The following is a 288358-nucleotide window of genomic DNA, read 5'->3' on the forward strand; positions in this document are numbered from 1 at the left end:
GGTTTTTACAATGGAAGGGAAAATTGCAGGGGGTGGTGTGTGGAAAGGGCAATGCTTGAACTTCACTTTCATCTGAACAGGTTCAAGATGAGTAGAATACACACACATATATCACCATTATTGAAAAAGAAAAGGGTGAAAGCACAAGCAGTCAAGATGAAATTAAAACAATTATTAGGAGCTCTTTTGCCCAACTATTTGCCAAGACAACAATGAAATGGCTGAATATTTGCAGAAATATAAATTGCCCAGATTTCCAGAAGAGGAAATAGAATACTTAAGTAACCCTATCTTAGAAAAGGAAATTGAACAAGCCATAAATGAGCTTCCCTAAAGAAAAAACCCTTAGGATCAGATGGATTTAAAAGCAAAATTTACCAAACATTTAAAAAGGATTAATACTATTATTATATAAACTGTTTGGAAAAAATAGATAAAGGAATCCTTTCAAATTTCTTTTATGACACAAATGTGATTTTGATGCTTAAACCAGAGAGCACAAAAACAGATAAAATATAGACCAATTTCCCTAATATATATAGATACAAACATTTTAAATAAAATACCAGCAAGGAGATGATGGCAATATGTCACAAAGATCATACACTAAAACCAGGCTAGATTTGTACCAGGAATGCAGGGCTGGTTCAGTATGAGGAAAACTATCAGCATAATTGACCATATAATAACAAAAATCATATGATTATCACAAAAGATGCAGAAAAAAGCTTTTGACAAAATGTAACACTCATTCCTATTGAAAGCAATGGAATAGAGCTTTTCTTAAAATGATAAGTATTATCTATCTAAAACCAAGGGCAAGAATTACCTGTAATGTAGATAAACTACAAATCTTTCCAGTTAGTTCAGAGGCAAAGCAAAGATTTCCATTATCATCATTATTATTCAATATTGTACTAAAAATGCTAGCTATAGCAATGAGACAAAAAAAAAGTTGAAGGAATAAGCATAGGCAATGAAGATGCGATTCTACCATTTTTTTGAAGGAGACATGATGGTATACTTAGAGAATCATAGAAAATTAACTAAAAAACAAGTCAAACCAATGAACAACTTTAGCAAAGTTGCAGGATATAAAATAAACCCATGCAAATCACTGGCATTTCTATATATTACCAAGAAAACCCAGCAGTAAGAATGATAAAGAAAAATTCTATCTAAAATAACAGCAAACAGTATAAAATATTTGGGAGTCTAACTGCCCATATACACACAGGAATTATATGAACATAATTACAAAACACTCTTCACACAAATAATAGATTGTTTAGATCTAAACAATTCGAGAAATAGTAATTGATCATGGGAAGGCAGAGCCAATGTAATAAAAATGACAGTGCTACCTAAATTAATGTATTTATTCATTGCACATCAATCAAACTAACAAAGAATTACTTTATAGAGCTAGAAAAAATAATAAAAAAATCCATCTGGGGGAATGAAAGGTCAAGAATATGAGGGAAATCAATGAAAAAAAATGTGAAGGAAGGGGGCTTAGCAGTGCCAGATCTTAAACTATATTATAAAGTAGAAATCACCAAAACAATTTGGTATTGGATAAGAAAGAGTCACTCATCAATGGGATAGGTTAGAGTATGCAACATAAAAGTAAATAAGCATAGTAACCTAGAATTTGATAAACTCAAAAATCTCAGCTACTGTGACAAGAACTCATTTTTTGACAAATACTCCTGGAAACACTGGAAAGTAGTCCAGCAGAAATTAGGCACAGATCAACATTTCACACTGTATGCCAAGACAAGCTCAAAATAAATACATGATATAGACATAAAAGGTGATATCACAAGCAAATTAGGGGCACATGGAACAAGTTACTTGTTAGATCTATGGATAGGGGAAGAGTTCATAACCAAACAAAAGTTAGAGAGGTTCACATGAAATAAAATCCATAATTTTTATTACATAAAATTTTAAAAGTTTTGTAAAACAAAACCAATGCAGCCAAAATTAGAAGAAAAGAAGGAAAACTTCTTTTATAGCAAAGTAGTATTCCATCAAATTAATATACCATAATTTGTTGAGCTATCCCCAATTGATGGGCATCTCCTCAGTTTCTAATTCTTTGCCATCACAAGAAGAAAAAATTTCACAGCATTTCTCTGATAAAGGTCTTATTTCATAAAAATGTATATATATATATATATATATATATATATATATATATATATATACATGTACATATATATACACACATATATATGTATTAGTATAGGTATAGGTATGTATATTTGTAGTAGCAATTTAGATTTGAAGATCTTTCCTACCCATTAATAGGCCATGTGACCTGCTTACATCACAGGAAGCCTAAGTTACATGTGGCGGGAGGAGCTTCCTGAAAGGAAAAGGAAGTTATGTAACAGAAAAGGGAGAGAGAGAGCAAGAGAGCAGTTATGGCTGATAATGGTTACTAATGGCCACCCTCGTGATAGTTGGAACTGAACAGGCTGTGACTTAGCTGTACTGTGAGTTTGTTTTGGGGAAGACCCCAGCAGGGGGTCAGAGAGGTTTTGGGATGGTGAGACTCCATGTTGTGATGTTGTGTTTTAAGTCCCTTGCTGTTATGATAAAGTGGGCTAACTGGCTGTGGGAGCTGAACATTTGGTTATGGGATATGGTTCTCTGGTGTCTGAATAAATGTTATACTTCTCCTAAGTCGCTTAACTGTGACATCTTATCCGGCACCTCTAAAAGAGGGTTCTCTACTTCTGCAAACAGCAAAGTCAGAACCACATGTTTAGAAGTGGGGGGTGGTGCTGCTTTAACTATCAAATTCCTATGAGAAACTCCCAAGGGAATTTCATAATAAACTTCAGCATTTCCTAACATAATAGCAGTCTTCATTATCTCATCCTTTAACTTTCTCATACAGTCCCTAATTGAATACCAGAGTCTATCTGCAGTAGGCTACATAGTATCAGCAGGATATTCTTTACAGCTTATCGCAGCCAAAGCCAACAAATTGGTTGCTTGGTTACCTCTTTGAGAATGATAATCCCTAAAAGCTTGCTGTACAAAAGAATTCTGACTAATACTTATGAATCTCATACAATCCACAGAATCTATATAGACACTCCTGCAACCCCTTCATCACTGATTCTCACCACCCAAGATATTAATGATTCTCCCATTGTCTGGGTGAACCAATTCAAGATATCTGTGATTTCCTGCTGTGAAAAATCTTCCCAAACCTCTCTAAACACAGTGTTACAACCCTGTGTTTCCTGCCTCCTCTGCTATATGGGGTGCACTTCTCTCTGAGAAGTCTGTTGTGATACTGTAATACTCAGTGATGGCTCAGAAGTAGCATTATGCCACAAAGTATCACCTCATGCCTGAGGTTCTGACATTGTATCCTCCTGTCTAGATTCGTGCCCCTGTTACCATGGTAACCAGACTGACTACTAGGCTTGACCTCACCTGCACTGAGGTGCACTCTTGACTTCCTTGGCTCCCTCTGCCTTCTAGCTGAATTTACAACAAGGCTAGTAGGTTCCTGTTGTTCTACCACCTGAGATTCTCCATCTTGCTGCGGTATAGAAGAAGCACTTTCACTTGAATTATCAGACCTTTCAGCAACTGTCTGAGTCTGAGCTCTCTCTTGTAAGAGTCTGTCACTGTTTTCAAATACAATACGATAGGCTGTGAGTAAAATCCAGCCTAATCTAGAGATCTCTATTGGCACTTCTGTTCCTGGCTCAACCAAATCTCTAGGTCCTCCACTCTGTAGCTTGTGTTTCCAGTCCTCACAGAGACTGGTGCCTTTAGACCATTCTCTCGCTAGGGAGCAATGAGTTACATTCTCCCATCCTGGGGTAGCCATTTCTCCCTCTAAAGCCCTTCTACCTCTAAATAGAGATCTTGTACCTTGAGATCCCATCCTTGACACCACATAATGTATCAGTAAGGCAATAAACTCAACATCAATGATAACCATGAATATGCCTATGTAATTCTGTATCACAAAGTGTGAGATACTCTCCGTAAAGAAGGTAGAAGAAGTATAACATTCAGACAACAGAGAACCATGTCCCATAACCAAACGTTCAGCTCCCACAACCAGTTAGCCCACTTTATCATAACAGCAAGGGACTTAAAACACAACATCACAACATGGAGCCTCACCATCCCAAAACCTCTCTGACCGCCTGCTGGAGTCTTCCCCAAAACAAACTCACAGTACAGCTAAGTTACAGCCTGTTCAGTTCTAACTATCACGAGGGTGGCCATTAGCAGCCATAGCTGCTCTCTTGCTCTCTCTCTCCATTTCTCGTGACATAACTTCCTTTTCCTTTCAGGAAGCTCCTCCCGCCACATATAACTTAGGCTTCTTGTGATGTAAGCAGGTCACATGGCCTATTAATGGGTAGGAAAGTTCTTCAAATATAAATTGCTACTACATTATTTGAGCTAAGTTTATAAAAATAAGAGTCATTCTCCAATTCATAAATGGTAAAAAGACATAAATCGTCAGTTTTCAGATGAAGATGTTATCAGTAGCCATATAAAAATCACTAATCACTAATAATTAGAGGAGTGCAAATTAAAACAAATGTGAGGTACCACCTCACACCCATCATATTGGCTACCATGACAGAAAAGGAAAATGACAAAACTGGAGTAGATGTGGGAAAATAGCTACCCTAATGCACTCTTGGTGGAGCTGTAAATGAGGCCCACCATTCTGGAGAACAATTTGGAATTATGCTCAAAAGGATACATAACTTGGCATACCCTTTGAGCCAGCAATACCACTAGAGATCTATACCCCAATGAAATCAAAGAAAAAGGATCCATATGTACAAAAATATTTATAGCATCTCTTTTGGTGATGGCAAAGAATTAGAACCTGAGGAGATACCCATTAATTGGGGATAGCTAATTTGATGGAATACGACTGTGCTATAAAAAATGATGAAGATGATGGTTTCAGAAAAACCTGGCAAGACTTATATGAAATGAGCAGAACCAGGAGAACAAACTGCATAGTAAAATTAATATTGTAAGGATAATTAACTGGAAAAGATTTAGTCACTCTGATCAGTAACAATGATCCACCACGACTCCAAAGTATTCATAATATAAAATGCTATCTACCTCCAGATAGGGAACTGATAGACTCAGTGCGCAAACTGAAGCACATTTTTTTGCTTTATTTTTCTTGTTTTTTTCACCCAGAATATAGTTAATGCAGAAATATGCTTTGCATGACTTCATATGTAAAATAAATATCACATTTCTTGAATTCTCAATGGGCAAGGGGAGGGTGGAGGAAGGAAGGGATTTGGAAATGAAAATAAAACATAAAACAACAGAGTAAAAGGGTGGCATTTTAGAAACAAGATAGGAGTAATTCCTAATCATTATAATAGATGAATATAATGTATATTTATCTTATCAATTTGTAAATCTAAAAATTTCATTTTATAAAAATCAATGGAACTGACTCTTTTGCCCAAATCCTATGCCAACAGTAACTGTAAACACTGTGATAAGAATCAGTATTTCATTTTGCTGAGGAGGTGACTCTAGGTGGTTGAAAGTTATTCTACTGGAGTTAAAGCCTTCCTAAGTCTTATTAAGTTGGATAGGCTTTAACTCTGAGCTCTCTAACAAATGGGCTGTGTGCCTTTTGTCTGAGGACCAGCACAGATAAATACAGAGAGGCTTGTTGCCAATAGACTGGCCTTCAGTTTGTTCTTTGGCTCTTGGGATACATGAAGACCACCAACTAACATAGGGAGGAGTTGTGACCTGTATTTTTGGAGGGACAGTGGACCCACACTAATGAACTCATGACTTCTGGAAGTATTGAAGTATAAGAATTTAATATCTCAAGGAATTCATCTCTAGACAACAGCTTTAACCCAAGTTGTATGTTTGATGGCCCATTTGGAAACATAAAATTCCAGATTTCGATGGGACTCCAAACACTATCTAGGCCAACATCTGCCCAAATTATGAGTCCCATCCATCTCAGTGAGGCTTCTTAAACTTTTCCCACTTGGGACCTCTGCAGCATTTCTTAAACTGTAGGTTGTGACCCCGTATGAGGTCAGGAGCCAACATCCCTCACAAATATTCATCCAACATCTGCTTAAATGCTTCCAGGGCAAGGTTCTCATTATTTCTTCTACTGCCTAACCATAGGATCAGCTACCAGGGTGGGAACGTTGCATTTTGGGAAAGCTATGATTGTATGAAATCACTTTGAAGTGAAACCTACCTTTCTGTAACTTTCATCTATTGGTTCTAGGTCTATACCAGGCAGAAAGTCTAATCCTTCTTGAACATTGCTGCCCTTTACATACTAGAAAACAATTATACTGACCTCCAGTCTTCTGTTTTTCTAGCTAAGCATTACCAGTTCCTTCAACTGATCTATGACCTGGCTTTAAAAGTCCTCACCATCCTAGCCTTTCTCTTCTGGATACCCTTCTCTGATTTTAATGTATCAGGAGGATGTATAAATTGACCTGAAGAATGACTATACTTTTTTTAAAAAGTTTATTTATATTGTTTATTTTTAGTAAGTTTATTTCATTTTTAATTTATGGAGTAAAACAAGCATAAAGACTTTCTCAACCACTCTCTTTTACCCTTTCTGGCAGCTTGGTGCTACCATGGATCTGGAGTTGGGATATATCTAAGTTTAAATAGCCTCTGTCACTTCCTAGCTATTTGACTCTGGGCAAATAATGTAAGCTGTCTCTGTCACAGTTTCCTCTTCTGTAAAATAGCAGCCCCTACCTTTGTGATGGAGGATCAAATGAGATGTTTTGCAAACCTTGAAACCATATATAAATGCTAGCTATCTGTATTATTCCTTCAGGTCACTGAGCTGGTGAGCAAGGATCCTAGGAGCATATGCTAGAAGAGGCCTTCTATGTCATCTAAGGGGAACATCTACTGTTTTAAGATGTACATTCATGCCCCTCTAGGCAGGATGCTATAGTGCCTGGGGAGCTGGTTTCGAAGTCAAAGAACTAGGTTTAAGGCCTACCCAGGACACATACCTCCTGAGTGGCCTTAAGTGACTTCACTCTCTGTGAGGTGTTCATCTCACATTGGTAGAAGTTCCTCACCAGGACATCCCTATACCAGCAATCTCAAAGCATGTTCCACCAACCCCTAAGGGTTCCAGAGACCCCTTCAGAGGGTCCTCTAGTTCAAAACTATCTTCATAATAATGCCAACACATTACTTGCCTATTAAAATACTACTCTGTGTTCTAACAACATATCTTTGTGAGACTGGATTTTTTTCCATAAACTTCACCCAATCACAACAGATTGAAAACAGGTGGGAGAGGGAGGGAGTAAGAAACGAAGCATTTACTAAGTGCTTACTATGTAACAAGTATGGTGCAAAGTGCTGGATGTAGAAATACAGGCAAAAGAAACAAAACCAAAAAAATATGTGTTCCTTTACTTCAAGGATATTACATTGTAATAGGGGAAGACAACACCCACAAGGCATGAGAGGCAGGGCAGATGGAGGTTCTGAAGTCTAAGAGCCAGTTGTCCTCTATTAAGCCAGATACTGAAGAGATTCACAAGACTATGTAAAGCAATGTCACTCTTCTCACTATTTTCTTTGTTTTGGAAAATAGTTATTTTTTTCTAAAAAGATTATTTATATTAATATATGATGAGTTTTTATTGTTATTTTTAATGAATTAATATTTTTAAACTGTATCACTTTTCATTACTAATAGAGTAAGTATTGATAAATATAACCTCATAAATCAAAGCATTTAGGGGGTCCAAAATTTTTAAGAGTGTAACGGGTACTGAGATCGGACTATTTTAGAAACATTGCCCTCCACCACAGAAATCACAAGTCTTGTCAAAAATAAATAAAAAGCAAAAACCACCCAAGTCCCTGAGAGGTCCACAAGCCCATATGTGTAACACAAACATCAGTACCAGGCTAGTCCACAGCTCAAGCCTCCAGGGCACCCCCACACACACCCAGTCTGGGCCCATCTCCAGCCTCACCCAAGCACCTGCCCTTTTCTAGGCCTGTCTGACCTTGACTTGAAGGAGAATCATAAGATAGGGTCGCATTCATAGTAATCCTGCCCTCAATGGGGATTTATGAAATGGCCTGGGCTTATGCCCCTGGTTGGAAAAGCCAGATGTCTTCTGATGGGCTAAGGTCCCTCTCTCCTACGTGGTTCCCATGGCGCCCTCATGCCGCAACCAACGGGATGCCAGAAACCTCAGTGCAAGGTCTACCACAAGTGTTTAGGACAAATAATTTTAAATCTGGCAGATGTATTCTTTAACAGGATGAATTTAAGGAAAAACAGGAAGGGCAGCAGGGCCAGGTCAGGCTGGGGCCTCTCAGCTCTCAAGCTCCCAGGGCGATAAAACACAAAGGGACACACTCAGCACCCTCTGGGCCTGTGAGTTGGAGGTCACTTAGCACAGTCTTACTGAAGGGCAGGTGTGGCCACACCAGCTGCTGCCCAGAGCTCACTCCACCAATGGGACAACAGCTACCTCTCCCTTCTCTGATCTCCTCGAGATTCCCTCCAAACTCCCTCAGGAGCCCAGCGTGGTGAGGGAGAGCCGGGCTAGGGAACTCCTCCCCATCCTGGTTGGAGGTCTGATCTCACATTACTTCCCACACCTGGAAGAATGACAGATCCCAGCCAGCCTTGCCTTGTTACAATTGAAGGAGGATATGAAGTGACAATAATATGACTTTATAACAACCAAAAGCCAGCTACGATGATTGCCTTTCTTGCTCCCCAAAGGTCACTTGATGCCCCACTCCACCCAGACGCAGACCGGAGGCACCCTTATGTTGAAGAGCCTGAGGACAAGAAGAAAGAGGGGTGTGCAAAAGAGGAAAATACGTTTTAAAGAGGACTTATTTTTCAAATCTTCCCCTCTTCTGTTAGTCTTTCCTCATCTCATTGGTAAGGGAAGGGAGGTGGAAGTTTGGAACAGAGTGGGAACTTTCTGCCAACTCTCTATAGATCCCAAGCCCAAGGTTCTGCCTGTAGTGACCTGTGGAGTCAAGGGTGAGGAGATTCCCCCTCACTATGCATCTTGTGACATTTCTGGGTGAAGGGGGCTATCTCTCCTTCCCTTCCCCCTCCTACCCAACCCTCTCCAAGCTACCATTAGTTGGTACCCTGATGACTAACTCTCATGCTGCCTTTTTGGAAGGGGTTAAAAGAATTCTTTTCTCTCCATTCCAACCTAGCTTCCTAAAAAGCCCTATCCTGGTCATCAATACCTCCTTGCCCTTGGAGCAAAGGCCTTACATAAGTCCTTCTCTGAGAGGTGTTAAGCTTTACCTGGCTTGGAAACCCAGGCGTGGTTTGGATTTTTGCAAAGGAGTCAGTGATAGCCAATTGTCTACTGTTACAACGTTGGTCTGATATTAAGCATAAACCTAATTCAATCCAATTCAGCAAACATGTATTAAGCACCTACTACGGGTAGTATATTGGCTGGGGCAGAAGGCAACAAAGACAAATCAGAGACACTATCTGTCCTCTGAGAGCTTAGAATTGATGGGACATATACACAGGATAACTATACAAGAAAATACATGGTTAAAGGTAGGATGAGATGGGGAACAGCGATTTCATGGCACTTAATTAACTAGCAAGCATTTATTAAATGCCTACTATGAGTGAGAACATTCCAGGCATGGAAGATAGCCTATGCAAAAGCATGAAGGTAGGAGACAGAATGCATATGAGGAATAGTGAGTAGGTCAGTTTAGCATGAGGTTGCTGCAGGAGCATAATGTGAGATCAGTTTTGAAAAATAGGTTGGAGCCAGACTGTGATAGGCTTTAACATTCTCAGAGGATCCTAGAATCATTGACTTAGAAATGGAGAGGGTATTAGAGGACATTGGGTCTAGTCCCCACCTTTGCAGGAGGATTTCCTGACTTGTGCTAAAGAAGAGAAGATCTCATGAACAGGCGATTTTCAGATGAAGAAATTAACACTATCTATAGTCATATGAAAAAAATGCTCAAATTTAGTTTAAAGTTGTCTCTCCTGTTAGATTGAGCTCCTTAAAAGCAGGGACTGTTTCGTGCCTTTCTTTGAATCTCAGGCAATTAGTACAGTGCCTGGGATGTAGTAGATGCTTCATAAATGCTTGCTGACTTGACTTAATAACTTTTCTTACAAAAACACGATGAGATAGGTAGCATTGTCTTCCTTTTGCAAATGAGGAAACAGAAGAGTTGAGGGACTTGATCAAAGATACTTAAGTCATAATTTGAACTGATGTTTCTTGGCTTTAAATATTGCAGAATTTTGGGGCAGCTAGTTGGCGTAGTGGTTGGAATACTGGGCCTGGAGTCAGGAAGACTCATCTTTCCTGAGTTCAAATTGACCTCAGACACTTAATAGCTGTGTGACCCTGGGCAAGTCACTTAACCTTCTTTGTCTCATTTTCCTCATCTGGAAAATGAACTAGAGAAAGAAATAGCAAACCTCTCCAGTATCTTTTCCAAGAAAACCACAAATGGGGTCATAAAGAGTGGGACATGACTGAAACAATTAAACAACAGCATTACAGTCTTTCCATTCCTTCCTCTGAATCTTTGGGGACACCTGGGCAGCATATGAGGTTTTTTTAGTTGTGGTTAAGCCACTGGAGCCCAGCCAGGGGCAGAGTGATAAATGCTGAATGGAAATGTAACCTTCATCCCCTCCCACCTTTTTGACCTTCCGGGTAGGGTGAGCTGAGCTTTTAGGGGGAGAGAGAGATGCTCTGACTTCTAGTTCCATCTCTTACTACCAAGTGACTGTGAGCAAAGTTACCAACTCATTATTCTACAAAATGGAGGTTGGAACAGTTTCCTCTTCTAGTTTTTCTGTAATACATATTGTTATGATAAGGTGATAATGGCAATTATTAGACAAGTCTTTCATTCAAGATTCCTATTTTACCTGCAAGGGTGACTAAAGCCAACCAAAGATCAAACTTCCAGCTGTAGAACTGCAAAAACTCTGGGTTCGGAAATGTTGGGTTTTTCTTCTCTCGCACCTCTGATTCTTTTCTTCCTCCTCTTTCTCTTCTGCTTTCTCCTTTTCTTCATTTCATCCCTCCTCCTTTCCCTTCTTTTTCTCTTCTCTGTCCTCCTCTCCTTTTCCTCTTCTCCCTCTTCCCCTCTCCTTCTCCTCTTCCCCCTCTTCCATCCAATCTCCTTATTTTACAGATGAGAAAAGTGAAGCTGAGGAAATTATTTGAAATTATATGAAATTATTTGCCCAAGGTTGTGTGTGTGTTGAAGGCATCAGAGATGAGATCTGAACTCAAGTCCTCTGACTAGAGTTCAAATCCAGCCTTAAACACTTATTAGCTGTGTGATCTTGGGTCAGTCACTTAAAAAAAATCTCTGCCTTAGTTTCCCCATCTGTGAAATGGGGATAATCATAGCTCCTACCTCTCAGGTGTTGAGAGTATAAATTGAGATAATACTTATAAAGTACTTTGCAAACCTTAAGGACCTATATATATGCATATATAATAGCTACTATTTTAAAAAATTTCTATTTAAATTTCTTTTTCTTTCACCCAGCCATTAGAAAAAAAGAAAGAAAAAAGTACCTTGTAACAAATATTCATAGTCAAGCAAAACAAATTCTGTCATTGGTTGTATTAAAAAAATGTCTCATGCACCTTAAATTTATCATCTCTCTCTAAAGAATCCCTCTGGAATCAGAGATTGTTATTGTATTGATCATGGTTCTTATATCTTTCAAAGTCATTTTTTTTCACAATGTTTGTTGTTATTATAGAAATTGTTCTGCTGATTCAGCTAATTTCATTCTTCATCCATTTATAAGCCTTCAAATTTCTTTTTTTTAATACTGATATTATAAAATATTCTTCTGGTTCTCCTTTCTTCACTCTTCATCAGTTTGTATGTCTTTCCATGGTTCTTTGAAATCATCTTTTCCCCCTTTTCTTATATTACAGTAACATTCCATTATATTAAAATACCATAATTTATTAAGCCATTACTCAATTTTTGGCTACCATAAGAAGAGCTACTATAAATGTTTTTTTGTAGACATAGGACCTTTTCTTATTTCTTTCATCTTTTTAGGGAGATGTAGGTCTAGTAGTGGTATAGTTGGGGCCAAGATCATGTCCTGTTTAGTAACTTTCTGTGTATAATTCCTAGTTGCTTTCCAGAATGGTTGTAGCTATTCATAGGTCCAAGAACAATGCATCAATGTGCCTATTTTCTCACAATCCATCCAACATTTGTCATTTTCCTTTTTTGTCATTTTTGTCAATCTTTGAATGATAAATCATTATAGAAGATCTTCCATATTATTGTGTAAGCCTGGCTTTTCTTCCTTCCCCCCCTCCCCTGCAAGACTCTCTGGTTTGGAATATCAGACATTCCTTTCCCCCTTTCCCGTTTAGAATAAAGAATCAGACATTTCTCTCCAACTGATAAACCTTAAGAATGGACCTCTCAGACACTCCTCTCTGGCTAATAGGCCCAAAACAAATTGTTGAATAACAAAGGACAGGAAATTCTGAAAATGCTTCTTGAGGACTTAGCCAGTTCTCAAAAACAAAATGATTGTCAAGATCTTAACCTCCCGAGGGGAGTGGCTACCCCTTCTGGAGGGGAACATCCAGGACAGTTAGCAGTAGGCCCTCCTTGTTCAGGAAGCTATAAAAGAGTGGAACGAGCTAGTAGGATCTCACTCATGGAGAGGAAGCTTCCTGGAATCAGTTTCCCTCTCAGGCCTTGATTGAGCTGGGTTGTGTAAACCAGAACCCCCCTCAGCTTTGAGAGGATCAAGTGCTGGAGTTCCCCCGAGAGGTGATGAATCTATGTTGTCTGTGTCTTTGTCTTTGTTGTGTTAACTGTGTTTGTTAGAGTATTTCCCCTGTCTTTCAATAAAAACCATGTTCTGTCAGGAGTGTGCTTTATTGCCAGCACAAATCCAAATCTGAACCTAACTTAGCTTAACTGAACAATCTTATTGGTCAATTGATATTACTTTAATTTGCATTTCTCCAATTGGTGATTTAGAGCATTTTTTTCCATAGTGTTACATATATCTTCTCCCCTTTACAGCAAAACTCTGAGAAAGCCACTTACAGTATGTATCTCTTATTGTCTTCTAAACCCTCTGCAGTCTGGCTTCTGACCTCACCATTGATTAAAATTGCCCTCTGCAAAGTTATCAGTCGGCTCTTTCTGCCAGATCTAATAGCCTTTCAAAGTTTACCCTTCTTTACTTTTCTGCAGCTTTTGACACTGTACATAACCACATCTTCCTGAATACTCTCTCCTCTCTAGGTTTTTGTGATACTACTTCCTCCTGATTGTCCTACTTGTCTGACTATTCCTTCTCAGTCTCCTTGGCTGGATTTTCATCCGTATCCTGCCTGCTAACCATTTGTGTCCTACAAGGCGCCATTCTGAGCTATCTTCTCTTCTCCCTCTATAATTTGTTATTTGGTGATCTTATGCATTCATGCATTTGAGTATCATCTCTGTACAGATGATTCCTATACCTATATATTTGGTCTGTTATGGCTTTCTCCTGTCATGGTGCATCTTCCATCACCAACATCTTTGTGATGAGCGCAGTCTCTGGGAACCCCTTGAACCCTTGAACTCTCCTTGAATCTTCCCACTTGATCTGGCCTTGGCCTGAGGCTATAACCATTAGGCCCAAATGCCTACCTTGATCCTCCCACTCGACCTGGCCTTGGCCTGAGGCTATAACCATTAGGCCCAAATGCCTACCTTGCCCAGTCCTCTATTATCCAGCTGTTTCCCACCCTTAATCCTGTTTCCCCTCCTTAATCCTGATCAAAATATCTATACCCTAGCTCTGTTACCCTAGCCCTTTATTGTCATTTCCATCACCCCAGACCACCCCTCAATCCCTCCCACAATCTTTGTGTATATAATCTCCATTTTGCCTCCATGAGGTTGGTCAGATCCAATCTAGCTCAGATTGACCTAGCCTGCCTTCCTTACAGGCATTGCAAGGGATGGGATCTCTTGGGGCAGGCCTATTTGGCTAACTCTTAATAAACTTTGTCTCTTCCCTTGCCTGAGAAAGCTTGAGTCAAATTCTTTTGGCAGGACTTGGTGTGTCGGTACTTTGGGGTGTCGAGCACCCCTCACCCTTAGGAGTAATTGTCGGGAGACAAACAAAATAAAACAAGAAAACAAAATATACAGAAGGTACCTGAAATTTTCCCAAATTCCCAGTGCCAAAACAATTGAAAGGATCTGGCACATGCTTCCGGGTGGGGCATCCGTCCATATCCTCCATGCCTCAGAAGCCATGCTTAGGTTCATGGCCTCCGACATGACCACTGGACCGAGAACCACCTGATAGCATCAGGCTGAACAGGACAGGCTCCTAGCTGTCCGACCCACTGGGACCACTGGACCGAGAACCACCTGATAGCATCAGGCTGAACAGGACAGGCTCCTAGCTGTCCGACTCACTGGGGCCACTGGGACCGAGAACCACCTGATAGCGTCAGGCTGAACAGGACAGCTGTCCGACCCACTGGGACCTGCTGAGGTCAGGCCCGAGAAGCACATCCAAAATGCTTGGAGAGCGAGGAGGGGGATTGGGAGAGGGGGAGGCTCACATACCTTCAGTCTTGGCTGGAGAAGAGCTTGAGGTTAGCAGTTCTTCCCGGTCAGGGAACCATAACGAAGAGGGTTTGGGGTGAGGGGTGCTCGACACCCCAAAGTACCGACACACCAGGTCCTGCCAAAAGAATTCGACTCAAGCTTTCTCAGCCAAGGGAAAAGACAAAGTTTATTAAGAGTTAGCCAAATAGGCCTGCCCCAAGAGATCCCACCCCTTGCAATGCCTGTAAGGAAGGCAGGCCAGGTCAATCTGAGCTAGATTGGATCTGACCAACCTCATGGAGGCAAGATGGAGATTATATACACAAAGATTGTGGGAGGGATTGAGGGGTGGTCTGGGGTGATGGAAATGACAATAAAGGGCTAGGGTAACAGAGCTAGGGTATAGATATTTTGATCAGGATTAAGGAGGGGAAACAGGATTAAGGGTGGGAAACAGCTGGACAATAGAGGACTGGGCAAGGTAGGCATTTGGGCCTAATGGTTATAGCCTCACAAGGCAAGATCAAGTGGGAAGATTCAAGGAGAGTTCAAGGGTTCAAGGGGTTCCCAGAGACTGTGCCCTCATCATTTGGACCATCTCAAATTTGGTATCTTGTAATCATTTCAAACTCATTATGTCAAAGGAGAGCCCATCTTTTCCCCCAAACCCTCCCTTCTTCCCAACTTTCCTATTACTATTGAGGACATCACGATATCTGTAGTCATCCAGGTTTGCAACCTTGGTGCCATCACTAGTTCTTTACTTGCGTTGACTCCATATATCCAGTCTATCGTCCAGTCTTGTCATTTCTGTCTTCACAACATCTCTTGAATATGGCTGATCCTCTCTATTCACACTGCTACCTAGGAACAGCAAATAGAGCAGTGATTTTATTTATGTCCCTGGTGTATAGCAAGTATTTAATAAATGATTCTTGGTTGACTAACTGCTTCTTCCCTAGTTCAGGCCCTTATCACCTGGACCTTGGACTGCTGCAATAGCCTTTTAATTGGTCTGTCTCAAGTTTCTCCCTGCATCAATCCATTCATCACACAGCTGCCAAAGAGATTTTCCTAAGGCATAGTTTTGACCATGTCATTCCCTCCCACCCACCCCCACTCAATAAACTCCCTGTTAGCTAGCTGTGTGTTATCTCCACCATTATAAAGTCCTTGAGAGAAGGGAGTGTTTTTAACCTTTCTTTGTGTCCTCAGGGATTAGCATAGTGCCTTAGCACAGAAGAAATGCTTTAAATAATGCTTGTTGAGCATGGTTAATAGAATATAGAAATATGTTTTGTAGGACCTCACATGCATAATCAATATCATTTTGCTTATCTTTTCAAGGAGTGGGGGAAGGTAGGTGCATGGGAGAGAATTTGGAATTAAAAATTTTTAAAAGTGAATTTTAAATTGTTTAAAATGTAATTAGAAAACATGTAATGAAATAGATAAAAATATTTAATTTTTTTAAAAAAATGCTTGTTGACTGAATGTTGATGCTTCTCAAAATAGCCCAGCAGGTAGCGTCTGACCCAATGGATTCTTTGAAGTTTAATTGAGTCTGATTGACTATTTATAGTCTGGGAGGTTACTGGTGTTGAAGTCTAGCTTCTCTTAAGGCATTAAGGATGACTTTAAAAGTATACTGATGAAACAAGGAAGAAGAGCAGTTTCCTATCAGATCTAGCCTTGCTTGTTAGATTGTCCAGAAACACATGTGGTAGGGTGAAGGAGGGACCTGAAAGCTAGTGGGAATTGTAACCCTATTGGTATCTTTCAACTCAAATGACTAGTCTCTCACAATCCTTTTAAACTGTCATCCAGGAGTTGTGGGAAGTGAAGACTTCACCCTCCACATGGTATGAAACACAGCTGACATGTACCAATAATTAGAGAAATCCCTGGGGGAGGGGAAATGAAAATCCTCACCAGGAGCGAAGTGCTCAATACAGTTAGTCCAAAGTCAGATATCTGTGTGAATATGGGACACACCAATATCCAAGATGTTGAGAGGGTGAGTCATTTTCTAGTCAGAGAGTTTAAACACACACACACACACACACACACACTATGGAAATATGCAAAGATTAGAGAACAAGATACAGGCAGCTCGGGGAGCAACTATTCATTTCCTGAAACTTTAGATTTTTTTATACTGGAAGTTAGCATGCCCCAAAGAGGCAAATATAATCTCCAGAGAAACCTTAAAAAAAAAGCTGACTTTGATGCCCTTGATGGTTTGGGGATGAGGGGAGGACTGTCACTCAATACCATGTTCCCCCACTCCACCCTTTACTATCATGATATACAAGATTATCATAGTAACTTATAGGACACAAAGTATCTCAATAAACCATATGGTTGGATCGTCCCACTGATCCTGTAAAGTTGGTATTCTAAACATTATTGACCCAGTTTTACAGAGGAAGAAACTGAGGCTGAGAGAAATAAAGTGCCTTGCTGGAGATCAAAGAGCTAAGTGAGCAGAATGTGGATTTGAACCAGTCTTTTGACTCAACACATTGATCTTTGGATGACATCAAGCTGCCTCTCAATGTAGTCTCAGAACCAAGCTGAGGTTGAGCCCAGCGGGAAAAAAACCCAGCCCTTTTTATTTGTAAAATGAAAGTGAGGAAAGCCCTAGCTAAAGGCACCCCAAGACTTAGATGTGTTTATTTACAAAGGCGCCCAGCCTCTGTGTCAGCTTTGGCAGAGTCTCCGCTGGTAAAGGCAATAGCACAGAAGTCCCCTTTCTCACAGCCAACAGCGGGCTCCTCCTTGCCTGCTTCACTTTGAAGCCTATCTCCTCTCCTAGCTACTGCTGTTAAAATGGGTACATTATAAATTTAAGTTAAAACACAAGCTTCAGTGACTCCCAACGAGCAAGAACACAAAGCTCCACCAGCCCTATTCCCCAAGTTCTTAGCTTGGCATTCTAAGACTTTTATAGATTGACTTAAATCTACCCTACCTCTCTAGCTTATTTCCCCACAATTCCCTTGTACCAATCCATAAGCACACTGGGATGTTTGAGGGATACTTCTCCACTTGGGAAAGCTTGGACCTTGGCTAGAAGCAACCCTTGTCTATTTGCATTTTGGTATACTCCAAAACCATTTCTGTGGTCCATTAATATAAAATCACTTCATATAGCCCTGCTTCTATGTGAACCATAGTCAAGTCAAACTGGCTTAGTTGGCATCACCTGGACTCAGCTTGGACCTACCTCTGTGTCTTTACTCAAATTATTTCCTATACCTGGAATGCCTGCCTTACCCCCCTACCTAATCAAATGTTACCCATGCTTCAAAGCCCAGGTCAAATACCACTACCACCTTACATACTTTACCTGTTACGTAACATTTATCTCAACTTTCCTAACACTTCTTGTCTATACAGCAGTGTCTGTTGCCTGACAGTGGAAAGTGGAATTGGGTGACCTGGATTCTACTAAGAATTCAAGTCCTTAATATTGTTCTTGTTCCTCCTTTTGTTAAATTTGTCTAGCTACAAAAGGGTCGTCTTAAGATCCTTGGCTGTTAAGAGATTTGCTGTCCATTTCTTTAATTCAATTAGCTTTTCTCCTAAGTATTTAGATACAATGATACTCAGTACATATGTATTTAGCATTAATGTTATTTCATTATTTATGTGTTCTTAAAGCATACTTTAATTTTTCCTCTCATCTATAAATAAATAAAATATAATATAAATGCTGCCTCTGATTTTTTGTATTCATTTGAAGCACAGTAAGTTCCCTCCAGTCCCTCATATTTAATGCAGCAAGAATCTTTGTTTCAAATGTGTTTTCTTTAAACAATATATTGTTGGATTCAGCTTTCTATTCCATTTTGCTATTTTAAGAAGTTTTACAACTGTGTTAAATGGATACATTATAAATGTCTTTTATTTCAAAAATTTTTACTCCAAATTTACATAAAAATCATTTTCATATATATAGCAAAAGTATAAAATGATTATATATTAAACTATAAATCTCCATTTCATACCACACACATATAAAATGTATATATGTATACCTATATGTATATCTATGCATGTTTATATGTGTGTGTATGTATGTATTTTTTACTTGGTGCAGCCTTTCCTCCTAAGACCACAAGCTTAAGCTTTATTTACTGGTTTCTATGTCACAATTGCTCTCCCAGCCACTGATTTCTCCTGTTCCTCTTTTATTTTTTCTGGACATTCCAGATTGAATGGAGTTGCTTACTTCTGTTATTGACGGTTTATTTTGTTTTGTGGTTTTCTTTGTGGTTTCTGTTGGTAGACCCTTCAGATCTTTGCTGTGGGATATAACCTTTCACAAAGTTATCTTAACTGGAAGTGTGGGATGAATTTGATTGTTCCAGTCTCAAAGGTTGATGTTGCAGCATAGAGGCTATTACTGTTGGGCCTTAATTACTGGACTGCTCTTTTATAGGGCTTTATGGGGACAAGGTAGGTGGTTTGCATAGAACTATGGATGAATACACATGTTCCCCTGGCCTCTGTTCCCAGTTTCACCGCTTGCTTCGGAAAAATTGCTTGACCTCTTTTAGCCTATATTCTTCTCCGTAAAACAGGAATATCAACTCCTTCAGTACTTTGCTGGATTGTTTTGAGGATCAAATCAAACATACCTATCAGCTGGTGACATCCTTCCTTACATGAGGCCCCCAGAAAAGTTTCAAGGCACTTGGTGTATCTGCATCCACCCAAATGCCATTGCTCCTAAACCTCTACCCACGTCGTTTTTGTTTTTAACTACTCAGAGGACAAAATTAGATTAATATAAAAGTGCTCAATGAAATAGTATACTAAGAAGAGCTGTAGAACATTCTCTCATAAATCTGGGGCATACTGTCTTACAAATACACTCATCATAACTAGGAATAGCAGTCCTGCTCAGGAAGCAGGTGTGGAAGGGAGCTTCCACGGAGGAGAGACATGGCCAGGATAAACAACCCGGGTCCCCAACACTGCAGGGTTTTTGTTGTGTTCTGCTGTTACCATCGCTCTTCTCTCTGTGGGCCTATTTCCCCTGGCCTCTCATGGAATGGAGTCTGTAGGGTGGGCTCTGCTGGTCTTGGTGTCCCTGCTAGGTGTGATTCCACTAGGCACATAGTTATGGAGCTTTGCTGGAGTCCTCAGTTGAAGTGATACTTCTTCAGAGAAAGAGGAGTGGGTTTGACTATTTCTCTTTTAGCTTACAGCCCAGCTTAACCTTTAGCTTTTTTTTTTTTTTTTTTTTTTTTTTTAGTGAGGGAGGCAGGTTTTTCTTATGCTCTTTATCACACTAGGGAAAACCCTTAGCTGCTTTCTTCTCACCAAGGAGAAGGGTAATTGGATAATTCCAAGGTCTTAGTTGTGGAAAGCTTTTATCTTCAGAAAGTCCCTCCAGGGACCAAGGTCATTTGGAACACAGAACAACTGACCTGCTAAGTAACACCTTTAATTGGAGCCTGGGTGCGGTGGGTAGTGAATTGTACTCCATTATCCCAGAACACTATATGACTTAGGGTTACAAATTCCTTACACTTCTCATTCAATCCCTTGTGGAGATCCTGTGCCATCATATCTTATTATAAGATCTTCAAGGAAGAAATCTGTAATAGAAACCTCATAAGAGCTGTATAGTCTCAGGCCACATGGCTTTTTCCAACTATAACTCCTACCAAGATTTGTTGGTGTCCAATGTTGTTTGTCCTTTGTTTTCCAAGGGGGCTGATGACATCACAAGGATGATGTGTTGACATGCATGTGAATTGGATTTAAGGGAAGCAGCTGGGCAAAGTTGTCAAGTCTCCCTCTCTCCTCTAGAGTCATTGAGGTTCAGTGGCAAGACAAAGGTCTCCAATGAAAATGAAAGTGGGGCTTAGCTTTCTCCTCCTGTCTGTCCTTCCTTCTGACTCATCAAATGCTTGCCTTTGCTTTGTCTATGTGGCTAGCACCCAACCTCCCAGGCTTTGAATTGCTTTATATAGAAAAGCACTCTGAAAATGGTAAAACATTTTATGAATGTTATTACTGTTCTACCCACATAATTTTCTGTTGATTAATCAACTTCACTCCATGTGCTTCTTTGGTGCCAGTCAGTGCCTTCTGCACCTAGGTGTATATCTTAGGTTACTTTACCTAAAAGTGATGCTCTGTCAGCGTTTCAAATCCTTTGTCTTCAGTTTCCAAAGTTCAACTGACGTTAATTGAGAATGGAGACCATTATCTCCTCTTTCTGTTTGTGCCCTCTTTCCGTAATGCTGCATTGGTTGGCACATGCTAACTGCTCAATAACTCAGAATAATGGTTAGTGTGGTTCAGGACAAGGAGCTGGGAGCCCTGGGTTCACATCCCACCTGATGTTCCTTGTGTGACCTTGGGCAAGTTTTACAGGCCTCAATTTTCTCTTCAGTAAAATGAGAGGGCTGAACAAGGTGATCTCTGACATTTGTTCTAGCTCTACAACTATGACCCTATAATCCTTCCAGAGGCATGGTGTACTGTAACGGGAAGCATGATGGACTTGGAATCAGGAAACTTGGGTTTCATGATGATAATAGCTAACATTTATATAATGCTTACTATGTGCCAGACACTGTGCTAAGTTCTTTACAATTAGCTCACTAGATCCTCAAAACAACCCTGGGAGGTAGGTGCTATTATCCCATTTTGGGTATGAGGAAACTGATGCAGGCAGACATTAAGCGACTTTCAGAGTGATGCAGCTGGTAAGCATCTGAGGTCATATTTGAATTCAGGTCTTCCTGACTCCAGATCTGACCCTTTAATCAATCTGATCCCTGGCTACCTCTACTTAACAGGCTTTAAGTTACCAAGGAAAAGAATCACTTCACCTTTCTGAATTTCAGTTTCTTCATCTGTAAAATGGAGATTGTAATACTTGTGTCATTGAACTTATGAGTATATTTCAAGAATTTTTTTCATAACTTTTAAGTGTTCTATAAAGGTGAGCTAGTACAACACAAAAGGAGTAGCTGTAGGATTTCCTTCTTATCCTAAGTTCCTTGAGAACAAACTTGTAGATCTTACCTTCCTTGGTGTTGGACTACTGGTCTCACCTCAGCTTAAGGAATATGACCCTCCACTTTCTAGTCATCAGGTTACAAGAAAGTGTTACACAAAGAATCCAAATAAAGGATTCAGTGAGGAAACTTGGGAGCAAAATTATCTGAAGAGGCAGAGGACAATCCTGACCTGTGCAAAGAAGCTGGAATTTGGCAAAATGTTACACAAAGGAGAAAAGGATCGCTGAAAACTTGGACCTAAAAGGAAAAAAAAATTAAGGTTCTTCTACAAGAGAAATGAGCCGAATGATCAGAAAAGAAAGTAATTGCTGACAAGGAATGAAATGATAATGTAGACCTAAAGGTGTTTCAGGTGAGATCACCCAATTAAGGTTAGAGAAAGAGCTCAAGAGGGATGACTGATTGGGAATTCTTTATTGAATGGGAGTCCGAGTTGAGCTATTTGTTAATAGTAATAACACCAACATCCTGTCTTTCTAGGGTGTGTTTCAAGGATGTACAGAGAACCTTCTAAGACATGTCAATCCAGATGACAACTACCTAATTCTGGGGATTCCTTCCGGCACAAATGATATTGGTAGAAGATACTAAGAAAGCATTGCTGAATATTGCTTTCTTGAGAAAGAAACTAAAGACTGTAGGAGTGTTAAGTTGTGTTTTGACTGAATTCAATCAAAGAAAAGCGATTCGGAAGAGAAAGAAATTTTGAAAACAAACAGGAAGAGACTGTGCCTAATAAAGTGAACCATGGCTTCAAATATAGCAATAATAAAACTGGTCAGGGAGGGAGTACACCTAAAAAGAATAAAGTATTTGCCTGGAGTTTTGCAAATCTCAACAAAGGGCTCTCAGCTGAAAGAAAACTCTCTGTGTAACCGCCATATACCTTAGCTACAATGTAGAAAGAACAGCTGCAAGACACTCAAAAGTTCAGAAGGGACAACATCCAAAAAAGAAGCCAGTTTGCAAACTTGTAACCTCAGATATCCATACAAATACAGATAAGAAGATCAACTTAAGACTCCTAAAGCAAGGGGGCAAATCTGACCTTGTGTAGGTTTCATTGAGACTTGGCAGGATGAGACCCATTCCTGGAATATAGCCTTAAAAGAGTATGACATTAAAAGCAAAAAAGACAGAAAAAAGTGAGATCATGAGAGAAAAATCTAAGTACCAGAGTAGGGAAATAAGATGGATGGTATTTAGGGAAAGAAATGGGTGATTCCGTAAACTAAAGTATACTACAAACCACTTGGATGGAAAAAAGAAATAGAAAATTTCAGGAAGCAGCTCACAAACCTGGTACAGAGATCAGCAGAAGTGATGAAAGATTGCACTTATCTAGACAGCTTTTGGAACTCTCCCTTTTGCCAAAAACAGAGGAACTAAGAACTTCTTGACTTACTTTAATATTGGAGGAACCAACAAAGATAAATTCTATGCTGGATATGATTCTCACCAATAAGGAAAAACCAAAGCTGGGGATGGGAATGACCCAAATTATGGTAAGAAGGGTCTGTTTATTCATCATTTTTGTTGCTGATAGGATTTAGGGAGAAAAAAATTCAAAAGGTGCAGAGAAAAGATAGGTAGGATCTTAAGATTCTATAAAGTTAGCCCACAAGAGACACCCTCAATAATGAAATTCCAAAAGTAAACAATTTTGATGAGGAAATTGGTTAAAGAGAATGAATATATAGGGAATTCACAGACCAATTTGGATTTTGAAGATGGAAGCAAGAGTCAGTAATGGAATGAGGCTGGTCAGGAAAGCTAAGATTTGTTTGTTTGTTTGTTGCTTTGTTTTTATACACTGCACTGGAGGGGAAAGAGAATAAAAAGAACTACTGTTTGGAGTGAAGGGCATGATGATAACTAAGGATGGAGAAAAATCAGACACATTTAACCTAGTTGATTCTGTTTATTCTACAAAGGAAAAATGGTCGTTGGATTAAAAAAAAAGGCAAAACAAAAAAATAGGTAATAGAGAACTGGTATCCAGTATAAATATTGAGATAGCAAGAGCACCTTGCTGCCCTTCAGGAGTTCAAGGCAAAGACCCACTCAGAAGAACTTCATCTTAGTGTAGGTGTAACTGCATTCTAGATAGAAATGGTGGGTGTAATTGGTGAGCTATTGTTAATGAATAAAAGATGCTAGTGAACATCTTTAAAAATATAGCAGTGATCACAAAGAGCCCTTTTGGTTTCATTAAGAACAGGCATGTAGTAGCAATAGCATTGTCTTTGGAGCCAGAGGACCTGGATTCAAAACCCCACCTCTAACTGTGTACTGTTTGTGGCCTGCGGTAAGGCACGGGACCTAGCACTCTGTTCCTTCATGTTTGGTAAAATGAGGGGGTTGACCAGATGGACCCTGCTATGTATCTTAGGCACGCCAGAATAACCTCATTTCCTATTTTCACAAGGTTACTGGACTGGTAGATCAAAGGAATGCTGCAGATATTTCATATAGATTTTAACAACATAGTTGATTAATTCTTTCATATTCTTTTGGGCGAGATGGCAAGATGTGGACTAGAGACTATTACAGCTAAGTGAATTTACAGCTGGCTGAGCGGATGCCCCCCCCCCCAAACAATCATTAATAATGCAGCATCAATTTTGAACGAAGACCTTAATGAAGTGCTCCAGGGAGCTCTGCTTGATCAACAATCAAAAATTTTTTTAAAATAATGACTTAGATGAAAGAATAGATGACACAGCTAACCTTATTTGCAGAGGGCACAAAAGCAGGAGAAATAGCTAACACTAGGTGACAGTCAAGATCCAAAAAGATCTTAATAGGGTAAAATGGGTTAAATCTTCCAAAAATGAATTAAATCTTGATATTTTAAAGTGTAAATACTTAATGCAATAATACTTATAAAAAAGCAACTTTACAAGTAAAAGAGGGCTGAGGCAGGGCTACCAGGCACTTTATCTGAAGAAGAGCTGGAAGTTTTAGTGAATTGTGACCTCAGATGAGTCATTAGTGTGGTATAGTAGTCTAGGACACATACAATTCTAGGCTGCATTTAGAAAAAGGCCTAGTCTAGGATTTTAGGTAGTGCACACTACTGAGTCCGAAGTCAGGAAGACTTCTCTTCCTGAATTCACATCTGGCCTCTGACACTTACTAGCTGTGCAATGCTGGGCAAATCACTTAACCCTGTTTGCCTCAGTTTCCTCATCTGTAAAGTGAACTGGAGAAGGAAATGGCAAACCACTCCAGTATCTTTACCAAGAAAATCCCAAACGGAGTCATAAAGAGTCAGACATGACTGGAACAACTGAACAAAAAGTGTCCAGGATAAGGAAGAGAATAGCACTGTTTTTCCCTGCCTTGGTCAGATCACATGTGGAGTACTGGATTTGATTCCCGAACATCACTTTAAAACATTTTTCCTTTTCATTAGTAGGAACTTGACAAAACATCAAGAAACACAGACATCTCCCCACACAAACAAGAGAAAGAAAAGGGGATTATATACTAAACTGTGAATCTCTACTACATAAAGATTTTTTCAAAAAAGACAATTCCTAATTTATTAATTCCAGTGCTGGGCTTAAAAAGACACTAATAAACTGGAGAACATCTACAGGAGGTCAATTAATATTGTGAGAGGTCTCCAGGTCATGACAAATTAAGAGGTACTAGGAATGCTTAGCTTCAAAAAGACTTAGGGAGAGGTGTGTGTTTGTGTGCGTGCGTGTGTGTGTGTGTGTGTGTGATTTTCTTTAATGTTTGAAGGATTTATTTTGCTTGGCCCTAGAGGACAGGAAAAGGAAAACGATGTGGTAACGAAGCAAACTTGCAAATGAGTCAACCAGTCCAAAAAAGCAGTAAGCTGCTGTCTATCCCTCTTTAAAGGTCTTTGAGCAAAAGCAAGATGAAACCATATCTGGGCTTTATTGCAGAGGAGGTGCTCGCTTACAAATGGGTTGGACTAAATGTTCTGTGAGATGCTGCAATTCTTATTCTTTATTTCTTTTTTTGGTGGAAGTGCAGAGTCAAATGCTACCCAAATGGATAAATGCAGAAAGACTGAGAAAAAAGACATAGGTTTGGCAATGAAAAGGTCATTGATGGCCTTGGAAAGCTCATTTGTACTAAAATGGCAGAGGAGGAGTCAAGGGGCTTTGGAGAGCTGGTGCTAATCAAGCATTAGATAACAGGCTTTTTTTTTTTTAAAGATTAAGGCACGCTAAAAAGAATCAATGGACAGAGGAATATTAAATGTATCTGAAAAAAGGAATGATTACTGAACATTCTCACTACACCAGCTCAATTTCTGATCTTATCTACCCCCACAATTTCAATTATCACTACTATTCAGGTGATTTCTGAATCTCTATATCAAGTCTTAACCCCTGTCCTGAGTTCAAGTTACTAATTTCTAATTCTGTTGGCTATCACTATCTGGATGCCCTCTTAGCATCTCAAACTCACTTAGTGAAAATCGGATTCTTCATAGAGTGTTAGAATTAGAAAGAGCCTTTAAAGAGCATCAGATGCCCAACCTCATCTTACTAAAGAGGAAACCAATGACTGAATATATCAAATGATTTGTTGAAGGTCATACAACCATTTAATGCCAGAGCTGGGAGGTTCCCTGCCTTTTAGTCCTGCCCATTCCAGTAAACCACACTATTTCCATCTTCTTCCTTTCATGACAAAGCTGGATGAAAACTTCAGTGAACTTACCTTTAAACTCTGGATCCTCCCTTTCCTATGACTCCTTTCTCCTAATTCTCACCAATTTCTATTCTACTTTGAAATATTTCTCACTTCCATCCAATCCTTTCCCTTCCCTTTCCACTGTAACTACCCTACTTCAGGTCATATCACAGCTGCAATGTAACAATAGATGCCTAGTCTTCCTCTTGTCCAGTTCATCTTATATACCATTGATGAATTTATCTCAAAGCACAGTTTCAGTAATATCCCTTTGCTCAAGGTTCCTAGCTGCTTACTAAATCAAATTCACATCTCAGCCTAACATTTAAGATTCTTCACCATCTGGGTCCAACTTTTGCCTTTCCGGGTTTCTCTCACTACCTAAACACATACCATGGGATATAGAATATCATTACTACATACTTCTAGTCCTGCCTGTGAACCTCCCCTCTTCCCACTTCCCCAAAGTATACTGGCAGGGGTGGGGAAATTGCAGCCTTGAGGACACATGTGGCCTTCTAGGTCCCCGGGTGCAGTCTTTTGACTGAGTCCAAGTTTTATAGAACAAATCCTTTAAAATTAAGGGGATTTGTTCTGTGAAGTTTGGATTGAGGCAAAGGGCTGCACTTGAGGACTTAAGAGGGCCATATGTGGCCTCGAGGTAGCAGATTCCCACCCCTGGCATATCCACTTAAGCCCTTAACCATTCAATAAAATGGAACTCTAATAAGAGTTCATTTCAAAGCCACCTCCTTCATGGATCTTCCCCTTTCTCCTCTCCTCCTCTGACCCTCCACAGGACCTAGATTTGTACACTTGTCTTATTTCCCCTACTAGAGCCCAATTTTCTTCTTTGTAGCTGGGATTCCTAGCATTGCATATCTCTTGAAACTGAGCATAGTGCCTCGCACTCTATTCTGGTTGGATGAGTACGTTATCATGTCCTAAATGAAGTACCTTCCATTTCACACGGTGATGTCTTACTGCCTCAGCAGTTTCGGGTATATATGGTGAAAACATTCATTTGGACTTCATTAGTTCAGAACTGTTAATCATTTGGACAGGGGCTGGTTTACGTGGGAAGCCTGGGCAATGCTGACCAGGCTGAGGGTGAATATACTGAACATGCCTCTGCCCTTTGCCAACAATCTGGGGTCCTGACCTCAGTGACCCCTACCTTGATCATCAGGCAAGACCAAGGACAGACATCTGCTCTGCCACTGAACATTCCCCACTGGTCCTCTCTCCCAGTATTCCACATTTCTCTCAGGGATTGAGATTTAAATTCAATATTACCTTTGATATTATAAAGGGCATAGAAATCTATTGACAGATAGCTCCATTTGGAGTTTTGTGATTGTTATAAGCTGCCCAAGCAAAGCCCCCTATTCTAAGCACCACTTCCTTCTCTCTCAGGCTCATTCCTAGGGTATTTCTATCCCAGTCTTCTCTATTTGTTCTTTGTGTCCTCTGGAACTCCTATTATTAGCAATCTGTCATCTTTATTAAACTCTATAAATTACTTTGTTTTTATAGAATGTAAGCTCCCTGAAAAATGTTCATTTTGAGTCGAATTTATACTTTCTATAAAAAGATGTGATAACTAAGCTAATTAGTAGTATAAAGCAAATTGCAAATAGATTGTTTACCTATGTAGGAACTTCCACAAACGCCTGTTTTCATATAATATTAAGGACCACCAGCCCTACTTAACTTGAGATTTTCTACATGGATTAAAAATCATTAAGCAGGACATTGATGAAGCAATGTTAATTTAGTTTCAGCTATTTAAAATGGCAGTTCTAAAAGAAATCCTATAAATTAAAGCATTTATTAATACAGTCTGGCCTTGGTCCAGGTAGTGGAATTTTTTTCTTTGTATTACCTTTTTCCTGCTTTCGTAGCATGGAAATGAAAGATTTCACATTTCTCTCATACTTGGCCAAATAACACATGGACTTTTTAATATAAATTTGCCAAAGTTTAAGAAAATTCCTCAATTTGGTAAACTGTTTAAGAGCATTGCACTCTTGTGCCCAGGACTCAGAGATACGTGTCTGTGGTCAGTAACTTCACTAAAAATAATGTGCTTAACTTAATGACTATTTTTGCCTTTATTTGTATTCCCAGTGCTTAACACAGTGCCTGGTAGGTACATAGCACCAATTTAATAAACGCTATTTGACTGACAAAGTCATAATAGGGTAATTTAAATGATTTTATTAACAACGTTGCAACCTCATTTCCTCTGATAATCCGAGAAACCAGTATTCAGAACTCAAACTATTTTTGTCTTTCAGAGATGTATGCTTACAGGACAAGAAACATGCACAGAGCAGCAGGTATGGACCAGGTAAACTACTTTTTAATGCTGGGGAGTCTGACACTGAAACTACCAACATGTGGGATTGGTAAGCTTAAAGTAGGAGCACCACTAGATTAAGAAAAAGATGAGATCCACTAGTGATCATGTCTGACATGTTCCAGTGGAGCATATATGTACAGCATAAAAGCAAATAAAGATACTGCTATAGGAACATTATTTCTTAAAATGGAATAACAAATGCTTAATACAGTAAAAATCCAAGATAGTTTTGTTTTATATTCAATTTACAAAGAAATAAAGTCTCGCTTTTTGATGTTTTTTCTCTCTCTCTCTCTCTTTCTTTTTTTTTTTGTGACACACACTATATAGAGATCCAAAGATAATACACAGAAATGGTCAAACATTGAATGTTGGAAGTGATTACAATGAGGATTTTCCTTCCTCTCTGGACATGTCCTGCAGCTGGAGTTCCCTTTGGGGTCAATGGGATCTCCTCCACCTGTGGATGAGAGTAGCAGGGTGAAGAAGAGGAAAGGGTATCGCCCAAGAAATGACGCAAATACATACATGTGAACATATCCCATATATACTTGTTAGCAAATTTCAATGACAGCACAATTCCTAAAAGAATAAGCTTTTCTGTTTTCTAGCTGAAATCACAATGTTCTAATCCCAGTGACTTAAAGTAAGGTCACCTGGCAGGTGATTCAAATGTGTTGTGCCTTAAATAGTCAATAGAACATTGAGTGGCAAATAAAAGAATTTTTAAAAAAAAGCCTTTAGCTGAATTCCTTGCTAACACACATTTTAAAGTGTTTGCCCAGTTTTGCATGATGCAGAAACCAGACCAACTTTCTTAGATATAGACAGTTTTATTGACCAAATACAGTTAGTTTTCCTGAAAAAGCTGGAAAAATCCAAATAGGGAGATGCATTAAATTTATCAGGTTCCTCAAATGGTTATCACACCTCTCTTGTTAACCATGGTACAAAACACAACTTTAAAAAAATCATAAATGAAATTTCAATTTAAATAAATGTTGCTTGTAGGAGAATTATTTTAATAAAATTATTCTTTTATAAGGAAAATGGTTGCCAATGAATGACCCATAATACAGAATCAATATTCAGCTGCAGTTGTATTTAGATGCAGGGGACTGGACTAGATTGACACTTTATTAAGCCAGTGATTTTTTTAAATACATTTATTAACCAATGTTAACACATTAAATGACTCTATATATTGCTAGTCAGAGCAGCTTACAAAATGCCAGAATGCATCATAGAACTGGACAGCCACGATGAATAATTACAATGTGCATAGTGGCTAAGCTCAACACCGTAATATAGCTTTATGATTTGCAGAAAATTAATTTTTAATAATGATTCCTAAAACAATCAATTGTAATTTTACCTAAAACTTATACAAAACCAGGCCACAATGTCTTTTTTTGTTTTTTGTTTTTTTTTTAAACACACAGTTTTCAAGCTGTAGTAACTTGGAAATGTGCAACCGTGTCAACAGAGACGAAAAAGCCAAAGTAACACGAAATCTTACTTTCATGCAGCTATCAGTTAAATAGTACATACTCTGGAATGATTTTACACCAAAAATATTTCCACAATAACTTGCTTTCATAGGGGTGGATCGAAGTTTGGGAATTTGTAAAATAACTGAACTAGATAAATTCTCTTCAGCTATGAAGGACCTCACCAGTGCCACAGCACAATGGCAACATGGATTAATTACACAGAAACGAGAAATAACGCAAGTCACTGTGTAATTTAGTATGTTGTTTGAATGGGGCTGCTATGTAGTTTCTGCAAAATATTGTGCATTATTTGGCAGTCGCTGGTCAATTAACTTGTGTCACCACCATCTGCAACAACATTAGGTTTGGATGTTTTTTTCACAGAAGGTTTAGTTAGATTTTTATATTAGAGTGACCCTGACAAAACCCAGAGAAAACTTTTTAAAAGGCTTTTCTCCTTATTTTTTCACTTCCATTGTGTGTAATTGCTTTTAATAAATATCAAAGATCTAAATAAATATTTACAAATTATTCCTCTAACTTCTCAAAAAATAGCTAGATGATAAAGGGAATTTGACTTGGTCTAAGATCAATCAGCCTTTGAATAAACAAATTATGAGACATTTTGAAAGAAAAGAAATTTAAGTAAGTTTTACTGGATGTGATTTATATATCTATGTATAAAAAAACTCATTATTCAACTATCGATCCATTCCTATTGGTAATGCTTCTTAATCCAGACATTCCTCAAAATACAGACTTTTTACAAATCACGGCATCTTTAATACAAGAAAATTAACATGCATTATTCTTCATTCTGTGTACAGTGATGGAGCTCATTAACAGGCAATGACCCATTACTACAAACATAACGGCTTCTGTGACACTTAAGTGCTTTCTTTCCTTTAAGTATTAACTTACAATGGACTAGGTGACACCAGATAATAGGCAGTCAGATGATATTTGGGGAGGGAAGGGAAGCATTAAAGAAATTTGTATGCCTCATCTAAAATTTCATGTATGAATAAAGGTAGTTTTTGGCTTTTCCTTGTTTTGTTACAAGCACTCGTGTTAGGACAAGAATGAAATGTGCAAACTTTAAAATTTAAATATTCATTTTCTCTAAGATCCAGCTCAGTAAAAGATTACCCCAGTTCCCTGCAATTTTAAACTACAAGATCAAAGCTAATAATTTGTTATAAAAGTTATATATTGAAAAGAAATAATGAAAAACACAATTGGGAAATATTTAAGAAAAAATATGCAGGACTAGCACCTGCTGTGTCAACCCTGTTCCCTAAATTCAATCATATACCCACTGGCATAACCAATAGATAATGCCTTTAAACAGTAAATTAAGCTGAACAAAACCAGCTCAACAAGGTTAAGAAATAAATGTTACATCAAGGTAGTATGTTTTATTTCTGAAACAGTTCTATATTTCTTACATTCAGATCTATTTTAAATGTTTCTTTGTTAAACTCACTTGTATTCACCTGTTGTTTTTTTTAAAGATCTGTTGTTTAAAGGTTAAAATCTCTGTAAAACCTAAAAATGTTTTAAAATTTGCTGAAAATGCAACAAATCCTCAATTAAAATTCATTTAAAATAACCCTTAAAATACCCTCCACTGATGTTAATCTTACTTACTGACAAAATCTGGAGGAGCATGAACAGAAGATTTAAACTACTGTGCAAAATTTCTTCACGAAAAGTGTTTAAAGGCTGGTGCAAAATGGGAAGCAAATTCTAAACAATTTTGGCTTCTTGGAAACAAAAACCGCTTTGTCTGAGAATAGCAATCATCGGGGTGATTCTCTCTCTCACTCTCTCTCTCTCCCTCTCTGGAGGAGGAGGAATATAGCTTTCATCTTTTTCGGCGACAGGTGCGTTTATGTTCAGCATGCCAGTGTTCCTGCTGACACTTGATCGAGCAATAGGATGTATTCCAACAGCAATGGTACATGGCTTCCTCTTCACAGTTGTAGCACTAGGGAGAACAAGCCGGGAAGCATGATTATTGCAGCCTGGGACATGGAGCCTGAGAAACTAAACCTCTTCCTTGATCATTTTAGTTTGGTTTCTATATTGAATATATCCATTTTCTGCATTTAATGAAACAGATTAACAAGTCAGTTTGAGCTGTAGGCACAGGCAGCTACTGGATGGGGGTAGTGGAAAGAGCACTGACCTAGCAGGTGCTGAATCTGAACTTGGTTTCTGCTCTCTACCTCTTACTACCCATGTGACCTTGGCTTCCCCTGACCTTGGCTTCCTTATCTATAAAATGAAGGAAATGGAAATGATGCCCCCTAAGGTCCCTTTCAACTCTAGAGCCATGAGCCCATGATCCTGCGATCAATGCTTCCAAAGTGATCTAGTCAAGAAAGGGATTAACAAACTTAAATCTTATGCTTCCTTTCTTTAAGTTATGAAGCAAAGGGAAGACTAGTAAAAATAACAGGTCACTGAACATTTCTGACATTTTAAAAAACCTTCCCACAAGTTACACTAGCACCATCAGTAATACTTGAACACTTGCTGTGTTTGAACCAATTTCACAGAATCTGGAAGTTGGAAAGGTCCTAAGAAATCACCTGGTCTAATTTGCTCTGAAACATGAATTCTCTCCACAACACCCTATTTCATTTTGGGACAGCTCTAGTGAATGGGAAGTTCCTTCTTATTCTAAATCAAACCCTGCCTTACTAACTCAAATCTGGGCACTTGATGGACTTACCTGAAAAATTTTGAAATAAAGATCTTTTTGTCAATGACCGCCATTTATCCTTGTAGTAAGCTGATAATATTGCTTATCCATCCCCTATTACATCTTTGCATTTTCCTGAATACCAAAGGCCAACAACCGATAATGACAGAGGCAAGAAATGTTAATTTTCTTTTTGTATGAACAATGTTTAAAAAAAAAGGATCCTCAGGAAAACTCCCATAATTAATTACTTTGTGCTCTGTATTTCTTGTGGGAATATTGATAATGATCTTTCATTCTTATGCTATTATATGCATAATAGTTACTCCTTGGTCTTACTTCTAGTTATTCTTATTTTCCCAAATACCAGCATAATCTTTCTTTAACATCACTTCAATTCTTTTATTTCTTTGATGTAGAACAGATGTTACTATCCTAACCTCCTTGTTGTCTGGCATTTAAGATGTACCATCAATATGGAAGCCCGTGCTGACCTTATCTCAGTTGTAGTAACACAGTTCTTCCATTAGCCTCTTTTACATTTTACTTAGGTTTTTCTATAGCTGAAATATCCTCCTGTTTCCTACCAAACCATGTCTTTCACATCATTCCAAACTTGGCTTATAAATGAAAAAAAGTAAAAGTTAAATTTAAAAAATTACCCCTTTCAAGGAGTTTTCCCCTAATGAACTCACCCTCTCTCTAAGCAATCCTTTTCTGATCAGATGCAGACAGAACATATTTTCTGATGTATTGCTTAACTCTTCATACAGCTCCACCAAAAGGCAAGGACCATATCTTTTACATTTCTCCTTTTCCAGAACACTTCATTAGGCACAAACTTGGTTCTAATAATAAATCTTAGATGAGTAACTGGTACTTAAATTTGATAATTTTTAAGGTGGATCAACTCCACAAGGTACAGAGTTTATTAGTACGTTCAAGTCAACACTTACAAAGTGATATCCTTGGACTTGATAAAACATCAACGTGTCTCTGTAGTAGCAATTAGATTTGAAGATCTTTCCCACCCATTATTAGGCCATGTGACCTGCTTATGTCACAGGAAGCCTAAGACACGTGGTAGGAGGAGCTTCCTGATAAGAAAAGGAAGTTATGTCACAGAAAATGCTGAGAGAGAGAGAAAAAGATGTTATGGCTGCCAATGGCTGCTAATGGCTGCCCTTGTGACTGTTAGAACTGAACAGGCTGACTTAGCTGTACTGTGAGTTTGTTTTGGGGAAGACCCCAGCAGGGGGTTGGAGAGGTTTTGGGATGGCCAGGCTCCAGGGTGTTATATCGTGTATTGAATATTTTGGGTTCTTTGCTGTTATGATGAAGTGGGCTGACTGGTTGTGGAAGCTAAGCATTTGGTTATGGGATATGATTTTCTGTTGTCTGCATAAATGTCATACATCTTTTACCTTCTTCATGGAGAGTTTCTCATACCCTGTGATACAGAACTACATAGCCATATTCATGATTATCGCTGATGTTGTGTTTATTGCCTTACTACTACAGTCTCCCAAAGGATCCATCTTGCCATGAATTTATGTAGAGCAGCAGTTTACTTATAAGACTGGACATAGTTTATTAGATAATGATTTTCGCCCAAGACACAAATGAGAGATAACCTTCTTACTATAGCCAAATCTAGAAAACTGAGTACTACCTTCTGCATATTTTTGGTAATATTCTGGCAAGTGAAAGGTCATTCTACCAAAAAGATGCAAGGTAGCCTTATGTAATGGGATCTAAGTTGGAATCCCAGCTCTCTACTTCCTACCCAGGTGAGCTTTAGCTAGCCAGTATTCACCTTTGGATCTTGGTTGTCTCTTTTTGTAAAACTAGAGGTCTGAACAAGGGATTTTTGTGAAATAAAGGCCATTTAACCTGTGGGGAACAATCCATCATTTTGTGATATCCAAGTTTATCCTGAAGAATTTGTACATCCAGTTACCCATACAGTACTGGATAATAGTTGTTCAAAAAAATTTTGGTTAGGTTTTTTTAAAAAACCTGAATAATAAGATAAATGTAATCCACAGAATATACTCTTATGAAAAGAAAATGAATAAAGGAGCATATGGCAAAACTGCCAAAAGAAAGAAGTTTTCGAGACCATGATCAGGAATCATCTCTTGTGAATATGAGAGGATATTAAACAAAAGTTCGAATGGCATTTAAATTTCAGGAATGGAACTTTGCTTTTTCTGAAGACAAAGTGCCTTTACAATTTATGTGCTTAGTAAAACAGGACACTGTAAGACAATATTGATCACAGTTATAGGGTACTCAAAATCTGAAATGCAGTATCCCTCCAATTTTAAGAGCAAAGTAAGATAACTGCTTCCTTATATAAAGAAACTACAAAAGTTATATGTTAGTACTCTCCTTTGTTTTCCCTCAAATTCAACTACAAGGAAGTAACTTGTAACAGTGTTCTCAATAAGTATTTTCTAGAGATCCATATTCCTGGATTTCACAAACTTGTAGAAGTCATTAGAAACAACAACTGAAAAGCAACATGAACAAGAAGTATTTATGTAGATTATATATGGCATGTTAGTCAGGCCTCTAAAGAGGTTCCCATCTGCTGGGTCAGGAGATTGGGGGTTGAAGTAGGTGGGGAAGAAAGTATATTACCGAGAAGGGGCAAGACAGATACTTGGAGAATCCCTGTAGTTTTTCTTCATTACGTGTCTCCTTTAAGCCTTGGCTATAATCTCTTCATGTACATGTAAAGTGTGTGACACACCTAAGTGAAATGCCAAAGTCTGACCTGGTGTATTTCTCTGCTCTTTATTTAAGTGAACAAGAAAACAAGAAAAGTATTAAGAAATGCTAAGGCACACATTTAGAAATAAACCCAGTAGTGAATGACAGCTGCCCAAGCATAGAGAAAAGTTTAAGTAAAGGCTTTAAAAAGTGAGGTTTATTTAAAAAACAAATACTTTTACTGAGGTAAAAACAACAACATCCTAATGAACTTTAAAAAAAAAACCTAAAATGTTTCTAAATGACAATGAATTCATTCAATTAAAAAAATAAACTCTTGTTGATTTAAAAGTATCATACTAAATAACTTAATTACTTCTGAACTCATTTTTTAAACCTGAAAAGGTTACGTTTTTTTCATTCTGTCTGGACCAGATGTTATTTGCCAATGAGCAAATAGAGTAGTTTTGGCTTATAAGCCTTAACATAAACACTACTTTCAATGTGATTCACTTAGTACATACTGTTTTAATGAAGCAAATTATATTTCTCCAATTTACTATGAACCTGCTTATATATTCCAACTATTTACCCATGTCAAAAAAGTCTGATGATTCAGTTCTTATTTCACAAGCACATCCTCCAATTGAGTGTTTCTTACAATACAGTAGTACCTTCTTACAGTATAGTAGCAATGACATGTACCATTCATGTAGATTAAATTACAAACCCATTCAAGTTCTATTCTTCCATATATACCAGAGCCTCACTATATAGTGTGACTTGTTAGAACATGAATTCAGGCCAACCTAAGATCCCAAGAGAATTGAACTTCTAGATGTTGAAATATCTATAAAGAAGCCAGCCACATGACAGACTCCAAGCATATCATTAGAGCAAGGTTCTAGTATACTTAAGTTCTTGGACCTGCTGATTATATTTGGCTACTTACAAGCTCAATTTTCTAAGTTTTATCTTGATTTTGGTTAGTTTTTTATTTCAATAAAATTGTTCTTTTGAAATTTTCCAGTGACCTTCCACTTATAAAATCTAAGAGATCATACTCTACTCAGCAGTTCCAACTTTAGGAAAGCCATTATTATTTCTTTCTTATAACTACAGTTGGAGTTTCTTGGGCTCTTTTCTCCCCATATCTTTAAGTGTCTCAGAGAGAATCCTTGACAACATATATCACCTATTTTATCTTTCTTCTTAAACGGTGTCTCACTATACTTTATTGGGAGTACTTATCTTATTTTAAGAATCATGTCTAGGTACCTGACATGCATCTATTCAAGTTCTCTCCTTTAATATTTGTCTAGCATCTTTCCTGGATATCTTACTACCAGACAGTGAAGAACACCAGTCTTCTTTCTTTCTTTCTTTTCAAGCCTTCCTTTTCCCTGATTCTTCAGTTACTGTTGGGGATCTCCTTCTTCTGATTAGCCTGTTGAATGTCATCATCATTTAAGATTACTGGGTCCATTCTCTCTTACCCCCATCCCTGCAAGAAGTCAGAACTGTTATGACAGCACAGCTTCCAAGCATCCTGCCTGCTTCCTAGCCCCCATCTTGCTCTCTTTGCTCATCCCCCACCCCCTCAGTTTTTTCCACTAACCTGTCTTGACAGCTGCGTCTTGGTAGGCTCCTTTATCTGCTTGTCAAATCTTTCCTTTAAACTAATTTTCAATATTCATTTTTCATAAAGACTTTTATGAAATGTTTTAAAATATTCCCCTTAGATTATAGAAGCTGAAAGTGAGCAAGATGAATTAAAGAAAGTGGCAACAAAACTTCAGGAAACGAAGTAAACTTAAGGCAATAAAAACTTGGAAGTTGCAGGCAAACTGTGTTTTCTCACTCAATAAATAAACAATGAGAATCTACTCTATGTTCAACACAGTAAGGGATACAGGAGAAGTGTATGACATCATTATTGTCATCAAAGAGCTCAGCGTTTAGCTAGGGAGATAAGACTAGTCAAGGTAAAACAAGGAGACACTAACAAATACAGTACAGAACTGGATACTAAGGGGTGGAGTGAGAGACTGTAACAAGTGCAATTGTAAAATAATTAAACTGATTTTTAAACGAATGCTTGACAAAAGGAAGTTTGTGGAAAAGATGATCAATTCAGCACTGCAATTCCCAAATGCCAAACAGCAAAGTTGTTGTTAGCCCACACGGGACATAAGAGGTAGGTTTTCAATAAAATGATGAAAAATACTTATAATTAATATTTACCCATTGCTTCTTCTTGGTCTGGGAAATCAGTTGCTTGTGCTGTGTTGCTAGCTTCTTAATCTCTTCTACAAATTCTTCTTTACACTTTTCCTTTACCTGTTTACATTTCCTGTCCATCTCACTCTGCATATTGGCCACAGCTTTATTTACAGCTTGCCTTTTTTCTTCCTCCATTTCAGTACGCAGCTAATAGGAAAAAAAAAATCAAGCCCCGAACATATCAGTTAACATTGGCATTGGCTACACAACCCGGCAAACAGAATCCATACACTGTTACCCAAATAATACCATCCTCTTGATTTCATTAACATGTAAGAAGAAATCAGAAGTATAAAGTTATTAGTAAGTCTAATATAAAAAAATCCTAAGTGGGTGTTATGCGCAGCTGTAAATCTGCGGCCCAGAGGGTGTGTATATACAAGTAGTTCAACCACCACAGGAAATGCTGTTCATGTACTAAGCGACATTTTCTGAAAACAAACTACACCAATCAGACGTCAAGGACAGGATTACCTTCTCCAGTGCTTCCCGTACAACCCTTTCAGTTTCTCGTTTGTGGTCAGATTTCATTCGGTCTTTGAAATCATTAAAGATTTTGGTGTATTTGTCATGGCACATGTTTTGACACACTCCATCATTAGTGGTCTGTGTGCTCCGATGCAGCATTCTTGGAGAAGAGGCACTTAACTTCTTGGTCTGAGTGGAGACTGAAACCTTTTCTATTGGCTGAGGCATTGTGGGAATTTCCTGGCTGGAACTTACAGCTTCAGTTTCAGGCTCTGGTTCCTGGAGGGCAAAAAAAGTACCAGAGATTATCTACAGTGACAATAAGGATATACATCTCAGAGAAAAAATGAAGAATGAGCTAGGTTAACATATAAGTTTATTAATGGACATAAATAGCCACATAACAAACAACTGTCATAATTAGCCCAACTAAAGAATAAGTTACTCTAAAAGGGAACTTGAATGCTGGGTTTCATAGAGATTAGCTTCATAGGTCATATAATTTAAAACTGAATACTAGTAAGCTTAAATATTTAAATATAAAATTGTTCTACATACTGATTTTTTTTAAAAAATCACTTGTTTTGACCAGATTTGTTAGTCAATTTGCTAAAATTCCCAACCACTCCTCACTGAATATGTACCTGGGCTATATGCTCAGCTTTAGGGCCTGAATTAAATAACACATGAATTTCATCAAGAAAAGACTGTCATTTTGAAAAAGTAATGGCTTTTAAAATGTCAGCTTGATTCATATTAGTTTCATTATGTTTTAGGAATAGTGAAACAAAGAGAGTTCCCAAGCAAAATTAAATGGTAAATAAAGTGCCCTTTCCCCCTTAATGGCAGGAGTTAGTGATGCTTTCATCAAGTGGAAACTTTCACCTGTGTTACCACCCTCTCTTTATTTCTAGCAATGGTGTAAGATGTGAAGCAGAATAAGACTACATTCACACTTGATTGACGTAACTAATTCAATGATGACAACTGCTTTACACAAATATCCACAGGAGGAGCCATCCTTCCATGACTTTGAAAAGATTTTCCAGATCAACTGCCATTTGGACACTAGGAGGTCAGGGTAACTTACTTCTTTTTTGGGTTCCACACTTTGATTACGTCGCCCTTTCTTTGCTCTTGGTTCCTGAGTGACCTTCAGCTGTGAACATATAAAAGCAATAGTTTATTATTTCAATACTGTGAAGTACTTGGCTGCAAATACTGACCTAAAGGTGAGAAAGGAGTAAACTGCTTGCTTCTGCCTTAGTACTCTGAGGACACTTGGCACCGCTTAGTAAATTATCTGTCTCAGAGCACCATGTGCTTTACAGCTGAAAGATCTGAAAAAATAATGTATATCCCCAAAGTGAATAATTTATTCCCTCTTCCCTGGGAGGGTCACACTTTAAGGCTCTTTGGTTTGGGGGGTGAGGAGACAAGGACAATGCGTGCTACTACTTGTTTTTGCAGAGCAATTTACAGCATGGTTAAGAAATGGAAAAATATGACCCAGGTTCTGTTCCTGATGGGGTAGAGTATGCACTCAAATATTTTCACATTTAACCATGACTTGTAGTTTCCAACAAGAGTAGGACTTACCTGTTCATTACTGGTAGAAGATATGCTGGATTCTGCTTCTTCTTCACCTCGGTCCTCATTCTTAGACTTCCAAAATCTTCCTTCACGCAGGAAGCGTTGATGTAGTTCCAGCTCATCACATGCTTTTTTCCAGCCCATACTGCGTTTCACATGCAACCGATGGATATTAACTGTGATATCTTGTATATTTTCAGAAGGAATCCAAGCCCTGTAAAAAGAATTTGAAGGCGAAATTAGAAATTCCCAAAGGTTAAGGATATGTATGTGTGGAATGGGGGTGAGGATAGGGGGACTTAGGGGATAAAAATTAGAGCTAGTCATCCATATTTGTGAAAAACTTGATGAGTCTTGTCCAAATTTGGAAAACTAGTAAGGGAAGTTCAAAATTAATGGCACTATTAATTACAATTTCAGCTAAACACAATAGGAGGGGAAAAAAAAGCTGATTCTGCTTTCCAAAGTTCTCAAAGCCTAAATTTGTACAAAGGCCGTCTAATGTTTTTAATATTCCATTGAATATGGTCAACTTAAATCCAGAAGTAATCTAACTTATTCAGCATTATCAATTGGTTTTCAAAATGTCTTGATTCATTAATTTTTTAAAAAATTATTTATTTTATTTTTGATTTATGGAATAAATCAAACATTTCCATAACACAGTATAATAAAAAAAGATAATTGCACATGAAACTGCAAATCTATTATGTACAACTTGCCATTTCTTTAAAATATATAATATAGAATTTATATTATATATAAAATATAGAATATATTACATACAGTAATGTAATACATAAAAGTTATCATGTAAATTTTTTCCTCCCCTCAGAGATGGCTACTATTAGATGCAAATATGTATATATATACATATATATATAAATAAAATACACACACATATGTATGATCATTCTATACATACTTATAATTATCAGTTTTTTCTCTGGATGCAGATAATATCTTCCTTCATGTGTCCTTTGTATTTAACTTGGGCATTTATAATAGTCAAAATGATTTATTCACTCAAAGTTGTTCTTAAAACAGTATTACTGTTACTGTATACAATATTGTCCTGGTTCTGCTCATTTTGCTCTTCATTATTTCATGCAAGTCTATTCATGTTTTTCTAAGATAATCAAGCTTATCATTTTTTATAGTACAATAGTATTCCATCACAACTATATACCATTACATCATTAATTTTGAATACTCTAAATGAGTTTATACTTTGGGATAGGTCTATTTGCATATAGGCCCTACAACAGACATTAAGTATCAAAAACTTCTATAGTTCTTATTACCGAAAAGACAGCTGACTGAAAAAATATTCACAACTACTGATCCATGTGCCTGCTTTTGCACCTCTACTGACTAATCTGCACATACATCAAGACCATCTTAGATGAAGGTTCGAGGCTTTCATAAATGATATTCTATAGCAGCTCACATCTTTACAGTCACACAATTGACTGAAAGGATAGTGAATATAAAATCCTACTGGACTTACTGTTTGATTATTAAAAAATTGATTAGCTGCAGCAAAACAGGCAACCTTAAAGTGTCTCCCCCAACAAGAATTCTCTTCTGTAAAAATCAAAATATATTCCTTGAAAGATACTGTAATAGAAATAACTTTGGCTTTATAAACCTTTGATTGTTAATAACAAGTGAGACATGAAAAAGGGGAAACATGCTCATCAAAGGTGTTTGTCATTATTACAGGGATATCTGGCTCAAAGTCCAAATGGAAAAACAATTCCTTAGAGATAGTGAGTTCTACCAAATGCTCCTTTTTTGTAGATGAGATTGTGCTGATTTCACCAAACCCAAGAAAACTGCAGAGCTTCCTAACTGTGACTGACAATCATTCAAGAATTTGGCTCAATTCTCTGCAAAGAAAGTCAAATAGAGGAATGCCTATTATAAGGACTAGGATATGCAACTGGATGGACAGCTTTCAAAAAAAAACAAAACAAACTTGTCCATCATCAACTATATCTTAGGCAAATGTCAAAGAGCAGGTGTCTTTGGCAGCAGATGTCAAAGATTTGTGTCCAGAAATGAACAGGAGGAGAACAAGCTGAAGTGCCCTGGTGAAGTGTGCCCAGCCCTTTTAACTGCCCCAAGTTTCTCCCAGAAACAAAGACCCATCTTTTGAATATCAATTTTTTCAAAAGAGAAGAAGCAGAATAGCATAATGGGTAGGGAAATGCCTGAAGAGTCAGGAAGACCTGAGTTTAAGTCCAATGGCTATGCAACTTTGAACAAGTCATTTAACTTCAGTGCCCCAGACAACTCTCTCAGACTATTGGTTGTGGAATCTGCATTCATTGAAGGAATTTCCTTACCAAGAAATTACATACCACAATGAAATCACAGGTCTATTCCAGAGAACAAAAACAAAACTATTCTAGTAATGCTGCATGGCTTCAAATCATGGAGCACTACCATTTATGTAGAATTTAGGTTAAGAATCATCTAAAGAGTCAGGGAAAGACAGACATAATCTCCTACAAATCACTAATGAAATTGAGGGGATGCCCATCAACTGGGGAATGGCTAAATAAGTTGTGGTATATGACTGTAATGGAATATTCTTGCGCTATAAAAAATGATAAGCAGGTTGATTTCAGAAAAACCTATAAAGACTTACGTGAACTGATGCAACCTGAAGTAAGCAAGAACAGGATAACATTGTATACAGAAACAGCAATATTTAACAATGATCAACTGTGCATGACTTAGTTACTCTCAGCAATATAATGATCTGAGACAATTCTGAAGGACCAATGAAGAAAAATGCTATTCACATCCAGAGAAAGAACTGATGGAGTCGGAATGCATATTTCAATATTTCAAATAGCATACTATTTTTCACTTTCTTTTCTTGTGGTCTTGTTTTTTCTTTGGCTCTGTGTCTTTCACAACATGACTAATATGGAAATATTGTGCATGATTGCATATGTGTAACCCATATCAGATTGCTTACTGTTTCAGGGAGGAGAGAGGTGAGAGAGGGAGGGAGAAAATTTGTAACTCAAAATCTAAAACAAATGTTAAAAATTGGTTTTACATGTAATTGAGGAAAAAAATATTTCAAAAACCAACATATATCACCAACAAAGGGTTGCATAGAAAGAGTGGCACAGAGGATGTCATCAGAGAAGTAATAAGACTAAAAAATGTGGGGCAGTCAGAAATTGAGAACAAGGACCTGCATGCTCTGATGGTATCCATGAAACCTAAGAGCTGTGAAGAGAGATTCTCAGCACATTGGGTGGGAATCTTAGTGCAGGTATTCACAGGAGGCATAGAAAAACACCCCAATCAAATTAAGGGATGAGAGAGGAATATACTGAGAGAGGGAGAAGGGGAGAGATAGAATGGGGTAAATTATCTCTCATAACTGGCAAGAAAAAGCAGTTCTGTAGGAAGGGAAGAGGGGGCAGATGAGGGGGAATGAGTGAATCTTGCTCTCATCAGATTTGACCTGAGGAGGGAATACCATACACACTCAGTTGGGTATCTTACCCCACAGGAAAGAAGGAGGAAGAAGATAAAAAAGGGGGGATGATAGAAGGGAGGGCAGATAGGGGGAGGAGGTAATCAAAAACAAACCCTTTTGAAAAGGGAGAAAATTCAATAAAGGGGGATAGGTTAGGAAGGAGCAAAATATAGTTAGTCTTTCACAACATGAGTATTGTGGAAGGGTTTTACATAATGATACACATGTGGCCTATGTTGAATTGCTTGCCTTCTTAGGGATGGTAGGTGGAGAGGGAAGAGGGGAGAGAATTTGGAACTCAAAGTTTTCAAAACAGATGTTCAAAAACAAACAAAAAAAAAAGGTTTTGCATGCAACTAGGAAATAAGATACACAGGCAATGGGGCATAGAAATTTATCTTGCCCTATAAGAAAGGAAGTGAAAAGGGCATGGGAGGGAAGTGGGGTGACAGAAGGGAGGGCTGACTGGGGAATGGGGCAACCAGAATATACGCCATCTTGGAGTGGGCGGGAGGGTAGAAATGGGGAGAAAATTTGTAATTCAAACTCTTGTGAAAATCAATGCTGAAAACTAAATATATTAAATAAATTAAAAAAAAACATTAAAAAAAAAAGAAAAATATACCACACAAAAAAAAAAAACCCCTGGAAGAAGTTCCAACATCTATAAGATCACAGATCCAATGAAGTACTGACATAAATTTCCACGAGAAGAACATGGAAGTTTTTCAATACCACTTTCTCCATTTTGACTAAAAATCCATGACACCGCTTCATGGCATTTTCCCTCTTTATGTTTACTTGTCAAATGAAAATTGTAGTTGGAAAAAGAAAAGAAAATGTACTTACAACTACAACATATTAGCTAGGGCTAGACTATTATTAATAGTAGAGAAGCTATTTTTAAGGAACAAAAAGATATTTGTATAGTTTATCAGTGATGGACTTGACTATGTAACACAGCTGAAAGTACCATGCATGAGGTATTCTGCTACATGAAACAGAGTAAGAAAAAGTAGACCTATCTCTAATATTTTTGGTTACTTTCTCCCCCTTTAAAAAGGGATTTTAATTTTCCTTTTTTGGTGTTTTGGCAGTATAAAGTCACTAATAGCCATGAATGAACAACACCATAGACGTTTGCTGGTGTAATGGATGCAGGTGGGGGAGGGAAGGGAAGGTGCTAGAACTATGAGAAGGTCTCTTTTATGTGCCCTTTTATGGAACTGGCAGCACACCCATAGTGTTGGTGAAGTGTGGACCTGGATGCCAACCCAGCAGTAAAAGGTCCACATGATTTTTCTTGAAGAAGCCAAGTGTTTTGCTAACCTCCGTTCTCAAAGTTAACCTTGAAATTCATATCTTCAGTTGAATTATGTTTGAACTCCCTACACACCGCAGGAAAAATGCCTTGGTATAGATGAGACTGGCATGCGCTCTAATTACTATAAGCAACAGCAATGATAGAGGGTCCAAGAATGGCACCTATCTCCCTGGTGAACAGAACTTCCAGACTTGGTAAGGACAATAATGGCCCCAAATGAAACACTTGAAAGAAGCCTTTAGGATACCCACAGGAGCACCTTCAGTGGGATACTTGGTTGTAGGGGTGAAGTCATTTAAACATCTGCAAGTGAAAGATAAAGGCCTCTGCCTCTCAGGCAACCAAGTGCAGCATCTGCACAGTTTCTATTGGGTAGCCTCTTTTAGCAGTGTCCTCAGATAACATAATTCAATCACTTCCTTCTAGGACAACACATTGGTTACATCACTACTTGTAGTAGTGCAACTTGACCTGTGTGGGGTCTGGCTTCTTAATCATGCCCTCTAGCATCTGAGGAGCACACATAACAGGTATCCCAATTTGATTATGCCTTTCATTCTTCATCTTCAAGAACCTTTTTGCAGAGATATCAATACCTATTAGGCCTCCACTCCCCACCCCCAAGCTACTATGAAGCCATTAGGAGTCTACAGAAGCTCATCAGATCTTCAGACTCCTTCACTGTCCCCAGACCTACTGATGATCTTGATGTTCCCTCCCATTTCTCCCAGGGCTCTCTTGACTGCAGACACACCAGCTGCCTTTAGCATGAAAGGTACTAAAGGACTAAAGAGGCCAACACCCACATGTCTTGTCCTATTAAAAAACTGGAGATCTTGTAGACTCTCCTGCAGTTACATCCTTCTTGCTGCCCAAAGTACCACCATTCTCCGCCTCAGTCACAAGGAAATCATTATCTTCCTCCTTCACAAGCAGAGAGATATTTTAAGTTCAAAATTCTCTCAGAATCACTTTTTCATTTTAAATCCATCTAAGGTTGTAGACACATCTGTTCGGCATCTTGCACATAGTAGGCGCTTAAGAAAATGAGGTCCCGATTAGTACAAATAATGAATCCTTTGACGTAGGATGCTAACTTTAAAAAGATCTGTTCCCATGACTGACTTGAAGGCAGTGAGATACTCCAAGATCAAGAGCCCTAAAGTAAAAAAATCTGGGTTTGAATTCCAACTCTACCACTTAATATTTTACCTGGATGAATTACTTAAATGATACTTCAATTTCCTTATCTGTAAAATAACTGTATAACATCAGATTTTTATGAAGAAATGGACTTGTAAACCTTAACATCCTGAATAGATCTGCGTTGTTCCTAAATTGAGGACACTCTTACAGTCTATTCTTACTCTCTTTTGAGTTCTTAGTTTCCATTCAGCAAACATTTACTGCCAGGTCCCAATTAGTGTGAATAGTGAAACTTCGGAAGTAGTAGAATTATTCAAATTCGCACACATATTTTCATTGGGTTAATGTTGCAAATTCAAATAAATGAGACCACTTTAAAGGATTCGTTATTTGTACTAATCAGGACTTCATTTTCTTAAGCACCTACTCTGTGTAAGATATTGGACAGATATGTCTACAACCTGAGATGGATTGAAAATTAAAAAGTGATTCTGAGAGATTTTTGAACTTGCAATATCATCTACTCCTTCTTTGAAATCAGTTTATTAAACATATCTGTCCAAGTGGAAGACAGGAAAAATTAAACTACGATGTCAAATTATAGAATCTTCTTCCTAAAAAATAAAGCCTACTACTTTTATATGAAATTCTTGAAATGTATAACATTATAGTTTCAATAGGTATTAACAACCATGATGTTAAGATATGCATATTATTCATATTAAGTAAATATTTAATGAAGTAGCTGCTCATGATAGCTTGACATTTAAAAGACCTGCCATGTTCTCCATTTTTTGTTCAACGTTAGTAACTACACTTATGTTTTATCTTCCTACCATTGTGACAGAGTACCTGTCACCTACCTTAAAGGGCTTCAGGATTGATTTTTGGAAATTTAAGAAACTAAGTTGTGACTTTTAAAAACTAGCTGGTGCAAATGGTAAGGGTACTGGACTTGGAGTCAAGGAGATCTGAGCTCGAATTCTGCCTCAGACCCTTCGCAGCTGTGTGGCCCTAGTCAAATCACTTCCCCTCTCTCAGCCTCAGTTTCCTTATCTGTAAAATGAGATAATAGCACCTACCTCATGGGCTATTATGAGGATAAAATAATATGTACAACACTTTTCAAACATTATAGTGCTACATAAATGCTAACTATTATTCTTATTTCATTTTATACATTTTAAAAATAATTGTTGACATTCAGGTGGATAAAATGATTTATGTTAAGTGAACTGAATAAACTCATGTAAATTCCCTTCTTTTTCTTTTAAAAGGTTAGAATGACTATTATGACTTTATGAATCATAATTTCAGCCAACCACTATTTACCTATTATTCAAGGCTTAGTTTAAACAGAAGCTCTTTTATGAAGCTTTCCTTAATTAAATCAGATGAAAGTAAACCCTCTTTTACCTGAAATCCTATGGCATTGTGTTACTTCTCTTATAAAACTTACTTCATTCAACTTTGTATTATAGCTATTTATCTGAGTACACCTTGTGTCTCAAACCATATGGATCAAAATCTTTGGGTGTTGCACATCTGGAGTTCTAGGAATGCTATGAAAATATGAAACCTCTAAAACCATGACTACTTCTTTGGTCAACCCCTTTACCATTAATTCCATCTTTGCCATATTCTACTGGAATATTGTTCCTCATATTCATCCTCTTCTGTTACCCTTTTTTTTTGTGTTTTTTTTTTTTTTGGCAGGGCAATTGGGGTTAAGTGACTTGTCCAAGGTCACACAGCTAGTACATGTGTCTGAAGCTGGATTTGAACTCAGGTCCTCCTGACTCCAGGGCTGTTGCTCTACTCACTGTGCCACCTAGCTGCCCCTTCTGTTACCCTTTAAGCTCTCCTTATTTACTGGTTCATTACCTGCTATCTACAAACATGTTCAGCACTCCACCATCCTCACAAAACCCTCACTTGACTATCTTCTCAAGCCAATATCTTATGTCTTTCTACCCACAACAGCAAAACTCTTTAAAAAGCTATCTGTATACTTCCACTTCCTCTCCTCAAACTTCCTTCTTAAACCCTTGCCACCTGGTTTCCAATCTCTGCTCAGATGAAATCATTCTCTCCAAGTTAGGCTCAATTGACAAATCTACCAGCCTCTTCTTAGACCTCATCTGCTGTGGACTATCTGCAGCAACATGATTTGTTAAATTCTGGGCACAGGCTACCCTCTCCTCCTGAAGATTCTCTCCTCTCAAGGTTTTCATGACACTTCTCTCTCCTGATTCTTTTCTGTCCATTTGACTAATTCTTTGCTGCATCATCATCCATATTCTGCTCTAAATCTAAATATACCCCAAGGCTCTGTCCTGGGTCCTCTTCTCTCTCTGTCTCTCTCTATTCTCTCTTTGGGTAAGCTCATTAGGTCTCATGAATCATTTTTAAATAGATGACTCCGAGATCTAGATACCTAGCCCTAGTGTTTCTCTGGAGTTCTAAATCCACATTACTAACTGCCTATTGGACATCTTGAACTGGAAGACCCAAAGGCTTCTAAATGTTCAAATGTTCAAAACACGCCTCATTATCTTTTCTCCCAAACCCATACCATGCCTCTATTTCTGCTGAGGGCACGACTATCCTTCCAGTCATCCATGTTTTCAATCTCAGAGTCATCTCCAATTCCTCACTTCCCTTAACCTTATATATGCAATCAGTTGCTGAGAATTTTCATTTCAACTCCCACATTTCTAGAGTCTGTTCTCCTCCTCTCCCCTAACTCACACAGTCATCATCACCACTCTAGCTCAGCCATTCATCACCTCTTCTGGATTACTACAATGGCTTCCTAATTGTATTCCCTGTCTCAGGTTTCTCCTCATTCCAATCCATCCTCCACACAGCTGTCAGTGATACTACTAAAGCATACATTCAAATACATCCATTCTGAGCTCAGTAACTTCCCCTAGCTCCCTATTAACTCTAGGATCAAATACAAACTCTTTTTGGTTCATTAGAGCCCCCTACAATCTGTCTCTGACCCATGTTTCTAGACTTGAACTTCATTATCTTACATGCCATGATCCAGTCCAACTGGCCTTCTTGTTGTTCCTCACATAAAACAGTCTGTCTCCAAGAGCAGTACCCTTGCACAGGCTGTCTGTCACCCAGACCTTCACCTTAGTTTCTTGGAAAACCCAGTTTCCTTCCAAATGCAGCTTAAACAATACTTCTTACAGGAGGCTTTTTCTGGACCTCCCCGCTGCTAGTGTCTTTCATTCCAAATTATCTTGTTTATTTATTAATGTCTGCGCCAGGTGCTGGGAACACAAATACAAAGAATGCAATAACCTCTGCTTGTAATGAGCTTACATTCTAGTGGAAAAGATTTATATTGATAGGTAGATATAGATATATACATTTGCAATGTGGTTAAATACAAAGAATTATAACAACAGAAGTTGGAGGAATCAGGAAGTGTTTCAGGCAAAAGAGGGTGCCTGAGCTACAACTTAAAGGAAAAGAGGGAGGTGCATTCCAGGCATGAGGGATGACCAGTGCAAAGGAATGGACATAGGAGATAGAGTGTTGGAGGAACAGAGGAAAAGCTGGTTTGGCTGGTTCAGCTTGTTCAGGAGAAGGGAAAATACAGAATGAACCTGGGAGGTTGGAGTCAAGTTGGGAAGGGCTTTAAAAGCTAAAAAAAAACCAAAGTTATTTATATTTTATACTAGGGGAAATTGGAAGCCACCAGGAGTTGGTTTAGTAGGGAAGTCATATAATCAGATCTGTACTTAAAGAAAGTTACTTAGGCAGCCGAGTATAAATGAACTGGAGTGGTGAGAGACCTGGGGCAAGAAGACCGATTAAGAGGTTGTAACACAGGCGAGAGGTAACAAGGGCCTGCACTATGGTAGCGTCATGTGAGTGAAGGGATCAGATACCAAAGATGTTGTGAAAGAAGAAATGGCAAGATTTACCAACCACTGGGTAAAAGGTCAGCGATGAGTCTGAGGTAGTGCGGAAGTTACAAACATAAGAGACTGGAAGGACGGTGGTTCATTTAACAAAAATAGGAAAGTTTCAAAGAAAGAGTTTTTGTGGAAAGGGAAAGGGAAGCGAAAGCGAGGGAATGCTGTTGTTGCTGTTCGGTCATTTCAGTCACATCCAATTCTTCGTGACCCCACTGCGGGTTTTCTTGGCAAAGACACTGGAGTGGTTTGCCATTTCCTTCTCCAGCTCATTTTCCAGATGAGGAAACTGAGGGAAAGAGGGTTAAGTGACTTACCCAGGGTCACAGAGCTAGGAAGTGTCTGAGGCTAGATTTGAACTCAGGAAGAGGAGTCTTCCTAACTCCAGGCATGGCACTCTTTCTACCGCACCACCTAACTGCATTTATAAAATATTTATAACAAGCACAGTGCCAGCCACTTTACAAATATAATCTCATCTTATCCTCACAGCAACCCTGCAAGGTAGGTGATATTATTGTCCCTATTTAACAATGAGGAAATTGAGGCAGACAAAAGTTAGGTGACTTGCCTAGAGTCACACAACCAATACATGTCTGAGGCTGGATTGCAACTCAGGTCTTCCTAATTCCAAGTCCAGAGCTTCATCCTGGGCACCACCTAGCTGCCTCAAAAGATAGTAAGTTCAGTTTTAGACATGTTGAATTTCAAGTATCTCTGGGACATCCAGTTTGAAATATCTAATAGTCAACTGGTGATACAGAAGCTCAAGGGAGAAGCCAGGGCTAGACATATATATTTCCAAGTCATCTGTATAGAGATGGTAGTTAAATCCATGGGAGCCTTACGTGTGTCATTTGATAGAATATAAGCTCCTTGAGGTCAGCCACAATTTCATTTTTGCCTTTGTAGCCCTAGCACCTAATGCAGTGATTAACACATGGTAGGCACTTAATAAATGTTTATATATTTCCCAAAGAGCCTTGTAATTACATAATAAATGTTTGTTATATGAATGAATTCCCATTTTCTAGAAAATTTATTAATTTAAAATTTATTAAGAATTTTAAGAATATTAAGAAACTTAAAAATAAGTGTTAACTAAAATTTTAGTAACATCAATGTGGTTGGCAGATATGACATAAATGTGTCAATATATTCAATCCATTTTGTGGAAGTAGAATTATTCAAGATAATTTTATGGAAATGAAAAACAAGAATTATTTCTGCCATTGATAAACATCTAAATCTGTACTTTGCAAAATATAATGTGGAAGTTGAGCCTCTCTTGCAAACAACAAAGAAAAAGAAAAGCTTTCTAAGTTAAAAACTATGTCTTATTACTGTTATAGGCATACAATTCTCATGCACATTAAAAAGAGTTATATATGTATATATATTTATGCATTTAGTCTAACTGTACCTTCTACCTGAAAGGTGGTAATCTGCCTAGTGTTAAAATCCCTAAGTTTTATTAGGGCTTTGTTAGAAAGGTTGAAACTACTGTAATTATGTTATAATACCACTAAATTCACATATACTCTGAACCTTTCTATCCTACTGTCTTCGTTTAACCACTATTCAAGGCTAACACACTACTGTTACATTATTAAACAGTATCAGTTACCACAAATGTCCTGAATTTAATACACAAGGAAATGATACATTATTCTATTTGCTCACTAAGTATTTGGTTCAGGCTTTATGACTGATTCAGACATATTAAATATATTTATCAGATGATTATACACAACAACCTATGGCAAATTTTTTTCTAAAATCTGTTGGTAATCATTAAAGTTTAAGGATGGGCCATATGTGCTTCATTTCTTTTTATTCAATAAAAGTCAAACTTTATAATTACTCGAGAGAGGTTCTTACCTCAAGTCTTCTATGACTGAATAAATTTAGCTATATTTTGAAACAGTCTTGAAAACATGCATTCTTTAGGAAATTTGGGATATCTTTAAAACCTTCTTAAAAGACAACTTCTTTAAAGGTAAGGCAGGTTATGATAGTTTGCATAAGAGATTCATAAATTACCTTTGGTGATGGTGACCAAAGAAGCGAACATCAACTTGATTGTCCTCTTTCTGCATGACTTTGGCTGGCCAAAACCCGAAACCCTTCATTTTGGCCCAAACCAGCTCATGATTAGGTATCTAAAAATAAAATACATTTCCCTTTATAATTTTTAAAATGTTACAGTGAATAGTATTTAAACTATAAGATTATTATGTTAGTCACTGTATTATTAATGGAATGGACTTATCTTTTACATTGTTACTGGAATGGGAAGATCTTTCCCATCCATTAATAGGCCTATGTGACCTGCTTGAGTCACAAGGAAGCCTGAGTCACATGAGCCTGTGTCGGAAGGAGTCTGCAGCAGGAAGGTGGAGTGATTTGGAGTTTGGGGAGAGAGAGCAGAGCAACTCGCATGAGTGAGAGAGGGAGAGATTTTGCTTAAGGGAATTTGTTTGTGGGGAGGCCCTGAGGGAGGGAACGCTTGGGGATGGTGGTGTCCCCTGCATTGGTAATGTGTATTAACTTCTTTATTACAATGATGGATTTAGCTTTCTGGTGTTTGAATAAACGTTTTGGTTTTGTCTCCCCTGAAGAGCCTATTATATCTTGCGATTCAAACGGAATACGCCTGCATATTCATGGCAGCCACTGTGGGTATCATTGGTGATATAGTCACTTAAAATCAAAGCTGTTATTTTCTACTTTTAACTTAAATTGTTTTATGCTTATGTGATAATATGGAATGCTTTTACACAGTAGATAATATTCCTTCCTCTAAGAAAATGTGATAATTTTTCAAAAAAACCAAATATATACAATCATTGCTGAGGGAAAGGTAGTAGTACAGCTTCTCCTCCATTTCCTAGATGCTTCAATACAATCTTCTCTGGATTACCAGCTTTATTATGGAACGAGTCAATCAGAACCATAAAAAGCCATGAATGCTACTGTGCGTTGAATACAAAAGAATGCCCAGCTCTTAAGGTCTTCTATCTAAAGGGCTACAGAACTGATTTTCAGAGGTATAAGAAACTGTGTAAGTTATAATTTTGGGACCATTTGGTTACTTTAATCACCTTAATTGTAGCCAGCATTTATGTAGTGTTTGAAGGTTTGTGAAGAACTGTACATAGATTATCTCATCTGATCTTCTCAACAATTCTGTGAGGTAGGTGCTAGTATTCTCCCTGAACAAAGACCTCCATCTATTCAAGGAAGCTGGGTAATGTGCCTGCAAGGGACTGTCAGACAGGCAAACTCATGGATTCTTTTCTTGCCCTTGTTGGGCCAGAAACTTTTGGGGTGGCAAGCATGGGATTAAATAGGCTCACTTAAATTCCTTTTTCTCACTCCTCCCTAGATTCAGTGTTGTAATTACCCATTTAGAGCACACAGAAGGCTGTGGCCAAATGAAAAGGCACAAAACTCTCACAAAACAAAAGTAACTAAAGAGGGGGGAAAATCAAGCTTGAAATATCTCAATACTAGATACAGAGAAAGCCTCTGAGTTTCTAACACTAAATGACACTTTAACTCTCATTTTGATTTGAGTGATTATGATTAAAACTATATTGCTGATGGCTTCCTACTTGAACACATTTAATGCATGAAACCATAGCTTTGACATTATATATTTATGAAAAAATAAAAAAGAATCAACTTCAGGAAAATTTGGCACTCAGTATAAATATATATGCACATATATATTTATTATAAAGGGTTTTTTTGCAACAGCAAAAATTGGATATATTGCAAGTGTATTTAAAACAATCTAACATTAAGAGGCAAAATTTTGGTAGTTGCAAAAAAAAAAAGAGAATAAGCAAATTTCAAAATTTCACAAACATACACAAGGATAGCAGAACCAGTTGTCGGGACGTGCATTTGACAAATAGAAGCAATTCTTGCAAAGCTGCAGTTCATCCAGCTGAAAAATAAAAACAAAAAGTTCAGCCAAAGAATATTTAGTTGTCTTGTGTAAAAACATGAATGCACATCAATAAGGACTCAAAGAGAATTAAGATTTCTATAAGTAGCTTAATATTTATAAGGTTTGGCCTTCTACAAAGTTGCTTAAGTTCCTTACTGGAAAAAGAAAAAGAAATAATTATAATACCAGAAGTAGTAGCAAAGTTAAATTTTTGGGTGAAAATGTTAAAATTCCATACTCTCTTATATACAAGAAAATGCTGCCTTTAGGTCACATCCATGAAATGACAGAAAAGCATCCAAAACTTGCCAGGGCAAAAGTATGTATTTGTGAATGATAAGATCTTAAAATCAAAATACCAATATGGGCCTTAAGAAATGTCATTTAAATATCTGCTCTATTAATAATTGTTTTTTTTAAGTTGCTCCCAATTAAAATGTGCAGGTTTTCTTGGTTCAGTCTTTGCAGGGATTATTGGGTAACTTCCTCTCTCAAGCAGATAGCAGGGCAAAGGGACTTAACATTAATAAAGTGTCTCATGACAGTCCTCTGGCATAAGGGAGTCTTTCCTGAGAGGTTCCCTTTTAGTTTCTTGCTTTTGAGGACTGGGCTCACAGTGCCCAAGCCCCCACCAGAGGTGTGACTGTCAAAAGGCAAACTGTCGGGGGCCAGGTCCATGTCTAAAGAAAGCCCTGTGTGTCAGAGAAGTTGCGGGGAACCAAACCCCTTCATGAGTTCAGATGCCATGAATAGTAAGTCATAACAATGGGGGCTGGAATCCCCCTTTCAGAAGGGTACTTTGGAGTACCTCTCCCCTCCAAGGGTGTAGATGTCCTTTCCTTGGGAGCACAGTTTTCCTCCCCAGAAGGATGCTGCTTCTGTGGGACCAAGCCTTCCCACCTGAATGGAGTACTTGAATGGCCCCATGCCTCTGTGCTCCCACCAAAAGTGCCACCTTTACGTAAGTTTCATTCTATGTTAATATGTATATGTCTGACTTGCATATTGGGTTTCTTCTCCCCTTTCCCCACGCTCTCCCATTTGTCCCTATTAATTATGAATAAAACCTAAGCATGAAACTGGCCCCTATTGTCATGATATATTATTCATGGCATCTCAACCCATTAAGGGGTCTATTATCCCTGATGTCTCTGGCTGTCCCATGGGCCTTTCCTTAGATATAAACCCAGTCGTGGGACAGGGACATCCCTTTTTTGACAGTCACACTTCTGGTAGGGGCTTGGGCACTACGAGCCCAGCCCTCGAAAGCAAGGGTCAAAAGAGGAACCTCTGTCGTCCCAGGAGGGACTACCTTATGCTAGAGGACTGTCACAAGACATGAACACATCCAGGGGAGCTTGGTCCTGACTCAGGGCTGGAATCCGTCAGAGATCCCTTTAGCACATGGTTGATCTCTAGGTATAATATGAACTGCTTCCTGTCTAGTATCTAATTCTTAATTTTTCTTAGTGTATTTATTAATACAAATGTATGGTTGGGCATGGAAATAAAACTACTTTTGGTAAAATAACATAATAGAGTTAAAAAACACATTCTTTTTGTAGATAGTCTCATGATTTAACATAGGGATAAGCACAGAAAGGAAATGATATAATTAAAAAGTATTTGAAAAAACTGTAATAATTTGATAATGGAAAGACAGCTGATGTCACAGATGTTATTAATGACAAAATGATGTCAACTTTATTTGTGAAATTTTTTATTTTCACAAAGATAGAAATGAGCTTGAAGAGTGAATAAATTAAATAATTATGCCATTTCAACTCAATTCATGATTTTTCATTTCCTAGAGCTAATTAGTGGTATTTTCTATAAAAATCAATAATCAAAATACCACAAGTAAAAGGAATAAAATCCTTAAAACCACTTTTATAAAGGTAATGCTGTGTAACAAAAACATAAGTAGGAATTCTGCTATGGTAAGGTTTAATGCAGAAATGTCATAATAATTGTCATGTTATTTGTAGTTTATAATAGAAAAAAAAACCCGTGTTCTCATCAGCCAGTATGATATAATCCTTAAATGCTTAGTTACTGGGCTTTAAAATTACCTCATGACATGTATCTTTATAGAGCATCCTGGCTATGTCAGCTTGTTCACTGTCCGCTGTAATTAAAGACAGAGATTACCCATTACCAACAATCTAACATGAGCTAAGCCCAATTAAAACATTTGACTTAGGGTATTCACATTATGCTTTTGAAAACTTAAGAAAACATAAGCAACTGTGCTTTTTTAAACCAAATGTATTCTTTAAGCTAAATTCTACTAAAAGATCAAAATGAACAAAAGTATTTTACAAAGCAAGACGGTGTCAATTGTCTAGGTAGAGAGTACTTTCCTGCCTATATGTAGTTTAGGGATTTTCTTCAAACTCTTGTTTGACTAAGACATCTGTATTTAAAAAACACAAACAAACCAACTACAGAAGCAATCATAATCTGTTTATTATCTGTAATATTATAATACACATAAGCATAAATAGCATTTTATAATTATAAAGTTCATATACCCAATATCTTCCCCCTCCCTTCACTTTATCTCATTTATCTTTACAACAACTCTAGTATGTAGAAAATGCAAGTATTTCTATCATTTTAGAGATGCAGAAACTCAGGTTCAGTGATGCTCAAGGTTACATACTGCTGGATGTAGCAGAGATGACATTTAAATTTGTGCCTTTTGGCTACAATTTTAGTGATCTTTCTATCGCATTATGTGGCTACAGTCAATTCATAAGCTATTTCTTCTGCCTTTAATTTTATTACCATTGCAGTCAAATAGTCCACCAATATATCCTCTAACTCTGGCACTTGCATACACGTACTTAAAGCTATATATTTAAGGTTGTAACTAAACAATTAATGTTTATTTCCACAGCAGTTTTAAAGTTAAATACTTCCCTCTATTGGAAGTCAAATGATTTAAAAGAAAAAACAAAACGACTCAACCTCCATAGAAAATCACTGTGTTGTGAAGAAGAAGTTGAGCATCAGCTTTGAATTCTTCATAACTTCTGTACTTTCCTTCATTCACTTTCTGCAGAATACAAAAGCAAAATATAAAAAAATTATAAGAATATATCTATGAGTTTACATTACGAAACCCTTGAGGACAGAGTCACAATGAAGGTAGAGGGAACTGTCTTTCTAACAAGTTCAGAAGTTGATTGATCACTTCATTTCCCAACTAGAATCTGAAGGTTGTCTGTATACCATTAGAATAGGATGAACATTTAGGAAAATAAAATTGGATTTCATAGGCATTAATGATATATCCTATCAAGTCACTTTATGCCTGCCTGGCTGGACTGACCTTATAGCTCAAAAGGGTCTTAATCTACAAGTTATCAAATTATAGAAAATTAGGGACTTTCTGCTATAAAACTCTTATAGATGTGGAAACTGAGGCCTAAAAAGGTGAGGTAAATTGCTCGGGGTCACGAGTGGTACTGGTAGACAGGGAACAAGAATTTAGATCTTCTGACCGACAATCTGGCAATTTTTCCATCACACTTGCTTCCTAGGGCCGAGGCTATGATAAGGTTATTTAGTGTGGAGGCAGAAGCCCCAATTCCCTGATATGGGCCAGGATGAGGAAATCAAATCAAGGGAATTCACAATTCACTTCAGTTTCTTTTCCTGAAGTAAATCTCTTTGAACTGCAAATTATTAATATTTCCTAGCTGCTTCCTGGATTCAGAAGAGTCTGAGGGGTTTAGCACTGCTTTTTATAGTATCTACAAGTTTTTTTGACTAATAGTTATATCTAAAAATTTCAAAGTGACACATGAAGAACAGGTCTTTCAATAACACTGATCTTAACTGGAAACAATGGTTAATTTTCTTTGGGTTGTCATGCTGGGAAGTTGCATAATTAAGCATTAACATTTTAGGGCCACAACAGTGGGTTATATCTCAGACCAAAAGAGAAATTTGATTCAACACATATCAATTAGGTGTCAATTATGTGCAAAGTACAAGGGAGTTTATCTTCTGGTAAAAATGTTTCATTTCATCTACCGTCACCTCCTTACTTCCTAAGGAGGTGACGGGGGAGGCAGACAGTTCAATACAAAGATCCAAGGCCACTAAAACCTTAATAGATAAATTATGAAAATGACTAACTTCTGATCATTATTTTAAAATTGTCTTTAATACTTTGAAAGATATTCTTTTATTTATGAATTTTTTTCCACCTCTAATGAATCACCATTTCCCACCTTTTAAATTTATTTATTTTTTTCTTTTTCCCTTTTCTTTTTTTCCACTTCCTACCTTCAGGAACTGACTATGACCAATAAATGGATCCCTTGGTGAGTAACCCTCTAATGATGACCCTTTTCAAACTTATCTAGGCAGTTTCTTGGATGATATAAAGACAAGAGTTGAAGCCTTTCTAAAGAGGTAGGAGCTTCCCTATCTATCACTTTGTTGGCCTAACCTTTCAGAATGCATGGTGTTAAAAACCGAGGGGTTCTTTAATCCCAGAGTCCCAGGGTAGGACAGGACTCTGGAGACTCCTCTAGTCATTTTGGTATATGAACAGGAATCCCTTTGACAAAACCCAGCCTGTGCTTGAAGGCCTCTAGTGAAGGGGTAACTTATTCCTCCTTGAGATAGCCTTTTTCATGACTAAGGAGGTAAAAGTGTAAGAAAGTTTCTAAATCTATTCTTGGTAACTGTACATATTACTCCTAGTTTTGTTCTCTGGGGTCAGGCAGAACAAATAAAATCCTCTTTCTCATGACAAACCCTTAAGCACTTAAGTGCAGCTATCAAGTCCTTTTTCCCAGGCCTTAAACTCATTTTTAGATGGTTTGCTTTCAAAGTTCTGACTCGTCTTTGTTGCCTTCTTTTCCCTAGATGCTCTCCTTTCCTATCAATATTTTTCCTAAAATATGGTACCTATAGCTAAACAAAGTATAACAGATATGGTCTAATAAGGGCAAAACATACTTGGATATTGCCTCCTGAGTCTTGGACATTCTCTTGATGCAGCTTAAGAATGCATTAGCTTGGTTAAAAATAAAGTTTAATTTAGTTAGCATGGAGAAAGGATATTTACCAAAGGTATTGTAAGAATTAGCCAGATGAGGGTCCTTTCCAGGTTGCTGACTTGGTCTTTATCCCATGGTGTTGGGGCACATGCCAAGTTTTAGAAGTCTACACTATATTAATGAAGAACTTTATAAGCATTTAGATAACCAGAAAGGTCCATGTGGACCCAGGCCACCAAAAAACCTGGATTTGACACTTAAATAATTTGAGTGTTAGATTTCTGGACTACTCAAGAACTTGAAACAGATTCCTTGACTTTTAGAAAAAGAAACTGCTTCTGTTTCAGCAGACCTGGGCTCACTGTCAAGTATAAAGTAAATAAAAATATCTTTTGGAGTACAAAAAAAAAAAAAAGAATGCATTAGCTTTCTTGCAATTTTACCACAATTACCCCATCTTGTTCTTGTGAAGTGGGTTTTTTTTAACCCTCCTATGTAAATAAAACTATGTTTGTCCCTATTATATTTCATTTTGTTAGACTTGGCCCAATGTTCTAGCTTATGTCTTTTTTAGATGCTGATTCTGTCATAACAGTGTGCTAATTGCTCCTTATGGTTTTGTGTCTGATAAGCATGCAATTAAAAATAAAAAGGACACCAAAACCACAACTCTTACTGGCTGGCTAACTCTTCAGTTTCTTTTTTTTTTTTAACTCTTCAATTTCAAAAGCATTGTGAGCAGATCTATTGGGTGGGGTGGGAGTTGGAATATGATTTTACCTCTTGTATTGTAGGAACATCAACAGCTGAATGTACCAATCTTCTGTACATTGGGTGCTTATTGTCCTTCCCCTTTTTGTTTAGATCTATAGCCTATAAGAATTGTTAGAGAAACTTCAATATGGGGGCTAAAGTAAAACATGAAAATCATCAATATGTGTAACTCAAAATATTTTAGGTCTATGAAGAAATTTTATTAAAAAATTTTAAAATATAACTGAAGAATGTATACATACTATACTGAGTGCTTTATAAGTGGAATTCTTGATTTTAATAGTAAGAATAGTTGTTTTAATGATCCTAGAAAATTCCACTTAGTTCTAAATGCCAATTGCTGATTAAAAAAAAACAATAATACCCATTTATAGAACTTAAAGCAAGTCTTGTTTCAAATCTAAAGTACATGATAAAAGATGACAGACTCAAAAATGAAAACAATTAAAAAGACAGCTAAAAGCCTAAGAACAACTATTTAGTGCAAGAAGCAATGTAATAAAGCATTGATTTTCACATTTTTATACTGCTTTGTAGAACACTAGTTGCAATTGAATTTGTAAATTTCCTCAAAGTTAACTTAAGAAAAAAAATTGGGGGGAGGGGTAGAGCGGAAGGAAGAGAAGGGAGGAATGAGAGATTCCCCAGTATGACTCACCCGCTCCTTCATTCGGGAGACAATGAATCTCAGGTATGTGCTCATCTCCTGCTTGCTTGTATTTTTTTTCTTAATACTCTGTTTAACAACAACCAAAGGTATTTAATTACAAACCTGCTCTTTTATATACATATATATGTTTACTAATACAAAAACTTTGCAATACTCATTTAAAAATGCAATATTCTTGCATAATTAAAAAATCTTACTCAAAAGGCAACAATCAGGCTAAAAGTAAAATGTTTACTTCATTTTAATAAGGACTTTAAAGAAACATATTTATTTATAACAGAGTATGTACAGTTATAATATTCTTTTTTTTTTTTTGGCAAGGCAATCAGGGTTAAGTGACTTGACCAGGGACACACAGCTAATAAATGATGTCAAGTGACTGAGGTCAAATTTGAACTCAAGTCCTTCTGACTCCAGGGCTGGTGCTCTATCCACTGTGCCACCTAGATGTTCCTGTAATATTCTTAAAAGAGTATTTGCAAGATTTCATGTGAAAGTGACAGAACCACAAATGTCGAATTGTTCAGCTAATTAAAAATACGACGTATAAAAAGCCTTTTAGCAAACACTCAAGGTATAACGTTTTATTGGTATTTTTTATTTTTTTATGACTCATTCTGCAATATGCCACTCCACAATAGACTTCCCATATAATAAAGAAAAAGAGCTAATGAAAACTGTTGCCCATAGCAACTATTTTCATAAAGATATTTATATTTATTTTAAAAATTCTAATTCTTCAGCAATTTTATTTTTTTATTCTTTAGCAATTTTAAAGTGAAATACTTTCCTCTTTATAAAGTCAGAAAGAAAAAAAAACTATTCAACAAATACTTTTTAGTGTTGTTTTAGTTTATATTATTGCAGTAAATTGCAAATTGTTCTCCAGGCTCTGCTTTTTTGTTATTCTTTATTAGTTCATATAAGTCTTTACATATTTCTCTGAATCCCTTATTTTTGTCATTTCCTCCAGTATAGTATATACCATTAAAGTAAATTTAATTACGCTTATATACAATTTGGCTATTCCCTAACTAATGAACACCTACTCTTTTCAGCTTTTTGATATTACAAAAAGTGCTATTATGAATAGTTAAGCACATATGGGACTTTTCTGACTTTGACCACCTAGGGGATTGCTGGATCTTGCATATGCTGTCAGATGTGGTCACTGTGCTTTGTTTAAGAAGGATTCAAGAGAGAAGGAGGGGAGTGACAGAGTATAATAAAGAATGACTGCTGTAAAAAAAAATGATAGTAATGAAAAAAACAAAAGGGCCAGTTTAGTGACATTTCTTGCATAATTCCTAATTATTATCTACAACAGTTGGACCATTTTACAGTTCCACTGACAGTGGAAGATAGTTTCCTATTTTTCTACAATCCATTCAACATGGTGTAGTTCTTTCATCATCTTTGGCAGTTTGATGAGTATGGGACAACCCCTTGTTATTTTAATTTGTATTTCTCATTAGTGATTTCGTGCATTCTCTTCAACATGTTGATAGTTTGAATTAGCTTTTTTTCTTTCAGAAAACTGTTTGCATCCTTTGAATGCTTATCTATTGGAGAATGGTTCAGCCTTATTTGTCAATTTCTTATTTATTGTAGATATTGGAGTTTTACCAGAGACACATGATGCAGACTGTTTTTCACATTAATGTTTCTCTTCTTATTCTGACTGCATTTTATGAGCAAAGTTTTTTAATAGAAATAAAAACATGTATTTTGTCTATAGTGTCTAAATCCCTTTAGCTATTCCCATTCACTGCCCTTCCTGTCGCATAGTCCTGAAAGGGTCCTGCTTCTTTATTCTTATTTTTTAAAATGATGTATCCTTTAAGGTGGGATTGCTTATTATCCTCTTGGAAGTTTATTGTGGCATACATGGTTTTCAATCTTATTTTCTGCCAAACAGTCTTCTAGTTTTCCTAGAAGTTGTTGTTGTTGTTGAATAGGGAGAATCTTTCTCCCAGTGTTTATATTCTGGGTTTTTTTTTAATCAAATATTAGGTTATAGTGTTCATCTGACTCTTGAGTCTTCCTTATCTAGTCCATCTCACTGATCTACTTTTCTATTTTAAAACCAGCACCAAATAGTTTTGATGACTGTTGGTTTGTAATATAGTTTGAGAATCAGTAACGATAAGCCCTGCTCATTTCTATTTTTTTTTCATAATTTCCCTAAAGATTATAGACATTTTGTGCCTCGAAATGACTCTTGTTAATATTTTGCCTAGTTTTATATGATTTCTTAGTAATCTGTTTGGAATAATATTAAGTCTGTGAATTAATTTAGTTGGTATTATCTATTAATATCCTTTATCTTTATCATTAAACCCAAATCTTTGTCATTTATGATATATGCAAATTAAGAAAAAAGAAAAATCCTGCACATAAATTCACCAAATGAATTTTGTAACTATATTCACTATAAATTTCAACTTTTATTATTGTGGCCTTAAATACCATTTTTTCATTTGCTACAGAAGTCATTTTTACTAAAAGGGAAAAAAAAGACAAATATCTCCCATTGGAGAATTCAGAATCCTATCCTTTATTTGTCAACATATTTCTACTTTAAACAAAAGCACAAATTTCCATCCTTATTTCAGCAAAGTCTAAAAGACATCACTTATTCCAGTGCCTACCACACTGTCTGACACATGGTAGGCACTCAATAAGTGCATGTTTGGTTGTTCTTTGTCCACACCATCACCTTCAATCACTCAATCCCCAAATTCTTTCCCAGGCCACCACCCTTGCACTAACTACACTCTTCTCTTAATTGCTAAATCTAATGGTCTTTTCTCAATGTTCATCTTTGCCTTCTCTGCAGCCCCTGACACTACTGATTATCTTCTTCTTGATATTCTCTTCTCTTGTGGTTTTTGTGACACTACTCCCTCTAGGTTCTCCTCCTGTCTATCTGATTGCTCCTTCTGTCTCCTTTACTGAGTCTTCATTCAGGTTTGCTAATTGTGGTTGCACCACAGGGAACTGTCTCCCTAGATACTTGGTGATCTCATCAGCTCCCATGAATTCAATTACCACCTCTAAGCTAATGATTCTCCAATCTACTTATCCAGCCCTAATTTCTCTACTGACTTCCAGTCTTGCACTTCCAACTGCCAATAGACACTGCATACTTAGACATGCCCAAGACTGTAATAATTATCTTCCCTCACAAACCCTCCCCTCTTCCCAATTGTCCTATACATATTGAGGGAAGTACAATCCTCCTAGTTATCTATCTAGGCTCACAACCTACTATCCTCCTCAACTCCTCCCCATATTCTATAATCTGCTAACAAATACTGTGGATTCTGCCTTGCCCCTTCTTTTCTCTGGCATTGCCACCACCCTGGTGCAAGCTCTCATAACCTGATTCCTGGACTATTACTAAAAGGGAAAAAAGGACAAACATCTCTCATTGGAGAATTCAGAATCCTCCTGGTTGATTGATCTCCCTGCCTCATGTCTCTCCCCAACTCAACTCCACCTCCACTAGCTGTCAAAGTAATCTGCCTCAAGCACAAATTGGAGCATCTGCTTAACTGCCCTACTCAATGAATTTCAGTGCCCCTCCACCTTTGGTGTTCAAAGCCTGCCCCACTCTTCCCCAAGCTTTCTAGTGTTTTCAGCATTATTATCTCATTTGATCCTCACTACAACTTAAGGAAGCAGGTGCTAACATTGTCATCCAGACTTTACAGATAAGGTAACTGAGGCAGAGGTGAAGTGACTTGTCCAGAGTCACACAGCCAGGACATGTTTGAAGTCAAATTTGAAGTTGATTCTTCCTGACTATTCTTAGGAACAGGAACTCACTATTACTTCAATACCTGAAAATTCGGAATCAATCACTTTAACTTACTACAATGATCCAAATATTGTTACATCATAAATCATATACAAACATATGGCAGCACTTACTAAGGCAATTTTATACAAGATTAATTTAAAACAAACCACATGTAATCTGTGTGGCCTCTGGCTTTGAGATTCAGATCCTTTTTAGAAGGTTACGTATCAGTCAAGGTAAAAATACACTTTGCTTTTTAAGGTTCTGTGAACAAAATAATACAAAGGAACTTACATAAGGATTCTGGCCACACACTCTGTTCAACCATTCTCATCATAGGGAGAGCTCAATTATTTCCCTTTCTGAACTAGTTCTGAATAAACCTCTACCTTCTGGATTCTTTGCTTGACCCGAACTTGTACTCAATTCGAACAACTCAAGCTTCAGGGAACTCTGCAGAGTTCTGGGAGAATAAGGGCGCTGTGACTGCAATTTCAGGAATGGCTAGGCCACTATGTTGCTATACATATCCTGTCTCCCAAACATGAACTCACGAGCAGATAGGGACTTTTTTTTCTGTTCCATCCGCCAAACATAAACACATAGAATGTTTCTCTCTATGAGACTGTAGTAAGTCTTTTTTTGTTTTGTTTCAAAGTCAGACCTAGAAAATAGTGCAACCTAAATTTTCCTGAGGTCAATAATCATAGAAGAGTATATACAATATGTAATATATGTAGTAGAATCAATTACTGAAGTATATTTCAACTTTATTTTGTTTGAAACTAAAGAAACCATACTAAAACACTTGAAACTTTACAGAAAACCACTATTTTAAACTTTAATATTAGGTACCTTGTAAAAATTTTTTTCATATAATTACATAGCTTAAATAAAGGTTTTTTCAATTTTTATTTCCACTTACAATGAAAACCAAAATCTAGAAGTACCAAAGCCCTGTGCTATATGATCACAATGTTTTAATTCTCATCTGTATCCCTTTAAAACAATTTAAATGACTTACAAATTCAGCATTACAGAGACAGACATTTTAAATGTGATAATTCTGAGATTTACTTCCTTAGAAAACCCATAAAATAAGAGTAATATTTATATCATGCAAGCTAGGGACATGCCTTTCAAAAAATTAAATAATACCCAATGAAAACTTGACTTTGAATGACTTCGCAATTATGTTTTAATTTGCTTATAGAAAGGATGCTAGACAAGGCTATTTTCATCCAAGTCCAGTTCAAGAGGATGACTTAGATCTGGAAACTATGGAAGATGGAAGTAATAAGATTTGAGTAAGAGTGAATACGTGGCCTCAAAGGAAATAAATTCTCCACCGGAATTAAAATGGTTTCAGTTTCTGAACAGACTGCTTTAACTGCTACCCTCCCTTCTCCTGACCCCAATCTACTAGAACATCATCCTCATGTAACACTTTAAGAATTTGATAACTCATCCTACGAAGTCCAACTTAAATTTCTTGCAGGGAAATCTAAACATAGAGCCTACACTCTAGTTGAAAGGCTATGGTAAAAGTCAGTTGCCTTCTGTAAATATCCTAAAAATTATGATTGAAGTTAGTGTAAGTGGTTAAGTGCCCTTAGAACTCTATTTCCCCACACAATAAAGAATTCAGCTTTAATAGACAAAAAACTTACAAAAGCAAAATGCAGAAGGGGTTTCTTGTCTGAAATGATATTAATAATCTTTCTTTTCAGGTCTTAGTAGATGACATTTTCCAGCGGGTCTTTGCTTAAGTGAGGTAAAGACATAGGTATACGTAGGAGTTTTCTTCTATGATTTGATATATTTACATAGTTTGTACTGTTCAGACAACTAAGGCTAAATGTATGTGCATTTTATGGGCAGTCAGATGGCGCTATAGTGCACAGAGTGCCAGGCCTGAAGTCAGAAAGACTAATCTTCCTCAGTTCAAACCTGGCCTCAGATACTTACTATCTGTGTGAAGCTGGGCAAGTCGTTTAACTCTGTTTGCCTTAGTTTACTCATTTGCAAAATGAGCTGGAGAAGGAAATGGCAAAGCACTCCAGCATCTTTGCTAAGAAAACCCCAAATGGGGTCAGGAAGAGACAGACACCGGATTGAAACAACTGAACAACAAACATGCATTACACTTATGTTTCATAAATTATTTCGTTGAACATAAGTAACCTTTTATTTTCTAGGTTTAACTTCAACCATCCTGATGCATGAGCTTACTTATAATTATTTTCTTCTTAATTTCTCCTACTTAAAAATAAAAATTAAATTATAACAAAAGAGAGAAAAATAGGTCTCTGATGCAGTCATGGTAAAAAATACATTAGCACACACTAAAATCACTTTTACATTAAATTATTTTCTTCCTTTATATTATCTGATGAAAATTATAAAAACATTTTTCTTTTACTTTGGTGATTAGACAGTTTTATGAAGACAAAAATGTGGTTTTCAGCATTGTATCTCAGAATTAATAAAAATAAGTAAGACTGGTATCAGTAGTATTTTCCATCTCTTTGACTCCAAGTAATGCTATTATGATAAGTAAATGGCAATAAAACCTCATGTGATTACACACTTAAGAAAAAGAACTCTGTTGATATACATGCTATTTTAATTACTATGAAAATCTTATGGTGTATACTGGACAATGAAGATGGCAAAATGAAGTTTTCTCCTTCATTGCTACATTAACAAAGTTTATTACTAAGATTATGTAAGTGATTTTTTTCTTAATCAAGACTTTTCCATTTTATCTTAAAATCTAATATTTGGTCCGGTTCTTGTAATCCTGTATACCACTCTTTTTAACTGAAAAGATTAGAGACAGAAAACGGTATTATTAAAGGATCCAAAAACTGAGAACATTTAAGTGCTACATTTTTTCCATTTCTGGTTGCAAGATAAAAGTGTGAACATTAAAGGAATTTTAAGAACGATCAAAATGATGTCTGGGAAACAGTAAGGCAGATAATTCACTTACACTTACTTAGACCTCTGCTGATGTGGAAATGTGGAAGATAGTGTGGTAGAGTAGAAAAAGCACTGGCTTTGATGTGAGAGAATTCATTCTGATGCTGATATTTACTACCTGTGTAACACTGGAGTTAGTTACCTCACTAGGCATGTTTCCTCATTTATAACATCAAGTGGTAGACTTCATTCTAGTGGATTCTAGTTCTAGATGTTTGACCCTACAGATGCTGTCCTGAAGGCCTCACTAGATTAAACATTAGACAGAGGGCTAAGAACTGACTTAGTCTGTGGCTAACATTGTATATAACCTATAAACCATTTAAGATTGTCAGTTACTTATGTGAAAAATGATTATACTGCAATGACAAAGTATGGAACAAACTCATGAGTAGAAAATGATTAAAAATGAACACAATATTTTAATTTCATAAATATACCATTCATGTTCTTGTTATTTTTGTTTATTTTCCTAAGAATCAAGTTTCTCACGAACACTCCATCCTTTTGTTGAGTTAAGATTTCACAGAAATGAACACAAACTGCTAGTGTGGCCACTTTAAAAAATGCTGCAGCAGTTTCTTTATGGGACACTCTTAAAGGAAGGTCCAGGTGCAGTTGGATCCCAGTAAAGATCCAGTAACCACATAATAATACACTAGGATAGTAGTCAGAGAAGTCAAAATGCTAAATGAGGTTATGCTTTTGGGATTAGGTACAGAACCAAAACTTTTAAAAAGTCTATGGAATTCAGATTTTAAATTATTAAAAATTTTCCTCTCGTTTCAATTTCTACAAAATTTTTCATCACTTCCTGTCCTGTGGTCTGTTGTTCCACTGTAGTTTATTTCTGGGCTAAGCTAATTCTTAATAATGAAAAAATACTACACTGGGACAGAATATTTCTTAGTTCTTAAAAGTATATTGGAAAAAAAAGTACATTGGGAGTAGTGATTCTTGTGTGTTCAATTGTTTAGATAAATTATTATTTAATGTAACTCAAGTTACCCCTTACATTTTAAAGGTATTTTTCACTGGTCTAATATAATAGTGATCTAATATAGTGATCTGAAGTTCTTAGATCACAGTGAAGAGTATAGCGTTGCAATTTTATAGTATTAATAAACGGTGGTAAAACCAAGCTACAATTACTTGTATGGATTTCACTTGGGCTACGTTTTACCTACGGGAACTAGTTTCAGAAGAAAAGACTTACAAATTATTGTGGGTTATACAATCCATACCCCCAAATTTTCCAAAGTGATTTAGGTAAAGTTATTTTAAAAGAACCTTAAATCCCTAATTCTGAGTCTGTATTTAAATGGAAAAATTAAGAAATTAGTTGAAATTTCCTTAAAGTTAAAAAACCAAAATTCATCCACCTAAGAGTACACATAAATATTAAGAGGATGGAAGAAAAAAGGCAGCAACCTTGCTGCCCCAAAATATTTAAACAAGTAGGTCTCAGCTAGAAAATTCAGTATACTTGTGAGCTTTATGTGCATTTAAGAAACTTATTGTTTGAGAGCTTTGCAAGACAAATTCTAAACTGCCTTCCATCTGTAACCACATAATTAAATTTTTAAAAAAAATTTTTTAATATAACCACATAATTTTAAAAGTGATGTTATCTTTTTGTTTCTAAGTGTTTACTGAGATGTTGCATGATATAAACAATCTCCTTTCCAAAATTAAAACAAGGAAAAAAAAACCAACTATTTAACATAGACTACAATAGTTTTAAGAAAATGAACAAAGATTGAATGTTACATTCCACATGAAAGTAGACATTTCCCAAATATTTGCCACATGGCTTTTTCTGTTTTAAAACAAAATGCCAATTAAGCATTCACAAACTACATTACATAGAAATTCAGGGAGTTTATAAAATGAAGGCCAAAAAAGAAATCCACAAAAGTAGATATTTTAAAGTAGAATGTCAAAAAGAGATACTTTCCCGAGTTGTGATACAATAAATTATCATAAAAACTGATTTTAAATTATTTTTAAAACAATTATTGGCATATGTATTCATATTTTTGACTTGCTCTTTTTTTTTAGGGGGGGTGTTAAAGAATCTTTTTTTTCCCCCTTGAAGGTACTGAATAATAGTCATAGACCTATTGCATACATATATAAGGTCATTCTATAATATGCATTTAAAATATTCATACACTTTTTTAACATTCATTTTTAATAAAATTTTGAATTCCAAATTTTCTCCCTCCTTTACCCCTCCCTAAAGGGTAAGCAATTTGACATAGGTTATATGGCATTATATTTTAAAACATCTGAGGGAGTTGGGTGTGCAAGACAAAGGTGCTTGGACTGAATGTATTCACACAACTGACAAATTGGGGACAAAAACTTTCCACTTCCTTTCCCCCCCACCCACTTTTTTAACCCTTGACCTTCCTCATGATTCAACTGCTCTCCCTAAAATCACCAATAATTTCTTAATTGTCAAATTGAATGGCCTTTTCTCAATCCTTATCTTTCAAGACCTCTCTGTAGCCTTTGACACTATTCATCTTGATTCTTTTCTTTAGGTTTTTGTTACTCTGCTCCCTCCAAGTTATCTTACTTGTCTGACCACTCCTCAGTCTCCTTTGCTAGATCTTTATACAGGTCATTCCCACTAACCATGGGCATCCCCTCCCCAAGACTCTGCCTTGGGCCTCCTTCTCTTCTCCCTCAGTTATGTGGTAATATCATCAGCTCCCATGGATTCAACTATTACTTATATGTAGATGATTCTTAGACATATATCCAACCCTAACCTCTCTCCTAACCTACAGTTTCACATCTCCAACTATCTCTTACATATCTTGAACTGGATGTCCTGCAATCAATACATCTAAAACTGAATTCATCATCTTTTTCCAAGCTTTCCCCTCCTCTTAATTTTCCAATTACTGTGGAGGGCACCACCATCCTTTCAGTCACTCAGGCTCACAACCTAGGTATCCTTATGGACTCCTTACTCTCTCAAGTCCCCCACAGCCATTCCCCACCCCTGCCCTTAATCAATTGGTAAGAGTTGCCCTTTCTACCTCACTTTTGTTGTCATTCAGTTGTGTCCAACTCTTTGTGACCTCATTTGGGGTTTTCTTGGCAGAGATAAGTGGAGTGGATTGTCATTTCCTTGCCCTGCTCATTTCACAGATAATGAAACTGAGGCAAATAGGGTTAAGTGACTTGTCCAGGGCCATACGGTAAGTGTCTATGGCCAGATTTGAACCCAGAAAGATGAGTCTTCCTGATTCCAGGCCCAGCACTCTATGTTCTATGGTGCTACCCAGCTGCCCTTCTACTTTGTAGCATCTCTTGTATATGCTATCTATTCTCCTCCAATACTGCAACCACCCTGGTAGAAATCCTCATGACTAGTCTATTACTATAACCTTCTGGTTGCTCTGTTTGCCTCAGGTCTCTCTCCACTCCAGTACAACCTTCACTTAGCTGATGAATTTAACTCTGACCATGTCACCAGCCCTCTTTCCTGCCCTGCCCTAAACTCATACACTAGACTTCAGTTGTTCTCTATTATCTCCCGGGCAAACATAGTCTTCTATTTGGCTTTTAGAACTGTCCTTCATGCCTCTAATTCCATTACTCCTCATATCCGCTTCCTGGCTTGCTTCAAATCCCAGCTAAAATCTCACTTTCTACAAGAATCCTTTTCCCTTTTAAGACAGAGAAGGGAGCTAGTACCTTTCCTCTGTGATCATCTTCAAATTATCCTGTATATATCTTGTTCGTATATAGTTGTTGCATGCTGTCTCCTCCATTAGACTGCGAATTTGTTGAGAGCAAGGACTGGTTATTGTCTTTCTTTGTATCTCCAGCACTTAATATAGTGCCTAGCATCTAGTAAGCATTTAATAAGTGTTTGTTGACTGACTGGGTGATCTTATCAACATTGTAAGGCCAATTTTTACATGCAAATGAACTGTTGTTACATGATCTCTTCAAGATAAATTGCTGTTACATGGTTTCTTTAAAATATTTATCAAGCATACTTTACTTTCAGCATGTTCACATTTCAGTGTTAATTACTATTTTCCTTAAGCAAAATGTTTTTTTTTCTGCATTAAACATTCAAAAGTACCTCACCACAAAAGCTAATTCATCTTCACTGAAAAAACTCCAAGGTTTCACTTTACACCCTGCCAATTTGACCAAAAATGTCAAAAGTCAATGTTGCAAAGGTTGTGAAATGATAGACATACTAAAACATTGCTGGTACATTGTTGGTGGAGTCATGAAATGGTACAATCATTTTGGAAAGTAATTCAGAATTATGCAAATAAAGTGACTACAATGTCCATACCTTTTGAATCAAAGAGTCCATTACTGGGCTTATATACCAAGATATCCATGAATAAGGAAGGTCGTCATATACCCCAAAATATTTACAGCAGCTCTTTTTTTTGTGATAGCAAAGGACTAGAAACAAGGGTGCCCACTGAATGGATAATGGCTAAACAAACTGCGGTACATGAATGTAATGAAATATTACTGTGCTGTAAGAAATGAGTGTGATGAATATAGAGAAGCACAAAAAGATCTCTATGAACTGATGCAAAGTGAAGTAAGCAGAGGCAAGAGGAAATAAACCCAGAACTACAACAATGTAAATGGAAAGAACCACAGGCTAAAAAATCAAAAGTAAACATAACAAAATTATAAAGATCAAGTGGGACTCAAAGGAAGAGATATGAGAGGACACTTCCAACTCACTCCTTTCTGAAGGTGGAAAATCCACAGATATTACACAATGAACACATTTTCAGAGTTTTTCAGTATATTAATCAGTTGTGCTGATTTCCCCCCTCTTTTTCTTTCTTTGGTCTTTAAAAAAGTGATTTGTTATAAAGGATAGCTCTCTGATTGGAAGGGGAAATATACAGGGGTTAACTATGATAATACATAAAACAGAAGACATCAATAAAAACTTATTTTTTTAAAAAAAGGAAATAATTTCCTTCATCGGTCCAATAGAAGGAAGCAATGTTTAAATAAGTTTTTATGTGCATGTTATGTATGTATGTATAAAATAATTCTTCATAGAAAAATAAAAATTTGTGTGGATATTTCCATTTTATAATGTCAATATTCCCCTGCTGCCCCGAAGAAAAAATGTTTCTCTGTCAAAAAATGTAATACATGGATTACAAAAGAAACATTTAGCTCAAAGTTTTTGTTGTTAATTATAGAACTTCAGTATATAAGATACTAAAAAGCTTCTAAGCTGTAAAAAGAGATAAGAAAAGGTAGAAGAGAAAGAACATGGAACTTTCACAAAATCTCAGGTTTAGAAGAGACCTCAGATATCATTCAGCCAAATCTGTATCTGAACAGGAATTCTCTCTATAATACAATCCTAATATGTCATCCAATTAACTAGCTATCTTTATGCCATTTAACAAGATCTATATGAGACAGTGGATGAACTATGTAGTAAAAACAATTATTCAAGTCACAAAAAGACTAGTTAGCATTTACAGGGAACTGAATGAAAAAATTTAGTAACTAATTTTCATGGAAGTTATTAACAAATGTCTTCAGAAATAACTGAGTATACAGGAAGGAGGGGGGATATGGACAGATGGACACAGTAGCATGGTAGAGAAAAAAGTAGTCAAAGGACTTGGTTTGAATCTGTTCTGTGCTATTTATCATTTGTGTAGCCTCATCACTTAACTTGTTACAGCTTCAGTTCCCCATCGGTAGGACAAGGCCTCTAAGGTCTCCTTCCAGCTCTAAAGCTATGATCCTATGCAACTGCTTGACCTCTTGGGTCTCAGTTTCCTCATATGTAAGTTAAAAATGTTGGATCTGATGACCCTCAAATTCTCTTTCAGCTCTAAATAATTGTTAATATGGGATATGAAGCATCTTGAATGGAATTTTAAAAACTCAAGAATTAAAAGCTTTGTAATTCACTATATTTTATTGAAAATTATTTGCCACTAAAAATTAGTCAAAAATAATGTTGTACATTAAAAACATTAACTCATTTACACAGGGCTTTATGGTTTATAAAAAAGCATCTTTGTCTTAACAATCCCATACAGGTAGGGAGTGAAAGATTATTTAGAATGTAAAGACATGGAAATTGAAGCTTAGGAGTGAGGTGACTTGCATGAGTTAGAACCGGAGCTGGAATTCAGGTTCTTTTGATTCTAAGCTTAGGGCTCTTTGCACTATCTTTTGGATTTTCAGTTTTCTTTGCTAATTTCTTTGCAACTTTGACTATTGACACCCTTGCCTGACTTCCCCTAATTTGACTCTCTTAGGAACTTTCTTTCCTGTTTATACCAGAATGATAGCCCGAAGAGAATGATATATGAAGTATAACCAAATGTATGAAAGTGAACATGCTTTAATGCTGGTACTGTTTAATTCATATGAATATAGATACCATTGGTTGAAACAGTTATTTTGTTGGAAAGACATATTCACAATAACAGGGATAGAGCAAGAAGGGACTTCAGAGGTCATCTAATATATCCCCCTCCAAAAAAAACTCAGGGCCAGGGAGATTAAGTAACCTGAGCATATATACATATATATGGACTTAGGCTACTTAAATGATGGCATTTGAATAATTCTGTAAGTATAAATCCTTGTTAATATTTATTTTCCACATGACTTACTTTGTTATACTATTTAAACTGCACGGCAATGTCAATAAGATAACGTAGTGGCAATAAAATTGTGATTCAAAGATGGTAAAGAAGAGTAGAGCATATGTTCCAGATTTGGCCTACAATTCTTTCAGAAAGTCTTTGTGATTTCAAAGGTAGGAAATACTAAAAGAATAAACAAACATATAGAGTTACCTAGTAGAGTCAATAAAATATATGGAAATGCTACACAAGCAATTTGGGTAATCTACAAGCTGCTAAATGTTTTAGTATACTAAGTAACCATGAATAGTTCAGGTATCAGGCAAAAACATTCTTTAAATATTAAATTTAAACATATAGCTATCATATATCACCCTTATACCCTTATTTTTACTCACCTGTTAAAAAAAGCCCTCCAATCCTTAACATCAATTGTTCCTGTCCTGCTAACCCCCTCAAGATAGAACATAAGAAAATAAGCTAATTCAAGAACTAACAAAAATAAATAGATGTTGATAAAAAAGGGAAGAATGAAAACTTTAAAATAAAGCATTTTACTTTTGGGAATGTGTCTTAGTAGTATGTTTTCCTAGATGGCACAGATTTTGAAGTTCAGAATCACATACTTATGGAATGGAATTTGGGAGGACACAATACTGCTTGGGCCCTATCCATTCCTTGAATTGCGATAAATGGCAAGCATATTTAGAGTAAGAGAAGGCAGTGTACAATCTAAGGTGATCGAAAGTCCTCATTGGCAATACCCTAGAATAATTTCAGTATTCAGAAATGTCCACATTTATAATCTTTGCATTTATCAGCATTTTAATAGGCAACATATTATTATTTTATTCATTAACCTAGCCAGACCATCTGGGTCACTTTAATGTAACTATCAATGAAACCAACCTTTTAAATAGCACATTAAAGCTCAGGGGTACTTACCCTGCAAACTGGACATTGCCAGTGGCTACTGCTGTCTCTAAGCCTGAACTCATCAGATAAACACTTGGAATGATAAACACGAAAACACAGGTCACATATCAATACCTCTCCAGGCAAATGGCATTCAAAACAATACCAGTCATGATTTTCTGTTTCCCAGTCCTACAAAAAATAAAAACAAAAACAAAACTTGGTGTAATATTTTATTGATATCTTCAACAATACAGAATAAAATTAAACATTTGAAGTCCTTCAGTAAAATAATTTAAACATCTGAATATTTACTATATTTGATTTGTATTAATTTTTTAAAAGATCTAGAATCTTAAAGGACTTCAATAACTTTTAAAAATGCTGCCCTAACCACTATCAATGAAGATGAAATTTCAAAACCAATCCAAATATAACTTATATCCAAAGCTACAAAATTATCTACCACCCATCTTTTATGTAAGTAACAATCAATTTGTTAATTAATTTATTAAATTATAAATTAATTTATCAACACTTAATTTGATGAATTAAATAAATACATCTCAAAAATTAATTAATTGATCAGCTAATTAATTAATTAATGATGTTCTAAACCATCTTCCATTCAACAAACGAAGTGATCTTCCTACACAGTGCTGGTCTAACCATGTCATCCCGCCTACTCAATAAACGCCAATGGCTCCCTATCACCTCCAACATCAAATAAAAAATTGTCTGGCATTCAAAACTTTTCACAATGCACATTCCCCCTAGTCCCCAGTCTTTTCAGTCTTCTTACATCTTTCACTAAACCACATACTCTTTAATCCAGTGACACTGGCCTCCTTGCTGTACCTTGAATGAGACACTCCTATCTGTTGGTTTAGGATATTTTCTCTGGTTGTCTCTCATGCCTGAATGCTTCCCTTCTTGATCTCCCTTTCCTGCATTCCCTGATTTCCTTCAAGCCTCAACTAAAATCCCTCTACAAGAAGCCATTCCCAATTCCTCCTAATTTTAGTACCTTCTTATTTTCTATTTGTCCCACACATAGCTTGTTTGTAGATATTTATTTGTCGATGTTTTCCTTCAAGGTCCTTGAAGACAGGGGATTTCTTTTACTTTAATTTGTACCCCAGGATTTAGCAGAGTTCCTAGTGCACAGTAGGTGCTTAATAAATGCTTTTTGACTAAATCATCAGAGGCTTTGTTTTAATGAACAAACTATTAAATTTAAGCATCTAGAACACTGTGAGCCCCAAGAGATGATAATCAGTGATAAATTAGGATATTCCCGATTTTCTTTCATGATATTGGAATTATTTATTTAAATAACTACCAAACTAATTTAAATAACTACCATTAACTAGCATATACACCTTTGATTATGTCATCAAGTTCTGAATCTGAAGGAATACAGCTAAAAAACTAAAACTAAAAGTTTGCCAAAATGCATGTTAAAATGTAGCAATTTTTAGGGCTGCGTCTTACTATTGATTTTCTTGGATGTAAATAAATATAATTGTTAGCACACAGATATTCTCTGCATTTTCTTTGCATCCAGCCTTTTCTCTTTTTGTAAATATTGTTTCAAGTGTTTAATAAAAATGACCTATATAAAAGAGTGATGAAGTAATTTGCAATCTTGTTTTGTAGAGCTAAACTCCCCACCCCAACTCCATTAACTGTTTTACCATGATTAGCACTACCCCTTCTAGAAAGAGAAGATTTGATAAATTTCTATAAACCAAGTCTCTGATAAGATAGCCAGCATCTAAGCTAAAGAATGTAATTCAAAAGCTTAACAAACTCTTAAACATTTCTGAGCTGCTAATATTATGACTTTACTTACGTTTAGTAACATAACTAAAAGGTAGCATGAATAGTATTATTCATTTAGCTGGTAAGGAGATTTGCACCTTACGTCAAATAAAAGGAATCAAGGGATAATCTGGCTTAGTAGTTATAACATGAATAACTGGATGGCACAAACTAACATTCTCTTAAGAATTCCTCCATTGATAATTTATTGACAGTCTTCATCTCATTTTCCTTGAAACTATATGGTATACAAATAACCTTTTCAGATATGTAATGTTGTTTTTAGTAAACTCTCTTGCTGGTTTCCATTCCACATTAACAATCTAAGTTTCTGTGCAGATGTTTTGCTAAATTTTAACTTAATTTTTTTAATTTGAAAAAGATCATCAGAATATTTTATTTACAGTGGTTTGGAGATACCTTATATGATTTTGGTATCACGTATCTGGCTTAGTATAAGCAACAGAGCATTGCAATCTCACATCACTTACACATTTTTCAATTTTTTTAACCATGAAGTGATTTTCATAAAACAGTCAAAATAGCAGTCAATAGAACTCAGGCCATTTAATGGAAGAAAGCAAGAGAAAAAAAAAAGTCTTCCCCCAAAAGAAATAGCAGATGTTGTTTCTATCATAGAATATGGTTAGTTTTAGATCAAATTTTTCATAATACAAAATTAAATTAGTGTTATAATCAAGATATACTAAAATCGGATAGCTCAAAATTGGGCAAATATACAGAAATTTGTCTATTTCATGTATCTTTTACTTTGTTGCCAAAGTGATTTGCTTTTCAAGCACAGGACTGATCAGGTTGCTTTTCAATAAAATCTAAGAGTCTTCTATTACCTCTAGGGCCAAATATAAACTTCTGAGCATACTGATCTACTGGTCTGGCCCTATTCAGCACATTTCCCTCTCTGGTCTAGCTTGCTGTTCCTCTGGTCTTTGTACTGGCTATCCTCTTTGCCTAGCACGCATCACCCCCTCACCTCTTCAACCTAGAATGCCTCTGAAGTCTTTCCTGACATACAATGCATTTACTTTGTACAAATTCTGTATCTACTTCTATTTTATATGTTGATCTCTCAAATAGTCTGGAAGCTCCTTTAGAGCAAGGGCTGTTTGACTTTTTGCCTTTGTATGCCCAGCACCTAGTACAATATCTGGCACATAATAGGTTCTTTAGGAATGGCTGTTGATTGATGAATAGAGATTACTTCATGTCAGGGTCTAACTGCCTCCTGACAAAATTTGTATGGTCTAAAGACTATTTTCAATCTCAACATGGCAATTGAAAATACACACTCTAGCTTTTCCAAAAGGGTTGATTCTTCATATAAAAAACATAAATTCTACTAAATACCAGAAGAAATGAATATATGTAATCTAAGTAGAGATGCTTATAATATATCTTATAGAAGAAAAGACTTAAGTAACAAATCTGGATACAAATATTCAGGCCTAAAATTAAACGCATGTAAGCATAGTTTAGTTGTACTTTCAGTATCTTCCACCAGATGTCATCAGCTACTCCATAACTTGGTCAAAAGTAACCCAGAAAAGCAAAGCGTAGGGTAACTTGCTTCCACTTGTAAAAGAGCAGACAGGAATACTGTCCTTCAAAACTGGAAGCCAGGTGATAATAGTAGGTTTTAAGAAATTACTCTAGATCTAGGGATCTAAACTATCCTAATAGAAGACAGAAATGTATAAGAGAAATAAAAAAATTCAGGACACACCCCAGAGTGCCAAAGGAGGTCACTTGTTTTGGACTGTTGTCCTGAAGAAACATTTCCTAATATAGTACTTTTAAGACATAGACAAAAAAATTTCTTACCTACATCCTACAATTCTGCATGGCATCGCAATATACACAGAGTTACAAAGGAATTCATACATGAAAAATGTACCGAAACACAATATTGATATACAGGGTGTTCCTAAAATCTGTACACATAGGCAAAAATGCATAGTTTCAAGAAATGAAATGACTGAAATTTTCAAAAACATTTTATTTAATTGGAAAATTAACAAATAACATCTTCAACTTCAAATAATATCATATGATTTCATATTCATATTCCAAGAGTGAATGTGCTAAAATTGATGGCAATGTGGAGTTATTGAGTTATTGTATCAAGTTCACATGAATCTTGCAAAGCGTATCAACCTTTGCATCACAAATGATGGAAATCATACTGAAGATGTTATTTGTTAATATTCCAATTAAATAAAATGTTGTTGAAAATTTCAATCATTTCATTTCTTGAAACCATGCATTTTTGCCTGTGTCCAGACTTTAGGAACACCCGGTATAATTTCTACTACAATTTAAGCAAGTTACTTCATATTTTTATGTTTTCCCAAATTTTAAACTATAATTCATGAATAAATAGTATGCAAACAAATATCTACAGTGGTTTAAAAAGGATTAAACTATAACACAAAAATTTAAGATCTTCTTCTTAGTGCATAGTGAATGCTTTAGTGATATCAGAAAAAAAATCATGTTGACCAATATATTTATTTTCATTGTAAAAGTGAATGTATTAAAAAGAATAAAAAACTTCAATGAAAAGAAAAATGAATCTTAAAGTCTAAAATTTACTCTAAATACTATTAAATACAAATGGGGTTGATATAATGTGAAAGTGAACTCAGCACGTCAACAAAAGTTTCTAATTTATAAGGATTAAAAATTTCCATAATTCAGCAGTAGTCTAGATACCTGAATCTGTTAGTGTGACATGAATCTACTACTTACCCACGATGACCAAAGGACTGATTACCAATTTGTAAAACCATATATCCTGTTGATAGTAATCCTTTCCATCTCACTGACATATTTAAGGTCAGGCACTGTTAGCTCCATTTTACAGATAAGGAAACTGAAGGATAATGAAATTAAATTACTTGTCCAGAGTGACAAGGCAAATTAGTAGATAAGCCAAGACTAGAATCCCAGGTCTCCTAAGTTTCATGCGCTTTCCACTTAGCCAATTGTTTTAGAGTAAAAAGGAGGTTTCAACTTTATTCAGCTTTCCTTAATAAATACATACACATATAAATACATGTATGTATAAAATATATAGATGATATTATTAAATACTGTGCTGAATACATTATTTTTCTTTTCTTTGGTGGAGTGTGGGTGAGTGGGTAGGGCTCTGTGATTGTATCAGTAGATGAAACTCCTAGGGTACAATCTATGAAGATATATGACTTTTTTCTAATTTATAGGATTTGCCGAAAGAGTTGCCTAAAGAGGTGAGTGGTTAAGTGTGTAATCTAAGGTCACGGTAAATATGTGAGAAGCAGGACATGAATCCAGGCCTTCCTGTTTCCAAACCTGGTCTTCTATCTACTGTCATACTACCTTCCCAGTATTTTTCATTCATAGCTACAACATAAAATTAGATCTCTATAATTTACTGTTTGTTTTTCACTTTTGTAGTAGTATATTCAATTTCTCATGAAAGTACATGAATCTGATGAAAAAATATTTCTAATTATGCTATCAGAGTAACACAGAATTTAGAAAGAGACAGATAATCTGGAGCAAAAGAATAAAGGATTAATTTCACCATTTCATTTAAAAAGTAGCTATATATGTTTGGGTGTTAAAATAGTATGAAATTCTGCTTACCAGGCAATACAAACAGGATTGAGTGGAAAGAAAGTATTCAAACTGAAGTAGAAGAACTTAACAGCCAAGACCTGAGTTCAAGTTTCCAGTTTCTCTTGAATCATAAGCAGCAAAACAAATTGGTGGAAGCATTCCAACAGAAAATGTAAGCTACATTCCCTGTATTGTATTATTTTTGTAGTGACATCAACTATGAAAGAAGAAACAAGAGACCCTGAGTTCAGGTTTGGCAGGTAAGTAAATGGGGAAATGATGTATAGCAATGCTCAATTTACACTTTGATCAGTTTCAAAATTAACATTCAAAATGAATTTTCTGTTTTCTGATTTTTACTTTCCCTAATAATAGATCTGCAAAACTGTAGGCTATACTCTGGACTGTAACAATACAGTGGTCATCAGACAGATGACATTAACTATACTGATTCCCAGATCCAGTCAGTTAAAACATGTTATAAGAGTAAGTGGTCAAATTCAAAACTGGGTTATCTTATATATCACCTTACACAACAATATAAGGAAATCTCACTGCCCATGGATTGCAAAAATTTAATATCTGCATTTTGAACTCAAAGAGATGAGGCTATTTTTTTAATAACAGAAATAGCTCCTTGAAAGAAAACCCTTAATTCAAACCCTGCTGATGATGGAAAATTCTGCCTAAGGAATAATCTCATTAATTGAATGGCTGATGTGGCAACACTTTATGAGATGGGAAGCAACAGGGTTTTAAGAAATAACAGTAATATTAGCTAGAATTTATAAAGTAGTACTTTAAGGTTTGCAAAATACTTTATAGATATCTCATTTTATCCTCACATTAACAACCCTGAAAGGTAGGTGCTATTATTATCTTCATTTTATGGAAAAGTAAATTGCAGCAGGCAGAGGTTAAATGACTTGTCCAAGGGTCACAAAGGTAGTAAGAATCTGAGGCCAGATTTGAACTCAATTTCTTGACTCCAGGTCTAATACTCTATCCACCATAGGTTCCCTTCTTCTGTTTGGAGGAAAAACTTCTAGCTGCTGATGGCTATGTGATACACCAGAATGTCCCTACTCTGCAAAGCCTATGAGATAAATTGTAGCATAACTCTTCTCTCAAATTTTCTAAAAGAAAAAAAAAAAGCAGGCTGTTATGGTAAGTGAAAGTGTATTGTGAACTCTCAAACTCTCAACACTGATACAACATAGGAAGAGGTAACAAATCAGAAGAAGCTATCAAGGACATGATTATTGCTGACTAAATGACAAAAACATATAATGGCCAAATCCCTTGTGTGTGTCTAACTTAGGTAATGGGGTAGCATGGCTGGTGTATATTACTCGTTTTGGAACCACAACAGAGCACAGAGAAGGAAGTATCTCTCAAGACACAGAAGGAAACACCTAGGGAAAAACAAACTCCGTGGTTGTGCTGCTCTGTTGTGACCGAAAGTCCAATCTATATTTGTTCCCTTTTGTCTATAAAGTTCTATTTAAGTAGTATCATGAAGGCTAGTTTCAAGCTCTACTAGTAGAGAGCCTCAATTATCCCTACTTTTATGTTCTGGCTACAGATAGCTCCAGCATGGAAGAGAGGGCAATGCTAGAGCAACAGCCGTACTCAAGGCTATTGTTTATAGCTGCTCACTTACCACAGAGCTCTGCAGCACTGCCTTGTTTTCCTACTAAAGCATCCAATGAAGAAAAATGATACTTTATTCGAAATTCCTAACTCTAACTCTTTACCAATATAATGATTTAAAAAGTGATATCTGACTTTCAGTTTTCCTTAAAATTTTTCTTACCCTTAGAAAAGATAATGTCAATGCTATACCAGCCCAGAAATTATTCATCATAGCAAACCTGCCCCTATAAGAAAGAGTTGGTGCACATAGGATCAGCATTTTAAAAAAAATAACCAGGTATTTACAAAAAGCCTTAAGGTTTCAAAGTATTATACATAAATTATCTCGTCAAAACCATCTTGCAAGATATTATAGGCATTATAATCCCCATTTTATAGATGGGGAAACTGAGGCTAAAAGAAATTAAGTAACCAGCTCATGGTCATACAGTTCATAAGTATCAGAGATAGGATGCAAAGCTAGGTCCTCCACTCTACTATGTCATGCAGTTAAAAAAAGAAACAACAAAACTAAACCCAGTATGTACGCCTTTAGAAAAAATGTTACAGAAAGCAGATGCCCACTAACCAGAGAATGGCTATACAAATTGTGGTACCTGAAAGTAATGAGATATTATGCTGTAAGAAATGATTATGGAATAGTACGAAAAAACTTAAATGAACTGATACAAAGTGAAGTAATCAAAACCAAGAAAACAAATATATACAATGACTACAACAATGTAAATGGAAAGAACAATCAGAAAACCCAAAGTGAATTCTGCAGGATGACACAGAATAAGCATAGTCACAAAGAAGAGATGGAAGACATTGCCCCCCACTCTTTGCAGAAATGAGTTCCAAAGATATAGAATACTGTGTAGATTTTCAGATTTTTTTGATGTTTTGATTGGTTTTGTTTATTTTTTCCTTGGGGGTAGAAATGAGGAGGTATGCTAGAAGAAATTTATGCGATGTAAAAACAAAAGATAAATACAAATTTATTTTAAAACATGTATTAACAGGTTACATTCTTTTTAAAAAATGAAATTCTTTTCAATAGATGAAAGCCACCAGCAGGTTACATTCTACAACCTTCATAACCTCCTAAAATTTAATAAAACTGACAGCTAAAGCCACTATTAAAAATGTATAATTAGAAGATACTTAAGATATTTTCACTAGTAATAATTTAAAATTTTCTTAGGAAGATTGACATGATACTGACACAGTTTAAAACACTAATATTTAAAGATAATACTATCCTTAAATTTAAAAAATACTTTAACCATTTGCCCACAAGAAAGTATAGGCAGGGAACACATGTTGAAATGTCTTATACATAAGAAACATTTAGTAAATGGAAATGTCTTATACATAAGAAACATTTAGTAAATGGATTGTTTGTTGAAGTGGGAATGTTGTCTGGATTGTTTGGCCCACAGAATCACTAATGGATGTTCTCTTTGCCAACAAAAGCCTCTTGGGATGAGTAAGTAAAAAAAAAAATAAACTCCCTGCTGTCTTTTTCCACCTAAGGTATCCCAAATACAAGTGGCAGGGACTGAAGAAAGGAGATAATCTTTCCCTTCCCCATTTATAGTTTAGAGTTTAAGGTGGGAAAAAAAGTGTTTCCTCTTTATTATGGAACCCTGCTACACTGCAAGGTATTATGACTTTTAAAAAGTTTACAAACAACAAACAGATAAAATCCTAGCTGACCCTCCCAATGTCACATCATATCCACCTGATTTTACCCCCTACTTCTAATGAAAGAGGGTTAGAATCTAAGATAAATGGGCTATCACATAAATCTTTTAAATTTAAATATTCCAGTTACAGAGCTATCCAAGGTAGTTGGTATATGTTAGTACCATATATGAAGTGCAATTATTAAAAAGGATTTTATAAGTCACACAGAAATTTTTCCTACTCTTAATTAAGTGTATTCTATGTATGTACCTTTAAGGATAATTACTATACAATTTTTTTTATATTACATTCTTATAACTGACAAAGTATAAAGAGGCCCCTTTCTGGTGATTATGCATGTATAGTTGGTGAGAATTTGTGTGGTCTTTGCACATTAGACTTAGCTCTTTTTTATCCCATAAAATGATTTTTCATAAATATTCATTTTCTATACCAGGTAACAAATTTGATACAAATACATAACCATGTTTTGAGATAACTCATTAAGTGTGAATGCATAAGGGGAAGAACAAAAGACTGGGAAGATTAAGTGCTTATTATATAAAGAACAGATTTTGATTTAATAGGAATTCATAAAAGCTCTCTGGGTGCAAAACCCATAATAAATGGTAAAAAAAATGCTGCTGTAAAATAGGAATCAATAACAAACAAAAATATAAAATAATTAAGACAAACCATCTACCACAGTGCTGAGCACATAGTAGGGCTCTACAAATATTTGTGGAACAGAACTGAACAAAAAATCTCGCAATAACCTGGGAAGAACGAAAGCACTTAGGAAAACGAAACATAGAGGGAAAAGGTAAATAACTTACAGAGACAGAACAAAGGCATAAAAATGTTCATCAGAGATCAAAAGGCTAGAGTTGTAAGTTATACTGTAGGCAAACAGAGAAATAGCTTTTATGAAGAAAAGTCCAGGTGATCGATGAACTTAGATCCTGTGGATTAAGTCTGTGGACTACAGTGGTTGATGACAACTTCCTATGCAGTTAAAAATAATCACTGAGTAAAAGAGCACACTATATCATGTGTTTCAGAGAAGCTGAAAGCCCTTATCTAACCCTGACCACAAAATCATAAAAATCAATCTTTTTCTTTTAAATAGTTTGTGACAGTGAGTTCATTATGTCTTAAGAAAAATAATTTCACTGGAAACATTTTTATTTTTATAAAGTACACAAGAGAGTAACTGTGATATATAAATGTAACGCTTTTTTTTCAGTATACTATTGCCTACATCATCAGACAATTATACATAGTTTTGTTCTATAATTTTCTCACTCATTGAACATGAATTTTCTCATGTTCAATTTCAACTCAACTAACATAAAGTGCTATACAGTTTACTTATCCAACTTTATAACTCTGTCAGACCAAAATTGCTGCTTTTGTGAATGAGCCTGAGTCTGAAGCAGTATTTGTTAGTTAACTCCTGCTGAGGAGCTAGGAAAGGACACAGGTATAAGTCATCTTTTCGATTTTTAATTTAAAGCTATCATGAACTAATTTAAAAACACTATATGATACTCAAATAGTTAAGCCATATCAAATTCAATCGATTTTTTAATCTGCATATTCTCAAACAATTATTTTAAAATAGTGTACCTTTAAAGACAACATCATTTCCATACCAGAAATTTGAAAAATGAGAAACTCAAAGAAGGAATTAGAAACGCTATATACTAAAAATCAATTTTTCATAAGAAAAAAAGAGAAATGTTACTACTAGGAATAATCACTGAAGCAAAACAAGCAGATAAAATGGATGTTTATAATATAATCCAAGCAGGTGAAGATCTAAAAATAAGAACAAGATAAAAATAGAACAGAACAACCTACTAGCCTTTCTATTTTGATTTCTGTATATATGCCACAAAAAAGGCAGAATCACTAGTTTACTAAGGTAACAGCCTGGAAAAAATTAACATATGGATCCTTTTTACCTAGTACCAAAATTCAACCTGAAGCCCTTAATTAGGCCCTAACATCATTCCCCTGAGGTCCATTCTTTTCAAATATCAAACTGTCAACCTGAGTCTTTGATTCAAACATACAGTTCCTAAAAGAAAACATTTTTCAAAGGCTACTACTTACAGATGGCCTCATGTGGAAATCTTTAATTCAGAGGGGTATGAATTTTTTTTAAAGAAAGAAATGTCTTTTTAAAAAAGAAGGCTTTTCCCTTCTTCTGCAGACTTAAGTCAATATAAACTCAATAAAGAGGTTTTTTTTCTTTTAAAAAACCAGTAATTCTTGAAAGATATCCAAGGAACATGACAATGCTATTAATGAAGGCTCTTAATTTTGATGAAAAGTCTCTTCAATTTCAAACATTTAAATAATAGTAAATTTATGAAAAATCTTTACTACTATAAGTTGCATCTAAATTAACAATGATTAAACACAAGTTTTTCAAATATTTTAAGTCAATATATACACAGAAATGTGGTGAGATTTACCAGATTATACTCACAATCTCATCTCCCGGTAACCAATAGCCTTCTTGTTCAATACCAGCTTTTGAACCCTTGCAGCCTACAGTTAGGGTCTCCACAATAAGCCCATCTTTCACTGCTAAGCTCAGCTGACGTGTTGTCTCTTTTGGATGCATACCATGGACTCGAGACATATACCTGAACACAGAGGAAAAACACATTATAAATGCCTTACTCATTTTTTGGTAACAATAAATAATAAATAAAAATAACATAAAAGAATCTATTTTTAGCCATCCTTTCTCTCGACTTGTTATACCTTCAGAGTTCAAGAATTACAAATGTAAAATGGAAAACTCTGATTCTTTAATCTGACCACTCCCACGTAGAATTTCTGCCTCACAAAATGCTCTTCTGTGTATCTGTGGGGATTATAAATTTAAAAATGACCTATAAATAGCAAACACAAGTCACTTAATAGATCTCAGCCAAAAATTCCACTTAGTCTTAGGTTCACAGCAATGACCATTCATAGCTTTCATATTTAAGGATTATACTTTTTGTTTTCCTAAAGCAGAATACAGAATATAAAAATCCATTTCTCAAAACTTAAAAGTGGGAGAGCCAAAGAAAACGTAGGGATTATAAGAAGTTTAGTTAGGAGAAAAAAAAAGTTGAGTCATTAAGAAAAATTTGTTTCCAATTGAAGTTGGTCTTTTGATGCCTGAAACAATCTGAAAATGACTCAACTTACAAACAAGTTATTATGAAATTCGTAGGGAATTCTGAACATGTTTTCCTACGAAAATAGGGATATAAATTGTGGTCCTCAGGCTAATCACAGAAGCATACACTAACTGAAATGTGAATGAAAAGCAATAATTTTTAAAAAGTAGAAAAAACATTGTTACAGATATAGCATTGCAACTTCACATTCCATATAGTCAATCATCTCCACCATCTCCCTGTTGCCTTCCTTTTATCCACCTGGCACATCATCTCCAAATTGCAGAGCCAGAAAAATACTCTAGTTCTTATGGGAATTAGTCCACTGACCTTTGGAATTCATATTCTGAGTCAAACTGTTTTGACTGGTGGATGAGTAAGCACAAACTAAGTCCACAATATCTAGCCAGGCCCAGGTCATGATTTATACCCATCAAACTTTCCTTCCTCCAATTTTGTCATCCATCCTCTTGTTACATCAAACCCATGAAAGTCCCTCTTGCTCTAGGCTAAGTAATCAAATCAATACTACTATCCTACCTTTTATTTTTTCCCCCTGGAAAAGGCATTTCTATGAATTCCTAGAGACACACTCTTCCCTGGTGACCACTTCTATATGTATGTTGTCACTAGCTATTTGAATTGTATTTGTATCTCAGGTGCTTAGCACAGTGTCTGGCACATAGTAAATGCTTAAAAAATGCTTTCCTTCCTCTACCCCAAGGATTTACATTTCAGAAAAAGCAAAAGATTCAATAAGACTCTAAGAGATTGCTAAGGAATAAAAAGTAACACAAACCTCACAAGGGTTTCCATCTATAGACCCAGAACGTCCAATGTAGAAAAGGGAACAAAATATCTGCTCAAAACCATTCAAAAGAGAAATAAGAAATAAACCCATCCCTCATCCCAGTAGAAGAGACTGGATGGTAAAGGGCCAGAGCGTAGGGCTAAGCATCCTGAGGTCTGAGGCTCAAGTTGGTTCTAATGCTGTGACACTCAGCAGGTCATTTAATAACCTTTTGGAACCTCAGGACACTTCCCAGACTTGTAAGACACCTAAATCATCAGATGGAACAAAACCTTTTCCCATATTGGACAAATGAATTTTCTGTTAAGTGACAAGAGGTGATAAGGAAACATGCTCATTCCCATGCTACACCCCACTGGAAATGGACTGACACGTCTAAGCTGAGAAAGAGAAGATGGAGAAAAGATGAAGAGACTGCATGGGAAAGAGACAGAAAGAAGAAATAAGAGAATAGGTTTTGGGGAGGGGAGCAGAGAAACTCTTGTTTCCCAAGTGTCAGAATCTATGTCTTCAGGTCTCTTTGTTGCCCAGGCACCTGTCTATCCCAGGACCCAAGTCTTGCCATTCTGCCCTCATGATCACAGCAAGAAAGGAACATACTTCCTGTTGTGCTCACCATTCTCTTAGTCAACCTGCCTGGGGGACACATAGTTCCACTGGAAAAATGTCTGCTCCCCTTTTCTTCCACCAGCCCAGTATGTAGCTAGAAGAGAATACAATGGCAAAGAAAATAATTCTCACTTGATGGATTTCTGGCATAATTTGCTCCTGATTTGATGATTTCATATGTTTGAAGTATTCAGGTTGTCCCTATGCCTAGAATGAAATTCCTCCTCTTATTGGCTTCTTAGCATCCTTAGTTTCCTTCAAGGAAGTTCATGTGTCAATTTCTACAGAAGCCTTTCTTAAGCCATACATCCAGTCCCAGTCTTTCTTCTGAGACCCTGTCCCGCATCACCAACTACTATCAGACAGGTGAAACTGGATGTTCTGTAAGCATTTCAGACTCAACATGTCTAAAACAGAATTCGTTATCTTTCTTACCCAAACCAGTCCCCTTCTGAAGTTCTTTATTACTTTTGAAAGTCCCACCATCCATCCATCCATCCAGTTATCCAGGTCTGCAACTTAGGTGTCATACTTGGCTCTTTACTCTCACTCACCTAATGTATCCAAACAGACACCGAATCTTATTGCAAAGCCATCACACTAATTTAGGCCTTCATCCCCTCTCATCTGGACTCCTACAACAACAGCCTCCTAATTAGTTTTGCCTCAAATCCAATATGATTTTTACTTCAATACATCCTCCATACAACTGGCAAAGTAATTTTCCTGAAGCATAAGTCTATCATCCCTTTACTCAAAAAAAATCCAATGGCTCCCTATTCTATAGAATCAAAAATAAACTTCTGTTTGTCATTTAAAGCTCTTTACACCTTAGCCTTATCTAGTTTTTTAGTCTTATCACCAACTACTACTCTTTATGCAATCTATGATCCACAAAATACTGGCCTACTGGCTGCTTCTCACACATGACACTCTAGCCTGTTTAATAAATGTTACTATTTATGAATTCTGCACTTTTCTGGAGGGTGGGGGAGGGGAAGGAGGTTGTCCCTCATGCCTGGAATGATTTTCCTTCTAATCTCCAACTCGTGGAAGTCCCTGATGTCTTTCAAGATTTAACTCAATTTCCTCTGTCTTCATTAGATCTTTCTTGTTCTTACTTCCTACCCCCAGCCTGCTGATGCCATCCCCTTAGAGGTTACCTTCTATCTGCTTTTTAAGCAGAAATGTTTTGCATATACGTGTGTGTGTATAAACTATTTTTATATATAATAATATTATGTATATATATATATATATAATAGTTTATACATACACACACACACACGCACAAGACACACACACACACGCACACCCCTATATGGTACATATTATTTTCTGGGTAGCTATTCCAAACTTGTTGCTTAGTCCCCAAACTGCTCACTGTACTCCCTCCCCATACCCTCTCTGCCAAGGACCTCACTTTCACTGAAAAAACTGTAACCATTTTGACAGCCCCCTCTTCACCCTTCACCCTTATCTCAGATTACTCAAATGTCTTCCTCCATTATCTTTTCCTTTATTCCTGTCGGATGAAGAGATGGTCCTTCTCCTTGCCATGGCAAACACTTGTAAGGTAACTTTGATTCCATCTCCATCCATCTTCTTCAACATATTCCCCAGCTATCATCCTCATTTCCTCTTCTTCAATCTTTTCCTATTTATTGGCTCCTTCGCTGAAAGAGACACACACACCCAACCCCTCCCACACCCTCCCCCCACACACTCCACCCTTAAAAAAACAAAAACAACCCTTGCTTCATTTGGCCACCCCCTATTTATTGTCCAATATCTCCCCTCCCCTTTGTGGCTAAAATAAATGAGAAAGCTTTCTATACTAGGTACTTTCACTTCCTCTGGTTTCACTCACTTCTAAACCTTCTGCAATTTGCCTTCTAACCTCATCATTCAACTGCCTCCTCCAAAATCACCAGTATTCTCAGTTGTTAAATTTAATGACTTCTTCTCAATCCTCAACTTTCTTGACTTTGCTGTAGCCTCCACCTTCTCCTTTTGAATATATATTCTTCCAACATGTGTGTGTGTGTGAGAGAGAGACAGATATGGTTCTCTTCCTACTTGTCTGATAATTCCTTCTTGGTGTCTTTTTCAGGATCTTTATCCAAGTCATACCCATCAATTATGGGTGAATCTTCAAGAATCTGCATCCAGTCCTCTTTTCTTCTCCTTCTATACTATCTCATTTTGTGATCTCATCAGCATCCATGGGTTTGAGCTATCATCTCTATGAAGATGATTCTCAAAACTACATATAAGTCCTGTTCTCTATTGTGAGCACCAGGCTTAGAACCTCAACAATCTTTTAGACATCTTGAACTAGATGTCCCAGAGGCATCTCAAATTCAACATGTCTCAAACAGAATCCATTATTTTTTCTTCAAATCCTTTCTCCTCTTCCAAACTTTATTATTGTTGAGGTACTAACCACTATCCTAACCTCCCAGTAACCCAGGACTGCAATCTCAGTATCCTCCTCATCTCTTTCCACATACACAGCCACTATCCTAGTACAGGCTCTTATCTCTCACCTAGGGTATGGCATTAGTCTTCTAACTGGTTTCTGTGCCTCAAGTCTACCCATTCCTCTTTATCCTCTACTCAGCTGCCAAAACGATTTCCCCTATAGTTCAGGTCTGATGTTGTATCTCCCAAGTCAATCTACTACAATAGCTCCCTATCACTTCTAGAATCAAATATAAAATTCTCTATTTGGCAGATAAAGCCCTTCACACCCTGGCACTTCACTACTTTTCCATTCTTATACTTTAGTCTCCTTCATGTACTCACAATCCAGTGAAAACTGGCCTTTTTGTTATTCTAGCAAAAACAAAACCAAAACAAAACTTTATCTCTCTGACTTTGTGCCTTGGCATTGGCTGCTCTGCATGCTTGGAATGCTCTGCCCCCTCAATCACATCTTGTAGCTTCCTGGTCCTTCCTGAGTCAGTGCCTTCCATCTATGTATTCTCTATAAATCTTGCTTATACATGGTTATTTCTATGTCATCTCTCCCATTAGAATGTGAACTTCTTGAGGACAGAACAGTACTTTTGCCTTTCTTTTTATACCCAGCACTTAGTACAGTGCATGACACCTATTAGGCACTTAATATGTTATTTATCTCTGGATGAGGAAAGGAACAGCTTGGATAAGAAGGCAGTTTAGATTCCTTAGTTAGAGCCAACAGTAGTGATGACAGAGGAGGCTTTTACCAATAAGAATATATTGATGATAACTAGCTAATCACTAACATTAGCCACCATCTTCCCTGTTTTTTGAGCTCCTGAAAAAAACCCTGAGTCAGTCACTCAGTCTACCTTTAATAAATGGTTACTTTGCATCAGGTACTGTGATAAGTTGCTGGGGACATGCAGAAAGCCAAAAAACAGCCCCCACCCCTACAAAAACAGCCCCTTTATCAAGGAGCTCATATTTTAATGACTGTGATGAGATACAAACAACTATATACATATAGTGCTCTGGCTCAACTTTAGTTTCCTTTAATTCAACAGATACTTATTAAGTATTATAATGTGCAAAGCATTGTATTAGATGAAAAATGATACTGTCCCTACACTCGAAGACCCCTATGATCTAGGAGGGAAGTGAGACATGTCCACAGAGAACATGAGTTAAGGGAACTATGTATTCCAACATTAGAACCAACAATGGTCATCACATTTGAGCTGATTTCTGATTTTTATAGTAATTTCATTTATATTATTGTAAAAATTGTATGTATTGTTCTTCTGGTTTGGCCTCTTTTATCTGTATCAACTCATCCAAGTCTTCCTTTCTTTCTCTGAATTTCTCATATTTTTAATTTCTTCAAGTACAATAATAATAATATTCTATTTATACGCCACAATTTGTTCAGGCATTCACCAATTAATGGTCAACTATGGTGTTCCTTTGCTACTGCAAATATTACTGTGAATATTTTAGCATATCTGGAACACCTTTCTGACCAGGGAAACTATAATAGGATGGGACCCCTTGTGGTACATCTAATAGTGGAATTTCTAGTCAGTATTAGAGTTTCATAGTAAAACTATAGTTTAGTAAATTTTCTTGGATAATTCCAAATTGTTTTCCAGAATAGGTTAACCAATAAAAAGCTGAAGTAACTGTATATTATTTATCATCCCACAGCTCTTTTGACATTAACTATTTTTAGTCTCATTACTGATTTGAAGCATTTTTTCCCACATGGTTATTGATAGATTGCATTTCTTCTTTTGAAAACTTTTGATGTCCTTTGCCACAGAGGAATGGTTCTAGCTCATTTATTTTTGCCAATTCTCATGTATTTGCATTTCAGACTCTTGTTACAGATATGAAATATCATGTCTGGTACTGTTGTTCAGTTGTTTCACTCATGTCCAACTCTTTGTGACCCCCTTTTTGGGGTTTCTTGGCAAAGATACTGAAATATTTTGCAATTTCGTTCTCCAGCTCATTTTATAGATGAGAAAACTGAGGCAAACAGGGTTAAGTGACTTGCCCAAGGTCACACAGCTAGTAAGTGTCTGAGCCCAATTTTGAACTCAGGTCTTCGTGACCCCAGGCCTGGCACTCTAGCTATGGTGCCTCCTAACTGCTCATGTTTAGTGTAACAGATTAAATATCTTTTGATGTGTTAAAATTGCCTTGAATTAACTATAAGTAAACTCTCAAGGAGTGGTTCTCACCTGACAGTTCAAGTACAATCACAGAAATGAATTTATTATTCATTTTCTAAGGTCTACAATTCATCGGTGTGTTCAATCAAATCTGTTTCATATGAGGACAGCGGTAAAAACTGAAATTACGGTCAGACCAGTCTCTAAGTTCTCTGATGTTTAAACCACTGCAGAGTTTTGTTATCTTTTTCAACTAGATAGGCATAAATAATAGCATAGAAGTAATTCATTTAACAGTAATATGCTAATCTTCCACTTTTAATTCTTTTTATTGATTTGCTTATGTCATTAACATCTAAAGTTAATGTTTAATATATGTAATATTGAAATATTTTTATTACTTTGAATTTAAAATTTTGAGAGATATATTTCTAGCCCCTTCCTGCTTCTTTCTAGTCTAATTTCCCTAGCTCTTTTTCTTGGTGTACCTGAATACCTCTTAATCCCCAGTGGAAGATTACTTTCCCAAAGTTCTGAACAGTGCTATTTAGCTAAGCAACACTGTGAGAATCCCCATGTCATTCCAGCTCTCCTGAGATAAACTCTAAATGCTTGCAAAACAGAGATATGGTAAATGTTTTTGAATTCTGAAAACCTTAAATTCAGCAATGGCAAATTAGTAGTTTCAAGTAAATCTATTGAAATACTATCATTTGTAGTTTGACAATTATCCAATTTTTAAGAAACATGTTTTTTAAAAAAAGGTAAATTTATGTTGCTTGTCTTCCTGTATCTTGAATTCCTAAAGATATACAATGCTAAAGATTCTAACCAATCACTAAAATTCTGACTTTTATTTTCCCTTTTATTTTTCTTGAGGGTGGATTCCCATCTAGCTCTAAAGTTATAAGCTACAAATTTTACAGCTGTCAATGCAGCAATCCTATTTTGTAAGCACCAATACTGGAAAATGTATTTTTGTTGTTGGACTTTCCATGATTCCATTTGGGGTTTTCTTGGCAAAGAGACTGGAGTGGTTTGCCATTTTCTTCTCCAGCTCATTTCACAGATGAGGAAACTGAGGCAAACAGGGTTAAGTGACTTACCCAGGATCACACAGCTAATAAGTGTCTGAGACTGGATTTGAACTTAGGAAAATGAATCTTTCTGACTCCAGGCCCAGTGCTCTATCCACTCTGCCACCTAGCTGCCCACAACTGCCCTGGATTCCCAAGACAATAAGAGGAAGTGACCAGTGTATAGCAGAGATAGGAACCTTCCTGTACAAAAGAGCTAGAAAGCCATCTTGGTGAGACTTGAATACTCATATCACTGTTCATCATCATCCCTCTTTGAGGCCTCAAAAGATATCCTTAAATCAGATGCAGTTAAGCAAAGCCCTTCCAGTAGAAGGTCGATCTTTGAGAGTAGGAATTATTTAAATTTTAAAATATGTATCCTTAGCACAGTAAATTGCACAATGTAAGCACCTAATAAATGCTTATTGGCTTGACTGAATGATCTCTTTTGTGCATGTAGGTTTTGTGCATAGGCTCTACCTCCTATTATGGATGATGCTTTGTTACAGAATTACTCATTTGGAGAGGCATTTGTCATCATATGTAGGGATTTACATGGATAATATTCTTATGTTCTATGAACCTAGAAAACACCAAATAAAAGTGGCGTCAGGAGTAGGTTATTTCAGAAGATAAAAGATGTCTCTTATCATCCATACCTCATCATAGTTAGTACCTGAATTCCAAAGGGAATTCATCAGGACTTAGGAGCTTTAGCATTATCCAACTGTACCAGCCAAATAACTTCTAAACACTTAGGTTTTGTGTAGTCAAGTCAACAATTATTTATTAAGCATTTACTATGTACTGTTCAAAGTGAGGAGGATATAAAGACAAAAATGGTCCCTTTCCTCAAGGAACCTGCAATCTAATGGGAGAAATAGAATGTAAACAATTATGTATAAACAAGATATATGTAGTATAAATTGAAGATGCTCTCAGAGGAAAGACACTCTTTGTATATGTTATTAAATTTTCTCTTCCTTTGTTACTGAATGCCACCAATACCATTCCTCCCTGCCATTTTGAGGCATTATGGATCAAAGTAATGGAAGGGCATTAATGGCTTCACCCTTCCTAGTCCTTGGGCCATGGTGCCACATAAGGGAAAAGAGATCAATTCTTTTACTATATTAATAGCTGAGCTTCTTTTTTGTTCATTTACCTATAAGATGGCAACATTAACCTTAGAGGTAGAGTAGGGAAACTATAATAGGAGGTGATGAAGAAAAAAAAAAGCAAACTAGTTCAATTGAATGTGGTCTGTCTTTATTATGAAAACCAGAAAGCAAAAATCATACATCTAAATACTGTGAATAAACTCCCCATAATACAATGTATGCATGGCATTGTATGTATGGCAAGCTACCTGGGGAAGTAGATAGAGCACCCAGCCTAGAGACAGAACAGTTAACTTCGTGAGTTCAAATTCAGTCTCAGACACTTACTAGATATGTGACCTTGGGCAAGTCACTCAAATTCTTTTGCCACTTGAAAAGGACATAGCAAATCAACTCTAGTAACTCTGCCAAAACAACAACAACAAAACCATGGAAATGTCCATGGGGTCACAAAGAGTTGGACAAGACTGAAATGACTCAACATAAGAACTATGTGCCAAGCACTCTGGGTTAAAACAGAGAAGATACAAAGAAGGCAGAAGACAGTCCCCATTCTCATGGGGCTCATAGTCTAACGAGGAAGACAACACGAAAACAACTATGAACAAATAAGCTATATATAGGATAAACTGAAAATAAGCAACAGAGGACTGTTAGAGAATTATAGAACTAAAAAATACATTTTCCATTATAGCTCACATTTTATCTAAGTATCAAAAAGAAAAAAAAAACAACAAACAAAACAAGCCTGCTGTATGATATGGTGGAAAGAATGCTCGATGCTTGATCAAGGTTCTTGTTCTAGTTTTAACTTATTAGCTATTTGACTGACTAGGTAATTTAATCTATTTGGCCTGCATTTTACCATTTTAAAAACAAAAGGGGAGGGGGGAGATAACAATATCTGTCCTGTTAAACTCATGGACTTTCAGAGTTCAAATTAAATAATGAATTTGAAAATATTTTGAGGGTTCTAAAGTATTAAATAAATATGAGGTCTCCACCTTCTCTATAGCTGATACGTTTTTTCTATCTTCCACATGACAATATATTGTTGGACATATCAGAGGTACAATACTCAAATATTTTGGGTTAAAAAAAGACACAAAGAACTCCTTAATAGAAACAAAATAATAAAATATAACAATGGACTCCGTGAGAAAGCTGTATTTTGCCTATTTTGTTTCAATGAATTTCATAATTTTGCATTCAATATGGTATATTGGGAAAGAATACTAGATTTTGGAAATCAGATGACCTGGTTCTGTGACTTATTAAATTTATGACCATGGGTAGGACCTCATCTGTAACATGAAAAGGTTGAATTAAATGAGTCCTAATGTCCCTTTTAGCTCTACATCTATGATGATATGACTTTGTAGGAGATACATTTTACTCTGGCATCTCAACCACTGGCTTAAAATCCAAGCAGTGATCAGCTATAACTAACCAAGGTTAAACTTAACATGGAACAGCTTGAAATGTATACTTAGATGAAGTACTGGGTTAGGTCTATCCCCGCAGAAGTTATGTCATCCAAAAACTATTACAGGAATATTGACAACTGCTGTAGAAGTGAAAGTTGGAAGCTACTAAAGCAAAAACCTTGGCTTTTAGGTTTAGCAATTATATTACAAACTTATGATCCTCTTTAAATTATTTTTAAAAATAATCACAAAGAGCAAGCAAGAACTACCATTATAATAAAGAAAAACTATAGGAACTGAGCATGTTTTTGTATTTTAAGAACAAGGCAAAATAAAAAACAATGAGGTATTTTTCTAAAAATCTAATACTCTTACTGTTCCTTGGATTTAAGAAATATTCAAATAATTAATACTTGGGAATTCCTAACCTCCTAATTCAGAATAGCCTACAAGGAATAGAAGTTAAAACAAATGGCTCCCCAAAACTATATAAGCTGAGATAAACAGAGAAAAAAACACACTTTTTAAAACTGTAAATAACATTACATTTTACTAAATCACATGTATACTTTAGGATTTTTTATTCTGAAGTTATTGATTAACACTGAAAGAACCATGAATAAACTACTTCTGTCTTTGCTAATAAAAATTATTGTATGAAAACAAAAAATATGGTAGATTGGGTGATAATTTTTATATAAGTATTCAAACCACATAAGTGGGTTCATTCATTTGGCACCTTTTGTGCAATGGCTGAGACAGCCATTTAAAATGTTTATACCTTGTCTCCTCAATTACACTGTAAATCCCCAGAGAACACTTATGTAAAACAAGCTCCTTTTGTCGTACATCTTTTCATACATATCTTTGCATCCTCTTTTAATCTAATCCAGTGCCTTATAGATATTGCACACAAAACATTTTGTTGGTTGTTGCTGCTGTTAAATATCTCTTTAAAGGATAAGAGATAAACTCTTTATGATATCATAAACTGTATGGATAGAAAAGAAGATAGAAAACTATTTTAAAAATTCTATCCCATTGGAAGAAAAAAATGCCATATTAAATCAGACCCCAAAACTATCCATTAAAATAGGTCTCTGACATTTGCTGAGAAAGATTGGGGAAGTATTCCCAAAACTACTCATTTTCTAAGAATTCCATTATAGTTTGTTCTATCATCCATGATTTTATATAATGAATAACATTTGAGCAAATTTATAATTTTAATTCAATTCAATTTTAATTTAAGAGAAATAACTTCTCTAAGCTTATTTTACCTGTACTTTCTTATATTTTAAATTTACCTCTGTGATAGAAGCAATACCCTAACCCATGTAAGTTAGGCTAGCTTTTCCTAAAAAGGTGTTAGACCATTCCTTGAGATATGATTGGCTCAGAGGAGAAAAGATTCTGACTGTTGACATAATTTCCTCATCACCTGAGTACAAAGCAGCCATGAATGCCAGGAGTGCTCTGAAGCTTGGCTGATGGATAGGTAAATTCACTCAATAATTCAAGGTGACCTCTTCTTGTTGAGTATCCTAATACAGCCAAGTAAATCTCTTTTTTGTTAACTGTTGAATGACCTACAAATGTCTCATTTTGTTCTAAGATTGAACTGAAACTATCAGGAAATTGGCCTGAGTAAAGTACAGGACAGTTAAAGGATATCTCTCCACATCTGATGTAGAGATTAGATAAAATCTTTTACCATTTATGATTTTAAACCCTGCTCATTCTCCCTTGCTAATCTTCATATGATCAAAGTGAAGAATTCTTTTATCGGCTCATGCCTCCAATCTACTCTCATATTTCTTATTTTAGCCATCTTCCTCTAAATCTTTTCTGTATCACCCATGAAAGGTCATGAACAGAACTACACAAACAGTAGTCTAGGTTCAAATATACCATAGTTGTGCACAATAATAATACGTCATCGTTTTTTCTTCCCTCCAATGAGTCTCAGCATCTGGTTGCCATTTTTTTAATTATAGTAGGACATTAAGTATGCAATGAGTCCATTGAGTTCTTGAGTTATGTGATATGTCAGAACTCATCATATTAGACATATTTGGGACTATTTTACCTCAAACATATTATAAAAGCAGAATTTCAGAGCTAAAAAGGTGCTACACAGATCATCTAGTTTAACACAGTAGCTGATAGCTTTCTCAGATAATGCCTCTCCATAAACCTTTTCCATACAACTTAACTTCTTTTCTTTCCATCTCTTCATTTCTCCTATTCCAGGATTCTTACCACTTAGACTTGGACTACTGTAATAGCCTCCTAATTGGTCTTCCTGTCTCTATTCTCTCCCTTCTCCAAGCCATCCTCCACAAAGGTGACATTCACATTTCTTGGGCACAGGTTCCTGATCAACTCTTTCCCCAATTCCAATGGCTCCACTTCTTGGCATTTAGATCCCTTTATGATATGTCTTCAACCTACCTTTCTAGGATTACTGCACATTATGCTCCTTCATGCACTCTAGGTACCAGCTAAAGCTAATCTACTTTCTATTGCATGGACATAATACTCCATTTTAAATCTGTGTACATTTATACAGGTCATCCCTCTTGCCTGAATACACTGCTTGTTTGCCACCTCAGTAAATGCCTAGCTTCCTTCAGAGCTCAGCTCAAGTCCTTTAATCGGAAAGAGTCAGCATGATCATGCCAGATGAATTTTTTTTTCATGACAGGTGTGGTAGGTACAATATCCTACTGTTCTCATACAAGTTAGGATAGTTTTTCCCATTGAGATCAAGGGCAACCAACCATCAATACTACTACTAGGTCTGTGTCCCAAAGAGATAGTAAAAAAAGGGAAAAAGACCCACATGTACAAAAATATTTATAGCAGCTCTTTTTGTGGTAGCAAAGAACTGGAAACTGGGGGGATGCCCATCAATTGAGGAATGGTTGAACAAGTTGTGGTATATGAATGTAATGGAATAATATTGTTCCGTAAGAAATGATGAGCAGGATGATTTCAGAAAAACCTGGAAAGACTTACACGAACTGATGCAAACTGAAGTAAGCAAGAACCAGGAGAACATTGTACACAGCAACAGCAACAGCAACATTGTGTCATGATAGGTTTAGCTCTTCTCAGCAAGGTGACAATTCAAGACAATTCCAAAAGACTGGTGATGGAAAATACTAACCACATCCAGAGAAAGAATTATGGAGTCTGCATGCAAATCAAAGCATACTGTTTTCACTTTTTCTTTGATTTTTCCTTCTCATGGTTTTTCCCTTTTGTTCTACTACTTCTTTCAAAACATGACTAATATGGAAATATGTTTAACATAATTGTACATGTATAACCTACATCAGAATGCTTGCTGTCTTGGGGAGGAGAGAGGGAATGAGAAAAAGTTGGAACTCAAAATTTTATAAAAAATGAATGTTGAAAACTATCTTTATATGTAATTGGAAAAAAAAAACAAAATACTCTTAAGGGGAAAAAAAAGAACAGATGACCTCGGAGGTCCCTTTTAGCTCAAACTATATGATTCTATGATTGAAAAAAGAAAAGGTATTGAGATCATCCTAGAAATGTAACTGTCTTAGGAGACTCAAGGTTCAGGTTGTTGATATCACTTCCTAGCCACATAAGTACAAAGAAAACATAAAGAGTTCCAGGTGTGCTGTGATGCCTTGGTTGGTCGAAAATGAAGGAAAACTCATGAAAGTGAGCCTCACTCTGGTTAATCATTTTGATGACCTCTATGTCTATCCTTGTTAAATACCTTTCTCCAGCCATGGCTAAGTAAATCTCCTTTTGTTAACTGTTGATGATCTATGAGTGTCACATTCCATTTCAAATATGGAACATAAACTACCATGGGATTGGCCTGAGTCAGGCCCAGTCCCGAACAACAATATGAACAGCCTGGTACATCAGAGAACTCTGTTGATTTAGTTTAGCTAGATGTTTAGGTGGATTCAAGATCTAAATCTTGAATATGAGATTCGAAGAATAGTTATTAATGATTAGTCTGAACTTTCAAGGTCTTTCATGGAATACTCCTAGGTTAAGATGACATGCTTATCATTTCTGCACATAACACAAAAGGATCATTAACATACTGGATGAGAGTAAGGATTCAAAAATTCTTGACATCGGGACAAATCTAATGTGATAAAATTTTAAAAAGATAAATGTAAAGTCTTACAATTGAGTTTTTAAAATCAACTTTTTTAGACATAGATATCAGTTAATTAAAAAAAATCTTGTGTTTTTAGTGAATTGCAAACTCAACATGAACCAATGATATTGAGTGGCAACCAAAAAGCTAATACTATCTTAAGCTACACTTAAGGAGGCAGTGTCTGAAAAACCGGTTCTCAAAAAGTATGCCAAATACCACAAATACTACAAAACTTGTAAATGCAATCTAACATGCACATGAGTTTCCTGCAAATTACAAAGAATTTACAACTTGTGATCTTATGACCATGACGGAGTCTCCTCACTGCCCTGTCCTTTGTAGCATTTCTTCCTGGCGAAGAAAAATACTAGGCAAAGAGGAAAAATAAAGGTTTGAGAACCACTCTGAGGGTGAGCCATTGTAGCTATCCTATGCCTTGGTTGGACTACATACAACTGGATTACTTTATTCACTTCTGGGTGCAACATTTTAGTAAGTGCATTAATGTACTGGAAAGTAGCTGAAGAAAAGAACCACTAGATAGTGAAAGGACTTGGGATCATACGGCATATGACAGTTTCTCTCCAGGGCCGTAGAAGGGACTGAAGATGTCAAGCCTGGCAGAATAAAGATTTACACCAGATGTGATAATAGTTGTGTTCAAATATATGAAAGACTGTTTGTTATATGGAAGAAAGATTAGTTTTATTCTTTTTCTCCAGAAGCAGAAGTTTCAAGGAGACTGATTTTGGTTTGATGTAAAAACAAAAAAAACCAACTCCCCCTGCCCCAACAATTCGAGCTATCATCAAAGTAGAAAGGGCTGCTTTGGGAGACATGACTAGCTAGATAAACACTTATTGAAAACACTGTAAAGGAATTCTTGTTCAGGTATGGATTGGACTGGATGATCTCTGAGGTGCATTCCAACTAAGATACTGTGGATCAGTAAGAATGCCTAAAAAGAAATAATATGAAAAAAGACTGGAAAGGTAGGAAGAAGCTAGTTTGTGGAAGGCACTAAATGCCACAAATCATGCTTGTAATATATATAGAAGATTCTGAGACTGATAAGCAATCTAGTACTTTTATTTCTTACCAAAAATATTTGATAATTTTGAAGGCAATATATTTACTATATTTTAAAAACAACAAATTTATTCAGCAGCTTTATTTCCTACCAAAAATATGCCATAATTTTAAAAATAATACATCCGTTTTCTTTAAATGCAAGTAAAACACAACACTTTAGTATTAGAACTCTATTTCATGATGATATATATGTAGGTTTGGGTATCCTAAGGCATAAACAATAAACACAGTGTGATTGTGTATCTCTACAAACCTTTCAATCAACTATATAAGATTAAAGATGAAGTGTACCGTGGAATATCACCTACAAAAACCTACTTGTTCCTTACTAATACTTGCATCAAGAATACCCACAATGTATACAAAGACTATTCTCATACAAATTTTACATAAACAGGAAAGCAGGTATATGGGTTAATGGTTATTAACCCATGTTCTCTTAGTTGTTTTTTGGTTTTGAAATTTTTATGCCTCACTTGGTATTAATGATCACTGTCGTCATACAAGATAATCTGTTCTATTTTTCAAAGAATCATGTATAATTCTGACATTACTAAAGTAGAGTGAGGCAATTCTTTTTTTTTCTTTTACTGAATCAAAGCCTTTTCATTTTTAAAACGTAGACAATAAGCACAGTGAGATCTTGTGAAATATTACTTGCAAAAACTTGACTTTACCCACACCTTTGGTACCTGTCCCTTCCTTCAGATATCTTGAGAATCAATCACTGAATACCCTCAAAACCATCTTTATCTCCAGCATGGACCTCCTATGCGTATGCTTGGTCTAGTCCTAATACTTCCACATTGTTGCTTTCTTACAGCTGTTTCTACTTTTCTTATAAGCAAACACTGGCACTATGATGTCAGAGACTGGTATTCTTGATGGTGAAAGGATTTTATTATAAAAATGTTTGCAAATTAGTCAGAAAGTTTTTATGAAGTACCTACTATATGCCAGGCACTGTGTGGGCACTGGGGATAGGGACTGGACCTGTGATTTCACTAGTTTAAGAAACACTGAGAGCGTGAGTGTGATGCCAATCAGTGATTAAAGATCTTTCCCACCCATTCAGTAGGCTTCAGGTGGGGCTAAGGGAGGCTTGATTAGAGACAGGCCTACACCCTTTACTTACTAAATATTAAACCCCAGGCCTACACCCTTTTCCTGATTGGGCATGAGGCCTTCTGGCCCTAAGAAGAGTATATATACCCAGATGGTAGCCCTTAAGAATTCAGAATTCAGGGGCAGAGCCAAGATGGCCACTTGAAAACAGTCTTATCGGAGCTCTCTCACAAGTTCTGTCAGATACCTCTAAAAAAGTGAATGTGAGCAGATTTGAGTTAGAAGCCACTAGTAGACTGAATGGGGTAAATTTCCAAGCCAGGAGAGTCTGCGTGGTTGACAGGATGGATCTGTAGGGTGGGAGAGCACCTGGCACACAAAGCTGTACCAGACCACACCCGGGATCCAGACTGAGAGAAAGCTGGGTGCCCCAAACTGGCAGACATCCCCAGGCCTCCCAACGCAGGATGGGAGTCTGTCGAAAGCGACAGGTGGCAGCAGCACAGTGCCTGTGGCCGTGAGACATCTACTCCTAAGGCTTGCAGCCCAAAGTTTTGAAACTCACCTTCTTGAACTTCCGGGAGACATAATGGCCAGGTAAATGGCTCTCATCCCTTCCTCCCTTCCTCCCTCCCTCCCTCACTGACACAGACAATTCCTTGGGGGGAAAAATGCTGGAATAGAGGAGACAGAAATGAGGCTTCAGTAGCCAAACAGTGGGAACTCCTGAGTTCCAGAGGGGTGGAGCCAGCAGGGGTCAACACCAGGAACCCAGACGTGCCTTTGCACAGCCAGGGGAAGTGGCAGACACCAATATGGACAACAGCTGAGACGACTGGGGCTGGAGAATACCCCCAGGGGAAGAAGAGACTTCTGGCAGCCAGACCACCCCTCCCCCACACTTCAGGAAACCAAAGGTCATGATACACAAAGCCAGCAACTAGGCTTACAATTCTCGGAACAAGAAACCTAGGACTGAGATTTCTGAGCCCCCAAAGCCGAAATCCATTGTAAAGCCAGGAAAAAGATAACCAACATGAAAAAGAACACAAAAAACCGAGGACCACTGATTCTTTTTATGGAGACAAGGAAGATGAAAATACCAATTCAGAAGAGGACAGCACTGATACTATTCCCACATCTGATACCTTAAAAGGGAGTGTGAAGTGGTCTCAAGCCCAAAAAGCATTACTGGAAGAGCTAAAGGAGGACTTTAAAAACCAAATTAGGGAGGTAAAAGAAAAAAATGGAAAAAAAAAAACACTAATGAGATCAAATCTTTAAAAAGTAAAATTGGCAAAATGGCTACAGAGATTCAGAATCTAAATAGAGAAAATAATACCCTGAAAGGTAAAATCAACCAATTGGAAAAGAAGACTCAAAAGCAAAATGAAGACAGCAATTCATTAAAAATTAGAATTGAGCAAGTGGAAGCTAATGACTATAAGGCATCAAGAAGTAGTCAAACAAAATATAAAGAATGAAAAAATAGAAGAAAATGCGAAATATCTGATTGGAAAAACAACTGACCTGGAAAATAGATCCAGGAGAGACAATTTAAGAATTATTGGTCTACCAGAAAGCCATGATGAAAAAAGGAGCCTGGACAGTATCTTCCAAGAAATTATCAAACATAATTTGCCCAGAGGTTCTAGAACTAGCAGGGAAAATAGGTATCAAAAGAATCCACCAATCACCCCACCCCCTGAAAGAGGTCCCAAACTGAAAACTCCAAGAAATATTATAGCCAAACTTCAGAATTATCAAGTCAAGCAGTCAAAAAGAAACAATTCAAATATTGTGGAACTACAGTCAGGATCACGCAGGATCTTTCAGCTTCTACACTAAATGACAGGAGAAACTGGAATATGATATTCCAAAGGGCAAAGGAGCTTGGACTACAACCACGGATCAACTACCCAGCAAAACTGAGCATAATTTTTTTCAGGCAAGGAGATGGACTTTCAACAAAATAAGGGAATTCCAGACCTTCCTGATGAAAAGGCCAGACCTCAATGGAAAATTTGATCTTCAAATACAAAACTCAAGAGAGACATAAAAAGGTAAACTAGGGGGAAAACCCCCACAAAACTTGTTAATCAATAAGGGCAAATTGTTTACATCCTTTCATAGGATTATACATATGTGTATATATATATGTATATATATATATGTGTGTGTGTGTATATATGTATATATATGTGTATATATATATTATATATAATGTCAATCTTGAGAACAGTACAGTTATGACAATTGAAAGGGATACACATAGACTGTGGGTGTCAATATAAAATAATGGATATAATGAAAAAAAACATAATTAAGAGATGTAAAGGGAGGGTTCTGGGAGAAGAGGCACAGAGGTAGTAGAAAAGGGTAAATTACATCACAGGAAGAGGCACAAAAACACATTATAGTAGAGGGAAAGAAGGGAGAGAGAAGAATAGTACACGAGCTTTACTCTCATTGGATTTGGTTCAAGAAGAGAATAACATATTCTGATAAGTATAGAAATCGAACTTGTCCTACAGGCAGTAGGAGGGGAAAGGGGAAAGAAAAGGGAGGGGGGGTGGTCAGAAGGGAGGGAAGAATTAGCAAGGGGAAGAGGGAGGGAAATCAAGAGGAAGGATTAATTGAGGAAGGCAGTGGTCAAAAGTAAAACTCTTCTGAGGAGTGGAAGGAAGGAGGAAGAAATAAAAGAATAAATGGGGGGAGGAAAACAGGATGGAGAAAAAGACACAGCTTGTAATCATAACTGTGAATGTGAATGGGATGAACTCTCCCATAAAACGGAGGCAGATAGCAGAATGGATTAAAAACCATAATCCTACAATATGTTGTTTACAAGAAACACATTTGAAACAGGGGGATACACACAGGCCAAAAGTAAAAGGACAGAGTAGAAAATATTGTGCTTCAGCTAAAGTGAAAAAAGCACTGAAAGTGGGGGGAAAAAAAGGAATAATTTCAGACAAAGCAAAAGCAAAGATAGATCTAATTAAAAGACATAAGGAAAGACACTATATCCTGCTAAAAGGCACCATAGACAATGAAGCAATATCATTACTTAACATATATGTACCAAGTGGTATAGCATGCAACTTTTTAGAAGAGAAGTTAAGGGAGTTATAGGAAGAAATAGACAGCAAAAACATATTACTGGGGGACCTCAACCTCCTCCTCTCTGAACCTGATAAATCTAACCTCAAAAGAAACAAGAAAGAAGTTAAGGAGTGAACAGAATTTTAGAAAAGACAGATATGACAGACCTCTGGAGAAAACTGAATGGAGATAAAAAGGAATATACTTTTTTTCTCAGTGGTACATGGAACATACTCAAAAATTGACCATGTACTAGGGCATAAAAACCTCACAGTTCAGTGCAGAAAGGCAGAAATAGTCAAAGCATCCTTCTCAGATCATGACACAATGAAAATTATTTGTAATAAAGGACCATGGAAAGAAACTAAAAATTAATTGGAAACTAAATAATCTAATTCTAAAAAATGAGTGGGCCAAAGAACTAATCATAGAAACAATTAATAACTTCATTCAAGAGAATGACAATGATGAGACAACATACCAAAATTTATGGGATGCAGCAAAAGCAGTTCTTAGGGGAAGTTTTATATCTCTAAATGTTTACATGAATTAAATAGATAAAAAGGAGATCAATGAAATGGGCATGCAACTGAAAAAGCTAGAAATGAACAAATTGAAAATCCCCAATTAGATACCAAATTAGAAATACTGAAAATCAAAGAAGAGATTAATAAAACTGAAATCAAGAAAACTATTGAACTAATAAATAAAACTAAGAGCTGGTTTTACGAAAAAACCAATAAAATTGCTAAACACTTGGTCAACTTGATTAAAAAGAAAGAAGAAAACCAAACTACCAGCATCAAAAATGAAAAGGGTGAATTCACCTCCAATGAAGAGGGAATTAAAACAATAATTAGGAATTATTTTGCCCAATTGCAAGCCCATAAATTTGATAACCTTAGGGAAATGGACGAATATTTACAAAAATACAAATTGCCCAGGTTAACAGAAGAGGAAGTAAATTACCTAAATAAGCCTATCTCAGAAAAAGAAATTGAGCAAGCCATCAATGAACTTCCTAAGAAAAAAATCTCCAGGGCCAGATAGTTTTACATGTGAATTCTATTAAACATTTAAAGAGCAATTAATTCCCATACTTTATAGACTATTTGGGAAAATAGGTGAAGGAGTCCTACCAAATTCTTTATATGACACAAATATGGTACTAATACCCAAACCAGGAAGAGTCAAAACAGAGAAAGAAAATTATAGACCAATTTCCCTAATGAATATTGATGCAAAAATTTTAAATAAAATATTAGCAAAAATACTGCAGCAACTTATCACAAAAATAATACACTACGACCAGGTAGGATTTATTCCAGGAATGCAAGGCTGATTCAATATTAGGAAAACTATCAGCATAATTGATTATATCAAATAACAGAACTAGCAGAAACCATATGATTTTCTCAATAGATGCAGAAAAAGCTTTTGACAAAATACAACACCCATTCCTATTAAAAACACTAGAAAGCATGGGAATAAATGGGGTCTTCCTTAAAATATAAATATCATCTACCTAAAACCATCAGCAAGCATTATATGTAATAGGGATAAGCTAGATGCATTCCCAATAAGATCACAGGTGAAACAAGGATGTCCATTATCACCCCTATTATTCAATTTGGTACTAGAAATGTTAGCTTTAGCATTAAGAGAAGAAAAAGAAATTGAAGGAATTAGAACAGGCAAAGAAGAAACTAAATTATCACTTTTTGCAGATGATATGATGATTTACTTAAAGAATCCTAGAGATTCAAGTAAAAAACTACTTGAAATAAACAACTTTAGCAAAGTTGCAAGATATAAAATAAACTCACATAAATCCTCGGCATTCCTATATATTAACAACAAAGCTCAACAGCAAGAGATAGAAAGAGGAATTCCATTCAAAGTTACTGTAGACACTATAAAATATCTGGGAGTCTACCTGCCAAGACAAACCCAGGGCCTATATGAACACAATTACGAAACACTTCTCACACAAATAAAGTCAGATCTAAATAAATGGAATAACATCATCAGTTTTTAGGCTGAGCTAATATAATAAAAATGATAATTTTACCTAAATTAATTTACTTATTCAGTGCCATACCAAACTACCAAAAATTATTTTACAGAGCTGGATGAAATAATAAAATTCTTCTGGAAGAACAAAAAGTCCAGAATATCAAGGGAATTAATAAAAAGAAATGCTAGGGAAGGTGGCCTAGCCATAACCAGATATCAAACTGTACTATAAAAGCAGCAGTCATCAAAACTACCTGGTACTGGCTAAGAAACAGAGTGGTAGATCAGTGGAATAGGTTAGGTACATAAGACACAGAAATCAATGACTATAGCAATCTACTCTTTGATAAACCCAAGCTGCTTCTGGGCTAAGAATTCACTATTCCACAAAAACTGCTGGGAAAATTGGAAAATGGTATGGCAGAAACTGGACATAGACTAATATCTTACACCATATATCAAAATAAAGTCAAAATGGGTTCATGATTTAGAAATAAAGGCTGATGCTATAAGCAATTTGGGAGAGCAGGGAATAGTTTACCTATCAGATCTATGGGAAAGGGAAGAATTCATAACCCAACAAGAGATAGAGAGCATTACAAAAGGCAAAATGGATAATTTTGATTATGTTAAACTGAAAAGTTTTTTGTACAAACAAAGCCAATGCAACAAAGATTAGGAGGGAAGCAGAAAATTGGGAGAAAATCTTTACAACCAATGTCTCTGATAAAGGCCTCATATCTAAAATATACAGGGAACTGAGCCAAATTTATAGGAATAAAATCCATTCCCCAATTGAGAAATGGTCAAAGGATATGAACAGGCAGTTTTCAGAGGAAGAAATTAAAGTTATTTATAGGCATATGAAAAAATGCTCTAAATCACTAGTGCTTAGAGAAATACAAAGCAAAACAACTCTTAGGTACCACATCTCTCCTGTCAGATTGGCCAATTTGTGAAAACAGGAAAATGATAAATGCTGGAGAGGATGTGGGAAAACTGGAACATGAATACATTGTTGGTGGAGTTGTGAACAGATCCAGTCATTTTGGAGATTTGGAACTATGTCCAAAGGGCTATAAAATGTGCATACCCTTTGACCCAGCAATACCACTCCTAGGGCTAATATCCCAGAGAGATCACACAAGGGGGAAAGGGACCTGTATGTACAAGAAGAGCAGCTCTTTTTGTGGTGGCAAAAAATTGGAAATCAAGGGGTTGCCTGTCAATTGAGGAATGGCTGAACAAGTTGTGGTATATGAATGTAATGTTATACTAATGTGCTGTAAGAAATGGGGAAGACAAGGGCTTCATAATAACCTGGAAAGATCTACATGATATGATGCTGAGCGAGAGGAGCAGAACCAGGAGAACACTGTATACAACCACAGACATATTGATTCTGTGATGACTAACTTTGATAGACTTGGCTCTCCTCAGCAATGCAAGGCTCACAGACAGCTCCAAAGGACTCATGATGGAAAAAGCTAGCTACATCCAGAGAAAGAACTGTGGAGTCTGAATGCAGATTGAGGCAAACTATTTGCTCTCTTTTTCCTCTTCTTTTTTGGTTTTGTTTCTCCTCTCTCATGATTCATTCCATTGGTCATAATTCTTCTTTGCAACTCAACTATTGTGTAAATAAATTTAATGCGAAGGTTTATGTAGAATCTATATTGTACTACATGCCATCTTGGGGAAAGGGGGGAGGGGAGGAAAGGGAAGAAAACTTGAAACTCAAGAACATGTAGAAGTATTGTAAACTAAAAATAAAAAAATCTAATTTAAAAAAAATTTCAGAATTCAGCCAAAGGAGAACTCTGAGATGACAGAGCTACAGAACTGAGAGAGCTGTAGCAAGAGTGCAGAATGGAGAGTGGAGACCAGAGAACTGAGGGGGGAGAGAATTTAGGCAAGCAGAAAGTTGGGATTCATGAGTGTTTATGGGAAGGCCCCAGCAGGGGGGAAGGTTACAGGATGACTTGGTTCTTTGCTCTAACACTGTGTTTTAATTTCTTTGTTGTTACATGGAGGTGGACAGTTTTGGAATACAATTGTTGCTATGTTGAATTGGAATTACTGGTTTTGAGATTTGATCCTCTAGTGCCTAAATAAATATTATACTTCACCTGCCTTCTACCCAGAAAATCTCTTATACTTTGCGATTCTGAACTACACAGGGATGTTCATGGTCATCTTCGAGGTCTGAATCTTGACTTACTGATACAATGAGTGACTTGGGCAGCCTCACACAGCCAGCATGTCAGAGACAGGGCTTCAACTCAGATACAACTCCTGCTTTTGAGACCTGTTATTAATGCCACACTGCCTGATGTGTTAGGCATTAGGGATACAAAGGGGAAAAAAAAACAAATCACATAATAAAGTATAAGGCTTTTGCTTTTTGGTGGGGAGGCACCAGCGGGTGAGGGGATCAGTAAAGGCCTCATGTTAGGGGTGGCATTTGAAGTGTGCTCCAGGCATCAGGAACAGTTTGTTTTCATTTTCAATCTGTTTGTTTTCCTCAGTCTAGTTTCACTCAACAATCAATCAGCCAACATTTATGAAATATCTATTATGTGCCAGGCATTGTGCTAAGTGCTAGGAACACAGATACACAAAAAAATGAAACAATGCATTCATGTTCTTAAAAGACAGTCCATTACAAGGGGCTTTGCTTAGCTGGTTATTTTGCCTAGCTTTCATTAAACTGATTTTTCTCTTCAGGGCTACTTATCATTTTAAGAGGCAATACTGCTCATAGTCTCATCATTATTCATTAAACTGTACAAAGATTTTTTAAAAATGTTTTATTGATTCTCTTTTTGTATTGCTATTTCCATTGATGCTTTGCCTCCCCCTTACTGAACCCTCCTAACTACACTACAGTAAAGCACAACTAGACAAGCTCTGAAAACTACTTCACACTTAGAACCCCCTCCCTCCTCTCTCTCCTCAAATGCCAGAGACAGGCATACTCTGAAGTCAGAGCTAGTCATGATATCTGAGTCCTAAAATCTTTCAATGGTGTTTCCCTGTACATTATTTTGGTCATTGGATAAACTCTTTTCCTTGTTATGTTCATTTCTCTCTGTATCAGTTGACACATGTCTTTCCAAATTTCTATAAATTCTTCATAACTGTTGTTCTCTACAGCACAATAATATTTCACCACATTCATATGTCACAGTTTGGTCAACCATTACCCAATTGATGGCCTTCCATTCTAATTCTCTGATACTATAAAAGTATAGCAATTATATGTTCTCTCTACATACACATATGCATAAAGGCATACACATGTATAGCCTTTCTCTTTGTGTCCTTGTAATAGTATCACTTGGCTACTAGTTTAGTCTTATCTAGCAAAGTTAAAATTCCCAATTCTTTTCTAATGGTTTGGACAATTCACAGCTCTATAAACTGAGCCTTAAAGTGTCTATTTTCCCACTGGCCCTGAAACTCTTATCATTTTCATCTTTAGACATCTTTGCCAATACAAACAAGTTTTACTCTAAAGAGATGGATTCCTTGGCTGCCCCGAGATCTCTGCTTAGTAAGTAATTCAAAAGATTTGCTTATTAAGGTTTGAGTTTTGCTTTGCTTTGGTTTTTTTTGGGGTGGGGGGAAGAGTATTCCTGTAAAGGGAAATAATAAATATCAGTTAAATTTCTAAATGAAACTTTTGTATCAAAGGCCTTTCTCAAACATTTCTCACTTTTTGGTCAAGTTGTAGTTGTTTACATAGTGATTCTTTGTCCTACTTTTACACTAATTTTGACCTTTGCTCTAAAAAGTCAGTCTCACTTTATACACATGGCTGTGCAAAGATGGCTGATCTCAGAATGACTTCCACAAAAGAATGTTTTCCCCATGTGAAAATATAATTTCATTTTTTTGATAATTTTACTCATTGTGTGCCATGTCCCACAGCTTCTAATTTTCTCAAAGAAAGTATCTGTCATGTAGAAGCACAAAGCCTCTGTGTAGTCTCTAAGTTTTTAATCTTTCTCATACCTTAGTGTGAAACGTTTTCCAGCGTATATTGTTTATTCCTATACCTTTACAATGAAGTCACCACGTATCAAAATACAAGCTGACTTGCTTTGGAGGAACTTATCAAGTTCTCTGTAGAACTTCTCTCTAATTATTCATTCTCTACAACAGATGGAGCATTAACTTTTATTTTTATGGTCTTCTTTTTTGCTAATATTTATTATGAGTACTGTGGTAGTAGATGAATAAATATCCCAAGAAATTATTTTTCTTCTTGCCTTTGAACACACAACAAAAGCAACTCCATCAATTCCTTTATTTACTCTTCACGGAGAACCTATAAGCCACTCTTCCCTGTTGCTGCAACAATCTTGTCTTCCAACTCTGGTGGCATATCCATTTATTGATCTTTGGACAAAAATCTCACATTTAGAGTACCAATGAATATATACAGTCTAAAAACTATGATTCTAAGCACCCTCTGCATTCTTACCCAACACTCTACAATTGTCACTGCAGGGATGGACTAAAGTCATTTAGTATTACTTTGTTCGTTATCAGCTTACTTACACATCTAGCCAGGATGTTTCTTGCAAAGTGGACATAAGTCTGTTATATGCCAAAAATGTACTTAAAACCTTTCCAACATACTGACTCTACCAAAGCTTACTGTTCACATGCATAGCCTTTGTGAATCCACTGGGTTCCCTCCAGGCGGTGATGAGGAATGGAGTAAGATTTTGTGAAGGAAAATAAGAAATCTAAAAGGAATAAATAAAGGAACGCATGCTAACTAAAGGATGTGGATTATGCCCATGAAAACGTGTGGGAAATAACATATTGCACTTGTGGAACAGTTAACAGTATGTAGGGAGAAGTAATAAAATTCACTATACCGCACAGTTTTCTTTGACCAGAAATGACACTTCTATGGAAATATTCCAAAGTAGTCAAAGATAGGGGTAAATGACCCATATGCCTAAAAATGTACATATCAGCATTATTTGTGGTAGCCAAAACTGAAATCAAAGTAGGTCTCCCACCAACTGGGGAATGGATAAACTGTTGTATATAAAAATAATGGAATATTATTGTTCAGAAAGTAATGATGAATGATGGAATAAAAGAAACCTGAGAAGATTTGCACAAACTGATGCAGAGTATATTATAAGAGCAACCAGAAAAATAATTTGCACAATAATGTAAATTAAAATAATGTGGAAAGACTTCAGAAGATTGATGATGACATATGCTTTCCCTCTCTTGGAAGAGAGGCAATGGACTGATCAGAGGTGCAAAAAGAGGCAGATATTTATAGACACAGTCAATGTGGTCATTTCTTTTGCAATGCAATACTCATTGATTACACAGAAGGGATAAAAAGAGGGAGAGGAAGTCCATAGAGAGTGAGGACAGTGATGCATAAAGAGAATAAAAGAATAACAATGAAACATTAAAATACATTTTAAAAAGACCAGCAGTAAGTTCAGAAAGGGATATAGATAAGTAGCTATATTGTGTTAATTTCAATATATATATTCACAATTTTATATGCAATCATTCAAGTTTGTTAAACCTATTAACTAGGTGGGAAGATGGACATATTTATACAAAAAGCTCATGATATAAGACAACAATACAATAGCTGTCAGAAGATGATATAGGACCAAGTATCTAAAGACTGACAAGAAACTGAAAGTACTCTAGGAATTCAGAGGAGGGAGAAATCACTTTAGTTTGTTAATACTCATAAAAATGTTTCATGAAGGTGGTAAGATTTGAAATGAACCTTAAAGGATGGATAGAATCTGGATAGTTGAAAAGGAAGGTGAGAGGAAAGGAGGGAATAGAGAATTATTCTGGGTATGGAAAAAACACATTAAAGAGAAGGTATAAATGTACCTGGGATATTAGTAAAACAATGAATAAACCAGTCTTGTTAAAGTAGAGGGAGGGATATTTATTACAAGGACTTTTTTTTCCTGTATTTGTTTAAAGGTGGGTAGAGTATGGGAGTAGTGAAAGATAAAGTTGGAAGGCTTATGTCAAATTGGGAAGAGGCCCTTGAATGTCAGAGTATATTTTTAAATAATAAAAGCTTTTTAGCTTTAACTTATATTTGGTCTCCTTATCAAAAAATTTCATCTGATAATTACTTAAGCTTAGTATTATAAATATTTAAAAGCTTTTTGAATTTTCAATAAGAACAGTACCACTCACAACAGGGGGAAAAGATTTTTTAAAAAGCCATGAAGAACAATTACATCAAAATTATACTATATTCATTTTAACTCTGAGGAAAAATATCAATGTAAACTAATTTAAGAAGATTTTATTTTTGGAAATGGGCTTAGGGTTTTGTTTGGGCTTTGTTAGATTCAGATTTTTAAAAAAGTAACAGGAAAAAACTTCATTTATTTAATTAAGCAAAGGGAAATGGTATGATTAATTAGTAAAAGTTATCTAGTAATAACACCAAAGGCAACTTCTTTTATTGCACATGTTGAAAAGAACTTTCTTACTTCGTGTTTTGGTTTATGCTATCTGGAACATCAGTAAGAATTCCAGAATTCATTGTTCAACATGGCATGTTCAACAATAAATTAGAAATCACATTTTCTTAAGCAGCAATAAGTAGAATTAATCCTTGTCCTAACCTACTACTATAATTTGAATCAAACTACTCTGCCAATCCAATATTAATTGCCCATATTTGGTGAGTTGTTTTCAATGTTGCTAGTTGCAAATGTTATCGTAACTCTGCTTCCAGTTCTTCTTTATAAAAATAAAGCAAACCCAAGCCACTTCATGTGTAAGAAAAACAACATTTTAATAAAAAAATATGAAATATAAAATCATCTTATAATTATTGCTAATAATTATTAAAGCTGAAATATGTTCTGAACTTCAAAATCAGATATTCATAGGTCTTTTTTATTACAATAGTAATTTGTTTAGTTAGAGATAGAAAGTAGGTGATGAATAGAAATTGTTTTTACATCTCAGACTTAAAAATATGGAAGTTTTCAATTGATAAGTCAGAGATAATGACTTGTTATAGTATGTGGCTGTTACCTCTCGATTTTGCGATGATGTGATAATTGTTTCTTTATACAGCCATTCTAATTTAAATGGATTCTTTTGGACTTTATATTATTAAAACCCTTATAAATATTGTTTTGAAATCAGAAGGCCAACATGAACTGTATTTAAAAATCGAACTGCTAAAATATCTATATAATTTCGAATTTATTTTATCAAGATAAATATTTACCATATAGTACATAATGAAATACTCTCTTCAGTGGTACAAAATAGGATTAAACATTTTAAAGACATACTTAGTTTCTTTTTAAAAATATACTTTTATTTATTTTGTGAAACATTTCCCAATTTCATTTAACACTTTTTCTTTCAGCATTCATTTTTTAAAATTTTGAGTTCCAAAGTCTTTCCCTCCTTCACCCCTTGAGAAGGCAAACAATTTGACATTGATTATGTATGTGAAGTCGTGCAAAATATATTTCCATATTAGCCAAGACATATTTAATTTCAATAAATATAAGAAACAGATTTCAACTAACACTCTGTAATATAACTATCCATATTCTCTTTTATGGTCTTCAATACAAAACCTGAATTTTTTTTTCAAATGAGGAAAATTAAAGAATTTAGAACTAACTTTTATTTCTTGAGAAACCTAAACAGAACAAATTGCAAGTCTGCTTCTATGAACTCTGACAATAGAGATATACTACAAATTTGTAAATCATTGATCATAGGCTTGTAAGATCATAAACCTACAAGCCTCAGGGCCACTTTGGTCCATCCTGTCATTTTAAAGATAAGAAAACATTCAAGATGTTTCACAAACTGGCACTACTCTGGTCCAGCCTATTCCATATGTCTTCTCCTCTAGGCAATCTCTACTTCAGACACACTGAGCTACTTCCCATCCCCTATACATGTCCCACACTTTCTTACCTATATTGTTGCTCACAGATCCTTAAGCCTAATACGGTACCCCAACCCCATCTCCTTTGAATTTCTTTAAAATTCAACTCAAATAATATTCAAGTTGAAATTTATAAACACTTTCAGGTTAGCAAATTGTTTTACATATGCTATATCTCAAATGACATCTCTGTTAGGAAAACTTGCTGAACATTGTCATTCAATAACGACTTTTCCCCTGTAGATCTTATGGAGTACTTTATATTTCTGTATTATGATCATGTATGCACCTGTAATACCTTTCTACTACAGAATGAGCTCCATGAAGGCAGGGACCATGTCTTATCTAACGTGGTACTCCATCCAGTGCCTAGCACAATGCTCTCTGATCACAGTAGGCCCTTAATAAGTGTTTTTGGATCGATCTGATTTGAAGACTGTCCCTTGGTTTTTCCACTGCTTATAGGACCTACTGGCATTTTCATTATTATCTCCTCACTTTACACACTGTCCAATGTCTTTACTATCCATTCTGTTTCTGACAAAACCAACCAAGACACGGCACATTAGTTCGGTAATCTAATAGAGTTGATCTCTAGCCAGTCTACGGCTCTGCCACACAGTTCGGTATTGTGCTATGGCGTGTCTACAGGGCGCTGCGCTTTGCTTTTACTACTTTGAGCTGCTTCATATTAAAAAGCCATAACTGTCTACCCACATATTAAACTTAGAAAATGAGCTGTAATAAACATTTATTTCAAAGCCAGCTCTATCTCAGGTGCTTATTACTAGATAAAATGCTCTCTAGGTTCCTTTCTCATTCATAAATTCTACAATTTTACAATATTGAAGTATAAACTGAGTTTCTGCTCCTCAGACATTTTGTCTGCTGGTGTCCATGCAGGAGATATATTTGGTGGAAGGGATTGCTGATGGCAACGCAATGTGCCAATATGACAGCTGGAGTTGATGGAAGAGCTTTTTGGCAGAAGATACAATTCTTACAGAGATGCATGGATCCGGACGGTTAGTAGCCTCCTCACTAGACTGTGAGCTCCTTGAGAGGAGGGATGGTTTTTCCCTTTCTTGGTATCCCAGGAACTTAGCACAGTGTCTGGCACATAGTTTGTGCTTAAATAAATGCTTGTTAACTAGAGACTTAAAGGTTTTCCTCAAGTGAGATTGGGACTTCTCTCTTAGTTTGGATTGAGATTTCATCTTGGTTCCAACAAAAAGTTCTTTCACCCTTTTATATTTTCTGATATTTTCTAATGTGTAGAACTTCTCCAATTTCCATTTGCTATTTTCCTTGGGAAAAAAAAAACAGATCTGGCTAGTGGTGATAGTCTTGATATAAATAGAGATGGAGGCAAAAAGGGCCAAGCCCGTGAGTGTAAACTGAGAGGTACCCTCTTTGCTTAAGAGCAACCTGGGAAGAAGTTTTTGTTTTGGATCTGTCAGTTATTTTCTATGTAATATCCCTATGTTATAAAAATGAAGTTTGTAAATACTGATTTATTTTAAATCTTTTTCTACAGAGTTCACAAAGAGATTGTTATATTTTAAAAATCCATTTAACATGTTTACTATGCAATGCTACTTACTTTGTAATGCGGTCAATGTTAGCAATTTGCTTCTGGTTTCGAATGATCTCAATAGCTGCCCAAAGATGCTGGATAGCTTTTGTATCCGCTTGCCGTCTCTTTGTTAAGCGTGCCATGACCTATCCACTTTTTTGCTGCAGTAAAACACAAAGAACATACATATATTGAATTATGGAATTAAGCATACCAGTATCTCTTATAATAAGTGGAACTATTGGCAATTCTTGATTTAGGGAAAAATCAATACAGTTCCTAAAACATCTAGACTATGGTTCTAAGTTAAATTCTGGGCCACCAAACAAATACTTTATAAAGAATACCACACCAGACTGAATGCTCTCCACCTTATACCTTACTTCTATCCTAGCTCTAGTGGGGCCAGGTGACCTATGAATATTGTTGTTACGTTCCATTTTAGTACTCTAAAACAAGTTTAGAGCTTCTGTTCCCAAACATGCTTAACCTCCATGAATGTTGCTTATGTAAAATTTGCATTTGTCATGGAAAGGTCTTTAGGAGATCCAACAATTGTATAAAGAAACAAATATAGCTGAATTTGGTTTATGTCTTAAGATGAAGTTTTTAGGCTAAAAGGAAAGATACTTTAAACCATATGTTCTATAGTATTAAAGAAACAGGCACTCTCTTCCCCATTGTTACTTCTTTTTACTCCAAACTCTGCTTCAGGGTCACCAATTACAACAGAGACAGTGTTCAAAAGTTCAAAAAAAAACCCAAACAAACCAGGAACATTATTTATTTTAATGGAAGCCTACACATGTAGCCACAAAGTGATAAAAATAACTGTTTTACATAAGTTTCTACTATTTTTGAAAGTAACCAAAATTGTAAGCACTATAAAATACATATGAACCTTATTTAAATAGTTTTCTTAATTTCAAATATATAAATCCTGAAAATATGCTGTTTTATATAAACTGAAATTTTAATTTTAAAGTATTTTGGCTGAATATAATGTGTACCACATGCCATAATAAGCTCCAAATGATTAAACAACATAAAGGCCACGTCATATATATAAGTAAATGGAAGCATGCATCTTTCAGATCTATGGTGAGGGGCAGAATTCAATATCTAAAATTCAATAGATAAAAAGACACAACTTTTATTACAGTAAATGATAAAAGTTTTATACAAACAAAATCAACACTAGAATGAAAAGAGAGTCTAATAAAATTTTTACATCCAAAATAAAAAAGAAATTAACACAAATATATATGACCACTGAAAAATGACTGAACAACAAAATATGACTAAAGGCCATTATTTAATATGTTGTCAATGGCTCTGAACTATATTTAACAGAAAAAAATGTACATGGAAAAAATGCCCCAAATGACTAATTACAAGTGAATGCAAAATAAAACAGTCCTGAGGTTTGTTCGTATCCAGCGAATGAACAAAGTTGAGAGAAGATGTTGTTTTGTTTAGTTGTTTTTAGTCATGTCCAATTCTTCATGACGCCATTTGGCAAAGATTCTGGAACGCTTTGCTCTTTCCTTCTTCAGCTCATTTTAACAAACTGATGTAAAGAGGGTTAAATGAATTTGAAAAGTCTAATTACCCTAGGAAACAATTTTGAATTATGCAAGACAAGTTACTAAACTGTTTATTCTCTTTGTCCCAGTAACACCTAAAAATGATTTTGGAACAGTGCCATGACATGATCTGAGCATTAGTATGATTAATCTAGGAGCCAGTGTGAAAGATGATTAAATAGCAGAGATTCTAGAGGATGGAAATCAGGTTACTGAAGATGACTTTTAAAAGATGGTAACTGACTTGTTGGTAGGAACGACGGTTAAAGTTTAGAATATGAACCCAGAGTCTAGTGATCCTTTCAAATACATCATGACTGATAAAAGAATAAATGTATTACGATTATAGCATAATAGGAAATTGACTGGATGTAGGAAGTGAAGGAATAGGAGGAGCCAAAGAAGACGCTAAAGTTTTAAGCATGGGGAACAGAGTGACTATATAGGAATGGGAAACTCAAGAGAAGCAGCATCACTGGAGGTAAAACATTTTTAATGTCAGTTATAATGTATTTTATGGTAATTTGGCATGATGGCAAACATTAATCCTTTCCTTACCAAAAGTTTTAAATATTTAACCGATGATATTTTTCCCAATGGAATATTCAGGTTTTTATAAGAGATATCAATAGGAAACTGAAATTATTTGAAACACATTTACTATGTAAAATCAAAGCTATCTGCTGAACCTGCTGAACCCGGTAAAATATTATAAATGTAGTTATATGTCAAAATAAGCAGGATCTTCAGAAATAACTACATGGTACGAAGGAAATGTGGTATCACAATTAAAATTTACCATTTAAAATCAACAAAATTGGTAATGGTTGAGTGATTAGAAGATAATGCCTTTGAGTATATACTAAGCAGAAATACTAAGAAAGATACTGAAGCAACTAATCAAGAGTAAGAACATAAGAGCAACTGACTTGATTTTTTAATTTTTTTTTTTTGCAAGGGGGAAGGCAGGGCAATTGGGGTTAAGTGACTTGCCCAAGGTCACACAGCTAGGAAGTGTTCAAGTGTCTGTGGCCAAATTTGAACTCTGGTCCTCCTGACTCCAGGGCCAGTGCTCTACTCACTGCGCCACCTAGCTGCCCCAACTTTATTTACATATTTTCCAAAAGTGTCAGGCAAAAAGTAATAGTAAGACATAGATTACTACATGATCTTTCAGAGGAGAAGAACTTCCTTTTTAAAGCTTAATACAAGCATTGGATAAAGTCATGAAATTACTGGGAGAAAAATAGAAATAGATGAGCCAGAGAATAGTATAATTAGATGAACATATAGTTTCTAGGACTAGGGAGGTAACAGTCCTGCTATACTCTACCCTACACTTGCAGTATGATGCTCAGTTCTCAGTATGATGTTTTAGTAAAGACATTGATAAGCTTTGTTCAGAGGAAGATGATCACAAAAGTAAAAAGAACTTGAGTTTATATCAAATGAGGAATTGTGTTTATATTAGAGAAGAAAAGATTTAGAAAGTATAACAACTGTCAGTAAGCATTTGAAGGGCCATCCCAGAACGAGGATTAGACTTGTACTACTTGGTCCCAGAAGGAAGAACTTGTAACATTTTAGGGAAGTTACAGAGGAGAAAATTCAGGGTTCATTTAAAGGAAAACTTACTTATAATTAAAGGTATCCAAAAGTATAACAAGCTGCTTTGGAAATTAGTGGGTCATTAAGGATCTTCAGGCAATGACCGGATGATCACTTGCCTGGTGTATTAACAGGAGCTTCTTGCTTGGGGCACTGGTTGGACCTGATGATTTCTTAAGTCTCTTCTAACTCTGAGGTTATTTGGTAAACCATTTTGATGATATGAATATTTACAAAAATATAAAATATTCAGATTAACATAATAAGAAATAGAAGGTTAAAGTAACTCAGTCTCAGAAGAAGAAAACAAAAAAGCCATGAGAGCTCCCAAAACAAAAAAATACAAACCCAGGACCAGATGGATTTACAAGCTAATTCTACTGAACATTTAAAGAACAATACATTTTAAAGCTACAAAAGCTGCTTGAAAGAACTGGGAGGGGGGGAGAAAGGATACTTGATATCTAAACCAGAAATCAAACCACAGAATGGTGTGTGGGTCTAACAGAGAAAGATAACTACACATAGACCAATATTCCTAATGAACATGGATGCAAAAGTTTTAAATAAAATTTTAGCTAGGAGAATACAACAATAATACATCAAAAGATATACCATGACTGGGTTGATTTTATATCAGGCATATGGGGCAGATTCAAAAGAAACTATAAGCATAATCGACTATATAAGAACAAACAAGAGCATCTATCAATAGATGAAGAAAAAGTTTTTTTCAAGATAAAACATCCATTCCTGGTATAGAAAAAAATGTATCTTTCTTTAATATGACAAATAGCATATATCTAAAACATAGAGTCAGTATTATTCATAATAGGGATAAATCAGAGACATTTCTGATAAGATAAAAAGTAGGATGTCAATTATCACTATTCAATGCAATGGTAGAAAGGCTAACTACAAATAATAAAAAGAACTTGAGGGAATAAGCATAGGCAAAGTGGAAACAAAATGGTCACTTTTTTTTTGATGACATGAAAGGTTTACTTGGAGAATCCCAGAGTAAACTAAAAAAAAAACCTAACTGAAACAATGAACTCCAGCAAACTTGCAGGATATAAAGTAAACTTGCATAAATCATCAGTATTTCTGTATGTTACCAACAATTACCAACAAAATTTAGCAGGAAGAGATAGAAACAGAAACTCTAGTTAAAATTACTACATCAAATATAAAATACTGGGGTGTCTACTCACCAAGACATGCACAAGAATTAAACTACTACAACTACACACCACTCTATACAAATGATGATCTAAATAACTGAGAAATATTAATTGCTCATAAGTAGGCCAAGCTAAATGACAATGCTACCCTACTGACTCATTCAGTGCCATGCCAAATGGTTATAGGGTTAGGAAAAAAAATAAAAACAGAACTCATCTAAAGAAATAAAAGATCTAAAATCTTAAGGGAAATAATGAAAAAAAAAAGTAGTAAAGAATGTAGCCCAGTAGTCTAGATCTCAAACTAGATGAAAAAATTAGAACAATTTGATACTAGCTAAGAAATAGGTTGATCAGTGAAACAGATTAAGGATACAATATATAGAAACAAACAAGGACCCACATGTACAGAATTGTTTATAATGACTCTTTTTGTAGTAGCAGAAAATTGGAAAATGAGGCAGTACCTATCACTTGGGGGACAGCTGAAGCTGTTAGATGAATGTGCTATAAGAAATGATGAAGAGGAGGCCAAGATGGTGGCTGGAAAGCAGGGACTTGCTTAAACTCTCCCCCAGTTCTCTCCAAACACCTGTAAAAATGGCTCTGAACAAATTCTAGAGCTGCAGAACCCACAAAATAGCAGAGGGAAGCAGGGATCCAGCCCAGGACAGCCTGGATGGTTGCTGGGAAGGGTCTATCAGACGGAGCTCGGAGTGGAGCACAGCCCAGCGTAGGATGCACCAGGACCAACCACACTGGGAGCCAGGTGGAACAGGTGGTAGGGCCCTGAATCATTAAGCTGTGGCAGTTACCAGACTTCTCAACCCACAAACAACAAAGACAACAGAGCAGGTTAGTGGAAAAACTACTAAATTGGAGTGAAAGGAGTATGCGGTCGGCCCTAGCCCCAGGGGCAGTGGAGGTGGTGCAGCTCTGAGGCTGCTTACAGAGCTACAGCTGCAGTTGCTTCCATCCCCAGGCCCACCTGGTGGGAGGAATTAAGTGGTGGATCAGAGCAAGAGTGCAGAGCCTGCTTAGATCTGAGTCAAGGTCCAGGTGGCAGTTCTTGGGTGAGGAGGAGTGGTGTGGCAGAGTTTGATGTGTAGAAGAGGCTCTGAAAACAACAGCACAGTCCCTCAAGCTTGGGACAAAGTACTCTATACTCTACAAGCAGTCATATGCTGACAAAAAGCTCAAGGGTCAAGAAGTAGGCTGGGAACATGAACAGGTAGTGAAAATGGTCTCAGATTCAGACTCAGACTTTGGAATCTTTTTTTGGTGACAAAGAAGACCAAAACATACAGCCAGAAGTCAACAGAAGTCAAGGAGCCTACATCAAAAGGCTCCAAGAAAAATATACATTGGGCTCAGGCCATGGAAGAGCTCAAAAAGGATTTGGAAAAGCAAGTAAGAGAAGTAGAGGAAAAATCAGGAAGAGAAATGAGAGTGATGCAAGAAAATCATGAAAAACAAGTCAATGAATTGCTAAAGGAGACCCCAAAAATACTGAAGAAAATAACACCTTAAAAAATAGACTAACTCAAATGGCAAAAGAGCTCCAAAAAGCCAATGAGGAGAAGAATGCCTTGAAACGTAGAATTAGACAAATGGAAAAGGAGGTCTAAAGGACCACTGAAGAAAATACTACCTTAAAAATTAGATTGGAGCAAGTGGAGGCTTGCAACTTTATGAAAAATCAAGAAATTATAAAACAGAACCAAAGGAAAAAATGGAAGACAACATGAAATATCTCATTGGAAAAAACACTGACCTGGAAAACAGATCCAGGAGAGATAATTTAAAAATTATTGGGCTACCTGAAAGTCATGATCAAAAAAACAGCCTAGATATCATCTTTCAAGAAATTATCAAGGAGAACTGCCCTGATATTCTAGAACCAGAGGGTAAAATAGAAATTGAAAGAATCCACGGATCACCTCCTGAAAAAGATCCCAAAAAGAAAACTCCTAGGAATATTGTCACCAAATTTCAGAACTGCCAGATCAAGGAGAAAATACTGCAAGCAGCCAGAAAGAAACAATTTGAGTGTTGTGGAAACATAATCAGGATAATACAAGATCTAGCAGCTTCCACATTAAGGGACTGAAGGGCTTGGAATATTCTGGAGGTCAAAGGTGTTAGGATTAAAACCAAGAATCACCTACCCAGCAAATGGAGTATAATGCTTCAAGATAAAATACGGACTTTCAAGCTTTCTCAGTGAAAAGACCAGAGCTGAATAGAAAATTTGACTTTCAAACACAAGAATCAAGAGAAGCATGAAAAGGTAAACAAGAAAGAGAAATCATAAGGGACTTACTAAAGTTGAACTGTTTTGTTTACATTCCTACATGGAAAGATGATGTGTGTAATTCATGAGACCTTTCTCAGTATTAAGGTAGTTGAAAGGAATATACATATATATATATAGACAGAGGGCACAGGGTGAGTTGAATATGAAGGAATGATATTTAAAAAACTATAAATAAAATTAAGGGATGAGAGAGGAATATATTGAGAGAGAAAAAGGGAGGGATAGAATGGGTAAATTATTTCACATAAAAGTAGCAAGAAAAAGCAGTTTATTGGAAGGGAAGAGGGGGCAGGTGAGGGGGAATGAGTGAATCTTGCTCTCATTGGATCTGCCTTGAGGACGGAATAACACACACACGCAACTGGGTATCTTACCCCACATGAAAGCAGGGGGGAGGGGAAAAAAGGGGGGATGATAGAAGGGAAGGCAGATAGGGGGAAGAAGTAATCAAAGCAAACACTTTTGAAAAGGGACAGGGTCAAGGGGGAAAATTGAATAAAGGGGGACAGGATAGTAGGGAGGGAAATATAGTTAGTCTTTTACAACATGACTATTTATGGGAGTGTTTTGCATAATGATAAATGTATGGCCTATGTTGAATTGCTTGCCTTTTTAGGGACAGTGGGTGGGGAGGAAAGAGGGGAGAGAATTTGGAACTCAAAGTTTTAAAAGCAGATGCTCAAAAAAAAGTTGTTTCTACATGCAACTGGGAAATAAGATATACAGGCAATGGGGCATAGAAATCTATCTTGCCCTACAAGAAAGTAAGGGGAAAATGGATGGAGGGGAGGGGGAGTGGGGTAATAGAAGTGAGGGCTGACTGGGGAACAGGGCAATCAGAATATATGCCATCTTGGAGTGGGGGGGAGGGTAGAAATGGGGAGAAAATTTGTAACTCTAAATCTTGTGGAAATCAATGCTGAAAACTAAAAATATTAAAAAATAGAAATTAAAGCTAAAAAAAATTTAAAAAAAAAGAAATGATGAAGAGGAGACTTTGAGAGAAACCTGAGAAGACATATGAAGTGAAAGAGTGAAATGAACAACCATGAGAACAATTTATATAATAACAACATTATTGCAAAGAAATAATTTTGAAAGACTTTAGAAATTCTAACCAACTCAATGACTAACCATGACTCCAGAAGATTCCTGATGAAACACACTACCCCCACCTGAGAAGGGATAGAATCAGTACAGACTGACATATTTGTTTGTTTTTGGAGATAGGCACTGGGGGAGTGTTTTACACAAGTATATATGCTTGTAACCAGTATTTCCTTTTTCTTTCTTTCTCAACTGGGAGGATAGGGAGGAAGTGGGAAGGAAAAAACAGATTTTCATTGTTAAAAAAATATTAATTTCATTTTTAAAATTCAGAATAGGAAAACTACTAGAGGACCTCATTTAACCAGTAAAATTGTATGGTGAGAACAGACTCCAGGTAACAAGTAACACATTATACTGAGAATTAGTTGAAACTTCCTCAGTAAAGCTCCCAAGAGTCATTACAGAATGATAAGCAAAAAAAAAAGTAAGAGAGTTAGACTAACCCCATCTAATACGTTCAGAGTTTGTTTGGGGAGGGTAGAGTTCTTATTGCTTTTAACTCCTTAGAGTCTTAAAAAACCCTAACCTTATCCAGAAAAAGGGGATCAAAAGAATGTTGCTCTTATTCTACAAGTTGCAGTGGGTTTTCAGAGACCCAAAGGGCACCCTTTTTCATGCAAGGATTAAAGTATCATAAGTAGATAATCTACTAAAGTAAACCACCACTAGGCGTAGTATTCCTAAAGAAAGAGGAAAAAGACTTACATGTACAAAAATATTTATGGTAGCTCTTTTATAGTAGCCCCAAATTGTAAACTAAGAAGTTTATCTTCCTGTTGGGGAATGACTAAACAAATTATGGCACATGAATGTAATGGAATATTATTGTATAATGAGAAATGATGAAAGGATAGATTTCAGATGAAACTGGGAAGACCTTTATTGAAAAGATACAAAACAAACATCTTATACAATATTACAGAGAAAAACAAGTCTTTCAGATTTTCAGCCTACAAATGCAACGATAAGAGTTGCATGAGTACAGAAGACTAAAGATAAAACATACTATTCACTTCTTACCAGAGAGATGAAATGAAAATGTAGAGATACAGAGATTTTCAGGTATAGACAATGTGAGAATTCATTTGCTAGTCTATGAATGTTTCTGCAAAGTTTTTCTTTTTCTTTAGTTTTGGTTGTTATTGAATAGGGTCAGGGTAAGAAATAGATCATAAATGCTTAAAAAATTCATTTATTTTTCAAAAAGTAATAGGTTATGGGAAGGCTTTACCAGGTACCCCACTCTTGAGTATTGTTAGTCTTTACAAGCAACACCTCTCTCACCTCCAAAGTTTGCCACATATCCTTTTCTCCTAAAAATGTTTATTTTATACTATTCCAGAAGCCATTAACAGAAAAGGAGAAAATTTTTAAAAAACCAATATGAAAGCACTAGAAACCTGCATATTAGAAACCATGCTATATTACAATGTAGCAAATGAAATGTCTGATTTTAAAAGATTATAGCTTTAAAAGTCTAGGAAGAAGATTAATAATATGCTAAAAAAAGATTATCATATACTTCATCCTATAACTTGGGAAAATAAGTGAATGTTGATTTTTTTAAAAAAGAAATAGATGCTATTAATAAGCCTGTCAATATTCCAGGAAACAAATTGCAAAATGAAAAAAAAATAGCAAGATGAAAACATAAGGGTATTGGAATCCGGTAGAACCTGCCTTCTGGCAAGAAATTATAGTAAAACTAAAGATGGAAGGGGGTACTATATAATCTCAGTCTACTCCATACATGGCTTTTACTTGTTTTCCTGCACATTTCTCTCCCTCTAGTTCTCAAAAACAGAGAATATAGATTCCACATGAGAAGCTCGTCATTGACTTTGCTTCTGTTTTTCTTTTTTGTTTGTTTTTTTGGCAGGGCAATTGGGGTTGTGACTTGCCCAAGGTCACACAGCTAGTACATGTGTCAAGTGTCTGAGGCTGGATTTGAAATCAGGTCCTCCTGACTCTAGGGCTGGTGATCTACTCACTGAGCCACCTACCTGCCCCTCTGTTTTTCTTTTTGTACCTTGTATGTGAAAAATGTTTTAAAAAAGACAAGGAAATGCTTCTTGTAGAAGGTGGAGTTTTAGCTGATCCCTGAAAGAAGTCAGGAGAATTTGGCACAGATGATGAGGAAGATGGTACAAGTTAAGATTAACATATTTTTGCATGGCTTTTTGTGGATACATATGAAAAAGTTGTACTATACAGGTATAACAAAATATTATTGCTTTGTAAAAAAAATTATGAATTTGGTTAAAAAAAATGGGGGGAGGATAAGGCAAGACATGCGAGATAAAGTACCAGGACAACAACATACAATGACCTCAACGAAAAATTAAAAGGACAATTAACTCTGAGCCAAGAAATGGAGTGTTTTATCTGTGGAACAGCCCATCACTGAATTAAAGAGTAGTTGTTGGAGAGTAAGATGACTGGAAAGGCAGAAGGAGGCTAGTTTATGAATGGAGTATGGACTGAAGTTAGGGAGACACCTGGAGTGGGCACACCCACCAGCAGGCCACTGCAATAATCCGAGTGTGAAGTGGCAGAGGAGACAGCAGCAGTAATCTAGATATTTTGCTGACTGAACATGTATAACCTATATCAGATTGATTGTACATGTATAGCCTATATCAGATTGTTTGCTATCTTGGGGAGAGGGGAGGAAAGAGAGGGAGGTAGAAAAACTGGGAACTCAAAATCTCACAGAAATGAATGTTGAAAACTATCTTTATATATAATTGGAAAAAAATACTATGAAGTGCAAAAAAAACTAGGTGTGTTGCATAGATTAAATCAATAGGCCATGACAATAGAGTACATATAGGTATTTTACTTAATTGTTGCAATGTGAAATAAGTTTTAGAGGAAGGTCTTAATTCTAGTTTTGATCTACATAATCAAATTTATAAAGTTCCAATTATTTGAAAATAAGACAAAATTGTGAAATCTATTTTCTGCCACAAGGCATTTTCCAATAAAACACTACTCTCATCTCTCATTCTAGAGTAGAAGAGACCATGGATTGTTAAAGACTACAACATGGAGCAATACTTCTGGAAGGTATTATGCAGCTGGTAGACTTTGAGTATGGGCCTAATAACAGATTAGATGTCTATAATATGAGCACTACCTTACTGAAACTCAGCTAGATTAGTTGGTCAGGGTAAATGAATTTTTCTACAGTAACAACTCAAAGTCACAGAAGTATTAAAATATGTGTTAACAGTGTGATCACACCAATGTACTGAAATAACAAAACATTTTAGGTGATTACTTTTTTTTTAACACAGGACACTACGTAAAACATGGGCATTATTTTATTATTTTTAATTAAATTTTTATTATTTTAAATAAGCAAAGTATTAAATACCTTAATTCATTTAGGTAATCACTTTTAATGCAGTATTTTTTCAGGAAAGAATAAAAGAACTGTAGAGTTGGAAGGGGACTTAATGGTAATTTATTCCAATTCATAAACTATCAACTTTTAAAAAAGGGCAGAGAAGGGCAGCTATGTGGGGCAGTGAATAGAGCACCAGCCCTGGAGTCAGGAGGACCTGAGTTCAAATCTAGCCTTAGACACTTGATACTTACTAGCTATGTGACCTTGGGCAAGTCACTTAACCCCAATCGCCTTGCCTTCTTCCTCCCCCCTCCAAAAACAAAACAAAAAGGGCAGAGAATTTAGTCAAACCTCTCCACTCACCCAGCTCCCCTCCTATCTCTCATCATTTTACAATGTGAAAAATGAAGCCCTTTCAACAATTTTCCCTGACATATGATCTTGTCTCTACTTCTCTACTTGAAGACATCCAGAGGCAATCCACTCCATTTTGGGGGCAGCCCTAATTTTAAGTATATATATCCAGAATAACCTTATGCTTAACAAATAAGTATTTGTCAAGCACTTTTATGTGCCCATTGCTCCACTGTATTAGATGCTGGGGGCACACAATGAATAAGCAAACAAACAAGTAAAAGGGTGAGTGAGTAAATATATCTCTCTGATCACCGCTTTCTAAGATTTATAACCTAGTTGAGGAGGCACAACTAACAAGTGCAAGATTAAAGAACAATTAAGCATATAGTCCTGCTTTTACAAGATTTAAGATAAAGAAGCAATCACCCTGGAAAATCTTCAGAACTGATGGAGTCTGAATGCAGATTGAAGTATAATTGTTTAAAACTTTTTTTGTCTGTTTTCTTTCACAATATGACTAATATGGAAATGTTTAACATATACAACCTATATCAAACCATTTAACTTTTCAACGAGGGGGGAGGAAAAGGAGAGAGGGAGGAGAGAATTTAGAACTGAAAGAAAATTTTTAAATATTGTTTTTATATGTAATTGGAGGAAGAAATTAAATAAATATGAAAAAAGAAAAAATCTTCCAAAAAATGAGACAAGCTGGGTCTTGAAGAATAGGCATCTCTTTACCCTCACACAAATAACCAAAGTTTACAATATATTACTGAGCTTGTGCTTGCTATTTAAAAAAAAAAAATTCATCAGGTAAAGCAAAACTTTACCTTAAAAGCTCTCCCTTCAATGAGTTACTTCCCATGAATATATCAAAATTATACAAGAACCTTTTCTGACAAACCACTGATCCACTAACATCAAATGAGATATAAAACAGAGATCATATGCTTGTGAAAATTATTCATTGGAGGAATTCCAGGGCACAATCCAAATCAAAGAGAAATTTCCCAGAGATAGTGTTGTCCTCTCACATACTTGCTCTTACTTGTCTTCTGTATTGTAAATGCTTCATAAATATTTGGTCAATTGAACTGAATTTAGAGATGGGAAGGATAGAAATGGTACTGATGTAAAAGAAAGCTAATATGGGAAAAACAAAAGGATTTCTTTGCAACAGTGAGGGCCCAGCTGACATCAATGAAAATTAATCTGTAGCAGAGCCAGCTGGTATAACAGTTGCATGATGCAGCAATATTCAACAACATGAAAGCTAAGAGCTGAAAAGGTAGACAGACTGCAGGTGTGAGTAGGCCTTAAAAACTGGCATATTAACGGCAGTAGGACAAGGAATGCAAGGATGAAGGACAGTGCAGAATTACAGGTTCAACAATATGAATGAAGGGAGGCTAAAGGAGTGATGGAGCAAGAAGGAAGGTTGGTGAGCCCAGAAATTGTGGTGAGCACAAAATAATTTAGGAAGAATGAACAATGGGTTATAAAAGAAGAAGAAATGATTACCAAGGGAAGTCTTAGAGTTTAAAAACATAAAGGTGACAGTTTCAGCTAATGGTGAAATCTACTGTTACAGCAAGTGAAGATTTAAGTCACACCTATTAAAGAGGTTAATGTAGTGGGTTATCAACACATATACTGTTCTCCAAATATGAGAGCAGGGTTAACGGGGAATGGAGAGGAGGAGGGGGAAGCTGTGATCCATTCATTGAACTTCATGAGAAAGGAATGGGAATAACACTAAAACTGAGAGATTACAGCAATAACCATCTAGATGTGATGATAAAGATTGGTAGATAGAGTGAACCTCAAGGGAAAAAAGATTAAAAAGAGATGTCAGCAGAAGTTTCTGTAATTGACAGTTGGAAACAAAGACTATGCCAACTCTTCCACTTTACCAAGTGTTTGTGCTTATGGAAAGAACAGGACAGCATGAAAGAAAAAAAATACCAAAAGTTCACTGGGATTGAGGTCTCTAGGAGAAATTCAGGTTTCTGTGAGTAAAGGGCAGAAAAAGTGAGATCTAGAAACTTGCTAACAAGCAGGCACAAAAGAAAGTGAGAAGAGATGAAGGTAAGGAATGGGGAGGAGGGAAAGGGCTAAGATGGATGGAGATGTGAACATAAGGAATGGCCAAGAGGTATACAGTTAATGGGAACTGAATCAAAAATTAATAAAGGAAGTGGGACCAATTAAGTATCAATTGATTGGTGTTTGTGCCCTGTGGGAAGAGAATATGAAAGCTTTCTGATCCTTCTGCAAACAAAAGGGCAGCAGAGCTTAGGTAGGCATTAAAGCCAGTAAATGTTGTTCAGTCATTCAGCTGTATCTGACTCTTCAAGATTCCATGGACCATAGCACTCTAGGCCTTTTTATCCTCCCTTAGCTCTCCAAGTCTGTTCAAGTTCACTATTTCCTAATACTATCTATTCATCTCATCCTTTGCTGTCCTCTTTTCCTTTTGCCTTCAATCTTGCCCAACAAGTCCAGTCTTTTCATTATGTGGCCAAAATTTAAGGTTCAGCTTCAGTATTTGACCTTCTAGTGAATCAACTGAATCAATTTTTTTAAGTAGAGACTGACTTGAACTCCTTGCTGTCCAAGAGACTTACAAAAGTCTTTTCCAGCACCATTAATTTGAAAGTGTTGATTCTGTGGTGCTCAGCTTTCCTTATAGCCCAACTCTCACAGCCATACACTGCTACTGGAAATAGCATAGTTTTGACTATACAGACCTTTGTCAGCAAGGTGATGTCTCTGCTTTTTAGTAAGCTGTCCAGATTTGCCATAGCTTTCCCTCCAAGGAGGAGGCATCTTTTGATTTCATGGCTGCAGTCAAGATCTGCAGTGATCTTTGACTCCAAGAATATAAAATCTGACCCTCTTTTGATTTCTTCTCCCTCTGTTTGTCAGAAAGTGATTGGAGCAGTCACCAGGATCTTAGGGTTTTTTTTTTTTGATGTTAAGCTTCAAGCCGCCAAGCCACTCATTTCTCTTTCACTCTCATCAAGAGACTTCTTAATTCCGCTTCACCTTCTGCCATCAGAATGGTATTGTCTATGTCTCTGAGATTGCTGATACTTCTCCCAGCAACCTTAATTCCAGCTTTTGACTCATCCAGCCTGGCAATTTGCATGATATGCTCAGCATATGAGCTAAATAAAAATCGTGGCAGCATATAGCTTCATTGTACTACTTTTCCAATCTTAAACCAATCAAGTGTTCCATGTCTGGTACAACTGTTGCTTCTTGGCCCACATACAGGTTCTACAGGAGACAAGTAAAATGATCTGGTATTTTGTTGTGATCCACACTGTGAGAGGCTTTATTTAGTGTAATCAAGGAAGCAGGATGTAGATGGTTTTTCTCCATAATCCAGTGAATGTTGGCAATTCGGTCTCTAGTTCCTCTGCTTCTTCAAAAACCAGCCTGCTCTTCTGGTAATTCTAAGTTCATATATTGCTGACAGCTAGCTGGCAGAATCTTAAGAATAATCTTGCTGGCATGTGAAATGAGTGCAATTATTTGGTAATCTGAACCTTTCTGACATTGCCCCTTTCTTTAGAACTGGGATGGAAATGAATCTTTCCTAATCCAGCAGCCACTGTTGAGTTTTCCAAATTTGTTGACTGATTGAGAGCCACACTTTAACAGTATTATCCTTTAGTATTTTAAATAGTTCAGCTGGAATGCTGTCACCTCCACTGGCCTTGTTGTTAGCAATGCTTTCTCAAGCCCATTTAACTTCATTCTCCAGGGTGTCTGGCTCTAGATCAGTTATCATCACCATCATGGTGATTATCTGGTGAGGTTAATAACTTTCTATCTGAGCCAATAAGTACTTAGTGATTTAATCAATCACTCAATCAATATTTATTATGGTCTACTATATGCTAGGCACTGTGCTAAGCACTGAGGATATCAAAGACAGCCCCTGTCCTCAAAGAGCTTACAATCTAATGAAAGGATGATATGTAAATACTACATACAAAGCAAACTACATACAGGATAAAAAGGAAGTAATTAAGAGAGAATGCACTGTTCCATTATCTGTTGTGGAAGAGCAAGACTGTTTATTGCATTTAATATGAACTCAGGGAAATTTCAGTCTTATTCTCATTTGCAGTATGGCATTTATTTCCTACCTACACACACATTCATACATCTATCCATCTGTATGTATCTGTTTATACATGTTTATACAAGGTCTTCCAATGTTTCTCTATATTCTCAACACCTCTCATTTCAATACAATAGTACTAAATTACATTTACATCCCACAGTTTGTATAAACTAGTTTGTCTAGCCCCCAATCAACAAGCTCACTTTGTTTCCAGTTTTTTGGTTCTAGGTAGAGTAGCACTATGAATATTTTGGTATATATGCATCTATTCTGTCATTAACCTTCCTGGGGAATATATCCAATAGTAGGATTTCTGGGGAAAAGAATTTCAGTAGTTAGTGACTTTTCATTCTTAATTCCATATTTTCACTTCCACAACAGATCAATTTATAGCTTCAACAGTGCATTAGTATGCCTGACTACATGCACCCTGTCTAACACATCTTTTATCATCTTTGCTAGTGTTATAGGTATAATACAATTTTTCCAGTTTGTTTTAATTTATTTTATTATGAATTTGGCATGTTTTATATGATTACGGATTATCTTTACCAATCTTTTGGGGAATCATTCTGATTCATGTACTTATGTCAATTCCCTACGTATTTCAGATTTTATATTTTAATTAGAGATAGCTGACATGAAGACAGCATCTTGGGAGTTTAGTAAGGATCCTTTTACTTTATTTTTACAGTTTATGCAGCATAAAGGATCTTTATCCTTAGATGTTAGATAGTCTACGTGTGAAAATCTATTTTGATGAAGATTTCTTTTCCTTTGGGAGTTCCTTTGTGTTGTTCAATTTCCCTTTCTGAGACTAGGTTATTTAGAGTTATCTATTTTATGTTTTATTTCCTGTTTCCTGTTTAGCAGGTTTGCTATTCCTAGTTTTAAAAAATCTATTCTGTTGGTTTTTTTTTTAAAGATTCAACTGTCAAATGCTTGACTTTATTTATCAACTCAATAGTACTTTTGTTTTTCCATTTTTAAAAGATTTCTACTTTGGTATTTGCTTGAGGATGAATAATGTTGTTTTTCTGGATTTTTTTTAAAGTTGCAAGTAGAATTTACTAGTATTTTCCCTCTCTCTTTTGTTAGTTTGTTCAATTATATAAATTTTCCCTTCAGGATTGCTGTAGCTGCATTCTGTGATTTGGTAGGTTGTCTTAATGTTGTTCTAAAGCTAACTTGTATTTTTTTATATCATAAAATAATGCCATTTAACATACATTTCCATGTAGCTTTTTTTCTTTTTCTAAGTATATTAATTTGAAATAGGAAATAATCTTTAAAAATTCATTGGTCAAAGCTTCTGATAAGATACTTACATTACAGTTTTTTACATGTTATCAAAGAAACAAAAACTACTTCAACCCACTGTGCATTACTAATACTAAATAATAAACCATCACTGCTTAACTTTTAAACTCTTCTTATGAACTTTGCTCATTTAAAAAATATAAGTTTTGAAAAACACAATGACAATAGCTTTATTAACTTTATTTGCCTAAGCTCACATTTTACTACATAAATGTTCAAGGTTTTTTTTTTAAGGAAAACTATTTTACTTATAAAGGCTTTGAATTCATCAATTTTAAATAAATGTAAAAAAATAGAACATTATTCATATCTACATCTAATCTATTATAAAATATTTCCTGTTTAGATCAATGCAACTTAAGAAACAGATTCCTTTGTAAATGGATAATTCTGCATATAATACCATAAAAGAATTTGAATGAATTGTAGGTATTTAATCTTGGGAGCCATAGCAACTTTCAGACAACATGTACAATACATTAAAGTGCATTATGATCAGAATCATTTTCCTAAATAAGCCACAGAAACTTCCATGCGTTTATTTAAAAATATTTTGTTAAAAGTGATAAAAGAAATAAGAAATCTAAAATGATACGTACCAGAGATAAGTGAAAGAGAAAGTGTAAATTTACCTATTTTATCTGCCTTTTAAAGCCAAGTAAGAGCAGATCTGATGCTAATTTACATCACAGGAAATCTTTTAAAATACGATAGATATACATCTGTAGAGCACATTCAAGTAAAAACCTGCCCAAACACACAATGAGGACCAATGAGAGGAACTATCCTAGTGGAAATCCACTGGGATCTTCTGAGGGCAACTGTGAAACAGTAGGGGCAGAAAACAATTTGCATGTGATTTACATGTATTTGAATATATTTTATAAGGCTTTAAGATGTAAAGTCTTTTATCAGGTAATTTCCACATTAAAATGTTAACAGTCGTCCTTAAATAGTAAGTTTTTTTTCTCTTCCATACTATTTGTCATTCATATACTGTCAGTAACTATAAATGAAATATATAGCAGAGATGAAAGGAATATGAAAGGATGGATTGCAAGGACCAGTAAGGACCTTAGTTGTAGCCACCAATGAACTCTAGTATGGAGAACAGTTTAAGAATGAATGAAAAGAAAGCCTAAAAGGAAAATAAAGTCAGAAATAGAATTTATTTTACATACAATGATTATTTATAGGCTTCTAGTACTACTTGCTAACTAAATAATTTTAAATACAAAGCTCACAAATATAACAAAAATATAACAAATATAAACCTCACAAATAAGGAGATTCTTATACACTAAATTATCTTTCAGTATTATAGACTGGCTGCAGGTCCTTTAATGCCACCATGCTAAGTATTTTCTAAGTCTGATAACAATCAGCCAATCAATCAACAACTATTTATCAAACCTTTAGTAAATGCCAAAGTCTTACCCCCAGGGAGCCCACATTCTAATGGGTGGGACACTTCCATTAGAATAGTGACAATAAATAAGTACATGCAAGATACATACAAAGTAGACACAAGATAACCTTAAAGGGGAATAATATTAGCATAGTGAATCTAAATTTCTCAATTCACCATGCATGCAGTAAAGTTATGACATCTTTTAATCTGTTTTAACAATATCACCTTAGCTGAAGTCTTGCTAGATAATTTTATGAAGTAGGCAACAAGACCTTCCCAGAACCACAAAATTATTTAACTTTAACAAAACAAAAGGGATCCAATCTTTGTAGCAAAACACAGAAATAGCCTAAATATTACAGCCTTGGAGAACCAAAGAATTTGCAATTTGGAAGAGACCTCATTAGACAATTAGCCCAATCCATACCTGAGAGTAATTCCCAGTAAAACATACCCTACAAATAATCATACAGTCTCATCTTGAAGATGATTCCCCTTATCAATGTCCTTAAATTGTGGTGCCCAGAATTAAACGCAATACTCCAGATGAGGTCTAATGAATGCAAATAACTATTTATTACCTCTTTGTTCTTGGAAACCATGCTTACAATAACTACAATGTTTACCTAATATAATATACAAATATAACCCAAATTAAACTTTACATCATATAATTATTAAATATAAAATTTTATTCTATCCATAACTATTAAAACCATAGAAATAAAATTATGAAACTAATTATAAAATAATTATAGATATTTTATGTGGGATATTCTATAATAATTAAAAGTAACTCAGTAAGACTTAATATGCTCACTATTATCTTTAATACAATATTAAATTTTTTTAGTTTACAAATTTTGTTGAATATAAAAATTACATTTTAATGAAATAAGATGAAATTAGGAAGATTCTTAAATGAATATAATCATATATAAATTAAATGTCAGTATTAGATATTTTTATTTGGAAAAAAATTGCAATTCTGTGCTCAATACTAGACATAGTCTTAAATCTAGTTCTGTACTGAGTTTATTTCCATATTTTGACTTAAAATAAGAATAAAGTAAAAATGCTTGCTCATAGAATATGTGGTAGAAAAGGGTAGAATAATTTTACAAGCTCTTTTGCTGAGAGATGGAAATCCATTTCGCATTTTTTTGGTTACCTAACCAATCAACAAAAAATGAATAGCTAGTTATGATATAGAAATTTACTTATCACAGTCCATCAATAAGCATCTGTGCTATGCAAATAGCACCTGTGCTATCCACTGTGTTAAATGTTGGGGATATTAAAAAAGAGGTTAAGAAAAAGTTCCCTGCCCTTAAGGAGCTCACAATATAAGAAGTCAATAGGCAAACAAATATGTACAAGGAATATATACGGAAAGGGAGAGAGAGAGGAAGAAGAGGAGAGGGAGGGAAGGAGGGAGGGAGAGGGAGAAAGAGAAGGAGAAAGAGAAGGAGAGAGAGAGGGAGAGGGAGAGGGAGAGGGAGAGGGGGAGAGAGAGAGAGAGAGAGAGAGAGAGAGAGAGAGAGAGAGAGAGAGAGAGAGAGAGAGAGAGAGAGAGAAAATAGACATATGCAGGCTATTATCCTGTGTTGACTGAACCATTAATGACTAATTCAGTCCACTTTTTTTTTTCCTAACAGAAAGCCTTTTTCTGAGAATACTATAACTGTATGGACCACATTTTAAAAAAAAATTAGTTCAAGCACAAACTATGCTTAAATAAACCATGTGGGATATAAATAGGATAAATACACCTCACTGTTCAACCATACTAAAGTGAAGGAAGGCAGGTGAAATGCTGGAGTAGGTGGAAAGAAACACAGGAATGCCTAGTTGGCAATGAATTAAAAGAAAGGGGAAAAGACTGCAGAAGATAAGGAGTATGGGCAATACACAGCAGACATCTATCTCAGAGTTCAGTAAAGATGGGAAACTAAGGCATTTTATACATAAACACTCTACTTTTAATAATGTACTTTAAGCTAGAATCAAAGCCATACTCTAGGTTATTTTATTTTCTCACATGTATAATTTAGTATTTCAAAAATTTTCCAAAAGAGAGGATAGACATTATTCAAGTACCACTGTAAGCTTTTCAGGAGTAACAATGAAAATCTCCATTTGACTTATGTATCATTTTAATGACTAGTCCTTAGAAAACTATAGTTTTAAGTAACATACTAGGAAATCATGTTCACGTTAATAATAAAAATATAATTTTAAGCTTATAAATACTGGGCTTTTTGTATGCTTTGATGTAGTTCTCTTGGGTCATTTCTGTAATTGCCATCTTACCTTCCTGATTTTCCCAGAAGTCTGTGAAATAATTTTGTGGACAATGATTTTAGATTATACAAAGCATCCTAGCAGATTCGCTCTAAGTCGGTAAAAAAAAACAATAATCAAAGGACATGGAAACCTTTAAGTTAATGACTATAGGTCTAAAGAAAGTAAGGATATTTCCACTTCTATCTAGAACGTTTCAGTTTTGGTGTATAAACATAACTTAGAAATCATGTACGAAAGAAAAACAAAATAGTTACAACATGGCTTACACATCTCTCATCCAAAAGATGCCTCATTTTTTAACTGTTTAAAATTAGGTAGATAGAGCAGTTCTGTGTTTATGGACAGTGTTCTAGATTTCAGCGCTCAAAAGAAAGTAACTTAAATCCTATAGGAATAATAGCATAGTATTGCTGTGCAAATTAAATTATCTGTGGTTGGTTAGCTTCAGAGTTAGGGCATGGTCTTAATGAGGTAATGACTGATCTCCATATGGATTAATTTGTTTTGCTCTGTTCTTGGACAGTTTTGCCCATAGACATCGCTAGTTATCTCAAAAATACATGCCACTGGTCACTAAGTTGACCAAGCTTTGAGTACTGAACAGCCAGTGCAAATACATCATGATTGCTTAAAAGGAAGCTAAAATCCTATTTCCTTACTGAAGGGAGTATTAGGACATAGGGATGCAGGGATAGGGATTAGACATGTGATTTTATTGGCATATGGAACTCCCAAATGAGGAAAACTTCTATTGCCTATGCAGTTCAGCACCTTCTCTGCAACTTAGAATCTTAAGAGCATTGCCTAAAGCACTGAAAAGTTAGGTGACTTGCCTAGGAATCCAAAGTCAATATTATCAGAGGTAAGATTATAACAAGGTCTTACTGGCTCAGAGGCTGGCTCTTCATCCATTAAGCCATACTGCCTCTACTAGGAGCCAAAGGATATGGTCTGATTGCACATATATAACCTTTATCAAAACACTTATTGTCAGGGGAGTGGGAGGCAAGGAAGAGAACTAGGAACTTAAAATTTTAAAAAATAAATGTTAAATTTTTTTCCCTTTTTTTTGGAGGGGGAAAGCAAGGTAATTGGGGTCAAGTGACTTGCCCAAGGTCACACAGCTACTAAGTGTGTCAAGTGTCTGAGGCTGCTTTTGAACTCAGGTCCTCCTGACTCCAGAGCCAGTGCACCACCTAGCTGCCCAATGTTAAAAATTTTTACACGTAATTGGGAAAAAAAACCCAAAATGCCATTTTAAAAAAGAATATGGTCCTATAATCATTTGAATACTGATCACAAAATTATCTAAAATTGGGATTAACATTAATAGTAAATAATCAAGATCATATAACTATATCAACTGATGCTTCATTTTCCACCCAAATGCATTATTTCCATGGCCCCAAGAATCTCATCATCCTTCAAGAATAAAACAGTCATCAGCATCCTCTGCTCCTGGGACCTCTCTGAAAATGGAGGATAGAGTGATGAGCTCCTCTCAAAATCTCCACTTAAGGAGGGGCACCCAGGTCCCCAACTCCTCATTATCTATCTAGCTATATCTGTTGGACTATTCATCAAGCCCCTGAACCAGGTATTTTCCCTCCTTCCCCCTTTCTGTGTTGTTTTTCCCCTTCAGATTGCAAATTCTTTGAGGGCAGTGACTGTATTTTTCGTATTTGTATACCCAGCACTTAGCATAGCGCCTAGCACACAGTAGGTAGTTTAGTGACTGTTTCATTGAAAAGGCTTTTGACAAAATCCAATACTGATTTTTTGTTACAAATCCTATGAAGCATGAGAATAAATGGACTTTCCTTAACATAGTAAATAATACCTATCTAAAACCAAAAGCAACCATTAAATGTAAAGGAGAAAAGTTAATGGCCTTTCCAGGAAGATCCTAATATCACCAATACTATAAGACAGTGCTAGAAATGTTAGCTATAGCAATAAGACAAGGAAGCAAAATCTAGGTTATGTATGAGCAAAGAAGAAAAATACTGCCTTTTGCAGATGATATAATAATTAATTATTAGCAAATCCTAAAGATTCAACTAAAAATTAATTGAATTAACAAATGTGTAGGATTTAAATAAATCCACATAAATCATTAGCATTCTTGCATATTACCAACAAAACCTAGCAGGAAGATAAAGAGAAATTCTATTCAAAGTAACTATCGAATATGTACAACATATTAGTCTATATACCAAGACAGACACAGGAACTATATAATTCCAACTACCAAACACTTTGTATAGCAATAAAGACAGATTTAAATAATTGGAGAAAAATTAATTTGCTCTTGAATGTCAAGCTAATATAATAAAAATGACAATGTCACCTAAATTAATTTACTTATTCAAGGTTTTACAATTAAACTATCAATGAATTATAGAGTTAAAATGAAATGTATCTGGAGAAGAAAAAGGTCAAAAATCTCAAAAGAAGTAATGAAAAAGGGGTTGGGGCGGGGAGGGAGACAGAGAAAGAACTTAGTACCAGACCTCAAAGTAACTAACAAACAAGGCAGTAATCAAAATTATTTGGTTCTGGGTTCAAAAATAGATTAATCAGTGAAACAGAAAAGATACACAATATACAGAAATAAATGAAAACATTAGACTAGTGTTCAATAAACCCAAAGGTGCCACACACATGTATAAGGACTCACTATTACACAAAAACCGCTGAGAAAACTGGAAAGTAATCTGGCATAAACTAAGATTTGGAGCAACATTCACATCATATAACAAGATAAATTTCACATGTTTTAGACATAAGGGGTGACATCATAAACAAATTAGGAGTAAGGGAGAAATTAACTTTCCTATCTAAAGATTAGGAAAGAACTCATGGCCAAAAAAGAAACAGAGGATCAAAGAAGGCAAAATGGGCAATTCTAATTACTTAAAATTAAATAATTTTTGTGTAAATAAAATCAAAGCAGTTTAAATTAGAAGGGGCAGGTAAATGAGGGGAAAGTCATTTTAGCAAGTTTCTCTAATAAAGGTTTCATACCTAAGAGATAAAAGAAACAGATTCAAATTTTAAAGAATAGTGATTCCCAAGGGAAAAAAGTCACAAATAACTTTCAAAGGAAAAAATCCAAACTATCAACTATTATGTGAAAAAATGCTCCAAAAATCACTAATAGTTAGAGAAATACAAATTAAAGAGATTCTGAGGATCTACCTAACAACTACTTGGTTTGCAAAGACGACAAAAAAAGGAATATGACATATTAAAGGAGCTTCAAGAAAGAGAGGCACACTGATGCATTGCTGGTGGAGCTGAGAATTGCTCCAGGCATTCTGCAAAGCAATTTGGAACTACGTTCAAAAACTATACATACCCTTTGACCAAGTAACACCACTACCAGGCATATATCTCAAAAAGACCAAAGAAAGGGAAAAGACCCATATATTTGTAACAGCTCTTTTCATGATAGCCCCAAACTAGAAACTAGTAGGAATGGCAAAACAAACTACTGCATACAAATGTACTGTAATATTACTGTACCACAAGAAATAACAAAGTAGACAACTTCAGAGGAAACTGGGAAGAACTTTATGAATCTATGCAGAGTGAATTAGTGAAATAAGAATGATTTATACAACATTTTAAAGAATGACATATCACTATACACAGTTGTATGGCAGTTAAGTGTCAGAAGCAGGACTTGAATCAAAGTCTTCCAGGTTTTGAAGCTAACTCTCAGCTTACTATGCCATGCTGTCTCTCAATTCCATAGAAATATGTTTGTTATAAATGATCAATCAGATCAATTGATTAACCCACAATCTTTCAAAGGGAACATTAATGGTGGCTCAGCCAAAGATTCCATCCGTCAGTTGTTTCAGAATCCTAGGATATATGATAGTTTTTTCTAGTCCTAGTAATAACCTCATTTTGCAGATGACAAATCTGAGGCCCAACAAGAGAGGGGAAAATTTCAGGTCTTCTGGCTCTAAATCCCATACTTTGCTTTTAGATCAGGAATCTGCAAACTATCTAAAGAGGGAGACTAGTCTCATCTGGGAGATAAGAATGATTCTTATATTTTAAAATCAAGTGAAACTTTATTCAAAAATGTAAATAACATTCTTAGCTGATAGGCCTTACCAAAAAATAAAAAAGAGGGTGAGAACACCTGGCCCTTGGATCATAATTTGCTGACCCTTTTATACCTTTTTTTAAAAAATATCTTTTCAGTGTAATTTAAAGAAACTACAGAAGGACAGTTTGCTCCTCTTGCTTCTAGCATTCTATTTTCTATTCAAAATATTCTTAGCTGATAGGCCTTACCAAAAAAAAAAAAAGAGGGTGAGAGCATTTGGCCCTTGGATCATAATTTGCTGACCCTTTTATACCTTTTTTAAAATATCTTTTCAGTGTAATTTAGAGAAACTACAAAAGGACAGTTTGTTCCTCTTGCTTCTAGCATTCTATTTTCTATTCAACTGCCTAGTAAATACTTACTGACTTGACTTAAAATACTAACCAGAACAATGTTATAATGAAGCTTAGTAACTTCACTGTAGTATGTGAAATACAAATGGAAGAAACCTCCACTGGTCATCTACTTCATCCCATACTTGAATTACAATTCTTTCTACAATATCTACCCTGCTCCCCCTTCTTTTCACTGTTCCTGGTAGCTTCTAAGGTCACCACTGCAGGATTCTAACCCCTCCATGGGCTTTCTCAGGAGAGACCTCTCCTCTGGCTGGACATTATAGGTGATGTGGGTCTCTGATCCATATCTGATGATAGTATCAGGCTACCAACTTCTTTTCCTGTGCTGTGTTGGTTTTGCTGTTAAGGGCCCCCTTATCTATGTCTAGTCTATTTTCTATGGGTTTCTGGATGATTTCTTGTCAAATGCTAGGGTGTAAGAAGTCATTGTTTCTTGATCTTCAGTTAGTCTGCTGCCACAGGAGGTATGTGGGTTCTGGGTGGCTTATCTCCAATCAGGCAGCCATTTTAGCTGGAACTCTGTTGTATCTTTTGGGAACTAGACTCTGGCTCCCAAAGTGCTGGCTACAGCTTCCTGCCTGTGTCATCTCCAAACTTGGCTGGCATTCTGTATGTTCCTTTATTGGAAGGAAATTTCCTCTCTTCTCAGACAGACATCTATTACATAACTCATAGTCTTAGAGGCCTACAGTATTGCATTGAAAGACTTGCCTAGATAGAGTCACACAACCTGCATGTCAAAGGCAAGACATGAAATAAAGTAAACCAGCTACCTACTGCTCTAAAATGACTCTCCCATTAAAAATGAAATAACAGAAGTCTCCAGTTTTGCAAACCATTATTTTGTATTCTTTGTGTATCTGAATGTTTCTATTGATGATTACTAGGTTTAGAGTAACCTTAAATAATTGATCAAGGACATGTATACCAAAAATGGAACTAGTGCTTCTAGTAGTGAGAGGATTTTCTCTATGCTCTGCTGATATTAATGAAATATTTTTTAAAAAGTAGGCCTCCAGTTTATTGGATAGAATTTCTATGCAGGATTTAAAGAAGATAAACAAGAAATTTGCAGGATGATAATGTGTGGAATAAATATTATCTTCATCAGAGAAGAAAACATCCAAAAAATAATGAAATCATGGAATATTTTTTAAAAAAAATTTTATTTTTACATTACATTTTACATTTAAAGACACTTTTTAACATTCATTATTTTTAAGTTCTGAGTTCCAAATTTTCTCCTTTCCCCTCCCTAAAATGGTACTCAATTTAATATAGGTTATATATGTATGTATATATGTATGTATATATATGCATATATATATATATATGCAATCAAGTAAAACATATTTCTGTATTAGTCATGTTGTGAACAAAAACACAAATAAAAAGAAAAAAACATGAAAAAATACAGTGAAAAATAGTATTCTTCAATATGCACTTAGACTCCATGAGTTCTTTCTCTAGAGGTGGATAGTGTGAGTCCTTTGGATTTGTCTTAGATCATTGTATTGTTGAGAATTAGCTAAGTCATACATAGCTGATTACCATACAATATTACTGTTAACTGAATACAATATTTTCCTGATTCTGTTCACTTCACTTTGTATCAGTTTGTGAAAGTCTTTCCAGGATTTTCTGAAAGCAGCTTGCTCATCATTTCTTATAGCACAACAGCATTCCATTACAACCACATACCACAACTTGTCTGGCCATTCCCCAATTCATGGACATCCCCTCAATTTCCAATTCTTTGTCACCACAAAAAGAGCTGTTATAAATATATTTGTACAACTAGGTCCATCTTTCTCTCTTTAAAAAAAAATCTCTTCTGGATACAGACCTAGTACTTGTATTGCTGAATCAAAGGGTATGCTCAGTTTGACTGCCCTTTGGGCATAGTTCCAAATTGCTCTCTAGAAGGTTGGATCAGTTCACAACTCCATCAACAACGCATTAGTGTCCTAATTTTCTCACATTTCCTCCAACATTTATCATATTCCTTTTTTGACATATTAGCAAATCTAATAGGTATAAGGTGGTACCTCAGAGTTGTTTTAATCTGCATTACTCTAATCAATAGTGATTTAGAGCATTTTTGCATATGACTATAGATAGATTTGATTTCCTCATCTGAAAACTGCCTGTACATATCCTTTGACCATTTATCAATGAAGAAATGGCTTGGATTCTTACAAATTTGACTCAGTTCTCTATATATCAGAGAAATGAAGCTTGGCTGTAAAAATTGTTTCCCAGCTTTCTGCTTTCCTTCTAATCTTCACCGCATTTGTTTTGCTTGTACAAAATCTTTTAAATTTAATATAATCAAAATTATCCATTTTACATCTCATAATGCTCTCTATCTCATTTGGCCATAAATTCTAATCATGGAATCTTCTAAGTAATTCTAACAAAGCAGGTGCAGTGCTTGCTACCAGGCCAATACAGGACCATAGTCAATTTAAAAAAATAAAAACAGCTATTATCTAAGCAAAAGTAATTAAGAATAGAGTATTTTATTAATCATTAAGTCTCCTTCTGCAGTCCAATAATATTTAACTACTAATTACTAAAAATACAAGCAGTATATTTTTTAAATTAGAGGAAGAAACTATATTTGCTCTCTGCCACTGTTCACGTCAGAGATGACATAGGGAATTATAAAAATAGAAATACAAATAGAGCTTCACCTTTTCTATCCTTCACTTTGAAAAATGTGACGTGGAAATAGTTTTTCAGACTCATGCAAGATATATAATTTCTAGATTCCATATATGAATTATTTCAATTATATACCATCCTTTTTTCTCTTTGAAAGAAGGTACTATAAGTATAGCTGAAAAGGTGACTTTGGGTTTTCTGTATGCTGATATGTAGTCATTTATTTATTTAGTAACATGTTCCATGTTTGGGGGTGTCATCATAGTTTGATGTCTAAAGAACTACATACTGCTTTTTCAGCTTTCAAATTCAACTTACCACACTTCTTGATTGTGGATATAGTTTTATGCAAACATTACTCAGGAAGATAAAATTCAATTATGATGAACTTTAAATCCATTCATAACACAGTTTTGTTGTACTGAACATTGCCTGAAGTGAGCCATTGGCTAGGGCCTAGAAATTTTTATTATACCAGTTTTTATAAATGGATTTTACTTGTATATTACAACCACATTCATGTTATTTATTATAGTACTTATGTTTTTCCATATAAAGGGAGAAAATCTGAATCTTCAAAATTAATGTATTACTGTAAAATTCATCTAATTTTAGATATTAAAGAGAACTCAGAGGTAATCTAGTCCAACTCCCTCAATTTATCCACATGGATTCTAACAGTGTCAGTTTGCTACTAGGTCCTCACAATAATCAAGTTATGTCCAAGGTTCAAGTCAGAAAACAGGACCTTTAATGTGTTCCTTTTTTCCCTCTCTGTTACTACTCTCAGTTTTGAAGAATGCCGGCCCCACCAAAATTAAACATACCATGGCCAAGTCACAGTTTGGGTTATTCATTGCCTGTCCCAAGAAAAGCCCTCAGCTAAACTCAAATTTTAGAAGCTTGTATAGAAGATCTAGGGTGAGAATGACTCCCCACAATGGTCTATTTTCAACTCAGTCAATTTAAATGATTTCTTCCTAAAGAGCATGTAACCATGTCACCTTCTTACTTAATAAATTCAACAGCTCCCTGTTCTCTCCAGGAATAAATACAAATATAAATAAATATAAAGCCCTTTACAACTTGGTCTCTTCCTACCCTTCCAGTATTCTCACACTTTACTCCTTTCTGTGTCCTCTACAATCCAGCTACACAAGCCTACCTGCTGTTTCTCACACATAATATTCCACCTCCCAACTCCATGACTTTTCACTGGCTGTTCCTTCACAATGTCCTTCCTCCTCTCTTCCACCCCCTACTTCCCCAGCTTCCTTCAAGACTCAGCTCAAATTCTGCCTTCTGCATGAACTTTTTCCAAGCCTCTACCTCACCCCAGTCTCAGTTACTTATTCAAAGATTATCTTCTATTTGCTGTTGTTCAGTCAGTTCAGTTGTGTCCAATGCTTCGTGACCCCATTTGGGGTTTTCCTGGCAAAGACACTGGACTGGTTTGGCATTTCCTTCTCCATTTCACAGATGAAAAACTGTGGCAAACACGGTTAAGTGACTTGCCCAGGGTCACATAGCTACTAAGTGTCTGAGGCTGGATTTGAACTCAAGTCTTTCTGACACTAGGCCCAGTGTTCTATCTACTGTGCTACCTAGGTGTTCACCTTCTATTTAAGTCATGTATATTATTGTATGCTGTCTCTCCCACTAGAAAGTGATCTCCTTAAGAGCATGGATCATGTTTTTGCCTTTGTTTAGCACATAGTAAGCACTTACTAAATGTTTCCTGACTTTTCTCTATTATCCCCTCCCCATTCATGCAATATTTCTATTATTTCTTTTTCCTGTCACCACTGAACTTAAAAAGCTGGCTCTATAACACTGTTTCTACTTTTTCACCTTCAGCTCCACAGTCCCTCCATCATAATTTGGCTTCTCCATCACTTGATGAAAACTATCCTTTCCAAGGTCAAGTCAAGTCCAAAAGTATGTATTATGTACATACTATGACCTGGACACTGTGGTAGATGCTGCGGACAGAAAGTAAAAAAAAAAAAAACAAACAAACCCAGTCCCTAATCTCACGGAGTTTACAATTTAATGGAAGAGACAACTTGTAAGTTAATAACTATGTACAAATAATATATTATAGGACCCTCTTGAAGTACTCAACAGAAAGAAGGCAATAGCATTAAGGAGGATTGGGAAAAGCTTCTTGTAGAAGGTGGGGTTTTAGCTGAGATTTGGAAGGAAGTCGAGAGAAACCAGGAGGAGGAGATAAGGAAGAGAATTCCAGAAAATGAACAGACTAAGGAGATAGTGTGACTTGTTTCAGGAGCAGCAAGAAGGTTATGGAGTACTGGGGGGTAAGGAATAAGAAGACTGGAAAGGTAGGAAGGGCCAGGTTATAAAGGACTTTGAATGATAGAGGATTTTATGTTTGATCTTGAAAATAACAGGGAGCCACTGTAGTTTATTTAATAAAGGATGACAACATCAGACCTATGTTTTAGGAAGATCAACCTCACGACTTAGTAGAAAACAGATTGGAGTGGGGAGAGCTTTGAGGCAAGAAGACCAATCAGAATATAATAGTCCAATCATAAGGTGATAAGGGACTGCACTAGAGTACAGGGAGTGTTAGAAGAGGTAAGGAGGCATAGGTGAAAGACGCTACAAAGGTTAACTTGACAGGCCTTGGCAATGGAACAGCCATGGGAGGTTAGAAAAAGTGAGGAGATGAGGATGACACCTACGTTTATTTGCAAAAAAATCGTTCTACTGTATAGTCATCACCCATATTCTGCTTCATAAATATGGATATACCCCAGGGCTCAGTGCTGGGCCTCCCCCCACCCTTTCTCTGGTTTACATCTACTCTTAGTGATCTCAGCAGCTCCCATAGATTTGATAATCATCTCTATGGAGAGGACTCCCAAATCTACAAATCCAGGAATCACTTCTTTCCTTAACTCCATTCTCACACGTCCAATCGGCTTGCTAGATATCTCTACCCAGACAGCTCAAAATGAAAACAGAAGCCCTAGGAGGAGGAGGACTTCTAGACCACCAGTCTTGCGTCTAGCCCAGTGGAAGGCAGCTACTATGGAAAAGGGAAATCCTTGTCAATTGCCAACCAAGTGCCTCTCACAAAAAGCAAGCAAACATAGTTGAAGCAGCAGAGAACCCCAAGGGAGAAAGGAGTTAGTACATGCCACCCAATCAAACTACCACTACTACCTTCACACCCTGATGGAAATAGCCAAGGACCCAGAATCCAAGAGCCTTGAGAAAAGCAATGCTTCCAGTCCAGTGCTCCTAGGCATCATCCAGGAAAACAGTCCCAGTGGAGATTCAACATGGCAACTGCTCCTGGATGTGCTACAGTCACATCTATCGAAGACCAAGAAAAAAAGTTCTAGTCAACAAAGTCCCTAGTACTGTCAAACGGTTCAATATCAGTAATTGATGCGGTTTTATCAGTGGAAATGACAGTGAGGAAGAGGTTTGTTGCTGCACCCTAAGGACCATGAGACCTTTCTATTTGGCTTGCAGCTGAAATCTTATATATGTGTTGTCTTCCCCATTAGAATATAAGATTCTTGAGAGCAGGGACTGTCTTATTTTCCTATTTGTATCCTTAGTGCTTTGCACAAAGTAAGTATACTTCATCCATTCTTTGATAAACATCCTAAAATCAATATCTCTAAAACTGAATTCATTATCTCTCCCCCCAAATCCACTTACCCACCTTTCAAACTTCCCTAATTCTGTCAAGGCCATTAACATTATTTTAGTCGACCAGTTTTAAAACACAGGCATCATCCTCAATTTTTCTCATTCATTGCATGTCTAATCAGTTGCCAAATCCAGCAATTTCAATCTCCACAAAATATCTTAAATTTGTCCCCTCTTCTTCAACCACACTGCCACCCTAGTTTAGCTCTTTTTACCTCTGGCCTAGACTACTACAATAGTCTTCTAATTAGTCTCCTGACTTCAAATCCTTCTCCACTCCAATCCATCCTCCACCCAGCTGCCAAAGTGATTTTTACTAAAGTGAAGATCTGATCATATCATTCCTCTACTCAATAAACTCCAGTGGTTCTCTATAAACAATATGAACACATGTAAACCCTGTTGTCTGGCATTTAAAGCCACAACCTGGCTCCAAAGTACCTTTCCAGTTTCACTATACATTACAACCCTTCATGTACTCTATAGTCCAAACTGGCCTTCTTGTTCCTCACACAAAACACTCCCAACTCCTGACACCATGCCTTTTCCCTGGCTATTACTCATGCCTGAAATGTACTCCCCTTACATCTTCCTCTTCAAATCCTTTAATTCCTTCCAGATTTAGGTCAAATACCATCTTCTACATGAAGCCCTTTCTGACCCCTTCCTACAACTGTCGTCTCTCCCTGCTCCATCCCCAAATTACTGTGTATCTATTTTATATCTATATTGCCTATGCCTTAAGATTTACATGTTGCCCCTTCTCCACCCCTCCCCACCCCAAAGTATGGAAGCTCCTTGAAGGCAGGGATTTCTTCACTTTTGTCTTCATTTCCCCAAGGCCTAGCAAATTTTTAATAAACAATATTTGTTGATTGATTGACTGATGGGGGACAGTCTGGTAAACTACACTCATATTAAAGACTGGGAAGCAGATTCTGGGAGGTGCTACGGATCTATCCCAAATCTTCCACTAGCTAAAAGTCTAATTTTGTTTTGCATTTATCCCAGTTCATAAATATATATTCAAAACTGTTCTTGTTTGTAACTCCATTATAATCATTATCCCTGAAAAGACTAATCATTTCTGTGCTTGTTAAGAAAAAAAAGTACTTTTAAATCTTGGCCAGTAGAGCTAATTTATACTAGTGGCCAGGTTTGATGGTGGAGGCAGCTAAGATAGTACTGTGAGTAAAGCACTGGACTGGGAGGCAGATAGACCCAAATTCAAATCTGGCCCCAGACACTTATTAGCTGTGCTACCCTGGCCAAGTTCACAACCTCTACATCAGTATTCTCATCTGCAAGATGCTAATAATAGCAATGACCTTCTAGGGTTGTTGTGAGACTCAAATGAGACAACATTTATAAAGCACTTTGCAAATCTTAAAGCACTGTATAAATGCTAGCTATTATCATCACTATTACTAGCAACCTGTTGACATTCTATTTTTGTGGCCTAAGCAAAGTCAGTACATCAGCTGTTAACCAAAACTCTAGCCATTTCTTAAGAAGATAGGCAATATTGCTAAGCATATGGAATCTTAGCTAAAAACCCCAATGGAAAATAGGAAGGCAATATCTTTTTCATATCCTGAGGTATTACTGCACTGTCAGATAGTTTTAACAATGTGAAATATAACTACTGAAATAAAATGTACAGGTTTTCATTTGTCCTGCTTTATTATAAACATAAGAAAACTTTATTTCCTATTAACTTTCAAGTATTCAGGGGGAAATGTACTTTAAAATTAAGTGTTAATAAACTGCAAAAGTGAAAAGCTATTATATTGGCATAATAGATCCACTAACATATGTGATGTAAAATGGTAATGTTTTTTATATTTTCAATATGTCAGAAACACATCCACCCAAAACCACACAGATATGTGGACATGACATCTAATGCATTGTTTCTGCAGAAGCAGCAAGAATATAAAACTTGTATATTGTAAGAGAATTTAGAATGCAATGATTTAATAAAAATATAATAGTATATATATAATAAAAACTTAATACACAAAACTAAAGTTTCAGCTGACTTTCAATAAATATAAATTCAACATTAGAGCATCTAACCCACTTCAGTGTTATGCTTACTCTATATAAGCTCATTTTTCATTAAGAGGGATGTGTTGAATTCTAATCTATATTTGTTTATAGACATCCTACTACATAACAATTTATATTCTAATAAAAATCAAAAGATACAACACTCAATGCCAAAATCCCAAAGAACTATCACACAAACCATTTCAAATTGATAAGGAAATAAAAATATTTTGGCTTACTACACAGAATGGCATGAGATAAATCAAAAGAGTGATTACTTTAAAATACAGAAATAGCTACTTTTGAATACAACACAGGCAACAGGCAAAAAAAAAAATCTGAAAGACATAGAGGAAGCAAATAATTGGTCATAAGATCATAATTTAGCACAGGAAAGGATTTCAGAGATATTTTTTAATAGATGGGAAACAGGCACAGAGAGGTTAGGTGATTTGCTCAAAGTTACATAGTAGCAAGTAAAGCATTGAATTTTTTAATGTAGCTTAAAAATATACCTAGTTTTGTTGCTATGTAATGTTAAATTTATAATAAACCATCTTAAAATACAAAAAAGTTATTTGCAATTAAAAAATAGAAAGAAGTAGGGGAAATGATCCAATCATACTCAACTTATAAAAAGTATCTAATACAACAGATAAAGGGGACCCAGGATCTTATTGAAATGAGATAAAATGTTTCACATAAAATAGGAGTGTCACAGTTAAGAATTAATTTTTCATACAATGTAAAAGTATCTGGGTTAGGAAACATTTCTGGGGTTCAAGGTAATATGGGACGTGAAAGAAGAGAACAGTAGATTCTAGCTCTTCCACTTATTCTCCAGCAATGATCTGAAAATAACATCAAATCAAAAAATGATTTTAAAAAATCCAATCTAGTCCAGGACTGCCCCACCCCAAAACAGCCAGAAGCCTCAAAGATCTGGAAAAGAGGTGGTAACAGAAAAGCTACAACAAGCTTAGGTGAACAGACCAGAAGAATGCAACAGAGCCTCTCCTGGTGGATGGAATACCTCTACTCTGACATTCCACCCACCAGAGTGGGAACATTCAAAAGGAGACAGCCAACTGCACACCTCTCTCACCAGAAGCCATGGAAACTTGGCTCAGATGCCAAGCACATGAGAGAAGTAAAATTCAGAGTCAGGAGCCACAGGAAATTGAGTTAAGGACAAAAAAGGGCCTGACCAACTGAAATAGTGTGGGAATGGATGAAGCCAGACCTTGGCAAAGTCTGAGCCAAGAGATGACAGAACACTTTAAAGAAATATGGGTCAAGAGATGGCAAAAAGGTAAACCCAGAAAAAGAACAGAACTCCAAAACAACTATAAGCAGATCCTCAAAGAAAAACAAAAGGCCTGGTCACAAGGACTATAAGAGTTTCTAGAAGAAATGAAGCAAGACATTTTTAAAAATGGATTTACATCTGAAATAAGCAGGAGGAAAGAAATGGATTAAAACAGCAGATAGAAAACCTTATCAAAATAACAGATCCCTGAAAATGAGAATGTACCAAGCAGAATGATTTCATGAAAAATAAATATATGAACAAATATAAAATATTGGGAAAAAAAGAATCATCAGAATCCCTGAAAGGATGAGGTAACAAAAAGTATGGGCACCATATTTCAAGATATAATAAATGAAAACTATTTAGAATTACCAAAATCAGATAACAAAGTGACAATGAAAAAAAACCCAATCACTTCAGGGGCAGGTAGATGGTGCAGTGGATAGAGCACCAGCCCTGGAGTCAAGAAGACCTGAGTTCAAATACCACCTCAGATACTTACTAGCAGTGTGACCCTGGGCATGTCACTTAACCCCAACTGCCTCCCAAAAAAGGGAGGAAAAAACAACAAACCCATCACCTGAAAGAAATTCCAAAATAAAAACTACCAGCATTATCATAGGAAGTATAACTAGCAACTGAGGTCTGTACAAGAGAAAAAGAAGAGAATAAAGTAAGTGGAAGCAGATCAGTACAATTACATACTAGTGTGTCTCAGATTCCTTATATTTCACCATCTTTTTCTATCTGAAGGGGAAATGGGTGTGTTACCTATCATTCTCTTTCTTGTACTATATGCCCCAGTCAAACTAAATTCCTCAAATACAATTCTCCATCTCTCATCTCTGTGCCTTTCCCTCATGGCTTAGAATATTATTCATATTTCCTCCTACCTTTGCCTCTCAGAATCCCTACTTTGAACTTTAAAACTCAGCTCGAATTCCACCTCCTAAAGCCTTTACTGATACCTGCTAGCTACTAATCCCAATGCCTCCTGCCCTGCCCATTTTCCAGCTAAAAACACTTTGCATTTATCTACACACATGTTATATCCAGTAGAATGCAAGCTCCTTGAGCAGGGGCTCTTTCATTGCATTGAATCTATATTCCTAGGATGGTGACTGGTATGCGATTGACTAATAGACAATGCTACTGTGCCTCTAGGACTCCCACCTCAATTTACTTTTCATATTTCTTTTAAATGAGATACATGCCCTCCTTTCAGAGACATATTTACTTAATGGTATTCATCCTATTCAGCATTAGTGATATCTACAAATCCCCTTACATTGCAATCTCTAGTTGATCTTGCTTGTTTATCCATTCACTGTATATTGTATATGTTCCTATAAACACCTCAGGACTTGGGTTTCATTACTGGATTAAAAAAAAAAACTTTTGTCTTCTGTGAACTTTGATATAGCTCTATTGCTATTCATTACTTAGTTTGGTGAACATACACAGGCAATTTTCTCTCCCTTTTATTTGAAAACATTTTTGACTAAATTTCTATGTAACAAAAGAGAAGGAAGAGACCCAGGCTACCAGGGTGGTTAGAGAGAATTCTCCCTCAACAGCAACTTTGCACCTATCCTATTCTCTCTATTCCTGCTACTCTCTGTTACCTAAGTCTATCACTTCCACATACCCAAACCCAAAGTCTTCCTACCTTCAATTTGTACTTCATGTTTTTTCCAGACTAATATTCTTCCTTGTGTATAGATCTGGTCATATTGCCCCGAATTAAAAAATCTTCAGCCTATAATGCCTTTCCTATAAAGTTCAGACTTCTTAGCCTGGAAATCAAGATCCCTCACAACCTGGTTCCATCCTATATGCTATCTCCTGGACATGCTTTGTACTCTCCCACTTACGATGATACTGCTTCTTATACCTGGAATCTCTCTCTCCTTCCCTACTCTCCATCCTCCCCCTACAACCTACTGAATTCCTACTTTTCCTTTCAGCTCATATAGTAATTATCTTCACAAAGCATTTCTTCATCTCCCCCAGATGGTGATGATCTTTCACTCTAGAACTCCATAGAGCATAGCTTTCATATACACTTAGCACGTATTACTTTGCATTACAGTCACTTTTATGCCTGCTATATTCCCTTACTAGCTGTAAGCTTCACCAGGGCAGAGGCCATGAATATTCCCCTCTCTTCCAAACCCCCCTCCCTGGTTCTTAGAACAGCATGCTGCACAAAGAAGGCTCCTAATGTTACATAACTAAAATATGAGATTGGAAGGTCTATTGTGTTGTTCTCCATGTGTCCCACCCATTTGCTCTGCTTCTGGGAGCCCAAGATTCACGGGATACTACCTTTGGGTATCTCTGAAAATGGACCTCAGCAGAAAGTTCCAACAAGCCTGCCACAGAGAAAAACTTATTTTGAAGCAAGGGTGATGATAAGGATGAAAGCCTTTCTAGGGGAAAGGAAAAGAAATGGGGGGTAGTGCAAACTGCAGGGGGTGGGGGGAGGGAGTTGAAATATATGCCTTTTTAAAAGCATCTTTTTCAGACTTGAAGTCAGTAATTTAAAAACATAAAAAGTACTCCAATACTAGTCTGCTAACAAACTGTATTTCACCACATAATTGTTGCAGATTTTATGCCAAATTTTTTGCAAAAAAGTGGGGTGCAATCATTATGTGAAGCTTTCCTAAAAAAAAAAAAGCACTGGAATTCCTTTGTCTTTTAGTTTCCACTAGTCTCACACCAACTTTTCACTCACTGAAAACTGTCCTTTCAAAGCTCTGCTTCCATGCTGTTCAGCAAACAAAATCACTTTCAGTTGAAGCTCACAGAATGCTTCTAAGAACGTTAATGTATTGCTGGCAGACGAAATGTACAGTTTAGGTACTGCAGGAAGATGCAAGTCTTACCATATCACGTGACTTACTCATGGAGGCTTCCCCTGCCTGGTCGCTCTTGCAAATGTACTAACAATGCATGTGCACTGAGAATTCTAGGGTCAGGCTCCTAGGCTCACAATGTGCTAGAGATAAATGCATATCCATATGCCAATGGTGAATAATCTGCTGCTCTGCTTACCTTTTAAGCCGCATGATGAATAGAATTCTACCTACCATGTCATGATTATGGGATGAAAGGTTATAAACCAATTTTTGGATTGGGGAAAACAGCCCAGGGTGTGTATGGTATATGAAACTTCAAAAATATAATTTAGAAGACAACTACAAACTTCTTACCTGTTTTGCTTTTTTAAAACAAAAATAACTATAGGCTGTTAAACTTTAAGAACTCTAGTACATCTTAGCTTTTGTTAGTTTATGAATGGCTGAAAATTCATGGCCTCAGTCATTAATAGCATCATGACCTTAGAATCCAACAAAATGGAACAAACTAGGAAGCAGAAAAAAATTTGAAAACAGAATAAATCATCAATATGACAGTAAAACAAAGAAAGTTACATTTCCTGGATTTGTATTCTGCAGCATCATCAAAGCAGAAAGCACTTGCTTTCAAGAAAAGGAGTTAAAGAAAAAAACTCCAAATAATCTTTCTGAGCTATCATTATTGATTCTTGTTCAACAAAATGTTTAAGGCAATGTACTGTCCTGAGGGGAATAATTTAATAATAATACTTATATAACAATTTAAAGCTTTCAAAGCTTTACCCACTCGTTTGAACTAACCCACAACCTTGTGAGGTGGGCACTAGAAGTATTCTTACAGATGAAGCAACTGAGGCTTAAATAGATGGTAAGTCTATTTTTTGCCCAAGGTCCAGAATTATAATGCTTCTCAGGTAAGATGTGAATACATGTCTTCTGAGTAGAAGGCTAAGAGGCTCTATGCTAATGACAAATATTTCACTTATTCAATTCAAGAAGTATAGCATAGTGGAAAGCACCTTGTATTGGGGCTGAGATCTGAACCTTAATACTAACTAGTTATGTAACCTCAAATAAGTTGCTTCAAGTCTGTGAGTTTCAGTTTCGTCATCTATAAAATGAAGTAAACAGGACTAGATGTTTGTCTTCCTAGGAGATCCAGCAAACAAACCAGGACTATGATTCTCAAGGGCTTAGAAGAGTACCAAGTATGGTGCCAATATAAATAAGTTGTAATATATTACCTACTCTTATAAGTCCAAATGCCTGTTTATCAAGAGACAGGTATGTCTTTACACACAAATTATCTTTTGACAGAGGCAAAGTGATAGGGTCTGATCTGTTCAAATGTATAAGACAAAGTTTGACTCAATGTTTTTAAACCAATGATTTTTATTTAAGAACCATTAGCTAAAACAAAGCAATTTCAAAAATACCGAATGAATAAAAATCCTTTAATTGACCTGACAGTTAACAAAACAGAAAACTCCACTGTCATGACGTAAAACAGGAAAGCTGTTTTAAAATTTAGTCATTTTAAAAAAAGTATTCACCAATGCAAAGACTGTGCATGTTAGTTCCAAATAGGTGAGAATCTTCTATGTAGTCAAATGTTTTGCAACAGGTTAAAGCAAAAGACTAAGTTTAAGTAATTAAGCTGAATAACCACTGTCAATATGTTGAAAACTGCATAGGTAGGAGTAGCAGAGGGTCCAGAAGGGACTTCTACTTAAACTAACACAGCAAAGTAAACCTGGAAAGCAAGACACTTCCGCATGAGGTTGCTGTAGTGGAGTATATAATTCAATTCAAATAAACATGGAGGACAAAGGGCTGGATGTGGCATCAAGAAGACCTTGGCTCAAAGCTGACCTCCAACACCAAACAACTGTGTGACAACGGATAATTTATTTAAACTCTCTAACCCTGTTCCTTCCAATGTAAAACAGTAATGATATCTGTAGGACCTATATCTCAAAGAGGGAGAGGGAATAGCATCTTTCATCTTTGTATCCCAAGTGCAATGCATAGTGTCATGTATATGTTGGGTACTTAATCACTTTTTTTTTTGCAAGGCAGTGGTGGGGGGTGGGGGTGGTGAAAGTGACTTGCCCAGGGTCACACAGTTAGTGTCAAGTGGCTGAGGTCATATTTGAACTCAGGTCCTCCTGACTCCAGGGCCAGTGCTCTATCCACTGCAACATCTAGCTTCCCCCTTAATCACTGTCTGCTGAATTAAAGTGAAAATTACTATATTAAAAATCAGGTTTCATTTTAACAAACTTGCACAAAGTATGAAAAAAATCATGACTTAACTGTACTTTTGTACAATTGTATATCTGATTTTACAGGAATGTGTAAGCAAATTAATGCATTAAATTTCATACTGACAAATACAAAATGTTTCTCAGAGTGAATGTTAGTATTAAGTAATTATTACCATGGGACTACATCTCTAAAATTATAAGTGTACAGGAAAATGATCCAGTAAATATACTTTCATTTTAAATTCTGTACAACCTTGTACTGTATAAAAGGCAGAAAAGGGCCTCCACAGATGATTTATGAGAAAACACAAAGGACAGGGTAGGATGTGAAGGCAATGGAGAAGTTGTGATCTGCATGGACAGAGGGAGCCATTATGTCAATGAAACAACAACCAACAAAAATATTAATGCAGAAGCCAAAATGCATTATTTCACATAATCAACTAAACATTTCCAAACTTTTAGTTTTAATAGAAAAAGGACTAAGTTTAAGCCTCCACATTAAGTTCTTTTCTCAAAGCACACTTTCTTCTAAAATGCTAGGTTCCTTTTATCCCTTTCCACACTTAGAAAAAAATTTTTGGATAACCTTTAGATTGCAAAGTCCATGATGCCAGGAATTATATTTTTAATATAACTATAAAAATCTTGCCCAACTACAGACTGGAGAAGACATGATTAGAAAGCAGATCATTTGAAAAAGACTGCAAATTCAATGAATCAGCATTGTGTTTCATGGAACCAAAAAAAGTTATACATTTTAAGGTTGCAGAAAAAAAGGCAATAATCTTGTTATTTATTCTCCCTGGTCATACCACATCTGATTTTACACACACATTTACTATTTTCAGGTCTGGGCATCATTTTAGAAAGGTCATTAAGAAGCTGTAGTACATACAGAGAAAGATGACCGGGATGGGGGCGTACTGGAGCTAGTTTGAACTGGGCTGGAGAGAGCTGGATTGGCAAAGGCTATATGTATCAGGCTGGTTTGTTAACTGTCTAGAATAATGGAGAAAATGTTAACAAGAAAGATTAAAATTAAAAGTACATACTATGTACATTTTCCCCTCAGAGAGTTGGCTGCTAAACATTCACCAGCACATCTCTATCAAGGGAATTTAAAATTGTGCAAATATAAAACATAGTTGTTTAAAATATTAACATTAAGTGGTGGTTGGTATGTGTGTGCATGTGTGCAGAAACAGGCATGCTATCATTACACTGCTGAAGTTATTAAAGTGCAAACTTTATAGCAATATGGCATTTTACGCTGGGTACAAAACTTAATGCCCTTTGATCCTATAATCCCATTATGGAAAAAAAAATCCATCTGTACAAATGTACTGATGACACCATTATTCACAATAACAAAATATTGGAAAAAGCATATATCCAACAACTGAGAAATGTCTAAAGAAATTGTGACACCATATGGCATTAACATGATTTATCATATTAATGTGTTAATGTTTACTATGTTGACATATAATATAAAACAATATAAAAAATTCAAAGAAATATGGAAGACTTTAATCGACATGACACAAGGTGAAGAAAACTGAATCAGAACATACATACTGACTACAACTGTGTAAAAACAAATTAACAAATTCCAGAAAAAGAAATAGAAGGGAGAATTCAAAAGGGGACAGAGAAACAAAGCATTTCTGTCACTATTTGGTTAAAGTCGATATATACTTTAAAAAAACATGTACATACAACATAAGTTTATGTTTCATACACATGTGTTTTTATTTGTGTTTGTGCATGGGAAAGTTTGTTTTTGTAGATGATTACTAAGTTTAGAATGAATCTTAAAAAAAAAAAACAAACAAACATGCCATTCAAGGATTGGTGGAAGGCATAAAGAATACTGGACTTAAAGTCAGGAGATCTGAGTTCAAATTCCAATCTGACAGGCTCCTAACCTTCAGAAATGCAACAAACCTCTGTAAGTCTGTTTTCTCATCTGCATAGTGAACATACTAATGTTTGTGCTACCCTGCCCCAGAGCTGTAAGGAAAGCACTTTGTAATACTCAAATCACTAGATAACTGTAAGTTAAGTTACCATTATTTAGCTTGGTGAAACAGAAGATTTAGGCCGACGATGAGATAAGAGGGTGAAGTGGAAAGGACACTGGATTCAGAGTCAAACACCTCACTTCAAATACTGTCTCTACAACTTAAAAGCCGTGTGACTTTAACCTCTGTGGGAATCAGTTTTTGTATCTGTAAAATGAAGGGGGCAGGGGAAGGAATAGGGGGAGCTGAACCAGATGGGCTCTAAAGTCCCTTCCAGCTCTCAGTATATATGTCAGGGCTGTCCAACCTTAGGTTTTTATTGAAATAATAGACAACATATTTTGATTTGCCATTTTAGTGAGAGCTCTGCGGCAGCTTGACTTCGTTTACTAAAGCATTTATGTAAATTTCTATGGTTGTAGGCCTGCTGTATGCCGCACGTGGCATTTTGGACAGCGATATATGTTATGAACTATATTTTAAGATTTGTCATGTAAGAATGGTATTGGTATGGTTCTGCTTGATCCAGAGGACATCAGTAGATGAAAACTGTTAGGAAAGCACATTTCAGTTTAAAATAAGGGAAAATTTTGTAACAGGGACATTCCAAAACTAGAATGGATTATCTTAGGGGATAAAATTTCTATCGTTAAGCAAGAACTTCATAATCAATTGTCAGAAATGCTGTAGATGGGATTTGTCCTTTGGGTAAATGTTGTAATAGAGGATTTCTGAAGTCCCTTTCAGATCTGCAATTCTATGTTTATAATGACATTGGCACCAGTCACATATAAAGTCAAAAAAAGTATAATAAAAAAGAAAAAAGAGGAAGTATAATATACACTGAATCTTTTCCACATTATCTTTTTTTTGCTCATGAGAAACTGTGAGTGAATAAGCTATATACTGAGTTGTAATTATGTTTTTCTGATATACAAAAAGGTATATGTGCAAACATGGCTCAGGTTTAACAAACCAAAGGGGTCAAGCAGTATGTGGTTTTAACTACTCAGAAGCTAATCCATTAAGAACATTCTCTTTCAAAAAGAGTCAGAAGACACAAAACATGATGACCACTGAGTAGCACCACAAAAAGAAATGAAAATGGCTTTATCTTAACAAGTCAGTGATGTTACTCAGGAAAGTCATCAGTTGTCAAAGAATCAGTTGTCAATGTACAGTGAGGTGAAAAACTAACCAGCTAAAGGTTAAAAATCAACACAAATTAGAAGGATAAAGGAGAAGGCACTGTGTATAACTGCATTAACTTCAAGCTGACCTATTCCAATGAGCTCATATTATCCAAAAATGGAAAATGGAAGAGTATTTCCTTTACCATCATTTCCTGAAAAAGTTTAATCAAGGTAAAGCAGTCCCCATAAGGAGGACAAAAGAACCCAGAAATTGCCTTAACCAGCAATTTCCCTAGCAAGCAAAAAGAAATGGTAGCCCAGGGCAGAATTATTTTTGAATGCAAATAATTATTAAAACCTATAGAGTGAAAAGCAGTGGAAGTGAAAAAGAGCTGAAGTAGCATTCAAAAAACCCCAAAACAAAACCCTAAAATCTCAAGGGAAATAATTGGGGGAGGGGGGAGAGAAAGGTAGAAATAAAGAGGAAAAACACTTCTAGATCTCAAATTATATTAAAAGCAATGAACATCAAAGCATTTTGGTACTTCCTAAAGCACAGAACAGTAGACGAGTGGAAGAGACTAGAAAACCAAGCATCAGAAACAATTAAATTCAATAACCTAGTGTTCTATATAAACCAGATAATTTTCTATTTGATAAGGAGTGCTGGGAAAACAGGAAAGCAGTTTGGCAGAAATCAAATTTAGATGAACATTCGTATTAGCAAGGCAATAATCACAATATAGACGATAATTGTCAAAATGCCTAAGTAGTTTACACCATACGTTATCACAATAAGCTCAAATTGAAATATATCCTGAAAGAAAAGATTATACCCTAAAAAAATTAGAAGAAAACTAGACCAGATAATTTTCATACTAAAACTAGGTGAAGAATTCTTAACCAAGTATGGGAGAAGACCAAAGAAAATAAAATAGATCATTTTGACTATATGATATCAAAAAGCTTTTATATGAACAAAATCAATACAGCAAGGATAAGAAAAACCACTGATTGCGGGGCAGGGGCGGGAGGGAGGGGGGAACCAGACCAAAAACCTTTGTATCAATTATTTGTGATATGGGTGTGATACCCAAAATATTCAGGAATTAACATAAATGTTTAGGGCCAGGAGCTGCTCCCTCAATGGACAGGTTGTCAAGGAGTATGAACAAAAAGTTCTCCAAAGGACTGCAAACCATTAACACTTATGTGAATGATTCCTTCCAGAAAATAAGAGAAATGGACATCAAAACAATATTGAGTTTCACCTCATACTTAGCAAAATAGTAAATATGACAAAAGTGGAAATAGTTGATTGTGAGAGGGCTGTGAAAAAAATAAGCACACTCATACACTACTGGTGGAGCTGTGAATTGGTCTATGGCCCAGGGGTGGGGAAACCTGTAGCCTCCAGGCCACATGTGGCCCTCTAAGTCCTCAAGTGGGGCCGTTTGACTGAATACAAATTTCACAGAACAAATCCCCTTAATAAAAGGATCTGTTCTGTAAAACTTGGACTCTGTCAAAAGGCCTCACCCTGTTTACAGAACAAAAGGCCCCACCCTGTTTACCGACAATATTCCTGGGAGATTTCTTTTTGGGATCTTTTTGAGGAGGCGATCTGTGGATTCTTTCAATTTCTATTTTACCCTCTGGCTCTAGAATATCAGGGCAGTTCTCCTTGATAATTTCTTGAAAGATGATTTCTAGGCTCTTTTTTTGATCATGGCTTTCAGGTAGTCCCATTATTTTTAAATTATCTCTCCTGGATCTATTTTCCAGGTCAGTGGTTTTTCCAATGAGATAGTTCACATTGTCTTCCACTTTTTCATTCCTTTGGTTCTGTTTTATAATATCTTGATTTCTCATCAAGTCACTAGCTTCCACTTGCTCCAATCTAATTTTTAAGGTAGCATTTTCTTCAGTGGTCTTTTGGACCTCCTTTTCCATTTGGCTATTTCTGCCTTTCAAGGCATTCTTCTCCTCATTGGCTTTTTGGAGCTCTTTTGCCATTTGAGTTAGTCTATTTTTTAAGGTGTTGTTTTCTTCAATATTTTTTTCAGTATTTTTTTGGGTCTCCTTCAGCAATTCATTGACTTGTTTTTCATGGTTTTCTCGCATCCTTCTCATTTCTCTTCCAAATTTTTACTCTACTTCTCTTACTTGCTTTTCCAAATCCTTTTTGAGCTCTTCCATGGCCTGAGACCAGTTCATGATTTTCTTGGAGGCTTTTGATATTGGCTCTTTGACTCTGTTGACTTCTTCTGGCTGTATGTTTTGGTCTTCTTTGTCACCAAAGAAAGATTCCCAAGTCTGAGACTGAGTGCATTTTCGCTGCCTGGCCATGTTCCCAGCCAACTTACTTGACCTTTGAGTTTTTCAGCAGGGTATGACTGCTTGTAGAGTAAAGAGTACTTTGTTCCAAGTTTGAAGGGATGCACCGTTCACTTCAGAGCTATTTCTATATAGCCAGCTCTGCCACACCAGCACTCCTCCTTCCCCAAGAACCGCCAACCCAGACCTGACACAAATCTTAAGCAGGCTCTGCACTCCTGCCCTGATCCACCACTTAATTCCTCCTACCAGGTGGGCCTGGGGCCAGAAGCAACTGCAGCTGTAGTTCAGTAGCTGCACCACCTCCGCTGCACCCCAGGCGGTGGCCAAACTGAGAACTCTTTTCACTCTGTCCTAGCAGCTTTTCCCACTAACCTCTGTTTTCTTTGGTGTTTGTGGGTTAAGAAGTCTGGTAACTGCCACAGCTCACTGATTCAGGGCGCTAGGGCCTGTTCTGCCAGGCTCCTGGTCTGGTTGGTCCTGCTGCTGCCTACGCTGGGCTCCGCTCCACTCCCAGCTCCATGGGCGACAGACCTCACCTAGAGACCATCCAGGCTGTCCTGGGCTGGATCCCTGCTTCCCTCTGCTATTTTGCAGGTTCTGCAGCTCTAGAATTTGTTCAGAGCCATTTTTTATAGGTTTTTGGAGGGACCTGGCAGGGAGCTCACACAAGTCCCTGCTTTCCAGCCGCCATCTTGGCTCCGCCCCCCTTACAGTTAACATGGTCACATTCTCATCACAATTTTCTCCTCATTCATTTATACTGAATAATCTCTCTCTCCCTCTGCCTCTCTCCTATCTCTTCCTTCATCTCCTCCCCTTTTCCTCTACCTTCCCTCTCCCTCCTCCATCCATCCTTCTTTCCCTCCCTTCTCCCTCCTGTCAACCCCAAGCTCTTGGCTTGGAACACTTTGTCAGCAAAATCTAAAGCTATAACACTCCATTACTAAAACACCAAAGACCTGAGCCAGGAAGTAATTAGATTTAGTAATGATTAGAGAACAGTTGCTGGGTCAAGTGGAAACAGACCGAGTATTGCAAAAGAGTAAGAGTCAGTCTGGGGAGAAAGACATGAGATCAATATTACATAATAGAATGGGGAATCGATGACCTTCGGCAGCAGCAGTAGCACTAGAAAGGCAGCATGGTATAGGAGGAAGAGTGCTAAACTTGGGTTAAAAGAGGCCTGAATTCAAATTCTGTTTTTGACAACTGCTAACTGTGTGACCAAGTTCAAATTACTTAACTTATCTAAGCTTAAGAATCCTCATCTATAAAACTAGGATGAAAATACCTATAGTTTTACAAACTTTAAAACATATAAAAATCAGCTAATAAATAGGGCAAACTAAAACCCTTAAAAGCCTATCAGATTAAAACATAAAGACAGGACAAGAATGATACAGTACAACCAGTGGTTGGTACTACTAATAAATTTTAGCAAGGAATGAAAATTTTGTGTATAATTCTAGATTATTTTGCTTAAAACGTAATTTATTTTAAGGACATATTCTAGGAACTTTTACAGGTTAAATAAAAATTGCAGCTACCACTGTGCTCCAGAGAGGATAACCACTTAACAAATGCTTTACTGGTTTTATGAAAATCATAACAACTGCAAGAGAAGAAGAAATTGGAGAAAACTTAATTAAATACAATGTTTTACCTATATCTGGAAGTTTACAAAGCTAATACACTAGAAGCAAAAGACAAAATAAAACATTACCATTTGAGAGAAAACTTAATTACATTACTGTTCACTTCTCTACATTTACCAAGGAGTAAGGTATGTATTTCTATTTTATGTCATGAAACATAAGATATACAATTTGTATTTGTAGTACAACTGTAAAATTATAATGGATCCATTCAAAAATGTTAAAAATAGTTACCTAAGAAATTACTATTGAGAACACATAAAACTGTTTTAAATAACTTTTACTGCATGGCAGTGAAGGATATTTTATAGCTTAATATCTATCATCAGATCTCAATTTTTCAGGGCTGATGAATATTCTGTCTACTGTAGAATATTTATGCCCTTTCTCATTATTGTGATTTAATTTTTATTCATTCAAGAAAGTATTGCCTATTATTTGCATAGCAATGTGCTAAATATAGAAGAAATAAAGTAGCAGAACTTGGTCCTTGACTCCACCTCCTCTCCCTATCTCCACTCTCCTGGCCCACTCCCCCTCCCCCCCTCCCCCGCCAAAACTTACAATCTAGTTAGGCAAGCACATAAGCACATGAAAAGTTAAACAACAAAAAAGGTAAATAATTGACTCAGCAATACCACTAACTAAGTTTATACTCCAGAGAACAAAGAATGGGAAAAAGGACCCATATATACAAAAATATTTATAGCAGTTCCTTTTGTCAGGGTTAAAAAGTATTAAATAAGGGGGTGACCATCAACTGGGTAAGAGTTGAACAAATTATACTATATGATGTAATGGAATACCATTGTGTGATAAGAAACCATAAGTGATGGTTTGGGAGAAACCTAGGGAGACTTATATGAACAGGCTGAAGTGAGCAGATCCAGAAGAAAAATTTGTACCATAACAACATTGTAAAGACAAAATAACTTTGAAAGTCTTAAGAATTCTAATCAATGCAATGACTGATCACTATTTCAGTGTACTGAAGATGGAGGATGCTGCCTACATCCTGACAGAGAGTAATGGACTTGAGGTATAGAATGAGACATATTTTTGGACATGAGAATTTGCTTTGCCTGATTACAAGTCAAAAGGATTTTCTTTTCTTTCTTTTTTTTAATAGAGGAGGGTGGGAAGGAGAGAAAAATAAATGCTAGTTAACTGAATACAAGAGGCTTCTCAAGGCAAAAGATTAAGTGCAAAGTGAAACAGGCAGGAAGAAAAAAGCTAGAATTAAAAGGGAGATTTAAGTAAAAAGAACTTGAGCAGCTTTTGGAGACCAAAAAATTTTGAGTTTTATTAGGATTTGAAAAGATGTGGGGGTGAGGGGGAAATTACACCTTCTTTTAAAAAACAAAGGCAGAATGCTCACAACATGGAGGAGATCAGTTTTGCTACAGTAAAGGTCATATAAAGGAGAATCTGACAGTCATGCAGAAACTTGATCTCTTTTTAAAAACATTTTAAAAATTTTGAGTTTCAAATTCTTTCCTTCCTCCCCCCACTCAGACAGTAAGCAATCAGATATAGGTTATACATGTGCAATTATGTATAACATTTCCATTATCAGTCATTTTGTACAAGACTAGAATAAAAGGAAAAAACCCAAAAGAGTGAAAAACAGTATGTTTCAGTCTGTATTCAAAAAATATCTGTTCTTTGTCTGGAGGCGGTTAGTATGCTTCATCATTAGTCCTTTGGGATTGTATTGCTGAGAACAGCCAAGTTATTCATAGTTCTTCATCAAACAATATTGCTGTTACTATGCACAATGTTCTTTTGGTTCTGTTCACTTAACTATGCATCAGTTCATGTAAGTCTTTCCAGGTTTTTCTGAAATCATTCTTCTTGTCATTTCTTATAGCACAACTACAAATTACAATCATATACCACAGCTTGTTTAGCCATTTCCCAACTGATTTCCCAACATTTCCCAATTGATTTCTAATTCTCAGTTATCACAAACAGAGCTGCTATAAATATTTTTGTACAAGTAGGTTTTTTTCCCTTTTTTCGGATGTCTTTGAGATATAGACCTAGCAGCTGTATTGCTAGATCAAAGGGTATGCACAGTTTTATATCCTTTAGGGTATAGTTCTAAATTGCTCTCCAGAATGGTTGGATCGTTCACAACTCTACCAACAATTCATTAGTGTCCCAGTTTTCTCATATCCTCTCCAAAATCCAACATTTTCCTTCTTTGTCATATTAGCCAAACTGATTGGTGTGGGGTGGTATTTCAGTTGTTTTGACTTGCATTTCTCTAATCAATAGCTGATTTAGAGAATTTTTTCATAGGACTATAGATAACTTTGATTTGTCTGAAAACTGCCTGTTCATATCCTTTGACAGACCCTTGATCTTGACATTCAACTGCAAGTATTCAAGAACTCCAAATTTCCTTAACCTGATCATAATCTTTTTATCTTGATGCATGCCTCATTCCTTCTAAATCGACTCTTCATCTTCACTAAGACCTCTAATCCCTCCATCCCACAATACCATACCAAGTTATCCCCCTTGCTCTGGCTCTCCTGCCCTCTCCCTCCCCAATCTTGTCCATTGATAACCAGTTCTCTCCACTCCCCTCTCTCTACTCTTGATTCCCTTATTCCTTTGTCTTGCTGTCACCCATGCCTTGACATACCTCAATCTCAGATTTCCACCATCTAACTCCTTCACTCCTATTTGTATATTCATAAATAACTATGTCCACTACAAATTTATGCTAGCCAATTTCAAATGGGCCCTCAGTGCAAGAAGTCAATTCTATTTCTACTAGCTAATTGATTCCCTACCCCACTTCACAGCAGTAGCTGTTCAAAAGGTCCATACATACTCCACTCCTTTTCCTCATCTTCTGTGAGGGCCTTTCCCTATACTTCACCAAAAATATTTAGACCATTCACCAAGAATCCTCTCCTTTTCTTCATCCTATCTTCTGCAGAGCAGATTGCCCCCATTATCATTCCCACTCTTTCTAATATCTCTTCCTCTCTATTAGTTCCTTCCCTGCTACCAACACACTCATGTCTCCTCACCCTTAAAAAACCCTCACTTGACCTAACCATCCTGGATAGCTATTGTTCTATATCTTTCCCTCCTTTCTGGCTAAACTCCTGGAAAAAGCCATCTTCACTAGGTGCATCCACTACTTATGTCTTCTAAACTCTCTGTAATCAGGCTTTTGACCTCATCAATCAAATGAAATTGCTTACTCTGCTTACCAACGATGTTTAAATTGACACATCTAATCCTTATCCTTCTTTACCTTGCCAATCACATCCTCCAGGAAACTCTTCTTTCTGGATCTTTTTCTGACAATGCTCTCCCAGTTCTCCAATCTTGACACATACTACTTTATCTCCTTCACTTGTTCTTCATTCACAGCACATTCACTAACTGTGGGTATTCCCCAAGACTGTCCTTGGACCTCTTCTTTTCTCCATTCACTCTTCATTTGATGATCTTGCCAGTTTCCATGATTTCAGTTACCATCTTGATGATGATAATTCCCAGATGTAGCCTCTCTCTTCATCATGAGTCCTTCATCACCAACTGCCTGGTGGGTATTTCTAGCTGGATGTACCATAAGCATTTCAAACTTAACATTTGATCAGCTCTCTCCCTGCATTCAGCATCTCACAACTCCACTATTACTGTTGAGGGCACCATTATCCTCCTAGTTTGCAACCCCAGTGACATCCTCTTCATTCACCCTACATACGCAATCAGTTGCCAAATCTTACACCTTCATTCTCTACATCTTTCCAGTATGTCCCCTTCTTCCCATTCTCATTGTAACCATTCCTGTTCAGATACTCACCACATCTCATTTCTTCACACACCCTACATATACTATGACCTGCCATACCTTATACTTTCATTTTCTATGTTTCTCCTGTATGTTTCCTTCTCTCCACTCACACAGCTACGTCTCATCACCTGATGACTTGACTATTCCAACAGTGTTCCAATTCATCACTTTATCTCAAGTATCTTTTCATTCCATTCCATCCTCCACTGAGCTGCCAAAGAGATTTTCCTAAAGCACAGGTCTGACCATGTTCACTCCGAGAGATCTCTTATTACTTGTAGGATCAAATATAAAGTGCTTTTTGAGGTATTTAAATCATATAACCATGCCTACTTTTCCAGCCATATTCCTTTACTTGCACGTAATACTCCACCTCCAATCTCCATGCTTTTGCACTGGTACTCCAGCATATCTGTAATACTCTCCCTATAAAGCTTGCCTATCAGAATCCCTGGCTTTCTTTAAGACTCAGCTCAAGTACTACTTTCCTTCAGGAGGCCTTTCCTAGTCCCCACCTCAAAGGTTACTTTCTCTCTCCTCTATTTAACTTTTATGTAATTTAATCTGTTCTTGTCCTCAAGTACTTGGAGGCAAGGGCAATTTTTACTTTTTCTTATTATTTCTAACACCTAGCAAATAGAATGCTCATAGTAAATGTTGGTTGACTGAAGTTAAAGGCATCTAGACAGCATAGGGCAACTGAGTGGCACAGTACATGGAGTGTAGGACCTAGAGTCAGGAAGATTCAAATGCAGCCCCAGACACTTACTAGCTGTGTGACTCAGAGCAAGGCACTTGACATCTACCTGCCTCAGCTTCCAAATCTATAAAATGGGGACAATAATATTACCAATCTCTCAGGGTTGTTGTGAAGATCACATAAGGCAAAAATTGTAAAGACATTTAGCATGGTGCTTGCCACATAGTATGTGCTATATAAATGCTTATTCTTTCCCCCTCCTTTTTATGTATGAGATACAAGGAAAAAGGTGTAGGTTAAAGAATGAATAAAAGGCATTTAAGCACTATATATCAAGGACTGAGCTTAAAAAGCAAAAAATGAGTTATATAAATATGGTTCATGCAGAATGCACTTATAAATCATCATCTGCACACAATCAAAAAGCCACTATTTCTAAGTATTTGAAAATATGTGAGGCCCAGAATAGGGACCAGTGTTAGATGGTAATTTCATTGATGTGAGAGCTCCAAGTACAGGTCTGCACCTTCACTGAATCTCAGAGTTTAGGAACGTTTTCTTTGGCACCAAGAGGTTCAGAAACTTGTCCAAGATCAGTATGAGTTAGAGGCAACACCTGAATCCAAATCTTCCTGGTTCTGAGGTCAGCTCTCTTTCCACTACACCAAGCTGCCTCTCAATAAACACTGCCTTAAAAAAGTAAAGCAATTAGCTATTAGGTAGAAATTTATATATATGTATGTCTCTATGTGTGTATATATATAAATATATATACACACATATAAGTCTCTAATATAAGAATACCACTATGTGTTAAATTATGCCTATCGTTTTATAAAATTATACAAATTCATGTAAGTAAATTAAAGGTATCAACTATTTAAAGAATATAATCTACAAAGTACTTTTGGACTGGCATAAACAAGTAAATGCTATAAAGGAGGGTCAGAGGAAAAGGAAATATTTAACATTTGAATGATTCAGTACTCCATTTTGTAGAAGTACATATCATCTTTAACATAATCCTTATGAGATACGTAGCTCAATGTCTAAATATAAAGATTGAAAGCTTTTAAAACCTGTTAAAAAGTCCCATCATTTAAGTTAATTATCTTTTAAGTAACTAACCAAAGCTGAAGAGTTTCAAAACTAATGTAATGGACCATATATTAACTATTTGAATTAAGAATAAGAGCTTACATTTGCTTGAGGTGGGAGGTCCACAAGTGTTACATATTGTGCACATTTTTGGACTTTTTAATGCATTAGTTGTGCTTATTTTTCTTCCCCTTTCCAAATAATAATTATTTTTTATGTGGGATGGATCTCTGGGAAGGAAAGAGGGAAAGAGGAAGGATACCTGCGATAACTACAATTTAATAAACAGAAGATATCAATAAAAACTTTTTAAAAAATAAAAAAAGAATATACTTAAAAATACGATTTCAAAACATCCTACCAACTCCAAAGAGGGATCACATCACCTAATGAAATCACTTTCATTGTTCATTCCCTTAATTCTAACAAATGAGAGAAACTTGAAGTTATAGACTTTCTAACTTCTCAAAACCTAAAACTCATCAAATCAGAAACAGAAAAGAATATAGATGAAGAGAGTACACTGGTACAAGTGATGTCTTAAGATGAACAAAAAAGGGGAAAATGAATATTTGAAAATAGAATAAGTATTGTCATTTTTTTTTTTTTGCTTTTTGGCTGGGCAATTGGGGTTAAGTGACTTGCCCAAGGTCACACAGCTAGTACATGTGTCAAGCGTCTGAGGCCATATTTGAACTCAGGTCCTCCTGACTCCAGGGCCAGTGCTCTACTCACTGCACCACCTAGCTGCCCCCATTATTGTCATTTTTTAAAAAGTGTAAATGCTGGAACCTAGGATTTCTAAAAGTTCAGAGTAAAAAGATATGTTAACAGGATTTATGGTCAATGATCTGGAATTCATTTTAAAAAGAATGGCAACTGTCATTGCCTGGAACCACACAGCTGCTTGATAAGCAAGATAAAAGAGAATGGAGAAAATAGGTAGGGTGGCATAAAAACATAAATTCAAAATCCTTTTTTTCCATTAGTTTTTATCAATTCCCAACACTTCACAAAGCATTTAAAATGAGTATTTACCATTCATTTCTTTTAGCCTCTTTTCTTGATGTGCTGAGGAAGGCTTTCAGAAAGCCAAATCATCCAAAATAAGGAGGTGACAGGAGGGCCATACTCTGCTCCAGAAAACGTCTGGAGTATCAAATTCAGTTCCAAGGACATTTTTAGGATGGACACTGGTGAGTTGAATAGCATCCAAACCACTAAGAGAGTGAAAGGGATTAAGTACATGGCATATGAGAATGGTCTGTTAGGACGGCCATTCCCCAAAATCACTTTGTATATATTTTCTTCTGAGTTAGCAATATAACAGTTCTTCTCCTCTAGAAGAATATAAACTCCTTGAGGGCAGGGACTGCTTTAGTATCCCTAGCACATAGCACAGATTAAAACTTAGTTAATAAATGCTTTATGAATGAAGAAATGAATCAATGAAAAGACTTGGGAAGGGAGGATGGGTCTCACAGCAGTTTTAAAGAAATTTATAAGGCTGTCATGTGGAAGTGGGATTAAACTTGTTCTACTCAGTTCTATAGAACAGAACAATATGTGGGAAATGCAAGGCAAATTCATGTAAAAAATTTTTCTAACATTTATGGCTATGACAAAGTATGATGGGTTGCCTCAGAAGGTAGAGGGTATCCCCCCCCCTTATTGAAGGTGTTAAAGTACAGGCTGCCATTTAATTAAGGGTATATGTACAGAGGGTTCTTTTTCAGTTCAAAGTCCCTTTCAACTTTGTGTCTGATAGCCTTTTAAAAAGAAAAAAAAAGCCTTTTACAACCATGATTGGACATTGGCAGATATTTTTTTATTCTAGAATTTTTATTTTTAAATTTCTCACATTTACTGAAGTCTGTTTTTTACCTGATAATTTTTTAAATCACAATGACTGGTAGTCTGATTTTAGTAGCACCAGCCAGCGAACCACATAGGATTTAGTTATGTTCCTAAGGCTCCTAAAAATTATCAGATAATACTTAGTAAACAGATATTATGAAGTCTTAATAACTGCAGTTAAGTGATAAAGTAGTGTTCAAAAGAAGACAATTACTGTAAAAAATAAACAGCTTGCCTATTCAGGAAACTTAATCTGAAGGTGCTGGCATTTGGTATAAATGATTACACAGAACATCACTTAAATCTGCTAATTAGGTGAAACAATCACAAGGAAGTTACAATGTAATCTAAAGCTATTCACAGAATCAGAGCTAGATATTACTACTCCTTATGTCAAGATAGTCACAGAATTTCAACACATTTCACATTTTAGAGAAAATGTCCAGGTACATCCTAATTACACTTAAGTCACATTTTCACTAACCAATTCACAATTTTTCCTTTTAAGATTTGTGCTAGTTACATATATTCTAGTAAAATATACCATAATGTCTTCTTACTTCAGGTTGATGATCTTAAACTATAAGCTACCAGCTTGCTAGATGTCATATTATAGGGCCAGAAATACACAAAAAAGTAAAGAAAATAAGCAATATATGATTATTGATCTCAACTGTGATCTCACTTTACTCCTTATAGGAGCTGTTACACACTAACAATTATTTTTTCATGAAGATATGGTATTTAGTTACTATTTTAATTTCATCCAAAGTCTACATGATTGACCTGGGTTCTTTATGGCACATCCTTCCTTTTAATGGTCCAATTCATTCTTATATGTTCTCTCCTTCCAATTAAGAAAATCTCTTAGAGGTTTGCCCAATAGCATTGAAAACTGTAGAAAATGGATCTAACCATAATTTTATATAGGAAAGGTAGTGTTAAATAATTAACTCAAGATCAATACTTCCATTACTGCAATTAGTTGCAATTAAAAATGTGAATTATTTTATAATGATGAAGTTTTAAAAAGAAAACAATTTTCTCTTAATGGATCAGATTTCATATCCAATGTCATCCACAATATTTCCAATATAAATTCTTTGGGTAGTCTCTGAAATATTATCTCTATGCTAAATTAAACTCATTGTTTCCACTTCAGGAACTGGACAACTAATTATACTCTGTTGACTTAACAAAACTGAATATTCAAACTATATTCTCAAGTTCAAATTCTGAAAGAATGTTAAAGAGATCATTCCTTCCCAAAAGATTAAAACATACATCCATATTAAAAGGTCAATTAGGAAACTCATGTTCAAATACATTTGGTAACTGAAAATACTGACAATGAATATTTAGGGAAATGAATTAATAACCTTTAAAAGCAAATTCTAAATTTTTGTGCTTTCTGCCCTACTATGCCAAATTATTTTGAGTAGAATGTCTCAGAAGGATGTTTATTCAGAAACTTAACTAAGGTCAATTGTATGAGAGGTCAGTCCCTTAAAGTCACCTGTTTATCTTCAAATCTATAAAATCAGAGATTTAATAAAAAGGCATACTGTCCAAATACACCAAAGACACTAGTCTTTGGTTAAGTTTTTCATTAGAATGTAAATTCCTTGTGAGTAGGGATTATTTCTTCTTTGTATTAATTTGTATCCTAAGGCCCTAGTATGGTGCCTGACACAGAGTAGATGACTAATAAATGCTTGTTGATTGACTGTTGATTTAATTCATTACCACAGGGGGTAGAACCAAACGGTAGGATTTTAATTCTTTAATTTAATAGTAAAATAAGTATTATTTGGTGGTCAATGAAAAACTCAAGACAACGTGGAAATGTCTCCACTTCTATAAGCTTCAGTTTTTCATTTACTAACACTGAAGAGGGACACAAGTCAAGAGATATAGAATACATAATAAGCATAAAAGAAGATGCTGCCAGGAGAGATGATGTAAAATCTCTTTTATGAAAACATACTGAGAAATGCTAACTAGAAGTTAGGAGGGAAAAAAGGCATACTGGTCATTTTTACTATTTAAAAGAGAAAAACAACTTAAATGTAACACACACCCCCATCAGAAATGGTAGATATTGAAGTCCCAGCTAAATTAAGTTCATTTCTTCAACTTAAGGAAGCTTCTTACTTGAAAGGTAAGACTCTCATATTAAATCTCTACAAGAAACAGAGGAACTACATATTCTGCAAATGACACTTTTGAGACAACGACAAATTTGTGGACAACAAAGTATTGTGAGTTTTAAACATAATAATTTAGGGACAGTTTAAAGAGTAACACTTTATTTCTTGGTTTTCCTCAATTAATTTTTTTAAATAAGTTTAAGGAATATGGCTAGAACTCACCTGATGTATTTATTTCTTCATATTTTTATGTAGGGGCATTAGTTCATTTATTTAAATGAATATAAAAACATTATAGAATTGTGAAGCTTCATCACCTAGAGCAGCCATTTCAATCCAAACTGCAATGATCCAGCAGAGACTTTTTGAAGTAACTGTATTACTAAAGGCAATGACTCCTCTTTATTCCCTTACTACCTCCCAAATTTATCAAGAATATTTTTATTGGAGTAAACTCCAAAAGATTTAAAATTGTTTTTCTCTTAAACATAAGTATTAAAAGAAAGATTACGGGGTTGTTGTTTTCTTTTTTAACTTCCCTGAGCCATGTTATCTTCAAAATGTCTGCTGGCACAGGCAGTATAGTTTATGATGAAACAGCCAGCCTCCTGAAAGCTGCTACAAGCAGTAAGTAGGCTTTTGAAGTGACCTAAAGTACATTCATATTCACTTAAAATAACACAAACCCTGAAGCAAATTGTACAAAATTATTCTGTTCAATTATCCTGCAATTAATTATTTGCAATTTTCCATGATGAATAAATTAAAATGAAGTTTAAAATGCTAGAGTTAAGATTATATGAAATGCTTTCACTGTAAACTCCATTTAAAAAAAATTCTGGCTAAAAATGTTTAATTATTTACTCCATTCATGTAACTATGATAAAATATTTTTAGCTAAATAAAAAAACTTACCTTCTTTAAACAAAATTTAAAATTTAATCTTGCTTTAAAATCAATGAAATAACAAATTTTTTGAATGGGTTTGTCACTTAAATGTCTGGATTAAATGTCCAAAAATACATAATGTAAACATGTTTAATACACAGCTGTAGATATAAGTATTATTTAGTTTTTATGTGGCTATAGTTTAATGCAGCTATGACTGGAAAACTAGGAAGTTAAAGAAGGGACACTATGAGGAAAGCTTTTTGTTTGTGCTAGTTTTCTTTTTTTTAATGACCTTTAGTTAGAATACACATTTGAAACAATCAAAGTTAAGGCTTAGAGAGCAATTATTTTTCTGTTGTATGGCTTTTTTAAAAAAATAACCTTTGCTTCAAGAAAATTAATGCAAAAATGTTAAGTGAGAACTCATTTAAAAATAAAGTTAAGATTTACATAGTAATATTGACTCAATTAAAACTTATCTTAAGATAAACATTTTCCATTTATTCAGACTAAGATTCGCTTTGCTTTAAAAAGCTTCAATGTTATACAAATGTGAATTCATAAAACAGATTAGTGATTTGCTGCATAAAAACATCCACCATCAACTTCACCCCAACCCTCCAGAAAAGTTTCTTTGCGTGGGGTTTGCTTCTTTGGAACATTTAAAATGTGATCCACATACAACTTCTTAGGAATAAATCCATTCCATAGATTTCCTGCTACTTGTGGGAATTTAGGCAAATCCCTCAAATTCTCTGGGGCTCAGTTTCCTCATCTGTAAAATGAGAGGGTTGTGCTGGATGATCTCCAAGGTTCCTTCCAACTCTAAATTCTTTGATCTCATCATATGAGTACTCATAAATATTTAATTCCAGGCTTTCTTAACCTAGAGCCTTAAGTTTTTAAAAAAAAAAATTCTGATAACTATTTCCATGTAAGTGGTTTCCTTTGTAATCTTATGTATTTTATTTTAAAAATAGTTTTCTCAGAAGGAGTCACCAGACTGTCAAAGATGACTATGACATAAACAAGGTTAAGAGTCCCTAATTTAGTCTATTAAGCTTTATTCTTTGGGGGGCAAACAGAAGCATCAATGGAAAATTCATACTTAATTGGTACTGTCTAGTCAAAGTTTATCACTTTTTCAAATAAGGAAACTGAGGCCCACAGAAATGAAGTGACTTGCCCAAGGTCAGAGCCATGTCTTTGTACTGACTATAAATTCAGGACACTCTTACCACACCAATTTGTTATGACACATTTAAAAAGTACTTCTCCAGTGTTATAGGACATTGTCATTTAAGAAAAACTTTATGGTGCAACATGAAAATTTTAGATGTTGCCTCCATTATTTCTACTCTCACTCTTCTGCCATTTACACATGAAGTGCTACATATTTATTGATAATTCCCAGAAAGTTAAGGCAGACAAAATATTATTTTTCAGCTGTCTAAAATGACATAAAAGAAATATTTTGTACTTTATTGAAATACTTATTAAAAACTCAAATCTGTTTTATTAATAAGCTTGAGCTTCTCCCATCCATCTCCATTGTTTTTTTTAAGATCACTTCATGACAGGATATTTTAACATTTTAAAATGTCTTTTAAGCTACTGAAATTTAGCCATATATCCAAATGAACAGGGAAAATATGCTATTCTACAAAGTTCTGCAGAATACAAAAATTTACCCCAAAGTTCTAACAAATTTTTCTAATTTTATGATAGCTTTGTACTTTAAACTTAAAGAATGTAATGGAAAAAAAATACAGTGCACTGGCAAAATTTCTCTCATTAAAATAGCAATCACAGTTTCTATATAATACACTTAAGTTTTAATCAGTATGATTATCCTGTTTGTATATTCCTTTGGTTATTTCTTTTCTCCCACATGCTTCTTCCATTTTGACCACTCTACTATTCATCTCAGGATCAATATGCATACTTTTTTGGTCAGCGGTATCTATCCTCAGGACAAAAATTCAACGAAACACTGAAACCACACCATATTTCTCTTTCCCAATGAGGAAAAAAAAAAAACTCCAGAATTGGTGTTGATTTTGATGCAATCTTTAAAATACAGCATCTACTTTGTTAACTGAATAATAATTAATTTGTGACTGAAACAAAACCAGAGAAGATCCCATACTATAAAAGACTAATAACCTCTTCTAGAGAACAACTTGGTAGCCCACCCAGTCACCAGACAATATTTTAAAACCAATGGGACAGGTTCTTCTTTTCACAATCACCCAGCAACCCCCTTATTCCAAGTGGCATAAGGCATTATATTTTAATTGATACTTTTCACTTTTATTTTGGAATTCCACAATACTCCTTCTGATACATGAAGTATCAAACAAGGGTTTCTAAAATCAGATCTGGTGAACATTTCCAAAAAGGATGGGCAGAAAAAAACAGTTCAGTCAATTATGCTACTTATTAAAAGCTGTAGCTAAAGGTTTTGTGGTGAAGATAGTCAACACTACTGAGTGAATGAAGAATAAGGCTTGTGTATTAAGAGAAAGCCAACACCTTTAAGTAGTGCACAGCTTTCAGAGAGGATTGCTACTGAGAACTAATTATTAAAAGATCCTTGTAATCATTTACAAAGAAAATCAATCTTGCAGATTACAAAACAACAAAAAAACAAAAACCCTTATTTACTTACATCCCTAGATAACTGCCTATATCCACTTATAGCTAAAAGTGACTTATGGCCTGTAATTAAGAATGTAATATAGAGTTACCTTATAATAGCTTTTCTTCTTCCAGTTAGGAAGATAGCTATAGGAGTATCAATTACAGCTTATATTTACACAGTATTTTAAGGTATTTGCAGAGTGTTTTACATATTTTATCTTACTTAAATGATACAGTGTCTAGATAGAATAATGGACTTGGAGTCAAGAAGACTGGAGTTCAAATCTAGCCCCAGACACTAACTAGCTGTATGTCCCTAGGCAAGTCACTTAACCCCTGAAAGTTTTCTCATCAGTAAAATGGAGATAACAATAGTCTCTTTCAGGGTTATTGTGAGAATAAAATAATAAAAAAAACCCAAACCATTCATATAGCACTTTGCAAACCTTAAAACTTTTACATAATTATTGCTTGATCCTAACAATAATCCTGTGATCTAGGCAGTTTTTTACAGATATTTTACAGATAAGGAAACTGAGGCTCACAAGTTAAAAATGACTTGTCTAAAGTCTCCCCACCTATTAAGAGTAGACTTAGAACCAGAACCAGAGCCCAAGTCCAAGACTAGTACTGACTCTACAGTCAATACTGATTCCATTAACAAAGGAATACATTATTGGCTCCCTAAGGTTTTTAAAAAAATAATCAGTTATTTAAATTGTTAGCCAAGAACTGACTGTCAATTCAATAATGACTATAACACATGTAATATAATAGTATTACTCTTTTTCATTTCTATACTTCCTACCTCATCGATCAAAGGCATAAATTTGGTCTATATTTTTTTAAAAAAGACAAAAAAGACCCTAAATTGAACATAAACAAATTGGTGGCTAACGTGAAGGTTCAGATTAATCTGTGGTTTTCTTTTATAGTCCCACCATACCTCCCTCTATTGACAAAGATAACCTTAGCTATATACTCCCATTTGTTCTTTCAGTACATTCTGTTCGTTCAGGAGAGCGGGCATTGCAACTGTTATCTGGGAAAGTAAGATGTAATCTTGCTTTACTGCCAGAGCCACTATTGCCAGGGGGCAAACTGTATGTGAAGGAGTGCCCACATAGAGGAAATCACAGATCTATCAAAGTAACTTAGGGGGAAAAAATGACACTGGTGAATGTTGTGTGCATGAATACCTTCTTTTTCAAGCTGGCAAAACATAAGCTTGGTTGGAAAAAAAGATTCAAGACAAAGGATGAGAGAATATCAATCTTCTTCCAACCAAGAGAAGTTTTACTAAACAACAAAAAAGTCCAAATAAATGAGAAGAGTTCAGAATCCCTTTTTAAAGGGCTCTGAAATGAGATTTATACTGCAAAACAACCACCAAGAAAATAATCAGGTCAAGATAAATCATATATTAACCTATGTTAAAAGTATACCTAGAATGAGAAATGTTTCCTTAAAAAGTGCCTAATGATGAAAAAGTGCTATCCATGTGACAGAACCACTCACATAGCAAAAAGATCACTGTTAAATCCAATTAAATACTAAGAGTTTTCAGGCAGAACAGGATAAACTTTAAAACATTCTATAAAAAAAATAACATGGCAAATTTTTGCTCTCAACTTCTTCCTTTAATTTCTTTCATATAACTGCTTAATTACAAAGTTTTTCAAGTGGATGTGAGTTGTAGGGATATGGAGCAAAATGATAATCTGACACCAGGTAGTTAAGGCTGTAGTCAAAGTCTGGTTAAAATACTTAGAATACTTGTGTACAACAGTCTCATTAGAGTCATTGTATCCAACTAGAGATACAGGAAAGCTACCAAGTATAAAAGGCTTAGGCATAGAGGGCATCAACACTCAAAAGAGTTTTGAGAAGTATACATGGTATACTTTGTGTGGTTACACTGGCGAGAGAGACCCAAAAAAAAGTATCACAGATCTATAGAAAGGAAGAGACCACAGAGGCCATCTAAACCAATCCCTTTATTTTATAAATGAAGAAATTGACGTCCACAGATATAAGTGACTTGTTCAAGGTCACCACTCTCAGGACTAGAATGCTTAAAGGGTGAGCCACGTAGAGATATTATCTGTGCTTGTGAAAAGTACCTCATTAAGCTAAAACACTTTGTTAAAACCATAGCTAAAGTATTTTAATAAAAGAAAAATTACCAACAGCTGTTCACCATTATAGTTTGGATGAACTCATCTCAAATTTATCTGGGAAATTACTATAAACTACATTATCTTTTCTGACCTTTGAATTCCTAATTTAGTCCACCAAAAAAGAATGACAGTTAACAATGATTGTAAGACAAGCAGCAGACCACTGTACCAGAATTGGTCAGGTAACATACAGCAGAATATTCTTGCAAGGGTATTGGATATACTTAGTAACTCAGCTTTTATGTTCTAATGGTTTTTATTCTGAAACCAAAACTACAAATGGGTACTTGTCTAGGAAAGATATGTATGAAAAGACAACTTTGAAAACACCCAAGAGCTATTTCTCCAATATCTTACAAGTAAATGTAATTGTATCCTAAGATTGCTACCCCTAAGATGATCTTACCTTCCCTAAGTCTGGTAAAATCTGTTTTGTTACTTTTAACAAGGTCTGAATTAAAACTCACAAAGCCAATTTGATATGGAAGGGGAAGACTATTAAGTTTTCTTCCTTAAAAACTTATTTTAGGACAAAAAAAGATAATAAAATTGTTTACTGAAGTGATGTGGTGCCAGCTCCCTCGTGTTAAATGCCTGAGAGACTAAAACACTCCAAGAACTCTAAAAGTGTAAACCAATAACACCCTTTTCTCTCCTAACTCCACCTGCTTCATAATTTTCCTTCGTGGGAATGCAACAGCATCTTACAAATGATCAGTTCCATGTTTACAAGGTGGGCTTTCACTTGCTTTTCAATCAGACTATCCCAAAGTTCTTGTGTTCTACCTCTAGTGTCACACAGAGATCCTTAGCAGCCAGAGGTTCGGTCTAAAGGACAAAATTCAGGTCAAACAATCAAAGTACACACAATTCAAAAGGCTTCAGAAGCCCGGAGTGAGGAAGGACCTCCTCGAAGAGGTCGGGGGCAGCAAGAGCCAACTGACCACAGCCTCTTCCTCCGAATAGCGCCCCCCTCCATTCAGAGTCCATTAGGACACTGGGGAGTCTAGAGACGGACGAGGGGCTTCCCTCTAAAAAACCACAAACATCGTTTTTCTCAAAGTGCTCCCCAAAGGAGTAGACAAACACTGGCTTGTGGCGATTGCGGGGCACGAGAAGGTGGGCGAGGCAAAGGGAGGAACTTTTTATTATTTGTATTGAAAGGCGTGAGCGGCGCGGGGACCTGTTGAGGGAGGAGGACGCCGCCGGGGCCAGCGGCTCCCTGGGGCAAAAGGCCCCGCTAGCACCCGCGTCCTTCACGGGCCCGGCGGCAGCTGCCATTACTCGCCCAACAACGAGCCGCGCAGGCAGGCCGGGCGGCCGCGCTCCGCCGCCCTCCTCCCCTCCCCTTTTCCCCACCTCCCGGCCCTCGCCACACATACAGATACATGTTCCCGGGGGTGGGGAGGGGGGATGCTCCCAGGGCAGGGTCCGGGCAGCCCGAAAGAGCGCGGCCGGCCCTCGGCCTCCAAGCGACGCCCCGGCTTTCCCGCTGCCGACCAGGCCTCGGCGCGGTTCTTCCAAGGGAAGCTTTTCCCACCGTCCTATGAAAGCCACCACGGGGAGGGGGAGGGGATGCGGAGGGGGTCACTCTCTCACCCCTCAAAAAAAAAAAAAAGACACCGGTGCAGAAGCCACGACGCGAAGACGCACCGCCCACGGCCGCCCCCGCCTTCCACCTCTCCAGCCGGGGAGCACCCCGCGCTGCCCCACGCGGCTCCAGCGGCCAACTTCGGCCGGGGCGCCCGGGACCGAGCGGGAGGGGGGCGGATCGCGGTGCTGGAGGTGGGGGTCAAGAGCACAACAATACAGGGACTCCCTTCCCCGCCGGGAATTCTTGCGGAGGACCCCCGCCCCCCAGAGCGGGCTGCTTGTCCCCACCATTATGCTCCGGCTTCTCGCAGCCTTCGCCACCGCCGCCTCGGGCTCCTCCAGGGCCCCCCGCCCCGCGCACCCACACTCACTCATACACACACAGACATACACACATACACACTCACACACACTCTCTCCCGCCCATCGCCCTCCTTCCTTCCTCTTCTGCCCCAGCTCTGGGGACGGCGCGGCAGGGAAGGGCGGGAAGGAGCGGGGGGCGCCCCGGGGCGAGGACGGGGGGCGGCCTGCCCGGGGGGGGGCAGGTCCCCGCGGCCGCCGCCCTCCCTTCTCCTCCCCTCCCCTCCCGGCGGGGCCCGCGGGCTCCGGGCTCGCGAGTTTGGAAGGCGCCATGTTGATAATTCTCCATCACACAACCCGCCCCGGGAGAGAGGAGGCGAGAGACCCGAGGCGGGGGGGTGGGGGGGGCGGGAAAGGAGCCGCGACAATGGAGGACGAGAAGGAAAGGGCGGCGGGGAGGGCGCGCGCGGGGGCCGCCCCAGGGCGGCTGGGGCACAGTCCGCCCGGCGGGGCCCCCTCGGCCCGGCCGCCCCAGCACCAGCCTCCCCCTCAGTCCGCCCGCCCGCCTCTTCCCCACTTACAGCGTCGCTCCGCTCCTCACCTGGTGCTGCGGCGGCGGCGGCGGCGCGCGGGCGGGCGGCGGGCTGGCTCCCGAGCCGGGGAGGGTGGGAGGGAGCGAGCTAGCGAGGAGGGCGCGGGGAGCGAGGAGGGAGGGAGGGAGGGGGGCGGCGGCGGCGGCAGCGGCGGGGGCGAGAAGTTGGGAGGCGCGCCCGCCGGCCTGCCTGGCTGCCGGGGGAAACTTTTCAATCCCTTCCCCAGGCCGCTGCTGCCTCCCCCTTCACATGTTGGTTTTGTGTGCGTGCGTGTGTGTGTGTGTGTCTGCGTGTGCGTGTGTGTTTTCCTTCCCTCCCCTCCTCCTCCCTCCCTCCTTCCTTCCCTCCCTCCTCCCCGCTCTCCGCTCCCTCTCTCCCTCGCTCTCTCTTTCTCCCTCGCCCCCCCCCCCTTGGAGTTTTATTGTGTCTGATCCCCCCTCCCCCCGTGTCCACAGGTCAGGTTTCTCGGGGTAAACAGGGTTGATTTCCGAGGGTGCTAGGAGGAGCCGCCGCCGCGTGGGGAGAAGGAGAACTCTAGCGGCTGCCTCCGGATTTGCTTCTCTCCCCGAGCAGGGATTTTTTTTTTAACGTATATTTATATGATGAAAATAAATCTGCATTTACACCCAGTCACCCAGAGCCTCCCGCCCCACCCCAGCCCACCCCTCACCCCCCCACCCACTTCTGGATGCGATTTGTTGCAACTTAACACTTCTGCCTCTTCACGGATGTAGATTCTGTCTACACGTGTGAAAAACATATCATGCACACTTGAGTAATAATGAATAGTTGCTCTAGGCAAACATTTAAACGGGAGCTTTCTTTTTCATTGTTCATCAGCGGCAACTGTAAAAGAGGTGTGCGAGTGTGTGTGTGACTCTGGCAAGGATTGTGTTTAAATGGGATTACACTATTGTATTTACGTCTGTTATATTCATGTTTTATGTGGCCATGGGACTTCTATCCAAGGTTCAATAAGCTCCTTGCAGGCATTAATCTTTAAAATGACCAAAGTGTGTGAGATAGTTTCAGGACCTGATGTAGTAAAATGTAGTCAAAGAAAGTCGAAGGTACACTAAATCACATGGCTCGTATGTGGGGAGGTACAGAAATATCTGTTATTACATTTCATTTTAGCAAGGACAGTACAAATAAGGATTAGAGGAAGAGATTATTCTTTCCAATCTCCAGTTATAAATTAGGCCACAAGAAATCCTGTGTTCCGTTTAGGAAGGTAAAGGAGTAGGTGAATTTGGCTTTCTGAGTCTTGGATTCCTTCCTGAATGCCTGTCATTTAGGGCCAAAAACGGAGACAGGGCTCTCTGACCAAAGATCTTTTCTCGGGTTCTTACCTGGCTGTTAAATCTGATACTGCGCTGTAGCTGAAAGTCAGTTGGTCAGGGGAATGCACAAGGAGTGTTCATTTTTAAGCCAACCCGTCAGTCTTCTGCCAGCCCTTGAAGATTGGGTTGGAACTTTGAAGAACCGAAGTATATGGACATGCTTGTTTGGGGGCTCTGCCTTACTAGGTGGTCTGCTTCAGTGACTGAAGGAGAGCTTTATAGAACAGATATCACCGTAGCCTGGCTATTAAGTGATTCCCAACCCTGATTTACTTACACCTCAGGAGGTTTCCAATTATCTCATGGGATGTCACAAAACTGTCAAAACAAAATTAATTTGAAGAACATGCCACACAGCACTTTTGGAGGTGGTGTGGGGAAGTACCAGAAAGATTGAGACAAAGATGAGGTGTGGCAGTATCAAAAGGAACAGGGGGAATTAATTCCACCACTGGCTAATTGAAGCAAATAAATCAACTTCTATGCAATTCAAATTCTCAGTCTATGAAGTGGTGAAAATAGTTGGCCCTATGTATTTCAGAAATAGTTACACTTTCATTTAGTATGTACGCAGAGACACATATATAAACTATGTTGTGTTTGTGTAAAAAAAAAAAAGGTTTACTCTTAAAAAAATTGCCATATAAGTCCAAGTTTTAATCCAATTATATTTTGCAAATCACTTCAATTTTTATCTCTTTTGCCTTTCTCATCACAGACCAACTGGTGTTTCTGTATTTTCACTATATATCACTGTCCTCTGACTTTTCCCATGAAACTAACTTGACAATTTTCCCTTCAGAGCATGATCTTTTTGACCCACTTCATTCACCAGCTGCTAATCTCTCCTCAATCTAGGAGAGGGAGGTGGGGGAGGGGGAGCATCAGGGAGAAAGCAGCACCCAACCTTGGCTACCTCCATCTACTTTGGAAAGCGGTTGAGTGAGGGACAGAGGTGGAAAAAATAGAGATGAGATTTGAAAGGTACAAAGGGCTCTTAGGAGTCAATGAATCAGAGAATATTAAATCTGGAAGGGGTCTTAAATGCCATCTAGTTGAATCTCCTCATTTTACACAAGAAAAACACCCAAAGGGTGAAATCACTTCACAGTTAGTTTAGTACAGCAAAACTGAAATTAGATGTCACATTTCATGACACCTAGTTCACTGTGTTTTCTACACTCAGAAATAGCTAACAGAAAATACAACTATCTACACTCCCCCCCCCCCCCCACACACACAAAGTTTGCTTCCTGGCAATAGGAAATAGTAGATAGATAGATAAATGGACAGATAGATAGACAGATAGATAGATAGAAGGCTTTGGAACCAGGAAGACCTGGGTTCCTATTCTGCTGCTGACTGGTACTGTGAGTGAACCTGGGCAAGTCACTTTAATCTCTCAGTGCTCTAGGCAAATCTTTGACCCTGAAAATTACACCCAAGGTCTAAACTTCATTAGTTGATAAGGTTTCTTTATTTAGGACAGCCCTTGATCAATGGAATCAGAAGTCCAGCCCCTATGACTATCCCAATCCTTCTGACCACCCACCTCACACACATATACCTCAGATCTTATGTTATTACATAAGTTCCTGTTTAATCCAAAGGTTATCCTTAGGCTTTCCAAAATCCACTTTAAAAACTTGCAGTCCACAAACCAGCTCCCTTTTATGATGAAAATTATGATATACATGTATCTATATGTACATATACAAATTATATTTCTCATTTTATGGGAAATTTGAATAATAATGGACATTTATATAGTATTTTAAGATTTATATAGTTCAATCATTTCAATCATGTTTGACTCTTCCTGACCCCATTTGGGGTTTTCTTGGCAAAGATACTGGAATGGTATGCCATTTCCTTCTCCAATTCAAGTTCATTTTACAGATGAGGAACCAAAGCAAACAGGGTTAAGTGACTTGCCCAAGGGGCACACAGCTAGTAAGTGAGGCTAGATTTGAACTCAGGGAGATGAGTCTTCCTGATTCCAGGTGCCGAACTCTATCCCCTGCTCCAACTAGCTATCCATCTTAAGGTTAGCTAAGCAATTTAAAGACATTATACAATTTCATTATAACACCCCAGTGAAAATGCTTGAGAGACTGGGTTGACAACTTTGGGAGAGGAAAGGGTTAAGATAGTAGTCCGGACCCACTTGCTGGGTCTTTTCTACTGCTGAATAGATTGAATTTTCAATATTCCATGTTGCCAGTCAACACGTGAGGTTCTCTCATCTAGAAATCTTAACTGGGGCCCTTTGTAGTAAGACAGTGAATGGATTCCATGTGCTCTCTCTGGTAGATTTGGGGTTAACTCTTGGATGATGCCACTGGCTACAGTTAAAAAAAAAGGCAGTCTTCTCCATTCAACAAACATTTTAGATAAGTACCTTCAATACACAAAGCACTGTGACAGGGCCTGATGGAACTGCAAAGATAGAAGAGGGTACCCTGCTCTCAAGCAGGCTAGAAGAGGATATGACATGCACACAAATAACCATAATTCAAACTCAAATAGATAAGGGAAGCACAAAGTGCTGTGAGAGGTAACACCACACTCTGAATTCTAGACTCTCCTTTTCTTCTCTAAAAGCAATACTCAGAGTTTTATAGGACTTTTCAAAAATGCTTTTCTCACGACAGCACTATTACCTTGGCGGTGTGTTTTAATCTCCATTTTACAGATGAGAAAACTGAAGAACAGAACTGTGGAGTCTAGTGCGTTGTCACACAGGCAAAAGTTCAAACTCTGACCCCCGTGTCCTGATTTCAAATACAGGGTTCTTTCTAACATCACATGTGGGTAGTGCAATATGCACAGATAGTTTCAAGTCCTTGACTAAATTTTATTATACTGTGATAGAATTGGGGGAAAGATTTCAATGGAGTTGCCATAAATCACAGGTGCAGATTCACATTACTGAGCCTGGTTTTAAATGAGGCCTTCCAGGCATTCTGTGCACTTGCACTCTCTCCTTCTAGTCCTGAATCCTGTTCCCTGAATCTAACACTGCTTGCTTTCAACCCTAGATTAAACTATTATCTTTTAGTCAAGGAACAGAGATCTTTGCTATTTGAGTTTTAGATTCCCCACTTCCCTGCTTTATTTTTGCTTCTGATGGAAATTGTTGTGTCTTTGTAGCCTGTCTTAGGTTTATGGGGCTTATTCAAAGGGTTAGAGAGGAGACAAATCTCTTCTGCTCATTCCCCAACTTGTAGCAGCAGATACTCTCTAGAACGATGGTTGATGAATGTTACTGCTGTGCCACTAAAAGGTGAAAGCAAAACCCAATGTACTAGTTATACATATATATGTGTGTATATATGTATGTATACACACATATATGTATGTGTGTGTGTGTGTGTGTGTATCCCGGTGGGGTTTGTTGATGAATATGGTACAGCCAGCTAGATGTCTGTGGATAGCAAGTAAATGGAATGTGCATGCTTCCATAGAATCCTTGGATCCTTCCAAGACAAGGGACATAGACCACATGCTGACATAGGGACCAAGCTCTTCCAAAGCAATGCAATTTAAGGTTAGATTGTTCTTGCTTAGATAGAGTAAAATCTCTTCCGCTGACAAAATTACCAGCTAAGTCTCACTTTATAACATGCCCTTGACAATTTGGAAGCACTAGTTGCCCAGGCTATGGTGCCAGAGCCTGTAGAGATTCCTTTTGATGCTTACTATTGGTCTTTCAGACAATTCACCCTTGACAGATACTCAACACCCTCGATAAACTCAGACACAAGTAGTTGCTCTGTGGAACAGTGGCCTACGCTGGGCAGTTTCTCATTAATGAGGCTAAGGATAATATAGACTCTATATGAGAGGTAACTTTTATCACAGGTTAGGTAATGTGCTGAGTTAGAATATTAATAATTATCCTGAAAGTAGCCTTAAAGAAGCTGTGTTTCCTTAGATTTTGAGTAAAATACGAGTAAGACTTCTTGCAAAAATGTTACAAAAGGAATAGAAACAAGGGTTAAAGGTAGGGGGCTGCTTGGACAGAATACTATGTATAATGAGAGACACTTCTATTTTGGATGTTTTTACTTAATGGCTTTTCTTTGTAACAAGGCATATTTCATGGGGGAGGGAGTATGACTGTGGTAAAGACAAAAGGCATCAATGAAACATTTATTTCATTACAAAAGAAAAACAATTGTATGTTAGGCATACAAACGATGAGATTCCAAGCAGCTATACTTCAAAGAATATTAATTTTCATCATACAAGCAAACTATACAATCATACAATACAAACTATACTTTCAATGCAACGGTTTCTTCTATTTAGGAGACAAACCTCCCAAACTAAGGATGGCGCTTGTAGTTTCAATGTACAATAAACAATAACTGTATCAGCCCATACAGGGCTTGTTCAATCGTTTAACAGTAATTCTAAAGCTAGAAGTTCATTCATCAATAACATCGCAAAACATGAGGTATATAACAATCGAATAATACAAGTCACCAAGACATAGCTTCATCCAAATCAATTATGCCAGTGTTCCTATAAAGCAAGGATTCTTAACTGTTTTTGTATTATGAATCTCTATGGCAATCTCATGAAGCCCAGGGATAGAGCTCCCACCCCGGAGTTGGGAGGACCTGAATTCAAATGTGACTTCAGACACTTACTAGCTGTGAGACCCTGGGCAAGTCACCCCTGTTTGCCTCAGTTTCCTCATCTGTAAAATGAGCTGGAAAAGGAAATGGCAAACCACTCCAGTATCTTTCCCAAGAAAATCCCAAGGGGTCCTAAAGAGTCAGACACCACTGAAACAGCTAAAACAACAATACTTAGACTTGCACTCCCTCAACTCCACTCTCATGTGGAAAACGCCACAAAATTTTCCTTCAGAGTTCACTTCAAATATTCTGCCCCTGTGAAGTCTTCCTTAACCTATTCCCTGACTCCAGGGTTGTCAGACTGCACAAAATTACCTTGCACTGATTTATGGGAGATATAGTATTGTATAATGGATAAAGCAACTACCTTCAAGTCAGGAAGACCTAAGTTCAAGTCCTGTCTGGGACGCATACTAACTTTCTGAACGTGGGCAGGTAACTTAACCTCTCAGTACCCTAGACAACTCCCTGAGACTAAGTTGTGAATGAGTTATGGATCTGTAATGATGGGAGAGTTTCTTTTCTGGAAGGTCCCTATATTAATGAAGTTATAAGACTGACCCCCATAGGGGACAAATGGTTTCATTTTTGTTTTTATATCCCTGTACTTAGGATAATGCATTGCACATAGTAAACACTTAATAAATATTTGGCGAATTTAATTGAAACTCCTTTAGCTCTTTACATTGATCAACACCTCGCACTCCATCTCACAGTGGTCCAGTCATATGAGTCCTCAGAGACTAATTGGTACTGTGGGAAGAGCATGAACTTTGATGCTGGAAGATGAGTTGAATTCTCAGCTCTTACACTTACTATCTGCAGGATGATAAACAAATCATTTAATCTTGCTGAGATTTAGTTTCCTTATCAGTAGAATGAAGAAGATAGTTGTATTAATACCTTCACCACATTGTGAGTTAAGCCTTTATACCAAAATGGTATGGAAATGGAAACCCTCGCAAAGCTCTAATTTTATATGTTCACTTAGAGAGTCACATTACCAGGCAATTGTCTTAAAAAGTTCCCCAACTCCCTTTTCTTCCCTTAAACATTTAAAATATTCAAGATCCCACACTTACATTGTAATTCATAGCTTCTAACCCTTTTTTCTGTAGCCCATCAAATGAGATAATATTTGTAAAATGCTTAGCACATTGCCTGGCACATAGTAGTTGCCTAATGGATGCTTATTATGCCCTAGTCTTCTCTCAATACACAGCTACTTTTTTAGGAAGAGGTATTTTGTCCCATAACATTTCATCAATTCTGCAAATTTGAAATGCAGTAAAATGACGTTACTTAAAATGATGGAAAACTTCTGGTTCTATCTGTGAATTACAATAAAATTCAATACCATCCAACTTCAGTGATCCTAAATCAGCACACTGGTTCGTAAGTAGCAGTTGCAATGTGTCATTATTTTTCAATCTTTGATTTAAAAAAAAATCATTAATTACTTTTGAATTTATTATCGAGAAATTTTGTGGCAACAAATGAAAACAAGTGAGAAACATACCAAAGTCCTCACAACTGTGTATTTGAGATTTTCTTTATCTCTCTCTGTAACCAACTCACAATTATGTGTTGGATGGGGGCATTGATCCCTCAATCTACTTGAGGAAGGTGTTAGACCTTTGAAAGGCTATATTTGCATATAAAAAGTCAAGAAAGTAGAATAAGAGACTGGCTGAAACAATGAACTTGACCTTTGCCCAGGGTCTTTTCTTTACCTACTCACTGATAATAAACAGGAGAGGTTATATGCTTTTTTCCATTTTATGATATTTTCCCCCAATTATATGTTAAAACAAGAGATTATATGTTTTAAAGTGGCAAAATAAATTTAGTCTGGTGAGTTGAGAAGCGAGCCAGTTATGGAAGAAGAATTGAATTCTCAAGGATATTCTCAGCTCTTGAATATTCTTTGTACGTCTTGTAGACCAGAGGTGGTAAACACGAGGTCCAAGGGCCACATACAGCCTCCCACACTCCTGAGTGTGTCCAAACCATATTAAAATATAATTGGAAATATTTACCAAAATAAATTAAAATGCAACAAAACATAGGTAATATAAATATGTGCTTTTCTAAATTAATATGTAGCCTGCAGGGATCCTCGTGTACATTTATTTTTTAATTTTTTTTAAATATGTGCAGTTTAGTGGCACTTGTTTCTCTTTTGAGTTTGATACCACTGTTGTAGAGTACAGCAAGGGAGGAGATGATTTCTCTTTTCTCTCCCTACCCCATTGACAATGGCAAGGTACAGGAGATGAACCTGGACATAGGAGGCATATACTTGCACCTAGACTGAGAGAGGCCATTGCTTCCTGAACTGGAACCTCTGTGTAGAGAGAGGTTCAAAAAGAAAGTTCTTGGTGGAATAGGGATCAAACGCAAAGCACCATATAAATTTCAATTATTACTCAAATTCAAAGAAGGTTACTTTTAGTCTTGGCTATCCTAATTATCTTAATAGTTTATTTGCATGCTTTAATTATATAAAGCCAGTGAGACTACTTATAAAACCATAGGAGAAAACAGGCACATTTCCCCTTCTCCCCTTCTCTCCCTTAAAGAAATCAGTTAAGTTGTCCATTCAAATCCCAAAGAGCATTGGGGAAAAAAATTCAGATGTCTCAGGAAAGAAACACAGTATAAGTAAAGTTTGGAGGAGGAAAATGAAAGTTAAAAACCTAAAACAACAACAACATGGTATTAAATTATACTTTCTAATAAATCAGTACAGTTCAAGTATGCATTTCCAGATCTGGGGAGGGGGCAGGGGGAGGGTTTACTATTTGTGTATCTGCCCTAGATAAAGTTGCTTCAGTGTATATACGATGTTCAGATGAAGTCAGAGCATCAGGTACATTTGCACAATTTACCCCATTATTAGCCCTAACTTCAACTGAAGAGTGGATGCCAGCAAACACTACTTCTCTTTCTTTTTTTAACCCAGTGGTTTAAAAAGGTGGACTGCTGGCCTTAAACACACCTGCTGGGAGTGCTCCCTGTCACTATGTGACACTCTATAACAAATATTGTTGCATAGCACTATCTAACAAAACTTACTCCTTTTTCCCTCCCTCTTTCACCTTGCTACTTGTATTACGCTCTCTCTTTCACTTCTCTCTTTGTGTTCTCAGCCAGAGGTTAAGCCATGTATTTCTTTCAATATATACAATAATTTCACGGCTATACAGGGACTTGTTATCCATTTATTTTTCTTCCTATTCTCCTGCCCGCTTCCCCTATTTTGACACTATCGCCAGAGCATGGTCAGCTAAGGGAGAGGTAATGAAATTCGGTTAGTCTATTCTGATGCTCATTAGTTCTGAAAGAAGGTTTGGTAGAAGAGGAAGAAGTTGAGACAAAAAAGACAAAAATGAAGTTTAGGGATTTTGTGTGTGTGTGTGTGTGTGTGTGTGATATATATAATTGTATACAAAAATTTATTGCTGTCATTCCTGTCCCCCATTAGTATGGTTACTTGAAATATTATGAAGCTATTAGCTTCATAACCATCTACATGAACAAAGCAAGATTGACAATCATAATTAAAATAGTTGGGTTTCTGTGTTTTGTTTTTGTTTTTTGAAAAGCAGAATCACAATGGGGACAGGCTGAGTGGGGCTTTGCCCTAAGATGTCAAAATTCATAGGGCTCTGATAGCACTTTCACTTCTTCTGCATCCTAGAAACAACTAAGCTTAAAACCTAGGTGTAAGAATAGTTAAAATAGGAAGATAGGAAATGGTGCTTTTCTTTCCCCACCATAGCCACACTCCAGTTGAATCTCTAACCAGTTCATCCTGTCTTGCTCCCTCATCCCCTCGCCCTGTCAGCAGTCATCCCAGGGCCTATGTCCCCTTTACCTACTGAATTGCCCCATGCACCAAAATTGTTAATTACGTTCTCTTTCAAAGTAAGCATCATCAAACCAAATGGTTGAGTTGGTTAGCTTTAATCCAAGAGATCCAGAAAATTCTGGACTTGACTTTGCTTCTTAACTCCCTTATCTGGTTGGGCAAATCTGTACTTCATTTTTCTATTCTATGAAATAAGAATCATAATACCAAATTTGCTTCAGGGGACAGTTTTGAGGAAGAAGATTGCTAAGCAAATACAATTATGCAAAACTGCTAATAAATGAAGTTTCTTACCCCACGAAGGAATCCTATAATCATTAGACCAATACACTTGTTTAAAACATTTCTTTGATACTGAACTTACTACTTTTCTTACTATTCCCATAGATTCATATAATTTTGGATGATAAAAAGTAGCATCCCTAGGTGTAAAATTATCAATACATGTAAGGTGTCCCCAGTATAAAGAAAACCTACTTGCAGAACTCTATACTTAATAGAAAAAGTATGAGAAGGACATGATGATTTTCCTAATGCTGTATCTGAGACAGTAATATCTGGAATAATTGGATTTTTAAAAACCTCAATACCATCATTTGTATAGGAAGATAACATTACCCATCCACTAGTTGGTGTGTGTGTGTGTGTGTGTGTGTGTGTGTGTGCGCGCACGCACGCGCATGCGCCAGCATATATGTGCATGTGTGTATGATGATAGATTTAAGTTAATCTTTTAAAAATCCATTTAAAGTCTAGTCATATTTGTATTTTAATGTGACTTTTAAATGTTCCCATATTCTTTAAAATAACATTTGTTTAGTTTAGGAACAACAAACCAATGGAAATATATAATTCAGTTAAGAAAAATATCTCTTATAGCCAACTTTCCAGGAATAACTCTATTTCATAAAATGAAATAAAATAACACTAGATTCTCAACTCCTAAGAGTAGTCCAACAAAAAGAAGTAGAGTACAAGGCATAACTATTAACCAGGAAAATCATCTTTAAAACTCAATTTAATACTCATGTTACAAATTATAGTTGTTGTTGAATTCATATTATAAGAGTCAAGATACTTATTATAAAGAGGGAAGGGAAAAGATACTTTATACTATTTCATCCAGAAGATAATCTTTAATGTGGCGAATACCTTTTTTGAATCTAGAGACTTGTATAGTACTTGCCTGGTATGTAATAAGTATTTAATAAATTCTCACTTTATCTCTCTGTCTCTCTCTCTCTCTCTCTCTCTCTCTCTCTCTCTCTCTCTCTCTCTCATAATCTCATTCATCATTTCAGATACCAATTTCAATTAAATGACTTTTTAAAAAGATTAAATATTACATAACAGTGATATATTCACAAATATACATTATCTATCTGTCTATCTATCTATCTATCTATCCATCCATCTATCTATCTATCTCTATACTCTTTCCATCAAAGGAAAATATTAAGAGACGGGCTGATAAGTAAATGACTTTTAGACAGAGCATTAGCTAGGGCTGGGTCTACAGAGCTTTACCTCAGGGTGCTGAATTAAAGGGACACCAAATTTAGAGGTTATTGGCAGCTCTTCCAATTATTCCACAACATAGAAATGAGATTTGAGTACTCAATTATCAAGAATAATTAGTTAAACCAGGAGAATAACATGCCATCACCCTCCTTCCAATGTTTAAGGAAGGGCAAATACCAGAGGATGACTACTTCTTTTTCACATTTATGGTATTCACCTCAGGCACAAAAAAATTCCAAGTTATGTCACAGTTTTCAGGTACATTCAAAACAAAAAAAATATTTGTTTGATTTTTGTTATTAAATACAACACAAATTTTAGCAAAGTGTTTTAGCAAAGTGAACTCAGGAAGACCTGGGTTCAAATCCAGCTTCAGACACTTCAGCGTATTTTTGTTGTTGTTGTTCGGTCACATCCAACTCCTTGTGATCCTGTGGACCATACTGTTTATTGGGTTTTCTTGGCAAAAATACTGAAATAGTTTGTCATTTCCTTCTCCAGTGGATTAAAGCAAACAAAGGTTAAATGATTTACCCAGAGTCACACAGCTAGTAAATTCTCTAAGTTCAGATTTGAACTCAGGCCTTCCCGACTCTAAGCTCAGGGCTCTGTCCACTGAGCCACTTAATTGCTTTGCAGTTTGTATGCTCCTAGGCAAATATCTGAAGCACTTTTTCATCATCTATAAAATAATTTTTGCCTACCTCCCATAGTTGTTGTGAGGATAAAATAAAATAATATTTACAAAGTGCTTTGTAGATCTTGAATCAATATCTAAATGTTAGTTATTATTAGTATATAATACAGTGATATGAATTCAGGAGTGATTAGATCTCTGGTCTCAAAGAATAATTATAAATGCAAAGTCAATATAGTAGTAGGCCCCTAGTAGAATCCCCCAGGGATCTGTTCTTGGCCTTGTGTTATTTAACATTCTCACAAGTTACTTGGATAAAGGCATAGATGGAATGCTCATCAAATCCACAGATGATTCTAAGCTGGGGGGCAGGGTAGATAACATAAAAGATGAAAGTCAGAATCCAAAAAGATTTCGATAAGGCTAGAGCTAAATCTGATACTATCATGTAAAAATCAATAGGGACAAATATATAGTCTTTCTTTTGGTTACAAAAATCAACATCTGAAATGTAAGAGGGTGGGGGCATAGTTAGGCAGAAAGAAAATCCAGAGTTTTAGTGGTTTACAAGCTAATTATGAGTCAACAGTGATACTCTAATACTCAAGATGATCTATTTCATTGGTTTGGGTGTTTCCTTCAGCTGTAAACATGACAATCCATCCAGACCTACTTATTTTCTGAAATTCCTGTTTAGGCATTCCCCATGAATTCACCACAGGATGTCTACCTATGGCAACCAAAAATGGTTAATGTTATTTTTGTCCTGTTAAAGAGAGGGATGAGAAAGATAATAATCCTGCTGCTCTCTGCTCTGGTCAGGCAATACCTAGATTATTGTGTTTGGAGAATTATCCAAAGGAGGGCATCTAGGATAGGGTGAAAGGCTTTGATACCATGCTATATAAGGATCATCTGAAACTGCCAGAGATGTTTTATTTGGAGACTAAATACTAGGCAAGAGGGGGAAAAGAGATCATAGAAGACCATGATACCTAGATTCAAGTATTTGAAGATCTGTCTTGTGGAAAAGGAATTAGAATTGCTCCCTTTGGTCTCAGAGAACAAAAGAGGAACAAGAGGTGGAAGTAAAGAAGCAGATATCAGCTTAACTTCCAGAAAAACTTCCTAACAAATAACTTTCGGGTATGAGTTGAACTGAATGATCATTGAACTTCCTTCCAGTTCTAAAATTCTGAGAATCAATGAAATAAAATGCAACATATCACATTCAGAAACAGAAAAGATAGAATTTGAGAGCAGAAAGATACTCTGGGAACTATTTAGTCCAAACTACAGTGTATACAAAAGGAATCCCCACTAAAGCATACCTGGTTAAGTTGGGAATGTTCCAACATATACTACTCTTATTCCCACCCTGACTCCTGACAAAAACATTATTTTCCCTTTGATTTTCTCTTGTGAAGGCCCAGGATGTTTTCAGCTGAGTACACCTTGGTTATTTCAGTAATTACTTCCTTGAAGAAATCCAGTCTGCTCAAATTCAATTCTGTTAAGATTGAATTGATGCAATCAGGTAAAAGGGAAGGACTTTCAAGGTTATGGACAGTCTGAGTTAGGCTAATGAAACATTATTATACTAAATCCCTACAGGCTAATAAACACATACATATACACATATATGTATATGTATGTATGTATATGTATATATGTAAATTATATGTATCGTATATTAAATATATGCATTAAAATACCTTAATCCTGAGGACAACGTTCATGTTTTAAGCTCAAAGTTGAAGTGAATAAATATTATTAATTTTAAGAAGATGTATTTGTGTTTGCACCTATGAATTAACAAAAGGAACTTTTCAAACTAAAGAATTTGGTTCAACTATGGTTTAGCCTTGAATGCCGCAAATGATTTTATTTCATAAATTTGTATTTGGCATTCATAGTAATATATGAGAATAAAATGAAAATTATTTAATTAGAAAATAAGTGGCCAAAAGAAACCCAATACATATACATTATATACACCATTTTCTGTACTAAATTTAAGTATTCAACTAGAGCAGTTATTCAAAAATAAGTTTGTCAAAAGGTATTGTTTTTCTCATCTATCTGGATTCAAATTCCTTAAAAATATTCCTTTACTTGCCCAACTCTGTGTAGCCCAGAAAGACTACCAATGTATCACTAGTGGACCTTTCTTTCCCCTTCCCTTTTCTCTGGGCTGGTTCAATCATACAAACCCAAATTTACCTTGGCGCATCTAATGGATTTTTTCCAATTGAGGAGCCTTCCACAGCCATGACCACTTGGCTACTATCCAAACTCTAAGGGGGTATGGTGGAATGCCATCCTATTTCTCACTATTGTAGTTCCTGAATCCCTACTAGTATGTTTACCATTTACGTTAAATAACCAGAATGACACCATTGACTCTTAAATATGAAATATTTACTATAAAGCAAAAGCAAGAGTAGTCATAACACTTTTTTTCATTAGAAGGCAAAAGGAATAATCCAAAATAACAATCCACCTATAAATATGGGCCACACTTTCCCACCTATGCACATTAGTTTCTATGGGAATGAATGGGCACACTATTAGCAGGGAAACAATATATCTGAGGCAATTCACAATTCTATATTGAACCTGTTGATGACCTTGATCCTATTCCTTCAGGGAATAGTTGGCACCTACTGGGAAACACTTCTAGCTGTTTCTGTTCTAATCCACACAGTTCTTCTGATGGAAAAAGGCATTTCTCTGCTTTCAAACAGGTCCTCTCAGGATATTTATCTGAGGGGCAGTTCTCATTTAGGTCCTTAGAATGGTTGGTATCTTTCCTCAAGTATTTTAATTTGAGGGGCTATGTTTCTTCACAAACTGATTTTTCTTAGTGTTCCTTATATGAATGTTCTTTTTTTGTCCCCTTTCAGCAATCAAGAATGGTAATGTAACAAAGGGATAGTGCTTTACATTTTGAAAGGTTGATAAAGTATTATTATTATCTGGAGGCAGGGCCAAAGCTAAGGAAGGCTACTAGTCCCAATTTGTTGGGCAATTGGCATGCATTGCTTAATAAATTAATATGCTTGGAAGCTCGAACCTTTGTTTCCTCAGTTCTTTCATCTTTCACCTATCATAATATATAGTAGGAGGCAGTTGAAAGAGGCTTCAGAAGTCAGAAGTTCAAGGTACTTAGTCCTGCCTCTGTTACACCCTTATTTTGCACCAAAGAGTTTATGTGATTTGCTCAAAGTCATAAGTAGTCAGTGAAAGAGCCAGGAGTAGAGCAAAAGTTTTATGCTGACATTGAATCCATGTGATTCTTTGTGTTTTTATTTTTAAAATAGGAATAAAATCTGACCCAACTACACTATGATTGTTGAGAGATCAAATGAAATTATATATCCAAAATGACTCTAAAATGACAAAGTACCATACAAATATGAGAAATTGTTGTTTGGGGATTGATAAATATGATATGACTGATCAATTCTTTAAGCACATATCTTTTTCCAAGGGTAGCCACCAGTTCCCCCTTAAAATCACTCAGAATTACAAGGCCTCAGTTTTATTTACACAATAAAAGGCTTAGACATAGTAAAGGATATCTTAGAGACTCAAGATACAACCTACCTCTAGTAGAATGCTCTTCTTTAGGGACCTGTAAAATTCCTGTGACTATTAGTAGGGGGTCTGGGTACTTCTTTTTTGGTGTCAGTATCGTCACCTTCCCTTTGATACTCCTTGTTGTTTGGCTCTTTTCCAGTAGATGATATAAATGCTTATACAAGAAGTTTTGCTAACAGTGTTACAATCTTTTCATACTTTCAGGGGATCAAAGAGTCTATCTAAATCATCTGTTGTTTGACTTCTGGACCCCATAGCCTCATCTACCACACAAAGGGTCTTGTCAGGTTAAGGTAGTTTCTTAGAACACACAAATGGGTTTCTTCTTTCTGTCCTAGAAATTCTGTTCTGGCAAGACCCTGTGGCCACTGGTATGGACAAGCAGTGAGGCCCTGTGGCCCTGGCATAATCCAGTGGCAAGATCCTGTCGCTTCCAGTGCAACCTTGCAGTGAGGCCTTGTGGCCTGTGGTCCCGGCCCCCAGTCCAGACCAGCAGCAGAACTCTTTGGCCCCCAACACATCCCAGGAGTGAGGCCAAACATCCTTGTGCAAGAAGCTTGGGATGGTGCCCTCTCCACCAAAGGAGCAGAGCCCAACTTTACCATAAACTTAAAAGTCATGAAATAGGATGGAAAGTAAGCAGAAAACAACTTGACCATAGAAAGTTACCATGGTGGCAGGGAAGATCAAAACACAAACTTAGAAGGGGATAAGAATATCAAAATGGCTATATGCGAAACCTCAAAGAAAAGTGTGGATTGATCTCAGGCCCAAAAAGAACTCCAGAAGAGCTAAAAAAGGATTTAAAATATCAACTAAGATAGGTAGAAGAAAACTGGGAAAAGAAATGAGTGATGCAAGAGAACCATAAAAAGGGGTTAACAACTTTATAAAGGAAGCACAAAAAATAGAAAAGGATGTATAAAAAAATCACTGAAAAAACCAGCTCCTTAAAAAGTAGAATTGGCCAAATAGAAAAGGAGGTACAAATATCTAGTGAAGAAAACAACTCCTTAAAAAGTAGAATTAGACAAATGGAAAAGGAGGTAAAAAAGCTCACTAAAGAAATAACTTTTTTAAAAAATTAGAATAGGCAAGTAGAAGCTAATTAATCCATGAGACATTGAGAAACTATAAAACAAAATCAAAAGAATGAAAAAAATAGAAGAAAATGTGAAATATCTCATTAGAAAAACAACTGACCTGGAAAATAGATCCAGAAGAGATAATTTAAGAATTGTTGGACTACCTAAAAGCCATGATCAAATAGTATGGGAGAAATTAAGAACAGACCAACACCTTACACTGTATACCATGATAAGGTCAAAATGGGTACATGATTTAGATATAAAGAGTGATATCATAAGCAAATTGGGGGATTATGGAATAGTTTACCTGTCAGATCTAAGAGAAGAATTGATGACCAGACAAGAGATAGAGAATTTTATGGGATGTAAAATAGTGATTTTGATTATATTAAATTTAAAAGTTTTTCACAAATGAAACCAATGCAACTACAATTAGAAGACAAGCAGAAATCTAGGGAAACAATTTTTTTTAACAGTAAGTGTCTCTGATAAAGGCCTCATTTTTCAAATGTATAGAGTACTGAGTCAAATTTATAAGAATATAAATCATTCTCTACTTCATAAATGGTCAAAGGATTTGAACAAGCAGTTTTCAGATGAAGAAATCAAAGCTATCTATAGTTATACAAAAATGTTTTAAATCACTACTGATTAGAGAAATACAAATTAAAACAACCCTGAGGTACTACTTCACACCTATTGGATTGACTAATATGACAGAAAAGGAAAATGATAAATAATGGAGTTGATGTGGGAAAATTGGGACACTAATGTATTGTTGGTGGAGTTGTGAACTGATACAACCATTCTGGAGAGCAATTTGGAACTATGCCCAAAGGACTATAAAACTGTACATACCCTTTGACTCACCAATACCACTGTTAGGTCTGTATCCCAAAGAGATTTTTACAAAGGGAAAATTTATACAAAAATATTTATAGCAGCTCATTTTTTCTGTGGTGGCAAAGAATTAGAAATTAAGAGGATACTCATCAATTGTGGAATGGCTAAACAAGCTGTGTTTATGACTGTGATGGAATACTGTTGTGCTATAAGAAATGATGAGCAGGATGATTTCAGAAAAACCTGGAAAGACTTACATGAACTGATGCAAAGTGAAATAAGCAACATTCTACATACAATCCTGTATGATGATCAATTGTGAATGACAGCTATTCTCAGCAATACAATGATCCAAAATAATTCCAAAGGACTCAAGATGAAAAATGCAATCCACCTCCACAGAGAATACTGATGGAGTCTCAATGCTGATCAAAGCACACTATTTTTCACTTTTTAAACTTTTTTGTGGTGGTGTTGTTTTTTTTTTTGTCTTCGTTTATTTTCACGACATGACTAATATGGAAATATGTTTTGCATGAATGCACACACATATTCTATATCAAATTGCTCACCATCTCTGGGAGAGGGGAGGGGAAAGAAAGAGGACAGAGGGACAGAATTAGGAACTCAAAATTTACAAAAGAAGGTTAAAATTTGTTTTTACATGTAATTGGGAAAATATTATTTCCTCCAAAAAAAGAAAAAAAAAAGAAATTCTGTGCTGGAAATTCTATTCTAGAAATTCTGGTTTCTTTTCTAGAATGGCTCATTATGAGTTCAGCCTGCTTACCTTCAATCTCTCCCATAGACTGGGCAGTGTGCCTTTCCCTTGCTTAATACCTCCTGCTTAGTCTCTTGGGTTTTAGAGAGACACTCCCCCTTTTTTCCATTTGATTCTTTGCCTTTCATCTTCCTCCAGATTACCTGGGCCAGGTTATACAAATTATACTGTCTGTTTTTCTAAGATATTCATAAGAAAAAAGAGGGCAAGCAGGGAGCTGCTATAAGATGATTATTCTGAGTAAGGGTTTCAGGGTTATATACTTCAGATTCATAGCTGCTCCTTCCTCTCTGTCAATTCTAATCCTTAGTTTCCTTCAAAACCCATCTTAAGTCCTACTTTGTCCATGAAGCCATTCTCCTAGGTAACAAATACCTTTCCCTTATCTGATTTCCTATAGCACTGACAGTGGGTAGCCCAAAACCTAACACTTAAGAAAACAGTCATGAATCTCAGAGTTGGAAGGGACCTCAATAGTCATCTGGTCCAAACCTCTGTCTTTAGACAGAAAAAGTTTTACTATTCTTATTTTTCACAGTCATAAAGGTCTGAGTTAAAGGACTGCCTCTTTCACATACTGGCTGCTGGTTTGAGGCAAGTCACAACCTTTCAGTGCCCCCAGGCAACTCATTAGGACTATAACTTGCACAGTAGTTGTTGATCTGCATCCATAAGAGGCAGTTTTATCACCCAGACAGACTTTCCTTATGATTATAGAATTATAGATCCAGTTCAAAAAGAAAAATCATTGAAATAGCTAGCTATGACTTTGTATCATCTTCTGCCAATTACACGTTTTCAGAACAAGACTGTAAATTCACTAAGGTCAGGAACTATATCTCTAGTATCCAACCCATTTCATACCACATTGGTGATAATGTAATATATAAATACCTGATGACTAGACTTGATTTAAAGATATGTACATGAAAATTACATATTAAATAAGAAAATCATCAATATAAGAAGTTGTATGTTTTCTTATTTTTCATCGAGACCTAGGATTTTATCATTGTGAAGAGCTCCCAGTCTGGAAACTCCTTCCACCATTGCAAATACACAACTATTCTTCAATCTCTAGCCTTAGAGAGTTGCCTAGGGCATTGAAAATCATCCGAGGTCACATAGCTAGTATAAATCAGAGGCAAGACTCAAACCCAAGTCCTCCTGACTTCAGGTTTTGCTTTCCTTTAACTATATTTTTTCTATTAACTTCTTCTTTGCCATAAATTAACACAAGAAAATTCTACCATTTAAACATAATATAAGAACATATATTATGCAAAGGAGTAAAAAGGATCTTTTGCAATAGTAAAATAACTATCAGCTATTAAATTTTTATCTGACTTTCTCATATTAATCAAATTCATAGTTATGGGGCATATTGGAATAACAAACTTCGATTGGCATAAGAAATACAGTATGAATGATTTGGGTGGCAGTTTGTTGTTATTTTAAGTTTTTTTTACCTTTCCTACAATATGATTTATGTGTTGTATATTGTCACCTAATGTCTGTGCAAATGTGTACAAATCTTTGCATTGTACCCCTCAAGCAGAGTGTGCCTTGCATGTGCTTGATTGAAATTGCACATCAAGTACCTGATAGTTGTTATGTTAGCAGTAGTAATAGCAGTAAAATTCCAAATAAAAACTCAATAGTATAACATTGTGAGCCTCAGAATCATCTCTCCACTCTGGCTTCCACCACCACATCTAATCTAACCTAAACACACACAGGCTACCCACTTAGCTCAAGTTAGCCTTTATTTGGCAAAAAGTTGAACAGTGGTAGAACTGCATAACTTACTGACCATGTAGTTTCCAGGCTGTGCTTTCCATCTACCTAGGCATCCCCCTTCCCCTCAATATTCTCTTTAAAAAATTTTGTTTCCCCTAATTACATGTAAAAACAATTTTTAACATTTTTAAAAATTTTGAGTTCCAAATTCTATCCCTTTTTCCCTACTCCACTCTGATATAGCTTATGTGTGCAATCATATAAAACATTTCCATATAGCCATTTTGTGCAAGAAGATTCAAACAAAAGAAAAGAAAGAAAGTGAAAAATAGTAAGCTTTGTTCTGTATACAGACAATATCAGTTCTTTCTCTGGAGGGGTATAGCATTTTTCATCATGAATTCTTTGGGAATGTCTTGGATCATCGTATTGCTGAAAATAGCTTAGTCATTCACTGTTGTTCATCATACAATGTTGCGATTACTGTGTACAATGTTCTCCTGGTTCTGCTCACTTCACTTTGCATCAGTTCATGTATGTTTTCCCAGGTTTTTCTGAAGTCATCCTGTTTGTTATTTCTTACAGCACAATAATATTCTATCACAATCATGTACTACAGCTTGTTCAGTAATCCCCCTCAATTTCCAATTCATAGCCACCCAAAAAGAGTTGTTATAAATATTTTTGTACAAATAGGTTCTTTTCTCTTTAAAAAAATCTCTTTGGGGTACAGACCTAGCAGTGGTCTTACTGGATCAAAGGGTATGCACAGTTTTATAGTACTTTGGGCATAGTTCCAAATTGGTCTCCAGAAGGTTGGATCAGTTCACAACTCTACCAACACACACACATATTCTTAGAGAAGTTTCTCCTATTGCTTCCTACAATGTAGTCATCAGAGAATCCCAAGAATTCCTGGATGATACATCTTAATTTTGCCTTAGCACCATAGGGCTGCTAGGTAGCACAGTGGATTGAGCCCTGGGCTTGGAATCAAGAAGACTCATCTTTATAAGTTCAAATCCAGCCTCAGTCACTTATTAGCTTGTGACCTTGAGCAAGTTATTTAACCCTGTTTGCCTCAGTTTCTTCATCTGTAAAATGAGCCAGAGAAGGAAATGGCAAACTACTGCAGTATCTTTGTCAAGAAAAAACCAAATGGGGTCACAAAGAATCAGACATGAATGAAATAACTGGAAAAAAAATAACAGCCATGGCTAAGGGAAAGAACATGGTCAAAAAAGGGTGGTTTGAAATTAGGGACAGCCCAGTAGAAAATAGGTACCAGAGCCATAGCTAAGGGTTTGTGGTATACCATGGTAATTCACACTGAATTCTTCCACTCCCAATCAGATAGCTTTCTCAAGGATTTTGGCAACAAAATGGAGGAGAGATAAAGATTGATAGCTATATAGAGTGTCAGACCAGGAGTTAGAAAATCTCAGTCCGAATCTGGCCTCAGACACTTATCAACTGAGTCACCTTGGGCAAGTCACTTAACCTTTGTCTCAGTTTCCTTATCTGTAAAATAGAGATAACAGTAGCACCTACCTTCCAGGAGTATTGTAAGGATCCAATGAGATGATATTTGTAAAATGCTTAGCGCAGTGTCTGGCCCATAGTAGGTACTATGTAAATGTGACTTATTATTATCAGAACAAGGGAGCATTTTTAAAAAAAATAGTAGATCAATACATTACATTTGTAGGCACTAGGGGAAGAGCTGGTAGACAGGGAGAGATTGAAGACAAGAAACTAGAATGATAGTGGGAATAGTCTGGCAGAGATGAGAGATGGGAGAGGATAGGATCAAGTGTTCAGTAGAAGGGTTTGCTTTGGCAAGGAGAAGGGCCATTTTACGTGAGACATTTGGAAGAATGGCACGACATGAAGAGGAGGGGAGAAATAAGAGCTCCCAGCAGTGGCATCAATTTGTGATACATTGTTAGTGGAGCTGTAAAGTGGTCCAAACATTCTGGATTCTAACCACAAATTACGCAAGAAAAGTGACTAAAATGTCCACACCTTTAGACATTGCAATCTAGTATTTGCCATCTATCTTGTAAAGACAGAACTAACAGTCTAATTTACACCAAGGTGTTCGTAGCACTCTTTGTAGTAGTAAAGAACACAAAACAAAGTGGATGCTAATTGATTGAAGAAGGCTCAGAAACCTATGGTACATGAAGGTAATGGAGTATTTTTGTGTAGTAAGAAGTTATAAATATATAATTATGATGGCAGAAGTGGAAGGGAACTGAAGGCTGTCTTGTATTTTTTTTCGTTCCATGGGTTTTCACAGATAAAGAATTCATCATCAAGTGGCCAGGCAGGTCATGAACCTCTGTGTTCTTAGATATGCTGGCCTTTGGAAAGCAGATGCACACTGTTGCTGGATCATCCCGAAAGCGTTTTCAACCTGGTAGGATTTGCTAAAGATGCATCTGCTGGCTTAGCTATAATAACCATTTGAGAGGCTCATTTCTATACCATAATGTGGCGATGGAGTAGGACTTTTGGGATGGAGCTATTAATAACACTTGTAGAGCTCTTTCTCTTTCCCCTGCTTTATATATGAACATTAGCTGATAAGGTCTGAGCATTAAAAAATTCAGTTTCATAGATGGAAGAACTTTTTGTATTGAAAGCTGTAGGAGGCACTAATTAAGAGCTGACATGGGGTTGGTGATCTGGGGGAGAAACACTTGACAGCAGGAGTTTTGCTATAAAAATCAGTTCATCTGACCACATTAAAACATTTGGAATTGTCAGATGCTTTCCAAAATGTTTTTGATCAAATGAGATAACATATGTAAAACTCTGCAAACCTTAAAGCTCTCTATAAATACTATTATTATTTCCCTCTGCAGATTGAATTATGCTGCAGCAATATGGCACAGGGCCGGACTTAAATTCAGGAGACATGAATTTGAATCCTGGTTCTGAAATATACTAGCAATATCACTTTAAACAATCCATTTAATAATTTCTCTCATCTTTAGATTCCTCATCAGAAAAATGATGATACTCTCAACTGAGTATAGAAATCTATCTTACCTACAGGAAAGTAGAGGGGGAGGGGATAAGAGAAGGGGAGGGTGATAGAAGGGAGGGCACATTGGGGGAGGGGGTGGTCAGAAGCAAAACACTTTTGAGGAGGGACAGGGTGAAAGAAGAGAGAATAGAATAAACAAGAGGAAGAATAGGGTGGAGGGAAACACAGTTAATATTTCACATGACTAATAGGGAAGTGTTTTGTATGACTACACATGTATAACCTATATAAAATTTCTTGCCTTCTCAATGGGGGTGGGGTGGGGATGGAGGAAAGGAGAGAACATGAAACTCAAAGTTTTTTAAATGAATGTTAAAATTGTTTTTACATGTAACTGGGGAAAAATAAAATGTTAAATAAATTTTTAAAAATGATGCTAATAATATTTTCACTGAAGTTGCCATGAGGAAAACATTCTGTAAATCTTAAAACATCATATAAATTTAATTTTCTACTGTTATAAGACAAATGAGGAAGATGTGCAATCTTTTTTCTCCAACTTTTGTATGTTTAATTCTCCATTTCATCCAGAATATTCTTATGGGTAACAGGTTTTAGTAAGTCAATGAGCAATTGCTTATTAAATGTTTACTATGCGTCAAAAGCACTTTGATTAGCATTGCGGATACAAACTAAAACCAAAAACAGGTCCCACCCTTGAGGAACTTACATTCTAATGGGGGAGACAACATATATACAAATTGATACATACAAGCTAAATAGGGAGTGGGTGGAAGGTAGCCTGAGAGGGGCAGACAGTGAATAGTTAGGAGGATCAGGAAAAGTCTCTTGGAGGAAATAGCCCTTAAGCTGAGTCTTAAAAGAAACCCAGGATTCTACAAGGTAGAGGTTAATCTCCAGCTCTCTCCTTTCCATATTTATACATATATACAGAGTTCCATATCTTTCTACTTGGGAGAAGAGATTCAGAGAGTTCTAAAAAAGTATTAGCTTACACAACATAAGGTATATTGGATATAAAAATACACATGAGGAGGCCTTTTCTCTAAATCATGAGAATTTTCTCATATACAGATTATGCTTAGTTTCAATCAGGATATTATGAGATTGTATTCAATTTTCATTAATAAGTAGAATATATAATTGCATTATCAACTTATAGAAGCATAATCTTTTGATTCAACGGCCAAATTGTGATCACAGACTATCACTATGGCCAATACCATATCAGAAAAGAAAAACCCTTAAATCACAACTATGCTTTTTAATTAGAAACAAAATTGGATACCACATGGATCTTGGGAGTTGCTAATGCAATTCTTATGGGTGAGCAGTCAATTCAAAGGAACGATTTTTACATACCTTTCAATATAAAATCAAAACAACTGCAGCAAGACTGAATTATTTATATGTATCTGGAGACTTTTATGTCTCTAAAATCTAAAAATTAACTATGAAAAGGTTGGTGTTCTAGAAAGTGATTATTAGAGCTCTTGCTCAGACTTATGAAACATATACTTTTAATAGTAAATCTGTGTTCCTTTCTGTATCTGCTCATAAGAACAATAGCTTAGATTATTTGGAGTCTAAGGCCTTTGATTTTGGATAACTCTAATGACTCACTCTAAATGAACTTCAATTTTTAAACTTCAGTTAAAGACCTACCCTTTCTATGGCACACTTTTCCCAAGGAAATTATATATCATTGTGCAACAACAAATCAATTTTCAAAGATGTACTATCCCTGTAGTTTTAAGACAACTTTTCAGATATGAAAGTTCCTATGTTGATGTTATAACCTGAATTGATATTAGTGCTAGGCTTGGTTACAAAACTTCCTCCTCCTCTCCCATTCACAAGTCAAAAAGGTTACATTAGATAAAATATCTATGTATTAAAAAGTTTACATTAAATAAAATATGCATTTAAGTATATATGTAAAATACATGTTTTAAGTTGCCATAATCTGTGAAATATAAGTTTTTATTTTGTAATAAGTTAAATGAAATGTTCTAAAGTAAAGAGAGAGGCAGTGTGGAGACATCCACATACTTAGGATTAATAGAGATCTGAGTTTGAATTCTCTCTGATAGTGTATAAGGTTTGTGACCCTGGATACATCACTAAACTCTGAGATTAAGTTTCCTTATCTGTGAAAAATGGCTTTGATAATACTTATAGTGCTGATCTCACAGGAGTATTATGTGGATAAAATGAGATGATATATGTAAACAAATGTGCAAACCACTGAAATGGCAACCATTATTATTCTATAACACTGGACTAGATAACCTGTAGGTCTGAAAGTGAAGGTGGACACTTCGAACCTAGTTTCTTCTCTCTCTCTCTCTCTCTCTCTCTCTCTCTCTCTCTCTCATTTCCTCCCAATATATACACACTGTGCTATATTTAAATGAGGAAGAAGGATGTGATATATATTACTCCAACTCAGTTGGTACAGTCACAGGTGATGCGCTTTAAATATGGTAACAAGGTGTTAAACTAACTAAAATTTCAGCCACACTTAAAAATCCCTTTATAAAGCATGATCACTTCTCTGATTGAGTTAGTAACAACTCAATTGGCCAAACAAATAAATTATCTATGTTTTTGCAAGTTTTAAATTGCTAAACCCTGGGAAATGTGAGGAATATAGCCTGGGGAGTGCTTTGTGAAGAATATCTTTGGGAGGGGAGGGAGATTTCTGTCTCTTCCTCACGCATTAGCCATGGAATCTATATTAATTTTCCCAGGAGGAAACATTCTATGAAGCACAGTGCCTGGCACCTAGTTAGTGCTTGATGAATGCTTTGTTTCCTTCCTTCATTCATCAATTCAGGAGAGAGTTTGAAGGACAGTTGAGGTTGCAGATAAACATACTCTAAAAAGACATGGATACAGAAAGACAGCCACGTGTGGGAGGAAGCAAGGTCAAGAAATGAAACTTCTTGTAACAGAGAAGAGAACCTGCTACAGACTCAAGAAAGATATTGGCCTGGCAAATGAGAATGAAGTTGTAGAGAGGAGCAAACCCTGACAACTCAGCTGAGCTCTCCAAAACCCACTCAGCACGTGAGAAGAGAGCTTTGTGAGGACTCTATAAAAAGAGAGACTTCCAGGTCCTGTAGTACCAGTACCTGTGAGTTATCTTTACCAGGTATATTTCCTACACATGTGACTCACTACTGATGAACTCTAAGCTTGAATTCCCTCTTCCCATGGATGCTGTTTATTTGCGGGAGAGTAAACCCCAAGTTTAAGGGGGAATGTTTTATAGCTACTATATTTTGCTATATTGTTTCAGTAAAAGTCTTTTGTAGCAACTATTTCTACTGGCTGATCATTAAGGGGAAGCATACCAGTAGGGGCTTGTAAGCTACAGTGTTACCACCTACAGAGTTAATCCTAGAACACAAGGTAGTAATCATACCTCTGGGGTTCCAATCTGAAAATCTGTGAGTGCAGAGTCAGAGTAATTAATCCAAAGGGAGTGTTTACATTTATAGGTGTATGTGTAAGCTATTAAATCTCAAAACTGCACTAAGAGTTTTGGAACTATATGTATATATACAATATGCATATATGCACATACAGATATATACACATGCACATATGTATACATGATATACATGTAGTTTAACACTCTTACATTCATGTATGCATATGTGTATATACATATTTTTGTATGTAGGAGTGTATGTAAATTTAAATATCCCCTATAGACTACTTCCCCTGACTCTTCACTTACAGCTTCATAGGTATATGAATATACATAGCTATGCATATATATGTTTACATGACTATGTGTATATGTACCGGATATGCATTGATAAAAGAAATTTCCTCACCTGGAGTTTCTTATACCAATTAAATCATAGACACAATTAAGTCATACATACAAACACACACACATATGTGTGTGTGTATGTATATATATATGTATATATATATATACACGTATATATACATATATACACGTGTACACATATCTTATTGTAGTGAGTTTGAATAGGTTTAGAGAGACCATCTCATAGAACATGCTTGGAATAGCCAGTCCTGGTTCCATTTGACCATTTAGCAACTTTGGAATCTATTTTCTGTCCCTCTGGATCCAGCAGCAGTTTTATAAGGTTAGATGTAGGGATCTTGTCCAGTTTTTGAGAGCTGAATTCCAATCAACCCTGAGTGCTTAATCCCTTTTGGGAGCCCCAAACATGCTCAGGGATCATCTGACTTTATTTTTTTCCTTTTTGGACTAAACCTCCTTGTCCTATCATTGGGTGAGCTGGACACTTCATTTGGGCTTCCCTATATCCTGTCAGTGAAATATCTGAAAAATTTCTCTCACCCTATTCTCAGAGAATATTTTTTTTTGTCTTGATCTCCAGTAGGATTGTCCTAGGTATGCAAGGAGCCTTGGAGAAATATTGGTGTATCTTTTTGTGTGAAAGGATACCTAGAGAAATTCTGTCTGGATTTCCAGTTGGATCATTCTGAGTGAAAGGAGCCAGAATAATTTTTACCTAGGACAGTTTGGTTCCTCACCTAAGGTGAGGTCACATCAGGTCAACCTGAGGTTCCTCATTCTTTTTTTTTTTTGAGGTTCCTCATTCTTGAGGACAGGTTCTCATGTGTTCTATGAGTTCATTTGGCTTTAAAGATTTTCTCTGTCTTTGAAAGAGGAAGATTAGACTTTTCCTTTTCTTTATTTTTCTTTTTTAGCTATTTATTTTATTCCAATTTTAATTTTTCTTCCTTTTCTCTATTTGCTTGAGTTGGGAAATGTCTTTTATAAGGACTAACCAGGCAGTAGTCTTTGTTAAGTCTTTTGACATTAAAATGTTGTTGGTTTGTTGAATTTGTATGACTTTATTTGTGAGGGTAAAAGAGGGGTGAGGGGCAGTGATCTCCAGGTCCACAAGCTGTGGTAAGTCAGGGACATCCCTAGGCCTATAATTTTGGGATTGCATAGGGTCTATTTTGAGACTCTTTAGTTCAAGTCCCTGGGGGAGATACTTGAAAGGCTAACATTTTATTTTTCAAAATTCATTTATTTATTTAATTTTAGTTTTCAACATTCATTTTTATAAGTTTTGAGTTCCAAATTTTTCTCCCTCCTTCTTCTCCCTCCTCCTCAAGATGGCATGCAATCTGATATAGGCTATACATGTACAATCATATTAAACATATTTCCACATTAGTCATGTTGTGAAAGAACCAGAACAAAAGGGAAAAACCATGAGAAAGAAAAATAAAAAAAGAGAGAAAATTGCATGCTTTGATTTGTATTCAGACTCCATAGTCCTTTTTCTGGATGTGGATATCATTTTCTATCATCAGTCTTGTGGCATTGTCTTAGATCATTGTGTTGCTAAGAGGAGCTAAGTCTATCAAAATTGGTCACCTCACAATGTTGCCGTTACTGTGTACAATGTTCTCCTGATTTTGTCACTTTACTCAGCATCAGTTCATGTATATCATTCAAGGTTTTTCTGAGATCTGTCTACTCATCATTTCTTATAGAACAGCAGTATCCCATTACATTGATACACCACAACTTGTTCAGCCATTCCTCAGTTGATGGGCATCTTCTTAAGTTCCAATTCTTTGCCATCACAAAAAGAGCTTCTATAAATATTTTTGCACGTGTGGGTCCTTTCCCCTTTTTTATGATCTCTTTGGGATACCGACCTAGTAGTGGTATAGCTGGATCAAAGGTTATGCACAGTTTTATAGCCCTTTGGGCTTAGTTGAAAGGCCAATGTTTTAGACTCCCCAGGATTCCAGAGAACTTCCTTGGATTGAAGATATAGACAAACGAGTGAGACACCCCAGCCAACTTGCTGAGGGCAGCTAATATTTAACTGGGAAATTAATGAGGCTAAGTTGGTCTATGGGGCCACCTCATGAAACATGCTCAGAATTTTCATTCTTGGTGGTAGTTGACCTCATGTAGGTACTGTGGGGCTGACTTCCAGCCCCTGTGGGTCTAGCAGTGATTTCTCATGGATAGATTACGGTTACAGTGGAAGAGTGAAAGGATTCAGGTTCGGCTCTCCTCATTGGCTTACTGATATAGTAAGGTTTCAGTTCCCTGGAGAAATATCTTGCTTTCAAGTTTATTACTAGCACCCAATCCACCTAATTATAGCTTTGTGTATATTTTAACTTTTTACGCTTTCTCATAAAGAAGTCCATAAACCAAATGTAACTATTTCCCAGAGCTAAGACAAGAGCAAAGCAAGATAGTCACCTAGCCTAGGGACCAACATTTGCTAGGAGATGAGGACAATTAAGATGACTTTGAAATTTTTATTATTATTTTTTTAAAAAGCAAACATTTTAGATGCCAGATAATTATACTTTGTTTGCAATATAGGTCCTTTTTTGTGATAAGTCAAGTCCTAGGTATTCGTGGTTAAGGCTTAAAGATTCAGATGAACAATAACATATAGGAGGTTAAAATGTTCAAACTCAAGGCAAGGGGTTTGAAGAAGGAGCACAAACAAATACCTAGTACCAACTCTGATACTTCCCTTGAACTAGGGGAAAAGGGGGAGGGAATAACTGTTGCCTTTTTCTGCCTGGGTTCTGCTATGAGAAATTGAGTGAGTTATAGAGAGGAACTGGGGTCAGAATGGAGAGATAAACAATGCTTCTGACTGCTTCTACAATATCAGGTCTCCCTAGGACAAAATTTAGATTATTATATAGGAAGTAAATTCCTAGAACGTCAGATCCCCAAATTCAAATATAAGTGAGTAACATATTCTAAAGAACAAAAAGAGGGCCCCATGTAATTTTGGATTATTTTGTGTTTCTTTACTAGAGGCAACAATCAAGAGTTGATCCTAAGTTAGATACTTACCTTCTGTTCACTAGAGTACAATTTATACTGATACGATAAAAATCTTTCTTGAGCAACAAATATTGTATTTTCATGTAATGGTGGGCTGGCCAATGAGAACCCTGTCCTGGAAGCAAGTGAAAACACTGGGGTTTGTTGAGCCCACTCCTGAAAGTACATGAAGATGCAGAACAATAGTCCTGGATCTCCACTTTAGTGTATATTTCGTCCACTTACCAGGTGGCAAAGAAAAGGTCTTTTGTTTAGCTGCTGAGTGAGAACTGTGTATGCATACAAAAATCTATCTTTTACCCCCTGTGGTGGCTATCAAAAAAAAGGCATGCTTGTAAGCTTCTGTTGGAAAAAAAGCCTCGGGGCTTTATCTCTCCATTCAGATCTTAATCCATGACCCTGATCTTCCTTCTATCTCTGTTTATTCTTCCCTACTTTTAGATAAAGGAATGTTGGAGATGGCCTTGGCTTTGTGATCTTCAAAAGGTTAAAAATCTAGCAACCTTGAAGACGGAGCTGCCAGAGGTCCAGGGATTAGAGTCCACACCAGAGATTTCTGGTATCTAAACTACACAAGGATCAATCTGAATAGCCTAGTATAGGGGTGGATCACTGATTTATGTGGCCTCACAGCCCCAGTTAAAAACCTGGGTTCAAGAATTTCCAGGAAATTGGTACTGGGGAAGCTGATAGAATTACAAGATTAAGCAAGCAGGCAAACAAACACACACACACACTATATGGGAATATAGAGATTACCCACAAATGGCAGAAACTCACCTAGTGTGAGGGTGAGAGAGACATGTTAGGGAGAAACCATGATAAAAGTTGAGTTCAGGCGGTAAAATCATATATACCCTAAAAATAGGCTTTGCTGAGAACAGGCAATTGGTGTTAGAGATGGGAGGGGGCATTCCTAATCAGACCCAGATGTGACGGAGAAGTTGTCAAGGTCATTTTTGCTACCAGGCTTGAGTGAGGCTCAGGTAGGGGGATTTTCTTTATTGGGATCATAAACTGGAGGAAGGGTCTGATGTTAACCATCTAAAGCAGGAGAAGAGAGAACGAGTTCAGATTCCTGTAGCCAGGTAAGAGCTTCATTCAACCAAAAGCTGTGAGCCTTATCTGCCTGACACAGAGTCAACAGCGGAAAAGTGTAAACTGTCTGTCTTTGTCTATATGCTTTTCTGGGCATAGTGTGGCCACCTAGTGTGAGTGACTCCATATTGAAGTCTTTCATTAAAACTAGAACATCAAACAACATAAGGGCTACAATTACGACAATCATGAATGACATCCAAGATGGTCCAGTAGCTTTGCCACATTTGGAAGTGAAATTGGGATGGATGCGTTGTAGCAACTGCTTTAAGTTTGAGCTCACTCTCTCCGGAGTAAAGGTGGTGTGTAGGAAGAGTATGACTCAATTCAGGGGAATGTTTGTACTTCTGAACTATATTTTCTCAGTGAATATCCCTTTGTGAAAGCTAGGTGATGTTAATTGGTTAAATGATACAGAGGTGCTATTCAATGGTATCCATGATATTGAAGAGATATTAACTGATACTGGTTAGAGGAAAAGGAAGAAATGATTTGTGTTTGGTATTGAGGGAACATCCTGGAGGGGGGGACTCAATTTGATAGTATCAGAAAGGTACTCCAACTTCACTGGGGTACCTCTGGAACATTGAGGGGAAAGATGTAGTCTTATCTGGGAACTCAACTTCCCAGTGAGAGTGGAATTAATATAAGCTACACTCAAATTTACTGTTAAATTCAATATAGCAAAGAGTTACTGTGTCTACTCGGCACAGAATAATGCAGGAGTAATACAGCCTTCGGGCCAAACTAGACAAAAGTAAAAATATTGCTTAGCTCACAGGCTATACAAAAACATGTAGACAAGGACAAGTTTGGCTGGGGGCAGGGTCCATGCTTTGTAGATCTCTGGTAGACAGAAAATCAAGAAGATTTGGGGCCAAGTTCTACCTATAACAAATATTGACTGATTGCCTGGGCCACTCACTTAACCTCTCTGTGTCACCAGGCTAAGGTAGTCTAAGTGTACCAGTTACAGAACAATTGCTGATCTTTATTGGTTGAGAAAAGTTCCTTCAGAAGAGTTACCTACATACCAATGAAATCACAAGTCCAGACTCAAAAAACATGTAAAAGTTTCTGGGGATATAAAGATGGAAAATGACACAATACTTTTATTGAAGGGGCTTACAAAGAATAATGAGACATTATGCAAATATAAATCAGAACAAAGAAAACATATAGGTGCGTTCAAATGGAAATATACGATAAAGTGGGTCCCAAAGGATTTCCTTTAACTGAGTACCTTAAGGAAAGATTTATGGGGGAGTCAGTACCTGAGTTGGGCCTTGAAAGAAGGGAAAGCAGACCTACGGAAGAATAGGATGTAGAAATAGGGGAAGACTTGTGCAAATGTATAGATACAAAAAAAAAGCAGGGCAAGAGCCAGGAGTAGCTATAAATCCACTATGGCCAGAACAGAACATGCATGAAGAGAAATAATAAAATGAAGCAGGAAACATAGGTTGGAAGCAGATTGTGGAGGGCCTCAAATGCCATAATAAGACAACAGTGCGTTTGTCACCATCTTGCAAAAATGGCTGAACAGGTTGTGGCATATGATTGTGATGGAATACTACTTTGCTGTAAGAAATGATTAGCTCAATGACCATAGAAAAAAACATGAAAAGACTTGCATGGAATAATGAAGAGTAAAATGAACAGAACCAAGAGAATATTGTAGACAGTAACAGCAATATTGCTTTTGAAGAATGACTTTGAGTAAATAAGCAATTTTGACTATTATAAATACACAGATTAAAAATAAAGGACATTTGAAGAAAGATGCTATCTGTATCCACAGAACTGATAAATATAAATATGCATAGGATAATTTTACGTATATAATGTGTATATATATCTATATGTATCTGTATATATATCTATATAATAAATTATAATGTGAATATCCTTTTTTCTTCCCTGGAGGGGGGAAGGGAAGAAAAAAGGATATTCACATTATAATCTTATTATATAGTTAAAAGAATAGCAAGTTGTACATAATAGATTTGCAGTTTCATGTGAAATCATCTTTTTTGTTATACTGTGTTATGGAAATGCTTGTTTTCTTCCATAAATTAAAAATTAAAAAATTAAAAAGAAACAGCTAAGCATGGAGTAGGCGTCTAATAAAAACTTATTTGAAAAGGTTTAAACAAATGAGGCATTCAAAAACTTATGTTTACCAAATACCAATTACTGAAATACCTGAGGCCTTTTAGCAGTAGACTTTGGTGAGTGAGTGGAGGAAGCATCTTCAAAAGAACAACAGAAAAGGGTTGGGAAAAATGCCCTTTGATTTAAACTTTAAGCTCCTATGTGACTGTCAGGTAAAGCTTAAAATAGACTGTTTTTTTGATAAGCAAAAGATTTAACAGGAACTCACTTTGACACTTGCATTTTTAAATGTCAGGTTCCTAGACAAAGCAACATGTTGTAACACAAAATACAACTTTCTGCATTGTTTAAATTAATTTAAAACAGAACCTAAGTGAATTTTTCTATACTGATTTCAGTTCTGTACAAAAAGATCACTCAGCAGGGATTACCAGTTGTTCAGCTCATTGAAAATTAGAGAGCACTAGGAAAGAGTATTCAGTATTCAATGTTTCTTACCTTAAGAAACAACATCCCCAAGGTGCTTTTGCCCTCATGTAACAAAGCTAGTAAAGTGCTTTATAAGACACAGGGGCCACATTTTTGCTAAATTAAAAACATGCCTGGGGGTACAGTTTCCCAGCTGCTATGACCCTGGTATTTTTTTTCACCCTGGCTTTCTGATTAAAACTTTTAATGAATTCCTCATATAGCTCAATGAAACACTAAAATATGAATTAAAAAAAAAGAACATGAGTGATTAGTACATTAAGAGGTGTGACTTATTACGCAGCTGCCTTAAAAATAGGTGCATGACACATTAATAGGAATTATGTGATAGAGTCTCCCAAATTTTAGAGGTTTATGGTATTATGTTATATTGATATAAATCATAAGAATTGCATTAGACTCACTATTCAGTGAGTTTCAGAGAAATTCAGCAGTGGTTGCCATGGGGTACAGGCAGGATGTGGATTATTTACCCCATTTTTGTATGGGCAAAGTGAGAGATGCCAGAAATGTGCTCCCACACATCTCATTCACACCTCTGATGTGGATTTATCGAGACATTATTTCTGGGGGTGGGAGAGAGATGTTAATTTTCTCAGTCATCTTTTAACAAGTATGTCTGTGGTTCTGTGTTTAAATCTTTTTTATAGCTAAATTGCTAGCTATGGTCAATTTCTGTTTAAACATAACATTAATTTGTTAGCATGGTTTTTGAAGTATCAAACAACAAATAATGCTAAAAACAATTTTCTCAGGGATTTTGTTTTATTTCTACATTAAATTTAGCTCATTCATTTACTCTCTGCAGTGACATTACAAAGGTTCAACTTCATGCTCTCTCAAAGACTGAGAAAACTCATATTTCATGGCATTCTTCATTTCTAGACATTGCTGTAAATAGAAAACAGTGCATTTCTATAATTTCTGCACTTTGGTTTATGCTTTTTACTAATGGTTGACACAGATTCTTAAATTAGCAAAGCCATTGGATTTCCATTTCCTCTATCAGCTGGAGCTTTTATGAAGAGTCTCTTATTCATGGCTGTTAGGGTAGCAATGGTAACAGTTCAGGATGGTTCAGTTAATAGAAAAACCATGGGAACAACCTGAAATAATTGGTTTTTATTACAATTGTAAGCTGGAAAAATATGATTTTCTTTTGCTGAAACTAGATAGGACTTCAGTGAATGTCATTTGATATTAAACAGACTCATTTTATGTATATGAATGCTTGGTATAGTACCTGAAAAAAAGGTTTCCATATAAAATATTGTCCTTCAGTTATACTTAGATGTATATTATTTGTGTTTTTTTACAACCATTTTTTTCCAGTTCTCTAGCTTTCAGTCTTCAAAGGGTAGCATTACATTGGCAAGAATGGAAAAAAGCATAAAATTACCTTTTAAAAAAATTATAGTAAATTAGTTGGGCTTTAGATGATTTAAAGGTGTCATTCCCCCTGCCCCCAAACCTCAATTAGATCTGTCTTTCTCTGTTCCCCTCCCTCCCTTCCTTTCCTTTATTTCTTCCCCTCTGAATTTCCTTATAATTATATATATATATATGTATATATACATATATATATATGTATATATATATATACCTTAAAATATCTTAAATATCATGGGCAATAAGTCCAAGTCCTGTCTTTGATTCCTTCCCTGGACTTTCCTAGTTGGTCCACCCTCTGCCCACTCTATTGCCCTTTCCCCCATTACAGGAAGAGGGACGTGGTAGGCTGTGTTTCATTTTGCCACTGGCCCATCATACAACTAGTCCATTCTCTTGGAGTGCTCCTCTTTTCCCATCTGGCCACCCAGCCGTCTAGAATCAACCCTTTAGAAACACAGCCTCTTTGGGGTCAAGAGTCAAGACATTTCATAAATAAATATCTTATTAGCTTTCTATACCGAGTAGTTGATTTCCAAGTTGCATCCCTCATTTAGAAGAAAATAAATGCCCCATTTTCCTTTAAGTTGTCAGGCTGATGTTTATTTTTCACTCAGGGACTTAATACCTCTTTTCCCTCCTCAAATTCCTCCCCTGTCAACTTCCCCACATCACCTCTCCTCTGATGCCATAATTGTCCCATACATGTACATTTTTTTTAATGAGGTAGAATATAAAGAAAAAGAAAATAATTTTCTGGTTCCACAGTCATTAATGTGTCCTCTGTTCTTGACCACCTAAGTTTCTGGATCTATAGAGTAGTTACCTTGTTTCCAGTCATTTCCCTCTAGACCTAGTTTCCCAATATAAATAAGATTTATCACCATGGACAAAGAAGGATTGTATTGGGAACAAAGTTGCCATTTCTAGTGTATAGCAAGGAGAGTTTTCTTTAAAGAATGAGCAGTCAGGGCAGCCAGGCCTGAATTCGGATTTTTTAAACTATCTCATACACTATAATTCAATCTTGAAAATCATGTCAATTTCGGTTCATTTCTATCACAGCAATTTCTTGGTTAAAAAACGTCTTGGAAATTATCCTTTTTCTCAGGGAAACTTAACAACTAGTAATAGTAGTTTTAAAAACCTCTGAAGAAGGACATATAAACGTAATTATCACTTTTTGCTGAAGCCACTGTTATATGATACCACTTGTTTCCTTCCCTGGAGAATGTAGGGCAGGCATCAAGGAGATTTTAGCCATTTGCTAGGGAGACAGGGAAATGGTATATCTTATAAAAGATCATTTACACAGAACATTGTATTATTGCTACATTTCAACTTTTAGAGGTGTGTAATGTAATATGTTGTTAAAAAAACAAAATTATAGGCAATTTATATAATACAAATTTTACTAAGCAAATTTCCATTCCTTAGAGGCAGTGGATTGGAATGATATGCTAGATGGAATCTTAAACCCTGATATAATGGGACAGCTGCAGTATACTTTACAGGGTTCAGAAAGGTTAGGCAATTTATTCCACAGAAGTAAGTACTCCATCCATAACCCCTTTCATTCCAATTCCTATTCATTCCAATAAAGCCTTCTTTAGACGGCAAAGACAGAGTTAGAACGAAACTTAATCATTATGAAACATAGTAATACTAATACTACTGATAATACATAGCTGATATTTACAAAATGTCATACAGTTTATAAAGTGCTTTATATGCATAATCTCACTTGATCCTGATGATAACCTTATGAGTTCAGTAACATAAGTATTATTGCCATTTGAAAGATGTGAAAAGTGGTATTTAGTGATTTTTCCAAGGTCCCATGGTAGTTAGTAGCAGAGTCAGAGTTTGAACCTAGCACTTCACACACCAAATTCAGTGTGCTTTTCAGCACACCATAGCCTCCCTCATGTAAACAGATATATCTTTGATTATGTGCAGGAAATATTTTTCAAAGTATGGTTTTTTAAGGCAAGAATTTATACTCCTTTCCTCATCCTTTTTTTGGGAAAGTGGTTTTATTTGGAAAAAGTTGAAATTTATATAGAGAGGGAAACATATAGAAGCTACCATTTAAGAAATGTTCTGAATTGCACATTTCCTCAATTATCCTCATCAAGGGCACATATTAAGTGTTCCCCACTGAGAGCTTACAATCTAAATATGATAGCTTACAATCTTTCTGTTTTGTTTGGATGAAGGTATATATCATTTGTGGAGCAAGTAGCCATTCTTTCTCTATGATACACAAATTTTGAAACTTGATGGAATGATCATGTCTGATTTCTGCACCTTAGCAACATGCAAATATCAGCACCCTATTTTTAGGTGCAAGGGAACAATATAACCTGAAAAAGAATCCAGAAGCTTTTTTCCTAGGACATATTGATGAAAAAAAGTCCATTTGGAAAGGGAGTTAAAAGAAATCATATCTAGTTTGCAATGTGATAGCTTTACTGATTGTAAGGTTTAAAGAATAAGTCCTTGTTTGAAGAAATCACTGTTAAAGAGAACTTTGGAAGATTTGGCACTAGAAAAGTATATTCAATAAATAGATTAGAGTCTGTTATATTTTGCACTAAAATTCAATGAAGAATGATGCATATATTTACCACATGCTACACTAGGGACTTTCCTTTGTAATGAGACAGTACTGGACTGAATTTTCTCTTTTGAGCCCAGGAGGATATTGGAGATATTGATTGTCTCTTGGGTGTGGCAGTCAGAAGCGCCTTCCTGCATCCTCTGCCTGCATTCTTATGCCTGGCTGGAGGGAATAATAGACTGGTAGCCACAGCAACCTGCTGTGTGGTTGCTGGGAGAGTGGATTAGCTATGCCCATTTTGATTTTGAATGAGCTTGGCTATACCCCCTGCCAAGCCGTTCGGCCTCATCATCACTGATGTTGGAGAGTCATTGCAGTTATGGTGCTGGTAACTCCACTCTTGCTGGCACCCAGTGTACCAAGAGCTATGCTCTCCTTTTAGTGATCAATGGACTAGAAAATGCACAGATGCAATAACACCATATAAAGTCATTAGATCTGTGATGAGGGGAGGGAACAAAACATTTATGCAATGAGCCTACGTGATTTTATTTTTAATGTTATCCCACTCCATCATAAAGAGAACTCATTTATGTATGTGATAGATAATGATGACATATTTATATATATGTTTATATAGTGCCTATTAAGGCACTGTGTTCAGTGCTTTATAAATATTATCTCATTTGAACCTCTTGGTTCAACCTCACTTGAACAATCTTGGGAGGTAGGTGCTATTATTATCCCCATTTTACACCTGAGGAAATTGAGGCAAACAGAGGTTTAAGTGACTTGTCCAGCATCACATAGCTAGTATCACACTCTACGCATTGTGTCACCTAGCTGTCCAGTATCCTTGAAAACATCAGGCTCTCAACATGTGCCTAACAAGTTACTGATGTACATTTTGCTCCTTCTAGCTGTTTACCTGCTCTACCTTTTTTTTTAAAGAAAGTGAGAAGTTTTTTGAAAGTAACATAGGCTGAGTCCTAGGCTTGGAACAGTCTGCCTCCTCATCTCTGCTTCTTGGGAACCTCCCACCACTAACTTCTTTTAAGGCTCAGCTCAAGAGTCACCATCTACAACAAGGCTTTGCCAATTCCTTCAGATCTTAGTCTCCATTCCCCTCCCCCATCCAGTAAATTGCTTTGGATATATTTTCTATTCATTTATATGTTTATTTTTTTGTCTCTCTAGAAGGTAAACTCTTAGAGGGTAGGGACTGTTGTGTTTTGTTTAGTTTTTGTCTGTATCTCCAGCACCTAGCAGTCCATAGCGTAATGTAAGTGTTCGATACACACTTGTCATATTTATAGTCATATGAAAAAATGCTCTAAATCACTATTGATTAGAGAAATGCAAATCAAAACAACTCTCAAGTACCACATCTCTCCTGTCAGATTGGCTAACATGACAAAACAGGAAAATGATAAATGCTGGAGAGGGTGTGGGAAAATTGGAACATTGTTACATTGTTGGTGGAGTTGTGAACTGATGTAGCTGTTTTGGGGAGCAATTTGGAACTATGCCCAAAGGGCTATAAAATGTGCCTATCCTTTGACCCAGCAATACCACTTCTAGGGCTATATCCCAAAGAGATCATACAAGTGGGAAAGGGACCCATATGTACAAACATATTTATAGCAGCTATTTTGTGGTGGCAAAGAATTGGAAATCAAGGGGATGCCAATCAATTGGGGAATGGCTAAGCAAATTATGGTATACGAATATAATGGAATACTACTGTGTTATAAGAAATGAGGAGCAGATGGACTTCATTACAACCTGGAATGACTTATATGAAGCGATGCTAAGTCAGGAGAGCAGAACCAGGAGATCATTATACACGATTATAGACACACGGTATCTATAAGGACTAACTTTGATAGACTTGACTCCTTTCATCAATGCAAGGTTCAAAGACAGCTCCAAAAGACTCATAATGGAAAAAGCTATGCACATCCAGAGAAAAAATTATGGAGTCTCAATGCATATTGAGGCAAACTTTTTGCTCTTTTTTTGGTTTCATTTCTCCTTTCTCATGATTCATTCCATTGGTTATAATTCTTCCTCACAACTGGACTATTATGTAAATAAGTTCAATGCGAAGGTGTACATAGACCCTACATTGTATTACCTGCCGATTTGGGGGTGGTTTGGGGAGGAGAGGGAGGGAGAGAAAATTTGGAACCCCAAAACTTATGAAACTGAGTGTTATAAATTAAAAATAAAAAATAAATTTATTACTAAAAAATGCTTGTTCAATTAAACTGACTAGCTGATACCAAATTGACATAGTAGTACTTAATCCATGGGTTTTTAGGCATACATGAAGAAAAAATGGGGGCCCATTGAAAGACAAACTAAGTCTCTGGCAATTGTCCTCTCTCCCTTCAAGATGGCAGTATGGGGAAACCAGGCTGTGGACTTTTCTGGGAGAATTAAATAGGAAGGTATTAACTCTATTTTTGTTATGGATTGGGATATGCTATGGCAGTTAATGGTCTCTCAGTTTGGTTTACGATGCATACAAGTTGTAAGATGGGTTTTCCCATCATGCTGTGTTCTCCTCCCTCTAAAGAGTTGTAAAAATTTCCTAGGGAAAAAAAAAGAATTTTGGAACACAGCTAATTCTCAGGACAATACCCTTTAAGCACATTAGGAAGAGGGGTTAGCCAAAAAAATAAAATTAATAGCTGGAATAGTTCACATTCTGAAAGCACCTATTCTAGTGAAGAATTGCTCTTTAAATTTTCCCTGTTGCTATTTGAATACCTTTAATGGGAAAAAGCTGCCAGACATGATTTTAGGAGCAACTATGTTTTTTTCTGAGCTAAAAGGGGGGAGGTAGGTCAGTTACAACCAATTTTATACTTCAAATCTAAGATATTTCTTTCTATTTTTGTTCTTCCCTATAAAATTGTTGCTAGTCTTTAGGAACATGGACTGCTTGATTTGGAAGATGACTGATTTAAAGGAAAATGACCTGGTATACAAAAGGAAATTTAGGATAAATAAGATTTTGAAATTATGGAGAAGAAACATAGAAAAGAAATGAACTTGTGATACAACATAATTAAAAATAAATAAGCACCTCTCCCCCAACAATATAAAGCAATGAGACTGATTTCCCCATAGGAACATCATTCTACCATACTCTTATTTTTGAAGTCACGGGAAATCTTCCAGCAATAAACAATGGAATACATGAGAGAACTATACACTAAAGATATAATTTAATAAAACTCTTTACCAAAAGCTGTGGATTTGAAAATTATTGTTGCTGAGCTCTTTCCATTTCTTTGTTCTCTATTCTCATTTTTCTACTTTCATACTCTCCTTATTCCCCTTTTCTGTTTTAGTTTGCTTTTTCTTTTTTTGTTTCTTATACATCTTTTTTTAGTCTTTATTTCCTTCCCCCCTTCTAGAAAATGTAATTCTTATTTCATTTGTCCCCTTTTTCTCTAATAGCGTATAGGATCAGAGCATTGGTAGAGGGAGTTTCCTCATCCTACAGTTCCTTACGATAAAGGAATTGCAGCTCCAGTCTCTCTCTCTCTCTCTATTCAAGTAGATGCAATATCATTTTTTTTTCATTTCCTGGCCAAAACTGCTGTCCTGTTAGAGGCTATATGGTGGTGATTAGAGAAATGGGTCTCCATCTACCTTGTAGAGATCTTGTGAGACTCATAAAGCTTATTGGTATCCTTCTTTAAAGAGTCTGTAGAAGTTCAAAGGACTACTAAAATGTTAAATGAAATTTTTTTCCAACATGTCAAAGATATATTTTTTTCTTTCTGAGAACTAGATTTAGGGTGCCTTTGAAGTTTATAATTACTTTGAATTACTTGGGCCGCAAGATAGCTCCTAGTAAGCATGCATGAAAGATGTTAATAAATATTGAGTCATTTTTTTCCCTTTGAGCTCAGGAGGGCACAAGGAATATTCCTTCTCAAGCATACAAGAGAGAAAAATTCTCATCTAGGCCCTCCTTGCTTTTCTTCTTATGGTAGGATTATGCAGTAAAATTGCTCTAGAAAGTTAAAACTAAACAACTGAGAAAATACTTTTTCCACTTGATCCCAAACTCAGGTCCTGCACTTGGGGATAGGACTTCAACTTAGAGGTCCTTTAATACAATACAGTCTAGGGCACCCCACAAAAAGAACACCACTCATTTCTACCACCACTACAGTCTAGGATTTTGCTCCCTCCTTTCCCTTCTTTCTTGTCCTTGTCATCATCATGTAACAAGACTAATTGTAGTTGTCAGCTCTGACCCAAGGAAGATAATGGTGGTTATGTTACCTCCACTTACTGCCCTAGATTGGCATTAGGTTGTGTTGTGTTTGTTCTTCATTTTCGAAGAAGAATATGACATTCCAGGGAATGATGACATGACTTGCGGTTGACTTTGATTTGAGTGAGGAAGGGCTGTGCAAGGTCACCAGTCTCACTTTCTCCTTCAGAGCCATCTGGGTTCAGTGGCCTGATATTCATCAGGATGATTGGAGATGGCCCAGGATACAATGGGAAACCTTGGCCCTTTTGTGCTGAGGTCTTTTCAGGTTCTCACTTTGAATGAGGTAATGCCCATTCAGTGAATAGCCCTCTTTAAGAGGTATTAGGTAATCACACATTTCTCTTGCTGGTTCTGACTTCTGCTATGTTCTCCTACTACAACAATTCCTTCCTAGATTAAACACATGTTCTAATTCTTGCTCTCTGTCCCCCATGGCCAGTTGATATTTCCCTTCTCACCCATTAGCTGAATTTTAAACCCATCAATTCAACCAGATCACAGAATGCTATCATTACGTGGGACTTTGCAGATGATCTATTCTGACCTGTTTATTTTTTCACGAAAAGCTCCAACTAACCGTGAGAGGTGAAGGAATGGCCAATGCCATACAGCTAGTAAGTAACAGCGTCAGGATTCAAGCTCAGGTCTTCTGAGTCTTTTATTCCAAGCTTAGTTCTCTTTTCATTATCTCACAACAGAAGCAATGGTGGGATTCAGCCGGTTTGCACCAGTTCTGTAGAACAGGTTGAGTTCCAGAACAGCTGTTAGTAGGGGTGGGGCCTGAGCCAGTGGTGGGGTCCCCTCCGCTCGGTCTGTGGAGAACCGGTTGTTAATTTATTTGAATCTCACCCCTGAACAGAGGGCTCCTTTGATGCTAATAGACACTGGAAACTTCTGGCAGAGGAGACTCCTGGCAGAATCCACTCTATGGACTCTGATTACATTATTATTTTCAGAAATGCTGTATATGGCCTGTACTTTGCCCTACTCTTCTTCCCACACCCCAGGTAAATGGCTGACTAAATCTCAAGCATACAAATAGAAAAATAATTCTTTCACCAGAGCATTGGAGGAAGTGTGGTGAAGTAGAAAGACTGAATGATTAGGAGTCATAAAATCTACATTCTGGTCCTGTAAATCTGCCTCTTACTTACTTGCATGGCCTTAGGTAAGTTACATCAACTCTTTAGGACTCTCAAATCGAAACAGGTAATGTCTAAGATCCCTTCCAGCCTTGACTTTCTGTGACTATAATCCTTTTCTCACTCTATGGTACAAGATCTGGACAATTTCTCTTCTTGGGGTAGTAAGAGAGACCCTCGTGACTTTCTTCTTCCTCCAAACAAAGAGTGTCTTCCCATAACTTTCCAATATCCATTCTTCTCCACACATCAGAAATGAAGTTTTTTGCCTGATTTTCCATGACTTTATTGAACTCTGAGAAATTATCAAAATACTATACCACTCACCCTTTATACAGATAGCTAAGTCCAAATTCCTTTATGAATTTTAAATTTTTTTTGTCTTAGCATGATCATAAGAAACGTCCAACAAAAGGAAAATACTTTTTGAAGGTAGATACTTTTAAAAAGTGCTTCAATCATCATCATTATGGTGTAATAATAGAAATGGTACTCTCTTATGTTACTTATATTCGTCATATAGAAAGAATGAAATCCATCTGGCTAATCTTCTATTGTTTGAATCATGCACAATTTACAAGAAGTTGCTAGTTCAGCAGTTTGATGAACAAGCTCAGACAGGACTATTAGTTAACAGTGCCTCAATTCTTCATATTTGGCAGAATTTGTGCCTTGATTGTTTTTTTCCCATTTCCCCCTGATAAATAAGACCATAACCCTACCCAGAAAGTGCCAAATAAATCAATGATCTTTAATATTTGCTCCCATGTAGAAGTAATTTATCTTTGCACGGAAGCTGTACACAGAAGTAAGGTCTCTGAGAACTGATGTCTTGATATTTTCACTATGACGTTATACCAAAACAGGGGTGGGAACCTTCGGCCTGGAAGCCACCTATGGCCTTCTAGTTCTTTGGGTGTGGCCTTTTGACTAAGTCCAAGTTTTACAGAACAAGTCCTTTTATTAAGGGGATTTGTTCTGTGAAGTTTGGATTCAGTCAAGGGCTGCACTTGAAGACCTAGAGGTCCACATGTGGCCTTGAGGCTGCAGGTTCCCCACCCCTGCACCAACACATCCAAGAAACAATGACAGCGTGTTTGAATAAAGCAGCACAACAGCAAATGTTGTTCTTATCTTTCCTAGAGTTGATATAGTCTGCAGAGTAGTAGTTCCCTATTCCCTGCAAAAATGGCAGAAATCAACTCCTTAAACGTGGTAAATGGATTCTTTTAAGTACTTTAAGTGAGACTATTATCCATTTGAGTATATAACTAAGTATTCTCCCCAGCCCACCCCTGTATGTGTTTGTGTGCATTGTTTCTGATTAAACTTTTGATAGTTATGCTGTATACCATTTTTTTCCTGGCCTCTTTTTCCCCATGAGTACTGAGAAGCACTTCTACCTATAGTCCTTTCCCACACCCATTACCATTGGCCCCATGGCAAGCACCTGGAAGACAGGATCTGTGACAGCTCCATCATATCAATATTTTCCACTGTGACCCCTGCCATCTCAATATTCATATTTATAACTCTTTATACAATAATGATAATAAAGGCTAACATTTATGCTGTGCCTCAATATTTGTGAGGTATTTTACATGCTTAATCACTTTTGGTTTTTACCATAACTTTAGAAAGTTGGTGATATTATCCTACATTTTAAAGATGAGTTTTTTAAGAGAGAAAAGTAAAGTGACTTCATAAAGGAAACACAGCTAGTTAGTATCTGTGAAAGACTTAAACCCAGGTCCTCCCACTGCTAGTTCCAGAGCTCTTTCTACTGCACCAGGTTTGCTTCACTTTGCAACCTTCTCAAACCCTTTGATTTCCACCTTTACTCCATTTCAGCTTTCCACTGGAGTAGCCACCTTAGAAATTGTCCCTTGACACTTTTCTACCATTAAAAATTTTTTAAAATCTTTTTTTTTCCATCTTTCTTATTTTGTTACATTTTAAGTTCTGAACTGTATCCTTCTCTCCCTTTCCACCTCACATTAGAGAAGGCCACCATTTGATGCAGATTTATAAATATATGTAAAACCATACTATGCCTACTTTTATTTATTAGTTCTTTCACTGGAGGTGTATAGCCCTTCCTTCATAGATCCTTTATTGTTGATCTGAGTATTTATAGTACTCAGAATAACTTGGTCACTTATAATTATGCTTTGAACAATATTGCTGTTACTATATACAAAGTTCTCTTGTTTCTGCCCACTTCACTGTTCATTATTTCCATTCAAGTCTCTCCATGTTTTTCTAAAATCAACCAGCTCTTCAGTTCTTATAATACAGTAGTATTCCATCACAGTCGTACCACAACTTGTTTAGCATTCTCCAGTTGATGGGCATCCCCTCAACTTCTACTCCTTTGCCATCACAAAGAGAGCTGCTATAAATACTTTAGAACACATAGGTTCTTTTCTTTTTTCCCTGATTACCTTGGGAAACAGATATAATTAATGGTATGGCTGAGTCGAACAGTATACACAATTTTATAACTCTTTGAACATAATTCCAGAATAGTCTCTAAAATGGTCAAATCAGTTTGCAGTTCCACCAGCAGTGTATTAATGTCCCAAATATTTTACATTCCCTCCAATATTTGTCATTTTTCCCTTCTTTCATTTTAGTCGATCTGATAAGTGTGAGATGGTATGTCAAAGTTGTTTTAATTTGCATTTCTCTAATCTATATTGATTCAGGGCATTTTCATATAACTATATAGTTTTGATTTTTTTTCATCAAAAACTGTTTATGTTCTTTGACCATTTATCAATTGGGGAATGACTCATATTCTTGCAAATTTGACAAAGTTCTCAATATACTTCAGATATGAGACCTTTCTCTGAGAAACTGTTTGTAAGATTCCCTCCTGCATTTTCTGCTTTCCTTTTAATCTTGGCTATATTAGTTTTATTTGTACAAAACCTTTTAAATTTCATTTAATCAAAATTATCCATTTTACACTCTGTAATGCTCTCTGTCTCTTGTTTGGTAGTAAATTCTTCCCTTAGTCATAGATCTGACAGGTAAACTATTCCACACTACCCTAAATTGCTTATGGTAATCACCCTTTATGTCTAAATCATGTACCTATTTTGACCTTATCTTGGTATATGGTGTGAGGTGTTGATCTAAACCTAGTTTCTGCCAGACTGCTTTCCAGATTTCCCAGCAAGTTTTGCCAAATGGTGTATTCTTATCCCCAAAGCTTAAGTCATTACTTTTGCCAAACACAAAGCTACTATAATCATTTACAAGTGTGTATTATATGTCTACTCTGTTCCACTGATCTACCTGTTTCTTAGCCAGTACCACCTAGTTTGATAATTACTCCCCAATACAGTTTAAGATCTGGTACTACTAATGCTCCTTCTTTTACATTTTCTCCATTAATTACTTTGATAGTCTTGATTTTTTGTTCTTCCAAATGAATTTTATTATTATTATTTAAAATCTGACTTTATTTGTATACAAAGTGTTCTTAATTATGTTCATGTAGTTCCTGGGTTTGGGTTGGCAGATATACCTCAGGTATTTTATACAGTCTATAGTTATTTTAAATGGGGTTTCTCTTACTATCTCTTCTTTCATGGTTTTTTTTGGTGATATATAGAAATGCTGATGATTTATGTCCTGCTACTTTGCTAAAATTATTAATTGTTTCAACTAACTTTTTAGCTGGATCTCTAGGATTTTCCAAATATTTTTTCATGTTATCTGGAAAAGAGATAGTTCCATTACTTCATTGCTCATTCTCATTCTTTTAATTTCTTTTTATTCTCTTATTGCTATCACTAGCATTTCTAATAACATACTGAATAGTCTTGGTGATAATGGTCATCTTTGACTACAGATCTTATTGGGAAGGCTTCTAGCTTATCCCCATTAAAAAGAATGCTTGCTGATAATTTTAGATAGATAGTACTTATAATTTTAGGGAAAGTTTATTTGTGAGTGTTTTTAATATGAATGAATGTTGTATTTTCTCAAAAGCTTTTTCTCCATCTATTCATGTAATCATATGATTTTTGTTACTTTTGATATTGATATCATCAATTATGTCAATAGTTTTCCTTATGTTCAAATATCCCTGGCATAAATCCTACTTGGTCACCATGTGTAATCTTTGTGATACATTGCTGTAATCTCTGAACTAGTATTTTATTTAGAATTTTTGCATCCATATTTATTAATGAAATTGGTCTATACTTTTCTTTCTCTGCTTTTGCTCTTCCAGGTTTAGGTATCAGTGCCGTATTTGTTTCATAAAAAGAGTTTGGTAGGACTCGTTCTTTGACTATTATTCCAAATACTTTATTTAATATTGGAATTAGTTGATCTTTAAATGTTTGGTAGAATTCACTTATAAATTCATCTGGTTCTGAGGCTTTTGTCTAAGGAAGCTCATTTATAGCCTGTTCAATTTCTTTTTGTAAAATAGGTTTATTTAGATATTCTATTTCCTCTTCTGTTAATCTAGGCAGTTTACATTTTTGTAAATAGTCTTCCATTTCACTTAAATTATTCAATCTATTGGCATATAATTGGACAAAATAACTCCTAATAATTACTTTTATTTCATCTTCATTAGTGATATAGTTACCCTTTTCATTTTTGATACTAGTAATTCAGTTTTCTTCTCTCTCTCTCTCTCTGATCATATTAACCAATGGCTTATCTATTTTATTGGTTTTTTCATAAAACCAACTTCTAGTTTTATTTATTAATTCAATGGTTTTCTTACATTCAATTTTATTAATCTCGTTTTGATTTTTTAGATTCGCAGTTTGGCATTTAATTGAGGATTTAAAATTTTTCTTTTTCTAGTTTTTTTAAATTGCATAGCTAATTCATTGGTCTTCTCTTTCTCTATTTTATTCATGTAAGCATTTAGAGATATACATTTTCCTCTGATTACTGCTTTTGCTGCATCTGATAGGTTTTGATATGGTGTTTCACTATTATCATTCTCTTTAACAAAAATTATTTATTGTTTCTACAACTTGTTATTTAATCTACTCATTCTTTAAGGTTAAGTTATTTAGTCTCCAATTAATTTTTAATGTTTCCATGATCTCTTATTAAATATAATTTTTATTGCATTGTGATCTGAAAAGGATATATTTAGTATTTCTGCTTTTCTGCATTTAATTATAAACTTTTTATGCCCTAATATATGGTCAAGTTTTGTAAAGGTACCACATACCACTGGGGTGGGGGAGGGGATGGGGAAAGTGTATTCCTTTCTATTCCCATTCAATTCCCTCAAGATTCTATTCATCTCCTTGACTTCTTTCTTATTTATTTTTTTGTTTAGATTTATCTACTTCTGAAAGGAGTGGATTGAAATCCCCCATCATTATAGTTTTGGTATCTATTTCCATCTGTAATTTTAGCTTTTCCTTCAAAAATTTTGATGTCATAGTATTTGGGGCATATAAGTTTGGTATTGATGTTGTTTCATTATCTAGGATACCTTTTTATCATAATGTAGTTTCCCTGTTTATCTTTATTAATTAAATCTATTTTAGCTTTAACTTTGTCTGAGATCATGAGTGCTACCCCTGCTTTCTTTTTTTTGCATCAGCTGAAGCATAATAAATTCTTCTCCAGCCCTTTATTTTTACTCTATGTGTATCTCTCATTTTAAAATATGTTTCTTGTAAACAACATATTGTTGGATTCTGGTTCTTAATCCATTATTCTATCCATTTCCATTCTATGGATAAGTTCATATTGTTCATATTCAAAGTTATAATTACTGGTTGTGCATTTCCCTCCATCCTATTTTTGTGACTATTGATCCTTCTTTTTCTTTTTTTTACCCTATCTTCCTTCAAACATCCTTCTTCTAATTGACCTCTGATCACTGCCTTCCTAATCCACACCCCTTCTAACAGTCTCTCTCTTATCCTCTCCTTTTACCTACATGTTCCTTAATTTACCCACCTTTGTAAGGGACCCTATCTTATCTTCTCCCCCTTTTAAGAATGCTTCCCTTATCCTCTCCCCTTACCTTTCTATTTCTTCATTTGCACACTCTTTTTAGAGTCCCTCCCTTATCCTATCTTCTTGCCCTTCTATTTCACTATAAGTTAATACTTTTATACCTCTCTAGATGTGTACATTATTCCTTCTTTAACACAGTTCTGATGAGAATAAGGTACTAGAACTACTAATCCCTTCCATCTTCAATGTAGCAGTTCTTCTATTCATACCTCATTTGTATGAAATAATTGCTCCATTTTACCTCTCCCTATCCAACTTTATTTTTTAGGATGATCCTATCATACTTAACTCAACCCCAAGCCTTCTACCTTTATATACTCTTTCAAACTACCCAAATAATGATAGCATTCTTAAGTTACAGATAATGTTTTTCCATATAAGAAATAAAGATTTTGACCTTATTAAGTCCTTTATAATTGATCTTTAATGTTTACCTTCTTAAGATTCTCTTGAATCTAGTAGGTCAAATTTTCCATTTAGTTCTGATCTTTTCTTCACAAATACCTGAAAATCCTTTAGTTCATTAAACATCCATTTTTTCCCCATTCGGGATAACATACAGCTTTGCTGGGAAATTATTCTTGGTTGCAAGCCCAGCTCCTTTGCTTTTTGAAATATATTATTCCATGACCTTCAGTCTTTTAATGTAGAAGCTGCTAAATCTTGTGTTATCCTGGCTGTAGCTCCACAGTATTTAAATTGTTTTTTTAATTGCTTGAAATTAGAAAAAACTAGAAAACTGGAAGCTTCAAAACTTCGCTATGATGTTCCTATGAGTTTTCATGTTGGGATCTCTTTCAGGTGGTGATTGGTGCAATTTTTTTCTATTTCTGTTGGACCCTCCTGTTTCAAAATTTCACAGCAATTTTCATTAATAATCTCTTGAAGTATTTTTTTGATCACTCTTATTTTTTTCCTTAACATCTCTTATTTGATTTTTAAAGTCCTTTTTAAGCTCTTCCAAAAAAAAACTCTTTTTAGGCTTGTAGCCATTTTGCTTTTTTCTTTTAGATAGAAGTAGCCATTTTAACTTCATTGTCTTCTTCTAAGTTTGAACTCAGAACTCTATCACCATAATAACTATCTTTGTGTTCTTTCTCATTGACTAACTTATAATTTTTATTTTATTTATTTATTTTAACAGCTTGTATCTCATCTGTTAACTTTGCATTAAAGTCAGGCTTTAGTCCTGAGGTGTAAAGGATAATATCTAAAGCTTCAGGTTTTGGGGGCTGTTGTTTTCTGAGCTCTGTCTGGGAACTTGACTTCAGGTAATCCTCTCCACCCCTGAGCTATGACCAGGGTACCCTGCAATTCTGTCAGTGCAAATGCTGTTGTTCTCTGTAGTTCCTCCTGCAGCTGCAAGCTTCAGTTCACCCCTCTGGCATGTAACTAAGACCAGGGACTCTGTGAGTACCCACAGCCAGGAGGCTCCCTGCCTTCTGTGACCACATCCACCAGGATGTGCTTGGTCCTCCTCACCCATAGACACAACTAGGGATGGTATCAGGTCAGTGCACTTGGGCCCTGCATCCAGCACCAGAAGAGGGCCTTGCAATCCTCCCTTGATCAGCTGCCTGACCCCCACATTGTCTGTGAGGCAAAAGTTCCTGAAGTTGAGGCTGCCACACAAATAGGTGCCTCCAGGTTGATTTGGCAGTATCTACCTGAAAGTATTTGCACTTAGATCAGGCCAAGCCACAGCCTAGGAGGTTGGGTCTTTCCTAAGGTATTCCCAAGTTATCTTAGGTGGATAACTGCTTTGCCCTGACTTGAAATTACTTCTGACACTCAAAGTGTGCTCCAAGGCATTATTTTATATTGTTTATGGGGAGATTTGGGAGAGCTAAGTAATTTCCTGCCTTATTTCACCATCTTCCCAGAATCCTCTCACCACTTTTCTATCTTCAAGATTCAATACTCTGAAACTATCTTCCATAGTGTCAATATTCTGTTTATCCACTTCTTTTTTTTTATCATGTTTCATTTCCTGAACCTGTCCTTCACTATCATCATGATCTCAGTCCCTCCCTGTTCTTTTAGTCCATCTTTCCTCAAATGGTTTCATTTTCTTTCTTATCTTGACTTTATAGGCAGCCACTTCAACAATGCACCATCTTTCAGCCTGAGATCTCATGTTCCACTGTTCCATCCTATTATTCTAAACTTTGGATGACTCCCATAATCTATTTTCTCTGTTTCTACTCCCAAACTGTTATATATACTCCCTCACTCAAATCTGTCTGCTCTCTATTCCATCTTCTACATATAATAGGTTTGACCACATAACTCACTTGCTCAATAAACTCCAGTAGTTTCCAGCTATGGGTGGTACCAGATGTGAGAGGCATCACAAAGAACAAGTGGAACTTGTTCCCTATCTTTTCTGTATATCATCCTATTTTCTCTCCCATAGGCAGGAGAGTTTTCCTACTCCTGAGTGGGTTTCCTTGGAAGTTGTTACTTCCCCACCAATACCTATTAAAGACTGCTTATTTTGGATATGGAGTTGGGGTGAAAACAGAATGACTCTGGTGCCCCTTTATTTTTCTTTCAGTGACTTTGCTGTTTTAACCTTGTACTTTAACTTTCAGTTACTTTGATGTTTTGACTAAATTCTTTGCAACCTAATTTATGGTTACTAATAGGTTTATGAATTGATAATGTTCATTGGAATGAGGACTTGAGCCACATTTACCTAACTGCACTACACAAAATATCCACCCCTGAGCCCAAGGTAGCAAAAGGTGCCAGAGATATCCATGGTGCCCTGGATTTCAAGTAAAAACAAGGCAAATTAAGGAAGGAGAGGGGACTAACAAATAGGAGAATAAAGGAATGATTCTCAGCTGAGCCTTGAAGGAAGCTAATTATTCAAAGAGAAGGTCAGGAGGGAGTCTAAGTCTAAGAGGAAGGTCAAGAGGAAGTCTCTTCCAAGAATGGGGGATCAGCTTGTGCAAAGACGGGGAAATGGTAAATTGCTGATTTGGATGGACAATAATACTGTTTATCTAGAAGAATACTATAAAAAGGGGAGTTTCCAATAAGTCTAGATTAAAAGTTGGACATATTATTTCCTTACAGATTATTTCCCTAAACAGAGATCTGGTAAGATCTTTTACTATCCCTCTCTCCTTTTTGCTATAACGTAATCTTCTCCTTGCTTCCATTTTTCTACCATGAGAGTTGCTTTTAACTTTAGTTTTTTATATATACGGGCTATCCCATAATTTCTTTAGAGAAGCGTTGCCTGGGAGATAGGCAGACTGTGTGTGAACCTCATTGACTACTGAGGCTCTTGTAAACGATTTCTCGATTTATTAAGGTCATTTATTTCTGTTTTTCTTCATTGATACTGGGTTTTTTTCCCCCAGAAGAACAGATGCTTTCTGTTGATCTAAATATTCTCATGATTCTTCCCCACTGAGCATGTATTTAGCTTAACACAATGTAGAAAAAATATTAACCTACCATACAATATAGGACTTTAGGTTACATTGGAATAATGCATAAAAATTAGTTAAAAACACAATATCTTGTAAACATTGGTTTGACACATAATGGAATCCCCTTAAACAAATCTCCCAATATCAACTAATATTCAGAAGTAGATACACCATTTTGGTCTTTAAGAAAAAAAATAGTTTGCCACATAGCACAACATTCTTAAGTTTCAAAGCAAGCTCTCCCTAAGCAAACCCCCTCATACCCAACAATCTCCCTTCTGTTCTCTAACGATGGATATCCCCCAAGACTCCATTTTTATTCCTTTCCTGTGTCTACACACTTTCCCTTGGCAATTTCATCGACTCCCAAGGCTTCAATTATTACTTCTATGCAGAGCACAACCTAATATATATCGCCAACTCCTTATCTCTCCCCTGGGCTCTGTTTCCATATTTCCAGTTGTTTGCTGGATATACTTAGACACACTTCCAGATCCTAAAAATCAACATTTCTAAAACTTACTGCATCATCTTTTCCTTAAGCCATTTACTCTTACCAAAACACCAATTTCTTTTTAAATTTTATTTATATATTTTGTTTTGACAGAACAGGTACTTCTCAACAAGCACCCAGCCACACCATATTAGAACATATATCTTCCTCTAACTCCAAAGCAGTTAAATGAGGGAATGGATTATTTCATTTTTGTCACTGTATCTCTGGCATCTACTCAGATAGGGATAAGAATAGGAACTAGACTTGTGATTTCATTGATATAGGGAATTCCTGGATGAAGAAACTCCTTTTACCAATGCAGGTTGGCACCTTGTCTGAAAGTTATGGCTTTAGTCCCTAGAACACTGTAAATTTAAATGATGTATTCAGGGTCACCCACTGAGTATAGGTCAGAGGTGGGAACTTTTAGGTTTAGATGCCAACTTTCTTTCTGCTGTTGTATTCATCCTGCCTCTCACAGAGTAAGCATTTACAAAGTCATGTTGATTTAATTAACAGAAAGGAGGCATGCATCTTTTAGCTTTGCTGATATGACAGTAACTTTGACCACCACATTTGACTACAGTTTTTTTTTTTTGCCTACCAATGTTGTCTTTATTTATATCATCATAGTCATTTTCTATATTATTATTTTGGTTTTGTTCTCTGTACTCTACATAATCTAAGTCTTATTTTGTGTCTCTGCATTCCTCATGTTTTTCATAGTGCAGTGTAATTTCATTATTGTATTATCAATATACAAAAGATAACTCACATAATTGGCCCTAACTCTACTTTAGCTCTCTGTAACACTCAGCTGGACTATTTTAATACTCTCCTAAATGGTCTCCCTGTCTCAAATCTCTTCCCACTCCCATTCAGCCTCCATGGCTAACCATGTCACTGACCAACTGTATAAGCTTCTGTGACTCCCTATTATTTCAAGGATCAAATACAAACTCTTTTGTTTGACTTCTAAATCCCTTTACAACCTTGCTCCAAAACATTTTTCTGGCCCTATTACAGATTATTCCCCTTTCTGCATTTTATGGTATGGTTAACCCAGTCTTCTTGGTATTCTTCATACATGACACTATGGCACCCATCACCTTGCCTCATTACATTCTTCCAAAAAAGAATCATACTTCTTTGAGTGTCTGCCTCATCCTTGATATTATATTGAAAGCTCCTTGAGGACGGGACAATCTTTCAATCTCTGACACATGCTACGTTGCTTTGCTAGGTACTTGATGAATGCTGTTTTTTAACCCACATCATTATTTCATTTTATGGGTGTTTCCTTTATCATACCTTTGGGGAATTTAAATTCTACTTAAATAAAGTCTAACAATTTTTGTATTGGGGGATCAGCTTGGTGTGTCTGTGGCTACTTTTGAGTGGGACAGTGGGTATCCTGATTTCCAGGTGATGTTTCAGTTTGTTGGCTTCCCAGAAATCTCATAACTCCATAAATTTGGGATAAAGAAGCAAATTTCTTACATATTTTCCCACTTTTTGGGTGAGAAATTTGCTACTACTCTTCCAATCCAGTGGCCCTATTTCTCTGTCTTGATGAAGGGAACTTCTTGATAGCACTAAGAGTGATATATCTATATATGCACATTACTGCCCTTCTCCAAGAAATGGTTTGCTCTTATACTAAGGATGGCACAGGTAGGTGGTAGGATTCATAGAGACTAGGGTAGTTATGAATTATTTTCCTCCTTAAACATTTTATCTGTATCCCAAGTTTATTGGAAATTTTTTCTACCAGGTGGGGGAATCTATGATGCCACTTACTGTGCCTTAATTATTTTTGTATTCAGTAACAATAAGAAGCATTTATTGAGCATCCACTATATGGAGAGCATTGTGCTGGGCACTGAGGAGAAAAAGACAGACTAAAAACAGTCTCTTCCCTCAAGGTACTTACATACTGTTTTCTTCTACTGTGCCTAGCACAGTGCATTGTTAATAGTAGGTGCTTAATGAATAATGGAATAACAATTGCTTTTCTTCCCAGGGTCCAATCATAGGTTTACCCTTTTTCCTTCCTGAACATCCTAAATTTTGTAATGGAAACAAGAAATTCCTCTTCCTTGTATTATCATGATTGTTTTTTTGCTGTTGCTTCCAGAGAAAATAATGCTTATGTCAGACAAGATTTTACAGATCTTGAGTTTAACAGTTTTGGTTTACTGAATGCTTTTTTATATAAAAAGATAAAATGTATCTACATTCATTTATCCCTCCATCCTTCCATCCATTCCCCCATCCATCCATCGATCCATCCATCCATCCTTCCATCCATCCATCCTTCCACCATTCAACAAATGTTTATTTGAGAAGTTACTAGACAAAGGCATTGTTCTAGACCTAAAGGGAATTTAAGGATGAATAAGATATGGTCCCTACCCAAAGGAGCTTATATTCTAGTAGGGAGGTAAGAATTGTACACACACACAAGCACACACAGAAAGTAGAGTGTAATAAGTTTGTAGGAGAGTCACAAAACAAAGTAAGAATTCAGAGGAAGAATTACTTATGGCTACAGTAATCAGGGAAGGCTTCAAGGATAGAAGAGATAGAAGAAACAGGAGGAAGGGCACTTAATGAATAGGAAACAATTTGGAGAAAGGCAGGGAGGCAGAAAAATGTTGACATGTTTGAGAAATGCTGTATAGGAGACTCATATGAAATAAAATTGGAAAGATACATTGGAGTCAGTTTGTAGAGGGCCTTAAATATGAGATTAAGGAGTCTGGCTTTTGTTCAAAAGTCAATAGAGAGTCAATGAAGCACAGAGATAATGTGAGCAGAGATGTATGTTAGGAAGGTTAATTTAGTGGTGTGAAAGATGGATTTGGTGGTGATGGTGGTTAGAAAGTGAAAAGAACTTCTGAACTTCAGCCAATCTTATTTCTGAGGTGATTCACTGGTGATAACTGGGTTAGCAGAATCTTATTTTGGTTTCTCAAAAAATATGGAAAACTGTAAGGGATTGATCTTTGAGAAAAGGATCATTTTTGAATCTTGTGTCACTATGCTTGGTTATCCTCTTTTCCTGGTCTTCCTGGAAATTCATAATGTGGAAGGCTTCTCATAAAACCCTTTATATGAGAGGCCCTCTCCTGACATGACAGGCCCAGATACATTTTGGGTACCTTTCACCACAACTTTGGCTCAACTGTCCTGATGTGGGTGAAATTGATACCCAATGTCAATTTCTGACAATCCCCCAAATTGGGTATTAATTCCCTTTAAAGCACTGAGGGTCATAAGGTATCAAACATAAATATTAAAAAATTTAAAAATAATTATTGTTAAAAAAAACAAAAAATAAACATTTTCATATTACAAAAACACAGAAAGAACTTGTATTTCATCCCACAGAGAGTCAAGAGAGTACATTTTCACTTTTTAGTGGGTTCTTTCTCCTTCCAGCCCCAGTGGAGAGTTTGTGATACACAATTCCTGGGTAGGACTCCAGTGGAAAGTAGAGGCAAGGGCTGACTCCTATGATTGTAGCACCCATTATTTCACTTGCTGGCTCCAGCCTTCTGGTTGCTTGTTGCTGTTTGTCTCTCCAGTCTTTGACACTGATTCTGATACATATTTGCTGTGTGACTCTGGGCAAATCACTTAATATTTAAGTGTTCTAGGCAGCTCTCTAAGATTCTTTAAGTTGCAGAGATGGTACTGACCTGAACTGGTAGAAGGGGTTTCCTTATTTGGGAATTCCTATACTAATGACATTATGCTTCTATAGATAGGCAAACCCAGTTGGGTCAGAGATGGGCAAGGTCAGGACTTCCATGATGATCAGCTGTAGGGTTGGCCCAAGATTGGTTACTTGGAACAAAGCAATTTCAGTTGAATGATGAGTTTGGAAGTCAAATCACGAAGGTTCAAGGAGTGAGTGAAAGAATGGGAAGTAGAGACAATAGGGGTGGACAGCTTTTTCTAGTTTGGCTGAAAAAAGGAGCAGAGAGATGATGGGGGATAAAAGGATGGAAGGGTCTGGTGAAGACTTTTTTAGGGATGGAGAGATTGGGCATATTTGAAGGCTGTAGAGAAATAGCCAGTATTTAGGGAGAGGAGCTCCCTAAATCAGGTAGCAGCTAGGTGGTACAGTGGTTAGAGCACTAGGCCTGGAGTCAGGAAGACTCATCTTCCTGAGTTCCAATCTGGTCTCACACTTCCTAGGTATGTGACCATGGGCAAATCACTTAACCCTGTTTGCCTCAGTTTCCTCACTGTAAAATGAGCTGGAGAAGGAAATGGCAAACTGTTCTAGTATCTTTGTCAAGAAAACCCCAAGTGGGATCATGAAGAGTTGGACACAACTGAAAATGACTAAACAATAGCAAAGTTCCCCAAATCGAGGTAGCTAGATGGCTTAGTAGATAGAATGCTGGGCCTGGAGTCAGGAAGATCTGAGTTCAAATCTGGCCTTAGCTACTTACTAGCTATCTGACCTTGTGCAAGTCACTTAACCTCTGTTTGCCTTAATCCACTGGAGAAAAAAAATGGCAAACCACTCCAGAATCCTTGCCAAGAAAACGCTGTCAACAGTATTGGCATGCTCTGGTCCACGGGCTCATGGAGAGCTGGACATGACTGAATGATTGAACAACAATAAGGGAGAGGAAAACATTTCAGAAGAAAGAAGGGATGAGTGAAGGGACAATCTGTTGGAGAAGACAGCGAACAGTGGATCGCAAGAGACTTATGATAGTGTCATAAAAGTCTTACAACAGATATAGACAATCAAAACAAATGCTCATGTTTGCTTTGTCCAAAACTACATGTTTCATTCTGCATATCGAGTCCATTATCTCTCTGTTAGAAGGTGGATAACATTCCTCCACATTGGTCCTTCGGAATTATGGTGTTAGTCATTCCTTTGATCAGAATTCTTTGGTCTTTTAAAGCTGTTCATTTTTACCATGTTGTTGTTATTGTATAAATTGTTCTCTTGGTTCTGTTCACTCTGCATCCATCATTTCACAAAAATCTTGAAAATTTTCTCTAGAACCACCCCTTTTGTAATTTTTTATGGCATAATGGTATTCCATTACAATCATATAACATAATTTATGGAGCCATTCTCTTAGTTAGCGATATCTACTTTGTCTTCACTTCATCGTTACTACAAAAAGAACTGCTATAAATATGTATATAGTGCTCCTTTCCCTTTTCCTTTGATTTCTTTGGGGTATAGACTTAGTAATGATATTGCTGGATCAAAGAGTATGCTCAGTTTAGTGCCTTTTGGGGCAGTTGCAGGCTTTTTGGCTATTTTTAGAAAAATAGAAGAATATCACACATCTGGATAACATTTATGTAGTGTTTTAACATTTACAAAATGTCTTCACATATCATTATCTTATTTCATCTTCACAAGTGGCTGGTAATGATGGAGAGACAGCTCCTTGATATACTTTCGATTGTTACTATGTCGGTAAAATAATCATATAAGCAGGCTTCATGGTTGCCAAGTTAAAGAACCTGAGGAAATCACATGAAAAGCTTATGGAGGGGGTTGAATTGAACTTCTTCACATGGTATTAACAAGTGATAAGTAGTCATAGAAACTGCTGAAATTTGGAAAACTACAGCGGGAAAAGAAAAGTGGTAATTTAAATATCTATCCCTAGTCTGTCTGGACGCTTGTAGAGGATAATTATATTTTCTCAGTTTTCACATTTGTGTAAGCACTCCAAAGTTTTATAAGTGAATGTCAGTTTTTAAAAATAAAAATAAAGTATTTAATCAATGGATTTGCCAAAGAACAACATATGAAAAACAGGTATTTCTCCTTTTCTTGGCAAGGTTACTTGTTCAACATTTTATATTTCCTTTACAAAAAGTGGTTGTTTAAAAACAACTGAAATACTCTCCTATTATCCTTGGAGCTGTGTTTTCAGCTGTTTGGGAGAAAATATCGTTATAATACCATGTATTTCGATAGCATTTTGTAATTTGCAAGATGTTTTCATCTTATTTGATGTCTTATTTCATCTTCAGAAAAAACTCTTTGATATTACCAGGTAAAGAATATAAGTTTCCAAGAGGTTAGAAGACTTAGGAGGTCTACTAGCTAGTGAGTGGAAGGGGCATGAATATAACCATCATTTTCTGAGTCCCAGTAATAATAAAAAATAAAAGCAAGCATTGACATAGAGCCTTGAAGTTTGCAAAGTACTTTACACAGATTATATTATTTGATATTCACAACCACCCTGTGAGGTACTTGCTATTTTCTCCATTTTTACAGATGAGAAACTGAGGCTGAGAGAGGCTGCCTTATCTGTGGCTACATAGCTAGTGGCAGGATTTGAACCCAGTTCTTCCTGAATCCAAGTCCAGTGCTCTCTATACTTTACCACCTAGCACCTATGTCATAGGTAGAATGACTTTTCAGGATTTTGTACTCTGAGACTGAAAACCTTGTTCTTTCCACAGGGAACTTATTTTTAAAGGTCTCTGTTCCCTAGGAGCTCTATATCTAAAAGACTGAACTGTTTCAAAGCCCATTGATGTGGGACTCTCTCCTTATTGGTGGAAATGAATGGCCTTCCTTGTGTGAGGGAGGGGTGGAGTGTTGGGGAAAGCAGAAGACCTCCAGCCAGCTTCAGTCTTCTTCAGAATTCTTCATGCTTCATGTCTCTTTGGGAATCTTCAAACTTCAGGCCTCCTTCAAGCATGGAGTTGCTTCTGGGACTCCTGGCTTCCAGCTTTGAGAGGGAAAATGGAAAATGCCAACACCACTACAGGTTATTGAAGGAGAAGACTCTGGGAAGGCATGGGAGGAGCTGGCAGTCTCCATTATGTTCCTATTTAAAAATTGAGACACTAGAGACTGGAGATTTTCCCCTTGGATGAGATCCAGGATTCTCTCTCTCTCCCTCCCCCTCTCTCCCTCTCTCTCTCTCCATCTCTCTCTCTCTCTCTCTCTCTCTCTCTCTCTCTCTCTCTCTCTCTCTCTCTCTCTCTCTCCCTCTCTTTCCCCCCCCCCCCTCTTGCTGAGTTGATCCCACTTCCAACGGGAGAGCTCCTTCACTCTGCATTGTCTGGTATATATTTTCCTATGTATATCTTCTCTGATTTATATTTTGCTACCCCTTTAGATGAATGGGTTTTCTTTGCTATTTTCTATGTATGTTCATTGTGGAACTGGCATTTGGTGGGAAAGGAGTCAAACCTTGAATAAAAGTTTGGGATACTGCTCCTCCCCTCAAATGACTAAGCAAACAGAAGTTAGCTTGAACCTGATCATATACCCCTAGAAGAACAATATATAAGGGAGCAGGTAGATATACTTCTAGCCTGGTTCCCCTTCTCTCTGAAGAGAGCAGAAGGTGGTTTCTGGCCCCAACTTCCTGCTTCCCCTTTTGACAGGAATGAAAGTCTCCCTAGGAGAAGGGTATGGTATGAAGAGACTACAGATGTATATTCTGCTTCTCTTCAAGCCACACGATAACAGTCCTTACCACAGGGGGGCTTCACTGTGCTCTGGCTTTTTCCTACATATGTACACACACACACACACACACACACACACACACACACACACATGCATGCACAAATGGAGAAAGAAAGTGACTAGACAATATCAGCAAAATGGATCCCTTGACCCATTGTCCTTTCAATCAACACGCCTTGTCAAATCATAACCCTGGATTACTCCTACTGTCCATCTTTTTCGTGCCTATTCATTTGCTATTGAATGGAAGTAGAAGAAATCATGAAACTATGAGGACTTGGGTCTGATGTAAGTTTTTCTTATCTAATTGCGACTGGGCCATCATTGTGTAAGGTAGCCATTCTATGCCACAGCTACTGTTCCAAACTTCATCTCTCCATTGACATCACAGCTCCCTCTTTTCTTCTCATGTTGTATCACGTACACATTTCTCTCCACTATGTATTTTACTCTGGTCCTAAATGAAGAGATGCCCTTTCTCCTTTCTGAGGCTAACTGCTCCACATGCACCCTTAATCCTATCCCAGTACAAGGGGAATCTAAACCTCAACATGTCAAAACATAATTCGTTACCTCTCCCCTGCCCCAAACTCTCCACTTTTCTTAACTTCCCTATTACTGTTGAAGGTAATATCATCTTCCTAGTCACCTGGGTTCACAACTTTGGAGTCATCCTTAACTCTCATTGTCACTCACCTCACATCTCATATACATTGCTTATCACTTTTATCTTTACAATACCGTGTGTGTGTATGTGTGTGTGTGTGTGTGTGTGTGTGTATGTGAGTGCATGTGCCTATATTCCTCTCATCTTTACTCACTCAGTTCCCACCCTAGTTCATGCTCTCATCTCCTCTCACTTGGACTTTTTAACTAGTTTTCATGCCTCAAGTTTCTTCCTACTCCAATCTATTCTCCACTCAGCTGCCAAAATGATTTTCTTAAAGTTTAAGTTTAACTACTCTCTTAAAGTGTAAATTAGCTTGCTCTCTTTCTCCCCACTCAAGGCCCCACTAAGCTCCAATGTTTCCCTATTACCTCCAAGATGAAAGAAAAAGCCCTATATTTGCATTAAAAGTCCTTTATAACATGGCCTCTTCCTATCTTTCCAATCTTCTTACCCTTTATTCCTCTCCACACATTCTATGACCTGATTATGTTGGCTTATTTCAGTTCTTTGCAAATGACATTCCATTTTCCATCTCCAATCCTTTCCATTGATTGTACCTCATGCCTGAAATGCTTTGCCTTCTTACCTCAGTCTTTTATTTTTCCCTTCAAGTCTCAGCTCCAATCCCACCTTCTGTAGACAACTTTTGAAAGTGTCCCCATCTGCTAGTGTCTTCCTCTCTCAGATTACATCTTTCTATCCTATATATATATCTTGTATGTGCCTAGTTATTTATAGATTGTTCCCCCATTGGAATGTGTTATTGAGGGCAGATTTTTACCTTTCTTTGTACCCCAGGGTTTAGTTCAGTGCCTTAGCATATAGTAAGCATCTAATAAATCATGCTTACTTGCTAATTGACTGACTAGAGGAGGGTAGAAACATCCCTAGAGAAGACAGATAATACTGAATTGTTTTGCCAGAAATTCTGTCTCTGGATGGGGGTTAGATTTTTTTTTGTAATTGCACATCATATTTTTTTCCCAAAATTTTATTTAATTCTTTGAATTTGGTGCTGATTTAATCTCCCCCAATTAGTTAATCAAGTGATTGAACATATAAGCTGATTATTAGTATATTAAGAAATAATCGATTTAATTTTTGAATTACTCATGGTTCAACAGATTCAATGCCCTTTAACTTTCTTCTTGAAGAAAATATTCATGATATATAGATAAGAAGTTTCTAAGAGTATAGAAAGCCTCTGTACTCTTTAATGCCTTTATTCCAAACATAATTATCAATGAATTTTTCACTGTCTTCCACTGTACCCCTCTTATGTTGAAGTCACATGAGTGTATGCTAGCAAACTTGTCAAGTTCTTCATAAAATTTCTCTGCTTCTTCAACAGATTTCTGCAACAGATTTTGGCACATAAGTTCTAGTTAACTTCATGGTGGTCTGTTTGCTTATACTTAGGAGCATTGCAAGACAAGATGGTTTTTTAAATTCAGTAAATTTGGCCACAACAATTGGACTGGTCTCAACATCTTCCTGATTTGTGATCCTTTTTCATCATTTCACTTTGAAATGTCTCAAACTTATATTGAAGTTATTATAAAACTGAAACTTCAAACTGAAACCCAACATAGTTTACTTAATGACAAATAAACTTGATTCTTCAGGTCATCATTGGGAACAGCTTCATCCTCTATAAAATCTTATTTATTACATGGATGAGACTGGAAGTCCTCAAAATCAGAATCACTTATGTACCAAGTAACAAACTAAGGGCCTACTAATTTCCAGAGGAATTTTTTGCTAACAATATGACCAAATGAAATAAAGTAGAAAATGGTCCCTAAAGAGAAGAAAGTGAATTGTAGTGAGAAGGAACAATTTTTTTTGTTGTTGTTGCTAATATCATGCATCACGATGGATGAGTAGTTTGTAAATTCTAACTCAGCAAAGAGTTCCAGTGGACCTGCAGTTTCTCATCTTTTTCAGTCTCTTGTTTCAACGAATGTTGACTGAGTACTGAGAATTGCTTAATGAGAGAGAAGAAACAAAGTAGGAGAAACAGTCTCTGCCCACAGGAAGCAGCTATCCTAGCTGGGACTACAAAAACAGACATTTAGGAAGATGACTAAAATAAGTTATATAAACTATACAAATAACATAGAAATATAATCTCCCCTAGAGTCAAGGAGTGATCATAAAAGGCATCTTAGACAATGCGAATGTTGAGTCAAGTCTAATGGAGTGGAGCAATGGGGACTGATATAAAGGAAGGGTAGTATACCCTATATAACATATTGCTCATATCAAAGGAATCTAGGAGAGTTAACTAGGGAAGTAAGAATGTGATAAGGGCAGTTCATAGCTATCAGAGACCAGGTTGGGGCAGCAGAGAGCCATAAACATAGGGTCTTAATAAGGCAAGGCATCTCCTCTAAGAGTTCTACTGTAGGTGAGTTACCAGATATGATAAGAGGCAGACATTAGGTTGAGTTCAAACTGCTCTTCAAAACTTGTAGAATCAAATTTTAGGAAGATAAAAGAGGTCATAAGGCAAAAGACAAATCTTCTGAAAGAGCCTAGTAGGTCAGTATCTAGTATAGCATACTTGGTAGCTACATGCGTCTCTTGAAGGCTCCAGGCAGTTCACTCAGCTTCACTCCTCCTGGCACTTAAAGGCTTTGACTTGACTAGATCATAATACCTTCTAGATCTTTACACATAAAGAAATTATGTGAAAATTCATTTGAGATATCTATAATCCATAATTACTACCAAAAAATGATTTCCAGTCTTCTCCCCCCACACACACCTTAGGCACTTTTTTCCTCCTACAAAAGTAGGCTGTCATCCGATAGCAGCCAGTAAGGGCCATATGTTCTGAAGCACGTTTGCCCTTTACAAACATAAAAATATAACTCTCTTTTTAAGTCAGCCAAAATGGAACAGTAAAAAGGAAAATAACGCTATTGTTGTTGTTCGGTTGTTCAATTGTGTCTGACTTTATGTGACTTTTGATCTATGGGATTTTCTTGGCAAAGTGGTTTGCTGTTTCCTTCTCCAGAAGGTCTCCATTTTGCAAATGAGAAACTGAGGCGAATAGGTGTTAAGTGACTCACCCAGGGTCACACGACTAGCAAGTGTCTGAGTCCACATTCGAATTCAGATCTTTCTGACTCCAGGCTCTATCCTTTGCACCACTCAGCTGCCCGCAAAATAACATTAAACAATTATTCAAAAATAATCTTGTAAAATTTGGAGTCAAATAACCTAGGTTTGCATCCTGGGTATATTATTTGATTAGCCTAGGCAAGTCATTTTATCAGTCCAGATCTCAGTATGCTCACCTTCAAAATGAATGTGCTGGCCTAGACTATTTCTTTTTTTTTGGAGGGGGTAAGGCAGGGCAATTGGGGTTAAATGACTTGCCCAAGGTCACACAGCCAGTAAGTGTGTCAAGTGTCTTGAGGTTGAATTTGAACTCAGGTGCTCCTGACTCCAGGGCCAGTGGTCTACTCACTTCGCCACCTACCTGCTGCTAGAATATTTCTAAGGTCCTTTCCAGTTCTAAATTTAAGATCAAAAGAAATAAGCAGGTACACCTTATTGTCTTTCTCAGTAATTCTTAGATGTTGTTAATTACAATTAATCTAACACTAATTTTATTTTGTAAATAGCATTTTAGTTTTTTCCAATTACATGTAAAGATAGTTTTCAATATTCATATTTAATAAGATTTTGAGTTTCAATTTTTTTCTCTCTTTCTCCCTCTTATCCTCCCTTTCTAAGATGGCAAGCAATCTGATATAAGTTATACATGCGCAATCATGTAAACACATTTCCACACTAGTCATGCTGTGAAAGGAAAAACAGAACAAAAGGGAAAAGTCACAAAAAAGTGAAAATAACACGCATTGGTCTACATTCAGGTTCCATAGTTCTTTCCCTGGATGTGGATAGCATTTTGCATCATGAGTCTTTTGGAATTGCCTTGGATCATTGTATTGCTGAGAAGAACTAAGTCAGTCATAGTTGAGCATCACACAATGTTGTTGTTACCGTGTACAATGTTCTGCTGGTTCTGCTCACTTCATTCAGCAACAGTTCATGTAAGTCTTTCCAGGTTTTTCTGAAATCTGCCTGCTCATCATTTCCTATAGCACAATAGTATTCCATTACATTCACATACCGTAACTTGTTCAGCCATTTCCCAATTGATGAGTATCTCCTCAATTTCCAGTTCTTTGTCACCACATAAAGAGCTGCTATAAATATTGTTCCTTTTTTCCCTTCTTGTTATCTCTTTGGGATACAGAACCAGTAGTGGTATTGCTGGATCAAAGGGTATGCATAATTTGATTGCCCTTTGGGCTTAGCTCCAAATTACTCTCCAGAATGGCTGGATCACTTCACAACTTCACCAACAGTGCAAGTTAATACTAATCTTAATACCAGACTTTGATTAGAATGGTGCTTTTTAGCTCACTTTGAATCCTGTATTGAATTCATAGGTTTATATGTGGATTCAGGAATTCAGGTAAATTTGGCATCACAAGCTCTTCCTGGCAGTTTTTCCCCAACCTTCTGGTTACTCATTTTCTCACAGCTGTTGACTATGGATCTCTCAGCTGAAAGAATAAGTTCCTGGCACTCAATCGTTCATAGCCTGTTGTTGAAACAATCCCCTATAGGTTTCAGATATATCAAACCTTCTAAGGAAAAATAAGAGAAAACTACATTGGGCTTCTTTACGTGATTGTCCCTTGCATCCCCCAACAATAAGGAAACAACCTTCTACCCCACTCTTGGCAAACAAACAGCACCTCTCCCACCAATCCTATTCCCTCACCCCCAACAATGTTCCAGCTAGGTAGGTGTTGCTTGAAATCTAAATGCAAGTCCTCCCTAGGGCTACATTCTCTGCAAATTTTTACAAATTACCTTCGATACAAATTGCTTCCAGAAACTGTTTTCTCAAAGGACCTGTTTCTCTTCTCACAAAATGTTTATAACAGCATTTAAGGAAGACTTTCTGAATAAGGACAGTTCTTTGCACATAGTAGGCACCCAACAAATACTTTCTCGGTGAATATATGTAATACACTGTACTAACGATGACTTGCCATTAAGAAGTGGTAGAAAAGATATTAAAGAAATGTATGACATGAAAAAGAAAATAAGTGGATAACCCACACACTGAAGTGTTCCTTAAAAGATGTGGAGGGAGGTCTTCAGTGCCATGGTGGGTCTTCTATGAATGTTTTATGAAAGAACATGAATAAGGGCATAGGATGAGAAGGGACGGATGGGCTGTGATGTTCACTATAGTCTGCATACACAAAATAATGAGATTACAGATCTTTTGAAATTTCAGATACATATAAACCAATTTTAACTCTTGACCCATCTATTCATACATCATCATATCATAGTGGAAAGAAACTTACTTAGCCTAGGAGTCAGTAGACCTGGGTTCTATTACTGTGATGCCATTTATTATGACATTGTCCAAGTAGACATTTTTCTGACCCTTTGTTTCTTCATCAACAGAAATTATAAGGTTAGAGGAAGAAAAGGCCACAGAGTCTAAACTCATTTTACTGAAGGGGAAATTGACTCCATATTTGATTATCCTCTTACATTGACAAGGAAACAAGTATGTTAGTACGTCATTTAAACAAGCACTTATTAGGCACCTGCTATGTACTAGGCAGCTGGGTGGTGCAGTAGATAGGTCCAGGTCTGGTGTCAGCAAGACTCATTTTTATGAGTTTAAATCTGGCTTCAGACACTAGCTATGTGACCCTGGGCAAGTCATTTAACCCTATTTGCCTCAGTTTCCTTATCCATAAAATGAGCTGGAGAAGGAAATGGCAAACCAGTCTAGCATCTTTGCCAAGAAAACCCCAAATGAGATCAGAAAGAGCCAGACATGACTGAATAATGACAATAACATGTGTGAGGTACTGTGCTAAAACACTAGGGATACAAAGAAGGACAAAACAGTCCCTCCCCTCAAAGAGTCTATTTCAGCCTTTCCATTAGACGTGAACTTCTGAAACTAAGAACCACTATCATTTTAATTATATTTTTCCTTAATGCCATATACTCATGCCTTTTAATTTAAGATTATATTTTTCATCCTTTTCTAGATCTTTTTTTGCAAGACCTCAATCCATAAGGTAATGTTTATATGCCAGATATAGCGGATTCAATTATCAAGTAAAACTTTATGAGGCAGTATATCAGTATTTTACTTTAGACAAAATGCTGGACAACATTTCCTGAGTTTTCTTTGACCATGTATGTTGTAACCCTATTGAAAAGGGCCATCAAATTTAGTTGGTATGTTTTGATCTTGCACTGTTGTTTATAGTTCATATTTTCATTTCCTCTACATGTTTCCAACTATTTTTTCCTACATTTTAAAACTAACTATTTATAGGGGACTTATTGTAACATTGTTTTGAGACTACCATAGCTTCTTTTGAATTGATACCATATATTTTTTTAACAACCACTCATGGTTCCCTAGAGCTCAACGATTAAAAAAAATAACAGGCTCATTTAGTACATAAGGCAATTTCCTTAATTCCCTAAGATGCATGTCATCCAAATGTACTTGTTTTTGTTTGTTAAAATTTCCCAAGAATCCCCTCTCCTATTTTTGTCAGTAGCCGTTGTTTTCATTGCTTATGTGTTAATTGTTCAAAATTATTTCCTGTTTATCTTGTTAAAATGGTCTTTTAACATTAAGCTATTGAGCTTATCTGCTTTAATTTCATTTTTAATCTCATTACCCTTGGTGATTAGTAGTATTTTTCTGATATTATGTTCCCCATTATATTTGTGAAAATCTATAATATATAAATTTTTGCCAAGAGAATCACATCTCAATGTAGGACCTTTCTATTCATTTTTAACTATTCTATGTTCTTAGTGATTTCTTCAGAGCAGTTTTCATAAAACCATAACCAGATTTTTTCCTTTCTGAAACATTTTGTTTTCCAAAGAGTCAATTTGCTGTGTGCTTTTTCTTTTTTTGCTGCTACAGAATTTCCTTACAATGCTCCAATATTCCTCCTAGTAGAGTGCCACTCTAATGTGCATCATGGGGTGGGGGTGAATTTTCAAAGTCTACTGCAACGGAGTAGCCCTGGCAGGTCAAACCAAGCTAAAAGAGTACTATAATAACCTCAAACTGATCATCAAGAACCAGCTGGCTAAGTAGGAAGAGGTGCTGAATGTTTTTTCTTCCAAATACTCTTGTAGACCTTCTACTGAGCTATGTTTGGTTTGGAATTTGTTCTGGTACAGGGAACACCAATACCAAAGAAATCATTGTCCTAGAAGCATTAAAATTTCCTGTTTTTGTGTTTTGTTAAGATTTTTGTTTTGTTGCTTTTATAATAATAATTTATTTTGTGAGGCAATTGGGGTTAAGTGACTTGTCCAGGGTCTCACAGCTAATAAATGCCAAATGTCTGAGGTCACATTTGAACTCATATCCTCCTGACTCCAGAGCCAGTGCTGTATCCACTGCACCACCTAGCTGTCCCTATAATCCTTTTTAAAGTTGCAGCCCTGTCTTGTTTTTTTCTTTTATTGATGAAAGTGTTTAGAGATATTTCCCCCCTATAAATTACTTCGGTTGTATCTCATTATATTGTTGTCATTTTCTTTGATAAAAGTGTCTATTGTTTCTATGATATGTTATTTGATCCACATATTCTTTAGGGTTAATTTACTTAGTCTCTACTTTAAAACGTGAATCCTTTCTTCAAATGCTCTTTATTTATTGTATTTTGTGCTATATTATAGTTTTAGTAAAGGATATATTTTATATTTTCTGAATTTTCCTGAAAGTTATTTTTTTTTTGCCCTAAAAGAGGTATTGGACATACAGCCTGTGACCTACACACAGGCCACAACACTTGCATGTGTAGACCAAACTAGATTAAAATATAATTGGGAAGTATTTTATAAAATAAATAACAATATAATAAAACATAGGTCATGATAATATGTAGTCTTCTAAGTTTATATGCACCCATTGGAATCTTTATGTATGCTTTAGTTGCCCCTATTTCTATTTAGTTTAAACTAAATACCAATGCCCTGGCACATGAGAAATGTGTGCATTCCTTTCCATTCCCATTCAGTAATCACCAGCGATCTGTCATTCTTAAAATTTCTAAAATTCTATTCAGGTCCTTAATATTTGTCTTTCTTTTTTGTTAGATTTGTACAGTTCTGAAAGGGGAACATTAAGGTTTCCAACCATTATGGGTTTGCTGTCTATTTCTCCCTGTATGTTAATTACCATTTCCTTTAAGTATTTAGAGGCTATGCCATTCAGGGTACTTATATTAAATATTGATATCATTTCATCACCCAGAGTACCTTTAATCATACTGTAATTTCCTTGCTTAACTATATTTGCCATATCTATTTTTAGTGTTCCCATATCTAAGATCATGATTGCTACCACAACTTTTTTGAATTCATATGAAGCTTAATAAAGCTTCAGTTCTAGCCTCTCATTTGAACTCTGTGTGAACCATTCTTCCAAGTGTTTCTTTTATACGATCTAGTATTTGATTCTATTTTCTAATCCATCTTGTACATTTCTTTATTTTAAAATTGAATTAATACAATTCACATTTATGGTTATGATTTTTAATTGTGTATCCCTCCATCATATCCTCTTTTACTTTTCCCTTCCTAGTCCCTCTCTATGCAAAGGAGATAAACAAAGAGAAGTCTCCCTATCCTTGCCTTTTTTCCTAGTTGAGTTTAACATATTTCTATTATTAAACATGTATGCATGTCTATTCATATGAAACTGAGTTGTCCACAAGACCCTCCATAATGAGTGTAGAGGTGCTGTGTTTTTCCAGTCTCCTGTTCTTTGTGCACAGTGACCTACGGTTTCTCTACCCTCCCTCCACCTCTTTTTCTATTCTCTCAGGCCAGATCCAAGGTCTGGCTCCAGGACGCCCCAAATAGAGATGGTTTGCCATTCAAAACACCATCCCTCCATCCATCCACCCCCAGCCAAGTACCCTCATTTAAAGCATTTTGGGCCCATTCACCAGAGATCCTGCTGGCTTCCCTGGCAAGACCCTTCTCCCTTCTCCTCTCTTCCTATGAAGCTGACAGGCTTTAAAACCATTTATTATGGCTTTCACTGATTACCCTGTCATGACCTCTTCTTCCTGAGCCTGGAGGCTTCAGAACCATTTACCACATGGAGCTTGTCCTGGCTTCTCTGGTATGACTCCTAACCCAAATTCCAGTTTCTGGACAGTTTTTTTTCACGTGCAGTTCCAGACTAGATGGAGGTGCTTACTTCTCCTCTTTAGCATTCTTTCTCATAGCTCTATCTGGAGCCTTTTCAGATATTGCCTGGGATTTGTGTGTAAGATAAACAGGCTCCTCTATGATCTTGAGCCAGGAAATTTTTTTAGTGCTTCTAATGCCTATACACTTCATCCTAAATCAAATGTTAAACTTTTTGACATGTTAAGGCTTTCAAAGTCCTTTACTTACAAGCCCATGAGAGGGACACAGTGGTGCTTATCAACCTCATCATTATCATCAATCATCATCATTCCCATTTTACAAATTAAGAAACTGATGCGCTGAGAGGTTGTGACTCACCTATGATTACACACCTAATGATGTTCTGAGGCTTGATTTGATTCCAGGTTTCCTGACTCTGAATCTAGTCTTCTATTCACTTTGAACGTTGCCTACCTGCTCACTCATCCTGCCTTTCCCTGTCCCTGCTGATTCCTCCATTGATCCTACCTGTCGACTCCCTTTTTCCCTGCCTTACATGTCTGCTAGAGTGAGAATTTGGGATCACAAGATGACCAATATAGGACTTAGTGTTTGCTATCTCTGTAGCATAGGTAGACACTTTTACTTAATAGATTTGTTCTTCACAATATTGAGTATAAATCAAGTGTTTGTCTATAAAATCCTATTTATGTTTTATTTTTCATGATAATTTTAGAAATGTGTTTTTTTCTAGAAAGATAGCTCTAGCTAGTAATAACAACCATATTTAAGATATCTAACAAACATTTCAAGGAACATTCAGCTTTTGTCAACTCTTATCTCTGTGCTTTTACTTTTCCACAGCTCCCAAAGAATGTTACTCAAATGAACAGCCCAGCCACATAATCTTTGAACACAGAAGCATGGAAATATTAAAGTACTTTATATAATTGAGTCCAGCAGAATGCCCATCTGTCTCACATTGGAAACAAAACTTCATGCATTTACTTAGAGACAGTACTGTTTTTCCTTTTAAAAACCTGTTTGTTACAAGTGTCTTGGACATAGCAACAGCAGATAAACTGATCTCGATGCAAAAGACTCAGGGATGAAGAGGCCATTTTGCTTTAAACAAAAGAACCATGTTGATTAGAAATAGAAGTACATCTTGAGGTTTGAGAAATAGAGGTAGGTCTTGCAAATATAGGCTATGAATGAGAGGCCCAAAATAGACTGATGCTGTGATGATTATCTTAGATTTAGAGCTGGTCAGGATGTTTGAGGTTAAACCGTCCCTTCATTTAATGGATGAGAAAACCAAGGCTTAATGAAAGTCGAGTGACTTGCCCAGGGTCACACAGGTACAAGAGCCAGGACTTGAACCTATGATCTCTGACTCCAAATCTAGCATACAATACAGGAGAGAATGATGACCATGAACAGGTATTTTAAATCATTTGGTACATAATTAGAAGCATCATTTTTTGATAGTATCTAATAACAATGAATGCAGGGCTTGTGCTAAATATTATGCTGGCACATCATGCATAGTAGAATAATTTGGGGTAATGCAATGTTTTGTTAGGCCTATAAAGCAACACTATGGAGTGGGTCAGCTATAATTGTGATTTGGTCTATGCTCTCAGAAACTACTACTTTCCCAAACATAGGGGCCCCAGAAAAAGTATCATACATCTCTCCACTGCCCTTTGTGTTGCCTACAAATTTGATTCTTTTTCTAATATCATTATTCATTATGCTATATTCAGCCTGATGTTTAAGACTGTTGAAATATCCTTACTTGCATCCATTATGTTAGTTATTTCTTCAAGCTTTGTATTATCTATAAATTTGATAAGTACACCATCTGTGCCTTTTATTCAAGTGATTGATAAAAATGCCAAACACACAAGACCAAGCACAGATACCTGGAAGCAGTTTACTAGAGACCTCACTTCAAGCTGACATCACACCAATAATGCTTTTTCTTTGGGTTCAATTATTTAGCAAGTTTCCATATCCAACCTACTGAATTTCCTGAGTTTGACTCCTGTCTTATGAACTAGGACCTAGGGCAAGTCAGTCAAGCACATTCAGCCTCAGTTTCTTTATTTGTAAGATGGAGATGATAATAGCATCTGTCTCACTGGATTGTTGTGAGGATCAAATAAGGAACACATGTATAGTGCTTTCTATATCCTAAAATACTAAATAAATGCTAGCTATTATAACTGCTCTCAGCAGCCATACCTAGTCTACATCTCTCCATCTTGTGTACAAAGATTGCATGAAATATTAAATTAGAAATGAAATCTTAAATATATTGATAAAATCTTAGTAAATGATATCTATAGCTATATCTATTCTCTTGACAGTAACCTTGTCAGGAAATGAGGTTAGTTTGGCACGATCTGTCCTTATCACTAACAAGTCCTTTAAGAGAAAGGCAAAAAGGAAGAGCAACAGAAAGGAGTAATGGACATGGTCATACAGAAAGGTTTGTACAGATTTTTAGCAGTACAAAGCTAAAACTGGGAAAGGTAATAGTGGGAACTTGTGATGATATGAGGAAAAGAGAAACAGGTGTGCCCTGGAGGCTACAAGAGGCAGGAGGTGCCTATATTCTGAGAGGATGTTTAGTAACTATTTCAGGAAGTAGCCTAAGGGCTGGTATTGGCCTTTTGGTGGTTGAAAGACTAGCCTGGGAATTGTATGTGCCCTGGCAGGGAAGAGGAGTCAGAAAATGGGCTGAGAGTACGCCCAAGTTGCTCTTTGAATGAGATTAGGCAGTGAAAAAGGAGTGTGTGCTGAGATGAAGTTTGGAATGCTGGTGTTTCCAGGCTGTGTGTGCAGGACTAGAGAGAGAATTAGTTCAGCGGTACATGCTAGGGCATGTACAGAGTTTGGAAATCCCAGCTGTCCCTTGGGATTTGGTATGAGAAAGAAGGTGTTCAGGGACTAGTCTCTCCTGCCCCCAAGCAGTGTATAGGAGCACTATGGACTGAGTGATGAAAAAGCTGTCATGAGATTCTGTTCATTTGAACTCTGGACATTTGAGCTCTTTCTGCTTTCTGTTTGAGGAGAAATTGCCTTGGGTGGCAAAGGGTGACTTAGGTCTCTAAACTGGGACTGTGACCTGGCTCTAAGGTGTGTTTGCTCAACTAATTGGAGGGTGGGAAGATGGGTCACACCCTACCTTCCCTCTCATAGACTGTCATGTGGCTTGTCTCTGAAGCAATCCTAACTACCCTTATCTTCAGCACTCTCCCAACATACCCCCTCTTTCTTCAGTGCAAGTTCCCAGCTTCCTTCTCCCCATTCTGAACCAAGTGTCAGTCCTTCAGGATAGTCATAACTGCCATGGATCTCTGCCTTCTTCATAGACACACACACATCCTATGCCCTAGATCACCTTGTGGCTACAATATGTTCCTTTCAGAGAGTGGGCTTTCCTCCAGTGAAATGACTGGTGAATAAGAGTCCTACTCTCTTTTTCATTTGGGTAGGACAGAATGAATTTCACTGAATAAGCAGCTCATGGATGGATTGTGATCTGTATTGTATATCTCTTTACATGATCTTTCTTCCCAAACCCACCCATCTCTGAACTTTCCTATTACTGTTGAGGATACCATTTCTTCTAGTCACTTTTATGTCATCAACTCCTCACTTTCCCTCATCCCACATCTCTATCTAATCCGTTGCCAAATATTGTTTCTCTCTCCATAATATCTTTCGCTTTCTTTCTCTCCACTCACACATCTAAGCTCCGTAGCTCAAAAGCTCATTGTCTTCTCTTGGACTACTGCAATAGCCCCCCTTCAAGTTTGTCCCCTTTTGAATACACTCTCTATATAGCTGTTAAAGTGATTTTCTCAAAGCATGGATCTGACCATGCCACTCCACCACTCAATAAGCTACAATGGCTCTCTAGTCACTTTAGGATTCAAAGTTTTTTCCTTTTTTGTCATACTTTTTAAATGTCTATTTTTTTGTGTGCAAGTATCACAATATATGTAATTATTAGTGCAGAAGTACTAAATAAATAAATGTAAATATAATAAGTGTGTCTGCTAAATTGTTGTTGTTGTTGATAACAGTGTGTAGAGAAAACAAAGTTTGAGGATCAATAATTTGGGCATCAGAATTGTGATAAGTACAATCAACACGAGGTAGTTGTAAAGACATTGCCAACCACATTTTGCAGCAATGAGTTGAAGAATGATATTCATGGCCCTGTCAACATGGGCCAATTCTCCTCATATACAAGAAGGCACCAAATCATATTTTCTCCCACATGGAGGGAAAGGAGAGAAGAGAATTTTTGCAAAGTAGGATACATTTAGTATTGTTATAGAAGTAGTCAGCACCATGGCTAGAGATAGAAAATCTACAATCACTAAGGCTATCACAGTTGGATTGCATTGCAATATAATTAACACAGCATGCAGGATGGTGTTACAAAGGACTTTAAGGAAGGTATTACTGCTACAGACTTAACAAAGTAGGTTTGCTTCTGTGTCTTTAGGCAGTTTGGATTGTTGACAGGAGGAAAATAAGACTCAGGGGAACCTACTAAGAAAGCTACTGGCAGCATCGACTTGATTTTCAAAGCAGAAATTTCCCTGTCGTGAGTATGTCTTATCTTCCCTACCCGACCATGTGCTAAACAGAAAGAAACCAGCTGGGAGAGAAGTGTCTCATGTCAGCACTTCATACTAAATCTTTGTGGTAAGGGGTCATTGTTCCGGTAGGAATTGAATCTGTGATGAAATGGCCTCCCCTAGATGCTTTTAGCTATGATTTTAATACTGCGACTGTTTAGAGAATTTGCCCCATTAACCTAAAGGCATGTTTTGAGTGGAAAGATTTAACACAAAGAGAGTTACAATGGATCCACCTTACAGCATTGCTATGTATGCATAACAAAATATTCTAGCTATTAATATGGTTATTATAGTATAAATAATATATTGAAAAGTAACTAAATTTACTTTAAAAGTAACCTATATACAAGTATGTTAGGAGCATGTGGAAATTTTATAACATTTCTTTCATTTATTTAGCATAATTGTAGTATGTGGTATTTTACAAAAGGGGATTTTCAGGATGAACAAGGTCTGTAGTTTATAATTTAAAAATATTTCATCAGCATCAATGGAAACCTTCCTATTTTCTTTAAAAGGGTATGATAAAAAGAATTTCAATTTCTTCTATGAAAGAGGGTCATAAACATTAACTGTGCAGTAAAAATGATGCTCTTAGGGGCTTTTAAGAAATGTAGAGTTGTTTGTCCCTCCACTAAATGGTTACAGATTGCTATATTTCTTTGTTTGTATACTGCTTTTTCTAGATTTTCTCTCTTCTGCAAACTGTAATTTGTTGACACTTTTGTTGTGTTTACTTTTAGGACCCCACTCCTCCTTCCTAATTTTCTGCTTTTAATCTTACATAACAGTAAGAAACAAAATCACCAAGTCCATTAGACCTGTGTCTAAAAACTAGCTATGTGTAAGAGTTTCCTTTTAACAAAATATATAAACTCTAACACATGAAATTTCTGACATCTAATACATATAAGCCTTTTGGGTTTTTGCTTGCTTCGTTATTTGTAGCTGCATTGCAAAAGGTTATTGTTTGGTGGATAAGTAAGATACTACTGTATAATACTTTGAAGTCCACTTGCTCTTCAAAATTTAATTCCCTAAAATTTAAAAACTTGTCTTCCTTTTCTATTCTCTTTAATTCCCCCAGACACTATGATGTTTCCAAAATCCATGCATACTCTGGATTTTCATACAGTACATTTCATTAAATATTTTTCTTTCTCCATTTTGTTGTGCATTTTAAAATGAAACAATTATTCATGTATATTTCATGTAGGTTTCCACTTTGCAAAATGACATACTAATGGCAATTCTGATCTCTTGGTAATGATATCTTTTGTGACATTAATAATATAGGGTTTGTTAAGTTCTTTACATTTATTATCCCATCTTATCTTCATAACAAATCTATGAGGCAAGTATTTCAGATATTATTGATCCCTATCTTATAGATCAGAAAATTGAGTCTCAAAAGTCTGAAGTGGGATTGAACCTCAGTTTTTTTCTGAAATACAAATCCAGTGCTTTTCCCACTAGTCCTTTGGGAAAGTAGCCATTAAAATGTAACATTTAGTAAAACTTGTCAGAAAATATTTTCTTTTCATTTATGTTAAACACCCATATTCAAAGATGTAAAGGGGAAATGAGAAGAAACATACCCAGGCAAGGCTGAATTTCAGAAACACTTGCCAGATCTCTGCCTAGGCTCTTACATAAATCAAGTCTTGTGATATTTTCCTGGCCAAATGGGAAAAGGTCTACCCTCACTCACAAATATAGTTTTAGAGTTGAAATTTATTCCAGTTATTCTTAAAGAATCACTTAAGCCCAAATAAGATATTTTAGTGGGTCAAGACCCTGTCAATTATAAAACAGGGTTAGGAGATTTTGTAGTTATTTGTTTAGGTTTTTAGACAGGCACATAGGAATATTTATGCCAGATCATACATTTGCCCCTGAAAATACATGGCATTTTTCCCCCTCACTGAGCCAAATTTCCAAAACTATCCAGTCTTTTTCTTTGTGGGGTGCTAGTTTACCACTGCTCTTGACTTATTATTGCATTTTAAAATGACTTCTATTTAAAAAAGGAAGTATTCAAGATAATAATGTTGTTAAGCAAGAGTTCAAGTTGACTGTGGCTATAACATTTATAACAATATAATATATAATACAATACTATATTAGTACAATGTAGTATTGTATTATATACTAATATGTAACAATATCATAATTACATATTTATAATAAATATTGTATAATATTTGCATAATATATTTATAATATTTGTAGTTTCAGCCTCGCATGAAAGAAGATTTATGTTCAAACCTCAAATCTTCTCTATCCTAACTATGTGACCCTAAGCAAGTCATAATCTCTCAGTCCACCCAGGAAACTCTTTATACTTCAAGTTACAGAGTAGGTAATAATGTACCTTGTCAGAGGAAGTTTCCAACCGAGTGTTTGCTTATATCAACAAAATTGCATATCTGGTTCCCATTCCTCTCTACACAAAATAAAACAAAACAAAAAATCAAACCAAATGAAAGAAGATAAAAGAAATATATGCTATAGTCATTTACTTTCTTAAAAAATAATTGAATGTGTAATTGATTCTCTTTTTAAAAAACATTGCTCTCTCTTCCCAACAATCACTCATGCCCTGCCCTCTACTCCTGCCCCAATAGACCCTTTCCTAAAAATGAAAACAGGCAGTTAAGCAAACAGCAATGCAGCCCATTAGCCCAGAAGGTAATTTCCTTTCAATAGTTTGTAACTTTGCCTTAATCAGAAGGAGAAAGATCCAGAAACAATAAGGGATGAGAGATACAGTGGAAAGTCCACTGGACAGTGGGCCAGGAGATGTAGGTTCTTGTCTTGGCTCTGTGACTATCACTGGCACAACCTCAAACAAGTCAGTCTTTTTGGGCCCCAGTTTCTTTATCTGTAAAATGAACATTTTGTAAGATCTTCCAGTTCCCCTTTGGCTAGAACATTCTATGAATCTGTGAGGACTGACAGGTTTTCTGGGGAGGTAGTTTATCCATAGATAGACCTTCTGAAGAGCTTGTCTAATTCAGCCTCCTCTGTCTTTCCAATGAACTGTAGTAGATTTCCTTCACTGTAGTGACTGCTTTGTGTTAAGTCCATGAATATATTTCCTGCTCAGAATAAAGCCTCTTTCATCTGGTTATCATTAGGTTGCCAAAATGCCGTTCATTCCCAGCTCATAATGGATTCCACTCCAGAATTTTTAGCTTCTAATTGGGAGATCAGGCCTGAGCCTGTTTGTGTGCAGTGTGGAGGAGGAATGAAGTCAAATATGCATGTATTTTACCTGTCAACTGAGGGGGTGTTGTGACGACTAGGGATCTGACACTCCTGAAAGCTACCTCAGGGAGTGCCCTAGCTTCTCCTCAGGAAGTTTTCTGTTCCTTGAAGTGACTGGAATCATTCCACAGTGTCCCACAAACCCTTCAAGGTGGCAGAAATTAATTAACCTAAGATGACAGATTTGAGAGCAAGCTGTGCTGTATGTAAAATGAATTGTAGTTTATTTAGTGTGGTGGGAGAAAACTTTCTATTTTTAATAGTTCATCCATGTGAAAAATGAAGGCTGATAATGATGATGATGATGATGATAACGATAACAAAACCACCCTTTGTGATCGAAAACATTTTATTTGGAGTCATATTTTTCTAAAGATAAGTTCTTGTCATCTGGAATGTGGCTTCTTTTTGTGCCTGGTCATAGGGAAAATTTTATGATTTAGAACTCCAGTGTATGTGTGTATACATATATATATATGTATATATACACATATGTACACACACACACACACACACACACACACACACATATATATATATATATATATATATATATATATTTATTTCCTAGTACTGAAGGCATTTGGGAGAAGACAGGATTATAAGCTTTAAAGCTGAAGGACCCCATAGAACTCATTTGGTTTAACCTCTTAATTTTATAGATGAAAAAATTGAGGCCAAGGGAGGTAAAAGTTACTTGCTCAAAGTCACACATTAATAAGTGGCAGAAATGACATTTGACTCCAGGTTTTCTTACAAATCTCAGGCTGATTCTATCATATCTTCCTTCCTGTCATCCTGACCTATTTCCTACCCTGAAACATCTCTTACTCACATTGCATAGGAAAAACAAAAGATCCACTTAACAAAGAAATCTTGCATAAATGTGCTGCTAGTTCTTAGTACTGTCCAAACAACTGCTGCATTGCAGGGTGGGCTCAGGGAAGGAGAATGACTCTCTCCCTGGAGAACTGATTAGTCTGCAATTAGCTAGTACAAAGGGAGTCATTTCTGAAATGTTTATTTGGAGACAGGATTTATCATCCACCACAATTGTTTTTCATTTCTCTGAATAGATCAAATTTATTTTTTCAATTAAATTTTATCTTTTGGATTATCAAAATTTTTTTCTCCCTCTCCCTTTCCATTGAAAACAAAAAGAAAAACAAATCCCTTATAAGAAATGAGCATAGTCAAGCAAAATGAATTCTTATGTTGTCCATGTTCAAAAATATATATCAATAATGAGCATAAACAAACAAAATTAATTCTTATGTTGTCCATGTTAAAAATGCATGTCTTAATGCACAAATTTAGTCTGTCACATTTTCCCCAGGCATTCTTCATCAGTCTTCTAGAGCCTTGGTTGATCACAGTTCTTATTTTTTTCAAAATCATTCATTTTTAGAATGTTGTTATATTGTTCTGGTTCTACTCATTTCACTCTGCATTAGTTAATACTATTCTTCCTGGGTTTCTCTAAAACTGTTTCATAATTTCTTACAGAACAATAATATTTTATTGCATTCATATACTGTTATTTGTTCAACCCTTCTCTGCTTGATGGGCACCCCCTTAGTTTTTTAGTTATTTGACAATATAAAAAGAGTTAAATAAGCCAAGTTGAAAATAATGCCAGTGACTTAGCATTAGGACCAAGGCAGCACAATTATAGTAACCAACTTCAGAAATCTATTGTCATCCTTCTCCAACAGAAAAGACTTGGTGCTAGCAATATGGGCAGATATAGTCTCTATCTTCAAGGAGCATGCCCACATAGACATTCATCCTGATATATGTGGTAAACTACTTCTGCCAAAGTAAATCCTACTCTAAGGTCTCATCATGGTGTGAAAGTGGCCCCTGCTTCTCAAAGCTATGTCCCTGAAGCATAAGCTCAGCAAGACCCTACTAAGCCGGAAAGATCTTAAGTGTAGACTTATCGATGGAGAATATGTCTGTCAACTGAGGACTAGCATAGTTAAATTAAGGAGAAATATATTTCCAGATATCTTGACACTGGGTGATTTTTTTTCCCCAGCCACAGCTCATACATTTTCTACTAAACATATATATGTCATGTGATCTACATCAGTGAGGGGATTGTCCAAAACAATTTTTAAGAGTCTGGGTAGACAAATTGGCAGAAAAGGAAGGATGACTGAACTAGCAGTTTGGATCAGAGTTGTTATTGAGGAACCACTGAAATTCCTTTTTAAATTTCCTTCCTCAAACCATGAATAAATAGTCAATTTTAAACAAAGGCCCCGCCATTCTTCTTCCTGATATAGAACAATGACTACTTGTTCCCAGTTGGCTAACTCTTGACAATTGTGGCCTACTTTTCTTTTGGTCATCCTTTGTTATTAGTCACTGTAGGTTAAATTAATTCAGCAAGCATTTGGAACTTTTCATGCTGACTAGGGTTGAGACAGAAAGCCTAGAGACAGTGTGGGTAAGCATACCTGGAGATTATGCATGGCATGACTTCTCTTCATTACATTAGACATAATATATATCTTTCATAATGACATATGATTACATGTGACTTCATGGGTTTCACAAGGCACAAGAACAGGGCTGGCTACAAATCTCCATAACATGCTCTTTACATATAAAGGAGAGTTGTAATTCAGAATTTTTCTGAGACTATGAAAGGTCAGGAAAGGAAGAAGTCAAGAAGTCATGCTAATGAGGGAATGAGCAGAGCTGGGAGAAACTATAGCACTGTAGGCTTACTCTCTCCTAATAATGGGGTGAGGAAAAGGTCTAGGCTCAGCTTGGCTGGATTCCCATTCTAAGGAAGTTCCCCTGTGGGATAATCTGAGGACATACACATATAGGCTCACACCTACTTTCACAGATTTTTCATTAATTGTATGGACATATATACACATGCAGGTACAAATATAAAACCCCAGAGGACCACCAATCAATCAGGCAGGCAACAAGCAGTCAAATGTCTACTATATGCCAGGAACTAGCAAAATGAAAACAGAAATGAAAAAGTCCCGATTTCCAAGGAGTTTACATTCTATTGGTGGAGACAACATGTATAAGTATGCACAAAATATTTACAAGGCAATGGTGGCATGGGATCTGGGGGGATTAGGAAAGTTTACTTTGGATCAGTTTAGTATACCGTGTCTGTAACATATTATCCAATTTTGGTGGGAAGTCAAGACTTGAATTTCATTGATGTAGGAAGTTCCCAAAGAAGGGCTTATACCAATGCAGACTTGTACCATCTTTGAAACTTCTAGTCTTAGGATATTGTCTGGGGCTCTGAGAGTTATGTGAGTTGCTCATGGTCGTAGAATTAGGATGTGACAGAGTCAGGACTTGTAAGTTGTCCTGATATGTAGAACAGCTCTATACCAGCCTGCCTCATTAGTTTATGGGGGAAAGTGAATTACTTATCTCAGAGACACAGAGATGATATTCATTGGGATGAAGATGTCACAGCTGTAGAAATATACAAATAAAACATGCATTTATTATTTAACTTCAAATTTTACACTTGGATGTAGAGAGAGCAATTGTATTTCTCAAGCCTATCACAGTAACTGTGAAGAGACACATTTTTGTATATATTGAGCCAAATTGCCTCATCATACATTTATTGAGTATCATCTATTATGTGCAAGGCACTGTGATTGGTACTATTACAGATACAAAATAAGAAATTGTCTCTTCCCTTAAATTCCTTATAGTTTAGTTGGATGGGGGCAGGGAACACTCAAGGCATAGGTATATTAAAATTACATGCTAAAAGGAAGGATGTATTTAATTACCAAATAAACAATATAGTTAAGATCTATAAGGAAATAGACACTTTAAAAAAATTAAATGTCTACTATATGCCAAGCACTGCATTTTTATAAATATTTAAAAGAGATAATGTTATCTCCAATATTATCTCTTTTATAAATATGATCTCTTTTTATAAATGTTATCTAAAATATTTGACAAATATTGTCTCATTTCATCTACTGTGAATTCAGAAAAAGGAGAGAGCCATGTGATGGTTACTGATCATTTAGAAAAAGAAGTAGTGATCTCACAAAAACTTCATTAAAAACAGGCCGTTCCTGTTTTGGACAAGATTACTAGACTGATATATAAAGGAAATGCTGTAGATATAATTAATTTAGATTACAGTAATAATATTTGATACATTTTCCTCTTGCTATCATTATGGAAAGATGGAGAGATTCTATCTAGATGATGGTCCAATTAGTCAGACATAAAGGTAGATGAATGAAGAAACCCAAAGAACAGTCATTAATGCCTTCTTTTCAGCTTGGACATCCCTACTGAGGAGAGCCAGGAAAGTGTGCTTGTTCTGTGCTGTTTAATATTGTTTATTAATTACTTGAATAAAAGTATAATTGGCTTGGGTATCAAATCTGAAGATAACACAAGACTGGGAGGAGTAATTAAGACACAGGATAATGGAATCAAGATTCAACAAGGGCTTAGGTTAGAATACTGAACCAAATCTAAGTAGGTGAATTTTAACAGGGATAAATATAAAGTTTTATATTTAGGTTTTTTTTAAAACCAGCTTTATAAGTATAAGATGGGGGCTATCATAGCTGGATAGAAGTTCTCTGAAAAACATTCAGGGTTTTAGTGGACTACAATCCCAATGTGGTATTGTGAGATGATAGCAAAAAAGGCCAATATAATCTTGAACTTCATTAAGAAAGACCTTGTGTCCCAGCCCTAGGAAAGAGATAATCCCTTTATATTTGTTCCCTGTCAGATCATTTCTGGAGTGTTATTTTCAGGTCTGGGCATCATATTTCAGGAATGGCATTGATAAACTGAAGAGTGCTCTGAACAGGGCAATTAGGATAGCAAAAGGCCTCTAGATCATTCTGTATGAGAGTCAGTTTAAGGAATTGAGGATGTTTAGACAAGAACAGAGAAGATTTTGTAAATGTGTGTATGTTTTTCTAAATGTGTGTATGTGTGTGTGTGTGTGTGTGTATGTGTAGACATGATACAGGTGCTCCAACAGTAGCATATGGGAGAGGGATTGGACTGGTTACATTTAGTCCTAAAGAGCCTAATTAGGAACAATGGTGTGGATGTTGAAAAGAGAAAGATTTAGACTCAATGCAAGGAAAAGTCTGCTAACAATGGTAACTATTTCAAAGCGGGAATAGGGATCACTGCTGAGTGGTGGGTTCCCTCTCCCTTTAGGTCTTTACGCAAAGGTAGTATGACTACTCTTTAGGATACTATGGAGAGGGGGAAGTGTTTTTGTAATGCAAATTCAAATTTGATAAATCAAGCAACTTCATATTCTGCTCTCTAGATCTCTCCTCCCTGCCCTTACTTTGTATAAATTGTCCTGCTGTAATCTAAGTAGCTAGTCTGACTTTGCAAACACACCTTTTACTCTGGTGTGGGCCTTTTATATTTCCACACTGTTGGCTTTTGGCTGCCATTTTGGAATGATTATGTATGGTTTTTCCATTTAGAACCCTCATATTTCTCAGAGAAGGATGCAATCAGAATCATTGGGAGAGTCTAATCCAAATTCATTCCAGTTCAGGATGATCTGCCAGATTAGCTAGTTTTATAAACATGATTGCTTTATTACACACCTAATGAATGATGTTGTAGCAGTGAAGCCTTCTGAAATGTCTGCAACAGACTATTAGGTATGCACATTTGGGCCATAAGCAGATATGCCATTATGCTTTGATAAACGAAAACATTGTTGGATACAGCTAATGATATTCTGGCTCATCTCTTTGAAGGAGCTAATTGAAAATAGATGCATAAACATTGTCTTACTTCAAGGTTCAGATTTATTTTAATGAATGTTTATTTAACAGTTGTGAGATGATGACATCTGGTTGCAGTGGAGAAATCAGTCTAGTTAAAGTATTCCATTTTCCTTCTCCCTTGTTATTTTGTGGTTACCCTGTCTTAGGAGTAAAGCAAACAAACAAACAAATATAGAAACACCTTAAAAAACCCCAACCCCCTAAAAGACAACAAGAGCAACAAGACATAAAGCGCAGCTCTTATAATTCTAGGAGAAAAAAAACCACAATTTTATTACTAGTGACACGTTGTTTGTAGATGAAAAAAAGGGATCGAGCATCTGACCAATGATTTTGGAATGGCCAACATACATAAACAAATAATCCGGACAGTTTGTGGAAGAGTGCTGTTTTTTTTCCCCAGAACAATTCAGGTTGCAATGTTCTTAATAATCTAAATGGATAACTAGTTACCCAGCCCATTGTTTTGGCTATGTAGAAATTGGCATTCAAACATCATAAATTCTTACTTTTCAACAGTGATGTAGTATGGTAAGATCTAAGTTAGAAGGAAAAGCCATCTGAGATGACAAAACCAAGTCTCCCCCATTAAATTTGAAGTTCTTTTATCACCTAAAAGTTCGATGCTAGCTTGGTGATTCCACTTCCCAAGCTATCTGTTTTTTCCTATAGATGCTTTTTTATGGAAATACAAACAGTAAAACAAGACAAATTTAGTCATTTTATTACTTTACCTTTTATAAAGAATTCTAGGTGGAAATTCTAGGAAATGAAGTCCAGGTCTCCATAGCAATGTTAACTCAGCAATACTGTATAGTACATAGTGTGCCAAGTAAACTATAATTTACCTTACAAAGTAAACTAGTAATCAAGGATATTAACCAGAGAATATCATATTATATTGCAATGCTGGTTTTATTCACAAAAGTAAACCACATTAAAAGTTTATATAGCATTAATTTATTCTTGTCTACATAGCACATATTGTATATTGACTTCTTACAGTCTCAAAAAATATGCACTTCGAAAACAGAATAGAAATACCATTTAGTCATAATATATGGATGACACAAAGTGGTATTTATAGAAGACTGTATTGATGTCAGAAATATCTGGATTCAAATCTTGCCTCTGATGTATACTAGTTGTGTATCCAGGGGCAAGTCATTCAACTCATTGGTGTACCAGATAACTACCTAAGATTCTAAGTTAAAATCAAGTTGCTTATTTGCTTGAGTAGATATAATTTCCACACTGAGGAGTTTCCTACATTGATACAGTCACAAGTCTGTATTCCCACATACAATCTCTCTCTCTCTCTCTTTCTCTCTCTCTCTCTCTCTCTCTCTCTCTCTCTCTCTCTCTCTCTCTCCTCTCACACACTTTTATGATAGAAAATCAGCCAATTATATTAAGTATTTGATTTGAACACTAAATTTTTAGTTTCTCTAAATGTTCAAAGGAACATTGTACTTTTCACCAGGTTTAGTTTATAGCACAAATTTATAGGAAAGAAATATGGGATTTGAAGTCAGAGGATGTGGGTGCGAGTTCTAGCTCTGAAATTATTATCCGGGGGAAGGCCCTAAACTTCTCTGACCCTCAATATCCTTACCTCTAAAATGAGGGAGTGAACTAGAGATTCTCTAGATTCCCTTCCAGCTCTAAATCTATGATTTTATAAATCTATTTTCTCTCTGAGTGACTTAGGCAACAGTTATCTGTTTGCAAAGCTTAAGGGGCCACTTTTTATGACTGTAGCATTTGGCAGTTGTCATTCAACCAGGAGGTCACATAAGATCATTTAGTCAAAGAGAAGGGATATTCTGGGCTGTATGCCAGGCTGCCTTGAATAATCATACATGAATACTTCAAAACTCTTGACTTTATCAAGTTTGGGTGCCAAAATAGATTGTAACCTCTCTTAAAATGTTAACATAGCCCAAAAAACTCATCACTCTGAAGCCAACCTGATTGTGATCTGCTCCAAAATTAGTTGAATTGTTTTGTGGTTGACAGATTTACTGACTTTCCCAGGCCCCTTGGTAGGAGCCTTTTCCCCTTACTAGGGACTGCTAGTGCTCATTCTCAAGTTGCATAGTCTTCACAGACTCAGAGGCATTTCCATGCCACGTTGTAGCAGTGAAATAGGGCTTTGGAGGAATGAAAATTACAGAATGATAAGATGCTAAAGGTCAAAAGGGCCTTAGGTATCATCTAGGGAAAACTTATATCCAGAAGAGGAAACAAGTTCAGATAGGTTAAATTACTTACCTAAACTCAGAAAGTTAGTTAGTGCCTGGGTAGAGGTTAGAAACCAAGACTCCTGATCATTGTTCTTTCTACTATGCTATTCTTGTTTTTTAGGGGCAGCCAGGTGGCTCATTGGCCTGGAGTCAGGAAGACCCACTTAACTAGTTGTATTACTCTATGCAAGTCACTTATCCCTGTTTGCCTCAGTTTACTCATCTGTAAAATAAACTAGAGAAGAAAAAGGCAAACCACTCTGGTATCTTTGCCAAGAAAACCCTGAATGTCATGAAGAATTGGATATGACTGAAACAACTAAACAACAACAACCACAAAAATGCTTAATTTTACAGATTTTATCACAATGAACTGATTTACTAGAAAAAAGGCTTAAACTTTGACCATAATGAAGACATGTGTATATATAAGACATATAGTAGTTTTTCTGAAGGATGCAGATTGGAGGTTATGAGAAAAATTGATTCTCTCTTTCAGGGTCAACCTGATCTCTTTTTGGTCCAATGTAAAGACCAACATTCTTCATAATCACTCTTTGTAAGTCTATAATTACTGTCCATTATTTAGAAAACCTCTGACTACATGAGTAAAAAAAAACCATGAAATATTTAATAATATAACAACTGAAATCACTCTGTTCAATAGCCTTTTGTTAATATTAAATGATGCATAAAACTGGGAGGTATCTTTGCCAATGGTGTTTAATACCATCATGGAAGAGATTTAGCATGTAGTCCAAATAGCTGATGAAGTCTTCCAGATGCTCCAGTTTCACTAAAAATAATTTTGAAAGGGGGGGGCAATGAAACAAACAACTAAAGTGTTTTATTGGCTTACAACTAAGTTTGCTAACACTATAGAATGAAAACATACAAAGGATAACATTATAGTTCTTTGGTTAGATTTAATTCAAAGACATTAACAGATAATGACAAATAAGACTTTTCAAAAAGGTTTCTCTGTGTCATCTTATCAAGACGAACTGTCTCTCATATTGTCCAACAAGAAGGCATTGGCATATGTTGAACTAAACCTAGTACTTTTCAAAATAAATCCTAATTTTAAATTCTAGTCTATATTTAAACTAAAAACAATTTTATGTAATTTTCAAGACACAATAATAATAATAATAATAATAATAATAAAATGAAATAAATCCCTGCTGTGAAATATGGACCTTAACTTGTAACAACAAAAACAAAATTATACTAAACTTCTACTTCAAAACAGAAGTTACTTTCTGTTCTTCAACATTATACATTCAAAGAAGAAGAATAGCTTTTTATCAACCCAGGGCAGGGGATTTTCCCCAAGAATACTCAAGTAGTCAGGCACTGAAACATCTTGGAAAAATTTGGAAAAATCTGAATGTGGTTTTAGAAGCTCTGTTTTTAGTTTAGTGATGAAAAGACAGAATGTATAGTTACTAACCTTCCCTATGCTACTTTTGATAGAGCAGAGATAATCACATTTACTTGTATGAGATTGAGATTGAAAAAAATATACATATTGCTCTAGGGAGAATCTTTTCTTTGGAGAGGTCAAAAGTCTTGGTGAAGGAGCTCCTTGTTTTATAAATGAGACTCTCTAGTTCTCTCCATCATCGCATCGTTTACAAAAAGAAATAATTTTGTTTCTTTCTGGTCTATGCTTATTCCCTCAATTTTTTTTTCTTGTCTCATTGCTGTTGCTAGTATTTCTAGCATGATATCAAGTAGTAGTGGTGATAATGGACATCCATATTTTATCCCTAATCTTAGAAGTACTTTAGTCTATTTCTACTAGATATGCTGGTTCTTGGTTTTAAATAAACACAACTTACAATGTTTATTCATTCCTACGTTTTCCAGTTGTTGTTTAAAAAAAAGAGTGTTTTGGGGCAGCTATGTGACACAGAGGATAGAACGCTGGCCCTGGAGTTAAGAGGACCTGAGTTCAAATTTGGCCTTAGACACTTACTAGCTGTGTGACTCTGGGCAAGTCAATTAATGCCAATTGCCTTCCCCCACAAAAGAAATGAGTGTTCTATTTTGTAAAGAGCTTTTTCTTCATATACTTATATAATCATATGATTTTTGTTATTTTTAATATGGTTAATTGTGTTGGTAATTTTTCTTATATTGAACTAACTTTGTATTCCTGGTATAAATCTTACAGTGTATATATTTGTAATATGTTACTGTAGTCTCTTTGTTAATATTCTATTTAAAAATTTTATATCAATATTAACTATGAATGTTGGTCTATAGTTTTATTTCTTTGTTTTCTCTATCTCTGATTTAGGTACCACATTTGAATCATAGAAGGAATTTAGTAGGATCCTTTCTTTTCTTACTTTTGCAAAAAGTTTGTATAATATTGGAATTGTTCTCCACTTTTTGATAAAATTCACTTATAAATCCATTTGATTTTGGATGTTTTGCTTGAGAGTTCATTTACAATTTATTTAATTTCTTTTTCTAAGATTGGGTAGTTTAAAATCTCTATCTCATGTTCTGTTCATCTTGGTATTTTATATCATTGTTATTATTAAGCATTCCATTTAAGTTGTTGGTTTTATTGGCATATTGATGGGCAAAATAATTTCTAATGATGCCCTTTATTTCATCTTAATTTCTTGTGAATCCTTTTTAATTTTTGATACTGCTAATTTGGTTTTCCTCTTTTTAAAAAATCAAATTAGGGAGCCAAGATGGCAGCTGGAAAGCAGGGACTTGCTTAAGCTCTTCCCCAGGTCCCTCCAAACACCTGTAAAAAATGACTCTGAAGAAATTCTAGAGCTGCAGAACCCGCAAAATAGCAGAGGGAAGCAGGGCTCCAGCCCAGGAAAGCTTGGACGGTGACTGGAAAGGGTCTATCCCATGGACCTGGGAGCTGAGTTGTGCACAGCCCAGCATGAGGCCGCACCAGGACCAACCACACTGGGAGCCAGGAAGAAAAGGCAGTAGGGCCCTGAATCATTGAGCTGTGGCAGTTACTAGATTTCTCAACCCACAAATGCCAAAGACAACAGAGAAGGTTAATGGAAAAACTGCTGGATCTGAGTGAAAGGAGTGTGCTATTGGCCCTAGCCCTGGGGGTGCAGAAGTGACGCAGCTCTGGGACTGCTTCCAGAGATCCAGCTGCATTTGCTTCCAGCACCAGGTCCACCCTGTGGGAGGAATTAAGTGGTGGATCAGAGCAGGAGTGCAGAGCCTGCTTGGATCTGGGTCAAGGTCTGGGTTGGCGGTTCTTGGGGAAAGAGGAATGCTGGTGTGGCAGAGTTTGCTGTGTAGAAGTAGCTCTGAAAAACAGCAACACAGCCACTAAAGCTTGGGACAAAGTACTCTCTACAAGCAGTCATATGCTGACAAAAAGCTCAAGGGTCAAGTAGTTGGCTGGGAACATGGCCAGGCAGCAAAAACGGACTCAGATTCAGACTCAGACTTTGGAATCTTTCTTTGGTGACAAAGAAGACCAAAACATACAGCCAGAAGAAGTCAACAAAGTCAAAGAACCTACAACAAAAGCCTCCAAGAAAAACATAAACTGGTCTCAGGCCATGGAGGAGCTCAAAAAGGATTTGGAAAAGCAAGTAAGAGAAGTAGAGGAAAAATTGGGAAGAGAAATGAGAGTGATGCAAGAAAATCATGAAAAACAAGTCAATGACTTGCTAAAGGAGACCCAAAAAATACTGAAGAAAATAACACCTTAAAAAAATAGACTAACCCAAATGACAAAAGAACTCTGAAAAGCCAATGAGGAGAAGAATGCCCTGAAAGGCAGAATTAGCCAAATGGAAAAGGAGGTCCAAAAGACCACTGAAGAAAATACTACCTTAAAAATTAGATTGGAGCAAGTGGAGGCTAGTGACTTTAGGAGAAATCAAGATATTATAAAACAAAACCAAAGGAATGAAAAAATGGAAGACAATGTAAAATATCTCATTGGAAAAACCACTGACCTGGAAAATAGATCCAGGAGAGATAATTTAAAAATTATTGGACTACCTGAAAGCCATGATCAAAAAAAGAGCCTAGATATCATCTTTCAAGAAATTATCAAGGAAAATTGCCCTGATATTCTAGAGACAGAGGGTAAAATAGAAATTGAAAGAATCCACTGATCACCTCCTGAAAAAGGTCCCAAAAAGAAAACTCTTAGGAATATTGTCACCAAATTCCAGAGCTCCCAGATCAAGGAGAAAATACTGCAAGCAGCCAGAAAGAAACAATTTGAGTATTGTGGAAACACAATCAGGATAATACAAGATCTAGCAGCTTCCACATTAAGGGATCAAAGGGTTTCAAATATGATATTCTGGAGGTCAAAGGAGTTAGGATTAAAACTGAGAATCACCTACTTAGCAAACTCAGTATAACGCTCCGAGGCAAAATATGGATATTCAATACAATAGAGGACTTTCAAGCTTTCTCAGCGAAAAGACCAGAGCTGAATAGAAAATTTGCCTTTCAAACACAAGATTCAAGAGAAGCATGAAAAGGTAAACAAGAAAGAGAAATCATAAGAGTCTTACTAAAGTGGAACTGCTTTGCTTACATTCCTACATGGAAAGATGATGTGTGTAATTCATGAGAACTTTCTCAGTATCAGAGCAGTTGAAGAGAATACACACACACACACATACGCACACACACGTATATATATATACACATATAGACAGAGGGCTCAGGATCAGTTGAATATGAAGGGATGATATCTAAAAAACTAAAATCAAATTAAAGGATGAGAGAGGAATATATTGAGAGAGGGAGAAAGTGAGAGACAGAATGGGGTAAATTATCTCATATAAAAGTGGCAAGAAAAAGTTCATTGGAAGCATAGAGGGGGCAGGTGAGGGGGAATGAGTGAATCTTGCTCTTATCAAATTTTACTTGACACCCAATTGGCTATCTTACACCACATGAAAGTAGGGGAAAGGGGATAAGAAAGGGGGGATGATAGAAGTGAGGGCAGACGGGGAAAGAAGTAATCAAAAGCAAACACTTTCAAAAAGGGACAGGGTCAAGGGGGAAAATTGAATAAAGGGATATAAATATAAGGGATATATATATATATATATACATATAAAGGGATATAATAAAAGGATAGGATGGAGGGAAATATAGTTAGTCTTTCACAACATGACCATTTGTGGGAGTGTTTTGCATAATGATACATGTGTGGCCTATGTTGAATTGCTTGCCTTCTTAGGGAGAATGAGTGGGAAGGGAAGAGGGGAGAGAATATGGAACTCAAAGTTTTAAAACCAGATGCTCAAAAAAATTGTTTTTGCATGCAACTGGGAAATAAGATATATAGGCAATGGGGCATAGAAATCTATCTTGCCCTAGAAGAAAGTAAGGGGAAAAGGGATGGGGGGGGGAGGGGAGTGGGGTGACAGAAGGGAGGGTTGACTGGGGAATGGGGCAATCAGAATATAAGCCATCTTAGGGTGGGGGGAGGGGAGAAATGGGGAGAAAATTTGTAATTCAAAATCTTGTGGAAATCAATGCTGAAAACTAAAAAATATTCAATAATAAAGTATGGAATTAAAAAAAAATCCAATTAGCTAATGGTTTCCCTATTTTATTTTTCCACAAATAAGTTTTTCAAGTAAGTATTATTTATTGATTCAATATGATTTTTTTACTTTAAATTTTTTAATCTTTTCTTTAATTTTCAAGTTTTTTATTTTGGCTTTATTTTTGTTGCCATTTTTAAGCTTCATGTCCAATTTGTTCATCTCTTCTTCCTTTCTTTTGTTCATGAAAGTATTTAGAAGATATAAAATTTTCTCTAAGGACTATCTTGGATGTATCCCCAAAATTTTATGTAATCTCATTGTTGACATCCTTTATTAAATTATCTGTTTTTAATAACTTTTTGGCCTATAAATTCTTTAGAATTAAGTTATTTATTCTAGATAATTTTCAGTCTTTTTAAAATGGCTCTTTATTGAATATTATTTTATTGTATTGTGGCCAGTAAAGGATGTATTTAATATTACTGCTTTCCTCCATTTGTGAAGTTTTTAATGCCTTAATATTATGTCAAGTTTTCAAAAATGCCATAAACACCTGATAACATATATGTTCCTTAAAGTTCCCATTTAATAGTTTCCAGAGATTTATCATATTTAACTTTTCTTTTTGGGGGGGGCAAGGCAGGGCAATTGGGGTTAAGTGACTTGCTCAAGGTCACACAGCTAGTAAGTGTGTCAAGTGTCTGAGGCTGGATTTGAACTCATGTCTTTCTGACTCTAGACTAGTGCTCACCTAGCTGCCCCCATATTTAACTTTTCAAAAGTTTTATTCAGGTCTTAATTTCTTTCTTGTTTTTGTTTGTTTGTTTGTTTAGAGTTGTGTAATACTGTAAAGGTTACATTTAGATCCCCCATTATTACAATTTTACTGTCTATTGCTATAACTCATTTTTATTTCTCTTTAAGTCCTTAAATGCTTAGCTATTTGGGGCAAATATGTTAAGCATTGCAATTAATTAATTGTCTATGGTACTTTTCAGCAAAATGAAGTATCTCTGTTCTTTTGGTGTTGCCTTGGCTGTGATCAAAATTGTTACCAATGCTTTTATCTGAAGCATAATAGATTTTACTCTGGCATCTAACTTTAACTTCATGATTACTTATGTTTCAACTGTGTTTTTTTGTAAACAACATACTGTTAATTTCTATTCTGCAGTACTTTTCCATTTGGCGGGTACGTTTATCACATTTATATGTATAGTTATGATGATTAATTATTTATTTCCATAGGTGAATGGAAAAAAGAAATCCATGTAGTAAATTTCCATGATAAAGTTCTAATATCTAAGATATATAAGAAACAAGCTCAAATTTATAAAATTATAATCTAGTTCCCAATAGAAAAATGGTCAAAGAATATGAACATACTATTTTTAAGAGAATAAATCCAAGCTATTAATAATTATATTTTATAAATCATAGATAATTATAGAAAGAAAAACTAAAACAACCTTGAGGTTCTACCTCATACCCATTAGACTGGCAAAAATGACCAGAGAGGACAATTTAAAATATTAGAGGGGCTGCAGGAAAATAGGTATACTCTTGATGGAGAGGTGAATTCATCTAGCCATTCTAAAAAGCAATTGGTAACTAATGTCCCAAAAAGTACTCAATTGTGCATACTCTTTGACCCAGATATTCCACTACTATGCCTATTCCAAAAGAGCTCAAAGAAAGAGGAAAAGACCTATGTGCACAAAAATATTTAGAGTAGCTCTTTTTATAGTAGCCAAGAATTGGAAAGCAAAGATGTGCTGTCCTAAAGGGAAATGGTCCAGGGGTATGGAACCTGCAGCCTCGAGGCCATATGTCGCCTTCTAGGTCCTCAAGTGTTGACTGAATCCAAATTTCACAGAACAATTCATTTTATTAAGGTCTAAACTTTAGACCCTAATAAATGTAATGGAATATTATTGTGTGATAAGAAATTATGAAACAGAGTTTCACAGGAAAATGGGAAGACCTCAAATTGAATGATGTGGAGTAAATTGAGCAGAACTAGGAGAATAATTTATACAACGAGAACAACATTACAGAAAAAAAACAAAACATTAAAAGATTTTAGAACTCTGATCTATGCAATAACAAGCCAAGAGTCCAGGAGAATGAAAATGACATGCCACTCTCCTCCTTCAGGAGAGGTAATGAACTTAAAATACAGACCTATATCTAATCTCTGTGTCTATCTGTCTATCATCTATCTATCTATCTATTTATCTATCTATCTATCTGTCTATCTAGGCATGGCCCTGGTTAGGTTTTGTTTTTCTGGGTGCTGCATCTATGATAATCATCACCATCATCATCACCACTACCACCACCACCACCACCATTATCCTCATCATCCTCATCCTCATCCTTTATCATCATCATTGTGTTCAATAGAAGACAGTGGGAAAGACCGATTACAATGCAGATAAAATAAATAATTATGTATTTCCATTCATCTTTTCCATGAATACTTTTTTTCCTTTCTTTGTTCTTTGTCTCCACTTTACTAAGAAGTTGAGGATCATTGGGCAAGAGTGTGAGCAGCATTGATTATCTATATGGATGTGATTAGCCTGTATTTCTATGCACTTCTGTTTTCCTTAGCCAAACACCAATTACAGGCTTTCTCCCATTCTTTCTTTCTTTTAAATCCTTCTTCAAGATTCCCCATTTAAATGAGATTTGTTTATTCTTTCTTAACTCTATCCTTTTCTCTCTCTTTCCTGTCTCCATGTTCCCTATTATTTTCTTGTTGAATGTATTTTTTATATTAGTTTCTTTATGTGTATGTGTGTTCTACCACCTGGCCAGTTTATACAAAAGTAAGATTCAAATGATGCCTACTTTCCTCATCTCTTCCTTCTTTGTAAAGGATTCTATTTGTATGCCCTAATTATGTACAATAATAGTTTCACTATTCTTTCTCCCATTTTCTTCTCCAGTGTATCCTTTCTCTTTCCTTATCTTATTTCTTTTAAGATCATCAAAACATAACAGAACCACTTCCAGATTATCTGTATTATTTTAATTTCTCCATGTCACGTAATTCATTAATGTTTGATTTTTGAAGAAATTTTTTATTTCATGCTTCCCACTCCTTTAGGTGGTGGCTGCTAAATCTTGTGTGAGCCTAACTATGGTTCCTCAGTACTTGAACTATTTCTTTCTGGCTGAAGTATTTTTTCTTGGGCCTGGATGCCAGGATTTCTGCTAGGCTATTACTGGGTGTGTTAATTTTTTGTTCCTTTCTGGAGGTAACTAGTAGATTCTTTCTAGTTTCACTTTTACTTCTTGTTTTAATATTTCTAAACAGTATTTCATGATTTGTTGAAATATGATATATGGGCTCTTTTTTTTTGGTCTTGGCTTTCAATTAGTCCATTAATTTTTAAATTATTTTTCATTGACCTGTTTTTACTCAGTTGTTTTTATATGAAGTACCTTAAATTTCTCCTATTTTTGAATCCTTTAAATTTACCTAAATATTTCTTGTTGTCTTATGAAGTCATTAGTTTTTGTTTGGTCCATTCTAATTTTCAGGGACTCTATTACTTGGCTAAAGTTGTGCCAAGCTGTTAATTCTCTTTCCAAATCTTTTCTCCATAGGTCTAATTTTCTCTCTTTTTTTTGCTACAACACTTTTATTTAATTTAAAATTTAAAATTTAAATTTTAAAAAATTCAAAAATTTAAATTTAAAATTTAAATTAAAAATGCTTCATTTCTTTTAGAATTCTAACAAAGCTTGCAGCTAATCTGTGTTTTTCTCTGAGGCTTTGTTTTTAGGCATTCTGGAGTTACTCTGTTTTTCTGGGTTTGTGTCTTGCCCACCTGGCATCAAAATAGCTCTTCATTAACTTCTATTTGTATATTTTCCTAGCCATTGCTTCTTGAATTGAGGATTTATGTTAAGGCCAGGCTCTTGGCACTTTGGTCAGGAATGGTGCAGCATTGTATAGTATGGGCTGTCTTTTCTGGGGTCCTGCTGCTATATCCTCTGTGTTTTGAGTGCTGTATTATTCAGGGAACACAGGGCCAACTCAGGCCAGGTTGTTGCAAATTTCAAATGTTCCGTATACAATTAGATCAAAGGCACAGTGCTGCCTTCCTGGGCTTTCCAGGTTATAGACCCTTGTTTAGGTCTAGGCAACACAGCTGAACACTTACCTGTGAGTGGAGTTCTAGTAGTCAGTTTCTGGCTCCTGTCTGTCAAGTAGGAGGCGCTACAGATTCTGAGCCTGGGGCTAAGTCCACAAACTTGCTCTGAAGGCTGAGAAATAGTGCTCCTCACTGGTAACCTATTCCTCTTTTAAGTCTTGGGATAAGTCTGAGATCCTGTTTCTGGGTCAGGGAGAAAGTTTCATGGCCTTATTTTGTGTGGGTCTGTGGGTCCGTGGGTCAATGTTATGATCATGTCCTGGAAAAATGATTCCCTATGGTTTATTCTTAGGTTTCCTGATTACATAGTCAAGTCTTCTTGGAACTTTGAGTAGGCATTGAGCAGCTGTGCTGTACTGATTCCTTCTGGTTTATCACCTTGGCTGGTCTCTTCTCATTAATGGCATTTTGCTGATTGTATCAAGCCTTGGAGCCTTACAAAGCCACCAAAATGAGATCCATAATCACTCAACATTTTAGCCTAACAATTTGCATAGAAAAAGCCAAATGGATGAAGAATTCCAAGAGTCGGTTATCAGTTAAACGGACAATACATAGAGTTGTCCATTAGTATGTATATTCTGGACAGACATTGTACAAAGAGAATAAACTCAAGTCCAGAATTGAAAAGGAAAAATTATGCAGCGCTTTTAATGACTTCAGGTTTTTCCCTGAAAGACTCATCTTTTTATTAACAGTGTCCTTTTAGTTGTTCTGTATGGTTGTGAGTCATGGAACACTAACATCCTCCAAATACATAAAATTAAGAGTCAACAAAAGGGTACTGGAGATGCACATGATGAGCATGACTAGGCAAGCATTGAGGAAGAGAATCAGAATAAATTTTGTTGCCAGAGAGATATATGGCTGGAAATTGAGTGAGAAGGATCAGTAATATGGAAAGAGCAAGGGATAATCTGTGAACAGTCCTTGTGTCATACCGGTGTCCATGCGATGTCCAGAGAGTCTCTGGAGAGGATTTATGGAAGGACATGGACAAGTATCTACTAGGATGAGATTTACTTACATACTGTTTACTCTCACCCTTTGACTCACGCTTTTCAGCTCTCCATTGACTCAATCACAGCTATTATAATATTGATACCATCAAATCTTCATTTTCTGTGCTACTTTGTCCTAAACATATGGGTGCCAGATCTTCCTTTGTCACATCAATGATAGTTCTTCATAACCATAATCAAAAGAACATATTGATCCTCCTTAAATAGCAGGGGAATTTGCAGAGATATGTAACAGCTGTAGGCATTTACCTATGTTCCTGCTTCCTCCCCTCCACACCTCCTTTCTCAGTGCAGCTGTCTGCCTTTGAACTTGAAGTCTCTTGAGTCTAACTGCTGGATGTTGTATCCAGGTGCTTTCATTTTGCTTTCCTTTAAACAAACATTTCCCATATTGATCACTTCCTTCCACCCTTGAACTCTCTTTGGCAAGTCACTTCCTGGCCAAGAGAAATAATAGAAGGATAGAAAGAATCCTCAATTTAGTTGGAAGATTTAGACTGATAGCTATTGGCAAGTCAATCTTTCCAAGTTTCAGTTTAATCATTTGTAATATGGACAAAAATATTTACACTACCTTCTTCACAAGGTTGCTATGACAAAAGCATTGTGTAAATAAAAATATGCTATAAAATATGTTATTATTACTATTGTAACTCCATTATTATTTTGTTCCATTGAGGGAGTAGGAGGGAGATTAAGGAACTCTGCACCCTGGTTTGATCCTAACCATGAAGCTTCTGAAATTTCACCCTCCCTATAGAATTTTGGTTTCTGACACACAGAAAGAGCCAAAGAGCAGTGGGATTGGGTGGAAGCAGGGTTGAGAGGAGTTATAGGGTGTTGTATGTGTAATGATGGAAATTTTGGGCCAGTCCAAAGATTCAAGAAATGGTGGAAAATGGTGGAAAGGTAGAAATGGTGGCCAGAGGGATTTCTTCCCCTTCCTTGCTTGCTCTTGGTTCTACTCAAATGCACCAATGGAGATGAATATGCTGTGAAGAAGCATAGAACCTAGCCAATGAACCCGTTATGCTCAGCTTTATCATGAAGCAGTCAGAGGGCAGAATCAAAGTCAGGAGTTGTCTTTTATTTCTTCCTACTTTCTTTGGGGCAGGACTAATTTATTGCCAAGGGTGGACAGATTTAGAGCTCTATGCAATTAGAACCTAGCATTTAGCACCTGCTCTTGAATACATTTTTAAGGGACTTTATTTCAGTGAGTGAAATGATGTTGGCATTAAGGAGTGAGCTCTACAGAGAAGCAAACAAACATGCTTGAATTCTGCATGTAGGTATTTTTACTTAGCACAGAATTTATTAGCAAAATAACAGTACTCAATAACTAGTGCAAATATATAAAAAACAAACCAATAACGTGCCTACAAAATGGCTTGTCATTCTGCAGCTTTCATTAACAATTGAATCTGCCTGGACTTAGACTCATGAGCCCAGTTCTAGGAATTATTCGGTAAAAGAGTTAGAGAAATCCCAACCAAGTGTTCTAGGAAAACGTGAAGCTAGAGATTGCTCTGTGCTGTGTAAATCAGGATAGGCCTCACAGAGGAATAATAAAAATTATTAGCTAACATTTAGGTATCCCTTAGTAATTTCTAAAATGCTTTTCTCACAACAACCCATTGAATTGGGTAGGAGAAATATTATTAGCTACCTTTCGCCTGTAGCAAGCATGTTGTAGCCTTACTCTCCCACAGATTGGCCTGTAATATCTCCCCCTCCTTGGTTGTAGAGATGTCTCGAGGGTTAAGGAGTATATCTAATGCTATCATCTTAAATTCTCACTGGTTGTGTTTCTTCATTGGTAGATACTATTGAAAGACTAGTGCCTCAGTTCCATTTAACCTTTCAACTTGAAACTAAAGCAAGAACAAAAGTAAAAACATCCACCCTCTCTTGTGAATGTCACTTTCTCCTATTTATCCTATCCTCTCCTATTACTGATTCAGTCTACGGAAATAGGAGACCCACACCTAACACAGTTTCTACCTAGCACTGAACCTGCTCAGCTTATATGCAAATATGACATTGCTGATGACTAAGTCTAAGTCTCAGCTAGCCCTGGGCTTGGTCCTTAAGTCACTTCTTGCTTTTTGGTCATCAGTGCTAGGCAGGCTCCAAAACATGGCATGGACTTCATTTCCCAGAGTCTATTTTTCCTGAAATGTAAAAATTCAGTAGGCTAAAGCTTTCAGATTGACCTCCTACACCTAAAATTGAAAAGAACAAATAGCAAAACAAAAGAATCATGGCCTGTTTTCATGGTCACATGCCAACTCCAGATGGAAGAAGGAACAATTACAGAATGTACACGCAGGCTCCAAAGTCTAATACATTTCCATGACATGTCTTCACAATTCTTCTAGGAACAGGATTTCCAGCCTTTCTGATATGGAGAGACACTGTTAGAGCCACTCTATGAATATACCAGCCCACATTACACATAGATGAAGAAAATGAAACTTAGAGGGATAAAGTAACTTGCCAAAGGTCTCAGTGGCCGAGCTCAAACTGTTATTGCTGTCCCAAGAGTTTTTTCTCAGTAAAACAGGGATGGTTTCCCTGTTACCAGTGCTGATGATGCAGCATGAGCTTGACCCATTTTATAGCAGTGTCTGTGGGACCACCCCACCTTAACATTCTTCCATCATTTCATGAGACTTTAGTTCCCCCAGGAATGTCTATTAGTCATGGAGCTGGCTATGGTATTCCTCTTATGATGATTCTCCGAAATAATCTGCTTTGGTAATCTCATCCCAACATAAAATTGTGTGGGTTTTTTTCGTCTTTGTAATGCTCACAGCTTGTACATAGCTAGCTGTAGCACTTTGTAGGAATCAGAAATTTCTTGTTGCTATTGAATCATTGAGTGACTGTTCATAGGTTCCCTTCGTTGTAATATATGCAACTTGAATCATCGCAAAATAAATGTCTACATTTTGTGAAGAATAGACTTTTCTAACATTAAGAAAGCATTTAAAAGAGTAATGTTAGAAGGCATCACTCATCGCACATTGTACGTAGTAACGGCGACATTGTAATGACAATCAACTGTAAAAGACTGAGCTACTCTGATCAATACACTGATCCAGGACAGTTCCAAAGGACTTATAATAAAAAATGTTATCCAACTCCAGAGAGAGAGAGAGAGAGAGAGAGAGAGAGAGAGATTGAGAGAGAGAGAGAGAGAGAGAGAGAATGCTGATAGACTCTGGATGCAGACTGAAGCATATTTTCTTTTATTTTCTTTCTTTTAAAAATTCTTTTGCAACATGGCTAATGTGGAAATATATTCTACATGACATCATATGTATAATGGGTTATCGTAATGGGTGGGGGAAGGGTGGAAAGAAGCCAATTTGGAACTGAAAAAAATATACACACATACACACATACATACAGTATAGTGAATCAAAAAAAGAAAGTATAACTCATTGTAATTACTCCCATGTATGCTGGACTCTGTGGCTTCCTGTCTTGCCTATGCATAGTCCCAGCTCTTGATCTAGTTTGTTCAGTGCCACCCTTATGAGAGATAACAAAACATGCAGTGGTGGTCCCTTTGCCCACCACGTTTTATGCTCATGAAATCTGTCAAAAACCAAACCAAACCATAAAAGCTCATCAGTTAGCTATGCAGCAGAATAGATACAATGAGGATGGAAGAGTCAAATGACCAGCCAGTTAGCCAGAGGACTTGCTCATATGTCCAAGTTTCAGGTCTCTTCTGGCAGCCCTGGCAGTGACATTCCTTCTAGCCTCTCTTTTTCTAACTTGTTATGTTTGAATGGTCCCCTTCAGCACTGCAGGCTGCTCATCCAAATTCATGAAATCACAGGATCTCAGAGCAAAAAGGAACCTCAGAGACTTCCTGGTCCAATCTATACCCGGTCAAAAATCCCTTTTCCAATATACCCAACAAGGACTATCCAACCTTGACTTGAAGGCCTAAAGTGAAAGGGAACCTGCTCCCTCTGGAAGCAGTGCCTTCCACCTTTGGACAATTTTCTAAATGTCAGGTATTTCTTTGCAACTTCTAACCACTGTTCCTGGTTCTGCCCTCTGAGGCCAAGAAGAACAAGTCTATTCCTTCTTCCATATGACAGGCCTTCAAATATTTAATAAGCCATCATGTGTTCCCTGTATTCTTGTCTTCAAGATTAAGATCCCTAATTCCTTTGACAAATCCTCATGTGACACTCTCAGGATCTTTCATTATCTTGGTTGCCCTCCTCTGGATGCTCTTCAGTGTCCAGATTCATGGAACCTTGAGTCCTTGGGCCCAAGTTATTCATCAGTTATTTTAGTCTGTGACCTTTCTTCTTCCACGCAGAAGAATGACAAAGGGTGGTATTGTGGGAAAAGCACTGGATCTGAAAACTGGGCATGAAATTACTTCCCTTCTCTGAGCTTCTCAAATGAGAGGGAAGAATTAGAAGATCTCTAAAGACACTTCCATCCCTGAATCATAAAATCTTAGATTTAGATTTGGAAGGGATCTTAGAGATCAAGTCAGCTCTCATGTTACAGATGAGGAAACTGAGGTAGTAAATTCTATAACCAATAAATTCTCTCCTCCCCTTCCAAGGTAGTATAATACTTCTATTTACTCTTGTACTAAACACTGCTCTTTAAGTTTGTCTTACTTCTGATATTTTTTCTAGATTATAAACTCCAAGCAGGGAGAGACCCTGTCATTTTGAATTAACTATTACACAAGTCACCATGCTGAGCCAGGCACTGAAGAAATATTAAATGGCTCAAGGACTCCTGAAGTTACAGGCACTACCCAGGCAACTGGGAAAATGGAAAGAGGACATAAATTGACTTAGTTAAATTTCATTCTCTGATTTCTAAAAATGGTGGTGAAGGAAGGAAGGAAGAAGAACAGGTATTGAATTAACACCGTGTATGTAACATAAGAATTAGGTTGATAAAATCCTGGCTAGTCCAAAAAAGAGAGAACAAGAGCTTTGAATGTGTATCCCGCTGGGCTTTTCACTCTTCTGTTATGTTCATTCCAATTTAAAGGCACAATTGGTGAGATATTTGTTGTTGAGAAAAGATGTTTCCATAGGAAACTGAGCAAGGTTAATTCAAATAGACTTTCAATTAGAAAGTATTTCCTTTTGTGAAATAGTCAAGTTATCAACATTCTCTAACATTGCATCCTGTTATATGTATTGCCCTATTTTATTCTGTTTAATAATTATATTGCCAAGAGACAAAGGATTTATTGATTATGTCAATAAAGTTGAAATGGACTATAACTGTAAATATGCAGCAACTAAACTAATGAATACAATGAGATGAGGTTTCAAGTGCAGCTGAAATATTATGATAAGAAGCACCACTACATGAAAAATGTTAAGCTGTCATGCAGGGTAAGACATTTCATGTATTACAAAAAGATCACATTTAGTATGCTCAAGTTACTGAATGAGATCGAAATAAGATAATATTGCTTTCCTGTTTATAGGCATTAAATAGGGCTTTGGCTGATAAAGCTAGCAAGTAGGGAGAAGCAGTGAATTGTCCTATATCAGTTAAGTCCTGTGTGTCTACTGAGGGAAATCTATGTTGGTATTAAAAAGAAAAGAAAATCTATCATTCTGTGTTGTAATCATATATTTACAAGCAGCAATAGAAAGAATTTCAAATATATCAGCCAGCCATAACTGTGTCTATTGGACAAAAACTCGTAGAATCTAACCTCCAATACAATTGGAGAAGTTTTGGATTTGGCGTCAAGAATTCCTGAGTTCAAATCCAGACTCAGACACTTACTAGCTGTGGGACCCTTGGTAAGTCACTTAACCTCTCTATGCTTCAGTTTCCTCATCTGTAAAATGGGAATAATTAAAGTACCTCCCTCTAATAGTTGTCATGAGGATAAAAAGGGGTAATATTTCTAAAGTGATTTGCAAACCAGTATAGTTTTAGCTATCTATTTTATTTTTGTTTTGCCTTTCTTGTGTGCTGTAGATGCTTCCTGAATGCTTATTAGATTGGTGGCTCATTCTAGGATCAACTTTTAAGAATTTCGCCTATGTTCAGGATATTGTGTAAGTCAATCTACCTTTGTTCTAGCCTCCAGAGAGATGGATGTGGTCAGTATCTTTCACTATTGTAGCCCTTTAGATGCTCAAAGCTGATAAGTAAGGTAGCTTGGTCTTCTATTTTCGAGATTAAAAAATAATTCAGGCTTTATATTTCTCATACATCTTATTTTTATACCTTTTATTTGTGCTTCTCATCTCGATTTTGCTTCTTCAGTGTATCTATATTTTTCTCATAATATTCAGAAGAAGATGAATCTAATAAGGGCTGGAAAGAAAACTATTCAGCTCATTTAAAAATCATTAAATTATTAGTGGCTCATACCTTGGGGTTTACTAGGAACTACAGATCTTTTTCTACTCTAAAAAGCTAGCCAGTAGAGCATGAACTTTATTTCTTCTATCAAACTACAGTTTCTGGCACTTATTCTTAGTGAACTTCAAGCCATTTTTGATACTAATTTCTCTAATTTTTCAGTGTTTATTCCTCTTTCCTTTCATCCTTCCTCCTCTCACTCTTTCTAATTCTATGATTCAATTGATTGTATAGAAACCTTCATCATAGAGTTACAGAATGTGTTGGAAGAAGTTTAGAGATTAGTTGGTTCCAATACTGCCTCCTCCCCTGCCCATTTTTTACATGACCTCTGAACTTCTAGGAAAAAATGTGGAAACTAGAATAGTCAATTTGAGTGTCCTCAAGTCCGGTACACTGACCACTCTGTCATATTGCCTTTCACACATGAAACTCCAGACTAGATATCTGAGTGAGCTTGGTTTGAGCAAAGCAGTCAATACTCAGTCAAGACTCTTAGTCTCCTCCTAATATAAATTGGGGTAGTTAAGTGGTGCAGTGGATAGACTGCCAGACCTGGAGTTAGGAAGACCTGAGTTCACTAGCTGTGTGACCTTGGGCGAGTTGCTTAACCCTGTTTAGTTCTTCATCTGTAAAATGAGCTGGAGAAGGAAATGGCAAAGCTGCCCATTATCTTTGCCAAGAAAACCCCAAATGGGGTCTTGAAAATGAATTGGATACAACTGAAAAATGACTGGGTGACATCTAAAATTATGAATTAATCATCATGGTACATGAGCAGAGAACCACACTACTGAAGCATCATACTGTGGATATGGAGCACACACATATGGAGGTGACTGTTAAGATAAAATTAAGCTTGCAATGTGAATCTGATGATCATAACGATATTCAAAATTGCTATGGTGCTGCATGGTAATTAGGCCTAATAAGGCTTTGTAATCAGAGGACCTAGTTTCAAATTCCGGCTCTACTTCTTTTAATTTGTGTGACCTTGGGGAAGTCATTTTATTTTTCTCTGCATTGGGATCCTTTTGTAAAATGACATGGTGACTTAGGTGAGATTTTAGCTCTAAATCCTATGAGTCTTTTTCGCTTGTTAATTTTTGGCTTAAAATTTCCTTTAAAGGGAAACAAAGCCTTTCATTCCAATGTCAGTTATTATTTTCATTCCACAATTAGAGATTATTTAAATTGCCACTAGCTAGGAGGGTTAACATAATGTATGAAGAATTTGAAAAGATAAATGAAGACACTTGATACTTAAATATTTCAATAGGAAAAGCCCACTAGAAAATGGGAGGGCCCTAGTCACCTCAGCAGAGGAAAGGGTATGCTGCTAAAATGAGAGTCAGGGATTTAGGAGTGAATTAAGGAAGAAGCAGAAAGCAGACACTTTAGATGTCAGGGATGGACTTCCTAAACCTCATTTTTACCTTAGGCCTCAGCTTGTCTTTATTTGTGTCTGGACAAAGATACTTTATGTTCAAAGGTACTTTTCTCCCAGGTGCTTTAGGAGCTTCCCAACCCTATCCTGCTTCCCTTTGGGGTAAGCAAGGAATTCCCAAGCAGAGCTAATCAGCAACTGAGGACCAGCATTGGTCTTTTAGAGGAACACTTAACATTATGAGCCTTGGCATGGCACATTTATGTGTCACCTCTGTTTCAAAGAACAGCTGGTTTAAAGAAGTATCTTCATTGTCATCTTGGCTGGGTTTGCAAAGTTCATGCTTGGTGCCTTGGGGCTGGCCTTCTTTGTCTTCCATCAGAGCTCTGAAACATTATTTCTTGAAACAATTTTTTAAAAATTTATTTTTATTGATGTAACACCTATGATAGGTGGAGCAATCGTCTGGACTCACCCAGCCTCCTGGGATTTTTTTTTTGCTAAACTCTTGAGGCTGTTATAACTTCTGTTCATTCCTGAGCTGCTGGGGAAAGCATGAACTCTCTCCCTTTTCTGTGCCTCCTTCCCACTTTAAAAAAATAATATTTACTTGCTCCAGGAGATGAGGAAAAACTCCAAATCCTAGATATCTAAGAGGGTCCAAGTCATTTTTCTTCCCTCTAGAGGAGTCATTGCGTTCATAAGTTTTGTTTCTACACCAACTCGATTTCGAAATATACTCCTCCCTTCACTCCTTAACAGGGAGCCATTCTTCTTACCCAAATTTTAAAAAAAGAAAGAGAAAAAAGCAGTTTATCAGAGATAATCATCATATCAGTCATGTCTGATGGCATATGGAACATTTCTGCAAACAGTCTGATAAACTCATTTCCACCAGGATACAAATAATAACAATAATAAATTATATCTGATTCTAACTCTAAGCCTTATATGTTCTCCATAGTTACTGTTGTAGCATAATTTCCTTTTCAAGGAATATATGGGCATCTGTCCATAAATGATAAAGAGCATTGGTCCAAATGAAAGTGTCTAATTGTCTCAGTTTAGGGTTTGGTGGTACAGCAGACAGAGCACCAGGCCTAGGGTCAGGAAGACCTGAGTTCAAATCTGGCC

General features: G+C 36.4%; 1 protein-coding gene across 4 annotated transcripts; it reads right to left on the minus strand.

Moving 5' to 3' along the window:
- Positions 1-28587: 28587 nt before the first annotated feature.
- ZMYND11 (zinc finger MYND-type containing 11) lies at positions 28588-182603 on the minus strand. 4 transcript variants are annotated; one of them, XR_005010530.1, is made up of 16 exons: positions 182315-182603; positions 117341-117474; positions 85969-86128; positions 74727-74888; positions 60345-60422; positions 59693-59785; positions 56865-56952; positions 55964-56019; positions 53811-53888; positions 51977-52095; positions 40024-40231; positions 39515-39583; positions 38431-38703; positions 37918-38103; positions 31896-32235; positions 28588-29212 (listed from the first exon to the last, which is right to left on the minus strand). XR_005010530.1 is itself a non-coding variant. In XM_036762064.1 (15 exons), exons 2-15 carry the CDS (start codon positions 117454-117456, stop codon positions 32113-32115), a joined length of 1809 nt encoding a protein of 602 aa, XP_036617959.1. In that variant the 5' UTR covers positions 117457-117474; positions 182315-182603; the 3' UTR covers positions 28588-32112. The 4 variants fall into 4 exon arrangements, 3 of the variants coding, with proteins under 3 accessions (XP_036617959.1, XP_036617960.1, XP_036617961.1); XM_036762064.1 differs by having other exon boundaries at positions 28588-32235; XM_036762065.1 differs by lacking the exons at positions 117341-117474; positions 182315-182603 and adding an exon at positions 88084-88167 and having other exon boundaries at positions 28588-32235.
- Positions 182604-288358: the final 105755 nt, after the last annotated feature.

This window comes from Trichosurus vulpecula, chromosome 5, assembly GCF_011100635.1.
Source record: "Trichosurus vulpecula isolate mTriVul1 chromosome 5, mTriVul1.pri, whole genome shotgun sequence".
NCBI classification, from domain to species: domain Eukaryota; kingdom Metazoa; phylum Chordata; class Mammalia; order Diprotodontia; family Phalangeridae; genus Trichosurus; species Trichosurus vulpecula.

Excerpts from the sequence above, each read along its gene's own strand:
- ZMYND11 (XM_036762064.1), bottom strand. The coding sequence starts at position 117,456 with ATGGCACGCTTAACAAAGAGACGGCAAGCGGATACAAAAGCTATCCAG. Across the intron at positions 74,889-85,968 it reads GGTTACCGGGAGATGAGATT|GACTGGGAAACAGAAAATCA; the intron begins GTGAGTATAATC and ends TATTTTTTGTAG. Across the intron at positions 40,232-51,976 it reads TTTGGTCACCATCACCAAAG|GGCTTGGATTCCTTCTGAAA; the intron begins GTAATTTATGAA and ends TTCTTTTTACAG.